General features: G+C 43.1%; 5 protein-coding genes and 2 long non-coding RNA genes across 15 annotated transcripts; 3 read left to right on the top strand and 4 right to left on the bottom strand.

Moving 5' to 3' along the window:
• Positions 1-25215: 25215 nt before the first annotated feature.
• Positions 25216-92264, bottom strand: SMOC1 (SPARC related modular calcium binding 1). 2 transcript variants are annotated; one of them, XM_083607258.1, is made up of 13 exons: positions 91924-92264; positions 77485-77656; positions 70941-71053; positions 64328-64427; positions 63009-63056; positions 51719-51808; positions 46979-47059; positions 36909-37101; positions 35766-35848; positions 34188-34293; positions 29890-30137; positions 28906-28956; positions 25216-27475 (listed from the first exon to the last, which is right to left on the bottom strand). In XM_083607258.1, the coding sequence occupies exons 1-13, from the start codon at positions 92023-92025 to the stop codon at positions 27459-27461; spliced, it is 1404 nt and encodes a 467-aa protein (XP_083463384.1). In that variant the 5' UTR covers positions 92026-92264; the 3' UTR covers positions 25216-27458. The 2 variants fall into 2 exon arrangements, with proteins under 2 accessions (XP_083463384.1, XP_083463385.1); XM_083607259.1 differs by having other exon boundaries at positions 51719-51775; positions 91924-92263.
• Positions 92265-109958: 17694 nt separating this feature from the next.
• On the bottom strand, positions 109959-224521 carry LOC310759923. 3 transcript variants are annotated; one of them, XR_014546646.1, is made up of 4 exons: positions 222760-222947; positions 222078-222132; positions 221195-221352; positions 109959-110160 (listed from the first exon to the last, which is right to left on the bottom strand). It is a non-coding gene; the product is annotated as an uncharacterized lncRNA (long non-coding RNA). The 3 variants fall into 3 exon arrangements; XR_014546645.1 differs by lacking the exon at positions 109959-110160 and adding an exon at positions 223552-224521 and having other exon boundaries at positions 219699-221352; positions 222760-222831; XR_014546647.1 differs by lacking the exon at positions 109959-110160 and having other exon boundaries at positions 219699-221352.
• Positions 115213-119311, top strand: SLC10A1 (solute carrier family 10 member 1). Its single transcript, XM_083590723.1, is given in 4 exon segments — positions 115213-115369; positions 115372-115414; positions 116921-117117; positions 118105-119311. Coding segments are annotated over 4 exon segments (468 nt in total). The 5' UTR covers positions 115213-115242; the 3' UTR covers positions 118206-119311.
• On the bottom strand, positions 122770-126833 carry SRSF5 (serine and arginine rich splicing factor 5). 2 transcript variants are annotated; one of them, XM_083575088.1, is made up of 8 exons: positions 126617-126833; positions 125832-125979; positions 125471-125541; positions 125263-125361; positions 125084-125153; positions 123864-123937; positions 123490-123600; positions 122770-123396 (listed from the first exon to the last, which is right to left on the bottom strand). In XM_083575088.1, exons 2-8 carry the CDS (start codon positions 125955-125957, stop codon positions 123147-123149), a joined length of 801 nt encoding a protein of 266 aa, XP_083431214.1. In that variant the 5' UTR covers positions 125958-125979; positions 126617-126833; the 3' UTR covers positions 122770-123146. The 2 variants fall into 2 exon arrangements, with proteins under 2 accessions (XP_083431214.1, XP_083431215.1); XM_083575089.1 differs by lacking the exons at positions 122770-123396; positions 123490-123600 and having other exon boundaries at positions 123933-124846.
• SUSD6 (sushi domain containing 6) lies at positions 151905-210250 on the bottom strand. Of its 5 annotated transcripts, XM_083607377.1 has the most exons (7): positions 209520-210115; positions 188061-188319; positions 181146-181340; positions 165573-165770; positions 164194-164332; positions 159918-160342; positions 151905-158206 (listed from the first exon to the last, which is right to left on the bottom strand). In XM_083607377.1, exons 3-7 carry the CDS (start codon positions 181264-181266, stop codon positions 158181-158183), a joined length of 909 nt encoding a protein of 302 aa, XP_083463503.1. In that variant the 5' UTR covers positions 181267-181340; positions 188061-188319; positions 209520-210115; the 3' UTR covers positions 151905-158180. The 5 variants fall into 5 exon arrangements, with proteins under 5 accessions (XP_083463503.1, XP_083463501.1, XP_083463504.1 ...); XM_083607375.1 differs by lacking the exon at positions 188061-188319 and having other exon boundaries at positions 209520-210250; XM_083607378.1 differs by lacking the exon at positions 188061-188319 and having other exon boundaries at positions 181146-181336.
• Positions 155561-179752, top strand: LOC310759908. The gene is made up of 3 exons (XR_014546631.1): positions 155561-155694; positions 176563-179331; positions 179363-179752. It is a non-coding gene; the product is annotated as an uncharacterized lncRNA (long non-coding RNA).
• CCDC177 (coiled-coil domain containing 177) lies at positions 223098-227246 on the top strand. Its single transcript, XM_083606887.1, has 2 exons — positions 223098-223410; positions 224499-227246. The coding sequence occupies exon 2, from the start codon at positions 224518-224520 to the stop codon at positions 226615-226617; it is 2100 nt and encodes a 699-aa protein (XP_083463013.1). The 5' UTR covers positions 223098-223410; positions 224499-224517; the 3' UTR covers positions 226618-227246.
• Positions 227247-244693: the final 17447 nt, after the last annotated feature.

The raw sequence follows: 244693 nt of genomic DNA, 5'->3' as shown, positions 1-244693 counted from the left end.
ATTTCCCCCTCTCTATTTTTTTTTTCATTTTTTGATCACAATAGACTGTTTGTTCTATTTATGGGAGAAAAGAGAGAATATTTCTTTTTCTAAAGAAAAAAAATGGAAATGAATTGATGTAAATAATTTGCTTTTTCTCACATTTGTTGGTGCATATGAAAAGAAATCTTCGAGGTCTTAAGGTGCCGCTCGAAGTCTTCCAAGCATTTTCTTCATGGGTTGGCTTTGTTCTTATAAACACATTACAGGAGGAGGAATGAAATTCTGGTGGTCCCTCGTGGCGAGCAGTGCCAGGTGGTTGCTTCATGGATGGTGATCTGCTGGCTGCTTTAACATCCCATTTGTAAACGGAAGCGCTCAAACACTGCATTTTGATGTAATACTAGACTGTGGTTTCATGTTACATGAACAAGCCTCAGGCATGTGCTCCCCCACCCCACAACGCCTTTTCTTTTAAGGAAGACACATAGGAGAGATTGGAAGCACCCATTTTCAGCTAAACACAGTTTGTCTTTCTGCCCAAACTGACAATTAGTTTCACAATATACAGTCGTACCTTGGTTCTCGAACACCTTGCGACTCGAACTTTTTGGCTCCCGAGCGCAGCAAACCCAGAAGTGAGTGTTCCAGTTTGCAAACGTTTTTTGGAAGCCGAATGTCTGACACGGCTTCCGCAGCTTCTGATTGAGTGCAAGAAGTTCCTGCAGTCAATCGGAAATTGCGCCTTGGTTGTCGAACGTTTTTGGAAGTCCAATGGACTTTCGGAACAGATTCCATTCGACAACTAAGGTACGACTGTAAGTTGTTTAGGAAGGGGGGGAACCAAGCCAAATTTAAGGTGCTGTTTTGACTCTGGCTTGTTTGGATAAAGCATGATTAAAACTTACCAATATGTGCAGTTTGAAAGAAGAATCCTCAGCTAGTTTAAAATAGAAGCTACTGCTTCCCATTTGCTCCTCACAGCCATGCCAGAGGAGAGGATGGGGAACAGGCTTCTGCAAAAAATGCTAAACTGTGCTTCAGTGTGTTATAGCCAAGTGAGGGCAGTGTGTTTCCAAACATCTGGAGATCTACCTGATGATCATTGTTGTCTTAAACTGGCAGCAAAGCTCGTTCTATGAAGCATCATGATCTAGGACACAATTTCATTAACCTATTTTGGTGATTTCTTGATGTTCTGGCAAGATGACTTCCTTACCTCTTTTGAGACAAGAGTATGACCTCATGGATAATGCTACATGGCTGGTTACTGTAGTATACTGACATCTTGTATACACAACAAAGTGAATCCCAATCCCCTTGGGTGTGAGGGGCAGGGTTTCCGTGGTCCCCCCCCTTTTTTATGAAGGAAGTACTGACAATATTTTTCCAACTCGTGACGTTTCCCATTCTAATGGTCTGTGTTGTTTTTCTTTCATACCCTCCTCTGGGGGCCAACACTTCTGGTTTCTGTTAGATTGAGGGGGTAGTCTTAATTGCCAACATTCTTTGGGGGGGTTGCATCATGTGAAGAACATTCTAAAAAAGCACCCTTTAAATTTCCAATGGTAATTTTTAAAAAGAAAAATATTATATAAACAGTTGCAAATGAAATGTTGGGTTGGTAATAAAAGCTATACTTATATCTATACACACACACATATATTTACATATATATATATATATATACATATTTCTTAAGTGCAAGAAATTGGGGGAGGTTACGCTTTATTTTTTTAAAAAATGAGATTTTCTTCTGTCAAAAACCTTAGGTGCTCTAACTGCGCCAATTAAAGGGGGTGCAGAGAAGTCAGTAGCTAGAAATTCAGGAAAAGGAGTGTCTTTGTTGTGTGTTATCAGAGTGAATCAGTGATAGTAAATAAGTTTTAAAAGCAGGAAAAATAGGTATGTGGGAGAGAGTGACTTGAGTGGTGTGTGCACCCCCCCCCCACACCCCACTCATGGGCAGGTGCATACAACGGCAAGAAGAAAACTGCAGTGGCCAAAGGAATGCATTACTAAATACGAAAATACAAAATGTTCTTAAAGAGTTATGACAACGAATGAAAAGAAAATGAAGTATTTATTTTCATATGAAACCACAGAGAATTTTCATACATGCCACACTACGTTTGTAGTTCCTTATCACAAAAGATACACACAGAGAGATAGATATAGATGTAGATATAGGCTGCAAACCCCACTGAACTTAATAGGGCTTCCTTCTGAATAGGCATTCTTAGGATGGCTCTGAAAGAAACTTAAAGACGGAAATGAGTGTGCTTCGGTTACGCAGGCAAGTAGCTTAAGAGAGGGCGAGGAGGTTCACACCCCAAGAACGAAACCCTAGTTAAAGGTGGCTATATTCCAGGAAGAAATTAGGTTTCTTAAGCTACACGAAAAGTGGATCATCCCAATGGAGATGCGCATGAGAAGAAAGGGTGCTGTGGCCTGGAGAAGGTCTCCTGTGCCCGCCCTGTGGGGCTGCCTGAGAGCTGCATCAGGGCACAAGAGTGGTGAGCTGCGCCCAAAGTCACAAAGCTGGTTCCTTTTTATGGAACCACTTGTAACCCTGTGCAGGCATCCCAGCTCCAGCCCAAACATCAGCCGTGCTTTTCTGACCTAGTTTTTGTTGGTTTGCTTTTGCCTGTTCTAGTGCTTGAGAGGAATGAGGAGCTAGAAATCTAGATGAATAAATATCTTCGTGCCTGCCCTACAAGGAGCTCTGTACCAAACCTTGACTTCAGAAATGGAAAGCTAGCAGTCTAATGATCAGCTCTTCTGGAATAAGAAAAAAGTAATCGGATTTTATTTTATTGACAGGGAGGGGGAATCAGAGTTTCAGGAGTTAACACAACCATATATAATCTCTGTTATTCAACACTATGTTCTTTCACACCTGCTAGGTGTTCCAATGCCTTGGTTCAAACTATCCTTCTACCACAACTCTGTTTTCTTAACTGCTCGCTTTCCCACCGTTGCTTGTTTATATATGTGCTTGGGTTCGTCTGTCACATGGGCCTCCTGCTCTTCCCTAAAGGAGCTTTGGAGAGTGAAACTGAGATCTTATTTTATCCTCTCACTAACCTTGTGAGGTGGGCTTAAGGCTGAGCGGCGCAACCTCTGAGCTTCTCATTTCTGCCTGCCGGAAAGCTCTGCAAGGCTTGAAAGGTCATAACGTTCAATCCAGCTGATATCATCTCACCTGCTTTGTCTCTCAAGTGTCTTGGTTTCCTGCTCTTGTGCCACATGATCTGTGTGGCCAGTCATTAATTTATTTTCTTATTTGAGCACTGGCCTGGGCGGTTCAAGGTCATCAGGTGAGTTCATATTTGATCCAGCCTAGCTCTGCCTTCCCATGCCTAGTTAATAAACCTAACTTGGGTACAGCAAACGCCATTAAATGATGTCTCCTTGTGTGGTATCAGATACATTATTCCCATCCACTTCTTTCTTAAGATCACCTTGCCTGGGAGGAGTACCATTGCCCATCTCCTGGTTACTTTGCTGCCCTCAACACGCACTGAAAAGAACTGTTCTGGGCCAACTATATCAGTGGAGTGTTCCTTCCTTTTATTTTTTAAGTCATTAAATACAAGAAAAATAAACTGAACCGTTGTGTTGTCTTTGTTTTGATTGATTGGTTATTTAATTTCTATACCACTTATTAAAAAGATTTCTGAGAAGGGTACAATAAAAGAAGCAACAGACAAAATATTACAAAAATACAGTTATATTAATACAAAGTTACTAATATATAAAAACCCCCAATATAAATCAATTTTCCTTCTGACACACGCTCCCTCTCAGCCTTCAGGTTCTTGCCCAGGTGCAATCGAACTCTCAACTCACCCACAAAATTCTCACAACTAGAAGAGTTCCTGGAAACAGCAGACAGGCTAGTCTCTCAATGTAGACTTGCTTTTTATGGGCAGCCCCAAAGTGGATGGTATCTTCTCAGGCTGTCCACATTTGTGCCTCATTCTGCTGGCCCTCCACACCCAGTTCTTGGTGCAGCAGGTGTGCTGAGTTTCCCAGGTGGTCCAAAGGATGGGGAAAGGCCTCACAGCTCTTTCTTCACTCTCTGTACTGTTCTCCAGCTGCTTTGGTGAGCAGTCCAGCCACGAATCCACAACAGCCATGCCTGTGATGCTAGTGCAGCAGGCTGTAAGTAGGTTCCAAGCAGCTAAGAGTCAGCCGTTAACCCTGTGTGGCCATCGTACTGGTTTCTCCCACTATAAAATATTTAGAACTCCACTAAGTGTCCCTTTCCTTTACTCGTTCAATCCAGCCAAGGCTCTGCTGGGAAAGAGGGAGATATGCTTCTCTCTTATTCACCTTCCACTCCACAGTCCCTCTACTACCCCTCACTGTTTCTGCAGAGCAAATGGGGGGCTGCAAGGGAAAGAGAACCCACGAAAATTGCTTGCCTTCCTTCTCCTGCCCCCCTGCCCAAATAATGGCAGTGGGAGCATCCTGCAAGTGGAGCTCCACTCCACTCATGTCCCAGCCCAAGAGATTATTCCCTTTCCCACGATTCAATAACAAAATTTCATCCTGGGGGAATTTCTGAAAGGTGGCACTTTGTCCTGAATCTTGGGCAAGTCATGAATTTGGGGGGTTTCCTTAAAAATCTCAACAATTTTGGGGTGTCCTGGTTTTTACTTTTTGAAATACGGCAACCCTAGTTTGAACTTATGAAAAACCAGGGGGAGACTTCTCTGGAAGAGGTGAAGCCTCTGGATTCTCTGCTCCGCTTTCTGCAAGGGAAAGCTTTTGTGGCACAGTCCTCTGAAGTCAAGGGGGAAACTCCCATTGGTTCTCATGCTGCCCCAAATTGCCACTTTCAGCAGGTTCATTCCTGTTCTACATTCCTGGCTGAAGTCTTTTGGGGTTTCAGTCCACAGCCTTAGAAAGCTCAGGGAGTTATTAACGCCATTACTGAGATGTTAAAGGCAATGTGCCTCCATTATGTTTCATTAAAACACGGTTTACGGTGCTGAAGGAAAAGTATTTTATGTAAAGAGCCTCACTTGAGGAGCCTGCTCTGTTCGTCATGCTGAGGGAAGGATGCGCCAGCCACCCGCCAGCTTCTAACATTGACTTCTTGGTCTGTCACCTGCATTAAATCTCCCAGGATGTGAACACCCCCCAACCCCCCTCTCTCTCTTTCCATTCATGGGGGTGGGGGGAGCACCATTCCAAAGAGTCATTTACTCTTTCCTGACCGTTATATAAGCATCAGCACATGAGGTACTTTGGGACCTAAATGATCAAAACACACCAGCTGAGTTACAAATTTTGAGCCCAGCTCATCTGCTGAGTGGCTGCTAAAACACTGGATAGGCCTTGGCCTGGTCGGTCATAACACGAAACCATGGTTTATTAAACTATGAACCCTGTCCAGTATGATTTCCCCCCCTGTCAGTAAACCACTACCTGAAGCCATACTTTATTGTTGGTTTACAAACCTTGGTTTGCTTTAACTACGGCTTGGTGTTATGTGCAAACCCAGCACTTTCTCTTAACCATAATTTGTTGGGTCACCTCAGCCCAGGTGCTCAGCTGATTACAAAGGCACCAGGCATGAATAGATGAGAAACAAACCCAGTGTTTGAGTAACAACTTTGGTCACCTGTGAGACAGCTGGTAGTTAGCTAGTGGTTTGTTCAATAAACCACGGCTTTGCATTATGTGAGAACCAAGCCCATGTTCTTCCTCTGAGGAAGGAGATGGTGTTTAAGCAGTCAGGCCTCAGTTAAAACTATGTGTCAGTGAAACCCCCAGGTGCAGTAATGTGACCTTAAGCACCACCTCAGCCAAGAAGCTGAAACAGAAGGAGGAATTTTCCTGATGCAGGGCCTAATAAAGGCAGACTCTCCCTAGAATGCAGCTTCCACCTTTTCTTGTTAATTCTTTCCTGGCATGAATCTAGCCAGGAGCATTACTTCGCTTTTGTTCCTCACCTGAAATAGTTATGCCCTTTCTTCCAATGCTTGAGGAGCTCACTTGAATTAATTTAATTAGGAAATGGCACAGTTCAGTTCACTGTGACAGAACTAACCTTTTTGACTCTATTAGCCAGCTTGAAAGAAAACAGCAGAGTCTTCCTTCTGCCCCCTCCAAGCGCAGGCCTGCCATAGGGAGGCGTCCCTGCTGGGAGCCTCTTGTCACTACTAATACACAGAGATCACTATGTAGACAGGAAACTTTTTAATTACAGCCGTCATTTTTGCACCTAGTGCCGGAGGCAGCCAGCTTGCTGCAAAGCAAGGCCTCTTCTGGCTGCAGCAGCGCAGATCCAACAGAAGACCGTGTCAGGCGCTGGTTGTAGCTTGCTTTCGTTAGGCTGGAGGAAAATGCTGTAGTTTGGAGCAAACATTAGCATCCAAAGGAGGAGAGCTTGCTGTCACCTAAAAATGTTTCCATGCAGGTTATGTTTTTCTTTCTGGGGGCTCTTTCACCTTTAGCAATTGCAGAACAGGCAGAAATTCAACAGGCAATGCATGCTGGGAAACTGTTCAGGGTTTTTTTTTAAAAAAATAAATAAATAAATAACCCCATGAATTTATTGAATGCTTACATCAATAATATGGTATGTTTGGTATAATGGATATAAAAAACACATCTAATGAACAGCTTTTCAAAACTAAAAATAAATGAGCAATATGGCAGTAAATGATCAAATGTTGATCATTTGTTGTTCATGGTGTTAAACCTTTCTGCTGTTCTATGGAAGGTGCTGGAGCCCTGCCAGAAGCAGAAGCCTAAATCAATACTGTTAAAGCTTAGAAGGGTGTGAGAACAATCACTATTCCGCATTGAGAAGAGAGCGGTGAGACTTTTAAGGAATGCATGCCAATCCTGTAGTGAAGCATAGAGTTCCTCTGTCTTGTGGAATCCGAAATGTGATGATGTGTGGTTTAAGAAAAAAGAAAAGAGAGAGAATGGTTGATCAACTAAAAGTGGATGCACAATTCTACTATTCAAAACAATTTTTTTTCCCTTCCAGTAGCACCTTAAAGACCAACTAAGTTAGTTCTTGGTATGAGCTTTCGTGTGCATGCACACTTCTTCAGATACACTGAAACAGAAGTTGCCAGATCCTTCTATATAGTGAGAAGGTGGGGAGGGGTATTACTCAGAAGGGTGGTGGGAATGGGTGGTTGGCAGATAGCTGTGATGAGCCTGTTGACGACTCTTAACGACTGCAATAGGTCTTACAGGAAAAAGCAAGGGGTGAGAAGGTGAAAAATGGCTTTGTCATGTATAATGAGATAAGAATCCAATGTCTTTGTTCAGACCAGGTCTCTCCATGGTTTTAAGTTTGGTAATGAGTTGCAATTCAGCAGCTTCTCTTTCCAGTCTATTTCTGAAATTCCTTTGTAGTAATACAGCTACTTTGAGATCTTGTATAGAATGTCCTGGGAGATTGAAGCGTTCTCCTACTGGTTTCTCTGTCTTGTGATTCTTGATGTCCGATTTATGTCCGTTTATTCTTTGGCGTAAGGTTTGGCCTGTTTGTCCAATATAGAGAGCTGAGGGACACTGTTGGCATTTGATGGCATATACAATGTTAGACGATGAGCAATTAAATAGTCCCGAGATGGTATGTGTGATGTTGTTGGGGCCAATAATGGTGTTGTCCGGGTGTATGTGGCAGCAAAGTTGGCATCTGGGTTTATTGCAGGCTCTGGTGCCAGTGTCCGTGTTACGTCTGGTTGTAGTATTATTGTGGGTTAGGAGTTGTTTAAGATTGAGTGGCTGTCTGTAGGCAATGAAAGGTCTTCCTCCCAGAGCTTGAGAAAGAGAACTGTCATTGTCCAGGAGAGGTTGTAGATCTCTGATGATGCGTTGTACTGTTTTACTTGGGAGCTGTATGTGATGACTAGAGGTGTTTTGATATTTTCTTTTTTGGGTCTGTCTTGCAGCAAGTTCTCTCTGGGTATCTGTCAGACAGATCCGCCCTGTGGTCCGCCCTGGGTGTCATCCCCGAGGTGACAAAATGGTGCACGACAGGGGGTAGAATTTACCACGGGGCCTGGCCTGCAGTGCGCCTCAGCCACACATCTCTCCTGGGAGTGACGCGGTGGCTCAGGGCCCCACACTGCCTGAAACGGCAGTGTGGGGCTTGCATCCATTAGGCGGACTCCATGGGCAGCTCGCACCCCCCAGTGCGGATCGCTGCGGTGCCCCTGTACGCAGATCAACGTGGTGCCCCCCCCGGGCGGATCGTCCCACCCCTGCCACTCCGGGTGCCAGAGCAGCTAGCTATGCCCCTGGCCCCGCCTACTCTCACTCAGCCCCCCACCCCCGGCTCTTGGCTCCCTCTCTCCATCAGGGCTCACCATTCTCCTCCCTTCCCACACACCCTCCTGCTGATGGGTCCCTGCCTGCCCGCCGCCGTCCTTTCAAGGGCTGCAGCAACTCAGCTTTCCAGCTGACATACTTCCAGAAGCTGGCACCACTTCCAGAAAGACGAAGAGGAGTCAGCGGTGCACGTACGCAAGGTGAGAGCGCGTCCTTTGGTCCCATGCTCTGGTGGTAGCCAACGGACTCATGCCAGAGCGCAGGACCAAAAACCACATGTCTTTTAGCTGTGCGAGAGCCAAAACGGGACAACCAGGAATGGAATGGAATCAGACGCCTGGGCATCAGTCAGGACAGTTGCACAGTATGTGCTTACAGCTTACTCTCTGTGCAGCCACACTTTCAGGCCCAAATGCGCATGGGGAGGGTGGAGTGCTTGGACCATCAAAGATGCCCAAGTCAAAAAAGGTTATGTATGCCACTACTGCAGCCCGTGTTTTGTTAGCCCAAAAATGGAAAAAGAGTGAGGTCCCAACCAAAGAAGAGTGGCAACTTAGGTTGACAGAATATGTGCAGCTTGCAGACTTAACTTATAGAATAAGAGAACAAGAGAAGATTGGAAAGATTTGAGAAGATTGGAAAGCATTTAGTGAATATATGTGTACAGTTGAAAACGCTGGCAGCATTAAGATAAATTCAACAGTGTAAATAAGTTTTGATGGATGCAATAATGGAATACTAAATTGTATTTTTTGTAAAATATGCAGGGATTTATGATATGTAAAATGAACCATGGAAAGAGAAGAAGTCATTGATATCTTAAGGATGTAAAAATGAGTAGAACAGAAAATTATATATATATATATATATATATATATATATATATATATATATGTATGTATGTAATGGTTATAGGGGTTGCTCGTGCGTAAGTTGCCGCCACTCCTGGCTAGGTTGCCTGGTTAAACCTTTTCTGTCTGGACAGCCCTTCACTTCGTGGCTGTTTCAGTCGCTAGCAGAATCCGTCAGTGGGCGTTTCTTGAACTTCTTCCAGCAAAGAAGTTCTTTGACACCAAGTCTACACCTACTTTCCCTGCGCGGAAGTCTTCTGCGCAGGGTGGGTGTGGGTAGCGGAGGACCCGTGCTCTCCCCGCTGGTCTCCGGCGAGGAGTCCTGGAGCCCCCTCGCCGATTCCCCCATCTGCCCCCCTTTATCCCTGGTGTTACGTTGATTTCCTTCCCCAGCCGATGAGTTGCCTCTCTCCCTGCTGGGCCCTTCTCCAGCATCGCTTGGGAGCCTTGCCTCCGCCTCTCGCTCCGATGTCAGTTCCCTGACAATATATATATATATATATATATATATATATATATATATATATATGTATGTATACACACCCACACCCACACCCAAGTTGTCTTGAAGCAACTGAGCCTTCCAATTTTTTAGCTTTGTGGAGTTTGAGACAACATGAGAGAGCCTTAACTCTCATCTTCAATCAGCAGGGTTATGTTTTTTTAATTACTTATTCTTTTTGTTTTATGCTTGCATGGTCTTCTGCATGTTTGTACACTGCCCTAGGAGTATGGGTGATATACAAAAATAGCACATTTGTAGCAAATACCGCCCCCTATCAGACAAGGGGACATTCCCTACCTGGAGAGACCTTCTGCTTGCCAGGATGTCACTGGAGGAAACACATTTCACATGTGTAGGGCTGGGATGTTACACTGTTACATGAGCAGGAGACGTCGGGACCAGGCCTCAAATGCAGCCTTCTAGGCCTCTTGATCTGGCATGTGGGACATGCTCCATCCAGCTCCATGCCACATACCGTCTCCCTTGGCCACTCTGATAATACCTGTATGTGTAGAATATAGCCCAATTACCAAAGGTAAAATTTACATTCACTGCTCTCCCATCACTAGCATATGCGCCCCAGAAAGTTGCCCCAAAGCCAATATACCATATTTTTCGCTCTATAAGACGCACCAGACCACAAGACGCACCTAGTTTTTGGAAAAGGAAAACAAGAAAAAAAATATTCTGAATCCCAGAAGCCAGAACAGCAAGAGGGATCGCTGCGCAGTGAAAGCAGCAATCCCTCTTCCTGTTCTGGCTTCTGGGATAGCTGTGCAGCCTGCATTCACTCCATAAGACGCACACACATTTCCCCTTACTTTTTAGGAGGGAAAAAGTGAGTATTATAGAACAAAAAATACGGTAGCCTTGGGAATGAAAATGGCGCCTTACGCCTGCCCCATATCTACCTGAACAAAGTCAACACAAATGACAGATTTCAGGCACCTTCATTTCAGCTGGTACCTGCTTTGCTGGTTGTGTGAAGGTCTTTTGCACAACCATCAAAGCAGAAGAGAAGAAGCACATAAAAGAGGGGAAAGTGTGTGTGTGTGTGTATCTTTTATCTTGCTGGAACCAAATGATAAACATGGAAAGAATTAGTAACATGAAAGCACAGTACAGTGGTTCCTCCGGTTGCAGACGGGATCTGTTCCAGGGCCGGATCCCGAGATTTTTGCAACTGGAGGACTGCTTCTGCGCATGCATGCGAGGCAAAACCCATTAAAATACTTCCAGGTTTGCTGCTTTTGCATCCTGAAGTTTACGTAACCAGAGGGTTACGTAAACTGAGGTACTACTGAAGCCTTAGTTAAAAGAGTCCGGCTGTTCAGCTGTCCCTCAGATCCCCTCAGACCTCAGAGGAAGGAATGACTCCAGAGACTTCTTTGTCGAAGAAAAGAGATTTATTCAGTAGCTCTGCATGCAGGGGCAACCAGCAGATAAGTTCTGCAAAGATGGCTGCGACACATAGTAGCAAAACAGCGATATTTATACCTTTCACTTCCCCCCCCAACTACGTACCCCTCCCCAGTCCCCCTCCCCAGCCCTGTGCAACGCGTGATCAGCTCATGTGCTATACATTCATTGGTACCTGTGTGCACGTGATTATTACGTATGTGGTGCTGCTAGATACTTGGTACCTGTTACTCTGCCTGGTACCTTATCTTGTTTTTCCTCTTACCCTCTGAACATTCCTTTCCTTATTTAGTCATGTTTTCAGTTGGTTAGCTAATGCAGCCCCCCTTAGCTATATGCGGCTGCCTGTTCTGTTCTATATGTGGTTGCCTATTCTGTTCTATATGTGGCCCGTTCAAGAATTTAAAATCTGTTCCTCACACTCCCTCCTCTTTTTGTGGATCGCTATTGAGCGCATCCACCGATAGCTCATGGTAGCCACGCATGACAGCCACAACCTTCGGGCCTAGCAAATGAGATGTTACACGGCGTATCATGTTTTGCAAGCATTGCATTAAGCAAGGTATACAGAAGCAAAGCAGCAGCAAAATTAGTAACGAAATTAAAAGAGGGCCAGCCACCAGGACCACAAGGTGTCGAAGCCAACTGCCGTCCGGCAGCCAGGAGTACAACCAACTCCATAGATCTGCTCCAGTGTCTATTTTCATGTGGTGAGTCAAATTTTGCAAGTGGGATACTTGCTGCTCTATCGCCTTGGAATTATCAGTCAAATTGAAACAGCACATCCCCTCCATCTGCTCACAGCCATAATGATGGAGCATAAGTAAATAATCGATGGCTGCACGGTTCTGTAGGAGCCCATGTCTTAATTCACTTTGCTCCTTAGTCAACAGGTGAAGGGCCTGTGACGTAGAATTGAGAGCTTTTGCAGCAGAGCAAGCTAACCCATTTATATTTCTGCTATTTCGGGTTGCCAATCCAGGGACTCCTACAAGGGAAACTGCTAAAGAAACATATTCAGCTTTGCTGGGAAGAGCAACAGAATCATCACAGTCATTGGTTAATTCCACAGAGCGCCTAGTCCGTGGTGTATGGTTAAAGAAGTGGTGCTTCTCTGGTAAAATCATTGAGAGACGGCTCAGACAACATGGTGTTCCATGGCTTATGTTTGCAGGAATGTAATTAAATGTGTACCCGGGGCAGGACCAAAACCAACCCCCTGGCAACTCAGTGTATTTGTACACATAGGAAATATTCACATACTTAGAGCAGTTAAAATTGTCTCGGCCGAGCCTTATGCAGTTAGATTTTGTACAATTCACCATCCTGGCACAGGTAGTATTAAAAGAAGCCACGTAAGGGGTCAGCAGATCAATAGCCAAAGGCGGACGGCGTTGATACTGCCTACCCCAATTGTGGTATCCGGGATATCCGAGACCCTGGAGGGAGTCATTTTGGGGCAGGGATGAATAGAACCATGTATCATTATTAATGTCACCAGGATCATGGCATACAGGGATCAAACAAGACCCCAAAAGGTCGCCGATGGAAACCTGCTGTGTTAGGCAAAAAGATGACACGTTAAGGGTTTGTGCAAAGGATTCCCATACATTAGTTGGAGGGGATGCTGGGGTAGGTTTCCCACACCCTAGGCCAACTAAGGCCAAGAGTGCTAGAAGAAAGGGGAGGGAAGTGGGCTTCTTTCGTCCCCAGAAGCGATGGCGCTCATGCCAGCAAAAATAGAATAGCATCCAAAGAATGAGGGTAACTACTAAGGCACCCACCCACCAGGGCCAACTATCCCAGAAACTGAACATTATTTAAAATTAGGGGAGTAGTCCCAAACTATAGCAGTATTTGTCTCGGGTACGTTGGGAGCGCTGCCAGCGGGCGCTCCTCCTCTCCACTGCTTCAGCCGTGCGAAGAGATACCAGCCTCCGGAGTGGTATCAGCAGAGCGGTTGTCAGGTGCCTTCCTGGAGATGGTCAGCCTCAAGGGATCGTCAGGATTCGGTGTAGCTGTCCAGTTTGACACGACCTTCTTAACACGAGTGTGGTGGACCCATGGAGTGATGCCAGCGACTTTGACAGCAGTGGGTGTGGATATCAATACAGTATGTGGGCCTCTCCAGCACGGTTGCAGGGGTGTCTGGGCCCAGTCCTTGATCCACACTTCGTCACCTGGCTCGAATTGATGCAGAGACTCGATTAAAACACAAGGCGTGCGAGCCTGGGTCCACCTGTTGAGACAGAGGAAAACTCGGGAGAGTGATTGCACATAATTGTCTAACTGGACATCTCTGCTCGCATATGGTGTTATCATCCTAACGTAAGGGACCGGTCTCCCAAACATTACCTCAAAAGGGGACAAATGGGTGCGCTTCAGGGGTAGACTCCGTACCCGGAGTAGGGCCAATGGCAACATAGACACCCAATTTGAACCCGTCTCCTGAGTGAGCTTTGCTAATTGGTTTTTCAATGTCCTATTCATTCTTTCAACCTTCCCAGAACTCTGGGGCCTATAAGCTGTGTGTAATTTCCAACCAATGTGTAAGGCTTTTGCCAGTTCTTGTAATACTGAATGTACAAATGCTGGTCCATTGTCTGAGCCAATTGTTCTAGGTAGCCCGTAACGGGGTATGATTTCTTTCAGGAGGCATCGAGTCACTTCAGTAGACCGCTCAGTCTTAGTTGGCCATGCCTCCACCCACCCTGTGTAGGTGCACACTGCCACTAGCAAGTAGCGGTAAAATCCGCAACGGGGTAGCTCAGTAAAGTCTACTACAAGGTCCTCCATAGGGGCACTCCCTGCGTGTTGGGTGCCTGGGGGCACCAGAGGCCCAGTCCTAGGGTTGTTCGCCTGACACAAAGTGCATCCTCTTGACACTTGTGCCGCTAGTTGGTATAAGTTAGCTATATAAAAGCATTTTCCCAGCTGCTGGGCGATAGCATCTGGTCCTGTGTGTGTGGACTCATGATATCGCTGAATGATCTGGCGAGATAAAGAGGCTGGAATCCATATTCGATCATCAGGGGTAAGGTACCATCCTTCTTCAGAAAGCCTGAATTCCTCGGCTGATGCAGTAGCTTCCTCACGTGCAGAATACCTTGGTTTTGATGAGTTGTCCAGAATCTTCTCTGGCACTAGAGCGCCAATAAAAGGTGCTGGAAATGGGGTCCGGGCTGCTTCCTTTGCTATCCGGTCAGCCAAACGGTTTCCTCTAGCTGCTGCACCCGGTCCAGTCTTGTGCCCATAACAATGTACTACTGCCACTGCTTCTGGCTCCCAAACGGCATCCAAAAGGTCCAAGAGTGCCTGGGGATGGGCTACCTGGTTTCCCTTGGAAGTGAGTAGGCCTCGCTCTTTCCATAGTGCTCCATGGGCATGCAGAGTCAGGAAGGCGTATTTGGAGTCCGTATATATATTAATCTTCTGTCCTTTTGCCAGGCACAAAGCTCTAGTGAGTGCCGTGATCTCTGCAAGCTGCGCTGAAGTACCGGGCGGAAGGGGCTTCGCCTCAATAACCTGGTCTTCCAAGGCTACCACTGCATACCCTGCTTTCCGCTGGCCATTTTCCACAAAGCTACTTCCATCCACAAACCAGGTGGGCCAATGTGGGTTAGCCTCATCCTTCAAGTCAGGTCTGCTGGAATACACTTCGTCCATGACTTCTACACAATCGTGGGTCGGCTCCTCATCTTCTCCAACCGGTAATAAGGTCGCTGGGTTGAGGGCTGCTGTAACCTGAAACTTCAAGCGTGGGTGCAGTAGCAACACCTGGCACTTCCTCATCTTCGCTTGAGACAGAAAATAAGTGCCTTTCATATCAAGCAGGGCCGGAACCGCATGTGGCGTCACACAAGTAGTCTCTTGTCCAAAGGTAAACTTGTCTGCTTTTTCCAGCAGGGTAGCCACAGCCACTACTGCCCTCATGCAAGGGGGCAAGCCCTGTTCCGTCGGGGTCAATTGTTCTGATAAATAAGCAACAGGCTGCTGCCAACTTCCCAGTCTTTGGCACAACACTCCCTTGGCCACCCCCCGATCCTCATCTGTATACAAGGTAAACGGCTTTTCTGGGTTGGGGATGCCAAGTGCTGGGGCTTGTTGTAATGCAGCTTTAAGATCCTGGAAGGCTTGCTGTTGCTCAGGTCCCCACACAAATAGATCTTTCTCTGTTCCTCTCGTGGATTCATGCAGGGGGCGCGCTATACCACTATAATTGGGAATCCATATTCTACAAAACCCTGCAGATCCCAGGAATCCGCGAAGTTCCCGGCGGTTCTTAGGTTCAGGTATTTGGATTATGGCCTGCTTCCTTTCATCCCTTAGCTTACGCTGCTGGTGAGATATATCAAACCCCAAATACCTGACCGTAGGCTGACAAATTTGGGCCTTTTTCTTTGAGACACGGTATCCAGCTTCTGCCAAGTGATTTAACAGCTCTATAGTTGCCCTGAGACACGTGTCCTTATCAGGAGAAATCAGTAAAAGGTCATCAACATACTGTAGAAGAGCCCTAGTGGGGTCAGTAGGGAAGCTTGCCAAATCAGATGCCAAAGCTACCCCAAAAAGGGTAGGTGAGTTCTTAAAACCTTGGGGAAGTCTGGTCCAGGTATATTGTACTTTAGTGCCAGTTCCCGGGTCAGTCCACTGAAAGGCAAACAAGGGTTGGCTCTCTTCCGCTAGGCGGCAGCAAAAGAACGCATCCTTCAAGTCCAGTACAGTAAAATACTGTGCAGTGGGTGGTATAAGGCTGAGCAAAGTATATGGGTTTGGCACATTCGGGTGGAGGGTCTCCACGGCCTGGTTTACCATTCTAAGGTCTTGAACCGGTCTAAACCCTCCCCCTTCCTTTTTTACTGGCAGTAGGGGCGTATTCCACTGGGATTGACAAGGTTTTAAAATTCCATGTTTCAACAATCGTTCCAAATGAACCCACACTCCTTCTGCTGCCGCTCGTGGGATGGGGTACTGGTTTACTGCCACAGGGTTGGCAAAGGGCTTGGTCTTTACGATAATGGGTGGGATGTTTTTGGCCATGCCTGGTGGGTTGTCCTCAGCCCATACACGGGGGTCTGCTTCCCGTAAAATCACCTCAGGGATCTGCCCCTCCTCTCTTTGTAACACCATCAGCCTCCAATGCTCCCTAAGAGGTACTTCTAAAGACAACTCACCCTTTACACCCGTGTTCATAGTTACTTCTCCACTTGGGGTAAAGGTGATCTGAGCTTGCAATTTAGCTAACATGTCCCGGCCCAACAATGGAATGGGGCATTCAGGGATATAAAGGAACTTGTGCAGGACTGTATGTCCTCCCAGCTTGCAGCAGACAGGTTGCAGGAATGGTGCCTTTTGCGGTTCGCCCGTGGCCCCTACAATGGTGATTGCTTGTTGGGTTGGTTTGGATATAGCTGTAGGTAAAACCGAATGGGCAGCTCCTGTGTCCACCAAGAAAGAAAAAGTCCGGTTCCCTGTTTTCATTTTGACCGTGGGCTCATGGGAACCTAAGTCAGTTGGGCCCGGTCTGTCCTAATACTGGTCCTCTTGGAGACTCATGGCTCCAGCAGGTCCTCCTGGAGTGGGGGGGTACCAGGGCGGTCCCTGTCCACGACCTCTTCCCCTTCCCGGCACCCAAGATTCAGCTGCTGGATTCATTAGGTTTCCTCTTCCTTGGCCCCTCCCTTTGGAATTTGCTTGGGGGCATTCTCTCTTCCAATGCCCATCCTGCTTGCAAATAGCGCACTGGTTTCTGCCGAGTCGGGCGCGCCCTCCTCCCCGGGCGCCTCCCCCTGTGGCCCCTGCCTGAAGTGCCATCAATTTCTTAGCTTGGTATTTTTCCTTTTGCTTCTGGGCCTCCTCATCTCTCTGGTTATAGGTAGTCTGCGCTATTTCCAACATCCATTCTAGGGTGTTCCCCATGAACCCCTCGTGTTTTTGAACTTTTTTTCTAATATCGTGTGCCGCCTGGCCCACAAAGGCTGCTTTTATGATGGGAGCATTTGCTCCTTCATCTGGGTCTAGGGGGGTGTATTGCCTGTACGCCTCCTTTAGTCGTTCCAAAAAGGCTCCCGGGGGTTCCTCAGGTTTCTGAACCACCTCCCTGACCTTCACTAAGTTAATGGGTTTTCGGGAGGCCCTCCTCATCCCAATCAGAACATACTGACGGTAAGTATTCAGGGTGTTTTGACCATTTATTTCCTGGTAGTCCCAATTAGGGGTTTGAAGGGGATAGGCAAGATCTTCATTTACATTTTGGGCCCGCAAATGTGCCCTGGCTTCTGTATGAACTCTTCGGACCTCCTCCGTAGTCAGCAAAGAGTTTAAGAGGTACTGCACATCATCATAAGTGGGGTTATACGTTTGAAAAATCCCCTCAAACAACTTTATAATTTTTGCTGGGTTTTCCTCAAAAGAGGGATTCTGGTTGCGCCAATTACACACATCAGAACTAGTAAAAGGGACATGCTGGACGGTATATGTCCGAGGTGGTATCGTCCCATCTTGCCCCGGGGGTCCTGGTGGGTCATAAACTCGGCGCAAAGGGGCTATTGTGCTTGCTTTTTCCTTTTGTTTCTGAGCTACCTCATGCAGCTTCGCTCTATCCCATGCTTCTAACCAACACCTTTGCAATTTCTTTGTCTGTTTTGGCGTATACATTGCCACGTCCAGCAAATGTGGGGATACATCCACCTCGCTTTTCCATGGCTCAACATCTCTCTTTACCTTCAGTTCATCTTGCTCTGACCACCTCTTCCCTGCCTTATTCCGTTTTTGAAGTCTTTCCCTAAAATGAACCTCGTCTTCCTCACTATCCTTCTCATCATCTGAGGTGTCTTGCTTTGCAGGGGTCCCTCCTGCCCCTCCTCCTGCCCCTGCCTCCTCTGGTAGTTGCGGAGCCGGCAGCGGCGCACCTGGTGGTGGCGGCGCCGTTGGCGGGGCATACGGGGGAGGGGGCTTCAAGATCCCTCCTTCTTCCTCTTCTGGCTCTGGGAGGACTGGGGGTACAGGCTTTTCTTTTACTGCACAGACCCGAGCCTCTTGGGCACCACGCCCCAAGGACGTTCGGCAATTCTGTAGCCAAGGTGGATTATTCTCTGTGTTCCTTTTCCAAGTGGAAATATATGGGATTTGGTCTGGGTGGATGCTCACTATATTTCGCCACAAAGGATTTATTAACTGCAAATCGAAGGTTCCCTCCGAGGGCCACCTAGTCCCGTGGGCTGGCCAATCCACTTCGCACAAAGTTCGTAGGCGTTCTTTTCTTAGCTTAAAGCCCCAATCATCATCCTTCGTGGCCGCTTTCCAGTTATCCAGAAAGCATTGCAGGGGGGTGCATTTACTGCCTCCTGACCCCATCTCCTAATAGGATACTCCGCTCCTGCACAGGGTTTTACAAGCACTCACAGTTTCGCTACAGGCTGTGGCTTGGTCGAGCTCGCGCTGCCAAGAACCTCACAGCCCTACACACGCTTAGCCAAGGGGACGCTAAGCCCCGGCCACTCACACATTCATCCTTTCACTGGAGTATCCTTCACTCCTAATACCCCACCACCCAAAACCTTTCCCCCTTGTACCACCCTTTTACCTTTTACTGGCGGCACGTTACTGCCACGGCCAGTCGAGGCTGATCAGGCCTCACGCCCTGCCTTTTCCTTCCCCAGGGCTTACCTGTTCCGCTGCGGACTGTCACCCCTCCGGCCGGCCTCTCTCTCTTTTCTCCCTCGACCACAGGTGTCTCCACGCAGGGACGGTGCAGCGATCTCCCCCTACAAACTGGCAGGGTGCGCGCTGGAGGTTGCAGACGCCGTTCCTGGCTGTTCACCGGTCGAGTCTGGCCCCTGGTCTTATGCGAGGGGCGGGGACAAATCCCGGACGAGCCCCCAAATGAAGCCTTAGTTAAAAGAGTCCGGCTGTTCAGCTGTCCCTCAGATCCCCTCAGACCTCAGAGGAAGGAATGACTCCAGAGACTTCTTTGTCGAAGAAAAGAGATTTATTCAGTAGCTCTGCATGCAGGGGCAACCAGCAGATAAGTTCTGCAAAGATGGCTGCGACACATAGTAGCAAAACAGCGATATTTATACCTTTCACTTCCCCCCCCAACTACGTACCCCTCCCCAGTCCCCCTCCCCAGCCCTGTGCAACGCGTGATCAGCTCATGTGCTATACATTCATTGGTACCTGTGTGCACGTGATTATTACGTATGTGGTGCTGCTAGATACTTGGTACCTGTTACTCTGCCTGGTACCTTATCTTGTTTTTCCTCTTACCCTCTGAACATTCCTTTCCTTATTTAGTCATGTTTTCAGTTGGTTAGCTAATGCAGCCCCCCTTAGCTATATGCGGCTGCCTGTTCTGTTCTATATGTGGTTGCCTATTCTGTTCTATATGTGGCCCGTTCAAGAATTTAAAATCTGTTCCTCACACTACTGTACTTGGTTATATTTCCTGGAGATGGAAGAAACATTTACATTTCAGATGTGGAATTTTTGACCAAGCAACAGTGCCACACAAACCAGAATTTACAAAACAATACTGTGCTCTGTGGTGTCTTCTGTGTTTAAATCGAGTTAAGTCTATTTCAGTGGGACTGGGAGCTATCTTTAGTTGGCCCAGGCCTAAAATTCCTGTTAAATGAGGGTGAGGGGAGCCTCTCTCCATTCCCTTTTGTGTTACACCTTAAATGAAACTCTGGCACTTCAATAAAATGGATGGCTGAGATACATTTCCTGTTGGTGGAAGGATCAGGATGCCAAGGCCTTTGCAGAAAATGCCCCTTCCTCTCTTTCCAGCGTGCTCTCACAGGTGCGACAACAGGGAGCAGCTTCACCAAAGGCAAGTGTTAAAACCAATGTAAAATTAAAGTGCAAACAACACTCGACCAAGAGAGAATTTACCTGTGAAGTAATAAAGCAACCAGGCTTGTCAGACAGCCTAGCCTTTAAGGACATCGCAGAACCACATTGCTTTGTACAGACACCCACACAATGTGAGGAAGATAAGGTGCTCTTCACAAGCAAGGGCCCTTTTTAAATGATTATTTCCAGAATTCAATCCTGTGACTGGAAACAAATTCTGAGGCTGCATGCAGAACACAACACAACCCTGGGAGCAAATGGGTGGAGAATACGAGACAAGCCAACGGATTTCTTTCATTACAGGGAACTCTGCGTTTTAGGAGCCATACAAATTTGATTTTTCTGTGTACGCCTTTGTGCACTTTTGTCCACATGAGTGCTTTCCATTTAACTCTGTCTTGTTGTTTCCCATTTACACAACCAGGTGGTGCTTGGTGGGACATATCTGCACTGTGCCTTGCTGTCTCCTCCCCTTAATTACTACTTCCTCATCCTCTGGAAATGACAGAAATCTGAGATCCATTATGTGCATGCACCCTTTTCTTTTTTAAAAAAGCACAACCCAAAAAACATTTTTGTCCATGGAACAGCACAATAGTTTTCACTAAAGGCGGCATTTCAAGTGGGCAAAGCAGCTATTTTGATATTTATTTTTGAAATACATGTTTTCCAATTTATTGAAAGAGCAGTTTCTAAAATAAAAAATGGTGAGGTTAAAAAAGGTTTCTCTCTAGCTTACTGTAGTGAGAGGTAGAAGTAAAGAGGCAGGCGAGCTCAGGACCTGACTGAACTTGCACAGGTGCTTAATTTGCCTGCATCTTCACTTTTTTGCTTTGCGACTTCGTTACTACACACCCCATGTACACTCAGAGCTGTGCCTACTCTATGCTGGATTGTAGGCCTTCATGCAGAGAGTTCCCTTTCTGCCGTGTATATAACAGATTCTGGTATTAGATGCTGTTGAACAGCACCGCTAATGTCACTGAAATGTCAATATTTCCCTGTATTGTTAAATACCATGCAGAGAATGTGCTGACCAGGTCAAAGAGGAGAAACATCCTTTGCCAGCTTTGGAAGAGTAAATGTGTAACTGGAATGAACTGTATTTGAGATTCATGTTCCTGAATTCATTATGCCAAGAAAAATTAGTTTATAAAAGGCTCTCTTATTTTTATTGAAATTCCTCCACAAAACAACCCAGAACGAGACACTGATTCTAAAGTCTTACAAGCAAAGTAAAAACATCCTCCCTGCTCTGGATCCAAAGTGAAATCTGAGCTTCCTTTGCCGCTTCCAGTCAGCATTACTCACCCAAAGTCAAAATAATTAAAAGCTCAACAGCAGAAATTAGTCCAACAGAACATGCTGCTTCCTTCACATCTAATGAGCCCTTCATTTATTATTACCTTGTTTGTTTATTGCTTGTTGTGCAAAACCATTAAGCTACAGGATGTCCCCTTTGCTTTATAATGAAAAGGTTGACTTTGCCATAGGAAAGAGAGGCAGGAATAGTGTGGCTAAATAGGAAGAAGGCTATCTCTGAAAGTCCTATGTACATACCTGTCAACCGTCCCTTATTTGGTGGGAAACTCCCTTATCCCAGCGCTGTTTCCCGCTCCTGTCCCCGATTGATGATATCCCGTAAATTTCCCGGGTTTCAAAGCAGCTCCTCTCCCTCCCTCCCTGCCGGCCATGGAGGAGGGAACCTCCAACTGTGTTGCTTGGCTGCGTTGCTCACCCAATAAGGAGTCTAAGAACGACTGGGGGGTGGAACTTGCATGCCTTGTGCCGATCAAATCGGCCGCGTTGCCTGGGGACTCGCCTTTGCTCAGTGCTTCCCAGCGGAGAGATGACAGTGGTTTTCCTTGCTGCATCCCCTTTGCCGGGTTGCTGCGCTGTGGGAACCACCGCTTGAGGCTTTGTTTGGCTGCTGGTTGACTAAAATCCCTTATTTTGGCTGCTGATCCCTTATTTTTGAGGCTGCTGGTCCCTTATTTTCAAATCTGTAAGTTGACAGCTATGCCTATGTAGCTTGCTAAAGGTTTGTTATGATGTCATACAACACAGGCATGAAACAGCTCAAGGTAGTATCATGCACTGCAGCCAAATGTTGAGATTTTTTTGAATTTGGCATTTTTTCCTGCTGCTTTTGGCTACAAAGCAAGAGCCAGCAGCACAGTTAAGAGAGCTTGCTTCTGATTCCACCTTAGCAGCTGCAGCAGATTAACAGGCAGGTGGCCTCACATACCGGTCAAAATGGCCTGAGGCAAGTTGGCCACCTCTCGATCCAGCCCTCTGGTCAGACTGAGTTCCTCATCTTAGTTCATAATTTTTGATTTCACTTGTTCATGAAAAATTGCATTTTACTGTTACTATTTCTCAAACATTCTATAATGGAAAGGCAATACCTAATGGACTGTAGGTAGTAAATTCATTACCTTGTTAAACAAAGCAATAGAGCAGTGGCACCTAAAGGCAATGAAGTGCATCTGCATGTCTCTTATAAAAGATACCATCTTTTCTGCGTGGAAGACGATTTTTATTTAATATAAATAAAAGCAAAAAATATGAGGTTGTCTTATACATGGACAGTGCAGAGGTGGGCTACCGATGTTTGTGCGGGGGATTTGTGGCTGCAGCAATTGTGTGGGCTTTTGTTGGGTGCTGGCAACCCCCCCCCAAAAAAAAAAGCTCAACAACTCTGGGCAATCTCCCCCCATTTCCTCAATTTGGAGTCCCAAAAAATAGGGGTAGTCTTATACATGGTGGCGTGTTATACACGGAAAAATGCAGTACTTATTCTAAATGCTATTTGCTTTTCTGTGTGTGCAGGTTTGCTAATGGAAAGAGGCATAGACTTTTATTGTATTAGAAATTACACAGACCCCATTTTTTGAAATGTCTAGTTTTCCAGATTCATAAGACACCTACATAGCCTAAGAGATGCTAGATCAAACTATTAAAATAAAAATAACAAAACTGCACAGTTCTGCCAGCCGTCCTGTGGACTAGATTGGAACTGGTGTATTGAAATGAGGGGTGCCGAGCAGGGCTGTGGCATTCTGGACAGATATTAGTCCCTTGTGCAAGAAAAAACCCAACAGCTTGTGTGAAACTTGGAGCAAATCTCTCTCCATTCAACTTTTGGTTTTCTAGAGCTTGCTGTGGGTGCAGAAGGCAGACTGGGATTTACTGATAGATCTCTTGGTGATTTTAAGTAGATTGCTTTAAAGCAACATAGTGATTCTCTACCCCCACAAAAAAAATTATATTGCTGAAGAAAGCATAGGGGGCACTGGGTTGAACCAGGAATGGTTGAGTGTATCTGTATTCTGGTACACATAAATAAATCTGAGCCCATGAATCTGAAAGCCCTGTCTGAGCATTGCTTGTTCCCATGTACAACACAGGAACAAGGAGATCCCAGAACATCTTCACATGTACACACAAAGGTGTCCTCCCCTAAAGACCTTTGCAGCTCACATGTTGATGAAGGATTGCATAATGTCGGGGGTGGCCTTATGCATCACAGCCATACTCTCTGCTTCTGTGTTGATGTACAGGGGGGTGAATAATGCCCAAATAAGGCTTCCGTGTATGTCTTTTGCCCCCAACTTTGGTTGATGCATCTTGGAGATGTTGTGAGAAACAAAGCACATCCCACAAGTCTGAAGTCTAACCAGCCTTGCTCTAGAACAGTCAAGTTTGCAACTGTGTCATTAAGCAATGGTCAGAGCTAATAAAAATGTGCGTAATCAGAAATGCAGAATCACTGAAGACCAACAGCCCAAAGGGGCCCACACTGGGGGCCATTGCCCAATCCATGGAGTGAACAGCCCAAGAGCAGCATGCTATATGAAGCAATGGTTTTGATGGCAAGTTGTGGCCAAACCAGTTTAATCAGGCCTCATGAGTGGCTTAGAAGACTATGGCTCTCACACACATATGATGCCTACAACCGACTCACTCAATTTTCAAACATGATAGTGCCTGTGGGTGTTCACATTTTTCCAGGCAAGAAAAAACGATATGTGAAGGAGTCATCAGAATTGAAGCAGAAGGGTGGTGAGAAGCAATAAGGATAAAAATATCAACGCTTTTGACCTGCCATGGACCGGGATGAAAAACGAACAAAAATTATCCAGTGGCAATTTACCAGCCAGGAAAATAAAGAGTGGAAAGGGTATGAAATGTGAAAACTCCCAAAATGGCTAGCCTTGTCCACTACCATTCAAAAGCAACACTTTCGGTTTGACAGTGTAATGGACTGTCAGGAGGTTGTGGACTGTCCTTCCTTGGAGGTTTTTAAGCAGAGGTTGGATGGTCATCTGTCATGGATGCTTTGGCTGAGATTCCTGCATTGCAGGGGGTTGGACTAGATGACCCTCGGGGTCCCTTCCAACTGTACGATTCTATGGGATGGTTTGCAATGCTCTTTTAAAGTACTGTCCTTCTGTTGAATGTAGCCAGACATGGAAAGAAGGTGAATTTACAGTCTTAAGACAAAAATGTCCAGACAGTGATAAACAGAAATATCCATAGTTTATTAATAGATGGCCAAGACAACCAAAAAGAGGAGGCCATCACTCCCTTAAGCACAGGCTCATGAGTACACCCAGAACCATCTAGCTAGACAGAGGCAACGGAAGTCTAGGCTAGATGAGCCCTGGTCTAATTCTGCAAGACTGTTATTACAGTGGTACCTTGGGTTACAGACGCTTCAGGTTACAGACTCTGCTAACTCAGAAATAGTACCTCGGGTTAAGAACTTTGCTTCAGGATGAGAACAGAAATTGCGCGGCGGCGGCAGCGGGAGGCCCCATTAGCTAAAGTGGTGTCTCAGGTTAAGAACGGTTTCAGGTTAAGAATGGACCTCCGGAACGAATTAAGTTCTTAACCCGAGGTACCACTGTACATCCTTCTGCTCAGGGCAAACATCCCCAAGATTAGTGTATCTGTAACACTTCAAAAGGGCAGACAAGGAAAGAACAACTAGGACTATGTGCTGCTGTTAAAGTTTCCAACAAGAGGTTATTTGGCCCTTGTGGACAAGATGCTCAGCTAGAGAGACCATGGATCAGATGATGTAAGCCCTGTGTGAGAAATAAAACTGAAAAGTTGTGTTGCTGGGGTGGGGTGAAAGCTGCCTCTCCAGATGAACAAGCAATGGCCATTTTGACAAGGTGAGCTAGTGAGTCACAGAAGAATTTACAGCAGTGTCTGTGCTATTGCTGTTGGGTGAGGGGAGGAGGGGGGAGACAGCATGTGAAAAGAAAGAACGCGTACAGAAAGTTCTTTACAAGTTGTTCTTCATTCCTACAACAGGGTCAAGTGGGCCACATAAGACTTTTTTACACTGTATAATAAAACCAAGTAACACAATACACATACACAATACGATCAGTGTACAAAAGAAGAGGGGAATATTCAGAGAGGAGTTTGGAGAGGGGGAAGGCACATACATTGTATGTGACATGCAAGAGAAGCCAGCAGTGGGTGCTGCTGTTCCATGAGACAAAGATTCACATTGAAATATACTTGCAAAACAATTTGGCACAGCTTTTCAGAGAGAAGCATCTAAACTTTTCTGGCCAGTTTAAATCTTTTACCCACAGAGAAGTCCACTAAGATTCAGAATACAAAGAACCGTGTTACTATTTTTACAACCTTGCTTCGCTTCTGCTGAACATTTAAGGAACCAGGACCAACAAGCTTCATATGTTCCTGTCAAGTGACATATTGAAGGTTGCCAAAACAGACACCATGATGGAACAACTATCTGAGAAAGACGATGCAGGGCTGCTTCTCCACCGTAGAACATGACCCCTGGTGTTTTCTATTGGGGTTTATTTCAGAGTCTGAACTATTACTACAGACTATTGATTGCTCTGCTACCAAATCCAATCAAAATAGACATTTTAAAAAATTCCACTAAATAAAGCAGTCCTTACACACTATCTTGCATCAGCTTAAGATGAGCTTATGACTCGGCTACTTCCAATAAAAGTGTGGCTGAATGTTCTCCAGAAAGTTTCAAAGGACAGTGGCCATGCATGAGCAAAAATGGAAAAGAAAAAAAAAACCAGAAAGCATGATATTCCTCAGCTTGAGAATCTTCTATGGTAACTGAGACTCAACTATCTATACCTTAACTGAAGCCAAAATATTTAAAAAGGGGGGGGGGAGGGCAAGGCACTGTCCTGTAAATCCACCATTGTGACTTGCTTGAAAAGCAGCCGCTTTTCAATGATGTTCGAGTATTTCAGCTTGCAACAGCCCACTGCTAAAACATGGAGATGCATTGCCACACTGCTCTTGAGGAGCATTTATATGGATTCACAAATCACAGTGCAAGCAGAGGAACCCAAGGCAATCAAGTTTGCAGGACAACTTCCAACAGAAAAGGTGGAAGCACATCTATAGCACTCAGATCCCTCATTTCTCAACAGTGAGATGTTAAGCACAAAGACCCTGCAAGCGTACAGGAACAAGGACAGCACAAATACTGCTAGCATACACATGCTATCTTTTAAGAACAGTTTTGCCTCCTCCTGCTCCATTTCATTTTGACAGGAGAGCCTTTTACTTCCCCACGCCACTTTCTTCTGCAAAAGTGTGGGAGACATGCGCTTTTATCAACATACATCCAAGACCCAAACAAAATCAGGAGTTTGATTGCAGCTAGTCCAGCAGGAATAAGATTTAGCATGGGGTAGGAAAGCTATTATCATGCCAATGCAGCAATTAGCTTTAAACCCCATAACAGAAAATATCGGAGCAAACCCTGAAAACACATGAAACTGTCGTACTGCTGTAGCTAAGGTGGTCTTGGCCTTGAGCACTGGCTGGTTGAGAGATCATAGGTGAGCTATACAAAATTAGCCCTCAGATACTCCAGAGGGAGAAACTACTCTGAGTAGGACTAGTGCTGACTAGTCCCATTTTCTGCATTTGTGTTTGTGTATGGATGGGTATGTGCGCGTGCACACACGCACACACAGTGTTCAAGTAATGTGTGAGCCACCAACACTGTTGACTTATTTGAATCATGATGATGCTTGTGCAAGAAAAAAGTTGAATATTGATTGGTTGCAGAAACCAATGCATCCCTGGATTCCAGAGTCCTCTGTACCCCTTTAATCTAAACCAGTTTCAAAAAAAGTCATAGGCAGAAACCAAATAGTCACACTAAGGCCAGCACAAGACAACTGTACAATTTACATTTATATACAGTATATTAAACATCATTCTTCAAGTCCAAGCAAATCCCTAACATTTAAATCATCAGTAGCTGTTCAGTTTTCTTTATCTTTCTTTTTTCTTTGTTTACTCTTTCTTCTTCTCTAAAGTACTATATAAAATGGCATAATAAGTAGACCAACTTCCACCCCTCTTCGTTATTTTTTTTCCAAAAGTGCAAATGTTGTGGTGGCCACTTCTGCTACATTGGATGTTGCCAGTTCCACCTGAGTGTTTTCAAATGGCGATGTATCTGGTTCGTCCTTCCTTCCGTCTGGTTCATGCTTTTCCATCAGCTCTTAGACAAGACGTCCGACTAAAGTTGGGGAGAGATGGAGCGGGAAGCAGCAACAGTTTGAGGGAGAAAAGAAACAAAATGTGAAATCTCCAATTAAATTTTTAGTAAGTAATTAACAGATTTTCCCTGTGAAACAAACTAATAATACCTGGGAATGCAATACGCAGTAAGGCTACAAAAAATAGGGCTTCTCTTTCTCCCTCCCTCCCTTCTGCACACCTGGGGGTTTAATGCAGATTTAAACAGATGAATTGCTGGGGTGGTTATATCTCTGCTATTGTACATACCAGTTTGGTAACAACCACCAGTATACACCAAACTCAGCAGTAAGGAGCACATTTTACTGGCTATACCTGTTGCAAAAGCTTTGCCCCTTTTTCAGACAGCAGAAACCTCACTATATGCAGCCATGAGGACTGAGGGCTCTCACCCACACTTCCTCTTGTCCTGTGATTTCTAGGCACAGTTCCAAGAGGTTTGTCTTTTGTCCCACCACTTTCCCCAGGAAAACCCGCAACACTATAAAACATGGGACAAACAGAAGTGTGGCTAAGCGCTGAGTAGTGTAAAGGACTTTACCTGGGTTTGCCCTTAAAACCAACTCAGAAGCTGCAGCTAATCAAAAACTATGCTGTTTCTCTCCTGACTGACATCAGGAGATGGGGATATGTTTGAATTTGCAGCAACAGCAGCAGCCGACAATTTGCTTCTAGACCAGGCTTCCTCAACCTCGTCCCTCCAGATGTTTTGGCCTACAACTCCTATGATCCCTAGCTAGCAGGACCAGTGGTCAGGGATGATGGGAACTGTAGTCTCAAAACATCTGGAGGGCCGAGGTTGAGGAAGCCTGTTCTAGACTAACTTCCAAGTGCTGGTGGTTACCTTTCAACCATTCAGCCTGGGACTCATGTATTTCAAGGACTACTCTACTCGGCAGTAGTTGCAGTCAAAGGGTGAGAGCCAGGCTCCGAATGAGTGCCCTCTTTCAGAAAGGTTGCCAATCACTTTTATTTTAGGCGACATTGGGCTAGGTGGGTTATTTTGTGTTTTGCTTCTCCAGGAGCACTCTCTCTCTCCCACGCATATGAATATATACTGTCTTAGGCACATTTATTGAATTTCATTGTTGTCTTAATTTTATTTCCCCTTGCGATACCTAGAGATGTGAAAAGGTAGCATCCAAGTGTTTTAAATGAAGTTCAATAAATAAATACTGACAAGAGCTATCCCATCGATTAATACAGCTTGTCATATGGAAGCACCCTCTTGCCTGGTCAATCAGTAATAATATCCACAGGACTAGCTCCTTTCCATTATAGTTGGCCAGGCAATGGCTAGCAGTAGGTTTAGGCAGGTTTGTGGGTGGGGAGGGAACAACCCCAAAATACACAGCTGATCAAGATGGACTCGGATCAGGAGGAAGGGGAAGGAATTACAGAAGTACTTACTAAAAGGGTTAACACCTTGTCTTTTTCCATGGGGGAAACTTCCAACGCTCCCTGCAAAATATAAATCCTTTGTCCAGTGAATTTTTCCATGTATAATAAACACTGCAGATTTAAGAAAGTAGCAAGGCTGATCTACCAGTGATGACGACTGAAGCCCCGCAAGGAAGAAGTAAAGCAGAAAGTGCAAAGGTCACATCTCTCTATAGCAAAGGTATTTTGGCTGAGTCAGAGTAGCCTGTATTTTCAAGAAGTATTTTGTTCAGTGATGAAGTAGACTTAGGAAAAATAAATCTGCCATGAACAAACCAATCTGCCATGTGAAATGTTTCAGACCCCCACCACTAACTGTCATTCTATAGAATGATGATTTGTTCAAAAAAACTTGAGAATGCCGGTTTCAAGATAACCACCTCTTGCTAAAGATGCGGGTGCTTTCAGGTATAAATTTGCTAGGAGCAAAAGTGCCTTCTCCTGGTTATAAAAGGTACTTCTTTTAGTGTCCATGGATATATAAACTGAACACATCTGGGCACCTTCGAAGCTCAGAAACATGATTTCATGTTTCTTTTTGCAAACTGGCATCTTTGGCAATGGCCACCAGAGGGTGCTAAACTTTAGGCTGCTTCCTAAAGCGGACTGGTTTGTTCAAGCACTCCCGCGGGGTGAGGAACCTTTGAGAGCCTGGGGGCCACATTCCCTTCTGCGCAACTTTCTGGGGGCCACATGCCAGCGACAGCTGAGGCAAAAGGTAAAAGTGGGCAGAGTAATGCATGCAAATATTACTTTTATACAATAAACTGGTTTCTACACATACAACTCTTTATCCTGCATCCAGGCAAACATTCTTGCCAGGCAAAAGCACTCAAAGTAGGGCTGGAGAGAGGGTTGGGCTGGAGAAAATCTTGATGGCCAGACACATTACCACCCTGCCAAGCCTGAGCTTCCCCACCCGTGTCCTTTAGGTATGACAAAAGTGTTACCCACCTCCTTCCTTCCCAACGCCCAGGCAACCTTTCAGTTCTTGTAGTGAGATGGACTTGTCCTTGTTGAGGTCACAGTAGTCAATGAAGCGCCGCGTACATTTCTTGGGCTTGGCTTTCTTCTTGACATAGCGCTTGAAGGGCTTCATCTCCCTCTTGTTGATGTCATTGCTGTTATTGTTGTCCAGCTGGCTGAAATACCAATGGACCACCCGCTCTTCCAACGTGTGGCTGGGATCGGGCTCAGAGAACCTGGAAACAAGAGGAGAAGGAAGGCTCACAGGAAACGCAACCCCCAATTTTTCCACACACACACACACACACACACACACACTCTAAGGCAGAGCAGACTCTTGACAAAAGTTCTGATGGAGTCCTATTTTGTTTGCTTAAGTCTAGCAATAGCAAATGGTTATTAGGGGAAACTGTGCTTTTCATTTTTTTAGAAATCATTAAGGGGACTTCTAGCAGTCTCTTCTATCGGTTGGAAGGGCTTGTTTATAATATCTAACAGGCTATCTACACATGGGGAAATTCAAACAGAAAATTAGTGTACTAGAGCATGAATGTAATAAACAAGGAATACTGCTTATTTAAATTTCTCTTTGTAATTCAGCTCTTGGTGGTGAAGCAAATCCACAATGTACACTTGGCTTAGAAGGTACTTGTTTTAGTGATGTTTAGATCTATTGTTTAAAGTGTGTGTTGCCTCACTCCCAGCCAAAACCACCAGGAAAGGAAAAAACCTGTAAGAGAACACAGTTAGCCACTTCGTAGGTTACTGCTTCCCTACATGCCACCATCTCTCACTAAGCTTGAACCACATGAAAGATCTTCCAAAACTGCAAGTCTTGCAGAAGAGGAGCAGTAAATTTGTTCAAAAAGATAGTTTGCCTTCTGCTCCACCACACACCAAAAAAACCCCCCTAAGACTTACAACAAAATAAGGAATAGCGTAGAAAGTCTCAAGAGCCTACTTTGCTTGACCACATCAGAACAAAGCCAACAGTTCTGCTAATGCTGCACACAGATAGTTTGAAGAAAGCTCCTTAGATGTAGATGCAGGAGGAAATGACATCACCTCTCCCCTCCTCCACACACCCAGGTTAACCTGATCAACAAAAACAAGTTTACCTAGGTCAGCTTTTTAAGGGAAAAGGGGGTTGGCAAACATAAGGCTGCTTCTCCCTTTTGCTGTCGTAACACCACAAACACATATAGATGCACGCAAGCACACAGCCATGTTATGGACTACAATTTCCACTACAAGGTCTTCTAGTAGATCTAACAGTGAGCCACATTTTATCCACCTACAAAATGAAGAAATAAAACCATCTGCAAAGGTGCACTGCAAGACAGAGCTAACGCCTGTTACTCCATCAATAGGCTTAGAATGGTTATTAAGCTAAGGGTCAAACTAGACAGGGCATCAGCAGTTCTTCCTCTTTCAATGGAGTCCTACCACAACATGTACAAAGCCAAGGCCTGGGAGAAGAGGAAGGTTTTTCCCTGGTGCCTAAGGATATGCAATGAAGGTGCCAGGCGAGTCTCCCTGGGAAGAGCATTCCACATTTGGAAAGCCACTGCTGAAAAGGCTCGCTCTCATGTTGCCACCCTCAGGATCTCTAGTGGAGAAGACACACAAAGAAAGGCCTCAGATAGTGATTGCAGGGTCTGGGCTGGTTCATATGCAGAGAGGCGGCCCCTTGAGGTATTGCAGTCTTGAGCCATTTAAAAGGTAAGTAAATTTAGTTGCATGCTTGAATGTGCTTTTTAGATACCATGTGATGTTGTGCTGCTTCTGCTGCGGTGTTTTTTGTTTTTTACTTCCTAGCCCCTTTGAGTTGAAATGCTTGAATTAATTCATCTGGTATAGCCTAAACCTCTGAGATAATCAACGTGAGGCACTTTGAACATTCTATAATGCAGTGGAAATCTTAAGTACTGTCATCTTCCCACAATCAGAATTCTCCCCTTGCAGTAATTAAATAAAAATAATAGTAAAGTTGGACATATGTAAAAGCATATGCACAATAAATTCGTCGGAAAACATGTGGTATGGTATTGCAGGTACAAATTGCCTCACATGGTTTCAAAAGGACAGCAAATTGCTGAGTGAACATCTGTAGAAAATTGAAAACATTTGCTAAGGCCCTCTGTGGGCTGGCAGTTTCTGGCCCTGCTATCAAGATGAAAACAGTTGTTCACGATAGAAAGTGAGGAATTCAAGTGACAGAACAGTGGAACCGCTGACCTCACTCAGAAACAAAGCCCACTAATGAACACCACATACTATTCTGTCTCCTGCCAGATTTATCTGAGTTTAACATCAGGGCACAATATTATGCTCCTTAGCAAATGAGAAGGAGGACACAACCAGCACATTGGTTCTTCTCAGCCATGACAACCAGCACATTACTGCTTCTCAAAATAGTTGTGTCGTTCATTTGCAACACATTTGTGTCCATCAAACTGAATCCAAACAAGCACCCATCTCAAACACCCACCTCTCTATAGTCACAAGCAAGGTTTAAAATCACCACCTTACAATCTGCCCCAGTTTGTCACCTCATGCTATCCCCCAAAGGCTGGCATACAAGCAAAATGAAATAGTAAAAAATGCTGTAAAGCTGTGACTTAACTGATACCTTCCATCTGACCATGCCACCCAGTTCCCACAGAAACAAATCAAGATACCGTCACACCTTTGAAGTCGACGGAATACGTTCTGGAAGTCCATTCGATCCAAAACATTCGAAAACCAAATCGTGGCTTCTGATTGGCTGCAGAAAGCTCCTGCAGCCAATCAGAAGCTGTGGAAGCCCCGCCGGACGTTTGGGTTCCAAAAGAACGTTCACAAACTGGGACAATCACTTCTGGGTTTGTGGCATTTGGGAGCCAAAACGTCCGAGTTCCAGGGCGTTCGAGATCCAAGGTACGTACGACTGTACTGTAAACCATGTAAGTAACTGGGAATGTGTGATGGAAGCCTAGCAATCCCTGAAATGCTGAAGGGCTAAAAAAAACCCCTCATATTGATCACAACTTCAGAAGCTTTGTCTCAAGCATATTGTCTCCTATATGCAGAGATAGAGTCTGGTTAGTGACACCCCCTGGGGTGCCTGAGATTTTATTTTATTTTAACAGTAAGTTTCTAGCCCTACTAGAAAGCAAGTTATGAAGAAAAATGCAACCGTTAAATTTCTGGCTGCTCTCTCCTGTCAGTGTTTTCAGTCAATGAGTTGTTTGGACACCAGGCAATGAGAAACCCTGGGATCTTAAAAAAGCTGCTATTCCCCTGCCCCTTTTTTCCTGCACTCAGAATGTAGTTTGTCCTTCCTTTTTTCCTAAAAACCAGGATGCAGTTTCCCTCTGGTGAATTCATCTGAGATCAGGTATTGCTTAAAAGTTATTTTCTGCAAACACTACTTCATGAAAATCAGTTATTGGCATGGTAAGGGCTTTTAAGAAATCACAGATTTTTCTATTTAGATTTACCTAGGTTCTCCAGCAAACTAACTTTGCCTCCTTTATTTTAAAGAGTGCTGTTTACAATGGCATGAAGACTGAAACTCAAACTATTAAGGATGCCATATACTCTCTGGCGTCTTCTTCACCTCTGACTCACTGTATTTGATACAACAGAATTACTTAAATCTGAAAGCAAGCCACTTCTGGCTTAGAAAAGGGTAATCATACTTCCTCCTACAGAGGTTTTTGGCTCATATTAGTCTTAAATCCAAGGAAAGGGTGTTTTTTTAAAAATTATCATCTGCATTTGTATTTGCATTGCATGTTGAGCATACCAGCAGACTGCAGAACATTCAGTTCACAGACATTCAACCACTAATACTATTAACAAGGCAGAAATGCCAAATTAGGATATCCTTTACAAAAACCATTAAAATTCAGTAAATAGGATATGAAATAACACTCTGAAAAATATCTGCTTTGGAAACTGAAGGTCATATTATTTTGCCCACTGCACTGTTACGAAACCAATGGGAAATGCACAAGACTTAGGCAGACTGATTCATAGATGCATATTCATTGCAAAATTCGGAGAAGGGTGAATTTCAAAGAACGGCTGTTTCTCAGTTTGCATATTGTTTCAAAAATGACAAATCGGGTACATACACCTTCAAAAGCAAACTGAATCAAATTCCTCCCCATCCCTACTTGTGAACGAGTCCAGAGCTTGAATTTCCCTAGTGTATTATTCAAATGAAATAGTCTCCTTTAAGACCAGATACATCTTTGGTTCTCCTGTTTCAGTTTAACTTGAATGCATCCCAAACTCACCTTCCGCCTCCAGCAGGTGCTGCTGAGTTAATGGCCTGTACCATGTCTGTGGTGAGAGCATCCAGTAAACTTGTAATAAATTCTACTTTCTTCCCTTCTGGGCAGCCTGCAAAGGGAATAGAAGCTTCCTTTGAACAAATGGTAGTCAGAACAGGTTCTACTTCTTCCTAAGGCCATGTCTATGCTGTATGGAGTTGTCAAATTTTGTCTGGGTGCAGTTCTAATGACTGCTGTGTCTTGCATTTTTGCAGGCAGCCTAAATCACACCTGCCCACCCTCCTTCCAAATGTGACCCACATTGTAGTTTTCTGTCATCTATGCATTCTATGGTGCTGCTCCCAAAGTCAACAAGGCAAAGACAGAAGTATGGTTGAACAAATGCATACAGCAAGTTCGTCATAGAAATCAGTGTAAATGAGCAAACAAAAAGTCTGCCCGGCACAATAGGAAATGCAGCAAAGGGAAAAGGTAAAGCAGGCGATGAGGACACAGGAACTCAAGCACACATAGCCACCAAGATAGCAATATCAGAGGTTAACGTGGATTTCAGTTCACATGGATGTTTTAAATCACAGTGTGGATTTTTGTTTACATTCATATAAAATACAGTAGGATCCACACAAATCCGGTTTCTGGCGACGTGGAAATCCATAAAGGATTAAAATGCAAGGTTAGATTTAAACATAAATATTACCAGATAATACAAGATTTAAAAATAATTAAAATTACCTCCAGCAGCTCATAAATCATCAGTAAACTAGTATAAAAAAATAGTAGCCACAGATGTGCAGAAGGGCATGTTTGAGTAACCAGCCAGCCACACTCTTCTGGCCTCCACCATTTTTGTACCAAAGTTTGTACAAGAATTACTCTGATGAACATGGAGCCCAACAGAAATGATGGGAAGTAAGTGGAAAATCAGGAGGCAACAGGGGTGGAGTAGGATTACTTCCCACATTCAAAGCATATATTTATTTTAGACTTTACATGGAGAGGGAATTTTTTCCCCTTAATTTTTTTTTTTTGGGGGGGGGTTGGTCTTCTTCTTCCTATGGCTGTTTCAAATGGTTTCTAATAAGCCTTTTGAACTACTATAATTACTGCTCATTTGATATATTGCAAGCCACTTTGGGAGACAGTGGCATACAAATAAACATACAATGATGAAATTTCCTACGATTATCTTCAGGGAGTGTAGCAATAAACGTATGAGCACAGATAAAAACCCAAGACAAAGCTCAACTCAGAGGTCCACTTGCTAACTGTCCCTAGAGCACTCTGAGCCATCTGACTAAACATTAGGAAGAACTTTCTGACAGCAATAGCTGTTTGACAGTGGAACGGACCACATTGGAAGGTGGTGGACTCTCCTTCGTTGCAGGTTTTTAAAGCAGAGGTTCTCTCTTAGGTTATCTGTCTGGGATTCTTTAGCTGTGAATCCTGCATTGCAGGGGGCTGAACCAGATGGCCCTTTGGGTCCTTTCCATCGCTACAAATCTGAGATTTTATAATTCTCATTATCTTATTTATCTTAGCTTTTAATGCTGCCATAAGCAAGTGACCTGGAAGTTCTCTGACCTGGAAGTTCTCTGTCTTTGAAAGGGTCATCCGTTTCTGGGCTCTTCGATCTGGCATCACTTTCACACACGGGGGTCTCGTATCTAGAGACCAAAGAGATATAAAAAGAATATGTCCTTAAGGTATGGACTTCAGGAGTTCTCCCACTCTTTGTCCCACCCCGTGAACAAGTGTTAGCTGGAGCAGCCACAGCGCAAGAGGCAGGTGGGAACATTGTGCCCCGTGGCATTTATTTGCCGACTTTATATACCTAGAGCTAGTGGAAGGGAATGGATCAGAGAAATTCGACACAGGAGTATTGTGGGGGGGGGGGAGGTAGAAAGAGCAAAATAATGGGACTGGTTGTTGCAAGAACAGGATTTTCTCCTATGGGCTTAACGCTGCTCATCTTGACCTCCCACCCCACTCCCAGGGGTCCGAAGGGTTTAAGGAGATCACTTAGCAGACATGGCACACTGTCTTGTGGGGACTCCCCAAAACCACTCCACAACTCTCCCAGAAACCTAAGTAGACCTGTCTCACGCATGCTTTTTTTTTGTTGGCTTGTTTTTACACTTAAGGCATTGGTAACTTATTAATATTTTTGTGTCTATAGTATTTGCACTAGCCCATCATCACACTGTTTTCTTTGCCTGTTTCCCAAGGTTCTACAGGAATGGGTGGGGACAGGCTGCCCCGAAGGAACAAGTGCAATGAGTGTGGGAGAGAGAGGCAAGTGAGAGCAGGTTAACATATCAAGGGAGGGAGCAGCAAAGAAAATGAGGAACTTTAATAAAATATGCAGAGTCACATTAAAATACCTTTGTCTTAGTTTTTCATCTGTCTGGGGTTTAAGCCAGTTTAATGTGCAGAAGAGAAATGCACCAACATTTCTGACATATAAAATATTACTTAATTTTAAATTTGCCTCTCTTTGACATTTAATACGCCATGACCATGGCTTTCTTCTAGCAGAAATGGCAATAAATCCTCTGTCCTCTGGGTCCAACTATGCTATTCACTAACAAGAAAACAGCCTTGCAGATGAGAAAGAAAGTGTATATTGAGTGTATGTCCTGAACCCTAAAGTGGTGGCTCCTTGACCCCCCAGGCCACTGTTTATTTTATTTTCTAATATGTAATTCAAAAGGAGGTGATTCTTACCGGGTGGAAGTACCAGGCAGAGGACGGCCTGTGTCTACCAGAACACACCAGCAATATCCTGTGGACTGGTGACACTGAACTGGCTTGTACAGTCCTCCAGGGGCACATTCAGGGATAACAATCCCCTCGCGAGGGTTCTGCCTGGCCTCCTCAAGAGCACTTTGCCTCTCGTGGTCACATGAGTTAACTTTCTCTGGAAAAGAAAAGAAAGGGAGGGTCACTATCCAGGGCATATGATGAAGCCCCACCTCTAGTTCCCACCTTGATAATTTAGGAAACCCCATAAATAAAGGAATTAAGCCCTATTTACCTTCTTCAAACATGACTTACAATATGATCCTACAGCCAGAGGCCTAAGATGCTGTCACAAAAGTCACCACTGTGGTTCAGGTTTTTACGAGACATTACTTTGCCAGATAATCTTTAGCCAGTGGTCAGGTTTGTGTGGGGTTTTTGTTTTGTTTTGTTTTTTAGTGCTTGATAGTTAAGGGAGATAAGGGACGCGGGTGGCGCTGTGGGTTAAACCACAGAGCCTAGGACTTGCCGATCAGAAGGCTGGCGGTTCGAATCCCCGCGATGGGGTGAGTTCCCGTTGCTCGGTCCCTGCTCCTGCCAACCTAGCAGTTCAAAAGCACGTCAAAGTGCAAGTAGATAAATACAAGTAGATAAATACCTTCCAGCGGGAAGGTAAACGGCGTTTCCGTGCGCTGCTCTGGTTTGCCAGAAGCGGCTTAGTCATGCTGGCCACATGACCCGGAAGCTGTACACCGGCTCCCTTGGCCAGTAAAGCAAGATGAGTGCCGCAACCCCAGAGTCGGCCACAACTGGACCCAATGGTCAAGGGCCCCTTTACCTTTACCTTTACTTAAGGGAGATAAGATACCAACAGCTGCAGTTGCTAGTACATCTCTCAATCCAGCGGTTTTTAACCTGTGTTCCATGGAATGTTGCAGTTCCTGGGAATCTTATCAAGAGATCCTCCCTTAAGCTTTTTCACCATTCTTGCTGGTGGAACACACAGCCATAGGGGAGGAATGTTGACCATGTTCAAAGGTACAGCCAGTTTCCAGAGACTACATCATCACTGTTTGACAGTCCTGGCTGATGCTTTGTAAGCGCTCCCAAGAATACGACCCAGAATCCCATGCAAAATGATTCTGTAAGGCTATGAGCATGCTATAATTTTAAAGCATCTTCAAAATACATTCTTTAACCCTCACAGAGTTACGATTCCCAGCCACCCTTAACAAAAGGTTTAGTGCATACACAGCCTAAGACAGGGATACCATGGGAGATGTGTAGCATAGATTTCTCCATGGATTTTGAAACCACTGCCTAGATTACTGATAGCCAGTGAATGATACTATAGTAGAACTCCTCTCTGCCCCTGTGAGCATGGCCAATTGTCAAGGATGTTGGGAGTTTAGTCCAGCAACATCCAAAGGCCATCAATTTAGCTATCCCTGGCCTAGATGGACCACCCCATACACACACAAAATAATGTTACCACAGAAAAATCTCCGCAAATGATGCCTTTAAACAACATGTGTGTGTGTGTGTGTGTGTGTGTGTGTGTGTGCACGCGCACGCACAAACGCGCAACTTGGCATAATGAGAGCAACTTGATCAGGGTTACAAAATAGAGTAGAGAGGAGGGGTAATTGTAAAAAATGAACAAAATCTGAAAAGTTCAGTCCTCAGCTGATATTTAAGGGAACTTCGCTATGCTGACAAGCTTTACTCTTTATTTTAAGGTGACTGTTTCTGTGCTGTATACAAACAGAGGAGTTATTCAGTTAGAGGCCTCTGGGCATCCTCACAAATCAATTACATCACAAGCTGCCAAATTACTCAAGCTCTCTGCCTGACAGCAATTTACACCTTTCCTGTCAAGGTGAGGTGGGCCATTCATTTATTCAGATGCAGGGAAAAGGGAGCCAAATAATCCCCTTCATGGTCTGCTCAAGTTTTCCATTTATTTGTTTTATGCAATGGAAAATGCTCCACTGAAATGAAGGGCATTCCAGACATATTTACATCTTAACTCTGCAGAGTTCTGCAGTGCAGGAATTCAAAGCAAAATGTCGAGTCCAAGAGTTCACACCAGCATCAGATGAGGTAGCAAAGCAATCTTGACTACACTCCTTCAAAATATGGAGCATCTGTTCCTGGCTCACAGAAGGGGAACATGATCTCATGCTAATGTCCTACTCATGAGTTTCCCACAGGCATCTGGTTGGCCACTATGAGAACAAGATGCTGGACTAGATGGGCCCATGACCTGATCCAGCAAGTTTTTCTTATGTTCTTAAAGACATACCATGTCCTCAAACTCTGGATAAGCAGATGACTGAAGAATTGGAGATGGTTGTGATAGACTGGGAAGATTGCAATGGTTGTTTTTTTTTAATCTATTGAATGTTGGGGAGATGCTGACAGCTTCTCTGTACTAGATTTTCTATTCTAGCTTCACATGTGAATCCTACTCAAGTTTACCCTTAAACATTTATTGCCCAGCTGGGTAATCTGCAGCCCGGGAACCTCTTTTTATGCTACCTAACACCTCCCCATTTTTGCACCCCATTAGAATTCCTTGCTTCCTCTTTCTCCTTCATTCCCCCCATGTTTTCCCTAGCTTTCAGAAGTGTTTTTCTCCCTGCTCACATGTAGTTCCAGAACAATTGAAAGGGCCATATTTTATTTGATTTTTTTTTCCTGCTTAAATGGCTTGTGAGAAAATATGTTTTCCCCACATCTGTCTGAGAAAAAAATGATACATAAATTCTTTCTTTCCACGGTCCAGACCAGCATTCTCTTTTTAAAAAGTAGTTATAAACACCTATTTAGGAAAGTGAGTCAATGTCATCAAAAAGAGAAACAGAACGGAAAATAAATCATTCTCTATGTTAAATTAGTGACTGAGCTAAGGGAAAAGAACAATGTCCAGCATAATGAATGGGTAGGGTAAGGAGGTGCTGAGTGACAACTTGGCCAAGATAATAAAGCTGTGACCATTTTTAAAAGAATAAGACTGTCACATTATCCAACTTTTGCTGTCATAAGGGAAGCAGGCCAGCAATGCTGCCAACCTACTGCTGCTGCTACAAGAAGCGAAAGAGGGAGGGAGTCCTTTGGGGAGATTAAAATTCTAGATTTCATCTTCCAGCAAGAAATGGAAGAAGTGAGGCAAGTGCTAGGAATCTCCTTTCAATCAGGGCTGCTGACCCACAAAACATTTAAGCTACCGGTATGTTTTGGATTGGGTAGAGAATAAATAAGTGTGGCTTATTTGTGAATGACATTTTTCCTGTTAAGATCTTTTGGGGAAATGTGTAATTTCATTCATAGGCATGGATTTACACAAGTCACCTAGGCTCATACAGTCTGAAGAATACAATCATATTTCCCTATGGATGCTTTCATGACAGTGTATGGCACGAAGCCAATGATGTAGCCAACTATTAGAAAGATGGTCCAGTTTTGCCTGGAATAGGAAATGGAAGGACATGGTTCAGAGCAAGTCCATTTTTTAAAAAGTGGTGTCTGGTTTAGCTTTTGCGTTCTCGTTTGTAGAATAAAAGCCATTGCAATTTCACTCTGAACTTAATTCCAAATGAATTTCCTGAAGTCCACAGATCAGTGCAGCATAATTACTGCATATACTAGGGTAAAGAGTGCATATATTAGTGAAAGGAACACACAAAGGAACACACAAAGTGCATTATATAAGGGGGAACTATTTTGCAAAAATGTGTATATCAGGGATAACTGCATACAAAGATGTTACAAGAAATTCGCACTAAAATCTTGAATTTTTGTGAGGCACTTAAAAAATGCAAATCACTGCAGAAATGTGAGGAACTGAATTTAAGTTTGAAAAAATGAGAGATGAAAATAAACTAAATTGGTTGTTTCATCCTTCCCTAGTACTAAATAGGTTCTCCATAGCAGGTGAAAGGAGAATCAAGTCAACCACCAGAGGCCTTCACCATTCCAAAGCCTACAAAGCTCTTAACAGGATCACTAACAATACCAGCTAAATCCTCCAAACGTATCAGGAATCACCCCAGATTTGTTTTATTATTTTTATTATTTATTGAATAATATACCACCCTATACCCAGATGTCTTGAGAAATATTACTGTCAACATTAGAGAGGGTGAGGTGGCCCATCTCAACAAGTAGATATGGGGTCATCTTAAATAAGCGTACAAATTCCCCTTTATTATTTATGTAGTTTATTATTAAATGTTACCACTTTGTGTGGGACTGTACAGATTTTCCACCTAAGGCACAAAAATGGCTCGTCTGGCAACAGCGCATTGAGTACGAAATGCTATGGCTGGGACATTGAAAATGGAGATTTGTATCCCCAGATCAAACGCTCAGCAGAGATCGGAGGCTTTATGTTCCTTATGACACAGTTTCCCCTTCCCTACCAAAGAAACAAAAAGCCATGCAATACATTCAGTAACTGACAAGTCTTCAGTGTGGGAAAGAGGCATCTCCCTCCAGCCCCCGAAACAAAAGCCTGCAAGTCATGGAAACAGCAGGTAAGGAAAGGGCAAAAACTCCCCTTTCCATTTAGGAGCACAACACCAGCTGAGCAAACATTGGGAGGAGCAGATGCATAAGTGCCTCTCTATCCCCACTCCCTTTATACAAGAACACCTGCACTTCTCATGACATACCATCTAGGGTCGGAGAGCAATCACTGGAGTATTTCACTTTCCAAAAAGAAATAAGTGAAGGCTTTTTTCCCCTTCCATAACTACAATCTCTAGAAGACCAAATGCTTTGTCTTGGCTTTCTATACCTCTACAAAAAGCACAAAAAGAAAAATTACAGTAAAAGACAATACAGTACAATTTTGTTTCTGAATTTTGTTTACAAGTGCTTTTGGTCTCTGAAGTAGATAACCTTTTAGCCTTCACCAGCTACTGAATTTCACTGTGGTTCTCCTATTTGAAATGCAGAGAAGTACATACAGAACCATATGGCAAATGTGCAGTATTGGTTCATAAACCATTAGGAGGAGTCAAGATGGAGAACAAACTGATACAGTGGAAAACTCTCCAAAATACACTTAGTAGAACTCGCCTGCAAACAACGCAGATGGCACCCTTCACTATTCTGAACTCCAGGTGCATGTCCAGTTTAACTCCAAACCATCTTAAATATAATAATCTGAAATATGTATTTGAAATATTTCCTCTCCCTTTCTGTTTTCATCACTGCCCACAAATAAGTTATTTTTGATACACTTGGGGAGCGGTGGGTAAGATGCTTTTACCCCAGAACACCAGCTCACATCTATTTTGAGACCATGCATTCTGGCTCAAATAAATAAATAAATAAATAAATAAATAAATAAATCATCTTTTCATTTAATTTTTTTCATTTATTTGTGCTATATTTATATACCACTTAAATTACCAGAGTTTCTAAGCAGCGTATTGCATGTGACACATTAGCAGGTAAAGGCTTAAAAACAGTAAACATCTATTATTGTTTTGCCAGTTCACCATTTTTAACCTAAATTACAAAGCTTAGCATTAGTCAGGGCTCAGCCCTCAAACCTATTTTACATTCCAGAGCTCAGCTCCACAACATCTGGAATAAGGCCAATGTCTTGGAGAACAGGGACAATGCATTTGTCTCACCACTTGAGTGCAAAGTCCACCTACGCCGCATTAAGCAGTTGGTCCCTTACCTTTCCTGCCCTGATCTGGCCACAGTGATCCATGTGACGGTCACCTCCAGGCTTGACTACTGTAATTCGCTCTATGCAGGGCTGCCCTTCAAACTCTCCCAGAAACTCCAGCGGGTGCAGAATGCTGCAGCGAGGCTCCTCACGGGGTCCCTGCCATGGGAGCATATTCACCCAGTGCTTTATCAGTTGCACTGGTGGAGTATCGGGTCAGGTTTAAGGTGCTGGTTTTGACCTTTAAAGCCCTTTGTGGCTTAGGGCCCTCATATTTACGGGACTGCCTCTCCTGGTATGCCCCGCAGAGGACCTTAAGGTCCATGAATAATCATAGTTTAGAGGTCCCGGGCCCTAAGGAGTCAGCTTATCCTCCACCAGGGCCAGGGCCTTCTCAGTGATGACTCCGACCTGGTGGAATGCTCTGTCCCATGAGACCAGGGCCCTGCAGGATTTAACTTTCTTCCACAGGGCCTTCCTTCCCTCCCACTCCCCTTTTTATGAAGATTAGCCTCTTTGGGATCCCACAGCTAATTCTCCCCTGGTCGTCTTGCTGGCCCAAATAGGACTAATTTAGCCAGCTAGCCCTGGTGATCATCTAATGTTTATTGGATGGATTTTCCCCCTAAATTGATTTTTTAATTCTGAATTTATTGTTATTCATGTTTTATCCTGTATTTTATGCTGTTTTTAGTTGCATCAATTAAATGTTTTAAATTTGTTGTTAGCTGCCCTGAGCCCAGTTTTCTGAACTGGGAAGGGCGGGGTATAAATAAATTATTATTATTATTATTATTATTATTACCGACCCACACATGGAATATGGAACTAATGGCATGCTTGAGCCCCAGGACCTCTTTTTCAGGAAAGCTAACCAGCGTTTATTGGTGCCTTTCTGTTTTCATTCTAACTCCAGTGGCCAATCCATGGGCTCCCAGTCAAGTACTTTGACATTTCGTTCTAACGTCCCATGACACCTTGCTCCCCCGCCACCTTGCTTCTTTTCCTCCCCTTCTCCCTTCCTGCCCCTATGTGACCTTACAGCAGCTGTGGGGAGGTTGCTGTTATGACTTTGTGCTTGGAGTAATTTGTTTTCTTTCTTTGGAGGTAGGGGAGAGACTGAATTCTTTGTGAGTGATTTATCACATGGCCAGCAGGAGCGAACCTCATTTATTTGTCTAGCTGCATATGGTTTTAGCACCTATGATTGCGTGCTGATTATTATACAGTGTTATTTTTCCCAGTTGTATACTTTGCACCTTTTCATAAGGTTAGATTAACTGGTTCCCAGTGGCATGTTATTCATTACTTTGTTTGCTGGCTGTCTGGAAGGGCTTAGCCTCTTCCATCACTCCTTGCCTTGCTTCAGCCATACTTGCCTCCAGACAAGCCAACTTAAAGCTTAAGTTCACCAAGGATGGACCACCCCACTTCTAATTTAAAATAAAATAAAATAAAATGGTTCAAATATATTTTTCCACCACTGCCAATAAATATTCTAACGACCATTCCAAATTCTGTCAGGCTTCCAGAAATGTGCATTTGGTATTCTAACCCTATTGCATTTGCTAGAATGCAGAGCCCTATAGACTAACTTTCTATATTTTAATCCAGGCTTCCTCAACCTCAGCCCTCCAGATGTTTTTGGCCTACAACTCCCATGATCCCTATCTAGCAAGACCAGTGGTCAGGGATGATGGGAATTGTAGTTTCAAAACATCTGGAAGGCCGAGGTTGGGGAACCCTGTTTTAATCTCTTTGGGTTAAATAATCTGTATCCTTGTAACAGAATATCCGTTCCTCCTCACCAAATCAAAATCATTCTTGCAAACCTAGTATGTTTAAGCAACATTTTATTTTATAATGCTTTATTTACGGCAAAACACTTGGAACATTGGAAAACAGGCAGGAGAAAGTAAGTGATGATGCAGAAATTAGAAATGAGCATTTTCATAACTGGAATCTAATATGTTAGTGAATCCTATACACACATGCACATGCACACACTGATGTTAACAAGCTATAATATTTTCATATTTCAAATCAATATTTGACTAAGTGATAATTTATACTTTCTGCACATGCACAGCCTTCATGCGAGGTTTTTTTTTAAATAAATTTGCCATACTACAAGGTGGTTCAAGGGTTTTAAAGCCACTTTCTTGTGTCTTCTGTATCTCCTTTAACTTCCTTAAAACATAAAGGCCATCTGCTTTCAAAATGAGGCTGGGTATGTTCTGGGAAATGGCACTATGTGGTCATATCGAACAGTTTCAAGGATCTGTACAGGGGGAAAAGATGGCCACCCCATGGAATAACATGGGAACAGCCATCTTTGTTTCCATATAGCCCCTAGAAACCATGTTACATAAGCAAGTAGCAAATTCAGTTGACTGAGATTTTCAAATACCTTCAGTTGTAAACTGACACTGAAACAAAGTGGCCTTAGGGCTTTAAAAAAAATGCTTGCTAAATCTCATAATAATTGTCAACCAAATTTATACTGAACCAGTTCACAGATGTCCTATAAAATGCATATGAAACTTTCTAATGGGTTTCAACTGCTGGTCAGTTTGCATCATATTGTAACCCATTGCAATCAGTGCCACCATCCCCTTGCCTCCCGACTAAAATAATATCATTCAGATCCCACTTACCGCATTCCTTATATTACTTGATTGAATCAAGTAACTTTTAAACAATAGAACTATTTGAATTTTTGCTCACGTTATAATAGAAAATCTCTATTTAATCTCTATTTAATTTAAAATATAAAAAGTGCCCAGATTTCTGGGTGCCAAGGCTGGCTTTTAAAAAAAGACACACACATATAAAACCTGTCTTCAGCTGCTAACCTTAATAGATTACTCATTCTTCCTTTCAAATAACGTCATATACAGACCACTAGTTGCTGCAAAGTATTTACTTGACTGCTACTGCTAGCTTTCCCAGACCTGTTTATAGTTCCATTTATCCACTCATTACATCATCCTGTGGTTTTCTTGAAAGGTTGACAGTGTAGGCTGGCTGCACAGCTGGAATCCCTCTTTACCCCAAACTTAAAAACGTTATGGTACAAAGGGTTCTGAGCAAAGCCCATACCTTGCAGTGAAGGGGCTACCCCACAGTCCCTCTCTGAAAAGTTGTCTTCTCTGTTTGATCCGTTAGCAAGGAAAACCACCAACTTTTCAGGCATTGCCTTCAAACTCCTCTCGTGACGAACAAGTAGCACCAGCAATTAACTAATGTGCTCTAGGGCAGTTAACAGACTAGCCTAGCGGAAGAAGGAAGGTGTCCCCGGTTAGGGCTTAGACTTAGGCCCCATATCTGAACGGTGGCCTCCTTGCCTGCAGACCCTCTCAGGGACTCAGACTGGTAGCATGGGCCTGGTTGGTAATTCCACTACCCTCAGAAGTTTGGTGGTGGAGCTCCAGGAAAGAGCATCAGTTTTGGTGGCAGATCCAAAACTGAAGAATTCCCTCCACACAGAGGTGCATCTGGTACCTTTATTATGTAGCTTCCACCTCATGCTGAAAACACACCTCATTACAGTGGTACCTCGGGTTACATACGCTTCAGGTTACAGACTCCGCTAACCCAGAAATATTACCTCTCGGGTTAAGAACTTTGCTTTAGGATGAGAACAGAAATCGTGCTGCGGCAGCAGCAGCAGGAGGCCCCATTAGCTAAAGAGTTGCTTCAGGTTAAGAACAGTTTCAGGTTAAGAACAGACCTCCAAAACGAATTAAGTTCTTAACCCGAGGTACCACTGTACCTGGCATTACACAAACACACACAACCTCCTTTAATTGGTTTTGAATTGATTTTAATATTTTTTTATAATTGCTGTAACCTGAGACCTTATGGTGAAGAGTAAGAATATGGAATAGTAATCAGAATGATATTTTGAATAAAGTCCATTGCTCCTTATCCAAGGTAACCTGTAAAATATATCCACTTTTCAGCTTTTCATTCTCAATTCAGCCTTTAGAACTGTGAGTTTCTCCTAGTCTCAGATTATACAACCAGAATCAGGAGTCAAGGCAGGTAAACATTCTGAGAGATTAAACATCACTATGTCGGAAAATTGAGGAGTATGGCTTCATTTTGTGCAGAATATATTTATTTTAGCTAAGCCCAGTCAACTGCCCATCACATGTGCCCAGAATGCCTTTCTGACTGCACGTAAAAAGAACTTCCAAAAGTCACACCACAAAGCTATCACCTAGGATAATTATTAAGAGTGGAAAAATCTTTGGAAAGATACCAGGGGGAGGAAACTCTCATCAGTTTGATTAATAAAACTACGGGCGGGATTGAATTAGCCTCCATCTGCAACATGGGAAGGAAGATAAGTAAGCATTACCTGAATTTTTCATACTAGAACTGTTCAGTTTGGAATCTTTGATGACCAAATGCTTAATCCAAAGGGTGGGAGCTGTGATCTCTGGAAAACAAGAACAGATGCCTTTTAATATATATGTGTGTGTTCGTGTGTGATATATATGTGTGTAACTAATGTATTAAACAGTGTTATGGTGCTGAAAAGTAAGCTACTAAGCTAAGTTCAAGGCTGGGACCCGGATACCTATAATATTATCCCCTACATACTCAGCTTGATCACTGCATTCTGCAGGAAAGGGCAGCAATTAAGTTGATTAAGTCCTGTGCATTATAAAACCTTAAGACGACATCAAATCAAAATATTCTGAAAAAATGTAAGATAAAATAAGAATAATAATTTTTTAAAAGATGAAGAAGAAAAGCTACTTTTCACTGGCCAGGATTCAGCTAACTTGCCCAGCACATCTGCACAAAGCTCCTACAGTGGCAGCCCTGCACTGGGAGTCATTTCCAGAGGGCTTCCACACACCCCAAACATCAAAAGGTTCAGGGGGTGAAGGGTTGCTGCTGCTTCAACTGTGGAGCTAGATGTCCTCTTCCGTAAGTGGGACACAGCAGGCACTGCTTTGGATCCCAGAAAAACGATGTCTTTAAAATTTTCCTTCTCATTTTCTATGTCACATAATTTGTTACTTTCAGAAAATAAAACAAATTTGTTGTTTTCTTACAGACTAGGGGCTCCAAGCTTTAATCAATTTATCTGGTAGATTGAATTACCGTATTTTTCGCTCTATTACACGCACCCGACCATAACACGCACGTAATTTTTAGAGGAGGAAAACAAGAAAAAAAATATACTAAACGAAACCGTGGATGTATGATTTTTGTGGTTCATGCTGTGGCCACAGACATGTGATCTGACGGTGAGTTTGGGGTAGCCCAATGCAAAAATCCTGAGGATCCATGTGGATCCATGTTTGTAACCACGTTTTTGCACCACTGCGGCCCCAGGCAACAGTTGGTGCGTGATTTTTTTGGTGCAAACTGTAGCCATGGACATGCTATGTGATCTGATGGTGAATTTGGGGTGACCCAGTGCAAAAATCCTGAGGATCCATGTGGATCTGTGCTTTGTAACCACGTTTTAAGTGGGGAGGGAAGGAAAGGCACTCAAGGGACAAGGAGCACGCGTGGGGTGGGTGGAGAAGGATGCTGTTAATAATGCAGAAGAGGGGTATAAGGGGAGAAGGCTCCTCTCCTCTCCCGCTTTGCTCCTTTAAAGCAAGCAGGCTCTCTGTCCCTCTCTCCTCCCCACTCAGCGGCTCTTCTCCCGCTTTGCTGTTTCAAAGTGAGCCACGGAGGAGCGAGCTGAAAAACTTTGCTGCTATTTAGCAAGCTGAGTGGGGAGGAGGGACAGAGAGCCTGCTTGCTTTAAAGGAGCCAACCGAGCAGGAGCCGCTTACACTCGTGTAAGCGGCTCCTCTCCTCTCCCGCTTTGCTCCTTTAAAGAAGCAGGCTCAAAGCGAGCCACGGAGAAGGGAAGCATTCGCTCCGTAACATGCACAGACATTTCCCCTTACTTTCTAGGAGGAAAAAAATGCGTGTTATGGAGCGAAAACTACGGTAGATTAAGAGCTTTAATCATACAACCATTACAGCAGGCTAAGCACGAGCCCTTCAAGAAGGGCACAGGGCTACCTCAGGTGCCATCAGCCCAGTGAGGAGCAGAGGGCGGTTATGAGTGAAGAGGGCCTTTTTCAGCAGTGACATCCCACTTACTGAATACCCTCCTTAGAGAGGCTCACCTGGCACCTGCTTCCTGTAAGTTCTTCTAGAATCAGGTAAAAGACTTCTTAAAATTTTCTCAGGCCTGTTAAAATGTGCTGTAGCTTTTAAAATCCATTTTAGCTCATATGTTTGCTCTCCACTTTTTCTGTTTTAGAATTTAATTTGGCATTTACTTTCATTCTGCATCATATTTTATGATACGACTGTTTTTAAATTGTAAGCTACCCTGAGAACTTTTATTACAGTGGTACCTCGGGTTACAGACGCTTCAGGTTACAGACTCTGCTAACCCAGAAATAATACCTCGGGTTAAGAACTTTGCTTCAAGATGAGAACAGAAATCGTACAGCGGCAGCGCAGCAGCAGCAGCAGGAGGCCCCATTAGCTAAAGTGGTACCTCAGATTAAGAACAGTTTCAGGTTAAGAACAGACCTCCGGAATGAATTAAGTTCTTAACCTGGGGTACCACTGTATAGGGTGAGCCTATAAATATATAAACTCTAAATAATAAAAACAGCACTGCCATGATTTGTGCAATCACGGCAGCTGTTTTCCAAGTTGCTGCATTGGGACACTGCTTGAAGCAGTGGAAAAATATGGAAACTGAAGGCCCAATTCTGCTGTTATATACCAATGTGTTTTAGAAAACCTCAGTGCCCATTTCCACACACCATGTGTTTGAGTCACTGGTGTTCTTCCAATACCATGTGACTAAGTGGTACAAGCAGTTTCAGGCAATTAATAAGGCGGGAAAGCAGGAATCTCTATAAGGGCCCTGTATAAAGTGTTATATAAATATTTATAAATAAATAAAAGTCAAAAGTATTCTGACAATTTCCAGAGGCGTAACCATGTTACTCTCTCGTTACAACAAAAATCTTGCAGCATCTTAAAGACTAATAAATTACTGTCTGAACAGCAAAACAAAGAGTGCAAAAAATACAGTGTGTACAAAACAAAAACAAAAAATAGACAAAGTTGTGTAAGAGAAACAAAACCTTCCTTTACATTTTTTAAAAAGGAAAGTTTGAAAGCTACAGTTTTTTGAGGGTTAGAGAAATGGATTAGAAGAAGAAAATGCTTCAGTTTTTCATTTGCAGAGTGAGGAAAAAACATTAAAGGAAAGGGGAGATTTCTTATTAAAACCAGAGTAGTCAGTTGTATATATTGATTTGTTTCACAACATCAAGACTCCAGTCTGTGAAACCAGGAACAAGGCACTTGATCTCAGTTTTTCAAGTGTTTGGGAGTTTAGTAGGTGTTCAAGTTCCAATAACCTGATTTTCAAAGATGTAGTTAATAATGGTAGCACAAATCTATACCGCAGAACTACTTCAGTTCAGGAATTTTGCCTATTAATTCTCTTTCTCTGTGTGTTCACAAAACAAGAACAGCATGTTTTTGCAGAACCAGTCACCATTTTAGTGCAACTAAAATTCTCAACCCATATATTACAACATTTTTTTAAAAAAATTAAAATTCAGGCTTTTGGTAGCTGCATACCTGCAAGTTTCACAGATTTCTAAAGAACTAAACCCCAAACCAACATACTGGGTGTGGAAAGTGAGGTTCTCATTTTATATGCAAAGCAGAATAGGTATGGTGAGAGAAAATGCTGCACAGTCCATAGAACATGTAGCTCAGCAGAAGAAGAGTCCTAATCAGCACCTAAGCAACTAAAAGGCTCTCTCAAGTAATTCTGTAAAACACAGGAGGGATGACCAAATTGGCAGCTTTGCTCTTGTTCAGTATGGATACCAGCAACTCTTTTTCACCAATATGGGGAGCAATTGCAAATCAATTTGAAAAGCCACTTTCCAGCACAGTACTATGTATGTCTACTCAGATGCCTATCTCACTGAGTTCAATGGGACTTATTCCCAGGTAAGTGGGTATAAGATTGTCCCTTAGTCCCATAAAAGGATGTAATTCCACATATAATATAATAATAAATTGTTATTTATACCCCGCCCTTCCTGGTTCAGGAAACCAGGCTCAGGGCGGCTAACAACAAATTTAAAACACTTCATTGATGCCACAACAAAACAAAACAAAAACAGCATAAAATATGGTATAAAGCATAAATAACAATAAAATCAAGAATCAAAAACCAATTTAGGGGGAAAATCCATCCAATAAACATTAGTTGATCACCAGGGCTAGCTGGCTAAATTAGTCCCACTTGGGCCAGCGAGGAGACCAGGGGAGAACCAGCTGTGGGATCCCAGAGCGGGCAATCTTCACAAAAAGGGGAGGGAGAGGGAAGGAAGGGAAACAAAAGATCAGGCCAGGTTCAAATTGAAAGCTAGGCAGAATAGTTCTGTCTTACAGGCCCTGCAAAAGGAAGTTAAATCCTGCAGGGCCCTGGTCTCATGGGACAGAGCATTCCACCAGGTCAGAGCCATCACTGAGAAGGCCCTGGCCCTGGTGGAGGATAATCTAACTTTCTTAGGGCCTGGGACCTCTAAACTATGATTATTCATGGACCTTAAGGTCCTCTGCGGGGCATACCAGGAGAGGTATGAGATATAGAGATATCTCAACAAATGAAGTGAAAGATCTGATAATGTGTTCCTATTTTGTATTTACCAGTAGCCTTGTTTCCAAGTTGTCCACCGCCTATATTTCAAGTGGCCTATTTTTCTTAAACATGGCGTCACATGCAGGAAGTGGTAGACCTTCCAAATATTTCCTCTTATCTTTTGTTGCTGTTGTTATTGAGAGGTGCAAACTTGGCTGTAAACGAATTCTATTGTCACATCGTGATTACAGAAATGGATAGTCCCAGATATGGCAGTGAACCCAGTTGACACTGGCATTTGTTCCAAGCAACCCAATATCCAGAGTTATGCAAAAAAATTAACACCCAAATCAAATATATCGTGTGATGTGGCGGTAGGCATTTTTCTTATGGGATAACAAAATACTAGGCTGACACATATTACGTGAGAATAAACGTCTCTGAGGTTCTTACCTTCTCCGTCAAAAACAGGCTGGGTCTCCATGGTGGGTGTTGGTTTCGAACCATCATCTGAATTGAGAGTTAAAAAGAATCGAAAAGAAACTACCATTATTGAGGTAAATACTATCTACTCTCCAGTATTGTTGAATGATTGGGATTTTTACATGGCCCGGCCAAGTCCATCAGAGAGAAAATCACAAGAATAAGAACACAAAAGGCAACGTACTTTAAGGAGTTTGCTTAAAGAATAACATAGCAGAGAATTATTAAAATCATTTTCAGAATGGTCTTTTTTTTTTGTCATCCCTCACATTCATTGCATTGACCAAAACCAAAGAACATTCTCCTTTTTGGTGTATTGTGGAAGGTTGCGTGGCAAGAATGGCCGTCATTTGGATCAGATGGGCTTAGTTTATTCATTGTGGCCCTAGTTACCTATTCTTTATATGGCGGTTCCCTGCTTCTTGGATGTGGTGATCACACTAATACGTGGCACAAATCACAACTTGAAGGCTTGGGAGCATGAGATGTCACGATGGGCTAGTATATGAGCAGGTGAAGTCGCATCTCACTGTGCCAAAAGGTTAATTCAGAGAAGCCTGTCAGCACAAGGCCGCCATATTAAGTAATGGATATGAAAACTAGGCCTAAGATTCTGTTTGCTAAAATGGTTGGCCTTCCAGATATATTTCATCTTTATACTTTTCATGGTTGTTGAAATATCTTGTTTTCTGAATCTTATCAGCATGGAATCTGGCATCACAATTTGCTGCACAGAAATTAGGCTGCAATCACTAGTATGCCATATTGTATCTAATGCTTACATTGGCAAATCACCAATACCAACATAGCTAAAACAGAAGAGTGTCTAGAAGAAATGTGTTCTTATTGGCCTCCCTTGTTCTGAAATTCTCCAAGTGCAAAGATAACAATGAAGCAGTTCTCATAAATGCTTGAACCTAGTAAAATCCAAAACAAATTAAAACCATGAAGAAAAATAATCTTTTGAAAACTGGCCACAGGATGAAGCAAATGGGGACAGAGTCATGCTCTGACTGATTCAGCCCATGAATGCCTAAACTTACAACCCCATTATCTCATTTCAAGGGGGGAAAGGGTTTGAGGTCAGAAGACTTTGGATCTAGAGTTTGAGCTCTCTGGTCCAGACATACATGTCATCAATGAAAAGTAGCCATTGTTTATCTCCTCTACTGGTATTTGTATTACGTATGTGCTATAAGAATAAATAAAAAGTTACAATGTGCAAAAATAAAACCATAAAAAGCATTAGTTTGTCTGCTTAGCTGGGTCATGTAAGCATATAAAAAGAAGTGACATAATGAGAATTTGGGGACATTTACAGCATATTGTGGCTTTAAATACCTTGTCACATGTTCTGTGTCCTCATGTCCTGACACAAGATATACAGAAAGAAAATCTCAGTTACAAAACCATAGTATAATATGATGAACTGCTATGCAACATTTAAAACAAAAATCCTGCCCAGTTTTCATCAACTGGTAAGCTACCACTGCTGAATTTCCAGGTGCAGTAATCCTAAAAGCAGAGTTTCCAAAAACAGGAGAAATATCATCCTTGCTCCAGCCAACATACAGAATTCCACATAAAAAGAACAGGAAGCAGATGAAGGAAGAAACATATGACCCAATGAGGTTAATGTCAAGGTGGGAAGGGAGATGCAAGGGCAGTATTTTATGGGGCTGTGAGTTGTAACCAGGGTATGTGATTCAACTCTTAAAAGTTTAATCACATTTTTAAAAAACAATTGATTACAACTTGGTAAGAAAAATAAAGCCCTAACCAGTTAACTGAGAAAACAAGCTTAAAGCCGTATAGTGCTGATACAGAAGAAAGTTAGTTGCAGTTAAAATCAATTAAGCTAAAGCTGTTGTTTTACAGAAGCCGATCTTAATGCTTTCCAAGTTGTTAAGCAGTGTTCCTCATTTTAATTAGCGACAAGATGACTAACTTTTTCTAATCAGAAAGTGTTCTCCAAAGATTCTCATTCATTTCAGCAGGATTTAGGTGCAACTAACTTTATCTAGTATTGGGCTGATGTTTCCCATAGCTGGATTAACAGTTGCTGATCAAAAGCGCAGAACTGTAATCCCATCAGTTTCTGCATGCTCACCAAACAGTGCTGCCTGCTTCCGTAACTTCTATTAGAAATAAAAGATTTCAGGGGTTTTTCCTGCCAATAACTAAATCAGTACTGAGTAATTATTTGATGCGGAATAAAGAGAAACCAGGGCATCTGGTTTCCTCAAACGATGTAGTTTTGTAATGAACTGGTAAATAGACGGGGTATAAATAAATATAAATAATAATAAATTTTTCACCCTTGTTACTTGGTAACACCAAAGACAGATTTCACTAAATTAAAACACACATTCTTCAGTGAGATACATCTGACAGGTCCATTTTTGTTTTTTATGTCTGGAACAAGTGACATTCCGGAAGACTAACAGTTGCAAAACAAGATACATTCCATTTTAGTCACAGAAAACCCTCCTACCCTTGTATTATGAATATTGCATTATTATTTTTTACTTAGTTGTAAATTGCTTTAGAGCTTTTGATTTGGAAGGGACATATATAATTAATAAACCTAATCTAAGCTAACATGATATCAAATTATTTGGCTTATATTGAAAAGTCACAGATATAATCATGGTATAATAGTGCTCTGAATGTAAAATGCAGACGGGACCTAGGATAAAAAAGCCTTGATAGGAAATGAAGGCTTCCAATGGGTCATTTAAATGTATTTGTGAGAGAGGGCTGTTGTTATATTATGTATTTGTCATGTCCTTTTGTATTCTTATGTCATAAACCACCCTGCTTACAGGGGCGTGGAAATGATATGTTACTTAAGACAAGGCAGTATTGATTCTAGTTTTAAAGGGCTTTCATAAAAGGGGGTCTGCTTTATAATTCACTGTACAGATATCAGACTAGAAGACTATAAACATAAAAATGTTTGGTTAGAATCCAAATGCTTCAACATTCAAGGCCATCGTGAACTCCAACCTGAGAGATAATTGCACACTTCTGAAATAAACGGTGCCTGCTTTTTACAAAACACTGCCAATGCTAATTGCAACAGTATGCTGAAGGAATCTTCAACCAAGCAGAAATGAGACTTTCTGGAATACATTAGTCTCCCTCCCTTTCCTCCACCCCAAATATCTCCCTTGCAGGTGCATCAGTATGAAGGAGGTTGGGGAATATTCCTCAAAGACTTTGTGATCTAATATCGTCAAGCCAGTATACTTCTGCAAAAGACAGCACAGTTCTTTGGTGTTGCACAGACAGCTGGAAGTCACTTCGACCCCTGATGACATGATTCAAAGCCTCTTCTGTTTGGCTTTTTGATTCCTGATTGACACATTCACTGCTGGCTGGAGATAAATGCCACTGAGAGGACAATGTTGATCCGCTCCAGCTATTCCTGTGAAGGACTTTTTTTCCCTTTTTTTGAATAATAAACAAAACAAAGATGGTGTGCTTAAGTGTTTGAATAGAGCTGGGGATAGACCGAAGGAGAGTATAGTGGCTTTAAAGAGGTTGGCAAGTCACTTGAAGAGTTAATTGTCTGGGTGTACAATGCGTTTATTCTGACCACGGACAAAGCATCCCCTCTTCCTGGAAGCAGCCCTTTAAAAAGGATATGTCAAAAGGGCCCGCTGCTGCTGGGTTTTTCTTACAAGCTGCATCACTCTGGCACTGCTCTGAAAACCGTGACTCTTGAAATCTTGATACAGAGCACCCCACCCACTCTACACCACCAAGGGTACAAAACCACATCCCACTTGCAACCCTGCTATTAATTTGTCCAATTGCAAACCTGCCGTTAATCTGTACGGCTTTAAAGGTAAAGGTACCCCTGACCATTAGGTCCAGTCGTGGATGATTCTGGGGTTATGACGCTCATCTTGTTCTATAGGCCAAGGGAGCTGGCATTTGTCTGCAGACAGCTTCCGGGTCATGTGGCCAGCATGACTAAGCCGCTTCTGGTGAACCAGAGCAGCGCACGGAAACACCGTTTACCTTCCTGCCGGAGCGGTACCTATTTATCTACTTGCACTTGACGTGCTTTCGAACTGCTAGGTGGGCAGAAGCTGGGACCGAACAACGGGAGCTCACCCCGTCGCGGGGATTCGAACTGCCGACCTTCTGATCAGCAAGCCCTAGGCTCTGTGGTTTAGACCACAGCGCCACCCGCTTCCCTTTGTATGGCTTTAGATAGCATTTAAAGAATGGCTTGGGTGCAAACAGGTAGTTTAATAAGCATGTCTGGAAGCCTTTTTCTTCTCTCCCACCCTTTGGCATGGATACCAAGGGAAGTTAGGTTTCAAATTTCATCCGGGACAAGAAAATTTATGTATCTAATTAAAAGTATGAAAGACACACAGAATGTGTCATCCAGAGATACCGTCCACGATTAAAGGAAATTTGCAAGGCATGTGTAATATCAGTTTATGCCAACTCCTAGGTTTTGGTCAATCAGCCACACTGTCACTAACTCACTGCACTCTCCTGTCCTCCAGTGGTGGTCCCTTGGTGTTACTGGTCTGCAATGGGACTGGTTTAGCCAACGCATCTCCAAACACAGTGTCAAGAAACATTTCCTGGCCTAGATGTAGCTTCATTTGCGGAGAACAGGATCAACGAGAACACCACCTCCTCCTGAAGGTCTTTTTCAGAAATGGCAGAATAGGATCAGTTCTGGGAACTGCTCTTCCCTTTTTTTCTGTTTGTAGCTGATGGAGGATGGAAAGGAGAGGCTTGGCATTGGCAGCCTCACCTTGACAGAATGGGCGAGTTTTCAGTTCAGTAAATGCCATCACGATAAATCAATTTAGGCATGCTTTCTTCCATCCTTAGCCCTGTACATCTTGAAGTATGATAACCAACACAATTCTGTCTACACAGAGAGGGAGAGATGTTTGTTAGTGCTAGTGATCTAATGCAGATATACAGAACACCTGTCTGGACAATTACATGTCGCATGTGTCTTAAATCATTTGTCTCAATCAACTTCTAATACACACAATTTTATAAGCATCAATAAGTAGCATGAAAGTGTCGCCATTTAGCTGGGAATGCACCGTGAAATAGATACTCTTATCCCTGTTCTGTCTAATGGTGAAATCGCTCACCAAAGCTTTCTGTACAATTTTTGACACAACCCAATGCAATAGCCATTTTGCACTACCATTCCTGGATAACCAGGCAGGTGTGTTCACAAACAAGTAACTCTCTCACACTCCTTTACTGGGACACGTTAATATATTGTTGCCTATTGAAGCAGATAAAGGACTTTCCTTTCGATAAGCACAATGACCAGTCTGGAAAGGAACTATGACCAGGGAGTTCCAGGGTCAAATCCCAGTTCAGGGTTCCTCTTTGAAAATAGTGGGAAGAGATGAAGGGAGGAAAAGGAGCCATTGATTTCATGTAAGCAAAGCCTATAATTAATGTGTCTTTTTAACATATGCCTCCTAAGTTGTTCTATTTAATGCACGTTTTCAGTAGTTCAATGCAGTTAAAGGCACCTGAGAGAACACCCTGTGCCTTTAAGCTACTTTCTGCTCAGCCCAGCAATCTCTCTCTCTCCCAAGGAAAGTCTCTCCATAAAACCTCCCTCACATCTTCAAGGCTTCGGGTTGCAGAGTGGGGGTGGGTAATGCAGTGAGTTCCCAGATCAATGGCCATTTGAAATTCAACCATATGGTGGAAGCCCTACAGCTGCATGTGTTAATTACCACACGTGCCCCCCTGTAAAGCAGTCTGTTCAACACAAAAAGAAAAACAGAAGGGGGAGAAGAAGAAAAAGACTGCTTGAGAGGATTAAATAAATAGTCCAAATTTTTTGCCTAATTCCTCCCAGACACACAATCTGCCTTCCTTCTGAAACCTGCATGCTTAGGACCCTTAATACCCCCTTCACATATCCAGCCATGTGCAGTGAACCTAGGCAAAACTATTGCAAAGTGTACTTTTCTCTTCTCATCCCTCTCCTCCCCTCCCTCCCTCCCACCGTCGTCTTCTTTAGAGAACTAATTTCTGGCTGACAACCAGACTGAGTTTTCGGGCTTACAATATGCCTTTTCATTTCCTCAGAGAAGAGAATGGACACCTCGTCAGCTATGTCTGTATTGCATGTGAGGGGCAGAGAGAGAGTAGGGGGAGAGAGAGGGAGGGGGAGAATGGGAAGGGTGAAAATAAAGGGATGGGTGAATAACAGACTGAGAACGGCACACATACAAATCACTGTGTTATGCTCTCTTTTGACACTGCTTTTCTTCGAAGTGAAGAGTGAACAATTTCAACTAGAAGCAACAACCCAAGTTCAACAGGTATCAATCAGCTGAACAATTCCACACTCAAAAAACACTATTAAAAAAATTGTCACAATGAAGAAGTAGAGGGCCTCAGCGGGATGGAAGGAGTCACCTGGAATCATCTCATGGTCCATTTCATAACAATTTCAGCAAGAAGGTAAAAAAGAAGCAACACGCTAGCACCAGTCCAAATTTTAGGTGGAATTAAGTTTAATAAGCCCACTTTCTTGCTTTAGTGCAACTGTTAGCTAATAAATGCCACATACCTCTCTGGACAGGATCACAAAAGCAGACTAGGTTTACTGCCTTTACCCCCACCCACAGCAATAGTATCAACTTCCCTAATATATAATATCTTATTATTTTTTCCTATGTAGTCATCACTGTCTGGACCAAAGGTGGGGAACATAAAAGTCTCTCCCTCTAGTTGCCTAATGAACGAATGTCCATTGCCAAAACTTAAAAGTCTTATTTTTGGGCGAATAAATAAAAACTATATCCTGAATCCTAGCAAGCTTCTCCTCCGCTTTGTTGTGCCACTCTGCAGCCATCCAAGGCAGAAAAAGAAAGACAACTCATTCTCAGTGGCCATCAACGTGGCTTTAAGGAGACTTCTGACCACACAGATTCTTATTTTTCTTGAATGAATGTAACCATTCTTACCTACATTCAACAAGTTAAGCAAATAGTCAAAAAGCTTGATACAAAATTCCAAGAGACATACAATGTTGAGCCTTTTCAAGAATAGAACATACAGTCCCATAATTTTCAATGGAGTTCTTTTTTCTTGTCATCTCTAAGACCTGCACATCCTTTTCTTCTAAAACTCCAGCTGTATACATATCAGAATCAGTGCAAGAGGTTGTTATTCTTGTCCCAGGCTTTCTCCTCTGAAAATAGATATTCAGAATGATTCCAGTCTTTATGAACTCACACATACTAGTGACTGATCAAGAGTCTCAGGGAATCTTAAAGATCAATATTTATTGTGGCATGAATTCTCTTGTGCTTAGTGTACAAACTCTTGAGTTCCCCAGCTGCATCCACTTTTAAATTGCTGGCCTATTCACTTAACCGGGGTGGGGGGGGGACCAGTGATCTTACATTGGAATTGAAGCCCTGCTGAGGAAAGAATTATCACATCACATTTCAGTTTAATAAACAATTCATTTTGTGAAAAGACTCTCCATATGCAGTCAAAAGGATTACCCATTGACTCTGGAACTTCTGGAATTTGCTAACCATCACAAAGGTGGACTGCTAGATTCCCACTGAGTCAACAGTGGATGATTTAGTGCCTGAGGCATGCACCTGTTTGCCTTCCACACTTAAAAAAAATATTCTGACTATATTGTGCTAACTCTCAACCTAGATATTCAGGAAATTCACATTTAAAGGAATGTGAGCTAACCTGGTTATAGACTGTACAATGATGCTGTTAACCTAAACAGGATGGAACAGCCTCTGCTGACTCTCCAAGGTGTGTGTGGGGGAGAGATACTGGCTGCATCTTAAAGATATGACTTAATACTTTTGACAGGGAACAGTGAAGACCAAAAACTGATTGTAAAAAACACAATTTGACAAGTCAGGTGGTGGATTCAGGTAAAGCTCAGAGAAGAAGGTATCCTGGATTATCTATGATCAGGCAGGAAATGTGACCAGAATAAAACAGAATCAAAAAGTATGAAGTGAAGTAACATATTAGAGGAAGGAATTCAATGTAGTGCTAAGGAATACAGTACAAGCATTCCTGGAATAATCTCCCTTCTTCTCCTCCCATGTGATGTTCTGGGGGTTCTTCTAACCCTTCCCCAAATTGGGGGGGGGGGCTGGATTGCAGGGAGAGGAGAGAAGTGGAAAGCCCCACTGCACTAGAGGATGTCATGCAAGTTTCCACTAGCAGGACTTGTTATTTGAATCTGGCCCAGGAAGAACCAAGGGCACAGGTGGCCACCCCCTTCCTGAAGCTAAGTAGGTGAGGGTCTGGTTAGTGCCTGCACAGCTGTCTTTGCAGGATCCACATGCATCTTGGGGTTTCACTGACAGAATCAATGTGGGATAAAAATGTAAGAAAATAAAGATCAGGTAAAATATAAAGCAGAAAACAAAATCATGCTGCACTTTCAAAATTGGGGTATGGAGGCTGAATTGTTTTATAGACCAAAAATGAAAGAACAGTGACTACCATATTCAAAGCCAGATCACAGAGTTCAAGGCAGTTCAACCATCTTCAAAGCCTTCACTCAAGCCAAGGGGGAAGTCATTTATGCAATTTCTAATCCATAGAATCACTATGGAAATTGTAGCACTTCTATGATTTGATTGTCCTTTGGATGCTTGATACCTGCAAACGTTAGCACGCATTTACAGAAGGTAGGCTTATTAAGGGGTGGGAGAAATTCTCTCCCACTCTCTCTACTATCCCCAAACTGCATAAAACACAGACTTGTGCACACTTTTTGGATGGTGTAGGAACATGCAAGCTTTGTTCTGCGTGTATCCCTTTGAGGTTAAGGGAGAAATGTGCTCTCTCAATAATGATTTGTCAAGGAAAAAAAGTATTTTGATGACTACTGGGGATGTGTGTTTTTTTAAAGAAACAACACCTGGCAATTTACTTTCAGGACTAATAGCAAGACAAACAAATGGGAAAGTTCAATGCAAGGGCAGTGCCAGAAGAATGGAGACACATAAAAATATTGTCAAGCTTCAGTCAATTCACCGTTCAACACATGGCAGAAAAGAGCTGATCTGATCTGCTTTGCATCAACCACATATGAGAAGGATTAAAGGTCATAAGTGGTTAATCCAAGACTGCAGATGCATGAACAAGAGGTTCTATAAACCTCAGTTTTTGTTCTCACTTTCAAGGTGACGGAAGCTGAATCACAGGGTTGAACAAACATATTTGACAAGGCAAATTGCAAAACAGCAGACAATTTAGCTTAGAATGGACAGATTTCTTATTTAAAATTTATATTCTACTTTTCACCAACAGTGTAGAAGAGCACTTTATAACAATACAATATACAAAATTTAACATTTTAAACATCAAAAATCTAAAGCCTAAAAAAAAAAAGGTTTTTTTTAAAGACATTGCCCAGATCTCAGTGAGATCAACACCCCAATGCCACTACAGAAGGAGGCAAATGTTTTATCAGTTCAATAAAGAGCTTGGGAAAAGGCAGGGTGGAAAACTGAAATGAATTTTTCTCTAGTGAAAAATGGATTTCTTGCTGAAGGATGCATGAAAGAATTAGCAGATCACAGAGGAATATTAAGCCCAGTATTGCACTTTCCTCCTTAAGCGCATCACTCCCTTCCTCAAGAGCCTCTCCCTGAACCAAAAGACGATTATAATATTTTGGTTTCACATGGTATTTAATGGCATGTCTAGCAAAGGACCCAAACTCCCACTACTTCAAGCAGTCCTGGCTTGATTGTCTTGGGCATACCCACTCCCTCATGTTAACTAGTGAGGACAAGCATCAGAAGATGCATCTTACAGATGTGGAACGCAGGGAACTAGCCATGTACGGAATGCCTGCAGACCTATCTTAAAGGTTTACAACTGGGCAGCCATATTCCAAAAGTATCCATTGTTTTCCTCACTCAATTTCTGGAAAGGCAGGATCACGTTTTCTAAAACTCCAGATAAAAGAACCTCAACACTATAATCAGTCATTCTAGAACAGAAGTAAAGGAATCCAAGCCAGTTTCTAGAGGTGCACTGGGAGGTGAGAGGAAAGCCCTATTTCACAAATGGAAATCCTTGCCCAGGCTTTCACCGACGGAATTTGTTAAATGAATATTGCAGCTAAATCAGAAACATTACAGCATCTGTATCAGCCTACCACAACTCTGTGGCCTCCAGATGCTTGAGTACAACTCCCATCAGCCTCACAGGGCTCTGCTTGTTGGGCTGGAGTTCGAGGAAGGATGAATATCCCTACTAATCTATTTCAGATTTCCAGTTTTATAGTCCTTATTTTGACAGCGCATATTGCAAAAGCCGACACTTGTGTTCCATCTCTAGCTCTTCTGCCTCTTTTAGGCACGCTTGACTGTATGCAACAATTCCTATGAAATTGAATGCAACAATAGAGTTTTTACATCTGAAGTGAAAAGGCGAAAACAGTATGGTGGTATGGGAGATTTTCCCTCAACACAAAAATGCAGAAAAAAGAATGCAAAATTAATCTTCCGGCTCCCCCCGCCCTTCTGGAAGGCTAGCTGGTGTCACCTAAAATATGAGTTAACTCAAGTTATTCCTCAACATTGTGTATTCCTACAACATTTAAGTACTTTATACCAAGGTGAGAAGCTGGTGGACTGTACTAGTAATCTTGCTTGTAAAAAGTATTCAGAACCGTTCTGCCAGGTGGTGTAGAACTTTCTCATAGAAAGTGCAAGGCAGAATGAAGTTGTATAATTCAACAGTGCTTTAGTTTTGGCCTGATTATTCCCCTGCTGAATTTCAAATAAATAAATAAATAAAACAAGGCAATGATCTCACACATCACAGTGAGAATTTACATTAGGCCAATGTGCAGCACCTCTGAAAATCCTACACTTGGGAACAGCTGGCCCATAATTTAAAAGGCAGGCTCAGCATTGCTATAGATCTGTGCTGACCATGCCAGTCTTCTGCTCTTTCAATCTTAGGATAACTCAGGAGGGTGACTCAAGATTAACACAATTCATGAGGACTATCCTGCAGCTTCTGCTTTTATGTACTCTTATCAGATGCCGTCTTCTCCTCATGAAAGCAGAACTTAAGACTCAGAACTTGATACCATGGCACCATTTGCATTATAGTAATGTTTTTGATATTATGAGAAGTTCCAACATGACTTAAGGAAAATGACTGGAAAGCCCTACATCGGAAAACAAAACAAAACCCACTTCTGTGAGCATAGAACTCCACTCACCTTTTCTGCCAGAATTACCCTGTCCTAAAGGCCTGTCAGTTACTGAACCTTAAAGAGAAGGAAACACATAATTCTGTTATTTAAGAGATGACATGGGCAAAGCAGTCGCAAATATACAATCTCAACAAATTCAGCCAAATCCATTGGCACAAATTTGGCCCATTTGCCTTAGATGCCATGCTCTAAAAATAAAATAATAAAAAATTACAAGCAACTGTCCCAACACATGTGTCCAAATCTTGCTGCTTCTCTAGCCACTTTTGTACTGGCTCAGTCATTTTGTAGAATCCAGTTTGAAGGATACAAGTTTACTATCTGCAAGATAGTACAGAGGAAGGGGTTCCCCTGAAATATGAGCATTGCAATCTGGTCTGATGACGTTACAGACTGTATGGCCAGAATGAAATGTGTTGATAGGCAGGTGGTAGATACTTCATGGACAGATACAAGAGCTGGTTGATGGGGGCAGTGCCTGGACTGGCGCAGGAGACCACAGATGGCCTTCTGTCAAGATTCCTAAAAAACACTGCCTAGTAGCTGTATTTTAGTCTCCAAGGTTTTTTGCCAGCAACAGATATTGGTTTGTCAGGCACCTGCCCCCCCCCCATGGAATCCTATTGTGCCCACCATTTAGGATAGACAGAATGGGGTGGGGGAGAGAGAGAAAGAGAAAAGAAAGGCAAGATGCTTGCTGGAGATAGAAGGTCCGGTTTGTAAAATATTACAAATGTTTTCTGAAGTCTGGTTTGGCCTAAACCCATTCAGTGTATTTCATCCCTAAAAAAATCCTGTTCTAACCAACTCTTTTGACAAGTATCTATTCTAACATAAAATTTATTTTTCATGGAAAAGAAGCCACTCGGACAGCATCAAGAGGCTATTTAAAAATATATTTGGTTTGATACCCAAAGAGTTATAAAGCAATGTGTCATTGAATGGAGAATCATATGTTTACAGGTGCCCAAGCTAGAGCACATGCTGGAAACAATGAATGCCAATTATCTTAACCCAAAAACGCGGAGCAAATTCAAACTGTGTTACTCTCTTCTACTCATTTCACCTGATGGTCAAAACCATTGGCAACATCTAATGAAGATGAGCTGTGAATGAATGACAGCTTTCAAGCAGCACTGAAGATTGACCTGGCCACAAGATGGAGCAGCTATTAGCAGCTATTATCTCAATTCCCTGAGTGTAGGACTAATTTTGCATTGCATGAATGGGTCCAAGACCTTTGAATTAAAAGCCAAAATGCTTGTCCCTTTCTCTTCCTATCTGAGCATCAAAAGCAGCAATCATTTTTTCTCAGCCCTCAGTACCTGAACATACAGGAGTTTTGTTCTGTACAGAAGAACCACTGATGGGTTTGCCGTCTGGAGTGACGCACCAGCAGTATCCGGTATAGGTATGGCACTGCACCTGTTTGGAAAAGAGGAAACTTACTGGTTACAGGGTTCCCAGAATCCACCTGCAACCTGTGCTCATCCAATAACCCAAAGTGAATGTGAATTTTTTGTACAATTAGAGACATTAAGGAACCATTAGAGTTTAAGGAATAAATGTTTTCAAGGAAAATGAGAAAAGTGTTTGTTTTGCACTTTTTAATTTAATGGTTATATCTCCCAGTCTAGACAATATTTATATGCAAACAAAGGAAGAATAACTGGTCCTTAGCAGGAAGGTAGCAACCAAAATCAGACAATTTATATAAAGCCTCTGGCCTACTCAAACAAATTAGAGACAGTTACTGCAAAAATAGGTGGAGCAAGTTTAGCACACATTGGAAGAGAAGGAAAAACAGAGAAGACACATCTTGAAGGTCACAGACCCCAGCTGCAGACCATCCTCAATCAGCCACAATAGCAGAGAGATGAGCCCAAGAAGCTGCTGCACTGCATATCGGGCAGCACAAACCCTCACAACATGAGCCCTAGCCAGGAGGAGAAAGCAAGAACCAGCACATGCTTCAGACTAGGGTTCTGGGGATAGCTATAAATGACTCAGCTGCTCACTGCCTCTTGCAACTCCGCTCAGCTCTTTTTGGCTCTCTGGCTGGACAGCTCCACTGCTGCATGAGGAACCTTGCTGCAGACCTGCTCCCTAACCTGCTGGATAGCTCCTCAGCTTTGCCAGTAGGGCAGGGAAGTCAAGCCACAGTTACGTATTAGTGGAACAGGGCAAACCCTCCATGAAAGAAACAGTAGAGGAATTCGCACAGTAATATTATCACAAGACCAGATGCAAGACAAATGACTAGCTTTTGTCAAGATCTTAGAGATTAACATAAGTAAGCAATAAAGTTAAACGGAATAAAGTAACACAAATCAGTTAAAAAGCTGAAGCAACACAGCTCCTGACTTGCTGGATTTATTTCAGACTACAAGAGGTTTATTGATCCTTTGGCAAAATGCCTGATTGCAGCAGTTCATGAAACCCATATGAATGGGATGTTGCCAAAGATTGGTAGTCATATGAACCTGGCCATATATGGAGTCAGACAATTGGTCCATCTAGCCTGGGGCCCCAATGAGCCCACAAAGGCTTTCTGTAGCCCATGCACAGTCCTCACCCCCTGCCCCCAACGCTGCTGAGAAAAGCATTCTATTGTAACTAATAGAACAGACTGCAGTACTTACCTGAATGCGGGGTGTGGTGTGGTGCCCACAACACTTTCTCTCATTTGCAAGTGGGCTCATGGGCCCAAGAAGGTTGGTGACCCCTGTTCTAATATTGTCCACTAGGACAGGCAGCAGCTCATATCACTTGGTACCTAATCCTATCCTACTGACTGGAAATAATGGGAATTGAACCAAGGACCTTCGGCATACACAGCAAGTATTCTGGCACTGAGCTATGGCACTGCCAAAACAATCAAAAACTTAGGGAAAGTGTGATGCATACTCTTAATTGACCAATTTCTTTTTTAAACTGTATTTTTTTAAAAAAAGCCTAGCAAAAATGACCAATACAATCTACAATAATGTTTGAAGATCAGTTACAGGCAGCCCCTTGCTTGTGCATATAACATAATAATAATAATAATAATAATAATAATAATAATAATAATAATAATAATTATTATTATTATTATTATTATTATTATTATCATTTATTTGTACCCCGCCCATCTGGCTGGGTTTCCCCAGCCACTCTGGGCGGCTTCCAACAAAGATGAAAGATACACTAAAATGTCACATATTAAAAACTTCCCTGAACAGGGCTGCCTTCAGATGTCTTCTGAATGTCAGGTAGATATTTATCGCTTTGACATCTGATGGGAGGGCGTTCCACAGGGCGGGCGCCACTACTGAGAAGGCCCTCTGCCTGGTTCCCTGTAACTTGGCCTCTCGCAGTGAGGGAACCGCCAGAAGGCCCTCGGAGCTGGACCTCAGCGTCCGGGCAGAACGATGGGGGAGGAGACGCTCCTTCAGGTATACTGGACCGAGGCCGTTTAGGGCTTTAAAGGTCAGCACCAACACTTTGAATTGTGCTCGGAAACGTACTGGGAGCCAATGTAGGTCTTTCAAGACCGGTGTTATATGGTCTCGGCGGTCGCTCCCAGTCACCAGTCTAGCTGCCGCATTCTGGATTAGTTGTAGTTTCCGGGTCACCTTCAAAGGTAGCCGCACGTAGAGCACATTGCAGTAGTCCAAGCGGGAGATAACCAGAGCATGTACCACTCTGGCGAGACAGTCTGCAGGCAGATAGGGTCTCAGCCTACGTACCAGATGGAGCTGGTAAACAGCTGCCCTGGATACAGATTTGACCTGTGCCTCCATGGACACTGAAAACCACTGAAAAAGCCTGCTCTCTCATTGTGCATGCTTGTGCATTGTGAATTCTCTTTACCTCTGCAGGATGGAGAAATACTGAAACTTGTGCTGGTGCTAGCTTTTCTCCCTCTCTCATAATAAGCTGAGTGTTGGAAGATTCAGGACAGACAAAAAGTACTTCATACAACAAACAGTTAACCTATGGAATTTGCCACCACATGTGTTGACCATTAACTTGGATGGCTTTAAAAGAGGATTGGGCAAATTAATTGAGGATAAGGCTATTGCTTGCTACTAGCCATGGTGACTATGTTCTTTCTCTGTTGATGGAGGCAGTATGCCTCTGAATCGCTGGTAACTCACAAGTGGGGAAAGTGTTGTTGTACTCAAGTTCTGCTTGCCACAGGCTGGCCACTGTGGGAACAGAAAGTTGGACCAGATGGGCCTTCGATTGGATTCAGCAGGCTCTTAGCATTTCTTTGTTTTTCTAAAAGGATATTTACTGAAAGCTGCATCACACTGTCAACTTTCATTGATTGGTCATCTTCATTACAATCCCCATTTAACCTTTTCTGCCTCCCCTCAAATTCCTTTATTTCTCCATATATTCAAAATTGTCAACTATAGAAATACAGCTCAAGCACAACAGTCTTTATTTTTTATAAATAAAACTTACAAGCCTTTTTGAATCACAACCAAATGATCACCACATTAGAGATGAGGGTGGCAGAAAGCGTCTTGCTTAAAGTCATCCAGAAAGTCTACAGCTGAACAAAGAATGGAACATGCCAACTGTGGACTGACCATTTCAATTCTCCAAGTTCCTCATTTTCCCAGTTATAAATTCAGTTCTACAAATTTTGTGAAGCAATTTGTGATCATTTTTTTAAAAACCTGATGGAAATTCATCAGCATTTTAGTGAAAATTTCTACTAATAAACACATTTTTGTGCATTTTGATTAATATATGCATTTCTGAAATCAATTTCCCTAAATATAAAACATTTTGTGCCCATTTCCCCATATTATATGAACTTTGGGGCATAACATTTGGTTGGAGAACTGAATCACAAAATTCAGAAAACTGCACATTTCAAAGGATGGCGGTGTTTCAGTTTCCATAGTGGTTTGAGAAGTGTGAATTAAGCAGTTTCTCATTAAAATGCAAGCAACAGCCAAAATCTCCTTCATCCTTAACCCTAGCTCATAGCTCATGATTTTTACCACTATACCACACTCATATTTCATGTTCTTAACTCTTATGCTACACAAGCTTTTGTCTTTTTGTCAAATTTGCTTTTGTCTTTGTCAAATTTAGATAAACACACAGCTTAAAAGCTCCCAGCTCAAATTGACCAAATAGCAGGAAATATTGCACAACAGAACTGCTCTGTCACCATTTCCCAAATTAATTAGAAATGCTGTTATGACCCTCCCCACCCCTACGTCAGACACATCAATTACAGTGTGTGAAATAGAACAAAAGCCAACACTTCAACCAGTGGGCCCTTAAATAAATTCCTGCACCCATAAAAACCATTAGAATATGAAAACATTAAAACTGTAGCCACTGGCAGGCTCCTCTGGGAGAATGGGGCCTTTGTTGAGGTCTGTTCAGTTCCTCACTGAAGATGCCAGAATGAGGTTTCAAAGGACTACATAAACATTTTAACAAGCTGGCAGGATCGTCCATTATAACTTGACAGAGGCAAATCAAGGGCCGATTTGTTTCCACTCCATCTTCTGGCGAAGGGAAAACACAGAATTGTATGTGTATGGAAAATACAGGAACTGGCCAGGATTAATCATATGGCTTAGTATGCTGCCAACAGGAGCTCATGCTATAATGAAGTCTGTGCCTGCCCTTCTTCCCTCGTACTGACTCCTACATCATTTCTCAGAGCTAAAATACAGCAGCTGTTGTCCTGTAACAACTTAGGAAATCAGAGGCCATGTTCAAAAAGTTCGGTGGTACAGAAATCTAATACTGGTAGCCTGAACTGCATGGGGAGTGTGATGGTTTGGGGGGGGGTGTATTCGCTCCAAGGTGTCTGCCAAGCAGTGTTCTCAGAATTATAAAATACTTGTAGCAAACTTCACAGAGTAGGATTGGTGGGGCTGGTAGAACCAGGTATGTGTGTCTGCCTAACTGTTCCTAGCCCTGTACAGAGGAAGAGTGGGGGTCAGGTATGCTGTCAGTACAGCTTGCACATGTACAATTGAATGTATACCTGTGTGATTAGGAACCTAGTTTTTTCCATGATTCCCAACTATGTGACATGCAAACTGGAGTTCATATGCAAACATGAAGCTGAACATATCATGGTTGAAAGTGGAAACAGCATGTACAATCTCACTTCTCCTACCAATATATCTGAAGAATCTGAAGAATATCTGAATATATCTGAATATCTGAATATATCTGAATATATCTGAAGTATCTGAAGAAGTGTGCATGCACACGAAAGCTCATACCAAGAACTAACTTAGTTGGTCTTTAAGGTGCTACTGGAAGGAATTTTTTTTATGTTTTTACCAATGTATAGTTGGTATAGAAAGCAGAGTTCCTGGGTACACAGAAAGACTCAGATGTAAATATATGCCAGCCTAAGAAGGGAGCATATATACAATACATGGAGTATAGGGCGTAGAGGTCTGTGGGGACATAATGGACTATAAGGTTATCCTTAAGGATTTAAGGCTTGTGGAATGTTCCCCCCTAGGGAGGGTTGTCTGGCACCTTCATTACATATATTTAAGCACTAAGCAAAAATATTTTTTAATCAGCCCAAGGCCTGGGTGAAGAACAATCTATGGCCTTTTAAATGTGTGGGGATATCAGTTTTGTTTTTTTGTTTTTGTTTTGTTATTGTGTTATGTATTTTGTGTTTTATGCCGTAAACTGCCCTGTGATGTTCAGATGAAAGATGGTATACAAATTAAATAAAGAAGAAGAAAAGCCTGAAGTAATTATTTGTCTGTCTTTTGAACACATTTAAATCCCACTTCTGTTTCATGATGGAACCAAAGGATGCATGTAGTTCCCAGGCAGTCATTCATCCAGGCACTAACCAGACCCCATGAGCTGATGCCCTTATATGACTTCAGATTATAATATGAAGTACTAAACTAAAACTTTTTTTACCCAAACAATAGCTTGATATACCCAGATTTGGTGAGCACTAGAGGAAAAGAATTCTACTGTGTTGGGACAACCAAAGAGAACTCTTCAGTGTGTGTTCTAGATGTACTGATTAGTGAAATCTTCAAGAACTGCAATATGGCATGAATGGAGGAGGCAGACTTCCAAAGGTAGAATTACGAGTAGCTAATTCTGTTCAGCTTGCAGTGTCGGCCCAATAAGATTACTCCCTTGTGAGTGCAGCAGTATGTAGAACAGTCATTTCAATTTTAGGGATGTGCTTTAAAATATTTGATACAGAGCTAAAACAGCTGAGACATTTCAGTTTTTCTACAAGCAAAAGCTAAAAAATAAAAGGAAAAAAGCATTGCTGTTCCTAAGGCCCACTGACCCCCTTCCAAGTAGGCATTTTGATAAGGAATCACATCAAAGGACAGACAAGAAATGAAAGATAAACATTTCCCCCTGCTCTTTGAATAACAAGAGGGCAGGGGCAATAGGAAGAAAAACATTCATTTTGTATTCGGGAAAACACTTTTCCAAGAGAAAAAAAGAATCCAGGCTTGGGAGGATGCTATAGTTAAGGAATTCTCAGCACAGCCAAGTGAGTTACATGGGCACATGCATGTAAACAAACATACAGTGTCTGTAAATACAGACATGCTAGAATGTTAAGGTTCTTATTTTTTAAAAAAGGTCACTGAGCAATAGCTTTTCTGACTAGGTAGTGAAAAAGCACAGGTGTCTGAAAATTATTTCCAAATATTGAATATAGATGTTAAATCCGACCCATATATTTTATTATACAGTGGTACCTCGGGTTACAGGCGCTTTGGGTTATGCATTTTCAGGTTACGGACCGCGGGAAACCCAGAAGTACCAAAAAGGGTTTCGCCACTTGCACATGCGCAGAAGCGCCAAAGTGCATCACGCACGTGCACAGACACGGCGCTGCAAGTTATCCATTCCATGCATCTTCTCAACAAAAAGAAACAAGAATCTAGATGAAAATCTTACTTGGGTGAATGCTCCGTCCTCAGTGCACTCTGGAATGAAGACTGCTTCTTGCGGCTTCTTTGCTTGATCCAGAGCTTGAGCCCTTTCTATTCTGCATTTGCTTTGACCAGCATCTGAAGGGGACAAAATCCACTAGGAATTCAAGTAGCAGCAGGCAATACAAGACACCACCCATTGCTGCTTCCACACATGGGCTATTTAGCAGCAACCAATCATTGTTGCTCTGCTTTAAACTGGAATCAGAATAGCAGCTCTGCTTCAAATGTTTTGGAACCCAAACAACATTTTGCTGCCAAGTGGAGATCCCCCTTAGCTCAGCCCCAGTTGTTGGTAGTAGGAACAGAAAGAGCTGTCCATTTCAGTTCTGCTTCCAGTTCTTAAACTCAGGTCTCCACATTTTTAAGCCTTTTGTGAATTAAGGAGGAAAAATCCTCACGAACATTCATCAGCATTTTAGTGCAAATTTCTCTTACCATATTTGTATAAGCAGTTTTGACTAATGTACACATTTATAAGCATTTTTGCTAATATTTATGTTCGCTAATAATTTCATTTCTCTGCTGATCAAAATATGTATTTTACCATCTGTTTGGAGAACATCACAAAATTCGGGTAAGCATGAATTTTGAATGATAGTTGCTTATTTGTTCACATATTCTTTCAGAAAGTGAAAATTAGATGGAGTCAGGTTTAAATGCGTAAAGAAGCAAATTTATCCCCTACCCCTAGATGGGAGGAAATTTTTAAATTGAAACCATTATACGGGGGAGGGGGTTAAATACTCCACCCCCATCACTGAACTCCAAATCATTATTGCCTCCTATGCTGCAATTTGGCAGCGGGGGAAGGGCAGGAGAAGAATCTGATGGAGAGGCATTATTATGGGTAAAGGGAAGGGTTAAAGTTGATCCTCCATCCCCTGGCAATTTTTTCCCTTTAACTTTAGTCGATTTAGATCTTATCCGAAAAATATTTGCTAAAGAGTAATTTATCTCTTCTTCCTTCTTATCTAACCAGATTGCTAACTCTTTGACCATTATAGATCTAATGTCTTCATTTAGATTCTCCGGTATTCCTCTAAATTTCAGATTAGACTGACTTTGTCTCATCTGTGTCATAGCCATGTTGTCCAGCAGTTCTTCCTGTATCTTTCCTATCTCTTTAATTTCTATTCTAATCCTGTCCACCTCCTTCTTACTGTCTTTCGTATCTTTTTGCACCCTTTTCATTGAATCCTCAAGTACCTTAGTTTTTGCTGATATATCTTTAACTTTTCCTGTCAGTTCACCCACCACCCTTTCCAATTTCTTGTCTAGAGTGTCTTGTACTTCTAATAGTTTTTTCTCTATATAATGTTCATTATTTTTAAATTCTTTCCTTATTTCGGCCATCAAACTATCATAGTCTTTAATTTCTTTCCCCTCCTTCCCCTCTTCTTGTCTAGATGGCCTTCTTTCAGCCGGCGTTGTGATGTGATAGCCATGTTCAACTCGCTGGATATAAGAAATGAAATATTGAAACAGAACTACAGCAAAAGGTTATATATTGAAGGAAACTCAATTATTATATTTAGAGAGATTCCTTTGAGATTTCTTAGAAGGAGAGATGCTTATAAAAAATTAGCTAGTCAGTTGAAGAAAAACGGGGTCCTATATAGATGGGAGTTTCCGGAAGGCATTTCATTCTATTTCAAGGAAAAAAGATTCAAACTGTCAACCACCTCAGAACTGGAAAAATTTGAAAGGAGATACGAGAAGGATTTCGGAAAGATAGTGGGAGGGGGAGGAGACGGAGGAGCGGCAGGGGGAGGGGACGAGGGGGAGGGGTCGGAAGAAGAAGAAAGAGGGGTAAACTTAACAGAAGAAAGAGAAGAAGTAGAGAAAGAAGACAAGGAAAAGTAGTTTGCACACAGATTTTGACAATTTATAAACACTTTATAATAGATGGCTTTAAAAATTCTGACTTGGAATGTGAATGGACTGAACAATAAAAATAAAAGGAATCAGATTGCTCACACGCTATTGAAAAAGAACCTTGACCTAATCTGTCTACAAGAGACTCATGTAATAAATAAACACAGGAGAATCTTGAGTAATAAGAGGTTAGGGATGGATTTTGTGACTGCCGATAAGGTTAAGAAAAGAGGTGTGGTACTATATATAAAAGAAAAATTTGATCCTGAGTTATTGTATAAAGATGATCAAGGGAGAGTGATTGTAGTACAGATGGTGTTTCAAGGAGAAAAAATAATCGTGGTTGGAATATATGCACCTAATGATAAAAAGTCAGCTTTTTTCCTCGAATTAGGTAATAAGTTAATGGAATGGATGGATCACAAAATGATATTAATGGGTGATTTCAATGGTGTGGTTTCACCGAAATTGGACAAGTCAACAAAAAAGGAAGAGACTAAGGAAGGGAAACTACCCCGATCCTTTTTTGAGCTAGTTAACAATATAGGATTAATTGACGCCTGGAGATTCAAAAACCCTACTACAAAACAGTATACGTTCTTCTCAAACCCCAAGCAGAGCTGGGGGAGAATAGATAGTATTTGGATATCGAAGGAATTGACGCAGAATTTAAGCAAATGCGAAATTCTAGCACAAACTATTTCTGATCACAATCCGGTATCTATGGAGATAAAAGGCAAAGATACTAGAATAGGTAGATGGAGAATGAATGAATTTTTATTCAACGATCAAAGAATAGTAACTAAAGCTAAGGAAACAATTGAAGAGTACTTCAAATGGAATTTAAATGGGGAAACAGCTCTAGAGGTAGTGTGGGATGCAGGAAAGGCAGTCATGAGAGGCTTCCTGATCCAGAAAAACAGTCAATTAAGAAAAGAAAAAGAGAAAAAGAAAGAGCAAATTCTAACTCAGATTATGGAAAATGAAAGAAAATTAACTATAAATCCCGGTGATGAGAACGTAAAACAAAACATAAAGATATTACAAGCCAAATTTTCAGTAATAATTAATCAGGAAATTGAATGGAAAATAAAAATGATGAAACAGAAAAATTTCGAATCAGCCAATAGGATAGGGAAATACTTGGCATGGCAAATAAGAGAAAGAAGGAAACAAAACATGATTAGTAAGATAAAGGATGGAGGAAAGGATTGTAGAAGAACCAAAAGAAATAAAAAGGACTTTCCAGAAGTACTACAAAGAACTATACAAAAGAGGCAAAGAAACAGATCATGAAATAGACTGCTTTATGCAAGAATATCAGATGCCACAGATTTTAAAAGAAGAAAAAGAGTTACTAGACCAGACTATTACACAAGAAGAGATAAAAAGGGCTATAAAAAGGATGAAAATTGGAAAAGCGCCGGGGCCGGATGGCTTATCGGCTAAGTATTATAAGACATTAAGCGATCAAATATCCCCAATTCTATGCGAAGTGATGAATGGTATCTTAAAAGAGGGGAGGATCCCGAACACCTGGAAGGAAGCATATATTACTTTAATTCCTAAAAAAGAGGTCGATATGTTGGAGCTGAAGAATTATAGACCAATTTCGTTACTAAACAACGATTATAAGTTGTTCGCAGACGTAATGGCAGAAAGATTAAAAAAGGTATTAAATAATAGAATTCATAAAGATCAAACGGGCTTCCTTCCAGGGAGACAATTGAGGGACAATGTAAGAAATGTGATAAATATTATTGAATATCTGGATATGAGAATAGATAAGCAGGCCGCCCTGGTATTTATAGATGCCGAAAAGGCATTTGATAATGTTTCATGGGGGTTCATGAGGAAAAGCTTGGAAATGATGGGGATGGGAGAAAAATTTAGAAAAGGTATCGAAGCAATCTATCATGAACAAAAGGCAAAACTCATAATAAATAATACTATGTCAGAATCTTTTGATATATTTAAAGGGACTAGGCAAGGTTGTCCTCTGTCTCCTTTATTATTTATAATAGTATTGGAAATATTCAATAAGAGATTAAGGGAAACAACAGAGATTAAAGGAGTCAGAGTAGGAAAGAAGGAACACAAAATAAAAGCTTTTGCCGATGATATTGTATTAACACTGGAAGACCCAAAACACAGTGTAAAAGAAGCTTTAAAAAAATTTGAAGAGTTTGGTGCAGTGTCAGGACTTAAGATCAATAAGAACAAAACTAAAATGTTGGTTAAAAATTTGACAAAGGAAGAAATGTTAGATTTAGAGCAAAGGACGGGACTTATGACAGCTAAGAAAGTGAAATACCTTGGAGTGTGGATTACGGTAAAGAACATTAATCTCTATAAAGACAATTATGAGGTCACTTGGAGGAATATTAAGAAAGATCTTGAAATCTGGGGGAGAATGAGGCTATCCTTCTTGGGGAGGATAGCAGTGGTGAAAATGAATGTTCTCCCCAGAATGCTGTTTTTATTTCAAACTATACCCGTACTCAAAGGTTTAAGACAATGTAAAGAATGGCAGAGAGCCCTGGGGAAGTATGTTTGGCAGGGAAAAAGACCACGAATAAAAATGAAAATATTGGTTGATAGAAAGGAAAGAGGGGGCTTTGCTCTACCGGATTTGAGCATATATTATGAAGCGGCATGTCTACTATGGTTAAGAGATTGGATTAGACTGGAAAATAGAGATATATTGGATCTGGAGGGCTTTGATAATAGGTACGGGTGGCACTCGTACCTATGGTACGAAAAGGTGAAGGTGCACAAGGGCTTTCTAAATCACATTTTCAGGGGACCAATATTTCAGGTATGGGAGAGAAATAAAAACTTATTGGAAAGGAAGACCCCCTGGTGGATCTCACCAACAGAGGTGTTAACTATCAAGAAATCTAATATGGAAGAGAAAAATGTTACCTATGAAGATCTCATAAGTAAAACAGAACAAGGTATTAAACTTAGACCATATGAAGAAATAAAAGACTCACTTACTGGTTGGTTGCAATACCACCAGGTGAATGATTTGCTAAAAGAAGACAAAAAGAAGGCAGGTTTTGAGGATAAAAAATCTAAGTTTAATGTGGAGGTTGTTGAAGGCAAGAGTAAAATACTGTCTAAAATATATGATATACTACTCGAGTGGTATACAAAAGACGAGGAGGTGAAGGAGGCAATGACCAAATGGGCGATAGATTTCGGGTATAATATTGAATTTGAAAGATGGCTGGAATTATGGAATAAAAATATAAAGTTTACAGCGTGTACGGCACTGAGGGAAAACGTATGGAAAATGATATATAGGTGGTACCATACACCGGTGAAATTGGCCAAAATGTATAGATTAAAGAACAAAAGTTGTTGGAAATGTGGTGAGGCGGAGGGCGATCTCTATCATCTATGGTGGTCATGCAATAAAGTGAAAGGTTTTTGGGAACTAATATATAATGAGCTTAAAAAAATTCTTAAATATACATTTCCCAAAAGACCCGAAGCCTTCTTGTTAGGAATTCTGGGTAAAGAAATCAAAAAAGAAGATAAGATAATATTTCTCTATGCCACTACAGCCGCAAGAATTATGTTGGCTCAAAACTGGAAAACGGAAGTTATACCTAATATAAATGAATGGCAGCTTAAAATGGTAAATTATGCAGAGCTTGCCAGGATAACAGCAAGAATACGAGATCAAGATGAACAGGAATTTCATAAAAACTGGAATAAATATTGGAAATATATTGGAAATAATTTGTAGATGATATTAGCGGGGATGGAGTAACGCTAACAGCAGCTAATATATAAGTTTAAAAACAAAGTACATGATTATAGAATTCTTATTTGATACTTACCAAAAGGGTAGAGGGGAGTCCAAAGGTTTTTTGTTTGTTTGTTTAGGGAAGGGATATAATAAACTATGTAAATGAAAGATATGTACATATATTGTAAGATTTATTAGCATGTTTATTTGTGTACCTTACATTTATAAGAATCTGTTTATTTACAAAAATTTGAATAAAAATGTATTGATGAAAAAAAAATAAAGTTGATCCTCCAGAGGACCTTCAGACCATAAAAAAGAAAATGTCTAGAGCAATTCATATCAGTGGCCAAGCTACTGAACAGTTACACAATTGGTCATCTACATCTGGGGAAATGCATAGCTGTTCCACTGAGGTGAAAAAGAAACAGCTCTAAGGGAGGAAAACAGAACCTGAAAATAGAAAAGCAGGACGACACCTTGCAGAGGTACCAAAATGGAGTGAATGAAATATAGCCTGTAAAATAAACTCACTCACAGTGCACTTTTATCCCTTCACACTCTATTAATATAATTTTGCTATCTTATTTTATCTGTTAAGCGCCTTGAGGCTCTGTCAGGGGAAAAGGCAGGGAATGAATGAATGAATGAATGAATGAATATGCACCATGTGAAGAATACAGTGTAAAGCTGTATATAAATCGTTGAAATAAATAATGCTAGCCATTTCCTCCTCAACAAACTGTTATTTGCAAATACAGATAATCCTAGGAGGTGCTTATCTAGCGCAATGCAAGAATCAACTTACAGTTTGAAAAAAAGACAAAACACTCCCATACCATTGTCAATAAAGCCACTTTCATTTCCTTACCTTTACATCTGCCTCGATGAACCACACTCAGGCTTGCATCCCTGCATTTTGCTCTCTGGTAGTCACACATCGACTCGTACGTCCTGCCATCTGAAGCACAGAGGGGCTTGGTTGGGGACCTGGAGCAGTGGAGGTTACATTGCGGGTCTCTGTCACGATCACTTATTAAAAACTAAAGGTGAAAAATAGGAAGTAAAATATATGTTTTTTAAAAAAAAATGAAGTACTGTGAATTTTAATACATTTTGTTTACTTTTTTCTAGCGTTAGTAATATGTTTGCATATATACCCTCTGAAGATATTCTTCCTTGCTTTGCCTGGTTCATCAGCTATGGTCACTGCTGGACAGGGATAGCCTGACCACTGTGTTGATCACTTCTAAACTGGACTTCTGCAATTCACTGTATGTGGGGCTGCCCTTCAGAAGCTCCAGCTGATACAGAATGTGGCAGCCAGACTTCTGGTGGGGGGGGCATGGCTGGTGCTATGGGATGCCTCTGCTAAAACAGATACACTGGCTGCACATCCACTACCAAACCAGGTTCAAGGCCCTTGTATTAATGTACCAAGCCCTGAACGACTTAAGCCCAGGACACCTTAGGGACCACCTGAATCATTATATCCCAACTCAATCATAGAGATCATTTCCGGAATGTCATTGGCTGTCCCTTAAGTTTGTGAAGCCCATTTGATATCAACATGAAACAGAGCCTTTATTGTCGTTGACCAAATGCCTTCCGATTCAATCTTCAAACACCTGCTGAAACATCTTCTATTCTACCAGGCTTATGCAGGCAATTAAAAATACACCTTTCCATGATAGTTAGTTGATGGCCTCTTATTTTGTTTTATTGTCATTCGTTTGTGGGTGTGTATAACTGCTTTCATTTTTTATGGTATATAAATACTTTTATAAAGAAATAAAATAAACAATGGATCCAGATAACTGTTGGCCTAGAAGAGCACTGCAGTGTCCACTAATGCAAGCTTTCTGCGCACTTACAAAGACACAGTTCAAAAAAACATTTCCTTCAGTTTACCTTATCACTTTCCCCCAAGGATCCAACCAAATTTACGTCAGACCCGTCCCAAGAGACCAGCATGCAGATAGTGGCATGCACCACAAGGAAAAGTCAGAGTCACTGCTGTAATCGCCGTTCTTACAATTGATGCAACAGTTGTGTAAACCTTTATGTATTTCTTTATTGTTACATTTATAGCCCCCTTTTCCTGAAAGTTGCTCAAGATGACATATGTGATTTCCCCACTCTTTATCTTCACAACTCCTCTGAGGTGGGTTAGGCAAACAGAAGGTGTCTAGAAAAAGCAATCTTCAAGACCCAGCAATCTTCAAGACCAAAGAGATCCGGCACAAGGTATTCCAGACCCTAGTTTGAACACTCCAATCACTACACCACATAGGCTCTCTTTCAAAAGTGAAGAGAACAGGTATATAAATCTGTTAGATGTTTTCCATGTCCAAAGCTGCTAAAAACACACAAAGTTCCAGGCTTGCTGGCCTGGCCAAAGCAGGCATTTCTGAAGTGTGCATCTCTGCACAGTTACTTCATTTTCAAAACCAAAACCCTAAGCTCTACAGATTTAAAATCAAATTATTCTCTATGCCAACTCACTCTTGTGGAGGAAGCCTATGCAAACAAGAGCTGACAGAAGACACATGAATTCTACACTTCATGCAATGTAGGCCATGGTTTCGCATTTGTTCCCCTGCCCCTTTTAATCTACGATTTTGCCTCTTGCCTAAACAAACACATTACACAAATTTCCAGGGTTTGGGAATTTTATGTTCTTTTTTGCAGTGTGTTGGTGATGGTGCAGATGTTAAATAAAAATCTGTATAAAATAGCCTATCCTGCTTTTTTTTGCCAGTGCTTTTTTGCAATAGTACTCACCAGTACATAGTACCATCACCTCTTTTCTTGCTGCCCATGGCAGCCATTTTGTGCTGGTGCCCACTGCATTTTTATCAAGGTATGAGTATCAGCGCCTCATTTTTTTTAACCAAAAAAAGAGCACTGCATACCACATTTTGAAAAGATGAGGAAGGGTCATAGCTATGTAGGTATTTTTGCAGCAGCATTTTAAAGCAGTACATGTATTTAAGGCTGGATAAAGAGTTTCTCCTTTGCCTAGGTGGGGGGGGGGGTCAAATAATGGGTCCACATAAAATAAGCACCCTATCTCAAACAGGCAGCCAGTTCTGAATGTGTTTAACAGCGGAATATATTTATATATCACAGTCTGTCAATTGCGGCTCATTTTCTTGAGCTACCTGTTCTGCATGTAAATCACTACTTTTAAATGGCACAGTTGCAGCTTTTGATTGTAATCTCTGGAGGTCCAATATCAAGTGTACAGAGAAAGCAAGTGCTTGTGATACTTTATGTAACCCCCACCCCCTACTACTAACACTACTACTATTTCAGGACTGGCCAATTATAGGTAATAGAAAAGTGGGTTCTGTGGGGGGGGGGGGAATACAAGCAGGTAAAGGGCAGTGTTGAATACTTTGGGCTTACGCTCTGTACCTAAGTTTCAGGATTCAACTATCTTTTGAATCCTGCTATAATACAGCATCTGAGCCTACAACAGGATTTTGCAGGAGCCTCTCTCTTCTAAATGCACAAATTCTTGGGTGACTGCTAGAGGAAGCCTTTCTGAAGTATTCAAAAGAGGACTTAAACCCTTTACTTTTGAACATGCATTTACACAGGTGCACGTTTATAGCTGCTTCCCGGACTAACTCCAGCCTCCTCTGACCTGGGAAGGCAGCAGAGCTGAGATAAGAGAGGTCAGAAGATAGCTAAATTTGCCAAGCAAGAGCATCTGCTCTTTCTCTCCACACCTCAGCACCACCGCTGACAAAAACAACAAACACTGATTAAAGAACTTTTTATGTCTGTGAGAAAAAACAGGTTTCTTGCAGCTGCTTAGCTGGAAGCACTTTTAGGATTTTGCTTGGGAAGGGTCTGTCCAGACAAAGAAAAGAAAAAAAGGTTTGGTGGTCACTCACTTAGGGCTCTCATCTGTGCACAATGCACATCATAACCTACAACTGAGCAGTTTGGGCAAGCCTTTGTGAAGCTGCAATCAGCACCCAAAGAACTTCCCTGCAGTAGAAAGAACAAATTTGGACTGATTATCATCATTCAACCAAGGAAGAGGAAGTGAGAGATAGAAAACAAAGGAGCTGGGGCAGGAGAGATGCCCTCACAGCCAAACGATACTATCATCTGTGTGTATGACATGAAAAGCATGGCATCTATTCTTTTTCTTTGCCGCACAAGTTATCTTAGTATCTTTTTTTCCAATCTACAAATGGAGAACTGAGACCTCATTTGCAAAGCGACCAGATGCCGAAATCTGCAGCAAGCCTATATCAAAGATAGATGTATCAAAGCACACCATCTTGCCTTATTGCTACAGTCATCCTTTACAGCTGTAACTTAATCCATCATTAGCATTCATGTGTGTTTTCCTTAAGTCCTCCTAAGGCGGCATCATGACTACTTGGCCCAGTCAATTTATACACAAACAAAACTACTAATGCATTGCTTCTAAACTAAGTAAACAATGCAGATCTCCACAAACTACAGACTGTCTAAATATCAAAATGTTGAAGGTACCATGGATTAACACAACATCAGGCTATTCCATATAAACAAAGCTGTACAGTGGTACCTCTGTTTACAAACTTAATCCATTCTGGAAGTCCGTTCTTAAACTGAAATTGTTCTTAAACCAAGGCGCACTTTCCCTAATGAGGCCTCCCGCTGCTGGTGCCCTTCCATCGTTCGGCTTCCGTTCTTAGACCAAGGTAAAGTTCGCAAACCGGGACACTACTTCCGGTTTTGCAGAATTCATAAACAGAATAGTTCGTAAACAGGGCTGTTTTTAAACCAAGGTACCACAGTATAGGGTTGTATCCAACATCAGTCATAGTCAAAACAGACTGGCTGAAATTAATGGTCTTGGCTAACTTAGGTCCATTGATTTCAATGGGTCTCCTCAGGGTAGAATTTAGTCAGCTACAACCCATAAGCATTTTGACATTTCCCCCTTCAAATTCTAGGGTGCCAAATTTTCCTTCTGGCTTCATCTTAAAGGTGCTGCCAAATAGTAATATTAATGGGTTACTATTGCTTTTTTCTGTTTGATTTGCCCAGGAATCAAGCCAATTCTAGCATTGTTTCCTGGTAGATCAAAGACAAGCAGAGTTAGCATGATTACCACATCACAAACACAACTAAGACAGCACCAAGCCCCTTAACTATGCGTATTATTCCATATGAGTTATTTTACACACAGAGACAATAATTTAGTGTGTCTGCTGATGCTTAATGAACTTGCTATTTAGCAACCGTTTTGCTTGTTTGCAACACCTGTTAAAATGTTGTCAGAAGCACCAATACATAATGAACAATTCACAATTCTAGTCCAAAACTAAAATTTTATTATGTCCTTCATGTTTGCAGAGAGTAAATATGTGGGTGTAGGTACACATGGTGCTTTAGGATGCTGCAGGGACAGGATCACTGAAACTCACTGGTTGCACAGCAGTATGTGTTGATGAAATTCACTCTGCCCAATATCACATCTCCATCTGTTGACTTAAGAGTGACTGGTTCTTAATGCTACACTTATTGCTTTAATCCATCACCTGTCTCCTAGTGGAGATAAATGCTCTGACCTGGAGATAATTTCCTATAAATACACAGCATTTAAGAAATGTACCAAGAAATATTTGCAGCCAAGAAATGAAATAAATCAGGTCTTGAATTTAGGGTAGGAGACACAACATTTGGGTGATATAAGCTGAGCTCTTCCGATTTGCCAAGTGGTAAAATCCTCACCTTATGCTGTATGTCTCTTCTCCTCACATAATTGGTTCCTCCCTTATAAGGAAACACTAAGATACTGATGTCAGGGCAGAAAGTAAATTGTACAACACATTACAGGGGAAGAAAGGTTAAAGAAAAGACGTCTTGTGCTAAGAGAGTAGCTCTGCACTTAGCAGTGGTTTTTCCATTAAACCTTCCAGCATATATTTTGAATTTTAGGATAAAGCCATTACAGCTTTCCTTGTAACAATAACCAGAGGCAACGGTAACTTAACACTAATGCAACTGGTATTTTAAACCCTCACCCCACAATGGCTTGCAACCCTGTTCCAGCTGACTAGTAGACCAGGATTATTTTATGCCTCTATTCTAGCAGTTATTAAGGAATGTGTAAAGGTTGTAACGGGACGCAGGTGGCACTGTGGGTTAAACCACAAAGCCTAGGGCTTGCCGATCAGAAGGTCGGCGGTTCGAATCCCTGCGACGGGGTGAGCTCCCGTTGCTCAGTCCCTGCTCCCGCCAACCTAGCAGTTCGAAAGCACGTCAAAGTGCAAGTAGATAAATAGGTACCGCTCCAGCGGGAAGGTAAACGGCATTTCCATGTGCTGCTCTAGTTCGTCAGAAGTGGCTTAGTCATGCTGGCCACATGACCCGGAAGCTGTATGCTGGCTCCCTCGGCCAATAAAGCGAGATGAGCACTGCAACCCCAGAGTCGGTCACGACTGGACCTAATGGTCAGGGGTCCCGTTACCTTTAAAGGTTGTAACCATTTGGGGCTTTTAAAGTTATAAGCATATAGCTCAGTCGGTAGAGCATGAGACTCTTAATCTCAGGGTTGTTGGTTTGAGTCCCATGTTGGGCAAAAAGAATCCTGCATTGGAGGGGGTTGGACTAGATTACCCTAGGGATCCCTTCCAACTCTACGATTCTATGATTCTAAGGTGAGTAATAGGAGGCATTATAGAGGGGCATTCAATTAATCTGAATGTTTGAAGATCCAAGGCAGATAAATGGTAGTACAGTAAGCCAGAAATTTATGCGCATTTAACTTGTGAACATTCAGCTTTATGTGCGGGGGGGGTATAGCAAGGGGGAAAGCTTCTGGGGGAAATGACCTTGGCAATCCTACCTGCCATTGAATCCAATGTACAGTGGTACCTCAGGTTAAGAACTTAATTTGTTCTGGAGGTACGTTGTTAACCTGAAACTGTTCTTAACCTGAGGTACCGCTTTAGCTAATGGGGCCTCCCGCTGCTGCCGCGCGATTTCTGTTCTCATCCTGAAGCAAAGTTCTTAACCAGAGGTACTATTTCTGGGTTAGCGGAGTCTGTAACCTGAAGCGTCTGTAACCCGAGGTACCACTGTATTTTGACTATACACAATTTTAGCATTAAGTGCAATCCCCTGAACATAAACTCCATGCAAATTGCTGACTTACTGCATTTCTTCACGCAGCACATTGTAAACTATAGAATTCACTCTCATAAGAGGCAGTGATGGCGACCGACTTTGATGATTTTAAAAACAGAATCGGACAAACTCATGGAGGACAAAGCTATCCATGGCTACAAGCCACAACAGCTAGGTCAGTTGCTGGGAGTTGCAAGTGAGGAGAAGACTATGGTGCCCCGGTCCTGCTTGTGGGCTCCCCATGCACATCTGGTTGGCCACTGAGAACAGGATGCTGGACTAGATAGGCCATTGTCCTGATCCAGCAGGGCTCTTCTTATGTTCTTATTACAAGAGCATATTCATTTTGCTGGACAACTTATTATACACCTTGTTCCTGCTGCATGAAATGGTTCCCTTTTTAAAAGTCTCCGTTGATTTATTATAATTGAACAGAAGTATTTCAAATCTGTGTGAGGATCCAAGTGAACTGCTCAGCTTTTAGACAGTCCCACTCTTCATGCAGCTGGTTTTTCTTGTGCTAGTTCTTCTTGCAGATCCTTGAGGACTCTTGCTTTGCAGCAGGTTCCTATAAGTTTCCTCCAGCATAAATGACTAAAAGGAGTCATCTTGTATTTCAGTGTAGCTATATTCTGTCCAAGTGTCTGTGTTTTGTGCAGCTCCTGCTTTGGGATGCATCCAGTGTAGTCTGGGGGGTCAGAGTGCCGAGATTCAGAGAAGAGCAAACAGGCTTTACCTGAACTCCTGGTGCAAAAGGACTTTGCGATAGCAATGTATGAGATCAGTTTCAATTTGCACAACTCAAGAGACCCCATGATGTCCTCTGCCAGTTAGAGAAATGTTTTGAAATACTCCAATGGTTTGCTCACTGAACTGCACCCACGCTAATCACAGCCTATCCAAACTCACAGCAAAGGTAACAGCGCTGCACATGTTTTGCATTTTACATGGGAGACCACCAACAGAATATTTATTGTTTTGTGGAGAAGACAAAAATTGAGTTTGACTGCTTGTGGTCACTGAAGTCCTTGAGTACTTTCTGGGGGAAAGCAGGGGGGAAAGTCCATGTTGTGCCCTACCCTTAGGACTCAAGGCACATGGCAATTCTATACAATATGAAAGCACCCAGTTTCCTATCTGGAGATTCACAATTTAAATTCAGGCAAGAGAGGAGGGGAAGGAAAGGGGACAAACACACATGGCCCACTGTGACTCTTTCTGGCAGTAAGCTGTTTGACATTGGAACCGACTCCCATGAGATGTGGTGGAATTTCCTTCCTTGGATGTTTTTCAGCAGATGTTGGATGACCATCATGTATATTTTAGTTGAGAATCCTGCGTTTCAGGGTTCGGATTAGATGATCTTGACAGCAGCTTTCTATTATCAACTGTCAAATTTATAAGGCTTTGATTGAAGCAAAGCCACAAGACGACCCAGCTGAGTTTTGTGGCTCATCTGTTGCTTGTTGTATTTAAAAGCCTCTCATAGGCTGTCCTTCAGTTTTTGTTGATTAGGTCTATGGACCCTGAGCATGAAGAAATGTGTGTCTGTGCATAGTCAAAACATTTCCTCACAAATGAGATAAAGAAGCTTGTTGAGATTATATTGGGAACATTTTTTTCATCAGCACAACCCGATTCTCAGGTCTCCTAGTGTTGTTTTCCCCAGATGGAGAAAGTACATACAGGTCCTTTCTGTTTCTCAAACATAAGCAACCAGAATAAGTTTGGGAATTGTTGCTCTATGCAAGGTAATTCAGTGTACACAAACTGGTGGGCATGGGAAGGCTCATTTTGGTATGGCTTATGTGTTCATTCTGTCAGGCCACACGTGCTTTGCATTTTTGTTGACACTATATGTAAACTTCTGCTTAGAAAGGGATTAACATTAATTCTGTGAACAGAGTATTTACGCAAGGGTCTCCAGGACACATTTTGATATGTGCCAGACAGAACACACATGTACTCCTAAATACAAACTGGATCTTAAGATACAGTCTGATGGATTCTCACATCTTTTGTTTGGGTATTATTCATATAGAGGCAACATTATCTTGCAATGGGAAGAAGCCAGCTTCCTTTTTGAGAGACACCACAATTATCTTTGGCACTCTTATTTAAGGAAACTAAGCCCTAGAGCCCTATCCCTGAACTTCTCACCACTCAACGAATGAACAGTGCTTTAACAGGAGAATTCGTATGTTTTTCAGGGCACAACGCTCTCAGGCATTAAATATTTTTTAATTTGCTTATACATAATCTATGCTGGGCCCTTCCAAACACTTAAATTCTCATACAAACCTCTTAGCAGATTATCTGCAATAATTCTGATCCATACAGCATCTCTTCCACATAAGTGATGTTGCAGGGCTGGGCACAATCTTATTTACTGCTTGCTTGTGGACTTGTTATTTGCAGGGAGCAGGGCTTTAAGAAAACACTTTGGAACTTGGAAGATGTTAAAGAGCTGTGTTTCATGATTCTAGAAACATGAACATTTGTTTTTGGTTTTGTACAATAAGGCCTGCAGGGAAGGAAGAGTAAGAAACTATTTACAAGCTACTTGAACACTAGTTGCATATGCCAATACATCCTGAAGTGTAGAGTTGTCACCCATGCTGGGTAATTTCTTGAGGTTGCAAAGTCATAATCTAAAACCCACAAGCACACAGTTTAAATGTATTGCAAGCAATGGAGGCAGTATCCAGTGTTGGTAATACTCAGAACAGACCCACTGAAATTAATGCTCATGACTACCTCAAAAGCATTAATGTAAATGGGTCTACTCTGAGTTGGACCCAACCCTGAAGCAGCAACAGAATTCCAACACAAGAAATGAGAAGGAAGACTTTAGTCATCACTTCACCGCAGGAAAGGAATTTATTATGACTAACTGGCCAAGATAGTATTTAGTACTGAAACCATGAATTGCTCACATATTTAGGTATACTAGTCAATACACGACATCCAATGGAAGAACAATCACACTGAGCACATACTTTCATAAGCTATTTATAAACCTAACGAAAGTTTTAAAATTAGGATGTGCAGGCAAATATTATCTTGTGCTTTTTTCCTGAAAGGGGTTAAAACATCCCTACAGCATGAATTCAGCACTGTAGTAAGAACAGTATTTTCCTACCTGTCCCACCCAATGAAATATATTAGGCTCCTGGTAAGGAATTGGGGGGGGGGGGAGAGAGAGAGAGAGAGAGAGAGAGAAAGACACAAGAGAACACAGGGCAATGTGAAAGGTATTACCAACCAGCATTTATTTTGCAGAACTAAAGGTTCCAGACCTGAACATTATGTGCCTCATTGCAGAGACCACAAGAGCATGATTGCATAATTAAGAATGGTAGAATAGCAGCTACTTGTATGAAAAAGAATAGGCCTCTACCAATCCACAAGGGCAAGAGGCCTTGATTCACTGGTGCGGGCCTCTGATGAGTGTGACAAGAGGATCCCACAACTCTTCTCTCCCAGCTTAGGAAGAGGAAAATAGTTGTTCTTCATTGCACTGAGCTTTAAAGCAAGCAGAAGCAGTATGAGCTTGCCACAACAATTCTTCATCTACATTTATTACTGATACACAAAGAACCAGTTGCCTAAGTGGTACTGGTTACAAGTAATTGTACAAGTCAGAAGTGACCACGTACAATTTCCCCCCTTTGCAGGACCTATGTTCATTAAGGGGGGAGGGACAATTATTTCAGGTAGGTAGGTAGGATGACTTCCAAACCCTTTCTAGTCGAGTACATTGGGGATCCTTATGCTGCAAGCTGCAAGCTGTTATCAGGTAGCTGGCTAGTTACAGCAAAGGTTCAAGCTGTGCTTCCAGAGTCCTCCACCACCATAAACATTCACACAAAAGAGCTCTACAGAAATAGCGCCAAGACCGAACCCCAATCCCACTCTTTGGCCTATCTCATACTTCCATCTCATGCTCAGATTACCTTTAAAAGCTTTCACTATACTGTGGGAAAATACAAACAAGAAGGGCCTGATGGAAAGTATGGAAGAATTCTCCTACATATAAATGAACAGACTGATACTGTAGGTAAGTTAATCTACAGCTGGCAAGCCAAGCTGACAAGGTAGGTGGGTGGGAGAAAGGGGGGGGTTAATTCAAGTGTGATTAGTTATGTTTTCATCTTTTTCTTGCTGACACACAGCCAGAAGTTTCTTTTATTCTTCTCTCCAGGAACTGTTAATCTTTCAAACATATAGGGGACAGAAAACCCAGATGTTCCACTATCTCTACCCAATTTAGCAACATATATTTATTATCTAGTAGATTCCACATTCCAGATGGCACAAAAAGGTTGTGTCCCCTTTGAAACAGCTCACTATGTTATGAAACACTACTGTTTAAGTATTTTTAAAAAATAAAAAAGGCAGTATAGTCAGGGATGAGAGTTTATTTATACAAATATATATTTGCTTTTGTAAAATGGATCAGTTACTCTTCCACAGAAGGGGCTGCAGAAAATTCTTGAAAAAGGTTCTATTTTCTAGTCAGTTTCAGTATTGTGATACTTTTGAAAAACCCAAGGTGCATCATACATTTCAAACACATTGAACGCACATCAAGAGCATAAGATTTTCCCCCAAAGAATCCTAGGACGATAGTCTTTCTCACATAGCTACAATTCCCATCCACCTTACCAAACCACAGTTCTCATGGTTCTTTGGGGGAAGACATGCACTTTAGATGTGTGCTGGATATACTTTAAATGGATGGGGCTCTTTGCACTATTACAGTGGTACCTCATTTTGAGTCCGCCCCGTTTAGGGTCCATTTCGTCCAACGTCCACGGCAAACCCAGAAGTACAGGAATGGGTTACTTCCGGGTTTGCCGCTCATGCATGTGCAGAAGCGCTAAATCGCACTTCACACATGCGCAGAGAGGCACTTTGCTGAGCGTCCCTTTCGTCGAGCATCCGGGACTCCGGAACGGATCTCAGACAGCTGTAGATGGCAGTTTCTTGAAACCATATAATAAACTAGTTATCCAGCCTGAAAGTTTAGCCTATAAGGTTATTTTCTCATAGGGAACAAACTTGTGAAGCTTCACAGGGAAGGAGGAACGCATAGCCATTTAGCATGGTTTAAGAACAGCTTAGTTTATGAACAACTTGGATTAAGAACACTGCAAACCCCGAAGTAGGTGTTTTGGTTTGTGAACTTTGCCTTGGAATAAGAACATATTCCGCTTCCTGTTAAGTGTGTTCCATTTGTAAATTGAGTCCCCTGCTGCTATGGGAAAGCACACCTTGGTTTAAGAACGCTTTGGTTTAAGAACAGACTTCCAGAACAGATTAAGTTTGTAAACTAAGATACCACTGTACAAGGTGCATAATATGTATTGTGTTGGGCATTCTTCTCTAGCATCTTGTGGTGCCTGGTAAATCCTCCAGGCAAGTTTCAGGCATCAACACAACTGAATTGTGGAGCTGTCCTGTTTTCAGCATCTTCTCCATAAATACATGCATTTTTAAAGGGAGCGCTATTACCTAGCCTAATATGCTAGGGAAAGTAACTACTGCTAGAATCAATCTATGGAATGAGAAGGGAGGCAGACTTGATCTAAATCCTTTCAGTGTTTTTTGACATCTTGATAACATACGCAGAGAATAAAATAGCCTCTTTAAAAAGAAATGACACTAATTGTTTCATTTGATCAGGAGAGGAATCTTATTATTAGAATAACCATCTGCCTCCATCAACTAGGCAGTTTTAACACCCAGGGATAAAGCACTGTGAGATCTGTAGGATTCAGGGGCAGGACAATGCCATCATTTCCAATTAAACAAAATGAATTCTGTGGATTCAGATTTCCAGTAACTTTTTGCTACTCTGCATTCTCTAATTTGGGGAAAAATCAAAACTCTGATCAAGCTACAGCACTGATTTCACATGCTTGCTACTCCCCACCCGCCAAACAAGTGGAAGTAATTCCTGAAGAGGATATTATTTAGCAAGCCAGAGCTTTACATCTTCCCCCTTACTGCAGATCATAACAGGATTAGAGAAAACTGAGTAATATGGCTTAGCCACTATAAAGCCCTGCAATGAATTATTCAAAAAATGTTTTGTTATGCAGATGGAAGCGTAAAGCACAGCATATTTATACTAGTGACAGCTTTATTGGCAGAGCCTAATGGTCAGGGGAAAGTGTATCAGATAGGATAACCCCCTTTGACTTTCAACATGCTAACAAACGAGCAGGCAAAAATAAAAGCCCCATACTTCTCAAACAAATCACTTGGGAAGGGGGAGGAGACGGGATTTACGAGTTAAACATCCATTAAATCCACAGTTTTACACTGAAGAGGAAACAAGTAAAGAGTTTTAAGGGGCATAGATCTTCCACAACAAAGATAGGGGATGTAAGGTTCGCTGCAAACCAGAAAGAAAAAGAAGCTTTAACTCAAGCACCATCTGAAATTAAATGTTTGTTGAACCCATGTAGCAAGAAAGTGGCAAATCAGCAGCTGCTTTTTATTGGGCTTAGGGGTCTCTTGAAATAGCTTCTATTCCTCAAAAAGATACTGTGCAGGGAGCAATTAGAGAGGCTTGTAAAGTCAAGTATATAAAAATGGTCTACGTGGATTTAGTTTGATAGACAAGCGTATGTAGTTTATACGGGCTGGCATCAGGATTAGTGTGCTTCGCTTTTCAGCTCAACTGTTCCTAATTAAAGCCCTCAGATACCACAACACTGGAGCTCGTGTGAACACTTTCCCAAAGAGATGCCACCATCATACCGAGTAGCTTTAGGTATATGCTGGAACTTTAGGTTAAAACACTCCATGCACAGAGCAGAGACCCTGCTTTTCTGTTGCCCTTTGAATTCTTGACTTCAAAGATCTGTGAAATGCACTGGAACATTTTGCCACATTTTAGCTGTTGTTGTGCTACACATCTGCTCATAAAAGGGGCTAGAAAAGGTAAGACAGAAGGATGCATTTTTCTTCCTCTACTGCTTAATAGTAGGGTGTTCTTAAAACATTTTTACAGTCTAGTACTAAGAGATAGTTCACCAGCAAGCTGGAGAAGAGGGTTCTTCTCGTCTTCTCCTCAGTAGCAGCTTCTACTCCATAAAGCTTCCAGTCTTGAACAGGGCATTAGATTTAGTGCATAAAATATATAGTACACATACCTGACTTTCCAGCTGGAGAGGTAGAGTGTAGACACTTTTTAGTGCTTTCCTCAGATCTACCCCCACAATATAGGAGGAGGAGGGAAATGCCTGGCTAATATAGCCTGTTTTATCATTGTTATTTGAAGTCAGCCTATTATCATTAATGGAGCTTTTTCTCAGGTAAGTGCATATAGGACTTCAGCCATAAATGGTTAGAATCCAGAGTTACTCTGCATCAGTCTGAGGTGTGCTATTAATTTTAAAACATCAAAGAAAGCAACTGGTTCTCTTACAAAATATTTTTGGAAATTGTAAAATATTCCCTTTTTGCAGATGATTAAAACACAGTTCTCAACCCTTGTAACCTGGACTTGATGCAACATCAGTGTTCTTATGGGGCATTTAACTCGAGGGCAAACAGATTCATTTACTCCCCCTTTGAGACATAAAAAAGGGAAAGTCCTAAAGCTATGTTTGGATAGCAAGGCAATTTTGTTCAATGCAAAATTAACAAGAGAATGCTAAATTACTCCCTGACCATATGTTCGCCGCACTGCAGTTTTAGCCCTTCATGTTGCGCCTGGGCTTTTGATCCTGGGGATCAAACCACAACAATTAAAAACAAGGCTTAAGAACCCAAGCACGCTCCCCCACACCCCTAGAGGAGTCTGTCTCCCACTTGCCCCACAAAACAGCTCCCCAGAATGGCTGAGCTCCATCTCCAACAACGTGGGGTCAGGAAAGGCACACTGAACCAGTAAGTTGGTGGTGATGGTTTTTTGTGTGTTCTTTTAATACATTTTCCTCAGGCTGTCTTTCAAGAGCCAGTTACGGGTATGAAAGGGAAAAGCTTGCTTTAAAGGAAAAACTTTTTTCCAGCTTCAGTCAAGCCGTTTAGAAGTGACCAGCAAGCCTAATCAAGAAGGAATCTAAACCAGGCGAGGCGTGGCGCAAACTTTAACGCCCCCTCCTCTTCCTCCCACCAGAAACGGCGAGGCAAGCAAGCGAGTTCCACTCACCCGGGGCCCCGTCGCGCGGTGGGCAGAAACCAGAGGCACCACAGCCAGCAGCAGCGCCAACAGCAAGCGAGGAGCCCCAGAGCCCCAGCGTCGAGCAGGCATCGTCAGGGGTGGGAAGGAGGAGGAGGAGAAGGGGAGAAAACGCAGCCACAAGACTTCCCCCTTTCGTCGCTGGTGGCTGAAGGTGTTGGCTTTGGGGTGGCTTCTTCAGCTTGCTGCTTTCCTCCCCTTTGGAAGCCGAGAGAGTCGAGCGAATTCTCCCGCCTTCTCTTCCCCACAGCGAGCGCGTTGTGCCCCCTCCAGCTGCAACAGGTTAAATGCCATTCGGAGGAAGGATTCCTATTATAAAGCGCGCGGCTGGGGCGGGGCCAGGCGAGGCCGGGCCGCTTGACGGACAGCTTCCCTGCGCGGCCAAAAGCGTGAGAAGACACATCCCCACATACAGGAGACTTACATGTGCTTTATCTGACTGTCTGCCCGTCTCTCTTTTGCTACTGCTGGTTGTGGCCAATCTTTTGAATGTTTTTACATCCCTGCTCTTAACTGTTTTCTTCTCATCGAGAGTTTTAATGTTTTGGGTTGTGTTTTTAGAAACGGCTTCGAGGTTTTCTTTCCAGTCAAGCGGTATATAAATGGCGTGAAATGAAAATTATAAAGGCACAGCCTTCACACTTTCCCTCTGTGCTTGTTTTGCATCTGAAATCGGCCCATTTGTGCACTCTCACACACACACCTCTGCCCCGAAGATGAACCACAAAGGACACAGAATAATAGAATTGACATTATATAGAGAAAGAAAAGTTCAGTTCCACCCCATGAAGGAATCAGAAGCTTGATTGAAGTTATAATACAGTCACAGTTTGTTTGTTTTCCCAGTGGGCTGGCCAATCCGAAACATTTTCTACCCAGATGTAGTACTTCAGTAATAAATAAGGTTGAACTTTTTAAAATTCCGGATAAAATAATTTAATTTTGGAGAGAACAATAGGACTAGCATGGGAAGCAACCTGCTAAAGGTTCGCACAGTCCCATCTGTCAAGCTTGGTGGTCCCTATGTCAATAGCAGTTGATGTGTATAAAAATGAAGAAACTGAGGCTTTGGGTCACCAAAAATGGTTGACAGCATCTTGAGCACACACCCCTCCCCCCCCCAAAAAAAAACAGGGCTGCCAGCTGAAGACATTTTGGCGCCTGCAGCAGACCCCAAATTGGCTCCTCTACTCCCCACCAGGGAACTGCTACATCGGGAGCAAGGGAAGAAGAAGGTTTGACATTGGAATCTGTTGCCCAGGTGGATCCTGCTACCTGAGGCAATCACCTTACAGATGACTGTGGAATGCACATCTCCAGCTTTGCATGAAAATTGGACATTGCTACCTTTCTAATAATAATAATAATAATAATAATAATAATAATAATAATAATAATTAATATTTATACCCTGCCCTCCCCAGCCAGAGCCAGGCTCAGGGCAGCTAACACCAATAAAATTACAATAAAACATAATGGGGGGGGCAAACAAACAAAAAACCCCAATTTATTAAAATACATGTTAAAATACAATTTAAGATGCAGCCTCATTTTAATAGTAGCCCATAAATCAAAACCATAAAGGGAGGGAAACATAAGGGTCAGACTGAGTCCAAACCAAAGGCCAGGCGGAACAGCTCTGTCTTGCAGGCCCTGCGGAAAGATGTCAAGTCCCACAGGACCCTAGTCTCTTGTGACAGAGCGTTCCACCAAGTCGGGGCCAGTACTGAAAAGGCCCTGGCCTTAGTCAAAACCAATCTAACCACCTTGTGGATTGGGACCTCCAGTGTTGTTATTTGTGGTCCTTAAGGTCCTCTGCGGGACATACCAGGAGAGGCGGTCCCATACGTGCGAGGGTACTAGGCTGCACAGGGCTTTAAAGGTCAAAACCAGCACCTTAAACCTGACCCTGTACAGTACTCCACCAGGAGCCAGTGCAGCTAGTAAAGCACTGGATGAATGTGATACTGTGGCAAGGACCCCATAAGGAGCCTTGCCGCGGCATTCTGCACCCACTGGAGTTTCTGGGTCAGCTTCAAGGGCAGCCCTGCGTAGAGTGAGTTACAATAATCAAGCCTGGAGGTGACCGTCACATGGATCACTGTGGCCAGATTAGGGCGAGAAAGGTAACTACTATGTAGTTTCGTATGCTAGTGTGACTGGTCCCTCAAAGTAGAAATTATTATGCATAAATGTCAAAGCTTACGGGTATTTTTTCCACTACCTTTACTGGGCCAAACGCTCCAGGGAGTTCAATGGGATTTATTCTGAAGAGCGTGGGTATAGGCAGTGCTTTTTCGGGGGGGGATGAAGGGGTATGCATACCCCTAAACATTTTGTGAATCTAAGTTTGGCCTCATTGGAGGGCAGAATTTCAATATGAGTAGGAAAATGAGAGTACCCCTAAACATTTTTTTAAGAAAAAAAAGCACTGGGTATAGATGTAATAGTTCTAAGTTTGGATGGGAAGTTAAGAACCTCACACATCATCTATGGCAGAAGGAGAAGGGGCAGAAAACCCAAGCATTGTGGCTGAAGCAAAGGGGCAGTAAAAACAACTGGAGTTCAATGTAGGAGCCTAAAGGGAAAGAAATACTGTATGGGGGTTGACAAGAGTCCTAGGGAAAAGACTTCACCATGGGAGAATTGGGTTGTTAAGGCTAGGTTTCTCTGCTTTTAGGAATTGTACTGAAGCATTTTTCATCAATGCAGCATTGGAACTTGGTGGTCCCTAAGGAGACAGGGGAAAGAACCAGGGTGCTAAAATGCTGGATTTCGCCTCTTGATTGGAACTAGCCAGGCAAATCTGTCTGTAGTGTTATCATCATCATCATCATTGGCAAATGCTTCCAAGTGATTTATAGCAACAACAGAGAGAGGCAATAATTAAGAATGGTGCTGCTGGGCTTTATGTGACCGTTCAAGAAAAAACAAGTAATTTTAGTTGGGAAATGCTAAGGAAAGCAGGACAGAAGGATTCTCTAAATCTCAGTTATCAGGGGTCACTACAGAGTTTATAAATTATGGGTGCATCTCACAAGGGAAACCTGCAATAAAGCCAGGCAGAAGCACTGTTCATGGTGTCTGGTCAAGCAGGTGTCTGGTCAAGATACTAGCAAACCAATACCATTAGTTTTGTGTTTCCCCCCTCCTCATTTTAGCTTCTTCTTACCATGGGTGGTATTCAGCTAAGTTTTACTCAGAGTAGATAATTATTGCCTGGGACAGAATGCATCATGACCAGGGTTAGAATGGTCAACACGAGAAAGACATAAATTCCTGGAAAATTAAGTGGGATACAAACAGTGTTAATTGTAGCAGCATTTAACCATTTATTAGGTTCAGCACACACAAATTACTCGGAAAAAATTCTGCAGTGATGTCTGTGCTTAAAAGGATTAAAAGGAGCAGATAAAGGGGGAAAGTATATGAGCTAATAATGTGTGGTAGCAAGTTGTGCTAACTAAAGTCACTTGTTTTGCAACTGATGCTGAGCAGAGAGCAGAAGTTGAAGAGAAAAGTGAAAAACAATCACTAGATTTTGCAGATTATTTGAAGAACTGGCCCTTCTACTTCCCCCTTAAGCATTTGCACCATTGCTTTTTTCAATGGCCTTTTCTTACAGTTGAAATGCACTGAGTAGATAGGCAAGATTTTTCACCAAAAGCATCACTGCTATATATTTGTATACATTACACTGCCAGCACAACAAAGCAACAGGGGAAAGGCCTTGTTGCCTAAACTTAGTTTAAGTTTACTAGGGTTTTTTTTTTAAAAAATCTACAGAAACTAATAAAAGTTTTAACTTGTTTAAAAAAGGCCTTAAGCCACTTGTTTCTACACCAAAATTCACATTCTTGAGGCTTTTTATAGGCTAATCATGAATAGCGTTCTGAAAAACAAATATATAATACCGTAACAGACCCCAATATTAAGAAACTCCTCCGTTCCTTATGGCTATTGTAGTACTTCCCCTCCTCCCCACCTACCCCCCATTTAATTAAGATTCTGATTGGTTTTGCAGTCTGCTAGCCTTTGTACAATTGTGGCTTAACTCCCTGTTTGCCAGATACTAGCCAGCAGTTTCATCTTCTATGGGAATTATGATTGACAAATTCTGTTCTGGATGGTCTCCTGTGCTTTCAACAGCTCCATAATAGATATTCTATAGGGAAAGACTTCCTTTTGTTCTCCATAGTAGAAAAAGCTTCCCCAGTTGAATTTCTGCCTGGCATACAGCTATGAAATCCAAAACAGAATAGACAAAACACTGTTCAAACAAACAAATGAGGGCACCGGAGGAGCACAGCCGACTCTACCTACAAACAAGTTATCTAATGTCTGATTTGTAGAAGTTTTTCATCTGTGCATATTCGTTTCTGTAGTACAGCAAGCTGAAGCAGAGAAATGAGTCTTTCTTCAAACTGCTCCAGTGTAATCATGGCTCACAAACTGTCTAGCTTTCCTGCTGCAAGGGAGGGCAGAGATTTTTCTCAAGCAGGATCTCTGGATTCTGAAATTAGGAGAGAGAGAGACAGAGAAATGATTGCTCTGATTACTAGACCTTGGCCATAATGTGTGAAGCAGATGCTCAGACCAAGATACTTCCAATGGCTCTGGGCTCAGAGCACACCCTCATAAGAACCTGTAAGCGTATCAGATACTTTAATCAATGTTTGATGTTTTATCGCGCTTTTACTATTCTGTTGGGAGCCGCCCAGAGTGGCTGGGAAACCCAGCCAGATGGGTGGGGTATAAATAAATTATTATTATTATTATTATTATTATTATTATTATTATTACTACTACTACTACTACTCAAGACAAAGGGAGGCTGTTTCCAGACACTAAAATAGGGTGGTGTGTTGTAAACTTTTACTTCCTGGTATAGCGCTTATCAGGACAGAACCAAATTTTATTTGTGAGCTTTCCACAGACTTCTTGTTCAGTTCTGGTTAGTGCTTTGATACTGCTACAGGTCTAATTATGTTTGAGGTTTTAAAACTCTGTGTGTGTGTGTGTGTGTGTGTGTGTGTGTGTGTGTGTGTGTGAATTTTTCTGCATTTACCAGTCCCTAAAAGAACAAGTTGGTCTGCAAACAAATCAAGACACACCTTTAGTTTTGCTGTTTTTTTTAAAAACATATTTTCTAAAAATTACCCTCCTCTTTTGACCCCTCCTGCCACAAACAATATACAGAGAGAAACCTTTCACTAAGCAGAAATTGCCTAGAACCAGATTTCTGGAATACCCCATTGTGGTATATATTAACTTTTATCTTATGATTGATAGACACTGCCAAGGCAACTTAACAGAACAGATGTGTGTAGGGGGGGGTGCTGTCAAAGGACTTTTAATGCTCTCCTCCCTTGAACCCTGTACCTACAAAGCTGTTTGTAAAAGAAGCGTGAATCTAAAAGCTTGGGGGAAGGGGAGCAGGAGGGATTAGGGGACATCTGAGGAAAGCAGTATAAAATCGCACCAAAGGATAAAAGGGGTGGGGTGGGGGGCGGGATGAACCTATAACCCCTTTCCCCCACTTACTCCGTTAACAAATATGCAACCAATTAATGTAATTGCAGAGTTATTTATGGTGCACAAAAAAGACCCCAAGAGCCAAGATTGTAGAGATAAAAAAAATAAAGAACCTCACTCCCTCATCTCCTCCTTTGCAGTTACTGGCTTGTGGAGTCCAGGTGTCTTATAACCAGAAAACATGTGCACTTTGTTTGCAGGTGCAACTTTCTGGATGGAGGTCAGGCGAGGAAAGGGATGGCAGGGATGGAGGAAGGGAGCAGAGAGCGAAAGGGTCTCTCTCAGTTTCAAACTGTGACCAGACAATATGGTTTGTTTGTTGTTCAGTTAGTTCCCCTTCACAGTCCACAATAGCCCTACTTAATCCTTCCCCCAATTACTCTTTCGGACAGCAGCAGCAGCAACAACATTTGCACACAAGGTGGTTGTGGTGGGAATACAACTCGGTCGTAACTCCATAATTTAATTGTCTGGGATGACAGTTCGTCTACTTTTCAGCGTCCTTCAGGAGAGAGGCTTTAATTAGAACTATTGAGTGGTCTGAATTGGCGCAATTAGGGTCTGCATTAATTATTGTTGCATGTGCTTTTTTTGAACAGTAAGGCGTTTGTTGTTGCCGTTGCTCTTGCTGTAGCAGTAGAGGGTCAGACAGGGGTGCCAGCTAATGAACTAGGGGAGTGCAAATTACCTCTAAAATGGTAGGGCAAGTGTAACACACACTTGAGAGGAACAAAGAAATCGTGGGGGGAATCGGCTGATAGGCACGGCCTGTGAGAAACAAATCCTTCCCTTTAAGCTCTCAGCTCCTTTAGTTCATTCTAACACCAAGTTTATGCCTGCAAAATTTTATGATCCACCTGCCTGAATGCAATCCATCAGTCATAGATCTCCAGCAGGCACCTTGATTAAGACTCTTCTTTTTGATGGGACTGCAAGAAGAAGGGATGTAGCCAGCACCTGCAAGACCACAATACATGGCTAGTAGATTGTGCCTATTGTGCAGAATCATAAGTCTAAAAGGGAGCAGAAAGGCATTTAGATCCTAGGCCAACACTTCCCCATTTCTCCCAAACAAAGGGAAACCCATTCGCTTGCCCTCAAGAAATGAATGAATGAAATTAACTCCATTAAGATTTCTTTAAAATTACTGTTTGTAGTTTAATGTGATTATGGTCTTACACTACTCTCTCCTGTCAAAATCAGTACTTTTATTTTATTTTTCTTCTATAGTATATAATAATAACATTTGAAAACCTAGCATAGAAGGAAATCAATGCTGTATGTTGTTGTTGCTGCAATTCATAAAGCACCATATTCCAGCATTCACTTTGGCTGCTATCTCCCCAACTTAAGCTCACTCTAAAATGGCACACTTCCCACCCCTGGAGCTATCTGTTCTCACCCAGGAGCATCCGCAATCATTCCACCACCCCCTTCCCCCACTCAGCAAAATTATATACTTCTCACCCCTGGAGCTGCTTGCTCTCAAAAGCACATGCACAGATATGCGCCTCCATAGGCACATACCTCTACATGTGGTGGGAATGTCCCAAAATCCAACAATTCTGGACAGCAATCGTAGAAGAAATATGCAAAATAACTAAGCAAATATTAGATATCACCCCAGAACTGGCCCTACTAAGCATCTTCCAAGACAATAATCCCCAATCACTGTGGACCATTGTTATCAAGTAGGTTGGGAAACAGCCCTATTAGAAAAACTAACCAATAAACTGAAACTGACACAGGAACAAATAGAAGAAGACGCCTTCACCCCAGTATGGCTCCCCTTTATCACGTACACAACCCCACAATATAACGACAAAGCTCCACCAACAGCATACAAATCAATCTGGCTAACCTGATTTTTTAAAAAAATACACACTCACATACCCCTATCTCACACACAAATAAATCTCACTACAGCCACCCAGGGACAACCAACCACACCCTAGGTCACCCTCTACCTCTCCCATCACCAAGGAAACACAACAAGTGAATAGTAAGAAAACCCATACAAGTAATGCTGACACACATACACTAAATAGAAGAACAGAGACATAACCACCCCACCCACCACTCCCCCTCTTTATTTCCTAGTCTAACATTGTATGTATCATTAATATCTCATAACAAATGCAACTGAATTGTAGAAATCGTAACTTGAAGAAAGAGACATCACACTGTTTTTATATACTTAAGAAATCTTTAAAAAAAAACATTTTAAAAAAGCACACGCACAGATGCATGGGAAAAGCTGACATATGCCACACCGAAGATCCAAAAATGCTCACAATACACTTTTTGGGATGTGATGCAAACATCAGAGTTGTAAACCCAATCACAAATTGGTCTTCAGTTAAGATAGAAGTATAATAATCCACTTGTTACAATATTTTGCGTCTCCCATAAGAGGGAGCCATGGTTCTCCCAGTCCATCAGCACCACTGACACAGCCAGCAACAAGGTGAACCTCAACAGCAACCTCCAGGGACTCACTGAATAGGGCATGATGTTGGGAAGTTGGAGGTGGAATTCTGAACCACACTGGATGAATATATAGCTTCCCACACCTTTTGCATGCCTTGCCAGAAGCAGTCATCCTAGGGCACGACTCTCTGGACTCCAGTCCCTTGTTTGGTTTGGTTGCCCATGTCCACCCCTAAGATAGATATAGCTTTAGATGGACCAAGCAGAACCAACCCTAGTACTCTATAGGTAGTTGCACCATTGCTTTCCATAAAAGTCTTGCAATGTTATTTTCAATTGCTAACATGAAACCAGACATTTTCACAGCCACTGGGCCCCGAGTGGATGTTTTAATTGAACCAGGATATTGACTATGACCACATGTAAATGCACCACGATATCACTTTAACAGTCAGGAGGCAACAACTCATCTGTCAGTAGGTCAGGTAAGCTGCAGCACCCCACCATGCTGTCTGCTACTGGCATAAGCCCTATACTTTAGAGAGGGTCGTGCCTCTAAGTTCTTGGCTCCCTTATTTCACAGGCCCCAAAAGGCATCTAGTACTGGGCCAGTCTATTCTAGAAGAGTAGAGCCATGTTACAGCAAGGGCAGCAAAGACCCCTGAGCTAACTAAGGCATTTATTTATTGTGCTGTGTGTTTTCATGTTCTGTCCCTTTAACTTTCTCCTTTCACAGCCATGTTCCCCGGCTGCTGCCGGCCCCCCAACACCAGCTATTAATATGTGCAAACTCCTGACACCCTGAATGGTTTCCCAGTGCCGACACTAATCACATTTTAGGGAGCAGGTCAGCAGTGAAGGGACTTAAATTCGTGTGAAAATGTCTCCAGGATGGCCCCGGTGGCTCACACCTGCACGCCCTATTCATCCGCACTGTTTACATGTTGTCATCCACAATTAATTCTTTCCCGGGTCGCTCCGTTGATTGCCCTCCCATTGCACAGGGACCCCATTCTGAGCCGTTGTGGCTGTTCAATTGAGCATGGGGCAGTGCGATTAAATTAAGTTTTGTGGCACTCTCGCTTTCTCTCCCTCTCGTTTTCTCCCTCCCCTCTTCTCTCTCTCCGGTCAATAATGATGCCTGTTTGAGGATGGCTGGCACTGAAGTACAAAGGTAATTACAAGCACTCAGTGTGTGGGGAAGGAAGGCATGAACCATGTTTGGAAGCATGAACCAAGATAGCAAAGGGAGGGAAATCTTTCCTAGACTTCTGCTGAGGATTTAAGAACAATAACTGAGGAGGAGAGGAACAACAGAGGATCATCCATCTCAGTATTATCTACACTGAGGGTTTATCCACACTTTCTGCCCTGCGCTCTCCAGACACAGGTCCACACTTTAAAGCTCTGTACCCAAGCACTCTTTCTTTTCACCCCAGAGCATTCCCCGTGAAAACCATCTCTTTAAAGCTAAAGCACAACAAACAGCAATTCAGGTTTTCCACCGATTGTTTGCTCCAATTCAGTGGTAAAGAGTGGGTTTTTGCAGGGAAAGCTCCAGAGCAAGAAGAAGAAGAAGAAGAGAGTATTTGAACACTGAGCTTTAAAGCACAGGCCATGCCTGGAAAGCGCAGAGGAACAGTAAGTTTGGATAAGCCCTGACTGGCAGCGGCTCAGACATCCCCAGGCCTACCTGGATATGCCAGACATTGTACCTGGGACCCTTGGCATGCAAAGCTGATGCTTCCCCCACTGAGCTGAGAGTCCTCCCCTGCAGACCTGATCAGGAAAGAGAGAGCTGCTATATAAAACACCTAGGTCACATCCATATCATTCAAAGTACAGTGGTACCTTGGTACTTGAACAGCTTGGCTCCCGAACAAATCAGCTCCCAAACGCCGCAAACCTGGAAGTAAGTGTTCTGGTTTGCGAATGTTTTTCAGAAGCCCAATGTCCGATGTGGCTTCCGCTTGAGTGCAGGAAGCTTCTGCAGCCAATCAGAAGCCGCGCCTTGGTTTTTGAACGATTTTGGGAGCCAAACAGACTCCCGGAATGGATTAAGATCGCGAACCAAGGTACCACTATACATGGCTTTCTTGAATCCCGTGAATTGTGGTTTACCCTTCACAGAGCTGCAATTCCCAACAAACTACAGTTCCCAGGATTCAGGGCGGGTGCGATGACCCTAATCCGTGTGTTATACCAATGTGCACATCTCCGTCACCCATATGGCAGATGTCTGGGACCTGTAGAAAGGGAGGGCATTGCACATGTACTTATGCTGTTCTCTACCACAGAACAAAGAAGAAGCAGAAACAAACCCATTTGAGGGGGGTGACAAACATCAGGCTCAACATCCCCCCTAGCTTGCCATGTGATCGTGGCAACCTGCAAGCCCAGTGGAGGCAGAATCAACCTATAGGCAATAAATGCCAGGATTCACTGGGAGGAGGCACCTTTTTACCTTCAGCTTGGTTTGGCCTGTTCTTTGCAACCACCCAATCCCAGTAGATGAAAACTAGATTCACCTCTCCTCTTACATGGCAGTTGGTCCCATAGACTGAGGTGACAGGTGAGAACTAGACCAGAAACTAGCCCTCGCTCTTCAGCAGATCAAGATCAATGTCACTGTAAGAAGGAAACGTAAGGTGGATGATAGGATCTTGCTTTGCATACAGGGAATATTGCCTCTCCCATTCCTTGCTCTTGCAGGACTTCTGAAGCGCATGCACACCCTAGAGGACACTGGTGGACACACTACATGAGAAGTTCATTGTGACCAAGGGATAGCAATTGCTTTTGCATGATCATACTTCTAGTCTGCCCTAGCCTAGAGTCACAAGGAGGGCTGCAATATTGTCATGTATAATACAAAGTTAGTTGCATTTCAGTTGCCACAGTATATGAGCTAGTTCATCAGGTTGACCTGAAAATGACACCCCACTCACAGAGGATACCTTCCAGCTTTCCTGTTTTGATATCATACAAACATAAAAATGTAATCAAATGGCATTAACACACACTTGCTCCTAGGATACACCATTTTTATTTTTAAAAAAGAAATCTGAACTGTAACAATTAGAGCCAGGCTTGTATGACGCACCATTTGAAAAAAGGAAATAGAAGAAGAGACAGTTAGACATTTGGTTCCTTTGTTTCCATTTCAAGCAATAGGGGGTGATAGCTCTTTCTTACCTCCAAGGGGCAAGGGGCACTGGGATGGTAAACACAGCTCAGAGTACTTCCACATGTCCAAAGGGACCACAGGTCAAGCAGCCTGGTGTGGGAGGATGCTAGGATTCAGAGAGCCACAGGTTTCCCTGGGTAATATGAAGAATAATGATTTACTCCAGCTTTAATAACAGGAAACTCAAACCAGATTGCCATAATTTTGGACCAGCACTCTAACTAGCTCATCCCCTTCAGTTCCTGAATATCTGCACTCTTATCTCTAGCAGGTTAGATACGTTAGGACTTGGGAGATGCACCCTGAGATAGTAAAGAGGCGCCCAGTTTTCCAGCAATGAATGCGTGGGGAACTGTCGTACAATTAGCTCATCTGTGTTGGCTCATGGTTAATCTTCACTTAATTCTAAACTTGAGATCTGCCAGCTGAACGGCTATAGGTTTTGGACACTATGCTGTTGAATTGCCAGATACACCGCCACTATGGCAGATATGCCAGCAGAATACTCCAGACAGGCTTGTGGATCATACCAGCAGCCTAGCTGTTCAACTGGCAAAGATACACAGAAGAGTGGAATAGCAGAAACAGGGCAGAGTCATATCCTGTACAATCCATGCCCCATCAACAGCGGACTGTTACACCCCCAAAAGAGGCCCCTCCAACTGGCTTCACGGGAGGGATTTAAAAAAAAAAAATTAAAAGCAGCTGATACCCCTGTGAAGTTGAGACCTCTGTCTATGGCACCATGACACAGCACTGTGATATAACTCAGCACTCCATTACAGCACATGACTGTGTTAATATAAACCCCAAACGGGGAGAACATATCACAAATTACAGGGCATTCAGCAAGCGGCTATCTCTCTCTGCCCCATGGGCCATGCATACTTAGAGCTCTTACCACTGGGAGATGGGAGGCGGAGGCAAAACATTTGGCCAAGAAGGAAATATCAACCAACAAACTCTGTGACTGACTCCATTGACTGCAGCTATTGCTTAGTTCTCTGCATTTCTGCTGGTTGGGGATGAAATTACTTGATGGGCATACGTCATACACCCAGTTCAGTCACCGCAGTTTGAGTCTCTCGGTGTCTGCATTGCATGTCAGCCTTGCCACCGACAGGGTCCCTGATAGTTAGACTACAGCAGCGCTTCCAGAGATGCTGGAGGTGTGCCTGTTGTTTGCCCAGTTTTTTGTATTTTGTGATTGGGCATTTTTTCCTCCTCTCCCATGCTCAGCAAGCGCTGGATTGGGTATTGCAGCTCCTCCTCCTAAGTAGAGGTTGCATAACTCTCTCTGCACTGGCCAGCCTTGAAAGTCTTGTGTCCAGGGCCCAGGTAGGCTATCGACATCATATTACAAACCTTTTGAAGGCAAAACTTTTACAATCCTTACAACGGACGAGGAACAGTATCGTACATATGCATGTGCTTTTGTAAACAGAAAATCTTTAATAAAAATTATTTTTTAAAAAACCAGTATCTTATGTAGTGGTAAAATACCAGATGGATGGAGAGAAGCTAACATCACACTCGTACCTAGAGAAGAGCTTTGATTATAGCAAAGAATTACCGACTGATTTCATTAGACTATAAGTTCTTTACAATGATTTTGTAAAAAGGATTTTAAAATATTCTAGAGAATTTTATTTATTGTGATTAATGTGGATTGATGCATAAAAGACAGTTAAGAGATAATGTCAGACATGCTTTAGATAATTTGGAATATTTGATTTTAAAAAAATTAATTAAATTTTATTAAGTACAAATTAGAAAACATACATATTTACAACAAAAGAAAATGAAAATATAGATAACCAAGGAAAAAAATTAGAGAATACTTTGTCTCTTTTCCTATTTACAGTTATTTCATATTTACAGTTATTATTTATAATTTGGAATATTTGAATTACCACAATGAGAGGCAAGAGGCATTGGGGTTTCTGGGGGGATGCAGAAGAAGTCAGAAGGAATACTGATTAAGTGAAAGTGATAGAAACCCAGCTGGATCCTTTTTCCTATCACTTTTTTTTACCCTCATACCTCCACACCTATTTCCTGGCACATTTTAGCCCCTGTCCTCCAGCTGTAGAGGGTAAGAAACGACTCAGCAGGGAGCTGCAGTGTGTGTGTGGAGCCTAAAGATCACCACATGATTTCTTTTAACAAGGAAAGGAAAACTTTTAAATCATCCACTGTGTCTCTCACCCATGCCCTGGTCAGCGCACCCATTAAAATACTCTGCGCAAGTGTGAGAATATGTGGCTCTGTTCTGCTTTGAACTGTGCTAAAGTAATTAAATTGGTATCCCATTGTGCCTGGGTATTAGAGGACACCTGGTGAATTTCATCCTGAACTGCTGGCATGCCACCTGGAACACCAGGCTAGCAGCACCTGCAGGACTCCCTTGCAAAAAATAATAATGTTTTATCTTAGTACAAAACGCAGTCTGGCTTTGTTCCTCTGTGTATGTACCCTTTAAGCTCCAAAGGGAACAATCCGTGCCACAGTGTACCTTGTATCCTGTTGTATAAACATCCCCTTGTTTTTGACTTTTGCTATTGCATTTTTCATCAATGCCGCTGCTGCGTTGCACATTTTGGTTATATGAATTATGAATTACGTCATGAGAAGTATTTAGTTAGCAAAGGCTTGTGTAGCTTGTGACTCGGGTAGGTAGATGCAAAAGAGGTTACCTTAATAATTCAGCAGCTGTAGCTTGCAATTCCCTCTTCTGTTGGTTTGTTTATATATATATTTAAAATAAAGTATTATTATTATTTATACATTTCATAATACGTTACAATAAAAAACCAACTAATCTAAACAAAAACTTCAGAAAGCAAGAGAAAAGAATACAAAGTCCTCTTTTGCAGGTAAACCTTACACTGTCCCACACAGAGAAAGGTGAACCCTCCCAGCTCTCACCTGGGAATTTCCCTTGCTTTTCCCATCCTCCCACCTGAGGAGATCTTCTCTTCCCTGCCTGTCACACAGGGTCCATCAACTCTTGAGCTCCTGTTCATTTCTCATTCATGATCGCTTTTGGGTGCCTCCAGACTGGTGTGATTTGCAGGAGGGATTCAAGCTGGAATTTCAGATTTACAGTGTTCTGTTGCCCTAGCGCAACAAATCCACTTTAAAACAAACATACTTTTGCAGTTCAGAGAGGGTCAGCGAAATGCACTGAAAAGTGTGGGATGAATGAATGATTAAAACGGAGGCATAGAAAACCTTGCAAGGAAATCAGGATGATTGCTTGTTGTCAGTGGCGTAGCGTGGGTTGTCAGCACCCGGGGCAAGGCAAGTAATTTGCGCCCCCTAACCTGTGGATTTGCGCCCCCTAACCTGTGGATTTGCGCCCCCTAACCCGTGGATTTGCGCCCCCTAACCCGTGGATTTGCCCTAACCCCAGATGTTGCGCCCGGTGCGGCTGGCCCCCCCTGCACCCCCCACGCTACGCCACTGCTTGTTGTCCTATTCCTGCCCCCACAGATAAGCGAGAACAAATGCTCAAGGAAGACCAGATATAGGATGTGTACCCTTCTATGTTTAAAGCAAAATTTTACCCTCCAAGAAACCTGAGAACTGTAGTTTATTAAAGGTGCTGAGAATTGCAGCTCCATGTGGATTCCAGGATTCTTTCAGGGTGGTAGTAGATATGCGATTTAAAGCTATGGTGTGCGCTCAGCCCTAGTTTAAACATATATGGTGATTTATTGACAGAACACTCTTCATGTCTAAGGGTTGTATACAACAAAGGCACCTGTTACATTAGTGTAACAGGGCTCCCCTCCCCAAAATCTATTTTGGGTTTTCCCTCCAACCCTCCAGAACAGATGGAAGGTGCAAGTGGAATGAAGAGGGGCTGGAGGTTGCACTGAAGACACAAACATGCTGGATACAGCCCTAAATCTGCATATATCCCTGGGCATTGTTGTAAACTTGGAAATTCCAACTGTGGGTGGGTGAAGAGGAGCAAGTTTCCCCTGACAGGGTAGGGTTTTTTAAAAAAATGAGTGAAAGTAAGGTCAGAGTAAAGTACAAAAAGATATCCTTCCTAGAACATTATGGATATAAGGTCTCCTCAAGAGAAGCTCTTGCAGCAGAGCCTGACATCTTGTGCTGGTTAGGAAAGGCTGAGGGAGCTGAATGGGGAGGAAGAGAAGAGAAGCAGGAGGAGTTGGTTCTTTGTTTAGAAGGGAGGCAGGAAAGGGCAGGAGGCCATCAGAAAGTGAGAACAGGAGGAGGGGGGAATGAGATGCAGAGAAGCTTGTGTTTCTTGCAGAAACAGAACGGCATTAGGGTTTGAGAGCAATTATCCTGGGAGGATAATGGATAAAGCTTGCTGTCCACCCTTCTCAAAATAGCAATTGGGGGAATTATATGTTTTTAGTCCTAGATGGAATGAAGGAAATTACTGCTGCTTAGGCAAAGCATGCCGTAGTGTTGTGGTGGACTTTCCGTTTGTTTTGACTGCATTAAAAAATGTTGGGAATGTTCCAATGCTAGACTCGGGTAGCAGTTTTCAGTACGGTTTTGAGGATCTTTGCCAGCCTCGGAAACACAGTTGCCGTGGAAAACAGGGGAAGCAACGAACGGATCCTGCACGCTTCAAGATGGAAGTGTGAAGGATATGTACCTCAGCCATTCCAATATCTCTGTGTGTGCCTTTCCCCCTGTGCTGGGTTTAATGGCAAACACCAAATGTTTGTAGTCACTTGTGTTCATGGCAGCAACATTGAGCAACATTGCTGCTGAGTGCAAGAAACCAAAGGAATAAGAAAGAGGAATCTTGCAATGATTTGACACCTGTCCCTCGTTGTGCTATTCAGGCTGTGTTGAAACAGATTCATGATTGTGATGCTGACCTGCATCAAACAAGGCAGCCTCGATATTAAGGTTGATCTTGCAAAACAATCATAGTGAATGTCCTCAGCATCAAGAACAAACTAACTTCCCTGAGCTCAGACAAGGACACAGGGTGGGGGTGAGGGTGGGGGAGGCGGTGGTTGGAAAACTAAAAGAATCTCTGTTAGCGACAGCAGGGCAGAAGAAACTCTATTAATCTATAGTGTGATACGAAGCAAAAAATTCTCTTACTAATGGTAGCAAAGGGGTAATTGCTGGACTAATTGGCTAGCCGGTGTTACTTACATAATTATTTCCAACATCTTAAAATGGCTCTTCTGCAAGAAAAAGTGTGCAAGGTTCAAAGACAGGGAAATAACAGGAAACGTTGCCTTGCCCCACTACCCACATCTAAATCATGTAAGGTGCAGAAAGGTCCTCAGTCAGGTGCAGAGAAACTCAATCCACAGGGTGTTAGAATCTGGACAGGAAATTGCTGGCCATATCTCCCGAGTGCCTGTGCAAAAGTGACAGCCAGCTTCAGGAAGGAGCTAAGAGGGCTCTCAATTTGTGCCCTCCAAATGGAAACGTCAAACACTGCCTGCAGATATTAATCATGCAGGTGCAGCTACATCTTATTTCTTCCATTCCTTTTCTGGTTCTGAAAAATCCCATTGGTGCATGTGCATTCTCTGTCTTTCTGAAACCTACTATAATTTCATCAATAGTCATGAGTGCTCTGAGGGGCATTTCTCTCCCACCTCGCAGGCTGAGGAGTTGATAAGAAACTATTTTCAATGAATTTAATATATATATATATTTAAAAATCAATTTACTAGCCTTGAATTTGTGTACAACTTTTTCTGACCCATACCTCAGATTATGTGGAGACATTTGTCTCCTACAAGAAGCCGATATATTTCTGGAGACTGTACAGTTTGTAAATCTGCTTGTAAGCATTTTTCTAATCAACATAAAGATAAAAGCCCTTTACAAGTGTAATCTTGCTATAATTTCACTCCGAAGGTCCTAATTGGTCTAGACTTCTTATTGATCACTGCCGCTGACGGAATGTGCCACCACCACCCTGTCCCCCATTTACACTAATCTTGTTAGTTCTGTTTACAGTGAAACTTCCTGGAGCGCCCCCTGGGACAGATAATGGCTTCCTTTGTTCTAGGCTGCCCCTTGTTTGCCATCAGAACAAGCAGGTGGGAATTAAAGCATATTTCTAACCATGGCAGCCTTCTAAGTGTAATTAAAACAAGGCAACTTCAACACACACATGCACAACCACCACACACAAATCCCCACAACCTCTTATTTTGAGGGAGCAGAGAAAGTGGGAGGTGGGAATGCATAGACTGGATTTTCCAGAATGCTTCCAACAATTCCTGCTGGGGTGATGGTGTGTCCTGCTTTGCAGATGACTGTCTTCTGTTTGAAAGGCTATATGATCCAAGTCCAGTTTAAAGACTGCATGCAAAAGGTCCCAAGTTCAATTTCCGGCATCTCCAGGCTCTTTCCCTATAACAGTGGGGAGCTGTTGCCAATCAGTGATGACAACACTGAGCTAGATGGACCAATGGCCTGACTCGGTATAAGGCAGCTTCATCTCTTAACCATAAGAAAGGAGAGCCGGGGGGCGGGCCTTGCAGTTGCCCATCAACAGTTAACGCCTGGGCAGTAAACCAAGCTGCCAGACAGGTCACCTGGTCCCAGCCTTCCTGACTATGATGAGCTGTATCATATGCCCACCTAAATTACTTGATTATTCCTCAGTTTGCTTGGATATCTATACATTAAGCATATCCAACTTTTACGCAGATCTGTGCCTTTTGTCCCCGTCCCCCCACTTTCTCATGATATATGTGAGGCCTAGTTCTACTTCAATGCATACCTCTCAAATGCTCCCCATTTTGATAAGCATTTGTTTGCTTTCAGGTGGTGTTTACCTTTTGGGAGCCAGTGTGGCGTAGTGGTTAAGAGCGGTAGTCTTGTAATCTGGTGAACCGGGTTTGATTCCCCGCTCCTCCACATGCAGCTGCTGGGTGACCTTGGGCCAGTCACACTTCTCTGAAGTCTCTCAGCCCCACTCACCTCACAGAGTGTTTGTTGTGGGGGAGGAAGGGAAAGTTAGCCGCTTTGAGACTCCTTCAGGTAGTGATAAAGCGGGATATCAAATCCAAACTCTTCTTCTTCATCTTCCTTCTCCCTCTCCTTCATAGCTCTGGGCTGCCTATCTGGTCAGATGCCAACTGTCAAGAAGCACAATCGAAAGGTAAGACTTGAGCTCTGTTTTCCGTTTTGATGTCCTCTGTCAGAACTGGATTTGCCTGTCATTGACTGCAATGAGAGCCTAACTTGAGGTAGGGCAGGACAGCAGCGATGTTGGGGTTGCATGGATGCACCAGTGGAGCCAAACTGCCCTTGTATGAGGAACAGATGTACAGAGCTAATACTAGCCTCTTTCAGAGGGTCATTGTAAGGCTCAATGTGATGACTGCGTGCTTTGAACATTCAAACTGCTTTTTCCCTGTAAAGCGCTGCTGTTGTTCTTCATGCCTCAGTTTCCCAACATTTCCCAACATTGAACATTTCCCAACATTGAAGCTGGTTTTAGATGGTAAAGATCACTTCTATGCTCCTTGCTACAAAGCAAGAATTTTTTTAAAGATATGTATGCACAAATGAAAAGGCTGGTACTTTGCCTGAACTGGAGATAAAATCATATGGAAAAAGAAGTCCCACACTGCCATCTGGTGGTCCTTACATGCCACTCAATTGGAATTTGAGCTAATGTCACAGCTGAATTGAATCTGATAAAAGCAAAAACGGACCCTGAACTCATGTTAATTTTAAACCCATACAACTTTCAGAAAGAGTTTCACACTTTGTAGAGTTTGGTATTACTACAAAATCTGTCAATTCCCCCGGCAAGAGAAATCCCCCTTTCTTTCACAATATTCAGAAGCCATCCAAGTTGATTATCACAAATGGAGAATTTCAGGACCAAATTACATGTGATGTTGTTCACATGGTTTGGCCTTGTGTGTCTGATTAAAATAACAAAAAGCCGGTGTGTGTGTGTGTTGCAGAACCAGATCGGGGCTGTGGGATGGAGGGGGAGGCGTCACGACATTCCCAGCCAATGGTTTCATTTTATGTCATCCAGCCCATCACTGCATTGGCCCAGTCCAACTGCCAGCAATATGGGAAAACACTTTTCCTGGCTAGGTAGCTACAAAAAAGAGAAATACATCTCACATATCGCAAGATATAAACGGCTCTTTGTTTTTGCAATATGCCCAAGACCTTTTGGCCACCAAAGCCTTTGTTAGTTGGCAAAGGCCATTTAATCATAATAATAATATTAAGGAGCTGGAGGAGCTGATTCTTCCCCTTTTCATCCTCACAACAACCCTGTGGGGAAGCTTAGGCTAACAAACTTGACTAGCTTCGTAGCTGAATGTAGATTTCAATCCTGGTCTCCTGCATCCTGATCCAGTAGTCCAACCATGACATACCACAGGCTCTGTATGGAATTACAGAACTGCATCCAAAAGGCAAGAAATGTTAGAGGCATGGAAGCACAAGGGCATTTTGAGTAGTGGAAAGCAAACACCAGGTTAAGAGGAGGACAAGAAGGTGGTTTTTGTTCTACTCTGGATAAAGTGGGTCATGATTGCTAAGTGCCATTGAAACCAATGGAACAAATTGCTCACAGAAATGTCCTGTTGCTTTTAATAGAATCTGGCCAGGAGAGAGGGAGAGAGGGGGGGGAGATGGTGTGGCAGCAGAACAGGAAGAGTCATGTTCAGGCCTCACATCAGAATCCATGGGGCAAGACAGGTCAGAAGTTTCAGAACCACGGATAGCTCCAAGTGAGCAACTTGCCCACTCGGCAAGTTGAGAGCAGACTACAGTGGTACCTCAGGTTAAGAACTTAATTCGTTCTGGAGGTCCGTCCTTAACCTGAAACTGTTCTTAACCTGAGGTACCACTTTAGCTAATGGGGCCTCCCGCTGCCGCCGCACCGCCACTGCACAATTTCTGTTCTCATCCTGAAGCAAAGTTCTTAACCCGAGGTCCTATTTCTGGGTTAGCAGAGTCTGTAACCTGAAGCGTCTGTAACCTGAAGCATCTGTAACCCGAGGTACCACTGTATATGAATGGGAACCAATTCTAAACCACACTCAAGCATGGTATGGACAAGCCCTGAGCCTATTAAAATCTGTGCACTCAAATTACCTCTCCCAGGCTCAACACCCATGTTCATAACTAGGTATTTAAAGGTCCAGCCCTTGTAATAATTCCCATTAAACCCGGTGGAACTCGCTTCTGAGAAAACATGCATTATTGAACTGTTAAAACCCTAAAAAACATTGTACCCAGTGTCAAATGACTTTGAATTAGCTCTGGGTTAGAGTGATGGAGCCGTTAGTCAGCAATTGACCTAATAACTGAATAAATAACCTTGTGGTCTACTGACAGACCTCAAAGTCTGGGAAGAAAATGCACGTGCATTCCAGGCACTAGTTCACACTGCTTGCGTCAGCTGTCTTGGTCTTGCCCCTAATTTGAGCAAGAGTTGTCCATCCTCCAAACTTCTTCTGACCCTCTGTGGATTCAGAATTGTTTGAAATCAGTGGGAATAGGGCAAGCCAGGAAGAGAGAAAAGCTTACCACATTCCTTCCTCTTGCCAGCAGAGTTCCCAGGACAATTTGGCTGGAAAATTGGCTTGCTGGAGTGGTTCAATTTTAACAGAAAGAATTAATAATTTACCCATGTGCTTAAAGACAGGAGCTGGGTAACTTCCTAATAAGAAAGGCACAGAAGTTCCAGAACAGAGGAAGAAAGCAGTGAAGTGAAAATCTTTATTTTCTCCCACATCCAGAATGGACCGAGGGGAGGAAGCATCAGATATCTAATCTCCAAAGGAATGAATCTCCATGGTGAATCATTGACCTTCCTCTCTTTTCTATGGTAAGAAAGCAAAACAAACAAACAAAAATAGTATTAGACAGAAGAAGGATTCTCCCTGACTGAATGGTGCTTTTAAGCTTCATCTCATAGTAGAACTTGGAGCGAAATGCAAAGTGGTGTATCGAATCATTAGTAAATTAATTTATTGTGGTGTGTGTTTTGTGTGTGCATTCCCATAATGTCTATTATTCTGTTGGGAATGTGTCAGTAAATAGCTTCACTACAGAAATGTTCAATAAGAAGGAATGTAAATGGACCAAGATCAGTTGACATAGAGCAGGCATTGGTTCAACAGAAGATAGTGGGTGCAAAACAAACTTCAACTATGCCAGTATCACTGAAATCCTTATCCATTCCTATGATTCAAAATAGGAACATTAGAGGGAGGGGGGAACAATGGTGGAGTCAGACTGAACCCTATAACCTGCGTTCAAAACTGGCGTAAAACAAGACAAATGAACAGGTAATGCTCAAGTATTTGTAGTGCATGTGTAGAGTGTTCTACATCCTCAACAAATGACAAGAGTGGTCTTGAGTGATCAGTAGGCTCAATGAGGATTATGGCTTCAATGTTTTAACATCACCTTCTTCAACACCTTTGTCAATCCCCATAGGTAGAATGATGACTAAGATTCCACCAGCTGACACTAGCAACACCTACGAAAACCTGGAACACTGGAGGCCAAGGCAGCTGGCCAACGCCTCTGGCTAATTTCACTTTTCCATTTGGGTTTGGTCAAAGGGCTGACTATGCCCTGAATGGCGTCATTATTGTTGTCATCTTCATTGTTATGGTATCTCTGGGTTGCGCAATGGAGATCTCCAAGATCATGGGTTATCTCCGGAAACCCAAGGAAGTAGCTGTTGCTGTGGTGGCTCAGTATGGAATCATGCCTCTGACAGCATTTGCGCTGGGCAAACTCTTCCAACTGGAACCCACTGAGGCACTGGCTGTACTCATCTGTGGCTGTTGCCCCGGTGGAAATCTTTCCAACATCCTCAGTCTGGCATCAAAATGAGACATGAACCTCAGGTAAGCAGGATGTGTGCTAGTGCTTATGAAGGCAGAACTAGACAGTTAATGGCAAAGCCGTCTTGACAGGAAGATAGTTACTGGGTTGAATACAAGGCTGGGATTTCCCCATTTGTCCAATAAATACATAGCCACATTCATCACTATTATGGAACAGTGAGAGGACAAAACGCAGGCATAGAGCACATGCCTCATATAATGTCCTGGATCCAATCCCTAGCATTTCCAGCTAAAAGGAAAGATAACAAGGAGGGATCCAGTCTAACCTCTCTTGGGAGGAAATTCCACAATATGAGAACAGCCACAGAAAAAGCTTTCTCTCGTGTTTCTACCAACCATGCCTCTGACACTGATGGGACCCAGAGAAGGTGCTCAGCCAAGGACCTTAGCACCCAGGCAGGTGTGTAAAGGGAGATAGGATCTTTCAGATAACCTGGGCCCAAGCCATATAGAGATTTATAGGTCATAACCAGCACTTTGAATTGTGTCCAGAAACAGACCAGTAGCCAGTAAAGTTGTTTCAACAGGGGAGTGACATGTTCCCTGTAACCAGCCTGCCTTCAGTCTGGCCATAGCAGTCTGGACAACTGAAGCTTCCAAACATTTTTTCAAAGGCAGCTCCATCTGGGGTGCATTACAGTAGTCCAACTGGGATGTAACTAAAGCATGCATCACTGCGTGGCAAGATCTGACATCTCACAGAACAGGCATAGTTGGTGCATGAGTCGTAACTATACAAACACATTCCTGGCCACCAACAAAACCTGGGCATCCAAAGTCAGGGCAGAATCCAGGAGTACATTCAAACTGCGAGCCCAAATCTTCAAGGAGACTGTAAACCAAACACAGGTTGAAGCTCTGTTCCCTGATCCGCCTTCCAACTGACCAGTAGTGCCTCTCTCTTGTCTGGATTAAACCTCAAGTTGTTCAGACAGCCTTCAGATCCTAATGTCATTAATTTTGCAGTTAAAATGGTGCCTTTCTCTAAGGCTTCATGTGTATAACAACATTCCCTTATCTTGCTCCTCCTTCCAAAAGCTTTACAAAGCAGGAAAATGTTATTCCTAATTTATATGTGAACTTTGAGAACTTGTGTCTTGATCATCATTCCTGCAAATTTCAAGAGTCACCTGGGATTGTATGGTAAATACCTAATGTCCGGATAGGTCTGGATTCAGGATGTGTGGGGTGCATGGGCAAGAGACCAGACAGATTCTGTTTTGCAGTGGTGTTTTGTTTTAACCTCTCTTCCTTTTTCAGGCAGGTATGATTGTTCTGCTTGTGCTGTCTATCACAATAATTGTTCTGAGTGTGGTCAGTTTCGGACGCAGTATCTTGATCATCTTCTCTCCACGCTTGCCGGGGACATCAGCTTTGATGCCTGTTATTGGCTTCTCCTTGGTTATATTCTGTCTGCATTCTTCAGCTTCAGTGATCAGTATGTCCTCTTAACTAAACCCAAATCCTTTTGCCTAAAGACAGGTACTGAACTGGGGATCAGTGAAAGTCACTCCACCTTGTACCAGTAGAATTCCCTGCTTGATTGGAAGCCTGATTGATTGAAATACCACAGAGTTGTGTCTTGTTCCGTGCCTTTTAATATCTGCACCAGAACTGGTGAACATTTTTGGCCCTTTATCACCCTCTACCACTGCAGGTCCACTTAGACATGTGTGTGAGGCTGCCTGCCTGTCAATCATCTGATGTCATGATAAGTCACACCCACCTGTCCAAGTTGACCTGTGGGATGGGGAGAGGGATCTGTTTGCTGATGAGCGGGGGATTCACTCCTGATGGCTGCTGGGGTCTTCTTTGCCAGCACGTACCCTGCAGGAAATGTGCTGTTGAAGCAGCACCCAGCAGGATCAAACCTCGCCCATTAGCTGATGTCACCCAGTGACATCAACTGATTGACAGGTGCATGTGGCTTGGGGAAAATGGCCTCACAGTCCAATACAGGGCCTGTGCTGGATGAGGTTACATTCGTCTAAATGAGCAGGTGCACAACTTGGGGATGCTTCTGGAATTCCTGGAGACAGCTGTGGACAAGTGCTTTTTGCCAACCTAGACTGGTGTGCCAAACGTGGACACTTCTAGAACCTGGGAGACCTCACCACCACCAAACATACCTTGGCAATCTCCAGGCTTGACTACCATATTGGGGAGGCCTTTGCAAACTCCTTAGAAACTCTGTTTAGTTCAAAATGAAGCACATCGGCTCCACAATTCAGTGGAGTCAATCTTTAAGTTTGGAACAGGATTTACCTTATAAATTGTTTTCCTCTGAATTAACTCCCGGCACATGAAGATCCTCAGAGAAGGCCCTGTTCCAAGAACTGTGTAAACAAATCAACCTTCTCAGGAGGTGTCCAGATCTAGCATCTTGTGGCTGAATCTGATGTTCACCAGCTAACCTTCTCCGAGGTTTCCTTCAGAACATGAGGACAGGCATCTTGCTTCCACTATTAAATGAATGCCTTACTTCTTATATCAACCAAACTCTACAGCAGATGACAAATTATGTATTGTGTGTCACACACACATACAGAGCTGATTAATAATAGTAGTAGTAGTAATTTTATTATTTGTACCCTGCCCGTTTGACTGGGTTGCCCCAGTTGAGCAGCTTCCAACAAATATAAAAGCATAATAAAATGTCAAACATTAACAACTTCACTATACAGGGAATTATATCCAGGGGCTGTTTTCTCCAACTTTAAAGCAGCATTGCTATTCTTTTATTGACCCTTTCCTTTCCACCCTTCTACTGCTGGCTGGCGAGTTCAAGGTCTGGAGTACTTATCCATAGTGCTAAAGTAGGTGGGATAAAGTTGGTGACATGGGAAAACTGTGTGAGCAACTCTGAAAACTAATGATCATGTGTTGGGAGTGGTATGTACAGAACTATGTAATAGTCACATACCGCTCTGTGTTTCCTGCACAGGTGCAGGCGGATAGTCTGCCTGGAGACCGGTTGCCAGAATGTACAGCTCTGTTCAACCATCCTCAAGATGGCCTTTGCATCTGAAGTCATTGGGCCACTCTTCATCTTCCCTTCTCTGTACCTGATTTTCCAGTTGGGAGAGGGACTTCTCCTGGTTGTGATCTTCAGGAGTTATGAAAAGATAAAAGAAACAAATGGCAAGTACAATCTTTTGGTAGGGGGGCACCTGTTCCTTCCTTTAAAGATCAGCATTTATTCTATAGATTGCCAGGACAGATCAATTTAGTTAAGTTTGCCAGAGTCCAATCTGTGATTTCAGTAGTTGCCATTCTTCAGGGTTATCAGTAGGGTTGCCATATTTCCAAAAGTAAAAACCAAGGCACTCCGAAAGTTGCCGAAGATCCAGGACAAACAGCTGCCTTCCCGAAATTCTCCCTGGACGTCACTTCCGCCTTTGAAATCCCGGTAATTTCTGGGAAATCCTGGATGTATGGCAGCCCTAGTTATCAGTGAAGTATTTTATTAAAGGATGCCTTTTTCAATAAAATCATCTACATCATTTGGATTATTCAATGCATGTAATCTCCTTGTTAATTTTTATGATACAGCAATAGACCATACATTCAGTTTCCAATGGCATGGAACTTTGTAAAACTGAGAGCTGTTTGGTTTTTGAGATTCAACTTGTGTAAACTTCAGTTATGACTACATGCATAGGCATGTAGATATAGTTAAGCACATGGAAACTGCCTTTCCCAGTTGCACTTTTCCACATTGTTAATCTGGCTCTAGATTAGTTAACCAGCAATTGTGGAACAAAATGGCAAATTGATGATAAATTCTGGCAACAGGCAAAGACCCTTTTATTTTCAAAGGCCTTTTATATGTGTAATTGTATCCCAGGTTATTCATTTTATGTGTGGCTTTTAGATTTTATTGGTTTGATTGTATTATTGCATTTTTATCTGTTTTATTGGGAAAACATTTGAAGGGAGACTATAAATACTTAAAATTAATAATAATAAACCTAATCTGGATTTAAGGGGCAGACTTAACTGTGTTTGCCTCAGAGATAGACAAAAGTAATATATTTACAGGTTTAATAGGAGTGGTTGTTTCCTAAAGCTCCCCCCATTGATATAGGTAACAGAGCATCTTCCCTCTTCCTTCGCCTTTCATTTTAGATTCAGCAAAAATGATCTACAGAAATGTGGACAACAGTGAAGTGGAAACCAACCAATCACTAGAGCCCCTAAGTAGAATCAATAATCCAATGGAGGGCTGACACACACAAAAAGGGCAACTATACTGTCAGAACTCCAGGTTACTCCTGTGGCTGAGGTCTGCTGAACTCTGGCGACAGTCCTGCACAAAACATTATGGTGGAATCTCCACACATATAAAAAAATGCTGTGAAAATGCTTTTTTTAAAAATGCTTTGAAAAATATATTGAATTTGCCATAGTTCACTGTCACCATCTAGTGTGACATTTGTATATTGCACCTTACAACACACTTAAAACATTTTATTTGCAGCTGTGCAGCTGCGTCCTATGACTGTGAAGAGTAAGGAACGTTATTCAATATTCACAGTTTTCTGAGACAAATCCTGAAGCGATTCAGCACTAATTACGTTACCTTCATTCCTGATTCAAATAAGAGTTGGTCCCATTAAGATCAACACAGATGATCACCATGATCCAGGGCTAATTGTCGAACTCATATCCAGTCATTCTTTCTTTATCACACACCTGTTTTCCAATATATCTCACAGTTTCACAAGATTACCAAACAGCTGTAATTTACCTGTTGAAATGTTCTTAATTTTACTAACAAATGGCTAACTATTGGGAATTTTTAAAAAAATGATTTTTCAATACTTCTACTACCTTGTAATAAAGCACATCACATTTATGGTCCTAAACTATCTTCCTATGCTACTTGGTGAAATTCCATAAATGATGGGTTCTAGTTTGTGGTTTCATATTATAGATACAGTGGTACCTCGAGTTACAGACACTTCAGGTTACAGACGCTTCAGGTTACAGATTCTGCTAACCTCAGGTTAAGAACTTTGCTTCAGGATGAGAACAGAAATTGTGCAGCAGTGGCGCAGCGACAGCGGGAGGCCCCATTAGCTAAAGTGGTACCTCAGGTTAAGAACAGTTTCAGGTTAAGAACAGACCTCCAGAACGAATTAAGTTCTTAACCTGAGGTACCACTGTATAGGGCTGTATCCAGTGTTAGTCCTACTCAGAGTAGGCACATTGGGCTGGATTCAGCTAACAGGTCTTGCTAGTGGAAGCCAAGCAAGGACCTCCACTAGCGCAACAGGGCTTTACCCCTTCTTCTCCTCCCATAAGGTAAAGGTAAAGGGACCCCTAACCATTAGGTCCAGTCATGGCCAACTCTGGAGTTGTGGTGCTCATCTCGCTTTATTGGCCGAGGGAACCAACGTACAGCTTCTGGGTCATGTGGCCAGCATGACTAAACCATTTCTGGCGAACCAGAGCAGCGCACGGAAATGCTGTTTACCTTCCCGCCGCAGCGGTACCTATTTATCTACTTGCACTTTGACGTGCTTTTGAACTGCTAGGTTGGCAGGAGCAGGGACCAAGCAATGGGAGCTCACCCCGTTGTGGGGATTCAAATGGCTGACCTTCTAATCGGTAAGTCCTAGGCTCTGTGGTTTAACCCACAGTGCCACCCGCGTCCTCTCCTCCCATACCCCCCCCCCAATTGATTAAGCAAGGGCAGAGACAACCCACTGAACAGTATGCAGCAGAGGTGGGGGGGAGTAGTTTTTTTGTCCAACCAGCTGAAATGTTTGAACCAATGGAACGATTGCCATAGCGCTATGCTAAATACCTCCCATCGAAATTAATGGCCACGACAAACCTAGGTCCATTAATTTCAATGGGTCTACTCTGCATAGGGCTTGGTTATTTACGGCTTATAGTTAATACCACTTGCATGATTCAGAGGATTGGATTGGCCTTCCCCATGACTAAGCCGGATTCTTGTGTCTTGAGCTAAAGCTTGCCAGGCAGAAATTCAACATTTCCACACCAACCAACCTCCACAGAGAACTGCACACCTGTTGAATGTCTGCCTGTCATGTCTCTGTTACAGGTACAAAAGCCCTGCCCTGTGACTCAAAATAATCCTTGTTTTGGAGCCAAACTTTTTCCATGGAGGGAGATATTTTCTTGCAACATGATCTGAGTTGCTCAACTTTTTTGAGTGGAAGACGCTCCCTGCTGAGAGAAGGAACACTGGCCTCGGGCTGATCGCCACTGTTGTGGGGGTTGAAAACCAGGGGAGAACGAGGAACGCTGCCTTGAGGGGTTTTTCTTTAATTGGAGAGGGGGGCGAGGGCAGGATATAGACGCAATAAATTAGCAACCCTTCATTCTTATTGTACTAGACAGGCGCCCTGCCTTCCGTGCGGGATCCTCATCAATATAGAACCCCTTCGCTATGAATTTATATGTACTCAACACGTGCCTACAAGTTCCCTGTCACACGCAGCGCAAACAAGGCTCGCTTAACAGAACAAAAAATAGGTTTCGCGGTGGGATGGGAACCATACAGCATCCCCACCCCGTTACCCGCTGCGCGACAAAATGGCGGCTGACTTCCCTGGGAAACTGAGCAGCCACGACAGCGGGCAGAGCGACAGAAACACGGACACCGTGAGGGAGAGATATGGTTGCATAATTCGCGAGACCCACAAAACCAGGCAGTTTTGACGCCATTTTGTTTTGCTCCCCACCCGCGCTAGCCGAGCAAAGGGGGAAGCTGCCTATGGAGAAACGCGGCGCTTTGGTATAAACGCAGCTTCCCCCCCCCCCCGAAAAGGAAGACCTAAGCTGCGAATATTTCGCGTTAGCTTGTCGGCATTTGAGAAACATATATGCAGCAAATGCCTATTAGCTTCCGCATTGCAGACGGGGAGGGAAGAGGGGTGTCAGCGAGAACTGCTCTGGCTGCGTCTTTATCCCTGCATTGCAGAAGTGGGGACGTAGAAGCAGCGGCTCCACAAATGTGACGGTCCCCAGTTCCTTATGCGGCTTAAGAGGCGGCACGGAGTGACTCGCGCAGTATACGGATAGCACATGGGATCGTCGGCGGGGTGCTTAACAGTCTGGAAATGCAGTTGACACAATGGCAAGTCCGGCTCCCGATTTCGGGCTCGCAAGCTGCCGCCTCGCCCAGTAGGAGCGGCGCCTGCGTCTCGGCGATAATGCGGCAGCGCGCAAGGTGCTGCTGGAGAGGCCAGCAACGGACTCTCTTCCGCGCCAAGGATTAACTAGCGCTTTAAAATACTACCGCTTCGACTTTGTACCTCTCATCCCTTTCTAGCGAGAATTGTTCTGTATCTCCAGCTAAAAAAAAAATCTTACAAGACTGCAAGAAATCCATGCCGGACTTGAATTGGCCTTCCATAATCAGCTCCCCCATCACCACCCAGCACTCAGTTGGGCATGCTTGTCATGCAGGCCACGCACTATAAGAGGTCAATTGGAAAGCATGCATTGACCCAGCCTCGTGGGCCTGGCAGACGGCAGCAGGAAACACATCCTCCTAGCTGCTTCTCTCTGAATGGCACAAAACAAAGTGTGCAGGGGCCATTAGCTTCAGCCTGATTTTGAGATGGCCTACTACACCCCCCCCACCCCATATAGGAAAAGAGAAACCCTTTGGTAAAGGTTCTTGAAATGGGGCCTACCATCTAATCCAGGCCTATGTAGTTTGCATAGCCCAGCTTCTGAATTTGCAGTCTCAAAATGCCTCAAGTAAATTCTATTTTTAATATATAATTTATATTTAATCTTCTAATTTACATTTAAACAACTTTATCTTGTGTACTTTTCTCTTGTGAACTGCCTTGATAGTCCGAAGAGCAATTGTTCTGCACAACTGGAAGGGCTAATTCATTCTCATGGATGTGAATCCTCCCCAACTGCTCAAGTATGTTAAGCTACTGGTGGATTTCCAGATGCTAGACCCATTAGGTAAAGGGGCCTAATAACTGGACAAGAAAAGCTGTTAAAAGGGTCATTAGGCACAGTGATTAAAATGTTTTTTGTCTAGATTTCACCATGTTTTGTGTAGTGATTAAAATCTGGTCTAGTACTTTTGAACAAACAATTCCATGAAAATGCAGTATTTTCCTCTAACCCTCCTGGACTGTTAAAGAACTCAAAATCGTTTAAATGCTGCAGACAGGATTTTTTTTTTTAACCTGGTCAAGTTCAATATAAATCAGGCCACTGCTGCTGCTCCTACAGGGATGCATCAAGAGCCAGTGTCATCTCTGCTCTTGGCTTTTTTGCCATAGCAGAGGCTTGAAGATTAACTAAAATGGGTCGAATGTAGTGAGTGAAAACTAATGTCTGCTTTGGAAAGGCAGATGCTGCAGCAAATAAATAAATAAATCGGGAAGGGGTTGCCTTTGGCAATGTAAAACTGGACTTTAAAGTCAGGCAAGAAAGACAAATGAAAAAGCATACTATCTTATACTATCAGTGCAGAAATTCCATTACGCAAGCCTTCAGTCCTGCAGTTTTTCTGCAATGTAGGGATTTACCACCTATGTTCTAGTTCCAGCTCCCCTTGTACTCAAAACCCCCCTCAAATGGAGTGCCTAGTCATGCAGAGATTATGATTTGTTCTTCTGAAAAGCTTGCCCTTACATTCCCTAATCAGTAGTTGTAAAGTATTGTGTATATATAAACCAACCTTATGCTAACTACTTTTTTCAAAGAAAACACACAACTTTAGTAGCATTTTATTTAATTAAGAATGGAGACCAAGCCAATGCAGGAACACTAAGGAAGCATGGAAAATCTGAAATAAAGCTTTATTTACAGCTGGTGTAGAGCTCTACTGCCAATAAAACGTCTTCAACACCTGAAGTGTCATATACTGGAGTACACCGATAACTAAAAATGTTCAAAAGTAGGGTTCTCTTTAAATACAAAAAAAGTTTTCTTCAAAGAGCTCTAGCAATATACATAAAGCTATGCACTTCTGACTTAATGAAGTGAGCAGGAAAAGGATTATCAAAAAGACAATACAATTAATTCAGTAACTTGTGTGGTCCACATATACAAAGCTGTTAACCCCCCCACCCCCGTTCAGTTCCTCTTTCCCAGGAGTCACATACTTACCACAACTAATAGCAAGTATGATTTAAAAGTCCCCAGGGCAAACTATTTGTTCAGTTGCCACTGTCAACAGATCTTGACCTTGAGCGTGATCTCTGGCGATCCACAGAAGCTGGAGACTTTGATCTACTTGAGGAAGCACGTTTTTGGCTCTTTTCAGGGGCAGGAGACCTACTAACTGAGCGTGACTTGCTACGGCTCCTGCTCCTAGATCTGGTGTAAGACTTGCGGCTCCTGGAGCGAGAACGGCTACGAGACCTTGAGGAACTCCTACTACGAGACCTGGACCTGCTTCTGGACCTACTGTAATGGAATAAAATATTCATTTTAGGTTCTTCTCTGTGCAGAGATCTCAAACATGACAATATGCAAACATTTATAAATTAAAATTCTTACCTGTGCCTTTTGCTGCCTTCAATTAGTTTTATTTTCCTTCCATTTATTTCTTTGCCAGAAAGCTTTTCAATAGCATTCTTTAAATCGCTGTAAGAGGCAAATTCAACCACCCTAGTAGTATAAAACAGGACATACAAATTAGTGAATAAAATAAGCTTAAGAAAAAAAGCACATTTTACTATAGTCTTTTTACTATTTCTTCTAATAGAGACCTTTCTCCAACACTATACATCAACCTTTGCCAACCTGGTGTCCTCCAAATATTTTGTGACTACAACATCTAGAGGACACCAGGCAGGAAAGGACAGTATACATTATTACAGTATAAGTATAATTACTCCATACCTCAATCACTATTACTGCACGATACTTACCCTTCATTTAACTTGGGCCTATGTGCATCTGCAAAGGTTACTTCCCCAGCTTGTCTCATGAAGTCTTTGAGATCCTAACACAAGATCAAACACGTTAAGACAAAGCAGTAAACAATACTCATGAATAATATTTTAAAAAATACTACTGTAAGAAAAGGTGTTAAGAATTACAATGTGGCAGATGCCACAATTGTAGATAATACTACATTTGATAGAATACATCAGGGCACGAAATAAATGAAAACAGCAAATTGCTTTAAGCAAAATGCTCAACAACTTTTAACATTTAAGTTACTTGTCTATACAGTTTACTAAACAGAATGCATAACAGTTTATTTGCAGAAAAGCATTCTGAAATGTTTTATGATTAAACAGTACATTTACAAAAACACCAGTTATTTTGTGCCCCATATGTCATTAAAAATATAGTTTACTTTACCTTCATTAAAATTTCCCTAGGCTAGCCAAGCAGCAAACTGCATTAAGCGATCGAAGATACCGTCATGATATATGCCCGACTGGCTCTTCGCCAACCATGTGAAGAACACTACCCAGTCGAAGGAAGCCTTTAATCGCACAGCCCTCCCTATTAGCAGACTACTGGCGGATCCAGACATTCTCTAATCTTGTGAAGTTACACCAAGGACCACTTTACTGCGATCAGGATTCCAACGACCACCTAATGCGTATCTCTTTTCAACTCTCTCGGATCATCATCATCTTATTTTCGAAGCGTTACAGGAGGTACAGTTCTCAACTTAGGACTCAGAGCTCTTTAACTTTCGGGGATCGCTGCAACCCGGCACTTTAAGGAAGTGCATCGATTACGTCTAGACCAGCAAACACAGATCTAGAGGTGGCCAACTGATACACTGGAGGAGCTGACTGGATAAGTCAACCAGGCCCAACCAAGAGTGACCAAGACAGAACGATTAGGATAACCCACAGGCACTCCTCGTCATAAGGCCAACGACACAGATAGGCTGGCAAATAAAATGGATTTTTAAAGTGGTTAAAATGGATTTTGAAAACAAGGTAAAATTACATTAAAAACTCTACCATTAATCTACTTTTGAAAATGTATTTAAGCATTAAATATTAATAATTTTGATAATGTTTTAAAATTAAGATAAAAATTAGTTCTAATAAAAAACAATTTACATATTACATATTACATACCCATTAATTGATGTCTAAGAGATAATCATGTTTCAACAAACCTGCCAGCTGACTCTGGATGACAAGTTTTCTACAATGAGACGATTCTCTGTCCTTACAGGTGGAGCATTTCTGGAACAAAATGTTTAGTTCAGTAGCAACATCTAATAAAAAATGAATTAAGTATCTGTCAGGTCCTCTAGACCACATTTAGCTCTAGCTATGTATGTGTACATGATACCTTCTATCATTTCGTGGACGGCGGCTACTAAAACGGTCAGAGTATCGACCTCTGCCTCTTCCACCTCTAGAACGGGCCCTTGCATGTTCAATTGTAACCCTAGAAAGACAGACCAAACCATTTTATTTCATTGGTCAGGCATTCATAATCACTCAGATCAGCAAACTACAGTACCTGGGGAAGACATGTTAAGATACTAATGATCTACCTTTCACTGCAGAGCTCTTTTCCATCCAATTCATAGACTGCATCATCAGCATCTCTTGGATCTTCAAACTCCTGTTAAAAATAGGATCTGCTGAGTTCTGGCTTTGTAGTCAATTAATTTAACAAACCAGAATGCCATTTTAAACACCAGTAACATAGGTTTTTTTACATTTTCCCCCAAATCCTTAAGTTACATTTGACCTTTACATTAAACCAAACTATTTTTATTTAGAAAACATTGCTTCTATTTTTTAAAAAATACAATTGGATGCAGTATTTTACCACTGGCAGATCCCCCCCCCCAAAAAAAAGGGAGAGCCACTGAAATCCTAGTTGTAAATGAACGGCTTATTTCCACTTACGACAAATCCAAAGCCTCTTTTCAAGTCGATGTCTCTGATGCGTCCGTATCCCTTGAAAAATCTTTCAACATCCTTCTCTCTGGCGGCTGGATTGAGCCGTCCGATGAATACACGACAACCACTCATGGTGTATCTAAAGATGAATCAGCTGTAGAGAAAAAAACAATGCGTTAAGCAGGAAACCACGAACAGAGATGCCGAAGCAAGATGGCTGCCACAAAAATAGGTCAGCAGCTACTGGCATCGCCCTCCCCTTTGGACTGTGCCGCAGTACCGGCTCCGCCTTTCGCTGCCGCAATCTGACATCAAGGCAGGCAGAGCGCCAAACAAGCCCCGCCTCCACGCCTCCTGCTCCAGTCGGAATTCGCGTCCAAGCACCGCCTTTCCCCAAAGCCAATCAGAGAACGACGCATCCGTTTCGCCTTTTATGACATAGCGCCGACTACCAGCCCCGCGAGGCTTCGGAGCGACCGACCCGCGCATGCGCTCTACCGCAGGCCCGAGCTTTTCGCCAGACGCCATTTCTTCCACAAAATGGCGGCGGAAGCCCGCCGCACCCGCAGCCCTCGTTTAGACTTTTCAGCAGCGGCACCGCCTGCGCTCCCCGCGGCCTAACTAAATATGGACGCTCCCAGCCACCGTTCAAACGCAAACCCCCATTTCCTTCTTCCGACACCTGCAAGAGGTCAAAAAAACGACCCTCCCCGTTGACCTTCCTCACGCTTCATCCCTTCCTCAGCCCCCCCCCCTCGCAGTCTCCAAACAGCTGCAAAACCTGCACGAACCTGTATTTTTCTGATCGGTCGTTCTTGATCGAAGTAGGGCAGATGCCAATCGACACTCGGCGATCAACTACCTCGAACCTTCTCCAACGGCGTCTAACTCCCGACTGGGTAGTTCGGTCGCTGACTGCGCCACAAAATGGAAGCTGGCACCACGTGACCGAGAAGGCACGTGACGCCCTTGTCGCTCAGGGATAGGTGGAAAGGGATGCAAAAATCTAGGTCAGCGGTGGAGTGGCGGGGGGAGGGCTTTCGGCTCGGCTGAGTCATGGGAAGAAAAGAGGATAAGCGGGTCACGTTGGCCGGCGCGCGTGCGCAGTCGCGACGAAGCTCGATGGAGTTGGTGTTCCACACCGAGCTGAAAGGGAAAGAGCTATTGGGAGATTATTGGGTTCTTTCCTGCAACATTAGGCGTCCTTTTACAGCCTCCCCACTCCTGTCAGCTGTCGAGAGAAGACTAGAATAGAATAGGGAGGGTAAATAAGTCAGTGCAAGTAAGAGTGATGTTGCATAAGTGGGCGAAGCACCGGATGGGGGGCTCGCTAGTCTCCCCATTTCGAGTTAACTCATAAACCTTACCCATAAACGTGATTGTATGCTTGTTTATTAATAAGTCCTGGGACTTAACTCCCGTCTAAACGCTCATAGCATTGCAGGCTTTGCTTCCATAAAGCGATGTCGGATTTTTTTATTTTTTAAGACTTTTCCTTTCGGAGGCAGCCTTTCGTTTCCCACTTTTGCCCTATAATAATATCCACGAGCCAGCATGAAGTGATCTGGACGGCATTTTGAATTAAGCACTTCATGCTGCCACAGTCCCCCCCACCCCGACGTCCGCCTCCATAAAAATATCCGGTTACACAACGCGCAGCTTTCTAGTCCAGGCCCGACTTCTCCAGCACCTTCCCAGAATTCCAGTTTGCATGATGGTTAAATCTTGGAGTGGTTGCGGGGTGAAAAATCTGCAACGGATTTGAAATGCGTTTTGTTTTTGTTTTTATAAGGCATGCAACTTCGTTGTTGATTTTATGCTGCCCACCGCCATAATGTTGGTACAGATTTTTTTGCATGTTTATATAGTAATAAAGTTCGTATACACAGGATTATTAATTAAACTGCTTGCTGTGATAACGTTTAATTCCTTTCTTAGGATGTTAGTTCTCTATCGCAAGCGAAGTTGTGAAGCTTGATAAAAGCTTATGAAAAGGGATTATATTAAATTTACAAATCCCAGATCAAAAACATTAAACAAAATGTATACAAATAAATGCAACCTTAAATATGTCAGAAGTGTCCCCTCTTTTAGCAATCACAGCCCACTTACCTTTCTCCCCTGTTTAGTATAGGTATGTTGGACCCTCAGTAATTATTATTTTCTACAGCATCATCTATGTACACACAATGTTTTACAGAGTGGCATAAAGGAACAAAGGACAGGTCCCTATCTAAGGAGAGGCAAGAACAATTTTGGCTAATTTCCTGCTACCTCAAACTTATGCTTCCAATTGGAAGTGTGTTTACTTCATTAGACATATTCATTCAAATGTGTTTTTACATCAATTTTAAAGCCACAGAGTTTTGTCAAATATCCCTCACTATTTTAATGGTTAACTTTGAACTTATGCCTCCATGAGTTATTTTGAGTTACTGTAATGTGAGACAGGCAGCAGTGAAAGCAGAATAAGGGTAAGGCTTTGAGGAGAGGACAGTCCCTTTGCTCTGTATGCTTTAAAGATAAGAAGTGATACTACTGCAGGGAGGAGCTGTGTATGCTTAGAAAGGGCACGAGCAGGAGCTTATGCGAACTTTGGCACACACATGTGGAACTACTGGACTGTAAAATCCTGAAATAGTGCAAGTGGCGCCTGCTTTGCTGGCACTGCAATTGCCGCTCCTCACCCACGCATACACTTTCATCTCCAAAGTCAATGAGTGAAGGACCAACAATGCCAAAGACAACACAAACCACAGGGCTCAGATGCACTTTGGATCACATAAGAGACTCCAGAAAAAAATGGCTGATTTTGTTGCATCTGGTTTTCTATCAAGGGTATCATAGCTGCTTCACTCACTGTGGGGACAATCCAGCCAGTTAAGCCATCAGGGCTACAATTCTGCACCTGCAGTCACAAACACATGCTTAAATCTAAATTAATAGTGGGTGTTATAAGAATTTTAAGGTCATATATATATATATTCATAAATGTACCAAGCAAACACATACAAATATGTAAACCACATGTCTGAAACCCACAGAAAAGTCCTGAAACCATTTTCTCTCTCCCAAAATGTCCTCAGATATTTCTCTGCAAGGTCGAAGGAAATGGGAAATCTCCCATTATCTCTTTTGCAAATCCTGTCATAAGGGCACATTTAAGATATGAATAGGGTGTGAGCCTGTGACCTGGATTCAGGAATTGAGTAACAAAAGAGTGGCCAGGATGCCCAGGTAATCCAATCAAGCAACCTAGCAGACAAGAGAAAAAAACAACTCAGATTTCTGTGGTAGTCCGCCCCTCCTGTGATGTAAGTATGATGTTTTTGTGGGTGGTCTGGAGTTTGAGGATGAGCAATTTAAAAAGCCTATATAAGGGTGGGCACACATTTTGTTCTGGGTCCTTCCCCTTCCCCTGTGTGCCCGGGGGTGTGTGTGTGGAGGGAGAGCATCCTGTTGCAACAGCTTTAATAAAGATCAGGCTTGCTAGCTGCTTTGCTTCTCAATATTCTCTGGTTGGTCTCTATTATTTTTTCCTACCGATAGAGAACCTACAAAAGGACTCTGTATGGGCTCTTAAAGGGTAAAGGTAAAGGGACCCCTGACCATTAGGTCCAGTCGCAAACAACTCTGGGGGTGCGGCACTCATCTCGCTTTACTGGCCAAGGGAGCTGGCGTACAGCTTCCGGGTCATGTAGTCAGCATGACTAAGCTGCTTCTGGTGAACCAGAGCAGCGCACAGAAACGCCGTTTACCTTCCCGCCGGAGCGATACCTATTTATCTACTTGCACTGCATGCTTTCGAACTGCTAGGTTGGCAGGAGCTGGGACCGAACAACAGGAGCTCACCCCATCGCGGGCATTCAAACTGCCAACCTTCTGATCTGTGGTTTACCCCACAGCACCACCCGTGTCCCCATATGGGCTGTTGTGCACCCCATAAGGGAAAAGGAGCAGTTTTTTCTCATAACAGTGGGCAACTGTGTTTCATTTTTGCAGAGTTGTTCCCTACACTTTCTACAGTATCAAGCGAAACACTTTATGTACACATGCACAACTCCAGGCTTTATGCATGATAAGGTACAGATGCCAGGAAATTGAGCTTCTCTGCTTACTGTACATGTATAGAGAGGCAAACACAGAAGGGGGGGGGAGAGTTCTGTATCTGTAAAATCATCCACACTGTTTCCATCTTCTGGAAAGTTGTGACTGGAAAAAAAATCTTCCATCCAAATCTCAGGGATTTTCTAGGCATTGGTTTGGTTTGGTTATGCTTTGCTTTTAGTGCAGCCATCATCTGTTTTGCAGGGGATCCTTCTATTTTGAGGCAAACAAATAGTAAACTGGATTACAATGTTGTTAGGCAAAAACAGTTAGGATATCATGTAACCTCCCTGAATGACTCTGAGTGCCTCCAAACTAGAGGAACTAATTTCAAGTCCCCCAACCTTCCCTAGAGTTCAGGGGACCCTGATTATGGAAAATAATCCCCAATCCAAAGGAATGTGTTTATGAATCCATATAGTGTGTATGATACTCTCAAGGCTGCTTTAGGGTGTAGTCTCCATGACCTATATATAAGCTCATGTTTAACATTCCTAGTGTGTTCAGCTATTTTCCACCATTCCACGCCCACATTTTAATTTTATTCGTAGGAGAACACACATATGTACCACACTTTTAAATTTGATCTGAACCCTCTTCAATTATACATTCATAGATTGTAATAGACCCCTTGAGGAGTAGCCAGACTGGCTTTTTATGAATAAGTTAGTTAGGTCAACATTAAAATATCCTGCTGACTGATGGGTTACTTTTTATAGTTACATCCACACACAGTCAAGATGTGGCAAAAAGGAGTGGGAGAGACTGGATCACTTTCCTTAGTTGTAACATCAGGTTAGCAGTATGACACAGATGGCTATTGCACAATGTATTTTTGTGTAAAATACTTGGTACTCATTAGAGTAGGACACTTTATATTTTCTAATATTGTAATCATCCTGGAGTAGGGGCTCAATCCATCCTGAGAGTAGCACAAATACCAAGTGCATTGAAAGGATTGAATACGTGTGCATTGAAAGGATTTAAATAAATTCCATACAATTTGTGCTAATGTACTTTCCAGCCTGGGAAAAACAGCTGATGGAGATGTAGCCTAAAGAGCTTTCTCCAGAGTTATGGCATTGACAACACAATTTCAGTTTGCAGTATGTGAATAGGGTGTGTCATTGTGGGGTGGGGAGATGGTATCTTAAGAGTCAGTAATAAATTTAAAGTCTTGGCCTAAAGGAGAGCTGGAAAAAATATTCCTGATTCTTGGGGGCACATAGGTGATAGAGTAGTATGTAGGGAGTTTTTCCAGTTTTGGTAAGAGCAATAGATCAGAAATGTCCTCAGTTCCAAATACTATAACTTGGCATGTTTGGATGCTTCACTTAATTTTCCCTGTCAGTCAGTTTGTGAGCTTTTAAAAAGTAGATATATCCTGAACACAGTATTACGTGTTCTTTTAGAGTGAGGGTACAACTGGAGTTCAGCCTGAAAGCCTAAACCCACTTTCTAGGGAGTAAACTCTGTTGAACTGCATGGGACATGCATGCAAGTGAACCCGCATAGGGATGGGCTTCGCATGTGCTTTTAAAACGTGAGGAGAGAAAGTGGAACTACATTCAACAGAAGGAATTTCAATGCCAACAATTCAGCTGCGACCAATTTGACTTGCAGATTCTGAGCAAATGAAAAGCTCCCTGCCCCCACCCCGCTGCTTCTAGAATAATGCAGTTTAATTCTGTTAAGTAAGGGAAGGGAGTGGTTTACTTGGATTATACAAAGTCTGAAAAGGCCTCTGTCATTTAGCCAGTTACTTGGAAGCTATTGCATAAGCATGCCAGTATATTTTTCCGCCCTGTTTCAAGTTCCTGAGCCAGTCCTGCCTCCACAGCTGTTCTTTGTCAGACTGTTTTAGTATTTGACAGGTTTCTGTTTAACAAACTAGCCCTTACAACATTCTTCTTTCTCTTTTTAGCTGGAGCCCTGTAGAAAAACATTATTTCCTCATAAGGCTTCAAAGCCTTTTGAGTTATCTAGTTAAGATATAGGCATGCATGGTTGATGCATGGGACACAGGAAGGTCAGCTGGGCTGGCCCACCCACAAGGTAGAACGCTGTGTGGTGGTGTCCTAGCACGAGCTCTTGCCAGAAGTCATGCCACACAATCCCGGTAAGTGAGGCTTCTTCAGCAGATGAAACCATCCCACTTCACTTCAGGTGGTGAAATGGGACAGTTTACCCCCGAAGGTCAGGCTGCGAAAGGGAAGAGATCTCTGCATCTCTATCTCTCTCTAGACATCAAAACAGGGGGAAGGTGCACGTAAAGACAGGTGAATCTGATGGAGTCCACCTGTCCAAGTTGACCCAGGGGGGTGGGAAAATAGCCATCAAACACAACTGAACTTCCACCCCCTGCTTTCCTCAGGGATCAGCTGCTTGAGCAGCAATTCCAGCTGACACCAGGACCAGGTGTGGGGCAAGCAGGCGTGGTTTGGGAAAAACAGACTGGCAGTCCAAATTTGGCCTGCGGGCTGGAGGTTTCCCACTTCTATCTAAAGATATACTCAGTGTCCACTGCTCTAACCCCACCCCCTCTTTTGATATCTCCCATTTGAACAGCACATTTGAAGGGTCAGGGTGCTATGACTGTAGCACCCCACATGAATTAGGACTCCTGTTTTCCTGGGATTAAGCAAGCAAGCCACCTCCCTCTCTGCATTGTGAGCGAAGCAGAATTAGCTGTTTCACCAGTTAACATCATACAGACACTGGGGCTATATCCAGCAAAGTTGCTCCATTCATGCAAGGACCTCTGCTTGCACAGCAGAGCTTTTCCTCCCTACCAACTCCACACCCCTACCAACTCCCCCAATCAGTTTCAGAGGGTTGGGGGGAAACCAGGAACAGCAGGGGGAGGAGAAGTTCCCCTGCCAGTGGAAGTCCTTATAAAAATGGGATTCCTTTGTGGGATACAACCCCATCGTTAAAGAAATTTGATTTCCTTTTTTGCTCTTAAACATTGCTGTGCCCACAGCAATCACTATCATAAAAATATCCGCTCTGAGCAAAATGGGTCAAACAATGCACCCATTCTTTGCTTGCAATGTTGACAGAATGCCTTTTAACACCTTACTCCTTCTGCATGCCTGGAACATTCCTACCACTGAACAGAACTGGGCTGCCTCTGTGCTCCATGAGTACCTTTGTGCCAGCAGTGCATTGGGGCAAGCGTGCTGGCACCATATTGTACTGGTGTTATTTGGTTGTGTGTTTGAAAGGAGTGCTGTGACTTTCCATACCTCTCCCATTCAATCAGTTATCTATACATCTTTAGGGGTTGTTGCCAAAGGTTAAGCACTTCTCTCTTATTAATCTGTCTGCCTTTTGTTGTCATTTTATAGATCATCATTGTTCTTCCAAGAATGTGAACGTAAGAATCAGCCTTTTCAATCTTTTGAAAAACCAGGTTGCTATGACTCTTTTTTCCACCCCTTATCTTCTCCAGCAATTGGCTTTAATATCAGTCAATCTGCACCATGCGTTTTTCCCTTGAAGCAGAGCTGAGAGGCAGGATCAATCAAACCGCTAGGCTAAGCTGACTCAGAGCTGAGAGGCTTCACACAGCAAAAACTTGAGGAGAGTACTTGCCAGCTAACAACAGCTTACCTACGTGAAATATATTCGGAGTCGAGTGTGAATTTCATGCTCTTTTTTCAACTCATACTAGCAATGAATGAAACTTTTCCCAAAACGTCTAGCTATATATACATTATTTACACAATGGGCCCCGTGTGATTGGCTATTTCCGGGCTGCTCCTGTAGGCCAATCAGGTTGTGGATTCACCTCCAGAAGCCTGATTGGCTGCTCCTGCAGGCCAATCAGGTTGCTGATTCACTTCATCCAGGAGCCTGATTGGATGCGGCTGCAGGCCAATCAGGTCGCTGATTCACTTCATCCAGGAGCCTGATTGGATGCAGCTGCAGGCCAATCAGGTCGCTGATTCACTTCATCCAGGAGCCTGATTGGCTGCGGCTGCAGGCCAATCAGACTGCTGCCTTCTGGATCCTATTGTTCCAGGATTCAGCTCAGTACATAACACTACACATGGAGGGTAGTCTGAAATTTTGTAACAGCAAGGGTAGAAGAACTTCAAATCATTGTAGGTGTAACAAAGTTTCATACACCAAAATTCCACCAGGCGCAACAAACCTGCACTACCAGTCTTTCCACATTATTCCATGCTTTGCACAGATAAGGTCCCATGCCCTGCTCTTAGCATCTCCAGTTGAAAGGACCTCATCCTAGAAAGATACTGCAAGTCACTGGAGACAGGACTGGGACAGGTGGACTAAAGGCCATTCTGTATTCTCAAATCCATTTCACACATGCTAAGGGGGCTCTCTTATTTGGGGAGAAGTCATAGCTCCATGGCAAAGCTCATGTTTTGCACGCATAAGGTCCCAGGTCCAACCCCTGATCACCTCTAGTTAAAAGGATCTGGCACCTAACAGAGAAGGCGACACCTAGGCTGGATGAACCAATAGTCTGACTCAGCAGTACAACCACTTGACAACTGTTAGAGTCTCAGCAGACCACTGAATAAAAATTGTTTTGGGGGAGTGTTCATTGGTACATTGTAGAACAAATATTCCTTTCACTTCTGGATTACTATAAAGAAAAATAAAGCACCATTTCTTGCTGCATCATAAGCATCATTGTCAAAACCAGTACCATGTTATGAAAATCATGGGCCCTAAGCCAGGACCTTGTTAATAATCTGGCTCTTGTCAAAATGGGCTTTATATCAATTGACAGCAGAGGAGAGGGGAATGGGGGGGGGACTACAGATTTCCTTGACCATTCTGCAGCCTTTCCACAGACCACCTGAATGGAGTTCTCAGACCACTGCCTTTGGTTCACAGAGTACAGTTTCAGAACCCCTGGTATAAGGGTGTAATAGTAAAAAACATATAATACGACTGTAATAGTAAAAAACATATAATACCACTTTAAAGTGGCAGAGGTGCCCTAAAAATACAATCTTTTAAATGCAACTAAGCATATAGAAGGGGGACGTGGATGGCGCTGTGGGTTAAACCACAGAGCCTAGGGCTTGCTGATCAGCAGGTCGGCAGTTCAAATCCCCGTGACAGAGTGAGCTCCCATTGCTTGGTCCCTGCTCCTGCCAACCTAGCAGTTCGAAAGCACATCAAAGTGCAAGTAGATAAATAGGCACCGCTCCGGTGGGAAGGTAAACGGTGTTTCCGTGCACTGCTCTGGTTCGCCAGAAGCGGCTTAGTCATCCTGGCCACATGACCCGGAAGCTGTACGCCAGCTCCCTCGGCTGCAACCCCAGAGTCGGTCATGACTGGACCTAATGGTCAGGGGTTCCTTTACCTTTACCTTAAGCATATAGAAATCTCCTAGCTTTTATAGTGTTTTATCTCCAAAATAAACACAACAAAACAAAAGGATAGCAATTGGGACAAGATTAAGCTGACCTGAAGATCAGACTGAACTATCCTTTGTTTGGCTTTTCAAAGAGAGCTTACCTACTTGGTGACTCTAGCAAGTACAATGTGGTCTTCAAGCTAAACTACATGTTTTATATTCCACCTAATTTGAGAAGTTGGGGTGAGGAAAGCACCGATCCAACTCAAGTTAGTTGTGATGAAAACTGCAATCCTATGCCCACTTTCCTGGGAGCAAGCCCTATTGAACTCAGTGGGTAGGCATGTTTCAGAGTGCATTGCAAATGTCATTCAAACAAGTTAATCATAGTAAGTTCCTTTTTTCTGAATGAGCCTTTGTCCTTACTAATTATAGTGGGGCCAGGAGCAAAGTATATTCCACGCAGTGTTTTCCCTAGCATCTGCAGTTTATCCCTGAAATCATTGACATCAACAGCCATGCATATGTTTTTCAACTAAAGGCTATTACAAAATAAAAACGTAGGTATGGAAACTAAGAAACAGAGAAGCAATACTGTGACCTGTTTGACAGGATTGGCTCTTATTATGAGCTTTGGCAGGTATTTTGCAAATCAAACAGGGTAGGACTTGTTCTGCTATGCAAAATGGAACTTAATCTGTAAAAGATCCGTAAAAGTGGCATCCCAGGACACATATAGGGACCTTTGGCAGGTATGCTTAATCACTATTTCATTAATTATTTGGATTTTATTCCAGTTCATTTAGTAGCCACTATGAGGCTATTTTTCAACCTTTGTTTTTATAATACCATTAAAAAAAAAAATCTGGCTTCTTCATCGGCTCAAAGTAGCCTACAACATCAAAAACAGTAATGCAATGCAAAACAACACCATCCATAGAACCAAAAGCAATTTCTTAAATCAGTGCTTTTCATCTAGAAGAAAAGGTGCCGGTACTGCGTAACCTTGAGTACCCCCAGGGGGGAAAAGGACTGTTTAAAATCATTATTACAAAGAAAGAAAATTCTGAACACAGCACACATGGTCTCATTACAGCTTACAAAGCATTTAAATATCCCAATTAAAATGCAAAAATGCTTGGACTAATTCCAGGGAGTAATGAAATGGGCTGGATTCAGATACCATAATCTGTACATCCAGGCTGTGAGGGCTGCTGCTTATGTAGTCAAAGCCACACATAAGAGGTAGCCCCATGAGGACTGAGCATGCTCAGTGGCCACGGAATGTGGACTATTTTAGGGTGGGTGGAGCTAAACCAGAAGAGGGGTGTGTGGATTGGAGTGGAAGTGATCCTGGAACAGCACCATACCAAACGGCAACATTTTGTTGCAGACCACAGTTGTTGTTGTTTAGTCGTGTCCGACTCTTCGTGACCCCATGGAACAGAGCACACCAGGCACTCCTGTCTTCCACTGTCTCCCGCAGTTTGGTCAAACTTATGGTAGTAGCTTCGAGAACACTGTCCAACCATCTCGTCCTCTGTTGTCCCCTTCTCCTTGTGCCCTCCATCTTTCCCAGCATCAGGGTCTTTTCCAGGGAGTCTTCTCTTCTCATGAGGTGGCCAAAGTATTGGAGCCTCAGCTTCAGGATCTGTCCTTCCAGTGAGCACTCAGGGCTGATTTCCTTAAGGATGGATAGGTTTGATCTTCCTGCAGTCTCCTCCAGTACCATAATTCAAAAGCATCAATTCTTTGGCGATCAGCCTTCTTTATGGTCCAGCTCTCACTTCCATACATCACTACTGGGAAAACCATGGCTTTAACTATACGGACCTTTGTTGGCAACGTGATGTCTCTGCTTTTTAAGAGTTACATGTAACCACAGTTACACACATGTAAAATTAATGTAGGGGTCTTTCTACCTTTCACCGCAGCTTGCTTTTTTATTTTTCTGTATGACCAATCTCTCTCTCTCTCTCTCTTTAAATCCAGCTTTTGAAAATGAAAAACAAGAGTAGTGCTGTAAGCAAGAGCCCCTGAGCAAAGTGCCTTGGGAATTCCATGTCAGCACGGCGGCCAGCCATCTGTTGCCATCTCAGTCATGTGCCAAATGACTGAACAATGATGCTTTGAATTTCAGGAATAAGGGCATGTGTGATATTTCTGTGTTCCAGACATAGATAAATTGATTGGCAATGGTTAATCTCTAGAGTTTTCAGTAATAATAATAATAATAATAATAATAATAATAATAATAATAAATTTTATTTATATCCCGCCCTCCCCAGCCGAAGCCGGGCTCAGGGCGGCTAACAACAATCAAAATAATCCAACATTCTAAGAACATTCATTATAAAATTAATTAAAATCAAATTAAAATCAAATTGATGGCAACCATTAAGCAAAATTCTGTGCAGATTGCCAGAGGAGGGGGTCAGGCTGTGCCCTGACCAAAGGCCTGGTGGAACAGCTCTGTCTTGCAGGCCCTGCGGAAAGATGTCAGGTCCCGCAGGGCCCTAGTCTCTTGTGACAGAGCGTTCCACCAGATTGGAGCCGCGGCCGAGAAAGCCCTGGCTCTAGTTGAGGCCAGCCTAACCTCTCTGTGGCCTGGGATCTTCAGGATGTTTTTATTTGCAGACCGTAAATTTCTCTGTGGGACATACCAGGAGAGGTGGTCCCGTAGGTACGAGGGTCCTAGGCCGTATAGGGCTTTAAAGGTTAAAACCAGCACCTTAAACCTGATCCTGTACTCCACCGGGAGCCAGTGCAGCTGGTATAGTACCGGATGAATATGATCTCGCAGCGAAGACCCCATAAGGAGTCTCGCCGCGGCATTCTGCACCCACTGGAGTTTCTGGGTCAGTCTCAAGGGCAGCCCCACGTAGAGCGAGTTACAATAATCCAGTCTGGAGGTGACCGTCACGTGGATCACAGTGGCTAGGTCAGGGCGAGAGAGATAAGGAGCCAACTGCTTAGCTTGGCGGAGATGAAAAAATGCCGCCTTTGTTATAGCTGTAATCTGCGCCTCCATAGAGAGGGAGGTATCGAAAATTACACCCAAACTCTTAACGGACGATGCTGGCACTAATTGCACCCCCGCAAGAGATGGGAGTTGCTCCCTCAATCCCATATCGCTCCGTCCCAGCCAGAGGACCTCTGTCTTCGAAGGATTTAACTTCAACCGGCTCCCACGTAACCATCCAGCCACAGCTTCCAGACATCTGGTCAGTGTGTCTGGGGCCGAGTCAGGATGGCCATCCATCAACAGATAGAGTTGGGTGTCATCGGCATACTGATGGCAACCCAGCCCAAAACTCCGGACAAGCTGGGCGAGGGGGCGCATAAAGATGTTAAAAAGCATCGGGGAGAGAATCGCACCCTGAGGCACTCCACACACCAAGGAGTGGCGCGATGACAATTCCCCCCCAAGCGCCACCCTCTGTCCCCGACCAGAGAGAAACGAGCGCAGCCATTGGAGGACTGTGGTTTCTTCTGTATTATAAGGGGACAAAAACCACATAAAGCCTCTATGCATCATTAACATGTACAGCTGTAATGTGCTATATGTGTGGGCTTGACTTTGAAGATTGTTTAGAAACTTTGGTTAGTGCAGAATGTCGCTTCTAGGTTACTTAACTGGGGTCCCATCTGCACTATACATTTAAGGCAGTATCATTCCACTTTCAACAGTCATGGCTTCCCCCAAAGGATCCTGAAAACTGTAATTTGTGGAGGATGCTAAGAGGGCTACAGTTCTGGAAGGTCTTGGAAAAGAGGGATTGGTTGTTAAACCACTCTGGGAATTGTAGCTGTGGGGGAATAGGGGTTTCCTATCAACTATCAGCACGCTTAACGGTCTGCAGTTGTCGTCCTGTTAAATCAATAAATGCAGAGCTGTGTGAATTGTTAACATATGGGGTAGGTATGAAAATGTAAAGGGCTATGGAGAACAAAATGGATTTGGAAAATGTAGGTTTTCAGGTCTGAGCAAGCCCTCTGTCGCTTCCTTTTTTGGCACAGGTAATATTCATTTTCAGCACTAGATGGTGGCATTTAATCGCAGTTGCCTGATGTCTATATCTTTCCTTATGTGTTCATATATACTTTCATAGATGCGTCATCCACAGTGTGTTGCAGTCTTCCTCCTCATTTTTATTTCAAGTACAGTGGTACCTCGGGTTAAGAACTTAATTCGTTCTGGAGGTCCCTTCTTAACCTGAAACTGTTCTTAACCTGAGGTACCACTTTAGCTAATGGGGTCTCCTGCTGCCGCTGCCGCCACGCCACCGGAGCCCGATTTCTGTTCTCATCCTGAAGCAAAGTTCTTAACCTGAGGTACTATTTCTGGGTTAGCGGAGTCTGTAACCTGAAGTGTCTGTAACCTGAAATGTCTGTAACCCAAGGTACCACTGCACTGCTTTTGCTATTCCATCTGTGCTCAGAACTCACTTGCAGCCAGTGCTTGTTTGCCTTGAACGGGGATTGGGAACCTAGTGTGCCCCCATCCAGTACATGCTGCTGGACTACCACTCCCATCATCCTTTGACCACCAGTGGGTGGCTGATGGGAGCTGGAGTCCAACAACATCTGGAGGGCCACTCGGTTCCGGACCCCTGGCCTGAAGGCAAGTCTTGCTCACCAGAAATACTCCAGCTGTTGCCTTTTTACAGTGCTGAGTTAGACAGACAAGTGGTCTAACATGGGAAGCTAAGTTAAGACCACTGGTCCATCTAGCTCACTACAACAACCAGCAGCCGTTCTCCAGGATTTCAGATGAGGTATTGTACAAGAGTGATGTTATCGTTACTAAGGCTTATAGAAGAGCGATTTTTAAAGGTTTTGTTGAAGATCTCTTTTAAAAGAAGAACCAAAAACCACCACCACCTCTGTGTATGTACTGTGATTACAGTCTCCAAAGCAGTCCTCCCCCACTGTGGCGATCTTGAGAGTACAGCTTCTGCTAACTGAGTTGTTGAAATTCAAACACGCACCTGGCTTTCCGCAGGAAACAAAATGGCTAGGTTGTGCTCAGGTGTGGAGCAGGGGTGTGGTATGAGAGACTACCTGCTGAAAGGTCATCACACATGTTACAAACTGACCCGTCCCCCCCACTCCAGATGCACTAACTAGCTTCCACACAACCAGCGGCCAGTAGTGGCTTGGGATCACTGGACTGGTGAGGTGGCTTGGAAGCTAGTGGAACTGGGCTCAAAGGGAAGTCACAAAGGCAGAGCCAAGAATGTCCCAGGCTTATGACAGGAAACTTCTGGGGAAACACTCTTTTTTTTATAATATATTTATTAAGGTTTAGGAATTTATATAAAACAGAAAAAACAGAACAATAAAAAACAAAAACAATAAAAATACATACAATCCAGACAGAACACATACAAAACAAGTATAATTTCCATCCCTTAAATTCATAAAACTTACTTTCCCGACCTCCTCATACCTCCCCTTTCTGTATTCCATTCTCTAATTAAGTCAATTTAGCAAATCCTTCCCCTAATTTCTATATAATTTTTAGCCTTTCTTTTCTTAATCACATAATCATTACAGCTTTTAACCCCTTAATTTCTGAATCAACATCGTTCTAGCCTTCAATAATTTTACAATGTTTCTTAAGATAGTCCTTAAATTTCTTCCAGTCTTCTTCCGCTGTCTCTTTTCCCTGGTCTCGAATTCTGCCGGTCATTTCTGCCAGTCCCATATAGTCTATCACTTTCATCTGCCATTCTTCCACGGTGGGTAGATCTTGTGTCTTCCAATACTTTGCGATGAGTATTCTTGCTGCTGTTGTAGCATACATAAAAAATGTTCTGTCCTTCTTTGGCACCAATTGGCCGACCATACCCAGGAGAAAGGCCTCTGGTTTCTTCAGGAAATATTCAGGTATATTTAAATACCTTTTTCATTTCATTATAAATCATTTCCCAGAAAGCCTTAATGCTTGGGCATGTCCACCAAAGGTGAAAGAATGTACCTTCAGTCTCTTTACATTTCCAACACTTATTATCAGGCAAGTGGTAAATTTTTGCGAGCTTGACTGGAGTCATGTACCACCTATAAATCATTTTCATAATATTTTCTTTCAAGGCATTACATGCCGTAAATTTTATACCGGTGGTCCACAACCGTTCCCAGTCCTCAAACATAATGTTATGACCAATATCTTGTGCCCACTTGATCATAGCTGATTTAACTATTTCATCCTGTGTATTCCATTCCAACAGCAAGTTATACATTTTTGACAAGTTCTTAGTTTTGGATTCTAGTAATTCTGTCTCCAGTTTTGATTTTTCCACCTGGAAGCCAATTTTCCTGTCTGACCTGGGGAAACACTCTTAGCCGTCTCCCATGGTCCACATGCAGGACCCCTATCAATGAGGAATTGTGCCCTCTGTAGGTCTCTCTACAGAACACCCTCCGAGCAGAAACTAGACAGGCACCATTCCTGCAGAGCTTCAGGCATCTAAACAGTTTTATTTCAGAAGGCGTTTGCACCATGAATGCCACTCGAATGTTCCTGTTTTCAGATGTTTGAATCTACATCTTAGATTTCGAACACTGCATGTTTTACTTGTTGAAAGCTGCTTTGAGAAGCATGTGGAAAGGGCAAGTGGGCATGGATTCTTTTTAAAAAGCACAGGCTGGTTGAGGACGGTATAATGCGGATGCTGCAAAGAACCTCGTGTGCACAAGCAGCACTGATTCCACAATAAATGCCATCTGGTAGCACAGACAAACAGACAGACAGGTGATAAAAATACCGGCTGAGTCATTGCCTCTATCCTGCGCAAAACAGTGATTACAACATACCATGGGTTTCAACATTTTATCTTTAGCTGCATGCTTCTATATGTTCTGGTGGTGGTATGCATTTTTTGTTATGCCTAAGTATGTACGGCATGCATCTTTAAAAATCCCTTGTAAGGTGTTTCTCTAAAACCACCCCATGCAAAAACATCAAATACTGCTGAGAGGAAGAGGAGCTTTTCAAGGAAGTGACTTGTCCTTGGGGGAAGGAGCCTTTGCAGCTCTCCTTAAGCAACAGCATACCTGAAGAACAGGAAAAACAAGCTGAGGGTGACCCTTTCTGTCCTAAACACAACTGTTCCCTGCCAGGCACTTTCATAATCTCCAATTTGCACATGAAAGAAAAATTACAGCAAGCTCATTGCCTTCTTCACACAGTTTTTAAAGTCATTCTAGAAGTCAGAGCTTTCATTTCAGCCCTTTGGGTGCCTAGGACAGATTCCATTAGTAGCTTTCTTATATTCCTGGTATCTGTGTTGTCATGGCCAACTTTTCCTTGTGAATCCTCAAAGTCTCATAACCAATTAGTTCAGACTCTTTTCCCTCAGCTCTCTTCTGCTCTTACTCTCTCTGAGCCCCTTTTCTATATGCTGGGTCTCAAAATTTTCTTCATCCACCCTTTTGCCCACTGATCCACCCCAGCAAGCTACTATTTTCTCAAGCAATTTGACTGAAACTTACCTACCTCCAAAACTGAGCTGATCTCGGTGGGAACAACATGTGGCAAGGCAAGGAGCAGAGTTTAAGGACAAATTATCCCACTCCATTTAGCCTTCTCGCACCACAATTAGCCTTATAAATTTGTTAAAACAGGCCCACTGTCATAAGGATTTCTTCAACACAGAGCCATACCATCTGTGATGTCCCAGGTCCCAGGAGAATGATGTCTCTTGCTGTATATATGATAGGATGCTGCCACCAACTGAAGAGCTTTAATCAATTACTCCGGTACCCTCAAACATACAGTACCATGTACATTACCCTGGTTTTTTTTAAAAAAGTTATTATTTAGAGGGTTGGGTTAATCTTGGGCTCGTTGGTGCCAAGCTATTGGATTTGATACTCAAATATTTACTCCAAACTTATCTGGGAGTTCTGCCTCTTCAACAACATTTATAAAGGAGGACATACAAGGATGCTTTAAGGAAGACCACGATCATACTGACCTTTTTTAGAGGGCTTTTGTGAGAAATACTGAAATGAGGCCAGGCAGCAGCAGATGACATCCCAGCACAGCCCATTGCTGATGCTTGCACAGGGCTCCTTAAGAAAACCACACTTCTGTCAGCTTCACATGGCTGCCATCTTTGTTTTTGACAATACACATGAAGAAAACTTAACTTCTGGGTCACTGGGGGGGTAGCAGCTCCTTAAAACTGCTTGTGTCACCAAGCTAAGCCTCTTGAACCCATAGGAGAGGCAACATTGTGGGGGCGAGGATGCTCACTAGTTAGCACTTTGTGAAGAATTCCTTCAGTCCTGGGGCTCCTCTGACTGAAATAACGTTTGTGAAGTGTCTTGAGCAATTCACTAAATGTTATGTTACATCAACTAGTGCTCACATGCTCTCCTAACAGGGGAATACGTAGTGCGTGCTTTCTGTTCTTGTCTCCTTAGGGAGGTTTGCCCCATGCTTTTGAAACTAAATGCATGCCAACCATCCCTGATCCTTGTATGAGCTTTTAAGGTTTCATTAGGCCGGGTCTAGCTCATGGCAGGGATAGTGGAGGAGCAATTCTCCTGGCAGCTGTAATATTTTCATTTTGGCTCCTATGGCAACCAGAAAGGTTCATCTGTCCATTGATAGGATGTGAATTAACCTAGGTGCCCAAATCTGCCTGATACTTGCGTGTCTCCATAGATTGCTGAAAGCAGGGTGCTAAGAGCCCCATTCAGATGACACATATCCAAGTTGAAAGTGTTTGTGAGAGAGGAAAGGGAGTGTGGCAGCAGCCCCCACCTCCAATGCACATGGATTCACATAAATGGCTGCATAAAGCATACATGTGTTAGGCTTTCCATGTAACTAGAAGTCCCAAAAAGTAATGTTCCAATGAGGAGGCAAAAGACCTAATGTATCCAGTTATACAAACACATGCTCTTTGAAAAAGCTGAGCTAAGTGTGTGGAAAGTTTCCTCTACTACTCTGGAAATTCAGAGTGTGGATGTATATTATCTGACTAGGGCAAAAGTGAAGACGGGCGAAGGACATAGACTAGGAAGCTTAAGAAAGAAGGAATTGTGGGGTAGCTAACTACGTAGGGCATAGATTTCTCAGTATCTTCTTGGAACAAAGACAGACAGGCACACCCAAACAGCCAACTCTCAAGGCAAGTCTCAGGCAGTATATGATTTATCGAGCAGCCACGTCAGGCAGAGCTTCTTATTTTTTTATGGGAAAATGGCATAAATGTTTAATAATTAATCAAGCATCATAAGGAACAAGAACAGTACAGCTGGGATAAGGCCAGAGAGCAGACCCAAAGTTCAAGGAGCCCAGGATGATTATCACTCTTTGTTAGGCATATAGCTTGTGCCAGTGATGCAGTAAGACCTGGCCACATGTGTCTTCAGTATCTCAGTCCTCAGTAAGTAACAAGTTTTAATCTATAACTGTTATGATTACTCTGGGAATTGTTGTTCCAATTGAATACCGAGTCCGGCGCCTTTTTAGATAGCTAGAAGCATCTCAGCCCATAAAGGGCTTTGAAGGTTAAAACCAGCACCTTGAACTCAGTCTGGAAGCTAATCAACAGCAAGTGAAACAGTTGCAGAATGGATTGGATATGGTCCCAGTGCCAGTGTTTTGCTCTAGGTCAGGGCTTCCCAAACAGTGGTATGAAAAATTATTCATTTGGTCCATGGCATATCTGTGAATGCATTGTGGAAGATGGAAGGCAGCAATCCATCAGATTATTGGCTTTTTCTTTCATTTTTCTTTCTTCTTTTACTTCTTATATTTGATTGTATTACAGTTTGAAACCTATAGAATACAATGTATAAATAACAAAAGAATAAATAAACAGACAATGAAGTCGTACAGCAGCTAGCACAGTGCATTAAAAAAAAAAAAAGATAGCTAGAAGCCTAAAGTTACTTGGTAGAAGTTGTAGGTAATGTAGATGTGCCTAGGAGCATTGCTAGTTATTTAAAATATGTGAACTTAGGCCCATGACACACATCTGCATAAAATTAGCATTTGTCCATTAATATGTATAGATGCCAAAGGGAAATAAAGATGGTGTCCGGGAAAATCTGGACGTATGGCAACACATGTCAGAAGTGTATATTTGGACAAATTTCCTTAAAAATAGTTCAAAAATTCTTCTCTCCCTCTCTCGCTTTAGATTTTGCAAAGAAAGCTCAACAACTTTGGGCAAAACTAAAAAAAAAAGCTCAACAACTTTGTCCCAAAAAAGCACTGCATGGAGCTGCCCTACAAGCAAAGTTGTTGTTGTTTAGTCGTTTAGTCGTGTCTGACTCTTCATGACCCCATGGACCAGAGCACGCCAGGCACTCCTGTCTTCCACTGCCTCCCGCAGCTTGGTCAAACTCATGTTGGTAGCTTTGAGAACACTGCCCAACCATCTCGTCCTCTGTCGTCCCCATATATAAGCAAAGTTATATATGAAGTTTTTAAAGGGCAAGGGTAGGATGGCAGGAGCCATCACAGAAAACCCAGGCCTTGACCTCCACCATCCGGGACTGCCTCTCCTGGTATGCCCCACGGAGGACCTTACAGTCCATAAATAACAACACTTCGGAGGTCTCGGGCCTCAAGGAGGTTAGATTGACCTCAACCAGGGCCAAGGCCTTTTCAGCACTGGCCCCGAACTGGTGGAATGCTCTGTTGCGGGAGACCAGGGCCTTGCGGGATTTGACATCTTTCCACAGGGCCTGCAAGACAGAGCTGTTCCAGCAGGCCTTTGGTCTGGACCCAGTCTGACCCCCCCCTTTCTTCTTCTTCTTTTTTTTGATGGAACCCCTTATATGGGATCCTGCATATAAATTTTCCCTTGGCCCTTTTGCTGGCCCATGTAGGACCAGCATGGATAACTGGCCCTGGTTAATATTTGATGTTTCCTCCCCTTATGGTCTTGATTTATGGGCTGCCAGTAAAACGAGGTTCCATTTTAAGTTGTAGTTTAATCAATTGGGTTTTGTGTTGTTGCTTTTTCACTGTATTTTATATTTAGTGTTAGCCACCCTGAGCCCAGTCTTGACAGGAAAGGGCGGGGTATAAATAATTTGTTGTTGTTGTTGTTGTTGTATAAATAAATTGATGTTGTTGTTGTTATCCAATGGCACCCCATTGGATTTACTGTCCAGATCTTGGCCAAGTTTCTTGTCCAGATCAAGAAACTTAGACGTTAATGAAGGCGGTCTACGGTACACCCAATGGGAGAGAAAGCCAACCAAATTCTCCCCCTCCAGCACGTGTGTCTTGCAGAGACTGCAGGCCCAGTTGAAGGGAATGTGTGTGGTATCGTAAAGCATGTGAAGATTTTAGTCACTTGTAAACAATCACTGAATACAGCACTTCTGTGTTTCTGCAGTCACTCCTCATCTCCCTCAGCGCAGATGGAATATGGCCCTTTTGTGATTCACAATGTGCTATCTGTATTGTTGCAGGACAGAGCAACTCAGCACTTTTCATGGGGAGATGTGGAAGTTGTGATGTCATGCCTGTCCTTTATGGCAGAGCAGCTGGCAGCCAGGCCCCAGAGGCAGCAGGATGGAATCCTCTCTTTTGTGTGCAGACGCCTTCCGTGTCAGAAGCTCTCTTGGGGCTCCCTCTCTCTATTCTTGCCTCCTTTCCTCCCTTGCGCTTTTAAGGGTTCACGATTAAAAGCGGAGCTGCACATAAAAGGATAATCACAGAGTAAAATAAGGGAGATAAAAGAGCACTGTGTGGCCCCACAGCAAAGCACATTGACCGGCGCAGGAGGAGATTGTTAAGGCTGCATGGGAGGGTTCCTACTAGCAGACTATTTTGAGGCAAACAATCTACAGCTGGGACTGACGGATGACTGTATTTCAATGACAAAACCAGGGCCTGTTCTCCACTGATAAGCACACTCTCCCCCTTCTGGTTCATACTTCCCTTTATTCTTAGTAGATCCCTGCATTCTTCCTTTTAAGCCATTTGAAAACCTGAACTATCAGTTCTGTCAAGACCACAGGGTCTTTGGAGGGGTGGGTCAGAGGGAGACAAGTGTGGTGAAAGGGCTCCCTCTATTGCAACCGTCTTACATACAGGGCTTTTTTTCAGCCAGAACTCAGTTCGGACGCCTCTCAGGTGGGCACAATTGCCATTTTAAGAGAACAAGGAAGGCGTTCATGGTGCATTCTGGCACCTCTTTTTCTAGAAAAATAGCACTGCGCATGTAAGAGCAAGGCAAATGGAACAGTACCGGCTCTTCCTTGCTCACACCTCCTAGGCTGCATTGACACTATACATTTAAAGCAGTATCATATCACTTTAAACAGTCACGCCTTCCCATCCTCCCCCCCAAAGAATTCTGGAAATTGTCATTTGTAAAGGGTACTAAGAGTTGTGAACAGACCCCTGTCCCCCTCACAAAGCTGCAATTGTCACGGTTGTTTAACAATGACTCCCTCTTCCCAAAGAGGCAGAAAGGGATCTCCTGACACTTCTCAGCAGCCTTAAGGAACGACATGAGTATTTGGGGGAAGCCATGACTGCTCAAAGCAGTATGATGCCACTCTAAATGTACAGTGCAGACGGGGTCTCAGACTTTCCCTGTTATGAGCAACCTCTCTCCAGCACAATAGGGCTGCAAACTCACTACCCGTTTCTCTGAAACTCACCCCGCATCACCGCAAGGTGTTTAGAGCTCAAGCATCAACAGCTGGAGGGAAACAGGAACAGGAGGAGCCAGGATGAATGCAAGGAAGTGCATTTACAAATACTGACACATTTGAGTCAGGGATGAGGGCAAAAGGCTATTCTGCGTTTAATGTCACAGCATGTTACGCAATTCTAAAATCCGATAACCCTTAATCTCAAATCCCTCAATGAAGGGTTTGTTAATTTGTATTTTGCCCTTTTGAGAACGCTCTCGCTAGATGGAAATTAAGGCTTTAATGAAGGGAGGCTGAGCTGGAGAGAGCATGAGCAGTGAACCAAAGGCACCGCAAATCATCCTTAACGTTGTTTACAGGCCAAAGAAGTGCGTATAATGAGTGCTGATTGGATCGTGCAGGCAAACAAACCCCATGGATTTGAATGGCTTGGAAGCAATTTCTGCAATAAGCTGAACTGATTGACAAAGTGCTGGCTGGCTGAGCGAGACAGCAGCGTTATTCTTATTCTTTGGCTGCTTTCTGTTGGGCAGGCTTGAAGGACAGAGGCAGACACTTCTCTTTGCCTGGTTCAGGCCTTTGGATGCTTGGAATGCCCCATTCTGGTTTGCAGAAGCATAACCACAATTCCTTATCTGAGACACAAATACTTCCTTCCTCACCCTCTGACTAGCTCAGTCATGTCGCATATACCCCACCTCACTATTACAGGCATGAAACCATAGAGACAAATTCTTTCCAGTACATGATTTGTCAGATAAACACTGGAAGGGGAAAAATAATCCCAGCTGCAAGTGTTGCAGGAAAGCCTGACCTTGCGCAAAACAATGAACAAATAATTAATTTAAAAAAGCCAGTTTCCCTGAAGCTGCGGTCACCACCCACACACCTTACACGAAACCCGCCTACACAGGAAAGAGCGTTTTAAAAGCCTGGTGTTCATTTCCCCACTTACAGCCTGTGGTTTGACTTAGTTTATAAACTTAGCTGTGTGATAGACAAATCACACCCACCTTCAATGGCTTTGGGGGTTAAGGTAAGGAAAGCAGAATGAAAGAAAGCAATGAATTCAGCCTCAGCTAACTCCTGCAATAGGTTTTGGCAGTCAGAGTTGAGAAGACTAGTTGCAGGTCAGGGCTGCTTTGGAAGTTACTGTCTAAGTGCTGTTTTTCAAGCAAAAGTAATCATTTATACTGAAATAAGACCATTCAAAAATGCATGCAAGTGCATGCTTACAAAACTGAAAACCTAAAGGGGTTGTTACAGTAAGGTGGAAAATAAAGGTATCATAATGCTGCACACAAGACTATAGTATCACCATATGGACCACTGTAATGCTGGCCTCTATACCTTCAAGAAACATTAGGCCTCTTTACAAGTGGTGATGAGTCTTGTGGCAATTAAAGGCTAACAATTTTAAGCTTTTTGTAGACTCTGCCGCACAGACCAACTTAGTTACTGTTATACACACACACACACTGTTGTAAGCCACTGATTTTTTTTTTTTAAATGAATAGCAGTATATACTTTTATAATAAATATAGTAAGAGGAGAAAGGGTGAATGACTGCAAAGCCATTACAGCCATTTTGTAAAGGATTCTTTGGAAGAAGTTATGGTAATTAAAGATATACATGGAGGTTATAGAACCATAAAAAATGTAAAGAACAATAAATAAGAAGCAGCTATAATCCCAGGCACAACCTTTATTGATATAGGTGAGGAAAGTGAGATACCAGGAAGATGAACCCAAAACTGGATTGGGGAGTTTACCTTTATCACCTCTCCTTATCAAGGGCTGATAGATGTAGCTTGCCATTCCAGTTTCGGGTTCCTCTTCCTGGGATCTCACTTTCCTGTTGCTGTATTGCCTGCTTGACTAGATCTTTTCATGCAGTTTCTATCACCCTCCAGGCTGAAGAAACCACCTGGGCTAATGCTGTATCAGTGTTTTGTAAGCAGGAAGTGACAGAACTTGAAAATCTCCATGATTTTGCTTTTTAACTTGTCCATAAATGACCTGGAGCTAGGGGTGGTTCTGTTGCACTCAGGTCCACTTTGCAGGCTTCCCATTGTCATCTGGTTGGCTACTGCGAGAAAAGGATGCTGAACTAGATGGACTTTTGGTCAGATCCAGCAGGACTCTTAGTTCTTTAACATTTGTGCTATGGAGGTAGCAACCATGTTCTCCAGTATTGGCACTCATTCTATACTTTCCCTTGGTCTTGTTTCCCAATCCTTTTCATCCGCTAAGAGCAGAACACTGATATTCCATTGACCTAATGTTGCATCAGAATGTTAAAATTGTGCATCTTAACCAAATTCTTCAGCTTATGGGAAGCTATGTTAAGAGTACACTCCTATGATGTTCAGCAACTTAAGTATTTGTGTTTCTGTGTGGACGGGAGAGCAAGAATGTGCTGTGAATCCCTCACTTAATCCCTTTTTGTCTTTTGGTGTAGTAGTGAATTTATAAGCACCTACAGGTGAAACTCGGAAAATTAGAATATTGTGGAAAAGTTCATTTATTTCAGTAATTCAACTTAAAAGGTGAAGCTAATATATGAGATAGACTCATGACATGCAAAGCGAGATATGTCAAGCCTCTATTTGTTATAATTGTGATGATCATGGCATACAGCTGATGAAAACCCCAAATTAACAATCTCAGAAAATTAGAATATTAAATGAAATTGCCAAGAGAAAGATGAGAGACATGAGACCGAGCAATGCAGAAGAGCTGAAGGCTGCTATTGAAGCTTCCTGGTCTTCCATAATACCTCAGCAGTGCCACAGGCTGATAGCATCCATGCCACGCCGCATTGATTGATTCACCTTTTAAGTTGAATTACTGAAATAAATGAACTATTCCATGATATTCTAATTTTCTGAGTTTCACCTGTAATCTGTGAAACCAAAGATGTTTTGAACCTAGAGACCAATCCAACATTTTAAGCTTCCAGTAAACATTAATATTTTGTAAGACTAAATCTTTGACTTTATTAACCACAAGTACACAGGAAATCTCAGGTTGAGTAGCGTGTGAATTTAATTCTTGCCATTCCCTCTCAGAAAAGGCTTAGCAGGGGTCCTTTCCTTTTTCCTTATCTCTGCCTCTCAGCAAATAAAGTGGATACCCCGGCTAGTTCCTTAACTTTCTCGTTTAGGTCCCTCCAAACCTGAGTGTCCAAATATATGTTTCCTTTCACAGCTCAGTTCTCAGCCATCTGGCTTCTCACCCATGGCCACCCACTCTCCACCAAAATGGAAAGAACAATCAGTTTTTAAACTATCACCAAGTAGAATGGGGGTAAAAAAAGAGACTGATGACTCCCAAACCAAAGTGGGGCTGTTTCAGACAAATTTGGAACTTGTCAGAACGAAAGTAGGATCTCCCTGATGCAGAATGAACTGGTGAGGATCTCAAGTGGGTTTTTTTGGCCACTTTTGATTATTCAGATTAAAAATAAATAAAAAATAAATGCACCATGTCTCCCAAAATGGAAATACTTTGCCTCAAGCTTGCCATATAAGAAAAATGCCAGGCTGGAGAAACACAAAAGATCCTTAGTAACAGAGCAATCCAAACAGCACTTATGCTGGGCTGTTTGGAGGGAAGGGGTTAGAGATTGAATAGGGGTGTCCCTCTGCCCAGGTGAGCCAGCTGCTGAACAGCTCATTCGGTACAGCATTGAGACTCTTAATCTCAGAGTTCTGGGTTGGAGCCCCACATTGGGCAAAAGATTTTGCAGGTGGTTTGACTAGATGACTCTCGTGGTCCCTTCCAACTCTACAATTCTCTGATTCTATGAAGGAGGCGTGCTAGCAATTTTTCTGCCAGCAGAGAAATCCGCTTTCCAAATTGATGAGCCTTCTGTTCTATGAGCTTGATAAATGGGCTATTATTCAGCTGTATGGTATCAGGAAGGAAGGAAGCAGGATCACATCAAAATACTTCTTGTACAGACAAAAAAAAAAACCCTCAAGCAATTAACTTCAAAAGATTTTTTTTTAATTTAGAAATGCAGTTATATACATAGAATAATTGAAATTAAATTAAACTTTGTACAAATATTAAAATACTATCTTCACACCCACTTCAATGTACAGGATACCAGAAAAATATATATATATAAAATAAAGCAAAATAAAAACTGATTGACATCCTGCACAGCGTTATGGTATTTTTAAATCCCACATATATACGAGTACCATTCTGCAAATAGTTTCATAGTGGTGCAACTCAGATTACAAACAAATAAAAGCACTGAAGGCAACCAGGTTCTCCCTGTGTGTTTGCATCTCCAACTACCTGCAGCCTGCCCACTGGGTAACAGAAGGTGTGCAAGTGCTTGTTCTGATGGAACATTTGGTCTGAACTGTGTGAGCTTCCATGTAAAAGCAAATGCAGCAGTGCTATCTCCAGTAGAAATGGACAACCAGTATTAGCAGAAGCCAGTATCTCAAGATATATATTAACATAGAAGTGTTCACCATTCAACACACATCTCCTCTGGTGCAAGCATTGAAATCTTAATAAAGTGACAGAGGTGGTCAACTCCAAAAGCAATTTTTAAAAAATCCGCAGGAAAGAAGCCCAGGACTGAAGCGTTAGAGTTAGAGAGAGAGAAAGAGAGAGAGAGAGAGAGAGAGAGATCTCCATAGGATACTACCTAATATGAATTGAGCCAATGGAAGGTTTCCTACCAACCCCCCCCCCCCTACTCAGTCCTTTGTTTGTATGCTCACTATGCTACTATAAAAGCAGTAAGGGAAACAGAGGGCTGATACACACATCAAAACAGCAGTTCTCTCTGCTGTGGGCACAACATCTATTGTAGATGCAGGGGTGGGAACACTCATCAGCCCCAACCAGGATGGATAATGGTCAGGGATAATTGGAGGTGTAGTCCCACAACATCTGGAGGTCCACAGGTTTCCCCATACCAATAATAAAGTGTGACAGAAATGCATGTATTGATGTGTTTACAGACACTAGACAGTAGTCACTCCATAGACGTGTAAATTGTGAACTGATCTTAACTCACGGCCAACTTTGTTTTTCTGAACAATGTGTATGGGTGGACCATATTTGGAAATGATGGTAGAGCTGTAATACAATGCATCCAGTACTGCTTAAACCACCTGAAAACACTGTAGTAAGAAACCTCTGGTGGGCAGCAGGTTGGCCAAGAAAGTCACAGACTTCCTCACAAGGATTAAGAAACGGTACACTAACAGATTCAGTTGTGCATGTGCTATATTACCCTAGTGCAGGTACCACTAGCATCTTGATTTTGGAAATGCTCTCCCCATGCGCCACAGAAACCAACTAATGTGGTATTTACTCATTTATTTGGTAGACATGAGTATGCATTCTCATGTGCAAAAAGCCCCTGGCAGCCCCTGTGGTATCCAAAAGAAAATCTCTCAACGAGAAAGTGGTAAAATTAAGTATGGAGTGTACAAAGAAGCCCTTTCAATCTCCACTTACTTCTAAAAGGCAATGAGGAGTTGGGCGGCACCTTTCTCTCTTAGAGTTAGTAACATGCATTTAACACTCTGCCTAAAAATGCTGCAAGGAATTATCATACAAAAGCGCTCCAGTGAGAAAAAATGTGTACCAGAAGTGGCCCTAGAAAAGAGTTGATGCAAGAGAAGCCTGCACCCAAGTGCCCTGCCCCTCCAGTTCCCCTTCATCCATTGTCCTGCCTTTTTTTCTCAATCTGTAGGGTGCATCAAAGCCTACTGTATTCATGCCATTAAAAATGGAAAGCCAATCCAATGTCTTACTTCACCTCTTGCTCCAACTAATTTTACGTGAGAGCAAGTTTCAAAGCTAAGCACTTGAAAAACCTGAATGCACAATCCTACAAGTGTTTGCTGAAAAATAGGCCTCACTAAGTTAAGTGGGACTTACTTCCAGGTAAATGTGTATGGTATTGCAACCTAAATGGTAATCCTATTTGTCGCAACTTGCATGGGCTCTCAGGTTTCAGATTTTCCTACAAGAGGAGTGACACCATGGCAAGGACATCAGGCTTCCTGTAAATGCTAAAGCTTCTTGGGTCATCGGTAGTTAATGGGCCTCATCATACCTCAAACAGACAATCTTGACTCCTGCCCTCTCTCCAGCAGGTCTCCAATGTCAGCAGCAGCTGTTTTAAGAGACACTTGCTGTATGTGCCATACATAAACTGGATGCACAAATATCCTGGCAGCTTACCACAGTATGTATCTAACCACTGGAGAAGTGCTGCATTTTAGTTTAAACAAGTGTTATCTTGCTTTTAGCAGTAGGTGCATGGAAGTATAAGGGAAGAGCTATTGCTCAGTGGTAGAGTACATGCAGTGTACACAAGAGGTCCCACATTCAATTCCTCAGCTCTTCACACACACACACACACACACACACACACACACACACACACACACACCCCACTTCAGCTGGGAAAGACCTCTGCCAGTGAGAGTAGACTTTTCTGGACCAGCATTAACTCAGTATAAGGCAGTTTCATATGATCAACCAATATTCTAAATGGAGGGTGACATGGCATGGGAACCACTCATTTATCAGAGGTGTTATGTTCCAGCATTGAAAGGGCAAGGTGAGCCTGCAGAATCAAATTCTAGATGCCTACAATTTTCAAAAGCAGACAAATACAACCTTAGAGGAGTTTGATTCTTGCCAGGCACAAAGTGTGTCCTTGCAGCATCTGGCATTCTGTACACAAGACCAGAAGAATTTGATTAAATTAGTTGACTTATTAGGCACCTAACAGCCACATAGCACTGGGCCAGTGGTTGTTTCAACTGATGTCTCAGAATTCTTAAAAAAATGTGTCATGGTTTTAAAACAGGGGACCCCCTTCATTTCCAGCCTGAGCATTAGAATAGATGCCCTGAGCATTATAGATAATAGCTATTGCTATTCTTGCCCTTCATAAATTTGTATTTAAGAACCTGAGAATAGAAAATCTTAAAAAGGGGGCAGCTACATTCTTAGCCTGAAGACCGCAACATTTGTATTTCATTTTTCAAAAACCAAATTTTATGAAAGAGAAAAACTGCTCTTCTGTTGTCTCCCATAAGATTTCAACCATAAAGTTCTTTTGTGTCCCTCATTTAAATTACTCAGGTGAAATGCCTATTCCAGATTTAAGACCCAAGTTGATATCTGACTCTTCATGTACCTGCACAAAAAATATGAACCATCCACAGGTGAATGGGGGATGGAAATTAAGAGTGGTGTTATTGCTTCATTCTGTTGTTAAACAAAAAAAAGGAAGAAACTAGATACTTTTCTTTGGGCTAGGTGTCACCCAAAATTCTGCCACTCTTTCACACCGTCCAAAACATTTAGCAGTTCTGTCACTGCAACTCAAGATGATAGATATGGGCACAGCTAAATCCTTCTGCATAAATGGTGCTCTTTAATTGCTGATATAACCTCCCCATGCAACAACACCCCAAATATATCAGGCGGGGGGGGGGAGGCTTTCTTTTATAAACAGCAGAGGAATCTAAGCCACAGCATGGCTGTGCTGGCTGGGGCTGATGGGAACTGTACTCCAAATCATCTGGAGGGCATCCAGTTAGTGAAGGCTGATCTAAACACCACATTGAAGAAGAGCAGCCCTCTCTGAACAAGGTGAGAGAACCTGCTCTACCACTGGGGGTCTCAAAGAGCAAGCCTGGAAAGCCTAAGGTTAGGGCCATATATGTATTCTGTGACAACAGTCAATATTGGGCATCAAGGCAATCCACATTTCTGTGGCCTGTATACATTATAAAAAGCAAACTAATTGCCATCCATTGGGCTACTCTTGGGCAATTTAGTTTGCTTCTGCTAATCAGGATGAAGCATGAGGAACTATGCAGAGCCCTGAGACTTTATTCTCTCTTCTGCTTAATTTTAAACTGTTACGTTAGCATGTGTATATTGTTTTCCACAGCATTGTACATACTGATTTTTAAATGATGTGTTTTTCTAATTATCATTATAATTATTTTTTCTTACGTTCTTTTAATTGCGGTTGCCAGTCCCTAGATACGTTGTGAACCAATCTGAGCAAAATCCTGTGAGAAAGCAGCATACAAATAAGCCGGCGATGAAAAGACGATGGTCTGATTTCAATCAGATACATCACCCACAGATTTGCAAGGCAATTTTCACAAAGGAGCTAAACAGCTTTGAATTAAAGCTGCAACCTGTAATTATCTGAATGCTTGGGTCTATATTCAGTACCAAACTGTGTGCTTTTGTGTGGAATGTGCACAGTGTGCAATGCCCATCTGATGCTGGAGAACACGGACAGTGGCCCAGGGAATCGTGCTGCTTCCCATTCAGATTTGTTGGTGGTAGGCAGGTTGGGGGGGGGGGAGGCAAAGTGCTGCCTTTTTCCACAGCTGTCTCCCATGTTAGTGCATTATTATGAGGCAGTAAATGGGGTTGACCTCTGCCACTTCCATTTTTCAAAGGATGGGCTTTCTAGCTCCCTTGATATTTTAAAGCACACTGTGGTTCTGTGTGCTCACCCTGGCTTTAAGACAGGGCCAAGTGTGAGAACTGGCAACCAAGCCATTCCACTTTTGTTGTAGGAATCTTTAGGAAAGGTCACAGAACTGTTTAATTAAGGAAGGCTCACTGGAGAAAATCTGGGAATTTATACCTCCATGATGCCATCAAACTGCAATGCACTGACCACAGAGGGCTAGATAAACAAGAGCAATAAGTATATTTATATGGAAAAAGGTGGAGGTAAGTGAACATATTCCCTGCATAGAAAGAAGCAGTGTGCAATGGGAGTGGGTGGAGGAAGAAACTGGGGCAAGGGGTCTTCCAAAAGGGTAAAGACAGCAGCATGGCTCTTTCCATTCTATTTTGTTTTAAGGCAGACTATCACTGTTATTCATTCAAGGCAAACAGGACATGCCAGATACAAAAAGATAGGTACTTGCTAATGGTGATCCATTTTCCAATGACTAGGTTCTAACAGAACCAGGAGGAAGACATAAGCAATGCAGGCTAAACACTAAAAGCCCTGGCATTGCTTTCGCAAGGATGGGACCCAACAACAGCAACAAAAATAAAGTGGTGAGGCCAAAATTGCTCTCTCATTAAGGTGGGTCAAAGTAAAGGCATAGGTGATGAACCCTACTCGGGGAACAGCACAATGTGCACACACACTGACATCCTACAGTCATTCCACAGAAAACGAGCTCAACACACTCCAAGATGAAAGGCTTTGGATCAACTATGGTACAGCTGTTGTATTGCTGGCAGGCTGGCTGTTCTAGGAAGAGGGCAGTCATTTTCCATGTGGGCTTCTCAATGCAAGTGCTCTTAAATCTGGTCATAGATTGAATTGCTCTAAGCTGTTTGTCTCAAGACAACCCTAGACTTCAGCTCACACCAAGTTTAGAGAATCGTCCTTGATGAACCAAGATAGAGGGGGGACAGTTTTGTTTTGTTTAAATGGAAGCTTGCAGAGGTACAGACACTTCACCCCGGCAAGTGTTCACTTTCTCCCTCTCTTTGGGAAACAAAGAAAAGCAAGTGGCAGCCTAAGCTTGCCATTAATGATCTTGTTTTTCTTTAAAAGAAAAAGAAAAAAGGTCAGCAAGTTGCAGTGGCCTTTAATATAGCCAACACTGCCCAAGTTCAAGTGCAGCTACGTTAAGTAGTCTATGTTACTGAAAACAACTGAGGGCTGCAGTATGTGTATGTCACTACAACTGGACTCTGACCCACCCCTCCTCACAGCCCATCCAGAGGTGTTCTGACTTGCCTTCATAAGACAGTGAATAAATGGAAGGAAACTCTTTGCACCCAGAAAAGCAAGCTTGGTTGTTGTTTTTTGGCCCTGCTTTCTGAGCAGAAATCCAGAAGCTAGTAAAGCCCACAAGAAGCTGCAACAAGCCAGTGTGAGAAGGAGCAAGGCACAAGTAAATAGCAGCTCTCCAGGGACCACACTCAAACATTTGGTGGGGTAGGGGAGAGGTATGAGGAGCTTAAGTCCACTGACGTCACTGAAGCCCCCACTTAATGTAGATAAAATGTGGGGAGGAACGGCTGGCACCCTGTACACCCCACTGATGCATCGAGGAGGCATCCTGGCGGCATCCTTTGGATCTTCAGCTATGGGGTATGTGTCTGGAGGTATTCAGGGCACAGCGCATGAAGGTGGGGAAAGTCTGCGAGGAGTGCTCACCATCCCGGAAGAAGGAAAATGGAGAGAAAAGGCTAGACAAACGCAGCAAGCCTCATGCTTCTTTCAACAATGGAATATCTGGATTGGGAGAGAGAAAAAAGACAAGTTAAACAATCTTTTGTGTTTACGTTCCATATCTGAAATACCACACAGCACAGTCTTGATATAAGTCTCGGCTGTCCATAAAGCCCTTTCCGTTTATCAAGTTCTTATTTGACCATGTCAAGCTTCTATAAAAATGAGCCACCCTTTAAAACCCTTGTCAGTCATGCTTCTTCAAGGACTTTCCCCTAGCAAAGCCCCAAAGTCTCTTAACTATTGAGGATTTTCTTGGGATGAGAGACTAAGGCTTACTGACTAAAGCTGCTTTCTTCAGCAGGTGTCAAAGGACTGCAAAATAATCACAGCAGAAAGGATCAACTTCCCTCTTCCCCTCCACACACAACATCCTGCACTTTCTGTCATCCACATGAAAATACAAAGTCCGGAGTTCAGCAGCTGGAACTAATTATGAACATTTAGAACACTTTACTAATTTGGTAGAGTTTATTCAGATTACAAGATAAGGATGTGCTTTTGTTGTTGTTCTTAGCTTGTTTCAAACACGAACAATTTTATTCGTGATGGGAAGCAAAAATTGGGTCTCATAGAAGGCTATCTGGTGGGCCCGAGTTTTTGATAGTTATAAATAAATAAATAAAGTTATTATTTATACCCCACAAATCTGGCTGGGTTTCCCCAGCCACTCTGGGCAACTCACAGCATACATCAGAACATACTAAAACATCAAACATTAAAAACTTCCTGATACAGGGCTGCCTTCAGATGTCTTCTAAAAGTCAGATAGTTGTTTATTTCCTTGACATCTGATGGGAGGGCATTCCACAGGGAGGGCTCCGCTACCGAGAAGGCCCTCTTGCCTGGTTCCCTGTAACCTCGCTTCTCACAGTGAAGAAACTAGCAGAAGACCCTCGGAGGAGGACCTCAGTGTCCAGGCTGAATGATGGGGAACGAGATGCTCCTTCAGCTATACTGGGCTGAGGCCGTTTAAGACTTTAAAGGTCAGCACCAACACTTTGAACTGTGCTTGGAAACACACTGGGAACCAATGAAGCAGAGGCAGAGCAAGGTGGGTGCGGCCCGCCCCGGGTGTCATCCCTGAGGGGGCGTGGCATTGCTGCCCCGCCCCCTGGGACGCTTGCGGTGGGCGGCGCACCCCCCGGGATGCTCACCGTGGGCAGCGCCCCCCTGGGACGCTCACCCCGCCCCCGGGACACTAGCCCTCCCCCCGGTGCACGCCGCTCCAGGTGCCAGACCAGCTTGCTCTGCCTCTGCAATGAAGATCCTTTAGGACCGGTGTTAAATGGTCCCAGTGGCCACTCCCAGTCACCAGTCTAGGTGCTGCTAGTTAGCAGCTATGATCCACTTCCTTCCACTCACAAAGAAAAAACTGTAATGTGCAGGGGGTTCCCCCCCCAGAATGTGCAGTACAATTGTGATTGCCAGTTTTTATGATCAATGAATGGCCACCATTGTAGATCCACACCAGAAGCAACATCATTACTCAGTCCATTACTGAATGACTTATACCAGAACGCTGTTAGGGATTGTGCGTTGGAGAAAAGAGGAAGAGAAGGGAGGAGGAGCCTAGTACTTTTAATAAAGTATTTCTCCTTGTAAATGTTCCACTGTAAGGTGAAAGGAACTTTGGAAACACTAGGATATATGAACTTTTAAAATTCCAATTAGCAGGAGTTTAGGTGAAAGACTTATTTTTCAGTTTGCTTACCATCAGTGTACTCCTCTGAGGAAGCAAGTGATAGAAGGCTTTGTACATCACTGCTTTCTGAGTCTGGAGCTTCTTTGTGCCCAGGTCTGCTACAAGATGCACCAGCAACCCAAGAGGAGGTGGTCGCCTGATGAACTAGAACAGCCTCCGAGTGGTGAGAGCTGCTAGCTTCACACAGTCCAGAACGTCCAGGGATTTCATCCTCCCCAGCAAAGCAGTTGTGACCCACTTGGTCTGGTGGCTGCTGCATCTCCCTCGCTCCACTTTGCCCAGCTCCCTCCGAAAGGACAATCTGTACCCGTGAATCCGAAGGAGGTATACAGTTCCCAGCACTGCCATAGACAGCTTCTTCATAGGATGGCAGCGCCACCTGGACTCCATCCACCACGATGGACACCTGGTCCCCAGAAACACCTTGATCACGCCTGCATTTGAATTTTAGAGAAAGAATCCACATTATGTTCTGTGATGCCCAAGAATACAAAAGCATTTGTGCAATGCTGTATCTGCAGAACTCCTAGATTCAGTTCTTCTTGACATGCTGTTTCATTACACTTTGTACTTGAAATCAGCCAGCATAACTGGACTTCAACACTTTCACTGGCAATGGCAAGCAAGAAGCAAGATTCCTGGCCTTGGAGGTGCAGGGGGTGGGTGGGCAAGGTTCATCTCAGCAACTGTTTGGCAGTCTAATCCCCATCCCAGTTTCAAGCCTGGGAGGAAAGCTGGGGACAATTTAGCAACTGGAATGCTGGAGCAGGAAAGGGAAACAAGGGGCTTCCTAGCCTGTCATGGCACCCAGGGCACATCAGCCATGTGGCAGCCAAACTCCATGCTTCCCTTTTGGGTTGAAAAAGGAAATACACTTAAGGTTTCTAAGCTCTTTACACCTCAGCCCTTACAAGCAGGTAAGACAGGCAATATGACCATCCCTCTGTGCATTGCAGATGGGCAGGGAAGAGACTAAGGAACAATGTTAAGACCACCCTGTGTGTTCATGGCTGAACTGAGATTTGAACTTGGACACTCCCAGTTCATAACTGAGCACTGGGCGATACTAACTCTGTAAGTTATACACTGGCGGGGGGGACCTAAGACTCACACACATGAAATATTGGACACAAATGACTATAGTAGCTACTCAAGACTGGTGGGACATAGTGGGACAAATCACCTCATCAGCAAACGGTATCATATGAGTGTTAAGCAACAGACAGAAAACTGAGGTGAATTTATTAACTATTAGCAAACACCTTATACCATAACCCCATAATCAAGGCGAGGAGCCACAGCTCTGGAATCTGTGCCCTGATAAAAAAAAAATTATGGCATTTAACTTCCTGGGCTGGTATCGCAATATTGCTGTGCTTCTATGGAACAGCTCTCTGCATCCGAAGCCAGAGAAATGGTCTATACAGCAGCAAAAGTTGTCTGTCAGGAGGATTAACTGCTCAATGAGACTCCTCAACCAGGAATGCTTCGGCACTGAACCCTATATCCAGGTTAAGAACAGCTAGAATGACTGGGAATATTGTGACTAAGAACAGCATGTGTCAGACCATAGCAGGAGGGAAAATTCTCAGCTTTTCCAGGGAACTGTCTGGGGTTCCTCCCACATATGTGTGTGTTTGTTTTAACAAACCCTCATCAAGTCTCCAGAACTAAGTAAGATTTCGAATGTCCAATTCAAGCAAGGGCTTCAGCTTCTGAGACAATGGAATTGATAGCTATCCCAAGCAATGTCAGGATTCCTAGTAGAAAACCAAAATCTAAAGAATCAGAGGTGGCTCTTTAATTGGGGCAGATGGAGCAGCACCCTTCTTGCACCCACCAGCCAAAGCGCACTCTTTCCCTGCTCTCCATCACTTATACCACACTTTTTGCTTGCCCCCACTGAGTCACATGGCCTGGCTTCAGCGGCAGTCTCCTCCCTTGTTCTGGCCAGCCAAGGGAGGTATGCATGCTTCTCTTCCTTCTTACCGTGGCTCCTGAATTGCCCTCATAACTGAGCTTCAGTAGCAGCAGCCCATTTTTCTGTTTTTATTTTAAGCGTAATGAGGTGGTCTAGTGTGTATTGATGGTGGTTAATAGAGAAACTGGGATGCGGGTTGCACTGTGGTCTAAACCACTGAGCCTAGGGCTTGCTGATTGGAAGGTTGGCATTTTGAATCCCTGCGACGGGGTGAGCTCCCATTGCTTGGTCCCTGCTCCTGCCGACCTAGCAGTTCAAAAGCACGTCAAAGTGCAAGTAGATAAATAGGTACCACTCAGGCAGGAAGGTAAACAGCGTTTCTGTGCGCTGCTCTGGTTCGCCAGAAGCGGCTTAGTCATGCTGGCCACATGACCCGGAAGCTGTACACGGGCTCCCTTGGCCAGCAAAGGGAGATGAGTGCTGCAACCCCCGAGTCATCCGCGACTGGACCTAATGGTCAGGGGTCCCTTTACACTTACCCTTAATGGAGAAACAGCTAACATCACCACTCTCCCTACCGTGAAATAGGCTTTTGCTGAGTTTTACAATTGTGAAATGGACAAGTATTATTGGTCTCTGTTTGCCCACCCCTAAAATGGGTGTTCCATTTCACAGCTGCTGCTGCTGCAAAGAACAGCATACCTTAAAAAAGAATGCACAAATGTTTTCTTCTTTTGGGGGAAGGGGGGTGTCCATTATCCAAGAGAATGGTATAGGAAAGACAACATGTCTATATGGTTTGAGACTAAGCTTCAGATCTGTTTCCATGCAAAATTGGAGAGTGTAAAAGCAGAACAGCAGACAGGACTGCTGCAGAAATTAGCCATGAAGCAACAAAGCAGTGCCTGTTACTGTGGGCCTCATCGCCTACATACATTGCAAAAGAGCACCACAGATGTTTCTGGCGCTCTCCTCAATGAATAATTTCTGTGTTGTGTGATTGCTGCCCTGAGTTCATTATCTTGTTAAGAGGCAGACTTTCTCTCCCCAACCACCAAGCCTCCTGCTACTTCAGATACTGGGCTTAGAAAGGAAAATTATGCCTCATTCTGCATCTGAGAAGCTCACTGTTTGTTCCAATATAGAAACTAGTAAGATGGAAAGTCCCTTCTCTCTCAAAAGAACATGCCTTTCTTCTACCTCGCTGCAAAATATGCTCTGTGTGAATAAGCCTGGATAGTTCAGTTGGTTAGAGCATGGTGCTGATAATGTCAAGGTTGCAAGTTCAATCCCTGTATGGGGCAACTGCATATTCCTGCATTGCAGGGGGTTGGGGTAGATGATCCTCAGAGCCCCTCTGACTCTACAATTCTATGATTCTATGTGACCCAGAACCCACATACTAATGCCTGTATTTCAGCAATAGCTACTTAACTGCTGCCATTTAACAGCCTCTGCAGCAGAGACTTGGAAGGCTCACTAAGCTTCTATACTAAGCCCTCCCCTATCCCTCTAAGTGAAGACCAAAGCAAAGCTTCCACTCAGCAAGTGCATCGCCACCATCAGGTGAGCATGAGCAGCCCCCAACCTTTGAACTATGGTGGTGGACAAGTATTCTGGTAGTTGCACTGCAATCCCTCCCCACAGCTCCAAAAGTGGGAGGCTGGATAGGGGTTGTTTAGCTACTGTGTTACTGAAGTGCCAAGAGCACCTCAGCTGCACAAAGGTCAAGTGTGCAAGCCCCCCACTCTCCCTTTTCCTGCAGGCAAGAGTGAGAAGGCTCTTTGGGCCATGCAGTGGCCAAACCAGCAAGGGAAATTGTAGGATCTTGGCAGCCACAACTTTTAGCAGGCTGTTTTGGACCCCTGCCAAAATTCATCAGTAAAAGCTGTGCCTAAGGAATGCTTCCCAAGGAACTACCAAGGCTGAATCTTCTCTACAGATTATGAGACTGCAGTCATTAGAGGCCTGCACAACTTGAGAACCATCAAGCCCAATGCAGTCTTCACAGCCCCCGCCCCCTTTTCTACAATCCCCTGGAGGCAATAAGAAAAAAAGGCTTATCAAGCCTTTGCAGGTCGCAACATGGAGCTGCTAGACTGCATTAAGCTTAGTGATCAGTCTTAGTTGTGCAGACTTGCAGCAGGATCAGCAGCCTGATAGCAACTTTTTGCCAAAGAAAGCAGATACTCTGCCTACTAGAACTCAACCTAGAGAAGAAATCCACAAGAGTGAAAATAACACCAAAAGAATAATAAAAAGGAGCAGGCAATAAGCATGATTGTAGGCAGGACAACAGCATCTGCATGCACAAACATCTGCCCTCTAGTTACAGGTCATCTCCACCAACTCCCAGAAGCTCACCTGCTGTGATGAAAGGACTTCAGCTTTGGCTGCAGCAAAACAAACAACACAACTAAGAGGAGGATGAGAGCTACAGAGCTTGCTGTGGAAGCCACTATGGACAGGGTGGGCACTCCTACACTTGGAGGTGAACCTTTATCTGTAGAGCAAAAGAAAAGGTTGTTTTTTAATGGTTTCTTCTTATGAAGCAGCTGTTTCCCATCACCAAATAAGAGTCCTAATAAACTGGGCTAGGAGAGAAAGTAGGATTATAAAGATGCTCTGGTCTTCACAAGGCCAGCTTTGTCCTCAAGTCAGTTCCATGTGGAATTGTCCTAGGGAGAGACCTGTCCCAAATGCATTCATTGGGTTGTCAAGTGACCCTTAACCATTTGACAGCCAGGGCCCCTTTCAAGTGTTGAGGCTATTTGGTTACATGAATGCAAGCTAACTCTACTAGCTAGCACCCACCCACCCCTACCTCTCATCTGAATTGCATTTTATATCAAAGGAACAAGGAGTTGAAATTTTCTCCTTATTTATGTCTGGATGACTAAGTCAACTTCTCATCGAGCATATTGGTGAACTGTGAGACTGCTGCATCTTATCTGTTTAATAGCCTGTCTTCCTGTTGTGCAGAAAGCACCAATCCTTCCTCCACTCACCCCAACAATCTTTAAAAACATGCATGATTTTCAGCACATCATCCAGCTTGCAGGGAATTTCTCCTTTCCACAACATTTTATTCAATTACACACACTCCTCCCTCCCTCTGCTCCAATACCTCATGGTCAATTAAATGACAAACATTTTCCTGCAGACTTCTTGGCTTTCTGTCATGGGAAAGGAATTCCTATCCAACTGGTAAAAACCTTGCAAGACACAACTGTCAAGTTACTTTGGGAAAGTTCTTTTATTTTTGAGACAGGCAGGACTAGGCAGAGAGAACATTCTGTGCTGCAGCAGGGTACAATCAAGCAATATCCAAATTAGACCCCTCTCCCTCAACTTGACCAGGTTCACTGAAGCTGATGGGATTTGAAATCAAACAACCTCTACAGGGCTGCTCTTAAACCATAAGCTTGCTATTTTAAAAGAAGATCAAGGGGAATCATTCAGAGTTATGCATGAAACCTTTTTACCAACCAAAACTGGTGTGTGAGAATGTCGTGAATTTGGGTAGGAATGGGCTAGAGATTTTTGGCAGAATTGTCTCTCACACAGCAACTTACACTTCAGGAAAGACATGATTACAAGTTTGCAGTGGCAATGTGCCCTTAGATAATAAGGTTAACCCAATGCATTTTCTGAGGTCTAGACAGGCGCTGATTTATGTGCTAGTACTTGAAAGGCATTCAACAAAATGAGAGTGAATATATTCACAGTGAAGCATTACTGACCTTGGCTGAGCCTACAGGTAACTTCCATGTCTGGGTTCCACTTTCCATTCTTGCAAGTCAAATATTTGTAGTCTCCCTTCAGCAGATAGCCTTCCTCACATAAATACTCTATGACACTGTCAGATGTCAATGGCTCTTTGCAGGGGGACGGGTGGCATATGTAGCCTCCATTCTCAGGCTCGGGTGGCTGTGGACAGACTGAAAAGGGAGGGGAAAGAGCAGTTATGATAACAAACTGAACAAGGGGAGAGAGCAAGAAAAGAAGCAGGAAACAACAGGAAATAAACTGGATGTCCTCCCTCTACCAGCTTAATTCTTGTAAGTGCTATTGAGACGTATAGCACAGATTTTCTGAATTTCAACCGTTAATGAAAAATGCTGCATAGTAATCAGGATCCATTTTTTGCTCATGGCAGGTGAGAGGAACATATGCAATGGATGCTGACTGAGCACCTCAACTCCCCAACTAGCACTCTGCCACTGCCACAGGCACCATATTCTGTTGCTTCTAGGTTGGCAGCTGAAAAGCCAGGCGGCATCCCTAAAGGTCCTTCAGTTGCTTCTGATCATCACAGCCATAATCTCAACCTATTTTAATTCCAATGTAAGGGGAGAAAGACTCTGTGTTGGCCAGCAGGTAATGGCTTTTCCACCTGCCTTGCCTCACCCGCCCCCCCAGCCTTAGGAGCCCTCATAAGGGAACTGTTGCCAGAAGAAGAACTGTGAGGAGAAGGGGAGGGGAGAGGGAGAGAGACCTGTTTGCCATTAGAGGGTGGTTGGTCTCACCTGTGCTTCCCCACCTTCAGCCCAAGTGAGTTCCTGCCATGGGCATTATAAGACTGTGTATTTTAATGAGCTGTATAGAGTGAAAGAATATGAGTCATGAGGGTGTGGAGAGAGCATATATGAACTGATGTTGTTTATTTTGTTTTATGTATGATAAATGTTGTATTGTTTTGCTAATCATATAATACGCCTTTTGCTTTAATGGTGATTTTTAGCTTATTTTTTAGTTGTTTTGTTAACAGTGTTTTATAAATTGTAGCTGTTTCACTGATGATTTGTTAATTATCCTATATTATGTATGCTGCATTTGTGATGTTCCATTATGTTCTTTTGACTTCAGCCCCAAAAGTGCACTCCTCCATTGTCTCCCGAGACAGATAGATGCCAACAACAACAAATTATGTACTATTTGTGATGTTCTATTATGTTCCATCATGTTACTTTTATTTATTGTTTGCAAACGGTTTTGGGATTCATTTGAATGAAAAGTGGCATAGAGATATAATAAATCAAATCAAATCATTTGTTCCAATTACAACTTTTCAGTTTAAGGACTTGGAAAAACAATTTAACTTAGAAAAGCCCTGGAATAAGAACAAAAAAGCCTGCTGGATCAGGCCAATGGCCCATCTAGTCCAGCTTCCTGTTCTCAGTGGTCAACCAGATACCTGTGGGAAACCCGCAAGCAGGAGCCAAACAAGAGCACTGTGGCTTCCTGTGGCTTCCAGCAACTGGTGTTCAGAAGCACTGATGACTCTGACTGTGGATAATCCATTCACACAATGGTACAATTGCACTACTGATTACTTTCGGCAGCAGGGGGGCAGGACTAGGTCTATAAAAACATGCAATAATTATTCATGAATAGATTAATTTATGAGTGTCAGATCTTTCACTCTTCCAGAAGTGCAGAAACAACAGCCTCAAATAAATAAAAGATACATGCACTAGTCTTCTGTCTAGGCTTTTCTCATTATTTCCCTTGTAAATGTGCTCATCAAGGTAACTTGGTAATGGAGTGTAGAAAATAGATTGTGCCACTCCGTGTTCAAAACCATCTGTTATAAATTAGTGAGCTCTCGTTTCATTTCCCACAATATGTAAAACGTTAACTGAAGCTGAAGTTCAGCACAGGAATGCAAGTTCAACAGCCCAAACCTTGAACAACATGGACTTTTACTGACTAGACATCTTCATTTTTTCTCTTTGTAGTGTTGAAGATCAGGCATCTTCAGCATGAGAGCAGATGGTTATGTCAAGAGAAGGGCAAGTTCCAGAAGGAGCTTCTCTCAAAATCTGCCACAATAGTTGGGGGTTACAGCTGACATCAAGCTCAGACTATGTTGATGGCTGTTCAAAAACCTGTCTCTATACCACGTAAGATGTAATGTATAATGCAATAGGAACACAGTACAAGATTTTTAAAATGAACATTTTAGTGTACTTCTTACTCCCACCCAACCGTTTATTTCACTATGAACTTTACTGAATTCACAGCAGAAAAAACTTCAATGTTTGTTGCTCCTGGTTTCTTCATATCAAATCATTATTGGGAAATTACTGTTTCCCTGTCAAGCCTGTATTTTGAAGAAGAGTCTACTTTTGTAAGCTAATGTTGATAAATGAGAGCACGCTCAAGAGAAGGGATTTGTCTGTGTAATCATAGCTGTGCATTTATGTAATTAGACACAAACACTTATACAGTGTAAAATATGCCCAGTCATTTCAGACTTCCCCAAAGCTTTTTAATAAAAGATCCCCAAAAGAGAAATAAAGACTAATTACAGTCTTATACCAATGCAGTCACCAGCTGGTGATTCACAAGCAGCAGAGTTGAATTCTTAATTAACATGCGGCAACACTAGAAATACTGCATCCTCATTAACCCTCTACCATGATTAGCAAACCAGGGAGGAAACCTGCCAGAGTACAGCTTTCTATTAAAAATATTGGGTGGACTTTAATGCCGTGCCATGACAAACGCTCCATCCGCAAAAGCATTTCCGCTTCCCAGATGGAATGACCCCCCCTTTGCACACTATTCTGGGGGTTCTCTGAACACCTCCCCAAGCCAATTTTGAGGGTTCACGCTGATGGGACACATTTGGTTAATCCTGCCCTATGTCCTGTAGCGTGCTCTAACTTTGCAGTTAAAACCATCTCATCAGTAGGCCACGTTCCTAAAAGCGCTTTGAGAAATTTAAAGAGTCAAATAATGGTGTATCAAATCTTAGCTGATGATTATGGAACGTAGTAACTATTTGTATCTCATAAGCTGCCTTAATTTGGTTTCTGCATTAATATAAAATTGGGCTTTAAAAATATTACACACCAGCAAAAGTATTACTTATGAACCGGATTTAGAGTGTGTTTGCTTATGTTGACAGACCTTCAAAAACACACATATCCCATAGTTTTCCAGACATTTCACTGGGGAAAAGGTGTACTTTATTTTTGTGACACAAAACATGTCAAATCTATATTCTAATTTGTAATATATTTCTAACAAAAACAGCAACAAATGTAACAGGGGGAAATTGCATAGAAAAAGACAATCCATTCCCAGGGTTAGCATAATTCATTACAGCATTCCAGAAGCAAGCAAACAAAGGCCATTTATCATTAATCTGCTTTCCTTCAACAGAACAAAAACAACAACAAAACCAACATTGTATGCAGTCTGTATACTAAGTGTCTGCTGGCTCTCCAAGTACTTGTCACAATTAATACATTTGTGTCCACTACTAGGACACCTAAAAGCTTCAGTGTTCCAAATCAAACACAAACTGAAAAGTCACTAGCAGATAGTATGAAGGCTTCAATTTCAATCACGCACAAGGCGAGATAAGCATCACTAAAATAGAACTCTAACCAGAAGCGATAGGTAGCCAAATGTTTTAATGGTTCTCTTAATAAGGCAAAGGGACGCAGGTGGCGCTGTGGGTTGAACCACAGAACCTAGGACTTGCCGATCAGAAGGTCGGCGGTTCGAATCCCCACGACGGGGTGAGCTCCCGTTGCTCGGTCCCTGCTCCTGCCAACCTAGCAGTTCGAAAGCACGTTAAAGTGCAAGGAGATAAATAGGTACCGCTCTGGCAGGAAGGTAAACGGTGTTTCCATGTGCTGTTCTGGTTCGCCAGAAGCAGATTAGTCATGCTGGACACATGACCCGGAAGCTGCATGCCGGCTCCCTTGGCCAATAAAGCGAGATGAGCGCTGCAACCCCAGAGTCGGTCGTGACTGGACCTAATGGTCAGGGGTCCCTTTACTTTACCTTTAATGAGGCAAACAATGACTAGAGCTACTGAAGGGGTCATGAAGCAAGCTGGAGTGGATATCACAACCTCTGAAACTGAAGACTCAGAAGTGAGAGATTTAAATGCTGATGATTACAATGAAGTTGTGATCTAATAAATCGATGAGGTAGCAGAAGGAGAATAAGCTCAGTGGAGAAGCTGGAGGAGATATGGAATTTCTCCATGGAGACAGCTGAAAGAACAGAATGAAGTGATGAGTCACAGGTGGCGCCCCAATAGACATGGGATCCCTCAGACAGAGAGGTGAATAAAGGGTGCACACCCTGAAATATTATGTCAAATAGCTTTCAAAGCACATTTGCACATTAATAGATGGGAACTGTTGCACCTGAGGTTCCCTGGCTTTCTCTGTAAGCCTTGGGCAACGTTTGCAGGTCTCAACAACCTTCACGAAGACAAATGAGGCCAAGATTATGATAGTCATATTCAGGGGTTTTGCTGCAACAGTACACTGTAACAATTCTCGGAAAGTGCTCTACTCACCAAAATAGAGTGAAAGTGCAAAGAAGAAAGTTCTCAGGGGGGCAACCCCTCAGAGTTCTTAAAGAGAGGGCACTTTCATTTCTGGTTCTGCTAGATGCCAGTCAGAAATAAACTGAACAAAATAGCACTGGTTCAACCTTCTTGCCCCATGTGTTCAAAGCCAACTGAACCTGGGGGTGGGGGTTTCAAAAATTTCCCAAACGCTCTATGGCTGGATGCAGGTACATTCCCAATAACAGACTGCACAGAAACCCCCGCCCGCCTTCCACTTTGAAATCATTTTAAGGTACAGTGGTACCTCGGTTTACAGACGCTTCAGGTTACAGACTCCGCTAACCCAGAAATAGTACCTCAGGTTAAGAACTTTGCTTCAGGATGAGAACAGAAATTGTGCGGCGGCGGCACAGCAGCCCCATTAGCTAAAGTGGTGCTTCAGGTTAAGAACAGTTTCAGGTTAAGAATGGACCTCCAGAATGAATTAAGTTCTTAACCCGAGGTACCACTGTATATTACCAATTTATGCAACACTAACATCGGAATATCTTCCTCAAAATCTGTGATTTCCCCCTGAAACCTGTCCCCAAAGTGAACTAAGCCACTGAACGAAAAGACAAAGCATATTGTGTTCCATTTCTCCAGATGACACAAGAAATAACTTTAAGAAACCGGATTGATGCTGAGACACTGTAGAAATGGAAGGTTTATACAACCTTTGTGTAACTTCTGACATTTATGAGTAATGGTTATACTGAAGTTTTAGTCTTGACAGAGCTTTGAATGGATTCCTTATGATGCAAAGCACTGTTGAACTCTCAGATCCATCAAATTAAATCATAGTTTCCCCAATCAATAGAAATCTGACTTAGAGCATTCTTATTTAAGATTCAGTGAACTTCTTCACACTTTATTTTATGCTGCTCTTCGCAGGCATAAGAACTGGATGCTTTTCTAACTTAAATCATACTTCAGATTCTCAAGATTCCACAGGAGCAATTTTAAATCATATTTATTCATTAAGGGATCCCATAGACCGTTGGCACAATAGAAACACAGAGGCTTTCAAGGTTCATGTCCCAAGACGAGTCCTATGAACTCCAGAGCTTAACCTATTCCATTACATGATGAAACATGCCAAAATTGCTGCATCTTGCAATATAACAGTATACACAACCTGGTAGATCACCTTGCACACACTGAACTGTAAATTGTTTAAAACCACCATTTGAGAACAAAAGCCAAGATCCGAAGCCACGGTTTGATTGATCCTGGTTTGCTCTGACTAGCCATAAACATCCATGGAAATCCATCTTCTCCAATGGAAAAAAATCTTGAGCATTAGGTTTTCAGAGCTCATTTGACCATGTTTGAATCTCTTTGGTTTATTAAACATATGCAGTTCATATTTCATCCTCCCTCTACATCCACAAGAGCTATAGAAAATTGCTTTAAAATAAAAGTACATTTGACTATGTGTGGTTCTCTGTGCTAGTTATTTTAGGCTCCTAAAAATCAATGCCACATGAAAGTTTAGTCAAACCTACATGAATCATGGAGATCACAGGAAATAGAAGCTCTACCATTCTTTGTCCATGCATGTGTACAACACATGCACATTAGCAAAGGTCTTACAAATTGCACACCTCTCAGAACCTACTTTTCTGTCCCCTCATGTGTCAGAGCACAGGATATACACAATTAAACCAACCCATTTTAAAAAAAAACCAGAGCACAACAGAGTGACTCAGATTCACTGGTATGACTCTGGGGAAGTTTCTTTATAAGTGTTGGAAATAATGCTATGGTCTGCTGTGTACTGTAGCTCAGATATTTTGGAAAGGTGGTTTAAGTCAGTCCAAACTAAACATAGCTAGAGACTGGGGTTCCTTCTTCTCCTCATAAAACCTGTGAGCACAGGAAATTCCCATTTCTCCATATGAATCCAGACTACTAAAATAGAGAATTTATTATTTAAAATTGCTCTTTTGAAATGAGGTAGCTGTGGCTTCCTTAAATACGCAGAAGGGACTTCTTGGTGGTATCCCAACACTATGCAATGCTAGAGTGGCCCGAGCCCCTTTTTACAGATTAGGAACCTTTGAAGGGAGTAATTAAAAAATTAATGCTAGGAGTATTTTATTGTATTAAACTACATTTAACATTTGGCTTATTTTGTGTTTATTATTTGGGAACATTTTATTACTGGATCATTTTATAATTTTTATAAGCGAGTTTATTATAGTATCCTTAGAATCCATCAATTTGAGCAAGTGTTTAGATAACATGGAATATGCAAATAAATCATAACATCCATGTACATCTGGAATTTGTCTGAAAGCAAGATAAATGCAAGCCAATTTAAGGGAGAAGAGTTTGTTACTCTTAATGAAAGCCCAATTCTTAAGAACAGGTATATTTTAATAGTTGTGACCACCTTCTTCTTCTTTGGTGATCACTCGTAGCCAAGCGTCTTCCAAGAACACGGTCTTAACAGTGAGTCCGTATGTGACTGTGGAGGCCCATTCTGGATCCACACGTCCTTCCACAGTGGGGACATAGGGTTGATCATGAGTTGATCATGGTGTATTGTAGTACAACCTTACTGTACGCTTGTGAAACATGGACCACTTATAAACGCCATCTCCAACTCCTCGAAAGTTGTGACCTTAATGCTCTACCTGAATCTCCTTTAAAATAGTTATTGGAAACTCTTCTTCTATTTAATGGTGCTCTTGACAGTACCAAGTATTGTCATGAAAGCAAAAGGCTTCGTTGTGAAGTTTTTAGAATTTCTTTTAATATATAGAAAACATCCATTATTTCAGTGTATTATAAATATAATCCAAATAGTAAAAAATAAAGGCAAAGGAAGAGCACACTTAATATTCTTTAGAACACTGTGATCATGATTAGTTTTTCTCAGTCTCTCCAACGATCCTCTATAGCAGATCATTCCTGCAGTTACATGAACTACTTTTAAAATCCCTCGGACCCGCTAAAAAGGATAGTAGTAGTGCCATTTGTAGACCCTTGAAATGTTAAGGTTTGTGACAACCTTCACTTTTAAAGCCTCTCCAAGTCTCACTTTTATTATCTGCTATGCATGTCAATCAGGAGTACAATAGCTACAAAGCAGCTTTTCAATTAGGAGGCAAACCATCTACCTCTTAGAACCTGGGGGTTATGGTAATTCCCCTTTTGAAATGCTAATATTATTACAAGCACAGCACCAGAAGACAAGTGGCAGAGCCTGGGTGACAAGCCGTTCTGGCTGTGCCCTTTTACAGATGGTTTAATCAGGGTCTATTGTAAGCTACCTAACCTCCCACTCTCAACAGCTATTCCCCTCCTCTGTGGAATATTTGACAGCTGTGGTCCAGATAAATAAAGTTTTGGTAACAAGTAATGGGGAACAGTGAAATGAGGAATAAGCGTGCCAACCGTCTGCAGTGTGAAGCTTCATTCTCAGCCATGCTTACAACTTGCCTAAGGCTACCTTACATGCAGTGGAGGCAACATTTGAAATGAGAATTTCGCTCAAACCACTACATCACGAATTGTTCTTCAAAAGTCTACTCTCAAATCAAGATGGAGCTTAGGATGCAGTTGCGTGTGCAACATCATGAAAGTACTCATTGCCATTTTCCTTCCTTCAAAATGTAGGACAGAAGAATATGATTATTATTTTTTACATATCCCAAAGCCATGAATTTTTACATTAGAGAAATTTCAGAGAAGACATGCTTCAGGGTGTAACCTTTTCCCTGACCAAACATAAACAGGAACCACATTTTCAAATGGACAGAATTATTTACATACAAGGCAAGTTAGAATTTTAGCTGACCACCCAAAAACCTGCAATAGGCAGAACTGTCACCAACCAACCCAGGACTACCGGAAGATAATATTTACATTGACATGAAGCAAGAACTCTTCATATGTTGCTGTTTTCCCACCTCCAATTTGTAGGGATTTCAATGAGTCTCTAAGCAGACCACACACAGAGCTTCAAGCTGAGCCTTCAGTCAAGTAGAAACTAGGCTAACATTTAAACAGGTGAAAAAACACATTAACTGGCAGAGTACACTGCTGATCAAGCTACTGTATCCAGTGAATGAATATTCCAGTGTTTAAAAGTTGTTTCCATTCCACTGCTTGTTCCCTGGCTAGATTTAGAGATGATTGTTTTTAAGACATCTTGCCAAAAGCAGAAGCAGTAAGCTGAAGATTCATATAAAGAAACCATTTTATCACAAGTCAACATTATAGGAATACTTGCTCACAAACTGCCACAGCAAGGGAGGGGGGGAAAGGTAAAGATGGAATAAAAAAAATTCAAGTAAAGTGTTAAGTAGAAACTGCTAGCAGTACATGGTAACCAACCTGTTGGGATTATTTCAATAGTGCATTTGTGTGAAAGTGTGTTAAGAATTACCATCTTGTTCAGCTTCATATATAACGTGTATGCCAGAATGGGACAATTCTAACCTTAAATGACAGACAAGCTTCATCATACTAGGCCCACTGGTGAGTACAGTAATATTTCAAGAAGGAAATACGGATCTGCAGGCACACAATGGACCCATGCCAGTGAGTGTGGCCATTAATTCCCCAATATACAAAGAATTTCCAGCAATTCATTTACCTCTGATACATTACAGTATTCCAAGGGAAGCATGGTTATGAACCATGGAGAGACTAGCTATGTGAAGTGTTTACCAGCCAGGTAAGTGTTTACCAGCCAACTGGCAGGAATGTATGAAGTGTTTACCAGCCAACTGGCAGGAATGTATGGATGTGGGAATTTCAAGTTCGAATTCCCACTCGCCTGCAAAGATCACCCTTGCCTTGAGCATGCCAATTGCTCAGCCTAGCCCACGCACATCATTCCTCAGGGCTGTTGTAAAGCTAATACTGTTCTCAGCTCCTGGAAGGAATGACAATACACCATTCTATGCCATGCCATCCCACACTAATGATGTCAACATTGCTCTTGAGCTGCTCCAAGTTTTGTCTCTTCTTTGCTGTGCCCATGCCTAAAATCCATTCACTTTTGCCTGGAGGTAAGTCATTTATTATTATTAGTAGTAGTAGTAGTAATATTAATATTAGTATTAGTAATAGAATTAGTATTAGTATTTTTCCAAAAAGGACTACACAATGATCAACAAGACAGGATGCCTACCTAAGCTCCACAAGATTACTATGCAATTCCACGAGAACATGCTCAGCACCACCCAGTGTGATGGCTCATGCTCAGACACCTTCAGCTCAACTGAAAACTGTGTGTACTTGTCTGCAAACAAGACATGAAGACTGAGAACATCAACCCTGCTGTGTGGGAATCCCTTGCAGAAAACCATAGTGCCTGGAGACAGGTTGTGTATCTACAGCAGTGACTAGAGGAGGAATGACCACTGGGATGAGTGCAGAGAGAATAAATGCCATGGTGCATCTGCAGCAGCACAACCAGATGCCTTCATCTGCCCCAGCTGCAACAAAACATGCCTCTCCCATATCGGTCTCTATAGCCATGGCGGGCAGGCCCTGTAACTCTCCCAACGGTTTGACTTCATCCCTAAAGGTGCACTCCTCCATTGTCTCCTGAGACAGATAGATGGCAACAACCAACAAGCTTTCCTCCTGCAATCAGTAAGATAGTTTCCCTTTGTCTAAATGTTCCTCAGAACTCCTATCTACTGACTAAAGCGTATGTCTGCAGTCCTGTACAAGTGTGTACATTCTCATTGTCAATGCATAGGCACCTTTCATAGCTCTGGCTGATATTATATTTTTTATGGCTAAAGTTTTATGAGATAGGGTTGGGAGTTTTGGGGGTATTTCAAGCTTTGCTGGTTCTGAACATCTTTATAAAATGCATGTTTTGTGTGGGTAATTCAAGACACTACAAAAGTCATCCCATTTTATAAAGAATCAACTGTCTAAAATGTGCAGAAAAACCAAATTAGCCAAATTCCTCTAACTATAAGTATTCATTATGTATATTACACAGACACATCTGGGAAAGTGCTGTTTCTTCCAACGATCCATATGCAAGAATGAATTTTATTTGCTCAAGTCAATAAAAGAAAGTCACAACTTGACAAAATATTGACTTCAAACACAAAGCATCATAAATGTCCAATTGCAGTCTCCCAAAAGACAGCTGAGACACTGTGCTTTTTCTTTCCCAAAATGTAAGAGATGAATTTACCAAGCAGAACATTCAGCCATCTGCAATTCCAAACCAAGGAAGCATCCACAAATCCTCAGCTGGATGAACTAACAGACAGAAACGCAAATGCAAGGTCATATTCACATATTGGGATCAAATAAGCTGCTCAGTAGGGATGGACAGATCAGTCCATTTCCAGTCTGTATCAATTTCATATGTGTTTGTAAAATAGTTATTTTTTATGCAAACCACTTGGAGTTTATTTTTTTTTATTATTTTTGATTGAGCAGTACAGAAATCTGGCAAATTAAATAATTCTGCCCCATCCTGTTTCTGGCATTAATCTGTGAAATATATCTGAATGAAAATTCATTTTTAAGTATTTATTTTATCAAAATATGTGCATTTCTAAATGCATTTCTTTTTAAAACATGTGTTTAAATTTTATTTTGGTACTTTTTCTGAGCAGAGGACTATATCCTAAGTTTTGGAGCAACACAAAATCTGAAGGATTGCATTCCAATTCTGTTTCACCTGTGGGACATGGGATCTTTTGAACCATTTAAGTGTTCAGAAATCCTTTTGCATGTAAATGTGCATCCATTTTTTAACACAGAAACAGAAGCAAATCCAGTGGCTTGCATTTTGAGTAACTCAAACATTGCCCATGTTTTAAAATTACTGGGTACTATACATTGTAGCATGAATGCATGGACAAGCCTTCAAGGAAAAGTTTTTTTCCCCAGCCAGAACTCACGGGAACTGAGTTCCGGCATCATTTTGTTGTGCTCCAGAGGCGGGAGGTGGCAGAGCGATTGTGGTGGCAGAGGTGGGTGGTGAAAGTTGAAGTTTGGGTGCTCCCTCTCAAAAAAGGTCAACAAGTTCCGACACCTCTTTTTCTAGAAAGAAGTCCTACATAAACCTAAATGTGGTGTCATGAAATAGCCTACTAGAGCAATGGAAAAGAAAGTGGTCATACACAATGGAAAATGCTTCCAACAAGAAACTTGGGAAAGAAGAGTGGAGAAGAAATACCTCAAGTTCTTACCAAAGCTTTCCCCCACAGCCCTTTCCCTGAACAACCCTGTATTAATTAAACAGCAGACACTGGAACATGTCAACGCTTGCTGTTACGAGAACAGATCAGCATTCTGAATGACTATACTATTACAAGCACAAAGTCAGTGATTTGCTTGCTACAGTTCAGCAGGAATAAGGTTTGATAGCATCAGCAGTTTAAACCAGTGTGCTCTCTGCTGAATGGATGTCAGCTCAATGCAGGGCCCCTTCCACACCATGATGAGCACTCAAAGCTGTTACAGCACAACAACCACCCTCATCTAGTGGCACCTCCATGCCTGCACCAAAGATGTGCAACAGGGCTGCTCCCGACAGCAGTTGATAGTGAAATCCTTACAACTGAGCTGGAAACTGCACCAGAACTCATGCATGCAAAGATCTCCTGGGTCAGAGCGAGGGCCTAAAATTATTAGTAAGCCGCCTTATGCCAGGTCAGGCATAGCAAAGTATTGTCTAGTTTGCCTGGCAGCAGCTATCCTAGGCCCTGACAGAGGGCTTTCACACAAACTACTACCTGATCCTTTTAAACTGGAGATTACTAAAGACTGAACCCAGGACCTTTTGCATACAGAAAATCTTACCTACAACAGAGTCTTGTCAAACGTTGTGATTTATAAAGTGGTTTGGTGTGGTGACTATCCCTAAAATGTGCAACGTTAGAAGTGCTCACATGAAGTGCTCAGTTACACTTCCAAGGTCTGTTTACACCTTTGTCTGGCTCTCCTGAACAAGGACCTCTACCTTTCTCTTACCCATTTAAAGGACACATAGTCACTTAAACGTTTTACTAAGAAAGTAAGAACTATTAGTCATCTTCCAAATCATATTCAAACAAATCAGTTTCCCTTATCACAACAGTGGTCTTGATAAGTTCTGAAATTCTAGTAAGTGGTAGAGTTAGCCAGAAGCAGATTAAATTAAAATTTCTCATGTCACCTTTATTTTTTGCTGGATACTGCTGCCAAGAAATGGGCCATGGGGATCTTTTGGCAATATCTGAAATCCTAAGCTTTGAATCTAGCTGCACATCATTTAGGACCGTTACATACAATTAAAGTTAATATTGTCATTCAAGATATATATTCCATATGCTTCAGAGTCCGTTCCATTATACTTACTTCATTTCTTATAAAAATCTGTCAGTATCACTGTACACCTTCACTTGGCTATCTCAAAATGAATTTAGTGCTATAGGCAACTAACCAGTACATAGATTTCTATTTCCTCACATATTATATAGTTTCCCCCTCTCTTCAGGAGCTACATCTGCTTTACCATGGATGGTAAAATTAGAGGAAATTCTTCTTTTACAATATTCATGCCTGCTTTATGAGACTTTAGCCCTCACAGAGGAGTATACTCAGTGTGGGGTAGGAATAATTTAAATTGATGTGTGTCAGCTTCATCTGGGGGACATCTGCTGTCAAACTTTTAGCATTTCCCCATCCCTTTGCATCAGCATCAAATTTTAGGAATGAAGGCAATTAAGGAACTTTACCTTTTCCAATACCAAGTGCACTCATGTTATGACCTTTGCATTCTTTTGTATAAATGTCTAAATAGCAAGGAATCCCAGAAAGCAAGGAGAGGACTAAACTGCTCAAAAATAGGTAGGTATGCCTACTGAAAGCAGAACTAGGTCCTTATCAATATATCAAATCCTTAGCGGACTTTAGGTTACAGTACACAAAAGACCTAACTCTGCTGCCGGTGAACTTTGTTGCATGTCTACAGTCTTCCACCTCTCCCTGAAGCTATCAGTTAACTTGCAACTAACACAAAATAGCTGTATCTGGAAACAGTCACATCCTTAAGGAGAAGGCTCTACTGCAGGTGTAGGCAAACTTGGCCCTCCAGATGTTTTGGGACTACAACTCCCATCATCCCTAGCTAACAGGACCAGTGGTCAGGGATGGTGGGAGTTGTAGTCCCAAAACATCTGGAGGGCCAAGTTTGCCTATGCCTGCTCTAGTGTGTCAAGGAATACTCCTAAACTAAAACCTTTCTTCCCCACAAATACTTTTAAGTGCTGTGGTCCAGCCACCTGCTTGTATGATACAATCTCTTTACCCATTTCAAACTCCAAAGAAAGGAAAGAATGTGATGTACTGTAGGAGACAAGCAGCCCATTTCTAACACAAGGCACAAACCTTTGAACCAATGCAAGCTACAGCTGCTTCAGGCAACTTTCTCAGACACAATTGGAAAACTACACTGAAGAGCTCTAAAAAGTATCTTAAATTCCATATCTATAGTCAGATGAGTTGCCATTACAAGTATTGAAAATAAATAGATATTTCAGAAAATAATTGAGAGTTTCAGGAATGAGACATTACAATCAAGCATCCCATAGGCTTATGGCCAAAGAAGCTATGGAGAATTCAAAAATAAGGATGCATGCATTTTAAAAACAGGCCTTCCCCATTCTCTAGTTTTTATAATCTATCTATCTATCTATTTATTTATCATACCCCACCCATCTGGCTGGGCTTCCCCAGCCACTCTGGGCGGCTTCCAAAAAATATTAAAATACAATAGTCTATTAAACATTAAAAGCTTCCCTAAACAGGGCTGCCTTCAAATGTCTTCTAAAACTTGTAATTCAGCCATAATCTACCTGACCATCCACACCGGGGAGAGGGGGAGAGACTAATATTGCCCATTCTGCCACACCTGGACAGCAGCTAGTGAGTCTCTCTGTTCCAACCTCTCTTCTGCCCTCCAGAACCATACTTAATATTTTGCTAAGTTTTTATTACAAGTACTGTATATTGCATAGATGCACTTGCCCTATCAGGGTTCCCTTCTCAATGGGAGCTAGAATAAAGGGGTGTAAACTCAAAATAAAGACCAAGCCAGTGTCCTCAACAACAGTGATTACCTTTACTGAATGTTAGCAATTCATATAAGAAATTGTCCCCCAGAGACATGGCGAGAAATAGAATATTTCCTGTCTAACATGTATTTCCTATAATAAAATTTGCTTTGCTCCTCCAAAGAGGGGTTTCAGTGCACAGTGCTATCCAAGGCAGGGGAGGGCAGGTGTTACCTCTCCACAATTATTATTTATTATTTTTATTCCCCACCGTTTTTCTCCAAGGACTCAAGGTGGTCTACATGATTCTCCCCTGTCCTCAATTAATCCCCACAACAACCCCGTGGGGTAGGTTAGCCTGAGAGGCAGTGACTGGCCTAAGGTCACCCAGTGAGCTTTGTTTATGCTGAGTGGGGTCCCCCAGGTCCTAGTCTGACACTCTAACCACTGCACCACACAACGGCAGTCCACTGGTTCTATCTACACAAGTCAGTTCTAGGTTTTAACTCATGGTTAAACTAAAACATACAATGGAGAAAACCACAAGCTGCCTTTTAATATATAGAGTAACCTGTCATTTAGACAACAGGACATAACTAATGCAACTCTCACAAGATTGTATCTGCACTAACCAGTCAAAATAGTTCTCTGTGTATCAGTTCCATACTTCATTTGGTGTGATTAGAATCTCCACTTCATTCACAAGCATGCACTGGAGGCAATCTAACCCCCTACCTAGCTCCTACCAAGATCCTTTAAGGATAAGGAAGCTGCCTTAAGCCATTTTTGTTCTCTGTTCTGTTTCTGAATTTTTAAGTGACAAGAGGCCATTTTTTAATGCATTTATTGTTACTTGCTTTGAGCCATCGCAGAGAGAGCTAGAAACCTAACAAAAGTTAAGCAGGGAGAGCTTTACTTACATGAGTCCAGTCCTTCCACCGTGAGGGTACTGAAGAGAGCCAATGGAAAAAATATCCCATGACTGATCAAGGTAAGCAGCGATGTGGTGGTGCTCGTTGTTGATACCATTCCATGGCACATCTTTTAGACGCCAACTGCTTTTGATTATTTCCCCCTCCAACGTTTAATGTTTTCTTGGCCGAGATCAATTCTACCTACAAAAAAGGGGAGGAGAGAGAGAGAAGGTCAGCTAAACTTCTAAAATGGAAAAAGAATATTAGACATCTCCAAATAAATACACTCCTGACTAAATTGACTTCCATATGAGCACATGTATGTGTGTGTATGAAACAAAATTCAAGGAGCCTTTTGAAAAAAATCCAGGAAATATAAAGATGCCAGGAGTCTATAAAAAAGGGACACCTTTCTTGACTGTTGTTAAGAAATATGATATATGTTACGAGGGTGGCTTGTTTTTGTTTTAAAGATACAAGGCACCTGGCAAACTGCCTCTTCTGAAGATATCACTCAAGAGACCTCAGGTAAACCAGTTTTACTAGACAGAGGCATCGGCCTTTAAAAGCACACAGAAATGACAGTCAGACTAGACAGCTACGATAAATAAACCAAAATCCTTCATTAGCCACCTGGAAGGAGACAGAAACGAAACCCCCAAGGGAGAAAAAATAGTCAGAATACATACACTACCTGAAAGGAACTGCCGTATAAGTGGAAGCCAGCGAGAAAAACAAGCTGCTGAGCAGAAATGTCAGACCTCTGAATTACAAAAGAGTGCAGCTATTTAAATTCAGGGAAGTGACATCATTCCTACCTGTGGACTATTAGATTCAAGCCAATGGTGTATGTCACCTTCTATATTCAGAACGGAAGCCAAATGAATAAACAAAAACCTGTCCTCTGGCAAGTAGCTTCAGGGGGTTAATAATGTATTCAAACGCAGTTTACAGCTGTTATAAATCTCAAACATTCAATGCCAAATCAGTACAAAAACTTCCTGGAACTGGATTTCAAAATACCGTATCTGCACTGCAGGGGGTTGGACAAGATGACTCTTGGGGTCCCTTCCAACTCTACAATTCTCTGATTCTATGAAACCCTTCAATGAACATGCACTTGCATAAAGGAACAACTAAACCTATGCTATTTATTCATCAGAGTGGGAGGAGGAAGAACACACACCTTTGCTATTCAGTACCAGTGATCTCATGGCCTTCAGATCAACACTATTTGCCAATTAAACCAAGTTATCGACTGGAGCTGAAGTACTTGATTCTCAACCCCACCCCAAGTTCACGGGGTGAAATATGTAACTGAAAAGTTACTTGTGAGTCATATTGGCAGAATTTATATCCTGAAAGGGGGGGCAGTATAAATAACTGTAATAAAAAATATAGCACGCCTCCACCTTTTGAAGTTCCCTCCCAAAAGGGCTCCTTTTCCCACTGACTTCTCATTTATTCATCTCAGCAGCTCACATAAGCCAAACTCCAAGATTTCAGTCAAGAAGAACCTCCCAGATCTTAGGCATTTGTGAGAATTCTGTACACAGATACAGTGGTACCTCGGGTTACATACGCTTCAGGTTACATACACTTCAGGTTACAGACTCCGCTAACCCAAAAATAGTGCTTCAGGTTAAGAACTTTGCTTCAGGATGAGAACAGAAATCGTGCTCTGGCGGTGCGGCGGCAGCAGGTGGCCCCATTAGCTAAAGTGGTGCTTCAGGTTAAGAACAGTTTCAGGTTAAGAACAGACCTCAAGAATGAATTAAGTACTTAACCTGAGGTACCACTGTATTTACAATTTAGTCACTGTATGCAAACACTAATTCCAAAGACTATCGTATTCATTTCCATGTCAGAAAAGGCTTCACACAGCACTCAAACTCTTACGTTAACTGAATTTGGAAGAATGACACACATTTCCAGGCTCATATTTATTGTATTGTATCTGACTTTTACCTAGATCCCTTGGAAAAGCAAAGTTTCTGTTTGTATGCACACACTCTCTTTTTCTGTCTTGGTGGAGGAGGGAAGCAACCAGAGAGGTTGGTGTCCATGGTACTTGATCAAAAACGCAAATGTCTCCCTGGGGCTAAAAAGGTTGGCAACCCTTATTTGTCCAGGAGGGCATTCAATAAATATTTTAATAAAATTAATACCAAACTTTGGATTGTGTGAACTTAGTCAAATTAATTTAAAAAGAACTCATCCCAAACAGGATAAAAAAACCCCAGTAATCTCAAGGGGGAAAGTCTTTTTTAAAAATCTCTTTGTAAACCAATAGGAGAAAGACTGGTTAAAATCTAGTCTGCAAAAATTCTATCTGCTTTTTTGTGGTTTATTTTATTATTTTATTGTGGTTTTAAGTTAAGTTCCAAGCTTTTTGAGAACACGGTTGTTTCAGAACTTATAGTTTTAATTGTTAACTCTTTAAATTATGTGGATAATTTAAGAAATGCCTTTGAAATACAGTGGTACCTCGGTTTAATAACAGCCCTGTTTATGAACTATTCGGTTTACGAACTCCGCAAAACTGGAAGTAGTGTCCCGGTTTGCAAACTTTACATTGGTCTAAGAATGGAAGCCGAACGGTGGAAGGGCATCGGCAACAGGAGGCCTCATTAGGGAAAGCGCGCTTCGGTTTAAGAACTGTTTCAGTTTAAGAACGGACTTCCGGAACGGATTAAGTTTGTAAACTGAGGTACCACTGTAGCTATCTCTCTCCTCTCATAGCTTTTTTTTAAAAAAAAATCCTCCGGCACAGAGCTCCTACAGAGGGCAGTACCTCAAAACCACTGGAAGAAGTTACAGGGGAAATGAGAAAATGAAAGAGAACCAATGTAAAAGGGTCTGCTTAAACGTCTCAACTCAGCCAGCATTCATCAACCATTAAGTGGGGACAAGTGTGACTATTGGCTGCTGCAAGGATGAATAGTTTAAGGAAGGTGAAAGCCTTTACACACCCAAAACACTATAACAATGGAACAGAAGCACGTCTATTTCCTAGTCCTATGAAGCACTAGGCACATGACACTTTAATGCTATGTCTAGGTCTACACCTCCTGCAGACAATTCCCAATCCTTACCCTGATCCTCTAACGGTCACTAAGCAACAAAAGCCAAGCAGCTAGGGTGGGTTGTTTATGGGGAGATGTTTCCTAGTCCCAGGAGTTTCAGGTTCTAAGTATTTTAATATTTATCTCCTATCAAACCAATACACATAAGACAGGCACTATTCGAAGCTTTTATTGTTGTTCTCTCTTAATATGCAGCCAGGAAAAGTTACTTTGAAGCTGCTGCCTTTGTGAATTAATCCACAGACCACTCCAGTCATTCCATCATTGCCTTTTGAAGTAGCAAGAGATCAACACATTCCTTTGTTTGAAAATACTGAAGCTTTCTACTCTCAAATTCATGTGAGCATGTCTCCTTAAGCAGCTATTGTTACTCAAATTTTCCTTCTTACTCAATAATGTATCTCAGTTTCTTGACAGTAAATAACCCTGGTAGATGCACACTCATCAGAATTATACAGAGATAAATTGTTTACAAAAGCACCTTTACTTTGCTGGATAATGTTTGCCTAGGCTGTATTTTTAGGGGGGAGAGGGAAGAAAAGGGTCTATTCAAATTAAATTTAAGGCTCACAAGCTTCCTACCTACAGGCAATAAAATTCTGCTGAACAGAGTCAAAGCAGGTCTAGGTTTGAAAAAGCTGCCGGGAACAATCTCAAGTGTCAAACATTCAGCCACCAGCTGCATAAATCTCAGCAGCAGCTTGAAGGCAAATTCTACCTGGGCTGATTTCAAAAGCTAGGGTGGAAGCCTACCTTTGATCAACAAGTCACAAGATAGGCTGTATTTAATTGCCTGTATTTAATTGCCTTTGACCTAAAGGGCTGATACTCCTGTTTTTTCTCTTTCATTCTTCACCTTTCTCAACCCAAGGTGTCAGAAGCTTGTAAAGTGCTCAGCAACTGGATTCCACATAATTACTGCTCACTCTCACTACTGCATAACTTCTTTGCTTGCACTAATTCTCCAACAGAATGCATTTAGAATTTGTCAACAATTTATCTACAAAAGCGGACTGCTTCCCAAAATCTAAGCACCTACCAGGAAGCACCCTTTTTTAGTAAGGCTTCAAATCAGTTTCAACAGACATGAAGCTCTGGCCAAACATGTGTGCACCAAGGGTTTTTTGTCACTCTAAAGCCAAGAGGGGCACAGGCCATAAAAGGGGAGGAAGAGGAGAGCAGCAGGAGACCAAGTTCAAAAGGTAAAAGCCCATCTTTAACAAGACCTCTAATCTACATTTGAAAGGAAAACTCAACAATTTTATGCTGGATTCCCCGCCCTTCATCTGCTTAAAAGGATCACATTATACAGATTTTATAAAGGAAACCCCTGCAGACAACATTCTGTGGGAAATGTAATTGCCATGTCAGTGGGTGGAAGATTTCTGAATGAACACATAGATACTTATAAACCACAGCAGAAAACTAGCTTGAAACAAACCTGAGTTTAGCTATTAACAGGAATGGGAAAGAACACACACACACACAAAGAGAGAGAGAGAGAGAGAGAGAGAGAGAGAGAGAGAGAGAGAGAGAAGTACGCACCACTAACTCAAACACCCAAATGTTCTTCTCAATAAAATATCAGGAAACCTCCTGGCCCCAATAAAACAGTCCAAGCAAAAGGATGCAAGCTAAGAAATACCCTATTTTCATACATACCAAGCATCAGGAAAACAATCAAATATATGACAGTGTGTTCAATTGACACCTTTTCTGGGGGAGCTATTATAATTGTAGCTTTTGTCCTTTATTTTGTCCCTGCTTGCCAGAAAGAAAAAGCTTCCTTATCCTCCCTCTGTGCATTGTTCTGGGGGTTTTCCTGGCTATCCAGAGTGGATTTGGTGGTGGCGTGGGGCAGGGGCACTAGTGGAAGCCCTTGCGGTGACTTCCACTAATTTGCTGAGCAAGGGGAATTGGGGCCAAAATATCATTTTTCTGTGTCTAAGTGAAAAATCCTGAGTTTACAAATTGCTTTTCTTGGGAAGGAAAGGGGACCCTGGAACAAGGAAGAGGAATAAAGAAGTGACAATCTGAGAACCAGTGTACCAACAAGTATAAATTTTAAAGAGTAACTTTTGTTTGCCATGGATAATCAGTTTTAATCATTGAAATAAACTAATCAGAGGAGCATGGCACTGAATTCCTCCCCATTGATTTCCCTCTCATCAAGTGATCTGATGTGAAACTGAAGTCCGGACTGTGAGCATGTACACCCCTTGATTCAAACCAACTACATGGTCCTTGAGATACCAATAGATGCAAACTGTGCATCTGACTGTATCATTCTGTTAATTTATGTGCACAACCTGTAGCTGGGGTTCTTAATGATGCAGATGCGGGGACCATGGCACCCTCAGACACCCTCCATAGCACCTGCCAATGGTACCTGCCAAGAGTACCCACCTTTTGCTTATTAATTTTTAAAATGATGTTCTTTGACTTTGGGGGGATGTTTTGCTGGTGGGAGATTGCATGCTTTGGAATTGATGGTATCTGCTTTTTTGATTTGGTGTGTGCACGTGGTTTGCCTATTGTTCTTTGGAGGTCTCAGCATCACCAGTTTTTCTTATTATCTTGTGCTGCCCACAGCAGTTTTAGTTTTCCAAATGAACCATCCAGGCCAAAAAGGGTAGGGGACCCCTGATCTATAGCATAGTATTCTACGCTTATTGAATGAAGATACTTTGTTGATTCTCTGAACTTCCTGTATGACTACTCCTTATATTCATTTATTTGTACCCACAGAATTGTGCCCAATACTATAATTACTAGGCTTTTTACATAATTACTTCTTATTGGTCAAATGCAGCAGTTACACTGTATATTAAAGCGGTGTGAGCCAAGAAGCAGAAACTCTGTGCATATAAATAAAATAATGAAGTTGGTAGTTGCATCAAAACAAAGGAAGTCCACAACAAAGCTAACCATTTAAATATAATATAATGCTGCAAATTATAGATGTTTCAGTAAACTGGCATCCAAGAGCAAATAAACATTAATACTCTGTTTTAACTACCTGTGGGTGGGGAAAGTTTTGGAGAAGGATACAAGTTCCCCAAAATGTTATAAGTCTCAGTTTCCAGCATCTGCTCAGTCTTTGGGGCTCAGCACCACATTGCCATTTTACCCTATTTGCTGTTGTGTTTATTTCTAGGAAGCTTTGAGCACACTTTTTGGGGGAAAATGTTAATTTTCTACATGTGAGAATCTATGCAGGGGGGTAATTGCAGTCTGCCCCTATTACAGTATAGGGGCAGATGACAACATTGAAGGATACTGTTTTGCCCTGCGAAAATGACAGAAACTAAAACCAAATATTTGATATGGTACGTCCAAATGCAACACATGGTATGTGAATTTGCAAGCATCTAAAAATGTCTAGAGTTCCCTTTGTTCACAACAGTTTAAATATTGTATGAATTTCAGTTAGTACATAATCAGCTTAAGAACATAACAGCTATTCAAGAAACCCATTTCTGAGAACAATGGCTCTCTTAGCCTCTATGATTTATTCCCTCTGTGTTAGTTGTGGGAGAAGTTGCTCCATATATATGGATATTTGCAAATACTTCTTCAGAACAGCCTATTGTATGCCAAGCTTTTTTCTTCTACACTTAGAACAGGAACCCAACAGCACCTCTTCAGTACATACAAGTCAGTCAGTGGGACTGGCAGAAAAACCCCACACAATTTATTCTTACATAGATTCTTCTCTCTCTCTCTCTCTCTCTCTCTCTCTCTCACACACACACACACACACACACACACACACACACAGAGAGAGAGAGAAACAAAAGCAGTGAAAAGCTGTATAGAGGGTAGGCTCACTCACCACAAATGCAAGCCACTGAGCAAATTCAGCTTTATATTAAATTGGCTCTGAACAGCAGCAGGCACAACACAAAGGAGAGGATATTCAGTAAAGATGATGACCGAGAAGCCAGGATCCAGTTACTGAACTCTTTGAAAAGACAGGCTTTATTTCTACATGGTGAGCAGCTCCTTTGTCCATGAATTTTTGTATTATAAAATCCACACCAATAACTTGACACACAGCAACAATTGCTGCCTGCGTTACTGCTGACGGCCCTCTGCAGACAGGACATGTGGGAACAAAAGAAGAGATCAGGCAGCAACCGAGGAAAAGGACACAGTGAGAGAAACATCTGTTGGTTTCACTAGAAATGCCATATGGCCTGTATCAGATACAGAATACTGAGAGCCTGCCTTAACTCATTTAGAGCAAACACAAACCCCATCTTTTATTTAGAAATTTAAAAAATCAGTTCTTTCCTCAACTCACGCTGACCATATGACGTCATGGTGTCTGAAAGTATGCGAAGTAGCTGTCAGAAATGAGAAATGCTGCTCAGAACCAAGACTGTGGTATCTAAAAATACTTTTCTCTATAAAGGCAGACTCATTCTGTTGGCTCCACCTTTGGCAAACAAGTATGGGATTGACTGGCCAGACCCAGCCAGGAAGCAACTCTTTCCACAATTGCAAATTCTTTAAGAGGTCAAGAGAACAGTTCAGAGCAGAAAGTGTTACCAAACTTGGGCAGAATTTGAAACATCCAAGATTTTCCCCATTTGCTAAAATGAAGAAATAAAGCCACCATTTTCATGTGACAATGTATATTCCAAACTAGTCCACTCTTTAGGGAGTAACAACAAGAATTTTGAGTTCTTGTCCTTTGTGAAGAAGGAAGGTCTTCCAAAGGGAGAAGCATATCTGCTCAGGGTTCAAAATTAGCATGGCACCAGGCACATTTCGCACCTAAATATTCTCCATTTGCGAGCCCCTCAAAAGGTCTGGGTGCCATTTTTTGCGCCTAGCTGACACTCAAGAATTGCTGAAATGTATGTGCTTTGATGTGGGTGGTGCTGTGGTCTAAACCACAAAGCCTAGGGCTTGCCGATCAGAAGGTCTGCGGTTCAAATCCCCGCAACGGGGTGAGCTCCCGTTGCTCAGTCCCTGCTCCTGCCAACCTAGCAGTTCGAAAGCATGTAAAAGCGCAAGTAGATAAATAGGTACCACTCCGACGGGAAGGTAAACGGCGTTTCCATGTGCTGCTCTGGTTCGCCAGAAGCAGCTTAGTCATGCTGGCCACATGACCCGGAAGCTGTATGCTGGCTCCCTCGGCCAGTAAAGTGAGATGAGTGCACAACCCCAGAGTCATCCACAACCAGACCTAACGTCCAGGGGTCCCTTTACCTTTACCTTTTTATGTCTTTGAAGCCTCAAAGTATATGTTAAGGACAGACAGTATGTTAAGGAGTTTAACAATAAAGAGTAGAGTGTTTTGAAAATTGACGTATGGTACCAATATTTTGATTGTAAACACCAAATTAAAAAAGTATTAACAATTTTTTAAAAACACACATATTAACAATGAGTCACTTATGTGAATTGCATATTAGTTCATGCACATCAAAATAATAAATAAAATCTGTTGCCGACTAAATGGCAACTAGACATTATGTTTTGGCGCCTACAACCCAGATCCCAGGAGCCATTTGGTTCCTAGCTTTTCTATCCCAGTTTATAACACTGTATCTGCTGTCCCACCACCCAATAAAGTCCATCTTTGTGTATGCAATGAGCTCTTCTCTCCCACCCACCACCCTGCCTTTCATCTACTATGCCAGAAACTGTGAGCTTTACTGCAGTTGTGGCAAGTGCATTTAGCCTCTTTACAAGCTTTTTAACTTGTTGGATTGATTGATGGCACACAGGGCCAATCAGTTTGCAGTTCATTACCAACATTCCTTAGGGGCCCTTAAAGTATGCTAAGGGCCCATAAATTTTTGAGATTGGCTTCACAGGCTCTCTTGTTACTACTAACTATAATACCCTTCTCTATCCTTTTTTTAAACCACTCATACAAACCTTCAGTACAGACTGGAAACTTATCATCTGCTTCACCAGCACAATTAGATGCCATGCAGTTATTCAGAATAAGCTAGAGAGATGACTCAAGAAAAACAAAGCTATTTTTCCTCTTTCAAATCAGACTGTGGCTCCTATAGAAATTCAGAAATCTAGCAGCTGTGCAGTAGAGTTCAATGATTTGAGTTTGCAGTGTTTTGCATCCAAATTTGGAACACCAGACCACCCCTGAAGCCTGCACTTTAAACAGCTGCATTTTAAAAAATAGACCCATTACTAAATACAGCTTGCTTGGGAAAAGCAACCTCTTTCTTACTAATGTAGACCTGCAGCAAACACATTAAAAATGTAGTTAATCTCTTTTTGCCATTTTACAATGGGCTGGACCCAGGCTAAATTAGCTGAACTTACGTTAGGTGGGAATCAATCAATGTCAGCAGCAGCAAGTGAGCTATGACCCAAGACAGAGGTTCTCAGACTTTTTGCAGTGGTGGAACCCTTTACTTTAAACAAAACTTCAGTGGAACCCATACATAAAATATTTTTAAATGCTTTTTTAAAAGGGTTGATTATTGAGACAGCAAGCAAGGGGAGAGCCAGTCAGAATGTCAACCTTTAAAAGCGGCAACTTTGAAACTTTGCATGCAACCATGTGCCCCCTTGAGCTTTGTACCCCCTGGATTATTAAATCTAGCATGAGGGGGGCTGAATGACTGGGTCCAGAATGAGGTTAACACTTCACTGCATGAGGGGGTGGTCCCTGTTGCACTGAAAGAGGCAGTGGTGCGACTGCTCCTAAAGAAACCAGATCCGGATCCTTTGGACCAGTTGCAAATACCCACTTTGGGCAAAGGTGATGGAGAGGGCCATGGTAGGACAGCTGCAAGCATTCATGGAGGATAAAGATTATTTAGCTCCATTCCAATCTGGGCTCAGACCTGGCCACAGAACTGAGTTGGCCTTGGTCACTGTGATGAATGACTTATGAAGACAGCAGGAAAGGGGGAGTGAAACCTTGCTCCTGCTTGCTCATGTCTATTGGGTATTTTACACTTTTATTTATTATCAGCTTGTGATTTTGAGCGAAGAGTGGTATATAAATAGAAACAATCTATTAATAATATATTAAAACCATCATGCAATGAAACTAGACCTATCTGTATTGCTTCAACTTATGACAAGTGTGTGGGCACTGGGCAGATTTCATATCAACTGCCTCTGTCACATGCAAGCCTAGTTAATCCTATTTGAACTTTCACTCTGTTATCCCCTAGCTCAGGGTTTCCCTAACTTGGGTCTCCAACTGGTATTGGACCACAACTTTCATCATCCCTAGCTAAAAGGACCAGTGGTCAAGGATGATGGGTCCTAGTCCAAAAACAGTTTGGGAACCCTGCCCTAGCTATTACAGTGGTACCTCGGGTTACAGACGCTTCAGGTTACACACTCCGCTAACGAAGAAATAGTACCTTGGGTTAAGTACTTTGCTTCAGGATGAGAACAGAAATTGCACAGCGGCAGGGGGAGTCCCCATTAGCTAAAACGGTATCTCAGGTTAAGAATGATTTCAGGTTAAGAACGGACCTCCAGAACGAATTAAGTTCTTAACCCGAGGTACCACTGTATTCTATTGGGGGGGGGCTAGAACTTAAAAATGAACTAGTCCGTATTACTATAGCTTAGTCAAGCAGTACAAATACACAAAAATCAGGGCCCTGGAAAGCAAATGCAACCCTCAATTACCAATCCAGCATTCCTGTTTTGACTTATATTTGGTATTCTATTTTTTTCTTACCAGCTTTCTTAAAAAATATAGTGCCAGTATCTAGACCCATTAGTCTCCTAGATGTGGCTTCCAAATTATACTCATGATATCTACTAAATAAAATTCTGGAATGGAACAGCAAACAAGCCGTCTTCCATGAAGAACTAGCAGGATTTAAGAAGGGCAGGTGCACCACAGACCAAGTATTTGTTTTGTATCACCTAATCTGTAATTTCATCAAAAGCCCACATAAGACTTTCTATGCTGCACTCATTGACTTCTCCTCAGCCTTTGATTTAATAGATAAGGAACAGCTGTGAAACAAACTCGCCCATTCAGATATTGATAAAAGACTTACCTGGTTCATCCAACAATTACATTGAGGGAACCTCATGCAAGTGAGACTTCTTACAGGCAATTACAGTTAACAGAGTTGTCAAGCAAGGATGTATACATGCACCCTTCCTATTTAATTACGATATAAATAATCTCATTCCTGATATGGCATCCCCATCCTTCTTCACTCCCACCCTTGGGAATTGTAAAGTGCCAATTCTGCTCTATGCCAATGACTTAGTTTTGTTATCCCAGAATAAAATTGGATTTAGAAGGATGCTGGTTAAATTTGGACAGCTGTGTAAAAAAGAGTATCTAAAAATTAACTACCATAAAACCAAGGTCACTGTATTTGGCAAGAGGACTACCAAGTCCAGGTGGACTCTAGACAGTCACACCCTTGAGCAAGTACCCAGATTTAAATATCTAGGATTACTTATTGATAGGAAGTCATCATGGAAACCCCATCTGGAAGCAATTGAACTAATACTGGCCATTCCACTGGGCAGATATAGGTTCTTCCATTCAAAGGGCAGACAGTTAATCAATCCAGCTATTAAGACACTTGTCTCTAAAATCATTGGACAAATGCTCTATGGGGCTAAGATATGGGGAACTCATGTCAAATCTGGAATAGAGGTCCTACAAAACAAATTTATGAGGCAGATTTTGGGGTTTCCGTGTGGGACACTGGCAGCCACCTCAGAGCCGAGTTGGGCCTTCCCTTGCTAGCAGCCAGAATTGATCTAGCCTATCTGAGATACTGGTGCAGGCTAAATGCCTTTGAAGATCATACTCTTACTAAGCTCTGCTGGTTAGAGCAACTAAGGACAGGGGCTGGGCACAATAGTGCCAAGATAAGCTTAGGGCTTATAATCTCCAAATGGAGAATTACTTAGCCCACATGACCTTAGAAATTGGATTTTTGATCAGGATGCCAACCAAGACAGAGCATCCATCTTTGCTGCATGCTACTCTATTTGGTTCCCCCAAATTAAGACCAATCACTCAAGGCCACATTACCTTGAGACTCTGACCTTCCCACAAGTATGCAGGGTCTTTGTAGAACTAAGATTTGAACACATGCCTTTGGCATATTTAGAGGGGAGATACCGGGGAATTCCCCATACGGATCGCAAATGGATACAATCAGGTAGAAGACATCACACACTACCTGCTGCCTTGTTCCCCTGTATACAACGCCCAGAGGAAAATTTATATCACCAATTCTTAATTGGCTTCCAGGTTGATGCATACAGGAAGTGACAGCTGAACACCTAGCAGATAAACATCTATATATTACATACCAGGTAGTCAAATTTGCGCTGGCAGCCAAGAAGCTCTGTTCCAGCTATGTGAATGCATTCCCATCTTAAGTCTTAATGTTGTAAATTCCTTTTATGTTGTAAACTGCTACAGGTTATGTACATGATTTTAGATTAAAGTTTCATTTAATTCTCTGTCATCCATTGTAAAGGCCTTTGGTTATATACAATAAAAGTTGATGGATAGTGCCAGTATCAGATTCTTTGGGATTCTCCAAATCTTGATTCACCTGCTATTGGCATGCCTTTTAAACAATTTACTCTTCTGCAAATGGCCCATACAAAACTAAAGACACTGGGCAACCAGGTCTAAAACCAGAAAGTCCACCACTAGTCTCATACACGTGCATCTGCACCAATAGTTTAAAATGAACCAGTCTCTTCCAGACCTAGAAATGGCACTGTCTTTGATAGTATCAGTGTATGAACTATCCAATGAAGTGCCTTCAACATTATATTCTAAAATAAACAGTGGGTTGGGAACTAAGCAAGAGTGTAACTTCTTTCTGAATATACTATTAATTGAAGCAGAAATGAATACTAAGGGCCAGAGAGAAAGGGACTAATGCTATAAACCCAACAATCTCCATGAATCTTCAGATTGTTACTGACAGTAGTAGCCTTTATGTTCTAGAAGACAACAGAGGCATTCATTCCTTACAGTCACATCCACCCAATGGCCAGACTTTTAAGAGAACAGTACACATAAACCAAGCACCCTCAGGAAAAAAATATTCGTGCTTTTGAGAAGGCCAACTTGAAACCACTCAGTTAACTGATGTCTAGGAAAAAGTAGCACAGCAACATGAATATGGAATGCCTTGTTACTTGAGCCAGACAACAAAGCTGGCAAGGAAGTATTGTGCCCTGTACCCAAGGACATATAGATTTTCCACTTTGGAAGGAAGAAGGGAGAAAAGGGAATCTATCACAAAGATCATTGCTAGTCAAGGAAGCACTAAGTGGATAAGGCCAAGGCAGTCTCAAGTGTCCACTGAGCTGTAATAAAATACCAGCAGATCATGATCACCACTCATCTGTTTCTTATAAGACATTTCTGCTTTCTGCAAACCCTGACATGATAAGGGCATGATAAGGGCACTGCTTTGAAGGAATTGTCCAAAAACATCATCATGGTGCAGCTGGACACCATGCCCTTAGGTTAAAAACATGATGTATTAGCTACAGGATGCTGAGGAGCGTAGGGCTATACAGGTAGCTGTGGAAGAGAAAACCTGGCAACTGACAGCTTGCAAATCAAAAGGGACAACAATCAACAAATTTCAGTCACACCAATTTGAGTTTTCAGTTCAGCAAAACAATACAAGATTATGTTAGAACACCTCTACATACACATGCAAGGCAGAGGGGGCTAGCAAAGGTAACTCTACAGCAGCTGCACCCAGAGAGAGACAGCAACAGAAATCAGAGGTCTCCTGTAGCACAGCGCACATATGCCCCTGGGATTATTATCTACCTTCTAATCAGCTCACCAGATCCACCTTTGCCTCCTATCTCTTCATATTTTGAGGGCCCATGGAAAACCATGGAGGGCCATTGACTCGACCTTTCAGAACAGTTTCATGCCTTTCCTCTCTAGAAAGCAGGGAGATAGCCTAGCCCAAATCACACAACTACCAGGATTCTGCATATTTCTTCAAGGGAAAAAGCAAATCCATTATACTTACTATGAAAGGTATTTCTGGATCCTGTAAAAACTGTTGCCAGATTGGGATTTAGGATAGGCACCACCAAGCGGTCAGTAGGTAACATCGCAAGCTTGTAAAAAATAAAGAATTCAAACAGGAAGTTGCTGTTACAGCTCCTCCCCTCCCCTTCCTTCTCCAGTTTTTAAATAACAAGCCAGAAAGCAAGGAGATTTGGTAGCAGTATAGCATGGAAGACAGCTTTAACAGAAAGGTTGCCTTTAAAATTCACTGAGACTCTGGTAGGAAAGGTAGAGAAGTATGATGGAGGAACTATTGGGGGAAGGGGGAGACAAGTGATGAGGTGCAATGGAATAAACAGCTGCTGACAGCCTGGGTGGGCTCTGGCGGTAGCTTTTATGGGATCCAGAAAAACCTTTCACAGAAACAAATGCGGCCAGATTGGGATGTACAAAAGCCTACAGACCCATGAAGGGAGGGACAAACAGTGAATGGAAGAAGACGTTGCAACACCCTCCTTCCAAAGGCAGCTGAAGCTGAAGCCAAAGTGTCAGTTTTGTAATGCTAAAGGAATATGGAAGATGTTGACGATGTGACCACTCTGCAAAACTCTTGTATGTAGATGGGCATTTAGGGAGAAGGCCGCAAGGGTGCTGCTGTCCTAGTCAAGTAGGTGGAGGCAGGTTAAGAGAAATGCAAGCCAACAAAATGCATTGTTTCTGCCATCCAGCTAGAGTAGTGAATTCGACTCTTTTCCTCATCAGGAGAGGATGAAAGGAGCTGAAGAGCAAGCTGGTCTGTTGTATGGACCGTGTACGATGAATGTATACCTTCATTTCTCAACGAACATCAAGGGAGTGCCCTGCCTTTTCTGACAGATGCACCAGAAAATGGCAGAATGATGGAAGAATCAGGTCTTGTTGGCAGTGGAATTGTGAAAGTACCTTTGGAAGGAATTACTATCTCTCTCTGTGGAAAACACAACGATGTCTCTCAACTGACAATGCATTTGGTTCTGAAATGCCTCTGGTGGAGGTAGTGGCTATGAGGCACAGGACTTTAAAGGATAGTAGGAGGGACCAACTTGAGTAGCTCAAAAGGAGGATATTATAGAGATGATAAGACAGTATGCAGATTCCAGGTGGGGAATTTATGTCGCACAGACAGGGAGAGAAGTGCTACTCCTTGAAGGAACGGGAGGAACGAGTGAGCTGACATAGGACGATCTGGGTCTTTAGAGAGGATAGATGAAAAGTGTTGAGGTCCAACAACACTAACTCTTCAACAGTTTACCAACAGACTTTACCTCCAATGACGCCCTCTTCCATTGTCTCCTGAGACAGATAAATGCCAACTAAGGTTGTGGGCCTGGCTTGAATGCAGCATTTTAATCCTTTAAATATAAACAAAAGAGTCTATTTGTCCCTCCTTCTGCAGTGGTTTTAAAAAATGATTCAGCAACACAAGACAAACTGCCAAAAGTTCAAATTTTAAGATATTTCACTGAGAAGGAGAAATCAAACTCAACAGTGCTGAATTGTTACAGTTTGCTACACAAAACAGTTAAATCAAATTAACCAACAGAGTTGGCCAGAGATCAAAACTAACCCAATAAAGATTTAAATGCTGAGTCAACTATCACAAACAAGAAGTGGAAATGGTGAATGCAAAAACTCAATTCAAGCAAAAATGAAACTACTGTTATGTTTAAGACCCTGTTGTTACATATACAATTTTTATGAATTAGACTCCTGGCTTACACACCTCAGTCAAACTCAGCTTTTCAAGGACAGCAGGCCTCCTAAATCACAAAGAAAGAAGAAAATTGGGCCTAAACATGATACAACTGAATCTAGAAGTCTACACTTGATGTAAAACACTGAATGGCCAGAAACTCCAAATATGGGAACTACACAGATATTTGGGTGTGTGAGAGAGAGGTTATTAACATAATTCCTGCAAATTTGGGGATTTGTTTGGGGCTAGGATAGAACAGGATGGGACACTTTTACAGAATGCTTCTAAGAGTATCATTTGAAATCCCTAAACAAGTTACACAAGTCTGCAGAGCAGTGTTAGAAACTCAGATATATAAGCTAATTGCCAAGTGGCACCTTAAACCTAGGTTACAGTTGCCACAACAGAATTTCTAGGCACACAACAGAGGTGGGGGTTTTTTTTTTTTTTTGCAATGGAATTCATTATTATTTTCATTTCTACACTGCTTTATATTTAAAGGAAAGAATTCTCAAAGCAGTTTACAGCACATCAAAACATCAAATAAAACAATCCAGAATAAGACAAATTCAAGCTTCATGGAAAATATTTCAGATCCTTCTCTAAGTGACATTTTGCTTTCCTCACATTTAGTTACCTACTTAATTTATATAGCTGCCCCATAACAGAAGTACTCTAGGAAGCCAGTGTGGTGTAGTGGTTAGTGTGTTGGATTAGGACCTGGGAAATCATGGTTCAAATTCCCACTCAGTCATGAAGCTCATTGGGTGAGCTTGGGCCAGTAACAGCCTCTTAGTCTACCTCACAAGGTCATTGTAGGGATTAACTGGGGGTGGGGGGGAGGCAAACTCCTTGAAGAAAAAGGTAGGATATAAGTACAACAAATAAGCTTTCCGCATACTGGCTTTAAAAAGCTGGGGGGGGGGCAGTCAGATGGAGATGTCAATTGTCAACCTGGTATCCAGAGATCTCCACGTGGTCACAACTGGACTCACACCAGTTGCAAAATGTGCCTGGCACTTGGGGAATTTCTAACACTGCTACAGAGTGAGAAGGTCCTAGTTTCTGATCAATGGAACCCATACTCTTGTTTTCTTTCCCCCCTGCCCCCTTTTTAATCCCCTGACCTACGCGTTTGCAGAAATTTATCGGCAATACGTTTATTTTTCACAGTTTGGATTCTCAAGCTTCTAACTGAACTGAAAGCATGGCTCACAGCCTATATTCTGCACTCAGCCTTCTCCTATTCCACTGCCTGGCATCTACTGCAAAATTATGGAACAGTGCATGAAAGGTAAACTGGAAAAATTCCAGTCGCCTGAAATTCTTATGCTGCCTCTTAGAAGTTTGAAATTTTTATTCCTACACAATGATAATGTCTAAAAGAAAATGATGGCTGAAGTCTACAGAGTCAGTTTTCACTGCCCTTGTGTTACAGCTACAAAATTAAGGTTTTCCCAGAAAGCATCCCTCAACCCAGGTTTGTACAGAGCTTGCTTTAGAGATATCCAACGCAGCCAATTGCAGCAACGCTGAATTTTAAGGGCACTGTCCTTATTAGCAACATGTTTCTGAAACCTGCATTCCAAACATTGTAGAAGAGTTACACAAACATTAACTGCAGAAATACACGTAATCTCGTTTTCAGTGGATCCCAACTGATAATCCTTTTAAAAACATTATCAGGAACCCAAAGATAAATAACTATGACTATACTATGTCTTTACACATATCTGATAAGTAATGGCCCTATAAATTATAGACACACAACACTGATAGCTCTTTTTGCTGATGAAAAAGCAGAAACAGTCTCACTAGGCACAGCCTACTTAGAACTAAACTAAATGCTGCATGAAAAAATGTGCACTATCACCTGCTCCTCAGAATGCTGATTTGGCAGAATGCAATTAGAATGTTTTACACCTATCAGCAAGGAAAAGGTTGAACAGCCTCCCATTCAAAGTATCCTCCCACAAATTTCCAAATGGATGCTTGTTCTTCAACATGTCTCTATAACTCCAGAAAGTGGGGATGGGGGATTGAGTAATTTAAAGCAGAAAACAACAGGTAAGGAAAGGGTTTCTTTCTCTCTCTCTCACCCACACCGTTTCTCCATTCCCAATTGCCCATTCTTTACATTAAACAAACACACTCCAAAAACAAAAGTAATGTTGCAAGGAGGGAGGGGCTTTATTTTACCTAATTTGGGGCTATATTTTTATCAAACTGGTAGCCTGTGCAATACAAAACCATTTCAATGCTCAGAAGCCACTTCAAAAACCGCAAATACTGAGGCTTAAAAGCACACTATTTAAAAGCAGCCCATATTAAAACACTGCCTTGCATCGAAAGCAGCCCTGGCCATTTCTTATCCACAGCCTGCATCAGCATTTCTATCTTAAAGCATCTTACAGTGCCAAGAAAAACAAAAGGCCTATACATTTAAGAAGAGTAACAGATTTTGCCCTAAAATAAAGTCTGTCATTTTCTAATTTAAGCAGATGTGGTTACAGAAGACTGACAAATAACACCCTACTGAATGTGACTACAGAATGTGTAAGAGCGTCATCTGAAAGATCATATATAGTCTCTTCCTCCCCCCCCCCAAAAAAATTCAGACTATTATTTCTACCTGAAGAATTCAGGCTTTTATGCCATAGGATTTCTGGTGAAGAAGTCTTCCTCCCCACATGTCTCTGCCTATTGTATCTTATTTAAGCCTACTTCATAATTATATACAGAAAAGTCAAGTGAAAGAACAGTTTCCAATTATAAAAGCATACAGTAACATTGAGAAGCTTACACTGAAACACCTGGATTCAAGGACATTAATTTACTAGTAGCGGCATGCTGCATAATTCCCAGTTGACATCTGAAAAGATAATTCATCGCTATACCTAGAATACTCTTAGTTTCTGTGATCAGGAACAATGACTTCTCTTAGTAGACCATGGGTAGGCAAACTAAGGCCCAGGGGCCGGATCCGGCCCAATCGCCTTCTAAATTCGGCCCGTGGACGGTCCAGGAATCAGCATGTTTTTACATGAGTAGAATGTGTCCTTTTATTTAAAATGCATCTCTGGGTTATTTGTGGGGCATAGGAATTTGTTCTTTTTTCTGCCCCCCCCACAAAAAAATATATAGTCCAGTCCCCCACAAGGTCTGAGGGACAGTGGACCGGCCCCTTGCTGAAAAAGTTTGCTGACCCCTGGTATAGGCATTTGTTAATCACCACCCAAGTTGATGATCTGAGGTGAAGGCTGTAAAATGTAGTCTACAATTAATCAATATTAAATGCAATGGTCTTCTGTGATTAGCAACAGAGTAACAAACAGGAACTAGTGAGGTGTCAGCCGAGGACAAGATGAAAATAAATGTGAGTTAACATGCTCTTTTTAGCATTGCTCTTAAGTTCCCACCTCCTCACCATAAGCTAGCTTTGTTGGCTGAACCATATTAGGAAACCTTTCCAGGGTACACAAGCTCACTTACAAACATAGCACAGGAAGAGGCACTCTGACCAAATTATTCAGGAACAAGTAACCAAATGCACATACTGAAATACCATTAGACACTCAGGAAACAAACACAAATTATTGCTGCTTAACTCCCTCCAATCTTTGCTCTTGCATTTATTATACTGTGAACTAACAGAAGCAGTCTTAAATATAATCTACATCAGCCTTTCACGTTGTGCTTCATTTAAAATAAAATTCTTGCACGACTATTTCACAAAGACAGGAGTGAATTTTAGCTGAAGCAATGTGTTGGATCTCAAATACAATGAGTAACAGCAAATCTCGAGGCAGATTCAGATAATAAAAATATTAGCAGATGGGAAATTAGCCTGCTCCTCTGCTTCCAAACTGCTCATTCACCTGCAGTCACATCCATATTCCACCAATATGACCAAAGATTACATTTGTGTGTCAAGCAGCTCATTACATTGCATTAGCAGTAGGATAACATGCACACATTAATCCCTACATCCACCTTTGTACTTCAAGCCACTGCGCTCCTTTTGGTTTCCATTAGCTCAACAACTTACATAACATCACAAGAAAACTGAGTACTCATCTGTCTACTGAAGTTGTGAGCAGTGCTCCCTGTAACGCCCAAGACAAATTCATCATCCCTTACACCCCACAAGAAAGCTTGGAAAACAGACCCCAGATCCCCTCCGTAATTCACATAATGAGAAAATAACTTACTCCATATCTGCTATGGTAAACTCTGAAAGGTACACATAGCATATAGAATATGCTTGCTAATAATACTCAAAATTTGAAACAGCTATCAGAAAAGCAATGCTTAAAGGGAATCTCAGACTTCCTTTGAAATATCACATCTCGCTGCTCAAGTTTATCTTCTTTCTTCATTTTAAGCAGGATTCATGCATCTGGAACCCCATGTAGGGGAGAAAATGCTTGGGGTGCCATGTGAAGCCAAGAAACAGCAAGTAGGAAAAGGATTATGTACCTCCTTCCCTGCCACTTTGCTTTCTTCTGAAGCTGCTTTTCAGAATCACAGCTCTGTTTTATGCATCTGTGTAGTTAGCCCGCAAGAGATTTGCTTTAGGGAACTAACTTGAAAACCAAAACCTTGTAATTAACATTTTCCTCATTACACTTTTTGCCTGTAGGTTTCTCTGTCCTCACTGATTTTTGTCATTCAACCACAGCAGGAACTTCTAAATCCCTTCTTTGGCGTCCACTGTCCAAAGAACTATCTTGAATGTGCCAAAAGAACTAAGGCTAGTGAAAGATAACAAATAAATCTGAACAGCCACATTGCTGTTCTTTATGGCTAGGAAAAAGAAAGGAGGAAGTTGCCTTTGTTTTGTTCTATCACCTTACACATTCTTCATGGTTACATGCTGCAGCATGCTAGAGGCACCAAAGTTTCAGAGTTATGTGTCCAGTTTGTCTTTATATATTGTAATCATATGCACTGAGCTGTGCTTCAGTATTCCAGGCAAAAGCCCCATGGATCTTCAGTAGCCAGTTGCATAATTATTTTAGGTCTCCTGTACAATTTCACTGTTCCCAAGATCCAGTGCAGTGCCAGAAGTGCAAGGCTGAATGTTGCAACACAGGTTCAAAATTCCAATTCAGCCATCAAGCTTCCTGATTTTTCTAATGCTAGCTTAGTTTTAGATAACTGTATTTAGGATCAGACATCCAAGACACATGCAATATCTGTAAGTATACATTTGGTTACTAAGAAAAAAAAGTTGCACCACCCTGATTAATAAGTTTTGAAAAGAGGATTTTCTATATATTAAAATAGCTTTCAGCCTGTGTGTCATTCATCAATTTAAAAAGCGGTACAGGCAGAGAGTTAAACAAGAGAATTTTCATGCTTGAGTATTTGTAGAAACCGATTTTGCTTCCTCTTGTGCTTCATTAGCTACTGAAGCATTACAATAAAGCTAAAACAACAGAAACATTGAAGTAGCTTAAGACTGCCAAGAAAGAATACCACTACATTCCACTCTGGGTGTGTGAAGCAGATTTAAAGGAAGGTTGGGTTGTTTCCAAGACTGCTAATTCCTTGCAGGTATTTATGTGACAGGAGACAAAATGATCCTTTCTTCAGTGAAGATGGATCTCAATATGTACATCTGATTTTAGAGTATATCTTCCTCCTACTCCAATCTTCCATTTTTGTGAACCTTTAAGGTCCCATTGTGATATTAATGTAGGTATTGCAATTGACACCCTTCCATTGTTCAGTTTTGTCCCTCATCCCTAGCTCTCTGTTGGTGAATGCTGAACTGACTCAATTCAAATAAGGAAAGAGAAGCACTCCTCTGCCCCTTTCCAGTAAAAGCAGGGCAAGTACCACAAAAAATTCAATAAAATTTGACATGAGGAATTACAAGTAATACTTGGTAAAAATATCATGACATTACAGAAAAACATTTTTTATTATCTTTCTTAGGTTATACTTGAGCTATGTTTGTTCTGTGAAAATTTCCTGTTTGCAAACTTCACCACAGAACAAGTTTCCTGTTTGCACTCTCTCTTTGTGCTGCAATCAATGTTGAAAGTTAAATGCCGTCCTTCTATTTTTTGATAGGAATTCACTTCAGGAAGAATTAGACATTCAGTATAGTTTCTAAGTTGGAACTGTAGTCACTATGGCTATATTCCATTAGATTTGTGCACAGATCTTCATCAATAATTTAAAAAAACTCAACGTAGTAACAGTTACATTTTCCTTCCTCTCTCCGAAAACTGACATTAACAAAAGAATACATAGTCAGGTGGCAAGAATCTTGATATCAAATTAAATGTTATAGACTTCAAAAGGGCAGTGTTCTCCATAGTCACTGCCAAATAATCACACCCATGTTTACCACTTCTTTGAAACTTTCCCCTAACACAGTGAAATCACCTTAAAATAGTAATTAATGCAAATCATTAAACCACTGCAGCAGAAGCATTGTGACCTCCACCAGTTCCCCCACCCCCTGCAAATGTCAGTCCTCATCTCAGTATGGAGAACATTCAAGTGAAAGAGTTAGTGCTGATACTTAAATGTTAGGCGCCTGGGATTTTTTCAGCCCTGGATCTAATGAATTAACAAAGCAGAGTATTGACACTCATAAATGTTCTGATATCATTATACTACTAGAAAACAAGGGATATTCAAGGAAACTGGAAAGTGCACAAAAGCACAACCAACACTCCTTACTTCAACTTTCTCATGTCTAATCTAACTCATGACAATCCCTGACCTGCTAACAAATTAGGAAACATTTTGTCACTTTTTTTGTATGCTCCCCTGGTAGTAAAGCAGATGTCAAATCAGTCCTGACAGCGTAGCTTAAGTAAAGGGGGCTAATTTTTTAGTCTGATCAGATTTGCATGCGGGCCATTCTTAACCTTTGCTGGGGTTTATACATGTTTCTTCCTTTTAATTGCTTCACTAGAAGCACTTGGAAAAGGTAATGGAAAGAAAACATTTTTTTCTTCTGCAGTTTACTTAATACTGTCTAGATTAGAAGCCAAAGCCTTGAGCAATTTTAACATCAAAGTCATTGGGTAACTAGAACAGCAACAGCACAGGGAAGCAGCTGCAGTGATTCATGCTCTGGTAACCTCTTCTTTGTATTACTGAAACACACAATACATGGGGGAGTCTTTGAAAACCTTGCAGAAATTTCAGTTGATCCAAAATAAGATGATGGTCAACTAGGACTGGACCTTATGACCATAATACACCAGTACTTGCTTGCTTCCCTCCATCCCGCTCTTTCTTTCTTTCTGGGCCCAACTCAAAGTTCCAATATTAAGCTTTTAAAGCCCTAAGAGGTTGCAGACATGTTATCTGAACAATAGTCTCCTTTCACGTAACACCTGCCACATTAAGGACATCAAGGACCTTTTTCAGGTGTTCCACCAAACGAGATCCAGCAGGCAGCTACCGATTGAAGTTTTTATTGGTTGTTTGCTATAATTCGTTTTAGTGTTTATATTGTGCCTGGGTCACTTTTGAATGGAAAGCCCCTTACTAATAGTAATAGTATCAATAATAAGACTTTTCAGTGGCGGCACCCTAGCTGTACAATGTCTTCTTAGAGAGGATGCCCTGACACCCACACTTAGGATTGATTGGGACAAATTTGAAAAAGACTTACTGGTAATTGTCAAAATATATCTATAACTGTTTGTTCCAAAGTATTATTGTCCTAATTGTGTTATTGTCCATTGTTCTTTTTATGCTTTGGAGTACACAAAAAGTAATTTTCATATTTGTGTTACTTTATGCTGACTGTGCTCAATACATAAGGACTTTTATTGCATATTATACTGTATCTTTGAATTGTTTTTATTATGCATGTTGTGTTTTTATCTTGTATTTTTATGCTGTGAACCACCCTGAGATCTATGGATGAAGGTCAGTATACAAATTTAATAAATTCTACTACTAATAATAATAATACCAACCCAGCCACAAGCCTGACCATATTATTTTAGTTCTCTATTTGCTTTACTCATTAATTTTATTATCATTTGTTGGACACCGCCTGGGGTGATACTAAAGGAAGGGTGATTCATAAACAACAACAACAACAACGGCACACATGCAATAGAATTTAGCTTACCTGACAACAAATGTATTTCTGAGCCTTAACCACAAACTGAAAATTAAACCAAACTTAGCCCTGACAACTCAGTTATTTATGAGGGGGAAAACTGGTTTTCATAACTTTCAACTGCCAATCAAAAACCACTGTACTATGCAAAGGATTCTGAAACACGTTCTTGGGTACCATTCATATGAGGCATGCACCAGCCCTGTTGGGCTTCACTCTTGCCCACCCCAACTTAATGTGACTCAGGACACACCCAACACTCTCCTTCAACTACTGTGGTACCTTTGGATGCGAACGGGAACCGTTCTGGAGCCCTGTTCGCATCCTGAAGCGAACGCAACCCGCGTCTGCATGGGTCGCGATTCACCGCTTCCGCGCACGACGTCATTTTGAGCGTCTGTGCATGCGCGAGCAGCGAAACCCAGAAGTAACGGGTTCCGTTACTTCCAGGTCGCCGCAGAGTGCAACCTGAAAATGCTCAACCCGAAGTATGACTGTACTCACTGTTTGTGAAGAGAAGGAATGCTAGGTAGCTATCTTCTAAGTTTCTTTGCTCTTTCTGATTTCTCATTGAAAACCCCTCATAAGATTCTAAGGCTCAAAGTTCCCCAGAAGACATTGTAAATAAAACATATGCAATGACATAGGTTTTCCTCCTTGCAGACAGGCACACAGACTAAGCAGGCTCCAGCTCTTGCTACAGAGGCCACTTATGGAGCTGCTGATTTGCACTTGCTGCTGCTACCTGCAAGAGAGAGAAAACTGCCCAGTTACCTATATGGCACTGTGGGCATGTAGTTTAATCCAATGCATGTTTGATTTTGTAAGTCAATCAAATTACATTCACTGAGTCAGAGGGCTCCTCCGGATGTTATCTTTGTAGAGTGGGAGCAAGAACACTGCAGTTCAAGTCTAGACTTCTTATATTATGCAAGTGGCATGGGAAGAAGCTGCACAGTTTGCAGCAGTTCCCATGTAGTGAAGCCAACTAAGAGGGTGCCCCAAGCATGACTGCAAAGTACGCTCTCTTTTGTTCCTGCAAGCATAAGTCCTAGCCAATAATTCAGATAACGCTAAATACAAATATCCATGTTATTTTACACAAACTTGTATAAACAAAGCCAAACCATTAGTTAACAAAAAAGGGAAAATATACTCTGTTTTTAAGGTAAAGGTAAGAAGAATTTAAGAAATTTCAGTTGCTACCATCTCTTGAATTTCATGTGCAGGCATAGCTTGAAAGGGAACTGCTGTTTTTATATGTTGTGAAGAAGTACGGGGGTGGGTGGGGGGTGGATGTGCCATTGTAGCCCTAGTTGCCAGGTATAAGTTATCCACACATTGTCCATAAATCCACATAAATGGGCTTCAATGTTTAGCATTCAAAAAAGAACATCACTCACAACACTGTTTTGTCTTTCTCTGGTGGGGACAGTATCCTGTCTGAAAAATTTCTTAGGCCTATGCAAGCATTTCCGTTTCTCTCTTGCCGTAGTTCTGGGACAGGCAAGTACATTTTATTACAGAAGGAGACAAAGTGGCATCCTCCTCCTGCTTCCGCATCCAAGCATCAGGCTTTAGATACTATAGTTCCAAGACTATTTCAACAACCCTGAGCAGAGTTTAGAAAAATCTCAACTTGTATTAGGAAAACAACATTCTCTTTTGTTAAAAACACTTCTTCACTTTCCTTAAGAAAATCACTTTATTTAAAAAAAGAAAGAAAGAAAAACCCTGAATATCTACCATGATAGAAGAGAGCCTGCCAAGTGAAGCCTTGCTAACAGCATTTACAGGAACGTAAAGAAAGCACAATAAAATAAATTGGCAGTACTTGAGGTACAAACAACTTCAAGCATCATCAAGACATTTCAACATCTTCATTTCCTTCCCAGTTCAGACAAATGTATGACACAAGGTTACAATAAATTGTGATGACATTCAAAAACTTCAAAAAAACCCCACATTTCCTAAGAACTGAAGCTTGCCAAACTAGTGCCTCTTAAATTACTCCTCAGCAGGGACCCACAAATTCATCTACCACACTTTCTGATGAGACCATCAGCTGGTGTCTTCCTCTGAACCTGTCAGATGGGGCAGTGATTTTTCCTGTGGATGCACTATACTTTCGGGACACCAGAGTGCCTCAGAAATGCAGCCGAATTCAGGGAAGATCTTCACTCCACTCTCTAGCTCCAAGGTGAAGAAGGCAGCTATGGCTGAAGGGAAAACTGATCCCTTCCCTACTTCTACACTATGAGCTGGGGAAAGGAGCAGGAGGTTATGATTGTACAGCACACAAAGAGAATCCTAGCAGTTTCAAAACGTTTTTGGTTAGCTAAGGCTTGCAAATTTGGGGATCCAAATGTGTGGAGCTCTACTCATCAGACACTATTACATTTTAAATTACTGTGTACTGTAAGTTGAGTATAGCCATTCAGGAAGAATCTAAAGACCAACATATCTCAACCATTTTTGCCTTTTTCAGCCCCTGGACTTTTGATACTAGAGTGGTGACTCTTGCTTACAGACCTAGAATAAAAATGTTATTTCAAATAACAAATAGGTATAGGTATACTGATACTGAAACACGGAATTTAGTAAACAAAAAAGCTATGTACTAAATAGATTCAATTGTTTGTATTATCTGTATAGTAGCAGAGCTTACAAAATTCTACAAAGCCAATGGGGGGCAGACCTAACATGGACAGGTGTACATTCACACACATGTACCCGAAAAGTGAATGTCAACTCTATGATGCAATTCTTCAGCATAGGACAACAATTAAAAACTGAGAATCTCATCAATCCCCCACCCTTTAATATAAGGATTTTTTTAAAAAGTATGTCCAAATATTGAACAAAATTTAAAGCAGACAGAGGCCTTGTATAAAATTTCAGCTCCTCAGCACTAATATGCTAATATTCAGGGGGAAACCACCACTTTGAATGAAATATTCAATAGAAAGTGTCAATGTACCACTCAAGCTGGTCTTGCATATACATTTTATAGGAAAGGAGAACTACGGTAATACATGAGAAGACCTTTTGTCAGCAGAAGGCTGTGCTGGTTTTTTCTACTTTAAGTTTATTATAGAACACATCCTAGCAGCTAACATTAGGCTCAAACAGGATCAGCACACCAGCCACGATTACCGTATATACGATTAGCAATTCTTACGTAAAGTTTCGTGGAAGAGGAGCACATTACTGGAAAGCAATGCATTCACTCTCTCTTAAATCCAATAATGGACTTTTATTCTTATTCATAGGCACAACTATTTTCTTATTACACCTCACAACTTATTTTAAAACAGAGATAAGCATATGAGTGCAATATTTCATCTTCTAAAGCACAAAAGGCTTTTGTAAAATAGCACAACTTTCTAAAGAGATAGAGATTTTTTTTAAAAAAAGTCTTCTTTCTTCCCCTATTCCTCTTTTTTAAAAGAGTGAGGTAGTTACTTACAGCCACACAACTTTCCCCAGGAAATTCAGCATTCGTAGAGCAGCGCCCAAAGTACAGATTCAGACACAAAGAAACTAGACATTACCAGAGCCTAAGAGTCATTTCACCACCCACACCACCCGCTAAAAGGAGGTTTCAGAGACATGGCATAAATAAAGATTGTGTTCCGTTATATCATCAAGCCCCAGAATTCTCTTTAGTAGCTGCCCCCAATGCAGACACAGGCACATCTGCATTTGAAAATCCATGTTCCCCACTGGTCTTCAACTAGTGGTTTGGGACATAGCCTGGACTAAGGCAGATTAGCACAGCAGTGCAATGATTGCAGAAACAAAAGGTAAAATAATAATAACAATAGGGTCGCTGAATGTTTGTGTGGGTTAAAAGAGGGTCACAGATCACCAAAAACTGCTGCAGCTAACTAGCCCATCCTCCAGCAACTTTGAGCGTTCTGGCATCTCCACCACAGCTTTGTCCTGACAAGTTTCCCAGGCGATGATGGGATTTCTTCCCAGGATTTCTCCCCCCACCGTCACCCTTGGGAATCTAATCCTCTGAAGCAATTTTTTTTTTGGGGGGGGGGGGAAGAGACGAAGAGAGTGGCTGTCAGTCTCCATCCACAGATGCTCCCGCAGAAAACAGGGCTCAAGCATCTTCGCCCTCCGCCCTTTCGCCCCAAATCCACCCAAACCGTCGCCGTCTGTACTCGGCGGCTCTTTTATTTTCCAGAAGCCGCCCCCCACCCCACCCACCCCCCGGGCTCCGCAGAGCAGGTGTGCGTGTCTGGGAAGGGGAAAGCCCAGGAACTCTTGACAGCCCCCCCCCCATGCCTGCCTGCCTGCCTGCCTTCCGCGCTTGGCTAACAAAGAACCAAAGGAGGTGGGGAGGGGTGGAGAGAAGGACGCGCCTTCAGCCCCACCGCCGCCAGCCTCCTCCCCACACCTTCCTCGCCCGCCCTCCCCTCCCCACCCCCTTTCCCGGCAGCGGCTCGCTCACCCAGCCGCGGCTGGTTCCGGGAAGAAGGCGGCCCCTTCTTCTTCTTCTCCTGCTACCTCCTCCTCTTCGCTCCAAGGCACTGAGAGGCTGGGCTGCTGCCGCCGCCGCTGTTGCTGCTGCAAGGCCCGCGTGCCCTTGTCTGCCTGGCCCTGGTTCCGGCAGGGGAGGGACCCGTCTCCTCTTGGCGCAGGGCTCGGCCAATGCAACATTCGCGGCCGCCAGGGGAAATAAACAAACAAGCGAGGGGGTTTAAATAGATAGAAATGCCAAGGCTAAAGTAGCTCCGGGGTAACGTCGCGAGGGCGGCGGCGAAGGCGAGGGCACTTTCCCTCCCCCCCTTCTTCCTCTCGTCTCCTCAGTCCGACCCTTCTTCTTCGCTCCGACTCCGCCGAGTCCCGCTTCCTCCTTCGCCGCCGCCGCCGCCGCCACAAGCAACAGCCGCCCTCAGTCGTTGCTCCGCCTGCGCTCTAGCGCGAGCTCGCCTCACGCGCCGGGCCTGGCGAGTGGGAGGGGAGGGAGGCGGGGGAAAGAGGGCGGCCTGCCCTCCCTCGGCGAGGGTTTAAAGGGGCAGAGGCAGAGCAGCTGCTCCTGCCGCCTGCAGGGTTGAAGTTAGTACCCGCGGGAGGGAAAGGATTGATCGGGGCGAGGCTCCCCAGGCCGGAGGAATACAAGGAAGGGGAGGAGCCTCGCCGGCCGGCCTTAACAACGCGGGAGATCAGCCAGCGCCTTCCCGCACGTGGACTGCCGCCCCCCCCCCGCTCTCCTCGCGCGGCCTCCGCGGCTGTGGGAAGAGGAGGAGGAGCAGCACCCTCCTCCGGGGCGGGGAATATGGGAGGAAGAGAAACAGGCAGGAGGAAGCGGGCTGGCTCCGTTCTCTTCCCATATGCGAGGTTGCCCACTTTGCGCCCTGTGGCTTTGGGGTATTTTCGTCTCTTCTCGTATTGTGCCTTAACTCTGAGCGCAGGGGGACTTGACTTCTCTCTCTCCCCCCCTCCGCCCTTGTTTTATTTATTTCTCCTCTTCAGCGTTAAATGGGCCAGGGTTGTCAGAGGAGACAAGCTTCCGAATGCAAAATGTTATATACGCTAGAGAACAAGTTGGCAGTTGTGGTTTCTGTCGCCAACCCCACCCTTTCCACAATATTGCCCTATCCTTTCTGTCCTCTCCATTTTCTCTTTTGCCACTTTGTATTCGTCCCTTTTATCGGATCAACCTGCTTATCCATTCCATACCCATTTCCCCCCATTCTTTGCTCGCAATCCATCCTCATCCAGTGCCTGTCTGGACTTCTGCTGTAGAAAGTCAAATCTCTGGATAAGTTATTTCCTCGCTTTATCAAATGAAAATTCCGAGTCTTGCAGCTCCTCCCCTATCTAAATAAAACACTATTTAGCATCCAGAAACACACTTTTGTGAGAGAAACCGCCAACACTAATAATTGCTGCTTTTGTCACTAATTTCCCAAAGAGGTGCAGCAAGAGGCCCTCTGAGGCACTTTTCATACAGCTTTTAATCTCATATCTTTGTCACTGGTTTTGAAAGACTACACATTTGTTATTCCGCTTTGTTTTCTTGTTATTTCAAACTCAAAAGAAGTGCTTAAGGCTTGACAATCTGAAAGTACACAAGCCTTTGCAAAATCAGAAGCCCACAGATTCTTTGTACCAGGAATGAGGAACTTGTGGTCTCCAGATTCTCTCTCCCAAACTACAGCTCCCATCTTTTCTGGCCACTGGCCATCCTGGGGCTGTATCCAATTACCGTAAGTCCATCCCAAGAGTAGACTCAAAATTAATGAACCTAAATTAGTCATGTCTATTAACTTCATTATGTCTGTTCTGAGTAGGACCAGCACTGGATACCACCTCAAAGCCACAGGTTCTGCTCTGTATTCTTGCTCATGTGGGTGTGTTCATGAGTTAAATTACACTTTGATCACACTTTTTTTTCTTCCAGTGCTCAAATCAACCAAGGTGAAACTGAAAAAACTGTCAGATGTCTCTTTTCTGAAGGCCTGTTTTGTATTCATTGGGGGACGGGGTGTAATATTTGATACATTTATGTATATTATTCTGTGTGTTCATAATAAAAGGTAAATACATTTCCTTAGTGGCAAGGCGATTGTGATGGTATCACCATATTTAAAATTGGTTACACAGCTTAGGTCCAAGCTATCTGAAAGAATGTTTTGGCTCATATGCAACTGCCTGGGTTTTGAGATCTTTCTTTGTTTACCTATGCAAGAAACTCTTTCTTAGCACCCACAATTGTTTGGGTTTCCTATTAGGTATTTGTGTCTGGAGTCCCAAGGCAAGGTCTATCCGTCTTCTGATGTCTAAGTATGCAAACATAAGGCTACAGAAATGTAGCTCCCTGCCAAGTGGCCTTTCATCTGAGCAAATTCTCCCTCATGGTAGTGTGCTGTGTACACCATGTCCTGTGATCTTGTGTTGCAACATGGGTGGGATGGTTGTCAATTCAGGGATGTCTGTAAAAAATGTTTTAAATCCCTCCTATTGCATCAGGTTTGAGCTGATGTAGAATCACAGTGTCAACAACAGTGTGGCACTTCAAGTCAATCATGTCAAGAGCCTGATGTGTTCCTACTGCCTGACAGGGGCTCCAACCGTGTCACCTGCCCTGTCCACTGGAAATTCCCCATGGGTAGGCAAGAATCCATTGGGTAACTGGCCACGTCCTACCACGAGAAAAATTGTTCATTTGGAAAGCCCCATATGACATGGCATGAACTAGGTTTTCTTTTTTAATATATCCTCATTCTTTCTCCTTTTGTCTTTTTTTGTCTCTCCTAAAACATAGTTTTTAGTGAGCTAAGAATGACAGTGTAAAAAAGAATTGATTCCAAAGAAATGGAAAATAACAGCAAGGAAAAACAAATACATAGACAGCACAAAGGAGACATGTGATACCACATGCCAAATATACCCCAAGAGGCCATGAAACCCTTCAAGTCCTGCTGCATCAATCTCTTAAGAAAGATAGGAAGTGTTAGATGAGAGTCAGACAACTGCATCATCTGGCTCAGTATTTGTCTATAATGGTTGCCAGCAGCTCTCCAGAGTTGCAGGCAGGGGTTTTTCCTAGCTCAACCAGGAGATGCCAGGAATTGAACCCAGGGACCTTCAGCATCCTTAATAAACTACAGCTCTGGGGGGGGGGGAATTGGGGAGACGCTATGACTGTTTAAAGTGGTATCATAGTGCTTTAAATGTATGGTGTGCATGAGGCCAATATTTTACATCCTAACAACTAAGCATACTCAGGGTTGCTTGTATTAAGCAGACTATGCAAGAATACCCATAAAGAACATACACCTGTATTTCATGTATTTCAAACTTTCAAGGACAGTAGGCGCACACAAAGTGCAAGTTTGATTCATATGGTTCAGTGAAAGCTAAGAGGACACCTCCCATTTGGCTTCCTGACAGGCACTTTGCTTGTCCCTTAATAATAAACATACTCCAAATGCAATTCAGCAGCCCTTTAGAAACCAGTCATTTCCTGCATTTTACACGTGTGTATTGCAAACATAAAAACATATGCTAAAAATGACCAGGGGGCAGGGAGGGAGAGGACAGGTTGCCTGTAAGTGCTGCCCTTTTAGCAGTCTTGATGACACAATGTCAGCCTGTGCACCTTCTAGGATAGCATTAAATTCACAGGTTCCTGCTTAAAAAACACCCTGAGCCTTTATAAATAAAATGAACACGTGTGTGTGTGGAGAAAACACACAATGTATAAGTATGCACAAAATGGCAGGAAACATTTTGGTTGTGTATGTCGTCCAGAGTGGCTGGGGCAACCCAGCCAGATGGGCAGGGTATTATTATTATTATTATTATTATTATTATTATTATTATTATTATTATTATTTCTGACTGAAGTATAACCAGCAATGACAAGGTAAGGAAGGCTAATGTAACACACTTGCTTGTCTGAAAAAAGAGACAATGCACATACTTCTGTAAACCAATAAAATCTTTAATTAAAAAAAATACATAAAAAAGAAAGCTTGTTTGAATTTGGTCCAAGGACATGACTACATGCTAGCTGTCAACAACACATTACCTATTCAAAATGCTCTGTGTATAAACAGCATCTATTCAGAGGCAGGAAACAGCTGTATTATCCACTTATTAGATGATTTCTACTGAGACAGGAAAGCAAAAGGTGAAAGAGCTGCACAAGAATTCCCCTGCTGTTTGTAGCATACCCTCCAGCATTTCTCCGATGAAAATAAGGACGTCCCATTCTATAATGATAATTTTACTATTTATACCCCACATCTCACTGGGTTGTCCTAGCCACTCTGGGCGGCTTCCAACATAAATAAAAACATAATGAAACATTAAAAAAAAAACCCACTTCCCTATACAGCAGGGATGTCCAACTCCCAAGAGATTGCGATCTACTCCTGGAATAAAAAAACTGGCAGTGATTACCCATTTGGGGGGGGGGTCCAAAGTTGTTGAGTTTTTTTAAAAAAGGGGGAAGGGGGAGCAACATAGTTCTCCTGCTTTTGGGGGGGCACTCCATAAATCGCTCACAAACCAATAGACGCTCCGCAGCTCTCACCTATGACACAGCTTCATCCCCACTGGGGCCGTCGCAGGGAAGCAGGGGACAGATGCCAAGAACAGTCTTACGACGGCCGATGCCATGGGTAGACCGGTACTGTTGGGGATCCAAGAAGCCTCCTAATGGAGTGAACTTGCAGCAGCCTGCTGGCAGGGACTTCCTAAACACCACTGTACCAGGGTGCCTGTGGCCTAGCAATGACCGACTCACGCCAGGTCAGGACGGCATGCACACGGATGCTCTTTTTCCACTGTGGAGAAAAATGAGCCAGCGATCCACAATCTATCACAATCACCTGGGGGTCGACCTGTTGATTGTGGTCAACTGGTTGGACATCCCTGTATACAGGATTGCCTTCAGACGGCTTGGGGGGTAAGATAACGCCATACCCTCCAACATTTCTCCAATGAAAATAGGGACATCCTAAGGAAAAGTAGGACATTCTGGAATCAAATCAGAAATCGGGGCAGCTTCTCTAAATCAGGGATGTCCTTGGAAAATAGGGACACTTGGAGGGTCTGTTGTACCTCGGGTTACATCAGCTTCAGGTTACATACACTTCAGGTTACAGACTCCGCTAACCCAGAAATATTACCTCGGGTTGCGAACTTTGCTTCAAGATGAGAACAGAACTAGTGCTCCGGCGGCATGGCAGCAGCAGGAGGTCCCATTAGCTAAAGTGATGCTTCAGGTTAAGAACAGTTTCAGGTTAAGAACGGACCTCTGGAATGAATTAAGTACTTAACCCGAGGTACCACTGTATATGCTTTAGTTTGATTTGTGTCTTCTTTCTGCAACAAGAAGCAAAAACGCAGAGGAGAGGACTGCAGGGGGTCTCTCTACCACATGTAGAGACTCCCTAGGTTTTGCAGGGGAAACGGGGGTGTCAAAACTACCTCCTGCCTCACATCCAAAACCATCCAAGGCTGACGGCTGGATGTGCGTGCCGCCCTCATGCTGCCAGGAAGGGAACCATGGCAGCAGAGAGATGCACAGGCAGAAGCTGTCAGCCAGCTGGCACTGGGAGTTAGGCTGAAGGAAAGCAATGAAGCAGACAAGCACTTGCTTCCCTCTAGCTTGAGGCCTAATGGGGAAAAAAGGACCTGACTGTGGAAAATAAACAGCTTCCTATCTTCCAAGCCTAAATTCCTACCCAAACAGACCCTTTAAGTCAGTGTTCATCAATGTTTTCAGACCTGGAACCCAACATACATTTGGGGGCCCATTTCTCTCTCTCTCTCTCTCTCTCTCTCTCTCTCTCTCTCTCTCTCTGTGTGTGTGTGTGTGTGTACCATCTATTTGAATGGTGGTAGTGCCGCTGTTTTGACCCATCTTAGCTCAGGCCACAACCCTGTACTGGCTCGCAACACACCTGCCGGAGACCAATGCTTTAAGCTGTGAAATGAGGCCTGCCATTTTAGAGTTTAAAGGTTCATGGAGGTGCGGTGAGGTGCAGTGGGGGTGGGGAAATTGGTCATGGAGGGCATGCTTGAAGATTCACATTCAGAACAACCTGCCAATAATGCTTGAAGATTCACATTCAGAACAACCTGTCAGTAATGATTGGCAAGATGCGAGTGGTGATGTGGTCTAAACCACTGAGCCTCTTGTGCTTGCTGATTGGAAGGTCAGCAGTTCGAATGTGCATGACGGAGTCCGCTCCCGTTGCTCTGTCCCAGCTTCTGCCAACATAGCAGTTTGAAAGCATACTAGTGCAAGTAGATAAATGGATACTGCTGCGGTGGGAAGGTAAACAGCGTTTCTGTGTGCTCTGGCACTCGTCACGGTGTCCCTTTGTGCCAGAAATGGTTTAGTCATGCTGGCCATATGACCCAGAAAACTCTCTGTGGACAGACGCTGACTCCCTTGGCCTGAAAAGCGAGATGAGCACTGCACCCCATAGTTGCTTTTGATAGTAACAATAACCAGGGGTCCTTTACCTTTACCTTTTTACCAGTTGATTGGCAGATGTGTTGTCCTGGCCACCTGACAAAGTTGGCCCATGATCTGGCCCACCCTACCCAAAAGGTTCCTGAAAGTTTTCACAATGCCCCAAGGCCTTCAGAGAGCCTTTGGCTCTGAGGGATTCTGAGTAACTCACCACTCCTATCTTCTCTGCCCATTCCCATAAGCAGTGGCAAGATTAAAAAAAATGGCAAAAGGCTAAACACATGCTATATGTACAGAAGAATATGAGAAAATAAGAAGAGCCTTGCTGAGTCAGGCCAAAGGTCTATTGAATCCAGCATCCCATTCTCCCCGTGTCCTCGGGGAATTCCACAAACAGGAACTGAATGCAACAGCACTCCTCCCAGGAACTGGTATTCAGAGACATCCCTGAAATTGTAGTCAGTGTTTCAGATGGAAATCAGATTAAAATCTGAGGTTTCCCCCCACCCCCAACTGCTTAACCTGATCCAGGAAGCAATTTCATGGGCGTCAACTGTGCAAAAGTTCTACCAACCATGCCAATCCCGCTTTGTCAATACACCTTCTATTTTTAGCAAATATAGACTAATATAAACATTTAGCCTTTTCAGATCTCGGTGCGGGAAAAGGCACACTGCTTGGGGAGTGTTCTCAAAGCCTTGGAAGTAATTGCTATGGTTGGCTCTTGAGCTTTCCTCCTAGATGAATGGTATTGCCATTCGTAACAACCAAAAGGAACTTTAATGTAATGCATGACAATGACAGTGCGTTCTAACAAAGTACTAATGTGGTGACACACATAATAATGCCGTTTGTTCAAGGTCCCACCATGAGTTTCTTATTTTGGAGCACCTCAGGTAGCAAACCTCTTCGCCTTTCAGCCCTTGTTCAATTGTTTGAAAGTTGGTTGATTGAAAAATTAAAAATAAAGTAACTAATATCTGATCAGTGAGTGCCCTCTAGTGATGAGAAATATTTAAATCCTCTGTCTATAGATTGGAAATTCCCTATGACATCTGCCTGTTTACAGTTTCTAAGCACCGCCCTTTAAATTCAAATGTGAAATCTTATCTGGATCTGACTCAGTGTAAAATCTGTGTTTCTTCCTCCAGAATTAAGCACAATGCAAGCTGGGCTGAGCAATCCTATATTCATATTAACCCAGCACAGGAGATATGCCACCACTGCACTGGTAGAACGGCCGCTATATCCAATCCATGCTCAGTCCAGGGCAAGAGGAAAACACCCTAGCAGAAAATGCAGAAGTCAATCAGGAACTATACTGGCAATAATGCCCCTAAGCTGCCTATGCAGGAACAAATAATGAACTCATGACAATCGGAACATAGCATGACTAGTGGCTGTTGCACGTGCTGAGGTGCTGGTGTCTGTCAGGGCTGGTTCAGCATGAAGACTCAGAGATGAATAATAAAGCTAATTCTTTTATTCAAGGCAATAGAACACACACAAACCTGCGGCAGACCCTCCAAGTGTCTCTATTTTGCAGGGACAGTCCCAGATTTGCAGAAGCCACCCCAATTTCTGATTTGATCCTGAAATGTCCCGCTTTTCCTCAGAATGTCCCTATTCTCATCAGAGAAATGCTGGAGGGTATGGTAGGATTTTCATCAGAAAAATGTTGGAGGGTATGGAGTTATCTGACCCCAAGCCACCTGAAGGCAGCCCTGTATAGGAAAGGTTTTTATAAAATAATGTTTAATATGTAATTTTTAAAATTATTTTTATATATGTTAGAAGCCACCCAGAGTGGCTGGGCAACCCAGTCAGATGGGTGGGATATAAATAGTAAAATTATGATTATGATTATTATCATGGAATAGGACATCCCTATTTGGAGGGATGTTGGAGGGTATGCTAGACTGGCCCTGGTGAAGACATTCACAGAACTAGAGTTCTGGGTCTCCCACTTCCTCCTAAGCCTCCTCCCCACCCGTGTGTCTTCCCAGCAGTCTTAAACTCCGCTGGAGAGGGGCCCTCTGAGCTCTCTGCTCTGTAACATGCAACACCCTCTGAGTCCTCCTCAGAGACAAGCGGGGAGGAGAGCTAAACACAGTAGGAGCTGCCTACTCCTGTGAATCCGTCTCAGCTTCAGCCCCCACCTCCTCCTCAGCTTCTTGTTCTATGTCTGCAGTGTTTTCCTTCTCTCTCTCACTCAAGCCTGTTTCTTGTTCAGCATCCCCCCATTCCTCCTCTGTCTTCATTGTCCCACTACCACTCTCCCAGCTCAGAGCTCTTCTCTTCTGAGGCTTCCCTGGGGTCTTCGGGCTGGAGCTCCCCACCATTCCTCACCACCCAGCCAGTCCCTGACAGTGTCCTCATCACCCTGAGTTCATAGGCTCTTTCTCTATGGACAACATATGAGCATTATCATCAGTTGAGTCCATGGTGGGTTACCACTAGTGGTGTATCGTGGGTTGCCAGGGGCATGTCTGTCCCTTTTATACCATTTTTGTATTTTCTGGTTGTGTACTTGGCCCTTCCTTCCTATGATAAGCTTGTCCAGGATATTATGGCCATTCAGCCAACAGCGCTATCTTCTCTCAAAGCATAATTATAGTTATGAGTTGCTCTGCAAATTACTTCCTTCCTGTCAACACTGAACGTGAGCTTTCAGAGTAGCTTTAATTGTTGTCTAATCCAAGAATGGGGAGTGTGTGGCCCTCCAGCTCCTAAACTGTGACACTCCTTTCTTCACATGGCAACTATATTTTCTGTGCTCTATGATTTTACACACTGCTGCAGAAACTGTCAGTTTCAATTCGAACTGTAAAGGCTTTCACTTCCAGCCATTTTTGAAATTATGTTAATAAGGCAGATGTTTCTGTTTGTTTACTTTGCCTTGTAATTAGAAGAGAACGCTTTAAAAGTATGTGTCAAGACAACATTTTTTTCTGTTGGTATAAACTATATGCTCTGTGTTCAGGGGTTTGCCGTGAGGTTGTTTTTGTTTTTTTGGTCTGGTTAACCCACATATAGCAATTGAAAGGACCCAGGAAAGAGGAAATCTCCAATTAACATCAATGCAAACCTTAATGCATGCTAATTTCAAGGGCAGCTCATTTAAACCACGGTCAGCTGATTTCTGTATTTCTACAGGATTAACTCTTCAACATCTGGCACCGAGGCTTGTTCTAAACATTATCAGAGTTCAAAAGCTTTTCTTCCAGCAATCTCCAATGCTGGCAACAATCCCAGATATGTGGAATGAAAATGAAGCATCAATGTGGTATACGCATGCGTGTGCACACAGACAAGCATGCCAGCCAAAATAAGTGATCCCACAAACCGTCCTACACAAACCAGCCTGGAACTAATAGATTCTATGCCAGGCTTCCTCAGCCTCGGCCCTCCAGATGTTTTTGGCCTACAACTCCCATGATCCCTAGCTAGCAGGACCAGTGGTCAGGGATGATGGGAATTGTAGTCTCAAAACATCTGGAGGGTCGAGTTGAGGAAGCCTGTTCTATGCAAATGCTGACAAGTCAAAATTGACTTTCTTGTGACTTTAATATATCTAACATTTCAGGAAAATATTAGATTTTGGAAGCTTCCCCATGGCAAGCTCAGTATGTGCATCTTGTTCTTAGAATGTGAATGACAAAATCAGCAGCAGGCAATTTTGTTTTATCCTTTAACTCAGTAGTTCCCAATTAGCTAAATACTGAGGACCCCCTATTTTTCAAAAGCCAATCCACAGACCCTCTACCTTTGAAAATTTTGATAACTCTATGGTGGTTACCTATACAAAACATTTTTTTAAAAACAAAATGTGGGGTAGCCCCTAATAAGCAAAGGATTTTAGGCATACTAAAAAACAGACTAGGGCTGAGTGATATATCACGATGCTGAAAAACAGATATCAGCAGCTAAACATCGCGATATTCCAATATATCACAATGTCTTAAATTTGAGATCGGGTGTGGGGATGAGGGAAGAAGTAGCCTCAGAGGTTGAAGGTAATGCCATGGTGCCTTGAAGTGAGGGCAATCAGCTCTGTTTTCCCTCAGCTTGAAGGAAGGCAGCTCAGATCAGCAGCATTTATCAGCCGAGATCGGAGGTGTCTTGAAATCGGCTGCCCTGTTCTACCTCATGCAAGGAGCGATATATTGCTGCATATTGCCAGGTCAAAATCGTTATCACAGTATGATTTCAAAAGTGAGTTTGGTCAATATATTGAAAAAATTGCACAGCGCTGAAACAAGACCATGGAATTTGTGATGTTACCATGCAAAAATGACAAAAAAATTAGTTGGGGGGAGGCAAGGGATGGGGCCACGGACCCCCTGGGTGTGTTCCCCAGACCCCTAATTGGGAACCACTGCTTTAACCAACAGCCAGATCCTACTTATGTTTCCTTGAAAGTGCAGCTGTGCTCACTGAGACTTATTCATAGTAAATATGCTTAGGATTTCATCATGTGTGAATGAAGAGAGCTCGGGATAAGAACACAAGAACCGCCTGCTGGAACAGGCCAATAGCCCATCTAATCTAGCATGCTGTTCTCACAGAGGCCAACCAGATACATTTCACTTATTTCAAGGAGACACATGGCCAGTTCCCTAATTGGAACCACATTTTTCAGCTGTGATGTTGGGGCCCATCATCAGACCCAAGGTCCTGAAAAGTTATTGGACTCCAACTCCCATCAGACCCAGACAGTACGATCAATGGTCAGGGATGTCAGGACTTGTATTCCAACAACATCTGGAGGGCCAAAGCTTTCCCAGTGCTGTTTCATTTTGCATTTTAATTGTTATATGAGTTTTGCAGGCTCCCCAGAGAACTTATGCTTTGGGGCGGTTATGTAGATCCAGTTGAGAACAAGAAATAAATCTTAGCATCCATTTGCAACATCAAAATGGCTCAAAGTTGCATTGCCCAAACTTGTGTTGCCCAGGCGTTTCTGCCAGCACAGCGAGTGGGCATGTTGCAGGGCAGATCTTCATGAAGCCAAGGGCAGCCTGTGTATGTAGGAAATATCATGCTCAATATTTCTCTGATCAGTTTGAGGTTATTATTGAATGTTCTCTACTGCATCCTGTAACAATAAAACCCAGACTGTTTTATTGCCTGCGAGTCGGATCAGAGGGGAGATACTGTTGCTTTATGTTCGGAGCACCATCAACTTTTGCACCTTCTCTCACGAACCTTGCAAGAATAGAGGAAACTGCCCAGAGCAAGCAGGTTAACCACTCCTTGGAAGAACAGCTGGGTGCACCCAGGTGACTGTTGCTGGGCCACTCTTCACGTTATCACAGAACAAGCGGTGGGATGGATTCTGTACCTGGGGGAGAGCAGTCTATGATGAGCAGAGACAGACTCACAGAGAGCGATGAACAATAGTCAGCAGCTGGAGCAGATGGTTCCTGGACTTAGAAACATAGAAGGTGTTGTGAGGAGGTGAGAGGGAAGAGGGAATGGTACCAAATGGGTGCTCTGTCAGTACAGTGGTACCTCGGGTTAAGTACTTAATTCGTTCCAGAGGTCCGTTTTTAACCTGAAACTGTTCTTAACCTGAAGCACTACTTTAGCTAATGGGGCCTCCTGCTGCCGCCGCACCGCCAGAGCACAATTTCTGTTCTCATCTTGAAGCAAAGTTCTTAACCTCAAGCACTATTTCTGGGTTAGCGGAGTCTGTAACCTGAAGCGTATGTAACCTGAAGCGTATGTAACCCGAGGTACCACTGTACCACTATTGGGGCTTGGGGAGAAACCAGATAAACTGTGATTATAGTCCTCCTCCCCCCGCCCCCGTTGGGGTTGTAGTGAAACTGTGTGCAAAGTGGTTGTCTGTTTTGTGCATTCAAGCTGTGAGCAGAGGCAGATTTAGGGGAGAGCAACCAGTTAGCCTGCACTGGGCACAGAGCCAAAAGGGTCTCGCAGGGACCCTTGTTGTTTGCCAGCAACAATGGCAAACAAAGCAAGAGGCGGGGAAGGGGGAGTGAACTGAATTTTGGTGTTGCCCCAAATTTTAAAGCCCAAAGTTGTCCACTGCTGTGAGATGCTTACCTGTATTTATCCAGTTGTGACATTGGTTAGAGTGTCCTTTGCCAACAGAGGGAGCCTGTTGGGAGCAAATGTTACAGCAATATGGTCAAACAAGATGTAGTCTTGCTGTATATAGGAGAATGGAGAAAGGGAGTGAGACATGAGAGCAACAGTTATATATATCCAGCACGTTTGCCCCTTCCTTTGTTTAATTGTATGGGGTGGCCTATCCTAGAACCCCCAGTTGCTTGAATTGAGTTTTGTATTGGGTATTTGGGGTTTCAGACACAACAATCCCTTTGTGTGCAAAGTGACCTTTCTCACTTTTCCCCATCACCAAGTCCCCCCGCTCCCTGCACAAATTCTAAGTGTGCACAGCACCAGGCCACAAAGATATAGTCCACGTGCTACATGCCCCATCATCTGAGCTGCGGTCTCCCCACCCCTGCCATCATCTGCAATGTGGAGATAGTGCTGCTGGCCAACCTTACAAAGCTGTTGTAAGGATTATGGAGATACCACGTATGAAGGTTTTCACAAAAGGGATTTTTCACATTTATTTATTTTAATAGCTTTTCTCCAAGAAAGGTTCTCAAAGTGCATGGCTACAAATAAGACAGTCCCTGTCCCTGCGTACAGGACACAAAAGGAAAACAGATTGGGAGGGAGGAGGAAATAAACAAACTCAGGTATAAGTTCTTACCTACTAAAATCCTAGTGATGTCCAACCTTAGTCATACTCAGAGACCCACTGTTGGCTATCACTCGCATTGAGCTGTAGAGGCAGGCGTGAGGGTTATTCAAAAGGCACATGGGGAAATACTGCAAGGGCAAGAAAACTCGCAGTACGCTCCATCCCCTCCTCTCTTATTCAGACCCCTCCTTCCTCCTCCTCCCCGCGTCCCCCGTCTCGCGGCAAGTGGCGCGGATCAGCGTTCCTCGCGCGTCTCTCCTTCCCGCGGAGCAGCAGCAGCGGAGACTCCATCGCATCCTCGCAGGCGGAGCTCCGAAGGCGGCGGCGGCGGAGGGAGGGAGGGAGGGAGGCAGGAGCCCCGCAAGCGAGGCCGGTGGCGGCGGAGATGGGCAGTCGCTGTCCTCTTCCACCTTCAGCTTAGGAGCCACAACATGCTAGGGGTTGCGCAGCCCAAGGCACCTGCCAGCTGCCTCCTCCCGGCCGTGGGCAGAGGCTCTGCGCGGGGGTTGCCGGGCGCCATGGAGAGGCCGCCGCAGCCGCCACTGCTGCTGCTGCCGCCCGTAACCTGATCTGCCCCCCACACGACACACTCACACACACACCAATACCCGTTTGGTGCTACATCATCGAAAGCCCGCGGAGCCCCCGAAAGCCAAAACGGTGAGTGATCGGCACCCCCTCCCCCTCTTCGCCCACCCCAGATGTTTTTGTCTGCGGCGAGGGGACTGATCGATTGATGCACGTTTTGCCATGGGGCGGGGGGGGGGGTGGCAGGGTCGCCGGGAGGGGCAGGCAGCTCACCGTTGTAGCTGGAGGAGAGTGTCCGAGGCTTTCCAAGGATGGCTGTTCCCCATCAGGGGAGCGGCGCTGCATCCCAGCGGCAGGGAGACGAAGCAGAGGCTTGTCCAGAACCGGGGAAACCGCGGAGAGGTCGGTCTCACGGGACCCGGAGGAAAAGCAAGCTTGCATTAGAAAGAGGCGCTTTGGGATCCTGATCCCCTCTGTCGTCCCCGCACCTACCCGCCCTCCCCTTTCTCCGGTGGGACTTCAGGGCTGCTAGATAGACAGCAGGGCAGGTGCGAAGGGGCTGGGGAGACGGAAGGGGGGTCCTCTTCAGCGCCCTCTTTTCCATCTCATATATTGGGGAGGCTAACCTTAATGATCCACGTCGCCCAGGGCCGAGGGAGAGGCGTTTGGGGCGGGGGAGCTTGGGTTGGGATCCCGCCCATTCACACATACACCGCCGTTAGGTTCCCCTCCCCTTGATCTCCCGTTACTCAGGACGACTTTGCAACTTCTCGCAAAACTCTGCACTCTTTCTCCTTTCAGTCACTGGGGCAAGAGCCACGGTGCATAGAAGCCAACTCCTAGGGGCCGAGGTCCCTTCGGCCCCCTCAATAAAATATTTGACACACACACACACACCCAAGCATTGCCATTCAAATAGTGTGCCTCTCTGCACCATGTCTTGTGATCGATTATGCGGGGTGCCCCCCCAATATTTTATTCAAGTTGGCACCCCTGCCACGGTGCGGGGAGTCTCCCCGGATGGATCTTGCCCGGGTGCTATGGGGGGATGGAGAAAGGTTGTGGGTTCCGCTGCTTCCCACTGCGCCCCCCCCCCAGGCCATGGAGACGCAGATGCCGGCTAATCCCTCGATGGCAGCAGATTAAATCCCGGCGAGGTTATTTTTACGATTGATCCTCCTGATTTCGCTGCTTCTGTTTTTGCTTTCGTTCCCTCGCAGATTCTGCAGGAAGCCAGGCATGGTGGATCCGGTGGCGGATGCGGGCGAGGAGAAAGACGCAGAGCCCGGGAGCGCAGCAGCAGCAGGTGGAGACGAGGCCTCGGCGGCGGCGGCCCCGGCAGCAACAGCAGCAGCAGCAGCAGCCAGTTCCTCCTCCTCGGCGGCGGCGGCGGCGGCGGCGGATGGTGCCTCTCCGGCGTCCGCCTCGGGCGCGGCGGCGGAAGCGGCGGCTCCTCCTGGCGGAGACGCGGGGCAGCTGCGCGAGGAATCGCCGATGCTTCACCTGGACCTGTACAACTTCGACTGCGCCGAGGCCGAGGGCAGCCGCTATGTGCTCACCAGCCCGCGCTCGCTGGAGGCGTGCGCCCGCTGCGCCGTCAAGCCGGTGGAGCTGCTGCCGCGCTCGCTGGGCGAGCTGGTCAAAGAGGCGCCCGGGCGCTCCATGCGCGTGGCGGCCGGCCTCTACGAGGTCTACGAGATGGACCGGCAGAGGAAGCTGCAGCAGTGCCGGGAGGAAAGGGAAAGGATTATCCGCGAGGAGAAGAGGAGGCTCTTCACGCCGCTCCTCACCGCCAGCCTGCCTTCCTCGCCGGCGCCCAGGATCGCCTTCAAAAGCACCAGCGGCAGCTGCACCCCAGTAGGGCAGACCAGGACCGGCTGCTTGCCGCCTCCTCCTGCTGCTTCTGCTGCTGCTTCTGCTGCTGCTCCCACGGGCGCCAGGACCAAGAAGAGCCACTCCTTGGACTCCTTGCAGAAGAGGAGGGATGGCCACTCCACCAAAACCTCCTCCGACTCCGGGGCCTCCTCCTCCTACAGCGGAGACAGTTTCCGGGACAAGTGGCCCAAGGAGCTGCCCAGGACTAAGACGGTGGCAACCATGACAGCCCTAGTAGGCCGCAGCTTCAGCTTGGGCGACCTGAGCCACTCGCCCCAGACGGCCAAGAAGGTGGAGAGGATCGTCAAGGAGGTGAAGAGGAAGAAGGGCCTCAAGGAGGTGTCGGAGAGGGACCGGAAGATCGCGGCGCTGATGATCGCCAAGCAGCAGGAGGAGAGCATCTTGAAGGAGCAGAGGTACAGTGCCCACCTGCAGTGGGACATCCAGCGGAGGCAGGCGGAGCAGAGGAGGGAGCGGGAGGAGAGGCAGAAGCAGAGGGCCTTGCTGCAGTGCCACCAGCTGTGGGAGTCGCGGCTGGAGAGGCGGCGCAGCAAGGTGAGCCAGGAGGAGCAGGCGGCCGCCCTGCTGAAGCAGAAGCAGAGCTGGCAGCAGGAGGAGAAGTGGCGGGAGCACCTGGAGAAGCAGGAGAAGATGAGGCGGGAGAGGCAGGAGAAGGCCCTCCTGGATGACAAGAAGAAGAAGCGCCACCAAGAGCACAACCTGAAGGCTCAGGAGGAGGTCAAGAAAGAGGCCATGGAGCGAGAGGTGCAGCTGCTGCAAGAGAAGCTGTCCTTGGCCACCCAGAAGAAGCTGAAGAAGGAGCAGCTGTTGCAGAAGGAGAAGCGGCTGCTCAACCAGGCCGAGAAGCGGAAGCACGAGATCATCCTCAAGGAGAAGGCCAAGCAGGAGGCCGAGGAGAAGGCGGTGCTGAGGGCTTCTGTGGAAGGGAGCCTCAACAAGGCCCAGGAGAAGTACGAGCAGCTGGTGGAGAAGAGGAACCAGGAGCTGAGGGAGAGAGCCAAGCGGGAGGAGATGCAGATCCAGAGGGCCAAGAGGGCAGCGGAGAGGAGGGACCGGGAGCAGAAGGAATACTTGAAGGCCTTGGCCAGGGCTTCCGAGCGGAAGCTGCAGCATGCGGCCCAGGTGGCCGAGGAAGTGGTGCAGCAGAAGGCCCAGAAAGTGGTGCAGAGCCGGCTGGAGAAGGAGAAGGTGCAGAAAGTGAACAAGAGGAAGGTGGAAGAGAATGAAGACATCCGTCGCAGGGAGATCTTGCAGTCCATTGAGAAGAAGCTGGAGCGGAGCGAACAGATCTGTAAGGAGAAAAAAAATGTCTTGGAAAACGCCCGGTCTGTTGCTCGGGCGTCGTTCCATGTCCGGGAAAAAGTCCGGGAAGAGATGAACATACGTACCTTTGACAGGATGGCCTTTGAGGCGGAATTGCAGGCCAGCCTAGTTAAGAAATAAACAGTCTTTTTTTCTATTTCAGTTAAGTGGCAAAACCTTTTTTTAAAACCTTATTTATTGTTTCAGGGGAGCACAGAAACTTTGGCAGCTACTTCACAGAACTTTTTCAAACTGCATTTGTTCAGACACCTGTTTCTGCCATTCCTGCAGAGGAAAAGGTATATCTTACCCTTCACTGAAGAAAATGTTGTTTACAAGGCTCAAAACAGGGACAAATAAATTTTCTACAACCTAGTGCTGCAGTAAAAGCTCCTCAGAAAATCACGGGCCATTTCAATTCCTCCTGAAGAAATTACCAAACAAGCAGCTACTTCCTTTTTTTAAACACCTCACACTTAATTTGGACGCCATTCGCTTTGGATCAGGCTGCAGCATTTGCATGCTGGGACTTGCGCTCCCCTTAATATATAAAGACGAGTGTATTTTACAGTGTTTTGGCTCATATGGTGCACTTTATCCATGCTCTTGGAATGGAAACACTGGAGCTTGTAATGGACATTTCTAGACAAAAAAAAAATGCAAGTAAAATTCTGATTAGGCCTGATCTATGGCATTAAGCAATATGCAGAAACTCTGGTGCAAATAAAACTATAAACATATGGGAGGTGTTTTAAAGCTCCTTTCATTAACTTTTTGCTGAGAGTTATTGGGTGGCATCCAGCTGTGTCCATCGCTGAAGGAAGGGATCCTCAGTGGAACAGGAAAGGGAGGCAATTTTCAGCAGTTCCCCCCAACTCATGCAGCCTCCCATGGTTCCTCTAGAGCTGAAGCTGTAGTAGGAATCACAAAAAATGCTTGCCCCCCTCATTCTGCTGCTGAATGCCTTCCATCAATGGGTAGACACCAATGGATGCCACCCACTTTTTACAAGAAACGTAGTAGAAAGAACAGGCAAATGTTGCAAATATTGACCTGTAGGAATAATTGCACCAAAAGTGTTTAAAGCCACCTTGAAACTCGGTTATCTTGTTGCATTCCAGGTACCGTATTTTTTGCTCTATAAGACTCACTTTTTCCCTCCTAAAAAGTAAGGGGAAATGTGTGTGCGTCTTATGGAGTGAATGCAGGCTGCGCAGCTATCCCAGAAGCCAGAACAGCAAGAGGGATTGCTGCTTTCACTGTGCAGCGATCCCTCTTGCTGTTCTGATTCAGAATATTTCTTTTCTTGTTTTCCTCCTCCAAAAATTAGGTGCGTCTTGTGGTCTGGTGCGTCTTATAGAGCGAAAAATACGGTGTGTTACTGTAGTACCATACCTAGATTATTGGATAAAACCCGTTTAGACCAATGTGCCCAATATAAGAAGAAAGTATTGTGCCTGATCAGAGAGCTGTATGCTGAAAGTAACATCTCCACTTATCCAAAACATTAATAGCAGCTAAATGTATACACAAGTGGAACTAGCTGCAGGCGAAAGCTTAAGAACCACCTACATATTGGATGGTAATTTAATTCCTTCACAGTATGAAATAAGGTCTAGTCAAATTATTTCAGTTGTTTGTCAAGTGAGGCTAATAATGGTGTATGGAGACATATCTTGTAACCAAATGAGTTTTGTAATATCTCTGCTCAGCATGGGATCATATCAGCCTGGATAGCTCAGTTAGTTAGAGTGTGGTGCTGATTATGCCAAGGTTGCAGGTTCAAGCTCCTTATGGGACAGCTCCTGAATTGCAGGGGGCTGGACTAGATCAGTGGTGGCCAAACCTGGCCCTCCAGCTGTTTTGGGACTACAGTTCCCATTACCCCTGACCACTGGCCCTGTTAGCTAAGGATGATGGGGGTTGTAGTCCTAAAACAGCTGGAGGGCCAAGTTTGGCCACGCCTGGACTAGATGATCCTCAGGGTCCCTTCCACGTCTCTGATTCTAAGACATTTCTACAACTTTGAACTAAACAGTTGTGTTAGCAGCAGAATGAGTCCCACTAGCAGAATGGAGCTCCCCCCTCCATCTCCCTCCAATTTAGCACTGTGGACTGGGGGGTCAGGAGAACCCCAAGAACGGGGAGCAGGGGGAGGAAAAGGGAAATTGTTTCACCTGGCAAGCAGAAATACTTGCACCCGCAGAACCATCGTAATAGTGCAACACTAAATTCCTCTCTCTGAGTATCGTAGAACGAGTCTCTCAAGGAAGCACGATTGTCCCCCTGAAAATTGCACTATGCAGAAATAAGTTGTAATGTTCATTATTTGGTTGGTTATTAATATGGTAACAACTTAACTTAGCAAGCGAGATCTTCTGCAGTATTGGAAGGGGCTAATATAGGAATGGTAATGTCCCCAAACAGAACAGAATTGCTAAATGTTGGCGACGCATCAGGACTGGCTTTACAATTCTGTTTTTACATAAACTATACAACACCATGAGCATATATGCCAGGTAGGTTTTTTTTAAAATTTAATTTGCTTATTTATTAAAATATTTCAGAGCACCTTTCGAGGCATAATGGCCCTCACAAGGTGGTGTACAAAATTCCAGAATAAAATATCATGATATATAAAATCATCCAGTTAAAAATGGAACAGTACAAATTAATCCAAGCACAGCAGTTAATAAAATGAGATTGAAAGAGAACGGTCTTCAGAGTTTTCTTTTTTAAAAAAAAAAAAAGCACAACCTGATAATGATGCAGCCACACATTTTTGGGAGGAGAGAGCTACATAGGTTTGAGGCAACCACCCAAAAAGCCCTGTTTCAGGTACCTGTCAGCCTAGTAGCACATAGGTAGCTAACCTGATGTCCTTCAGATGTTTTAGACTCCTAACTTATGTTGGTTTCAGCCAGCATGGCCAGTGCTTAGCAGTTGTGGGAGTTGTAGACTACAGCCTCTGGAGGACACCCCATTGGCTATGCATAATCTAACCTGTATCATTAAGAGGTTAGGTGGCCATGATCTGCCAGAGATTCTTTAGCTGTGGTTTCCTGGATTGCAGGGGTCAGACCAGATGACTCCTGGGGGGTCCCTTTCAGCTCTACAGTTATACAAGTCTATGATAATAACAATATAAAACCTGGGAGTAACAGAATGTGTAAACTTGTAAATGAATACAAACATAATTCATTTATTTCTTGGCTATAGGATATGGTTAAGGACAAGTAGGAGAAGCAAAAAAACTTATATGAGTAGTGATAAATATTAAAGTCCAGGCACTTTACATGACAATCCACATTGCGTTCTAAGACTACACAACAGAAATGAATTTCTGGCAAAAATAGACATTGCGGCTTTAATACCAAGCCAGCTTCTCTCCCCACTTCAAGTCTGCACCTCCATCCTTCTGCTTTGTTTAAAATCCATGCTGATGAAGCATTCGGATGGACTCGAAAGTTAGCTTGCTAATTCATGACATTTGGATTGGTCATGATACAGGGTCTTTGGAAATGGCAAATCAACTCTCAGCTATGCTTGCCAGTTTATCCTTCCCGTTTCTCCCATTGGTGAGTTTCTCTCTGAGAAAAGCTTTAAAATCACCTTTTTAAAATGTGGAGTGGGGGGTTTGGGGTGGGGTGGGGCTGGCTATTGGGTTGTTGTTTTATTTTGATCATGTATTGTATGGTTTTATATTTTGATTTTATTCTGAGAACTGCCTTGAGACCTGCAGGTATAGAGCGGTATATCAATTCAATAATAAAAACAACAATAATATTTATTTTGCATGCAGATAATTGGCAAATAGATAATCTCTGCTGTGAAATAAGTGGCAGTGCTACATCCTTGCCTGTCCCTGCTCTTCTGTGCCACTGATGCAGTCTTAGTGGCACACCTGAGGTCAAACTGCACACTATAGGCAGCACATGACATCTTCTCTGACTTAAATTTAAAGCAGCAGGAGGAGGAGGAGGAGGCTGCAGTTTTGAGTGGAGGATCAGCAGGAAGGAGAGCAACGGTTTGTCTCCTGTTCCCCGCCCCCCCTTGGGATATTTTCCTACTCAAGATTGCTCCCCAATTGCTTTTCCTCTGGGGGGAAGGCACAGTGGGAAGAGAGATAAGTGCCTGTATCTTTCCCTGCAGAGTGAAAAGTAGGTTGTGTGCATGGGAAGGTAATCACCACCAGCACCCCAGCCAGCCCTCTGCTGAAACTTGCAGCCAGTTTTGCTTCAAAACGAAAGGAATTGCTAGAGAAAAGATACCTGCAGATATGTGAGCCACACAGTTTGGCCCTTGGAAGATCGATTTAGGATATTGACACAGAGATAATGACAGCTTCATTCTGCATACAGGAAGGTGCATTTCACCGAGACAAAAATCAATTAGGCTCTCCCTGTGACGTGATGTTGTTAAGGCCTTTCTGTCTCACGTTCTTCGTATCATTGTATAGACTTGCTACTAATTAGGGTGCCTGTTCTTCTACCTACTACACGAGCATTTTTCTTCAGGGATTTTGCCCTGTGCATTTATCCTCCGCCACAGCAGTAAGTAGCAGTGGTCAACCTTTATGAATACAAATACTAAAGGATGCCCTGTGGATGCAGATAAGGGAAAGATGCAAGGCTCAGCACTGCAAAAACCTTCAGCATTCATTGGCCAGGCACAACTGCACAAAGCAGATGGTGAAATGGAGAGAAGGGGAGAATCTGGATGCTCCACTCGGATGCCTCCCTTGCGGGTCACACTTTATTAATAATTGATTTATCAGCAAATTTATACCCTGTCAATGACACGACTCAAAATCCACATGCTGCTCTGCATTTGAAGAAACTGCAACAACGTACGGCACCAGTCTGAACTTTTAAAGGCTGTTTTGTTAAAATTGCAAGTGGCACTCCATTTTTTTTACTTGGATCACTTGCGGATGACTTGTTTATCAAGCGGCCATCCAGATTTGCTAGCACAAAGTTTGCAGGGAGGCGTGAGCAACATCACGCCAAACAATTGTTATGCCACACTTTCCAGTCATGTTTCAGGCCGTAAATTAAACGTCCAGGTGGGGAGAGCAAGTTTGTGGCGCACGAGCACCAAATCCATTTTAACTGTGTAACCTAAATTTGCTAGTATGTAATTGAATCTCACCCGCAAAATAGCAACGATCTGGAAGTGCCCTTATCCACACTTCCTCCTGTCTTGCAGCTTTCCCCTGGGAGAAACCACTCTTTAGCTCTGTGGATTGCAGTTTGCTCTGATTTAAAGCTAAAGAGCAGGTTTTCAATGGGGGGAAAGTGAGGCAAGAGGGGAACTGCTCAGATCTGTTTTTTCTAGGCATGGGATAAATGGAAGGGTGGATGAGCCCTTAATTGCTGCAATGATCATCCTGGTTACCAGGATAGCAGCTTAATAGAGGCTGGGACAGTAAGAAGCTGGTTAGAAATGGCCACCTTCCACCCAAATTTTTGTTAGTGTACACATGCAAAACCATGTTCAAAATCACTTAGGTCTTCAGGTTTTTCCCCGATGAATTGCTAATCTAACTGGCTTTGGTACTTCCCATAGAAGTACTGCCACGTATATCACAGCAGGGATTATGATGTTATCTCCTGGGGTGCTATTTGTCAATTTTCTGCGTGCAAAATAAATAAGCTTTTCTCAGAAAGGAAACTAGCCAAATAAGCTAATCAGAGAAATGGGAAGGTTAAATTAGCAAGCATAGCTGAAAGTTAATTTGCCACTTATATTTCCAATGATCCTGTACCAAACATACCAAATGTATCAAATGTACCAATCAAAATGTCGTGAATTAGCAAGCTAACTTTTCAGTCCATCCGAAGCTTCGTCAGCATGGATGTTTCTTCTTCTTCTTCTTTCTTCTTTTTTGAATTTGATATCCCACTTTATCACTACCCGAAGGAGTCTCAAAGCGGCTAACATTCTCCTTTCCCTTCCTCCCCCACAACAAACACTCTGTGAGGTGAGTGGGGCTGAGAGACTTCAGAGAAGTGTGACTGGCCCAAGGTCACCCAGCAGCTGCATGTGGAGGAGCGGGGACGCAAACCCGGTTCACCAGATTGCAAATCTACCGCTCTTAACCACTACACCACACTAAACAAAGAAGGAGGAGGATGGAGGTACAGGGTTGGGGTGGGGAGAGAAGCTGGCTTGGGATTGAAACCGCAATGTCCACGTTCTCCAGAAATTCATTATGACCATAGAAGTACTTCCCATAGAAGCCTGGAAATGTGCAGTACACTGGGGAAGAAAGTTGCCTACAGACTGGGACACTGAGCTAAATAGACAGAGGCCGGAATCAGCGGCGTAGCTAGCCACTCAGGTGCCTGGGGCAGTGCACGAGCCCTGCAGCTGGGGGCAGAGCAAGCCAAGGCAGGGCACACTGCATGGAGCCTCTTCGCAACCTCCCCCTCAGCTCCTCGAAAAAGCAGCGCGGAGCTTGCAGCCAATGCGCCTGCTGCCTCCCTCTCAGGAGAGACGTGTGCCCCCCACCTCACCTGCTACCAGTGACATAGAAGGGGGGAGCGGGAGTTATTTTTTGAAAATAAAAAGTGTAGTGAGCCCAATTAAATATATATATATATTGAAAACACATATTTTTGCCATTTTGTCACCCCCCCCTCAGTGATTACACCTGGGACAAACCACATCCACCGCACCTCCCTTCCTATGCCACTGGCCAGAACCTGAATTTCCAGGGAATGTTCTTTCAGAGCAGCTCTTTTAGGGGAGCAGCGGAGGGCTCAATTAGTTGATGTGGTTGAAGGGAGATGGGCTGGAAGACCAACAGAAACACGACAAATGAAAGTTTCACTCTCTCACCGCCTAAGGAACACAAGTGAATAGCAGAGAACCTGTAGAAGCGACGGTGACACAAAACCCCACATATATTAAGTAAAATAGAAACATTGCCACCCCACCCCACCCCACCCCCACTCACCTTTCCCTCCCTCCACCTCTTTCCCTCTTTTCTTCCTAATGTCTCAACAAATGAAACTAATCTGTTAAAAATGTTACTTGGAGAAAGAGAGAGAGAGAGAGATTGCACATACTTTTGTAAACCAAGAAAATCTTTAATAAAAATACATTTAAAAAACAAAACAAATGAAAGTTTCAAAAAATCCTGGGTTAGCCTCAATCCTGATCCTTTTTGCTCCATTTCACTCCAGTTACATTCATTTAGCAGCGCATAGCCTCTGAAAAGAGGGAAAGAGCTGCTTTTCCAAACGTTAACTGCATGCATCAGCTATATTTGGATGTCACACAAAAATACTGCTGGGTGCTGATGCTCCTATGTCTTCTTCACACAGCGTAAATGCCTGTGCCATATGGCTCCATACACTCACAATCGAAATGCCCCACTTAGGCTGCAGTATCCTCCATGCTGTTAATTGAAGAGATAATAGCAATTTCTGAAAGGGTTAATAATGTAACCCTTTCTGAAGATCTCACGGTAGCAGAATTTACTGGTGGGTTACTGGGAATGGGTGGGTGGAAGTCTGGAAACCCGCCATACCCAAGCCATGCAGCAAAGATATGGAAAATATTGCCTAATGCAGCAGTTTAATTACAAAGAGTTTATCTCTTGATCCTGAGTTTAAGGATTTGCCTCTGGCAGATAACACAGCCAGCACGTGGGAGATGCTCAAGAGGCTAAACTCTCGCCATCAGGGAGGGGGCTTCATTCTGTGGTCTCTGGCTTCATCACGGCTTCTGGAAGCAGTTCATGCTTCAAGAGAAGCTTGCCCTGGATATGCAGAGAGTGGGGTGGGTGAATGGGGTTGTAGCCCCCTGCCTTCCGCGTCCTCCATTGACGTGATACCTAGAAAGCACACACCATTCCACAGATGCATCTCCATCACTATTTTGGGCAGCCAAGTGTATTGGGCAGTGTGTGCCAAGAAATAATACTTCATGGCGGGGGTGGGGGGTGGGAGGAGCTTTTAATAGTGCAGGAGGTTATTAACTGAGCAGTAGGTCTGGCTCAAAGGAGAAAGCAAGGCTTCCTAATCGGAGGGAAAACAGAGCAAAGGTTAAGTGGCTATTTCCAGCTAGCAGGAGAAAGTGAGACATTTAGGACGTAACCCCATTAGGGATGTCTGAGAATTCTGATGAACATGGAGATGGGAACAGAAATTCCTGATGTTCACTTATTTGTCCCATAACCAAAATGGTAATCAATCCAGCCAAAAATCTATATATTGATATTTGCTGCTGTTGTTATTTTCATCTCCGCAAATGATATTGTTGGGGAGCGGGGGGACGGAGACTAGGCTGTATGCCTGAGTCCCCTTCTAATTCCTGGATCTAGCAAGGATTAAATTACTGGAAGAGTCAGAGCAGCTTCTTGGTGTGGGAATGGCCCCCTCACTATGGGTCGTTAAGGTAACAAAGGAAGTGGCTTTGTGCCATAAATCAAATGAGTGGGCCCTCCCCTCTGAACTGGCTGGTAGTTAGGACAAAATCAAGCGTAGAGCTGTAAGAGAGAGCAAGGAGATAGAAGGAGGCTGCAGGCAGAAGACTGTGAGAGAGACATGATTGATTTTTGCTGTAATCCAAGGCTGTGTCTATGGGAGAAGCAAGATCCTCCTGTGAGCCCTTCCATCTTAGGTTCGGGTTGCATATATGCGTGAATAAACCATATATCATAAAGGCCCCACAGTCTCCACTGGGCCCCATTTCCAAAAAGAAACATGAACCCTGGGTAAGTGTCTGGAATATCACACAGCTTGGAGAAGAAGAAGGAAAAGGAGAGTTTGGACTTGATATCCCGCCTTTCACTCCCCTTAAGGAGTCTCAAAGCGGCTAACAATCTCCTTTCTCTTCCTCCCCCACAACAAACACTCTGTGAGGTGAGTGAGGCTGAGAGACTTCAGAGACTTCAGAGAAGTGTGACTAGCCCAAGGTCACCCAGCAGCTGCATGTGGAGGAGCAGGGAATCGAACCCGGTTCACCAGATAACGAGTCCACTGCTCTTAACCACTACACCACACTGGCTCTCACTGAGAGACTGAGGTGGCGTGCAACAATATGGTTTATGTTTATGTTGTTCCTTTTTTCCAATTTACATTGTGTTTCTTTTGTATTGAAATGCATGGTGTTGTATAATATAACTGACTACATAACTTTTCACCCGAGCGGACGGCTAGACAAATAATATTGTCTTTGTCAGAAGCCAAACTGCAGGTGAAATGAAACAGAGGTGCTTGCAAAGAATATGGGGCAGAATGGAAACTGATGCCTTCTTACACCCCTAAATCTATATCTGTGGGGTGAAGGGATACAGGATTCCGTAGAAGTTCCACTACATTGGCAGAATCCCAGCTGGGGCTTCTTCTGCAGCCCCTATGCTCCTGATGTGTATGATTGGGTTTTGGGACTCAGGAGCAGAGAGAGATGTTTGCCCCATGCTGTGTGTGAGGATTGGCTTCTGTTGCTGCTGAGGAGTTACGGAATATAACTTCTCTGATGGCAGGGTGAAAAGGTCTGAAGTGGAATAGCAGAGGAAAGGTAGAAGAAGCAGAGGCCTTGAAAAAGAGAAGCACGTTGTTCAATAGGCGCCCACAAGATTTAGAAAGAGCAGGTGCTGTTTGCATGCAAAGGGAGCTTTGAAAACTGGGATAGTCTGAATTACAGAGCCAAGAGGAGAAATAAGTGTTGAGTGTAAAGTAGGAGACTGCATTTCACTTATTCAATTATTCAATTAATCACAGCTTTAGCTACAAGTCGTTAGCTGGATATTTATGATCTAGCCCTGGTGCTGAAGGATTATATATTATTTAAGGCAGATTTGGGGCTGGTCAAAAGCAGCATGTTCATTATTCACATCCAGCAAATGATGGCTTGCACCACGCTGTTTTCTCACAAATTCGTGCCTGTATTATTCCCAACAGAGGTGTGAGACTTCTTCAAGCAACAGCAAATGAAAGTATTTTGCTCAGAAGGAAGAGGAAGCCGATGTTGCCATTATGGAGTTGGTTGGTGGGTGGGGAGGGGAGGGAGGGGAGGGGAAGAAAGGGGATGAACCGGGAGTGCACCAATACAAAATCATGATTCTCTGCCCCACACAACTGGAAACCTGTCTCATTTTATTCTCCCTCGGGGTACTACAGGACCCAGGGAGCAGCTGGCCTGAGCTGCTTTCAAATATTCTGGCAAGATAGTAAGAATGAGCAGATGGCCTTACATACTCTTTCCACGCCTGACCCCGAATATGACTTAGTGAGTTCTCTATACCGTAATTCATGTCCTTAACTGTTTTCCTTCAAACATTAAGATTTTCCTCTCTTTTGATTAAAACACACGCTGTGGCCATACACCCTTATCCTAACCATGTTTATTCAGGAGTACATCTCAGTTTGATTCCAGTGGGATTTACTCTCAGGTAACTATGCTTGGGATTGTAGCCTTTGTAGCATAAAAGTCCAACCCCCAAACGAAACAAAAAACCAGCCTTTGTGCTCAGCTCTTCTAAAGCCTGATGCCTCACTGTTAAGGCTTAACTGTGCTCTTTGCTATTGTTGCTATGGTAACCCAACAGTTTATCCCTCACTTCCAAATATATTCGCACGGTTCTTGTTAAACACTCCCCCCTCCCTTGCAATTCTCTATTGGAATCCAATTATCTTGCATTAATTCTAAATCAAATTCAGAGCAGCACAAACACCCATAACACGTGTGTAAATGATTATTTTTATAATACTGTTAGCGCCACATGCACATATATATTCTTTGCCTTTGAACACGCAAGAAAGAAGCTGTTTTCTGGTAAGAACCTGATACCAGGCTGTTTTGTTTTTGGCTTAGCTGGGTAAAATGCAATACCACTGAAAGCTGCTGGCCTTGCAGACTCGAATTCCCAGCATCTCTTTCAATCCATAAAACAGGCACCCCAGTGGGATTCCTTTCCTGTATGACTTTGACAAAGTACACGTTCAGGATCCTGCCTTAAGTGGGGATGTCAGTCTCCGCAGTATATTTTCTAGCACTCCCATCAGACAGGATACCGTAGTTTGAATTTGCTATCATAAAACGTAGAAATGTCACTTTTTGGCAGTTAAATATTAAGCAGGGTAAAAACAAAACACAAACACCTGAAACGAAAAGGAACTGTACCAAAACTAAAACAAGTAAACAAGCAAAAACCTGATTTGACAAGGCATTGCCATCAGAGAGCTCCACTCGGTGCTTGTAAGGATTTAAGCAACAAAGCTCTTGGCATAGAGGTGACATCTGTATATGAATTTGTAATGGTACTGTATGGAACTGTCTGATCAATAGGAATGTATGGGTGCAAGTGATTCACTGACCTCGGCCTACAGGAGCAGTCAGTGTCCTGGTGCTGAGCAGCCCATTTTGATCACAAGTCCATGGTTGGCCCCCCACATACGACCCCTATGTGACCCATCCTCTCCCTCAACTGCATAGGAGCACATCCGAAAGCTCTGCCATTCTGAGACCTATATTTTTATATCGTACAAGAGGTACACATATGAGACAGTGTTTTGGCTGGTTGACATCTGATGACCTTTTAAATGTGCTGTGGAATTATTTGTTTGTTTTTATTATGTATTTTGTCTTTTTTATGTTGTGAACCGCTCTGAGATCTATAGGTATAGGGCAGTATATAAATTAAACCAACTAACAAACTTTATACATGTTTGTTAACATCTACACCCGTGCCACAGTTAAGAACCCAACATGTAAAATAATAAAAAGTGTATGCATCCTTATGTCTCAATTTCCAAGTGCATATTGCTATTATGGGGTGTCCTTGGGATTTACCCTGGATTTGCCCTGTCCTTAATCTGAGACCCAATGCCCATTCCTATTTCCAGGCATGGCATTGAGATAGTTTTACTGACAAAGCCCCATTCAGCTGAGTTTTGTGTTTCGGATCTTCAGATGGAGTGAAGAGAAGCTTTGCTCCAGAGATTCTATGTTGCCTCTTTAGACAGGAAGGCAGCAAGAAGGAACTTTGACCACAAACCTATATCTGAATCTGATATCACCAGGTAAGCTGCAACTTACCTGCCTGTTACATCAGGTACACTTCACTTTTATGTTCTTTATGCTAAAAAAGAGAGAGGTCCTTTTGGCCAATTAAAAGGTTGCATTCTGCTCAGGTCATGAAAAGGCACCACCAGAAGGCATACACTGAACTGGGTACAGAACTTCAAATGACCCTGTCCACAGCACCTGTGTCATGCTCATTGGTGTGAATGGAAGATAGTGGGATCTACACACAGAACAGAGAATATGTGATGCTCACAAACCTGTGGAAAGTCCATTTCAAATTTTATTTGTAGCTTACAGCAGAAGAGCAATGGTTGGGTAGCACCAGGAGCCACCTGACAAGCTGTCAGGTGGGGAAAAAACATTGGAAATATATCTAAGGCTCCTTAAATGTTGTTATAGGACTAAATATACTAAGGTATTGATTTAACATGGAAAAAGAGTTCAGAGAGCTAGACAACTGGAAACAGTAGCAAGGTAATGATGACCTTTTGGGTTTAGTTTTCCCAGCTAATGTTTCCTTCACAGCTAAAAACTGAGGACAGAATAGCAACGGAGGAGAATCTATGCATGGAATCAATACAAGATTCTAGAGAACAAGAGATAAACAGAGAGCTGAGCTCCAGGCCACAGATGAGACCCATTAAGTATGACAGACAGCACTGCATGGATAAATGAGTGCTTTTAAGACACACACACACACACACACACACACACACACACGAATGTGCACACGCACACACACACAATACACTGAAGGAACTTCCCCAGAGATTCCACATTCTTTCATGAACTGAAAAACATTCTGCTAAAAAGATCATTCCAACAGCCTCTGCTGGGTTGCGGGGGTGGGATTTGTTACAACAATGTCAAAAATGGGGAGTGGGATACACCTGAATGGCCAAAAAAGTCTCAGGTCCCAATGCAAACAAATAATAAATTGTGAATATATCATCTTTAAATTATAAGAAAGGAATGCACCTAAAAGCAAATATGAAATCTGATTTCAGATAAAATTACGGTATATCTAATACCATCATATCTAATGACACGCAATTGTGTCAAACGATAGGTAAGGAAAGGGTGCACAGGGGCAAGAACAACTTTGTATAGTTTGGCTGTGTGTATTGAGATGTTTTGGCAATGCTCTAACAAGTGGGCTACATAGCAGCAATTGTCTTCTATTTGTTGTTTTGTTGTTTTATTAATTTATTGGATTATCTAATTCCAGAAGCTGGGTTTTTGTACATTTCCATCCCATGTGGAGATATGTACTGGGTATGGTATAGTCCCTCCAGCAAGGTGGTGAGGCGCCAGGATGGATCATTGCCAGCTTGTAATTGCCAGACCATCTCTCTTAATCCAACCGACCCCAAGGCCTGCTGTCATCCAGTCAGAATGTAAGTGGGCATTTGCAGCAAGGACATAACAAGGAACTGCAAGCAGTTGGAGGGGCAGCACAGGAAGGCCATTTTAGTTGGATGTTCTGGGAGCTATGCTGCAGAGAAAAGCAGAACCCTCAGGGTATCCTGGCACACACAGACCCCATGTTAGTAGTGCCAGGATTAAAGTCCCTCCATTTCCATGCCGATTGAAATTGTGCCTTAGATGGATGTGCCTATTCAAATTCTGTACCTGCCTCCATTACTAATTCAGGAATGTCTTAATATCCTATGCTAACTGAAGTTGCTTTTGGTGGATGTGCACCAGCAAGAATATATTCCAGTCTCCATGACAGTTTTAGGACTTGGGAACCTCTGGTTTGCAAGGAAGCTAAGAGCCCTGTACAGCAGACCCACCAGGGATAGTCCCAGATTTATAGAGTCTGGCCTGGTTTTTTATATGATTCTGGAATGTCTCGCTTTTCCTCTCTATTTTCATCAGAGAAATATTGGAGGGAGACAAATATATATATATATCATTTTTTGTCCAGAGACAAAAAAATGATAAGGCCAGTTTTAAAAATCTGACTTACATCCATTCTGACTTGTAACTTTATTCCTCACAAATTCTACTGAGGTTTTAGACACACATTTTTATGATGTAGCCAGCACAGTCTATTTTGGAAAATTCCAGTCCCCTTACCGAAGGCCACGTCACCAGTCTGTCTAGTGACAAACATGGAGACAGAGTCGCCTCCAAGAGCTCTTCTCTGTCCTTTACCAGGCTTGGAACCCTGGGCTGAATAAAAGAGGAGTCCTGATTTAGAATAGTGAGAGGAACAGCACAGTCTTTCTGCTCTCTGACTGATAATGAGCCTGGCACATTCTTCTTTGTGAAAATCAACAGAGATACATTTTAAACTATTAATGAGAGCAGAAAACAAATCTCTGAAAGAAATGCAAATTCTTTGCATACAGCTTTTAAAGTGATGCTTCAATATCATCGCCACCACATTCTTATGAGTAAACACAGTAACAGCTGGTCGGATGTCCACACAAAGAGAAGCAGAAATTGGCTTCTGGCTCTGTTGCCACTCAATTCTAGCAGACTTTTTGAAGTCCCTTCCACCCAGGCGAAATGAATGGTAGGAAACTTCAGGGAGCAGCTTAAAGATTCTCCGAAAATTTGCGGCTTCTTGAGTTTACTGGTAGTTCATCAGAAGGGACTTTTCAGCTCACAGAAATGAATGTTGGGCATTGTGTAGGGTTTTTAAAAATAAATAAATTGCAGCAACTTTGATTTTCACTTTGAATCAGGTCACTGCACCGTGGTGCAAGTAGACACTACTTAACACTGTCCAAGCTTACCAAAGGCAGATGTGTATACTAAAATAGCTGACAGCTATGATGAAGGAAGCCCCATTGAAGTCAAGGGGGTCTACTTCAACAAAATGTAATGCAGCGGAATAATGTCAAGGTAAAAACCTGGTAAACATTTATTATTGATGGCAACTATGACCTGGAAAAACTGTCTGCGGAGTGGACAAACGGCAGCTCCCTCGGCCTGTAAAGCGAGATGAGCACCACAACCCCAGAGTCGTTCGTAACTGGACTTAATTGTCAGGGGTCCCTTTACCTTTACCAAAAGCAGAGCCATTTGAGGACCTAGAAAAGGTCAGGTATACCTCCAATGTCCCTTGATAGGTTGTGGACTCTCCTTCACTGAAGGTTTTTAAGCAGAGGTTGGATGGTCATCTGTCATGGATGCTTTAGCTGAGATTCCTGCATTGCAAGGGCTTGGACTAGATGACCCTTGGGGTCCCTTTTGACTCGACAATTCTATGATTCTATCTGACCACCATAGTTTAAATTCAGCCTCCATTGCTTCATTTGTTATTTCCTTAAGTTTGTCTCTTCCTTTCCTCTCCAGCGCAAGTTCCTGAAGTAGCTGAGACTCAGAACGCCCTGGCCTTTCAAAGCAGTAACTGAAATAATTGGTTACATAAAGTGAATTAAGTCACAGCTGACTAGTGAAGAGTTCAACTTACAGAAGAGGAACTTCAACAGACAGAATGGGGCCACTGTATGACCTGAACAGAGAGTGCAGCCTGTAGGACTGGGATGCTTTTAGCACTACCAACAGAGCACTAAAACACCGGCTCATAAATATCACTACCTTCAGTGTGCAAAAGTATCTCACACTACTTTTGCAGCCTGAACCTATGTATGTGGTGCAACAAACAGATTACAGCAGGGAACAGTTCCACTGCTTTTTGTAACAGCCTTATAAAAGGCCTGCAGGGAGTGGAAGGGGCTAAAATTGGGGTGATGGAGTCAGCAAGTGCCATTTGCAAGATCTCATTAAGGGCCTTTGAGCACTACATTCATTTGCATGGGATTGCAGCCTTGATTATTCTGGACTGAGTCTCTCAACACCAAGGAGTTATTCTCATTGTAACTCCATGGGCTGGTTGATGGACTTCTCTGTAAAAGCAAAAGCAAAATTAAGTCCAGATCTAAGAAGAGTCCAAAGCCATTAGTATGTTACATACTTACGGATCTTCCCAAATGGTCCTGGCACCAACTGAAATAAACGCTGGATTGCAGCAATTTAGTTTTATGACTTTATGCTGGCAAACATATGGCAAGGAGTAACACCAGTATCCTGTGACAATAACTAATTAGAAGGCATGTTCATTTTTAAATGTGTGTGTGTTCGCGCGCTGGCGTATGCTAAAAACAAATCTTGCTGAGAATAGGTAACAATTAGTTGTGTTTCTGACAGCGTCTATGAAATACATGGCCTGGCTGGCCTGGCTGATCCGCTGGGATCCCTACCAGATCTGGTTCTGTGACTAGGGCCCTCATTGTGAATTATTCTGAGACAAGACCCCTTAAGGCCTGACCATAGACAACGGATAGCCTAGGACAGGGTGGTCCAGCCTCTCAGACTAAGTGGACTGCAAGAGTACTTCAACACAGAGCCCACAGGCCACACGCTGAATTTCCATATCATTCACTAAATTGTTTGCAATATAGTTAATATTATTTAATACACAAAGTTAATATAGTTAATTAAATATATATGATGAAATACACAATTAATGGAATTAATACATTTATTTACTAAACAAATCAAATACACAAACACAGGTGAGTCCCAGATAGATAGATAGATAGATAGATAGATAGATAGATAGATAGATGATAGATAGATGCACAGCATGAAAATGTGGGAGAACCTGGGGCCAGGGTGTGTGTGAGAGAATCTGACCCCTGAAATCCCATCCAGGGAAGATCCAAGTGCACAGAACAGGAGTCAAATCGGCCCTCAAACAATCCTCGTCATGACCCATCCCTCCCATGCAGCTGCAGTCCAGACTATCCCTCTTCTTGTACATCTTAGAGGGGATGGAGGGAAGAGGCAGAAAATCACAGATCCAAGGTCCCCTTTCCTTATCTGTGTGTGTGTTTTGGATGTGAGAGATGTTAGAGGTGGAGGAAATAATAATGCACAACACCCAGCTTTATATGTCTTCTTTGAGACTCCAGCCACTTTTGGGTAAAGGTAAAGGGACCCCTGACCATTAGGTCCAGTCGTGACCGACTCTGGGGTTGCGGCGCTCATCTTGATTTATTGGCCAAGGGAGACGGCGTACAGCTTCCAGGTCATGTGGCCAGCATGACTAAGCCGCTTCTGGAGAACCAGAGCAGCGCACGGAAACGCCATTTACCTTCCCACCGGAGTGGTACCTATTTATCTACGTGTACTTTGATATGCTTTTGAACTGCTAGGTTGGCAGGAGCTGGGACCGAGCAATGGGAGCTCACCCCGTCGCGGGGATTCAAACCGCCGACCTTCTGATCGGCGAGTCCTAGGGTCTGTGGTTTAACCCACAGCGCCAACCACGTCCCACTTTTGGGTAGTTAGGTGCAATAGTAACATTGCCAGCAGGGTGTTCTAGGGCTATGATTTTTACAACAAATCACAGCGTGTAGCTTTTCATTTAGACTGTTGCTGCATCACAGCACCATTAAAATCTCATGCGTTTTTCCCCTGAAAGGACTTTGGCAAAATGACCCTGTTTGCTCCCAGCAGAGGTATTTCTATCTGACAGCTTTCAAAGATATTTTGATTTGCCCCATCAACTCCTGGCTTTCTAAAGCATTCAGCAACCCCACCCCTCCATTCCCATTTGCCATCACTCACACAGTACTTCTCTTCCCTGTGGCAAGTGCACAGCCAAGACTCTTAAGGAAACACAATGAATAGGAAAAGGCTTCTTTCTTATTGCCAATTGCTCCCCTATTGACTCCCAGGCCTAAAGGCAGCTTCTTCTTCTCCACTAGTTCTTTTGTAGCAGCCAGGAAGGCAGTCTATGCAGCTCTTCATGTTCTAAACATTTGCTTTGTAAACATGCATGTGTTGTTGTTTTTATGTACCAAGGAGAAGACGTGGAAGCATCCGGAACCAGAAGGCAGAAGTCAACTGTCTACAGAGCTGCCCTTCATGACTCTGGTATCTTTGGGATAGACCCACACCCTACTTACAAGCCAATAAAAGCCGCACGGATCAACTAGAAGCTCCATGAAGACACAGACCTTGGAACTTTTAGGCCATCCTATGCACTGAAGAGATAGTAAAATAAAATTTAAAAATCCAACTTTCTACTACCTTGAAATCTGGAGCCAGTCTCTTATTTGAGGCTCAAAGAAATCCCACAGTTATGGGTCTCTGTTCAGATAATGAGTCTTGATCCGATCTTTTCTAACAATGATGCATTACCTTGTTTCATATA

Source organism: Podarcis filfolensis, assembly GCF_964270895.1.
Source record: "Podarcis filfolensis genome assembly, chromosome: 1".
In the NCBI taxonomy this organism is placed as follows: Eukaryota; Metazoa; Chordata; class Lepidosauria; order Squamata; family Lacertidae; genus Podarcis; species Podarcis filfolensis.
The sequence above is the reverse complement of the archived record's forward strand: the minus strand, read 5'-3'. Positions and strand labels throughout refer to the sequence as shown.

What these genes read in the sequence shown, in the direction of transcription:
- SMOC1 (XM_083607258.1), bottom strand. Translation starts at nt 92,025, where the DNA reads ATGCCTGCTCGACGCTGGGGCTCTGGGGCTCCTCGCTTGCTGTTGGCG. An exon ending in CTGCCTGGTACTTCCACCCG is followed by an intron (nt 35,849 to 36,908) that starts GTAAGAATCACC and finishes TTTGGTCTCTAG; the next exon opens with ATACGAGACCCCCGTGTGTG. An exon ending in GCACCTGCTGGAGGCGGAAG is followed by an intron (nt 30,138 to 34,187) that starts GTGAGTTTGGGA and finishes TCTTGTTTCCAG; the next exon opens with GTTCTCTGAGCCCGATCCCA.
- SUSD6 (XM_083607375.1), bottom strand. Translation starts at nt 181,266, where the DNA reads ATGTGCCATGGAATGGTATCAACAACGAGCACCACCACATCGCTGCTT. An exon ending in AAGTCCTTTCATCACAGCAG is followed by an intron (nt 160,343 to 164,193) that starts GTGAGCTTCTGG and finishes ATTCAAATGCAG; the next exon opens with GCGTGATCAAGGTGTTTCTG. An exon ending in CTCAGAGGAGTACACTGATG is followed by an intron (nt 158,207 to 159,917) that starts GTAAGCAAACTG and finishes CTCCCAATCCAG; the next exon opens with ATATTCCATTGTTGAAAGAA.
- SRSF5 (XM_083575088.1), bottom strand. Translation starts at nt 125,957, where the DNA reads ATGAGTGGTTGTCGTGTATTCATCGGACGGCTCAATCCAGCCGCCAGA. An exon ending in AAAGAGCTCTGCAGTGAAAG is followed by an intron (nt 125,362 to 125,470) that starts GTAGATCATTAG and finishes CTGTCTTTCTAG; the next exon opens with GGTTACAATTGAACATGCAA. An exon ending in CGTCCACGAAATGATAGAAG is followed by an intron (nt 125,154 to 125,262) that starts GTATCATGTACA and finishes ATTTTGTTCCAG; the next exon opens with AAATGCTCCACCTGTAAGGA.
- CCDC177 (XM_083606887.1), top strand. Translation starts at nt 224,518, where the DNA reads ATGGTGGATCCGGTGGCGGATGCGGGCGAGGAGAAAGACGCAGAGCCC.